Source organism: Sturnira hondurensis, unplaced genomic scaffold (genome assembly GCF_014824575.4).
Source record: "Sturnira hondurensis isolate 20B ecotype Veracruz unplaced genomic scaffold, ASM1482457v3 Scaffold0013994, whole genome shotgun sequence".
Lineage (NCBI taxonomy): Eukaryota > Metazoa > Chordata > Mammalia > Chiroptera > Phyllostomidae > Sturnira > Sturnira hondurensis.
In genome coordinates, this window is record NW_028086625.1 from 108,153 (window position 1) to 396,510 (window position 288,358).

Consider the following 288,358-nt stretch of genomic DNA (forward strand, 5'->3'; position numbering starts at 1 on the left):
CCTGGCTGATGTATCTCAGTGGATTGAGCACGGGCTTGCGAACCAAACGAACGCGGTTCAATTTCCAGTCAGGGCACATGCCTGGGTTGCAGGCCAGTTCCCATCAGGGGACGCATGAGAGGCAACCATACATTGATATTTCTCTCCCTCTCTCCTTCTCTTCCCCTCTAAAGATAAATAAATAACATCTTTAAAATGTATATACAAGGAACTCACATGACTTCACTCTAAGAAGACAACTAACCCAATTAAAAAATGGGGGAAGGTCTTGAACAGACAATTCTCCAAGGAGGACATACAGAGGATCCAGAGGCACATGAAAAGATGCTCAATATCGCTAGCTATCAGAGAGATGCAACTTAAAACCACAATGAGATACCACTTTACACCGGTGAGAATGGCTATCATAAACAAAGCAATAAACAACAAATATTGGAGAGGTTGTGTGGAAAAGGGGACTCTAGTCCCCTGTTGGTGGGATTGCCGACTGGTACAACCATTATGGAAAACAGTATGGAATTTTCTCAGAAAACTAAGATTTTACCTGCCTTTTGACCCAGCAATTCCACTGCTGGGATTATATCCTAAGAACCCTGAAACACAAATCCCAAATAACCTATGTACCCAAATGTTCTTAGCAGCCCAATTTATAATAGCCAATAGTTGGAAGCAACCTAGGTGCCCGTCAGTAAGTGAATGGATCAAAAGACTATGGTACATATACACAATGGAATTTTATGCAGCAGAAGGAAAGAAGGAGCTCCTACCATTTGCAACAGCATGGATTGATCTGGAAAGCATTATGCTGAATGAAATAAGCCAGGTGTTGAAGGACAAATACTGTATGATTTCACCTTGAACAGGAAGGTAAACAACAAAACAAACAAGCAAGCAAAATATAACCAAAGACACTGAAATGGACAACAGGCTGATGGGGACTAGAGGGGAGAGGGGAGGGAATTTCAGGGGAAATAGGGGAGGGATTTAGAGGAACAAATATAAAGGATACATGGACAACAACTAAGAAGGGTGGAAATGGGAGAGCGGCTGGGGGAGCACGGGGGGGTGGGTTCGGGTGGTAGTAATAGACAGTAAACTGTACTTGAAAAATAATTAAATAAAATTAAAAAAATAAAATGTTAAAGGGACTTATCAAAGAAAAAGAATATAAAAGATGTGAACAGTGAAAGGACAGCAAACTCACAGTTATTAACCACCACATCTAAAACAAAAGCAAACTAAGTGGACAGCTAGATCAAGAGTGGAGCCACAGAAATGGAGATCACATGGAGAGTTAGCAACAGGGGAGTGGGAGGAGGAGAGAGGGGGAAAATGTACAGAGAATAAGTAGCATACGTGGTGGGGAGAAAATAGACATTGGGAGGGCAAGAGTAGTGTAGAAATGTAGAAGCTAAAGAACTTATGACACATGGACATGAACTAAAGCAGGGGAATGTGATTGAGAGGGATTGTGCAGGGTGGAGGGGAATGAAGGGGGAGAAATGAGACAACTGTAATGTCATAATCAATAAAATATATTATTAAAAATGCAGGTGTTTTCTCCATATAAATTTTTCGTTCTAATGCTTTGCTGAATTCATTTATCGGTCCTAGTAGTTTCTTAGTAGAAGCTTTGGGGTTCTCTGTATACAGTATCATGTCATCTGCAAATAAAAACAATTCTACTTCTTCCTTCCCAATGTGAATGCCTTTTAATTCTTCTTGTCTGATTGCTGTGGCTAGGACTTCCAGTACAATGTTGAATAAGAGAGTTGAAAGAAGACACTGCTGCCTTGTTCCTTATCTTAAGAAACAATTGTGGTTTTTGCCTGTTGAGTATGATGCTGACTGTGGATTTGTTTTCATGGCCTTTATTATGTTTCTATATGTTCCCTCTATTCCCATTTTGCTGAGAATTTTTATCATAAATGGGTACTGGATTTTCTCAAAAGCTTTTCCTGCATCTATTGATATGATCATGTGATTTTTATCCTCCATTATGTTTATGTGGTAAATCATATTTGTTGATTTGCATATGTTGTACCAACCTTGTATACCAGAATAAATCCCGCTAAATCATGTTGTATGATCTTTTGTTGAGGATTTTAGCATCTATGTTTATCAGGGATATTGGCCTATAATTTTCTCCTTTTTTGGTAGTCTCTTTGCCTAGCTTTGGAATTAGGATAATGATGGCATCATAAAATGAGCTACAGTGCATTTACTCTCCTTAAATTTTTTGAAATCGTTTGAGAAGGAGGTTTGTTAATTCTTCCTGAAATAATGGTAAAATTTACCTGTGAAGCCATCTGGTCCAGGACTTTTGTTTGTTGACAGTTCTTTGGTTACTTCTTCAATTTCATTAGGTGTAATCTTTCTATTCAGATTATCTAATCTTCCATATTTTGTTTTGGAAGACTGTATATTTCTAAGAATTAATTTGTTTCATTTGCGTTGTCCAGTTTGCTAGCATATGTTCATGATATTTTCTTACAATCCTTTGGATTTCTTTGGTGTCAGTTGTTATTTCTTCTCTTTCATTTCTGATTTTATATATTTGGGTTTTCTCTCTTTATTTCTTGATAACTATGGTTAAAGGTTTGTCAACTATTTATCTTTTCAAAGAACCAGCTCTTGGATTCATTGATCTTTTGCATCTTTTTTTAGACTCTATTTCATTTATTTCTACTCTAATCTTTATTATTTCCTTCCTTCTACTCACTTTGGGCTTTGTTTGTTGTTCTTTTTCAAGTCCCTTTAAGTGTAAAGTTAGATTGTTTATTTGAGCTTTTTTTAAAAAAAGACAGGTTTGTAATGCTATGAGTTTGTTTTTTAGGATTGCTTTCCCTGTGTCCCACAGAGTTTGGGTTGTTGTGTCCTCATTTTCATTTGTTTCAAGGTATCTTTTAATTTCTTTCTTGATATTGTTGTTGATCATTCATTGTTTATTAGCGTGTTATTTAGCCTCCATGTCTTTGCATGTTTTCCATGTGATTGATTTCTAGTTTCATAGCATTGTGGTCAGAGAATATGCTTGATATGATTTCAATCTTCTTAAATTCATTGAGACTTGTTTTATACCCTAGCATGTGGTATATCCTAGAAAACATTCAATGTGCACTTGAAAAATATGTATATTCTATTGCTTTAGGGTGAAATGCTTAGAAGATATCAATTAAATCCATTTGATCTATTGTGTCGTTTAAGGTCACTGTCTCCCTCTTGCTTTTCTCTCTGGAAGATCTATCCATTGAAGTCAATGGGGTGTTAAAATCCCTGACTATGACTGTATTTCTGTCCGTCTCTCTTCTTGTGTTCATCAACATTTGCTTTATGAACTTCCAGCCAAGATGGAAGCGTAGGTAGACACACTGTGCCTCCTTGCACAACCAAAATAAGAACAACAAAAAGTTAGAAACAAAATAACAACCAGTACTGACAGAAAATTGAACTGCATGGAAGTCCAACAACAAAGGAATTAAAGCAGACACATTCATCCAGACTGATAGGAGGGGCAGAGTTGGGTGGCCAGGTAGAGAGGGGTCACTGGCAAAAAAATGCGGTGATTGTTGGACCCCCGATGCACAAGGTGGCAGTAGGTGGACCCAGCAAGCATGAAGGGGCACAGTGTGCAAGGCAGCTAGTGGAACTGGGCTGTCCCACATTCGCACACAGATAAACCAGGCAACACTGGGGAGTGAGACGAACTGTGCGACTCAGGGTCCCCGAGTGGGGAAATAAAGCCTCAAACCACTGACTGGAAACACTTTTCGGGGTTTCGGTGCCAGGAGAGATTCCCAGCCTCACAGGAGAGTTCACTAGAGAGACCCATAGGGTCCTAGAATGCACACAAACCCCACCCACATGGGAATCAGAACCAGAAGGGTCCAGTTTGCTTGAGGGAAGCAGTGGAAGTGACTGAAATCCAGCAGAGAGTAGAGCAAGTGAGATTGTTGCCTCTCGGACCCCTCCCTGACATACAGCATCACAATGCAGTGACTGGATTGCCTCACTCAGGTGAACACCTAAGGCTCCGTCCCTCGCTACCTAACAGGTGTATCAAGACAAAAAAAAGGCCAAAATGGAAGAACAGATCAAAGCCCCAGAGCCAATACATCTAAGTGACCAAGAGATAGCCAACCTATCAGATGCATAGTTCAAAATACTGGTGATCAGGATGCACACAGAACTGGTTGATTTTGGTCACAAATTAGATGAAAAAGTGAAGGCTACACTAAGTGAAATAAAGGAAAATGTACAGGGAACCAATAGTGATGGGAAGGAAACTGGGACTCTAATCAATGGAGTGGACCAGAAAGGAAGAAATAAACAAACAGAAAAGAATGAAGAAACAAGAATTCAAAGAAATGAGGAGAGGCTTAAGAACCTCCAGGACATCTTTAAATGTTCCAACATCTGAATTATAGGGGTACCAGAAGAAGAGGAAGAGCAATGAGTGAAAAGTTATTTGAACAAATGATAACGGAGAACGTCCCCAATCTGGCAAAGGAAATAGACTGCCAGAAAGTCCAGGAAGCTCAGAGAGTACCAAAGAAGGTGAACCCAAAGAGGAACACACCTAGGCACATCATAATTACATTAGCCAAGATTAAAATGAAGGAGAGAATTCTAGAAGCAGCAAGAGATAAGGGGACAGTCATCTACAAAGGAGTTCCCATCAGACTGTCAGCTGATTTCTCAAAAGAGACCTTACAGGCAAGAAGAGTGGAAAGAAGTATTCCAAGTCATGAAAGGCAAGGACCTACATCCAAGATTGCCTTATCCAGCAAAGCTTTCATTTAGAATTGAAGGGCAGATAAAGTGCTTCCCAGATAATGTTAAGTTAAAGGAGTTCATAATTACCAAGCCCTTATTATATGAAATGTTAAAGGGACTTATCAAAGAAAAAGACAATAAAAATATGAACAGTAAAATGACAGCAAACTCACAGTTATTGACAACCATACCTAAAACAAAACCAAAACCAAACTAAGCAAACAACTAGAACAGGAACAGAACCACAGAAATGGAAATCACATGGAGCATTAGCAACAGGGGAATAGAAGGAGGAGAGAGTGGGGGGAAGGTATAGAGAATAAGTAGCATAGATGGTAGGTAGAAAATAGACAGGGAGAGGTTAAGAATAGTATGGGAAATGTAGAAGCTAAATGACTTATAAGTATGACACATGGACATGAAGTAAAGGGAAGTAATGTGGGTGGGAGAGGGTGTGCAGGGTGGAGGGGAGTGAGGTGGGAAAATGGGACAACTGTAATAGCATAATCAATAAAATATATTTTAAAAAAGATTTGCTTTACATAGTTAGGCTTCCCTATGTAGGGTGTGTACATATTAGGGTTCTATCCTCTTGTTGGTTTATTCCCTTTATCATTATGTAGTGTCCTTCTTTTCCTCTGACTATAAATTGGTTTTAAAGTCTATTTTGTTGGATATAAGTACTGATACCCTAGCTTTTTTTCCTTTCCATTGCATGAAATATCTTTTTCCATCCTTTTACTTGTAGTCTGTGTGTATCTTTCAATCTGAGATGGGTCTCTTGGTGACAGCATATATATTGGGCCTTGTTTTCTCATCCATTCAGCTACCCTATGCCTTTTGGTTAGAGCATTTAAGCCATTTACATTTAAGGTGAGTATTGATAGTTATGTATTTAGTGCCATTTTATTGTTAGACTATTTTCCTCTGTCTTTTCTCCTCTTTCTCCTCCTCCAACTCCTCCTTTTTCTTTGTTATTGTCTTCAAGTCAGCCCTTTCAGCCCATTTGCTGCAGTATTGGTTTAGTGTTAACAAACTCCTTTAGCTTTTTTTGTCTGGGGACTTCCTTATTTCTCCTTCAGTTTAAAATGATAGCCATGCTAGGTAAAGTAGTCTTGCTTGTATGTCCTTGCTTTTCATCAAATTCTTGAAAGGGTGATAACTAGAGTAGTAAGACCTCTGGGGGGATATATTGGATTGCATGCTTATAAGTTATAAGGACAGAGAAAATTTTGATACAATAACTGGTAATTTTTTAGCGATGTGATTTTTTTACTTAATTTGGTGAAGATTATACCTTAAAACATACCTATTTTGATTTGGACAATACAAATAATAACATAATAACCACTATATTTCCACCATCCACAGACAACCAATTAATATTTTGATGTGGTTCCTTGCAGATTTTTTAATGTTTATATAAATCTTATATAATTTTTCCTATTGATATGCAAATTGTGTTCTATTTTTCACCATATCATATACAAGTATTTTCACACATATTTAAAAAATTTTGTCAGTACAATTTAAAATGCCTATATAATATTCCATCCAATGACTGTGCTCTAATTTCCCAATTATCTTGACTTAATGAATATTTACATTCATTTTAAATTATTATTTAAAATATCAAAATCAACGTCTCTGTTCATAATCCTTATTCCTATTTGTGGTAATTTCCTGAAGTCAGATGCCTGTAAAGGTGAAGTTACTGTATTAAAGGGAGTAGACATTTTTATTTTTTAATTTTATTTTTCAATTACAGTTTACATTCAATATAATTTTGTATTAGTTTCAGGTGTACAACATAGTGGTTAGGCAATCATATACTTTACAAAGGGGTCCACCAATATTTTAAGTGGCACGATATATACTTAAAACAACATTATTGACCATATTTTTTATGCTGTACTTTACATCCCCAGAACTGTTTTGTGACTACCAATCAGCACTTCTCAGTAACTCCACATCTTTCACCCAGTTCCCTCTGGCAACCATCAGTCTGTTCCCTGTTTCTAGAACTTTGTTTCTATTTCATTTGTTCATTTATTTTACTATTTAGTTTGCACAGATAAGTAAAATCATATGAGATTTGTCTTTCTCTGTCTTTTAACATTGTCTTTTAATATTTTGAAAATTATTCTCTGATAGCATCCTTTTCAAGCAAAGGTTATCAACTAGGAGCCAATAGGGTAACTACAAAATACAATGTTATTGTTAAAATAAAAAGCTAGAGAAGAAATGTAAGAACATTTCTGCTAGCAAGGAAGAATAAGATTACAGGTTTGATAAGAACTTACATTGTCTCAACAGGAAGTATAACCATCAGTTTTATAATCAGCTTGAGAAAAAGAAAAATTTATATTCATACTAATTTAAAATTGAAATTCTGGGGGCCCACATATAAATCTCAAGATTCTAATTTATCTTTCTCATTGGATATTTCTTTAGAATTTGGCCACGTTTTTACTGCTGGTCTTCTGAATGTTTTATTCCACAGTAAATTTGAATTAGGAATTTTGTTCTTTGCATATCTGCCTCCAGCAGCTGATTTTTAATCAGTTTTCATCAGCCTGCACCTATGGGTTTCTCTGTTCTCAAGGAGGTTTTCCATAAATTGTGACAGATCGGCAACATGGTCAGAAAAATATGCTCTTCTTAGTCCTTTGTCTATGTAATGTCATGTATATATTCTGAAGCCATTTGATATATAAAAATTTGTAGTATGTGTAAATTTAGATCCTGACCCTCTAAGAAATAATATATATCCCTAATACCTTTTAATGCTCTACAGTACGATTAATGAAACAAACTTTAGAGGCCCTCATTTGCATAGGTCCTGGATATACCCCAGGAGGGGCCCTAGAAATTTTGTATTCATAATTTGGATTATTTTTCTTAAAAAGGAGCCAACTCAAGTTATGTTAACTGCAAACCCTACAAATCCCAGATTTCTCCTTTAGAGTGAATTGTTGTTTATTAGATGCCATTCTTAGCACCATGAGAAATAATGAATGCATGAAAGAAGTGCTAAAGAGATGTTTTCCTCTCTGATTCACTTTCTTATGCACTGTGTACCTGGGTGTTTGTGGTTGGAGGTAAGGAGGTGGGAATCATACAAAGTCTAGCAGAGCAGCTCTTAGGGAAGATTTGGTCTAGAATGAGCCCTGACTTTTGTTTACTTTTGTCAGGAACCCAGGGAGAGGGGAGAGTAGAGAAGAAACCTGCTCTTAAAAGTCCAGGGACTGTCAGGTGTGTAAGACTTAGAAACTGTTATTAAATACCCTTTTACTAAAACTTTTGCCTTGTGGCACCAGCTAGCTTGCCCAAATCTTTCTCTTTCACTAATTTTGGAACTTTATATATGCAAATGTTGCTGAGTAATAATTATAGGGATTGGGATCTTCTTGATGTAAAATTGAGAGCTTATTTTTGGTTTGCACTGATAAGGGAAACTAGGAAATACAGTCTCTCATTTACCTTGCGTGAATTGGGAAGTAGCCCCCTTTTATTAAAAAATTCCCAAGGATGAAAACAATTTTAGGAACAAACACACTTTGACTAGCTCTGTGGTTTTAATTTTATCACAGTTTGTCCCTTTCCTGAAAAGTATTAAAGTGAATATTTGGAAGATGGAAATTTCATTAGGAAAAAATTATTTTAGTCCAGAAACATTTTTTAAGTTTCCATTGGAATTGCTTTACTGTATAAAGTTACTAGAATTATTTTTAAACTTATGCTGCTAAAGCGATTCACTTCTGAGGAGCCTTTCTTAACTTTTCTACTCCCCACCCCCATCTAAGTTAGAAGTGTGTTTCCCCTGGTATTCTTCTTCTGTAGTAACTTCCAAATATTTTTACTTGGCTTACATTAAAAATTTTACCAACAACAGTGAATAATATACCCTATGCTAAAAACAGTCAGAAAAATATACAGTGTTATTATATAACCTGTACATTTTTTTATGGTTACACACAATTTTTGATGCTTTTGAAAATAATTGGAACTGGTCAATAAGAGGGCGAAAGGAAATTGGCAAAAACTACTTAAGCTAAAGTATGAGAAGACATGTTGGCTCAAAAACCTATTACAAAAAAAAGGCTACCTGCCTGTACAATTTTTTGACCTTTCAATTCTCTTCTTGAGTACATATGTAGTACTATAGACAGAATTGACTCCTGCTCTGGTAGCCAGCCTTGAGATGATACCCAAAAGTTCTGCATCTTCCAGTATTCATTCCTTCGTTTAGTCCCCTCCCTTAGTGAACCAAGGCCAGCCCTGTGTGACCAATAGAACCCAGTGGAAATGATGTGTGACTTCTGAGACTACATCATAAGAAGCCCTACAGCTTCTGTCTTGGCCTCTTGGAACACTCACTTTTGAAGCCCTTAGCACAGTATTGAAGTCCTACTAACCTAAGATCACCTTTATGGAGAGATCACAAGGAGAGGTCCTGAGATTTTATATACAGTGATTTATGGCCAATTCCCCAAACATTTGAGTCATCCCAGCTAAGGCTCTGGATACAGCATGGAACAGAGTTATCCCCACTGAGCCCTGCCAAAATTGCAGATTCATGAGCAAAGTAAAGAACCATCATTTTAAACAATTTTCTTTTTTATTGTTGTTCAATTAGTTGTCCCAATATTTCCCCCCGTTGTTCTCCCCTATCCTGCCCACAGTCCCTCCCTCAGTCAATCCCCATCCTGTTGTCCACTACCACCAGTCCTTTATACATGTTCCTTGATTTGACCCTTCCCCTTCTCTCCCCTGTTATCCCTCCCCCATCCCCTCTGGTCACTGTCTGTTTGTTCCTTATAAACCATTAAGTTTCAAGTGGTTTGTTATGCAGCAATACATAACGGAAACGCATCTCTCCTCTCTTTTTCTTCACCTGTAAAGTGTTTCCTTAGGTGAGTGCAAGTGAGCAAGTATGTGTCAGGTCAACTCTAGAACAGGGATAGTTTTCCATCTGTTGTCGCTGAGCAATTGACTTGTTCATGCTGTGGAGACATACCTCTTCAGCACTTCCTTCTAAGAGGTAACTTTGTCACTTTTGTGGTCAAGAGACACAGGGGGCCCAATCCATCTTCAGGGTTTGTGGCCAGATGCACACCTACAGTGGAACTGTTCAACATACATGAATATATCTATTAAGCTGAACATAAGGGGCAGCTTTATATAGAAAAGAAGTCACAAAAGTATCAGTAGCAAGAGGGGTATAGACAGAAGGAGCAACCAATATGTCTGAACTCTGCAGAGTTAGAGCTGCCAACACATTCTCTTTTCAGGACCTTCTCTCCACCTGTATTTGTAATATGGAACTCATCCCTGCAGCTAAAGGGGTGTACACTTGACTGATGGGTGGCCATTCTATTATTGATTAGCCAGGAATTTATCTGGTTGTCTCCCTTGAAAATATGAACTAGGATAGAAAGGGACTGTAGCATGCACCTGGACAAAAAGATCATAAGGAATCAGGGTAGCATGGCTGTTAGCCATGTATATGCCAATTAGTAAATAAAGAGAGCTAGTTGGCAGGAAAAAAGTGCTAGTGAGAATTCATTAGGGAGAAGGAAAGAGAAAGAAAGAAGAGAAAGAGAGAAAGGAAGGAAGGAAGGAGGGAATAAGGGAGGGAGGGAGGGAATAACGAGCATGAGAGAGCTCTAGCACTAGCTCTGTTCATTGGCTTTCTATTTCCCAGTTTTTAATAATTAATTTTATTTAATTTTTCTTTGTTTTATTTTTGGTCAGGCAGGAGTGATGGTGGGATGGCATTTAACAGAAAGGGGACTTTATATTCTCTTTTGTTTAAGGGTCCCTGAAGAGATCACTGTTAGAACCTCTCTGTCCTTCATTGTACTACGTGTTTGTCACAATTTTAATATTCTATGCATATAAAACAGTATCTAAGGATATTAGCCAAAACATCGTCACATAAACCTTTCATCTCACTTGGAAGGAAAAAAAGTATGCACCAGGTAAAGACCCTATTGCTAAGAACTGCAACTTAGATTTGCAGTAATTTCTAATACTCATGCACACGTACTTTTCTTTCTGATTGTGCAAAAAAGGACAGGAAGTGAAATAGGGAACATTCTTGATGCTCAAGTTAAGTCAGAGGCCCATTTCAGATATACACTAGATGTGAATAAGTGTGGGAGAGTAAAATGATCATCAAATTGGAACCCGAACTGATTTGCATTTGATATCTGACCAAGATGTCAAAATACTGTGCTCAAAGAGTTAAACCAACAACTCACCTTTTCAATTACACAAGCAATACATGTGTATTGTAGTAAATTCGGCTCAAGTGTAACTAATGTCAATAGTTAGTGTATATATTTTTATGTCCATACTACCCAAAGCAATCTATAGATTCAACATGATCCCTGTCAAAATACCAGTGACATATTTCACAGATACAGAACAAGTATTTCAAAAATTTATATGGAGCCAAAAATGATCCCAAATAGCCTTAGCGATTTTGAGAAAGAACGAAGTAGGAGGTATCACAATACCTCATATGAAACTACATTACAAGTCCACTGTAATCAAAACAGCCTGGTACTGGCATAAGAACAGACACAGACCGATGGGGCAAAATAAAGAGCCCAGAAAAAAAAACATGTCAATAGAGTCAGTTAATATTTGACAAAGGGGGCAGGAGCACAAAATGGAGTAAAAGTAGCCTCTTCAACAAATGGTTTTGGGAGATCTGGATAACTACATGCAAAAAAATAAATAAATGAAACTCAACCACCAACTTACACCATCCACAAAAATAAACTCAAGATGGATAAAAGACTTAAATATAAGTCATGACACCATAAAAGTCCCAGAGGAAAATATAGGCAGGAAAATTTCAGATATCCCATGCAGGAATATTTTCACCAATACATCCCGTAGGGCAAGGGATATACAAGGAAAAATAAACAAATGGAACTTCATCAAACTAAAATGCTTTTTCACAGCTAAAGAAAGCATCAATCAAATGGAATGGGGACCAACCATATGGGAAAATGTATTTGCCAATGATACTTCAGACAAGGGTTTGATGCCAAAATATGTGAAGAACTCACATGACTCCACACCAGGAAGATAAACAATCCAATTTAAAAATGGGCAAAGGATGTGAACAGACACTTCTTCAAGAACTACAAAGAGCCCAGAGGCAAATGAAAGGATGCTCAGCATCACTAGGAATTAGAGAGATGCAAACTAAAACCACAATGAGATACCACTTTACGTTGGTCAGAATGGCCATGACAAACAAATGAACAAACAAGTGCAAGGTTATGGGAGGAAAGGGACACTAGTACACTGCTGATGAGAATGCAGACTAGTGCAGCCACTGTGGAAAAGAGTATGGAATTTCCTCAAAAAACAAACACTGAACTATCTTTTGATTCCACTGCTAGGATTATACCCTAAGAATCCTTAAACAGCAGTTCAAAAGAACCTATGCACCCCAATGTTCATAGCAGCGTTACATTAGGGATCCCTCCCTTACCTCCAACTTTGAGAACCAAGGGCAAAAAGACTGTGTGGCGGATCCAAAACTCCCAGTAGCTAGAGTCCCACTGAGTCCTAGGAGCCCTGAGCAGAATTGGGGGCGGGGCGGCAGTGCTAGCGCCACAGCGGGCTGGGCCCCGCCCGCCCCTGGGGGCTGGCGCTGGAGTCCAGCGTTGCTTAGCTCTGTGCGTGGATCTACGTCTTGTGATAGGCCGCAAAGGGCTGCTCCTGCGGCTTTGATTGGCTCACTGGGCTCAGAGCGGACGTAGCTGGTGGCGGGTCGTCTGGGCGACTGAGAGGGGAAAAAAAAAAGGGAAGAGGGTGTTAGGCCTCGCGGGCAGACCGGGGCTGCGGGCTGTTTGGCGGTTGTGTGGGGCGGTGTCCCGAGAGCTGCGGAGCTCGGTCGCTAGGGGTTCACGCCACACTCCGAGAGGTTCTTGAGCGAGGCATCTGGCAAAGAGCTACGGCCGGGAGACCCACGGGCTGGGACCATGGGTTGCTGCTTCTCCAAGAGGCGGAATTCTGAGAAAGAGTCGCAGCCCGAGGGCGAGGAGGAGCGACCGAAGCAGTACAGTTGGGACCAGCGCGAGAAGGTAACCAGAGTCTTGTAGCCAATAGTCTCAGTGTCCCCAAGTCTCTCTGCGAGTGGGTCGCTTGTGACCCAAGAGGGATGGGGGGACAGACCCAACAGCTGCCCCTCCTGTTCTCCCTTCCTCTCCTGCTCTCCAGCTCTAGCAGACTCTCCCCCCCCCCCTTTTCTCTCTCTCTCGCTCGCTCACTCTCGCTCTCCCCCTCCCTCCCCTCCCTCCCGCTCTCTTCTTCCCCTTCTCCCTCTTTCCTTCTTTCTCCGTCTCCCTCTGTCCCTCCTCCCTCTCTCGCTTGTATTTGAAGTTGGAGTGGATGACTTTTCGGGGAGCCAGGAAATAAAGCGCTAAAAAGGGTGCTAACGGGGACTGTGAAGTGCTGGAAGGGCCTTTTATACATTGTCCGGTTAGATGCCCAAGTTAAATCCCTAGTGGCTTTCCCTCCTCTCCACGCTCTCACTTTCAGTCCCAGGATAGACTCGAGAGAAGGAAGGAGATCCGGCAATGCCCCGAATCTTAAATCTGCTCATTTCTCCAGCAACACGGAGCTGAGTTTTGTCCAATCCTCCAGTTACACTCGGTACTGATTCTTATCTCTTTCACGGCTTGTGTTCTTTCTGGGGCTGTTTTCTCTTTTGTCTGCTGGAGCCAGTAAATCTCTTTGGTACCTAATGGTATACTCCACTGCTGAATTTTCTCACAGAAGTGGACTATTCAACGTACAGCTTTGCTTTCCCCCTCTCCCAAAGGAATAGTGAAAATCGAATGCGTTTTGGAATGTGTATTAAGACTGTATGGTGAAAATAACCAGCATATGCCAGCCAGTATTTACTACTGCTTTAAATGAATGAAAATGCTCTATTTTTTTTTACTTTTGTATATAGCCAGAAAAAAGAGCTTTGAAAATGTCTACTACTCTTACACAAAACACATAGTCATAAATTTCATAATGCTTCCTCTTTCTACATAGTTCTCCGTTTGTATTTAGTAAAATACTTTGATAGATTTATCAATTTTTCCCTCCAAACAAAAAGAGAGAGTTTTAAAATGGGAGTTATTAAGTTAACTCCTTGGTTAATGTAATATATCTTTATCCATGAATGCTTTATAGTACATTTCTTGTTAATGTTTTTATTTCATAGACCCAACTGTGTGATTTTCAATCCCCAGAAGAATTATTCATGTGAACTCAGTCCTCCAATTTTGAGATTTAAGAAAGTGAATGCTTTTTGCAGATTTCTCAGTCCTATCTTTCTGCCTGTTTCTCAGATCATTCCCTACTTGTAGAGGTATTTTATAATATAGGAATAGAAAGTACTATGCTTTCTGTCATACAAGATTATACCTCTGGTCTAAGATTATTTGGTGGGCCCTTTTTAAAAAGACTCATTTAATCAGCCTTAGTATTTTTAACAGTGCTGTTTAAGCTTCAACTGTATGCCATAGAGAAGGTTGTGTATTTTCTTTTATTTTAGTTTTTTAGCTTGAAATCATAGGCCAAAACTAAAGTGCTTTTGTTTTTTTATTTAGAGTAATTTTGGTTGCCCTCAGAGTCATTACTTCATAATAAATTGTTTTACAACTAACTTTCATGATGTTTGGGTTAGTTGGAATTTCACATGTTAATCTTGCTCCTTTTATTTTTTTTAAAGATTTTATTTATTTATTTATTTTTAGAGGGGAAGGAGAGAGGGAGAGAAACATCAATGTATGGGTGCCTTTTGTGCATCCCCTGCTGGTAGTTGGCCTGCAAGGAACCGGTTTGCAACCCAGGCATGTGCCCTGACTGGGAATCGAACCGCGATTGTCTGGTTCGCAGGCCCGCGCTCAATCCACTGAGCTACGCCAGCCAGGGCTAATCTTGCTCCTTTTAGATAAATGGATATGTTCTGTGATTTTTCTTTCATTTGCTCTTTGGCTAAGTATGTAAACTCACTAAAAAAATAGAAGAGTGGACACCAACATCTAAGCTTTTCCCCTCAAATGAGCATACAATAAACCTTCAATTTTAGACATTATTTTGAATTTACAGGAAACATTCTTTGGGATCAGTACTAGCTACTTGAGTTGTAGAGATGTGTAAGAGATGTTACTGGATATGTAAAGTAAACTTATGCTTAGGGGTATGTGTATAATAAAAGTTAAAATCTTGGTAAACTCAACTAATCAGCATTTTTGTAAATGAGCATTACTTTCTGAAAATAGCTGTTTCAGACCATTAGAGAAAGAGAATTACCACCTTACATTTCAAGACAATGGAGACACCACATTTCTCATCATTGCTTTTTCTTTTTCTTTTTTTCCAATTTTTTTATTTAATTATTTTTCAAGTACAGTTTTCTGTCTATTACTCCCTCATCATTGCTTTTTCTTTTTGGAATTTTTTTCTATGATAGCCTGCTAAATTTTATGTGATTTAAAGATTTCTAGTTTCTTCATGAGGCTGATTTGAGCTAGTGTACAATTGTCCTGTATTAGTTTAATGATGCCTTTTAAGGTTAACACGGTCTTCCTTGCTCGCAGATTTTAACTGTACCTTAAAAGCAACAGAATGCAAATACAGCCCACAGAACATAAATGAGATATGTTGCATGTATATTAGCAGAGTAGTTTGTATTAAAAGGCATCTATAATGTGAGTGTGGAGTATAGTATGTACCATTTTAAAGTTGTATCAGACGGTTACTATTCAGCTTGTAAGACTTGAGATGTAAAAACAAAATGTGTTGTCTGAAATTTCCTCATAACTTGAAAAAATCATGTTTAAATTTTTCCTTAGGTTTGTAATCAGAGTATCTTTTTTGAGAAGCACCCTGTAGGTTTTGAGTTTTGAGTTGTGTAATTGGGTCAGTCTTAGGGGACCAGAGCTAGGAGAAATTATCTCAATCAGAAAGAATATTTGGAGACTAAACATTGTCATGGCAACTGATACTGTAATCCAAAGTGTAAGAAGTTCATTTTTCATTGCTGCTGACTTTGAAAGAGAAAAAAACTTATTGTACAATTATTACATTGACATGATGAAAAATATTTTTGGATTGTAAGATCTGTGTTTAAGTCATTTGGAAAGAAACACTTTTATCCTTGTTATCTGCATCTTGCCTCCCATAGCAAGACAAATTATTCTATATGTGTATGTACTCAAATACCAAGGAAAAGTCAGAATGGTAATAATTTTCCCTGCCCTTGAAGAGCTGACTAGCTTTTTTGAGTTGAAATATTTAAGTACAAACAGAGGGAAGGTGAGTGGAGAGGTACAGAAAAGTAGTTTTCCTTTTCCAGTTAGTCACACCAATGTACCTCCTAGACTATAGAAATTATGGCATAAGTATGAAAATTGTGATTTTGGGTATGGACAGCACATCTTGTATTCATTAAATTGGTCTCATGTTCAGTAGGAAGAATACTAAACAAAAGCCTTACCGGAGAATCAAATGACTGCATTTTATTCGGTGTCTGCTGTGGAACTTTGGATAAAGTGGCCAATTTGTGCATTTCAGGTTCCTCAGCTATAACATGGGACTGTGCTAAAGATTTCTCTACTATTTAATAACCTAAAGGCCCGTCCTGAGGAAGATAGTAATGGTCACCTCTGAGGATAGAACATGGCCCAGAGTTTGAGAAGGACAGAGTTGGTCTTAACATAAGGCAGATCATAATTCCCAGAGTTGTTCATCAGTGAAAGTGTGGCCTTGTGAGGAACTGATCTCCATTTTAGTGGAAACATTCAGACTAGAAGTGTCTGCATTAAGTAGGAGGCTAGATGCTGTTTTTAGGCCTTTAAGTGGGTAAGGTATTCTGGTTACCCATTGCTGCATACCAAACCACCTCAGAACTTGATGGCTTAGAATAATGGCAAGAACTTATTTTTTCATGGCTCTGCAATTTGTGAAGGGCTTTGCAGGGTTGGCTCTCTGCTCCATGTGGCATTAGCTGGGATAGCTTGACTAGGGGCTAGAGGATCTGCTTTCAATATGGCTTAGTCACAAAGTTGGCAGGCAAGTTGATGCTGGCTTTCTTCTGGGACCCCAGCCTGGGCTGAAGACCAGAGGCCTCTTCAGGTACCCCAGGCTTCCACACAACATGGTGGTTGGGTTTCAAGGCTGTGTCCCAAGAGAAACTAGTAGAAGCTGCAAGGCTTTGTCTAATTAGTCTCTTCAGTGATGTAGCATTACTTCAGACATTTTGTTGGTAGAGGCAGTCACAAGTGTCCACTCATGACCTCTTGATGGGAGGAATGTCAAAGAATTTGTCAACATATCTTAAATCCTTTATGTAAAATTGTTTTTAAAGGAAATAAATATTTCTTTGTTTATTCATTTAAAATCACTTTATTGCTATATGTGTGTGTGTGTATAATTCATATGCCATTCAGTTCACTCATTAAAGTGTACAATTCAATAGTTTTAATAAGTTCACAGGGTTATGTTAGCATCACTATGATCTCATTTTAGGACATTTTTATTTCCCACAAAAGAAACTTATACACACACACCTATTCTTCAGCCCCTGGAAACCACCCTTTTACTTTCTATCTCTTTCTGTTTTACTGCTCAGTAGTATTCCATTGCACGGATGGTACCACATTTGTTTATCCATTCACCAGTTGAAAGATATTTGGGTTGTTTCCAGTTTTGGTAATTATAAGTAAAGCTATCATAAACCTTTGCATACAGGTTTTTGAGTAAACCTGTTTTCACTTTACTTGGGTGAATACCTAGAAGTGGGATTGCTGAGTCATATGGAACTTGCATATTAAATTTTTATAAGAAACCACCAAACTATTTTCCAAAGTGGCTGTGTCATTTTGCATTCCCACCAGCAGTGTATGGGGGTTCCAGTTGCTCTTCATCCTCATCAGCACTTGGTATGATCAGTTTTTTTAAAAAACTTTTAGCCATTCTAATAGGAGTGTAATGATTATTTCATTGTGGTTTCAATTTGCGTTTCCTAATAACTAGTGATGTTGAGCATTTTTCTATGTACGTACTTGCCATCTGTATATTTCCTTTAATGAAGTCTTTTTTTTTTTTGGTGAAGTCTTTATTAAAATCTTTTAACTATTTTTTACTGGGTTATTTGTTTTCTTACTTAATTTTGAGAGTTCTTTATATCGTAGATAAAAGTCCCTTGTCATATATTTTCCAAAATTGTTTTTGACCAATTAATGACTTGTGTCTAAAAACAATATCTTTTGAAGAACATAAATTTTCAATTTTTGTGAAAGTCCAATTTTCAATTTTTTACTTTTTGGATTGTGTTTTTGGTTTCACATCTGGGAAATTTTTGCCTAATGTTACAAAATTTTTTTCTCCTGTTCTACATTTACACTTTTGGGTTTTATATGTAGGTACTATGATCCATTTTGAGTTAATTGTTATATATGGGGCAAGATATGGGAGATTATTTTTTTACATATAGATGTTCAATTGTTCCAGCATGAAAAGACTGTCCTTTCCATATTGAATTGCCTTTGTACCTTTGTCAATATATATGTAAATCTATTTTTGAACTCTCTATTATGTTCCCTTGATTCATGCATCTAGTAAACAATGATTTCTGTTTGAATATGGTTGTGTACTTAGGAGCCAGACTGCGTAAGTCTGAGACTGAGCTCAAGCACTTACCCCATGACCTTAGGCAAGTTATTTAGCCTTTGAGGGCCTCATTTTCTCATCTGTGAAACAGAGATAATTATAGTACACAACCCTCAGAGGAGTTTTTATGAGGATTAAGTGAATATGAAGCACTTAGAATGGTGGCTGGTACCAACATAATGCTTTTTATATTCCTGAGTCTTATTTTGAACTTCTATCTAGACTGGATTTCCATTGAAATTAGCAAATCCCATTATTTCTTCTTTTAAAGATTTTATTTATTTATTTATTTTTAGACAGAAGGGAAGGAATGAAGAAAGAGAGGGAGAGAAATATCAACATGTGGTTGCCTCTTGTGCTCTTCTACTGGGGACCTGGCCCACAATGCAGGCATGTGTCCTGACTGGGAATTGAACTGGCAACCCTTTGGTTTCCAGGCCAGCACTCAATCCACTAAGCTACACCAGCCAGGGCCTATGGGGTTGAATTTTAATGGAAATTTTGCATCACTGCTAAATAAAAGAATAAGATGTTCACTTTTGTTTTCTGTTAGGAAAATAATGTTAAACTTAGTTTAGTAGCGTTATCAGGTGAATTAAAACTCCCGAAACATTTCTTAGATTTTTTTTCTTTTTAATATATTTTATTGATTATACCATTACAGTTGTTCTATTCCCCCCTTCATTCCCCTCCACCCGCACCCTCCCTCCCCCACCATTCTCCCCCACTTATTTTATAACCACGTGTCTCAAGTTCTTTGGATTCTTTATTTCCCCCCACTATTCTCGCCCTCCCCCTATCTATTTTCTACCTACCATCTATGCTATTTTCTGTGCCTTCTCCCCCCTTCTCCCCCTCCCACCCCCCTGTTTCTAACCCTCCATGTGTTCTTCATTTCTATGGTTCCACTCCTGATCTAGCTGTCCTCTTGGTTTGCTTTTGTTTTAGGTGTGGTTGTTAATAACTGTGGGTTTGCTGTCCTTTCACTGTTCATATTTTTCATCTTCTTTTTCTTATATAAGTCCCTTTAGCATTTCATATAATAAGGGCTTGGTGAAGATGAACTCCTTGAACTTGACCTTATCTGAGAAGCACTTTATCTGTCCTTCCATTCTAAATGAAAGTTTTGCTGGATAAAGCAATCTTGGCTGTAGGTCTTTGGATTTCATGACTTGGAATACTTCTTTCCAGCCCCATCTTGCCTGTAAGGTCTCTTTTGAGAAATCCGCTGACAGTCTGATGGGTACTCCTTTGTAGGTGACTGTCCTCTTATCCCTTGATGCTTCTAGGATTCTCTCTTTCATTTTGGTCTTGGCTAATGTAATTATGATGTGCCTTGGTGTGTTCCTTCTTGGGTCCAACTTCTTTGGGACTCTCTGAGCTTCCTGGATTTCCTGGAAGTCTATTTCCTTTGCCAGACTGGGGAAGTTCTCCTTTATTATTTGTTCAAATACATTTTCCACTCGTGGCTGTTTCTTTCCCCCTTCTGGTACCCCTATAATTCGGATGTTGGAACGTTTAAAGATGTCCTGGAGGTTCCTAAGCCTCTCCTCATTTTTTTGAATTCTCATTTCTTCATTCCTTTCTGGTGGGATGTTTTGTTCTTCCTTCTGGTCCATTCCACTGATTTGAGTCCCCATTTCCTTTCCATCACTATTGGTTTCCTGTGCATCTCCCTTCATTTCCCTTAGTGTAGCCTTCATTTGTTCCTCTAATTTGTGACTATAATCTACCAGTTCTGTGAGCATCCTGATAAATAGTGTCTTGAATTGCGCTTCTGAGAGGCTGGCAATTTCTCGGTCACTTAGAATTATCGGCTCTGGGACTTTGAGTTCTTCTTGCACCATCTTTTGGGCTGTTCGTGCCTGTTCTATAGCAGGATCAGAGCCCTAAAGTGTTCACTAGAACAGGGCAACTAAGTCGCTGGGTTGTGACGCTGTATGTGGGGGCGGGGTCAAAGAGGGACTATGGCGTCCTGTCTGCAGCCTGCTGCTGCGGCCCTCACCGGTGCCGCAGTTGCTGCCGTCACTGGGCGCACGCGTTTCTTCCCACTGCACGCGAGTGTGCCACCGCCGTCAGCCCTCGCCTCCTGGTGCCTGCGTGGTCTGTCTCACTGTGCGCAAATGTGCGCCCGCGGTCAGTCTGCCTCGCACCCCAACTGGTTCTGGGCTACCTGTGTGCCCGGGTTGGGGGACCTGTCCTGCCCGACCCTGCTCGCTGCTGGCTCCGCCCCTCTTACCGTCCCTGTTGAAGGGTTAGATGTAGTCGGACTTCCGTATAATTCAATTTTCTGTCCTTTGGTTGTGTCTTTGTTTCTCCAAACCTTTGTTGTATTCAAACTTGGTTGTGGGAGAAGGCACAGTGTTTCCACCTATGCCTCCATCTTGGCGGAAGTCCATTTCTTAGATTTTTCAAAGTATATTCACTACCTTTTACAGATTGTAGTAAGAAATATAGACTAAACTAAGCTCACTTCGTAAGTGGCTCTTGTGAAAAAGGTTGTTTAAAACAATATGATCTCACCTTTAACAGGAACCTAACCAACAAAACAAACAAGCAAGCAAAATATAACCAAAGATACTGAAATAGAGAACAGGCTGACAGTGACCAGAGGGGAGAGAGGAGGGAATTTCAGGGGAAGGGGGGAAGGGTTTGCAGGAACAAGTATAAAGGACACATGGACAATAACAAAGGGGGGGTGGGAGTAAAAGGCAGAAAACTACACTTAAACAACAATTAAAAAATAAAATAAAATAGAAGATGACCTTTCCATTCATGATTGTGATTTTAGGCACTTTATTTGAGGACTAGTAATGTTTGCAAAACTATTATGGCACTAAGCTTCAGGTTATTTTTGTTTTAAAGTACTTTGAGGAATTGTTCAGAAAGTACAACAAAATAAATCCTAGGTTTCTCCTTTGTATACCATATTGACAGTCCAGATAACTTTATACTACAGAATTCTTTAGCTATGGGATTAATTTATCCACGTGAACTATGAGACCTGAGGTGTCCAGAGAAAATACTTAGAATAGTTAATGACATTGAACTCCTCAGCATTGAAGATGTTGTGGACTGAATGTTTGTGCCCCCACCCCCAAATTCATGTGTTGAAAGGCTAATTACCAGTGTATGGAGTTGAGGAAGTAATTGAGGTTAAATGAGGTCCTAAGGGTGGGGATCTAATTGGATTAGGGTCCTCATCAGACTAGAGAATAGAGAATTTGCCCTGTACCCACCAAGGAAAGGCCAAGTGAGGATATAGCAAGAAGGCAGTCATCTTCAAGCCAGGAAGAGAGTCCTCACCAGAAACCAACCCTGATGGTTGCTATGGCAAACAGTCTTAGGGGGCTTGGGCTGCTAAAACAAAATACAATGGACTGGGTGGCTTAAACAACAGAAAAATATTTGTCACAGTTCTAGAGGCTAGGAAGTCTAGAATCAAGATGCCAGTAGATTGAGTGTCTGGTGTCAAAGATTACATGCACCCAGACGTTAGTTAAAGTGGTGAAAACATTTTATTCAGTAACTACTGATAATGGGGGAAGGAGCTGAGCTTCTTTCCAATTTGGGGGACTTAACAGGAGAATAATGGGTGTGGCAGGCAAAGCAGAAGCTCAGTAGAGCCAGAGAAGTGAAAATTACAAAGTTGGTCAGTGTAAATGTGATTAGGCCAGCTGTGTTTGTTAACTGGTCTTCATCAAAGTTAGGATTCTATCCTCCCACAGAGTGTGATAGGCAGAGGCCCTATCCTTCTCGATAATTATAGTTCAAAGGAATGGCTCTCAGATCCTTGAGAAAGATATTTCTGAGTTGTAAGGGGTACAAATTCACAACTGTAAGTCCTTTTTAGTAAATGCTCTAAGTAAGGGAGGTCAGGGGCCTGTCTTCAGGTATTAGCTACAACAAATAGTAAATTTTCCTGGCAGGGTTGAGCTTTCTCAAGCAGACATTTTAATGGAGGGCTGGGGTCATCCTAGGGACATGGTTTTGTGCTGCTAGAAGCTATACTAGAGTTTGGTCAAGTCTCTTAGTGTAGGGCTTTGTATGGAATTACCATGTGCCAAGAGTTATGCACTTCTCACAGGTAAAGGCCCACTTTCTGTAGTTAGTTACCTTCTTGCTGTGTGCCCAAATGGCCTTTACTGGGTGCTTGCACAGAGGGGTGGGGGAAGGGAGGGAGAAGGAAGGAAGGAGAATCTTCTTTCTCCTCATGAGGTTCCCACCTTCATGACCTCGTATAAACCTAATTACCTCCAAAAGACCCCATGTGCAAATACTACCACATTGTGGGATTGGGACTTCAACATACAAATTTTGAGGGGACACAGACATTCAGTCCATAACACAGCCCAAGCAGACTCAATAATTTTTAAGGTAAGAATAAATTTTATGTCTACATCTGCAACAAGTCTTAACTACAACTATGATATAGTACTAACTATAATATAATTAATATGGTTGAAATTTCTGTTAAATACTATAAATCTTATTCAAAATCATTTCCCATGCAAAAATAAATAAATAAAAATAAGCAGCTAAGTTCCTTGAAGTAACAGGTTTTAGTTGTTTTATTTCCTTTTACCCAAGTTGGTTTTGTTACCTACCTAATTTTCATAAATAGTCTTGCAAATGTTTTAACTTGTTATCTGAGTCTTCAGCAAGGATAATTTGGCCAGAATCTTGAACACCAAATCAGTTTCCCAGGAAATTCCACATAAAACTTTACATAAATGTTTTAAGGAGTTTCTGGTACAGTGAGGTAAACCATAACATGAAGCTTAAATATTCCTCTAGCTCACTGAATTTGAAGCCTTGGTAGAGATAGGCCAACTCCTGAACTCCTTTTCCCCACACCTATTGGTGGTACATTTGAGCTTCTTGCCCCTACTGTGGGAGGTGGATTGATGCCAAGAAAACAAGGAAAGAGGACCACAGAATGTTTTTATCCTCTTTGAGGTCTAAATCAGAGTTCACTTAAACCACTCTTACAGGTTCCCTTTTCCCACTTTAAGACCTGGACTAGATCAAGATCCCATTAGACTGCTCATGTCCATCTTCCCATCCCCTTCCACTGGCTTTTCCAAGTAGAATCAGCCTCACCTTCCTTTTGCTACAAGTATGAGAGAGAAGAGAATGTAAACAGGAGAGACACAGGGTTGACGTTAAAAGGAATTCCTCTGCTGGGCTTTGTGTATAATTATCTTATCTTCCTACTCAGAAGTCAGCTAACTTGAACAGTGACCTAAGTGAGTGTCACAAAGAATACCATGTTGTTCTTGATTAGTATCAGAGTCTCTCTTCTTTGGTGATGGAATGGAAAATGGCCTGTGGAGAAGTAGGTGATTAGCAAACTCAGTTACCCTTCACTTTGTTTCTTCAAGAGACACCTGGAGACCACCTACCTCAGGTTACATTATTGTGAGGTAATCAAGATGAAGTAATTAAAATGGATTCAACAAGGATGTGTGGAGTGCCTCTACGGTATCAAGCACAGCTCTAAGTGGGGGGGGGGGGGGGGGCAGATGGGTAAACAAAACAGATAGTCCCTTCACTCATGGAGTTTATGTTCTAATGGAGGGCAGGGGGAAGACAAAAATAAATATAATTCACATATGTGTGTTAAAAGGAAGCTAAGTGCTTTGGAGAAAAATAAAGATGGATAAAAAGGTGGTGTTGGAGATGTTTCAGTTTTAAATAGATTACCTACAGGATTCCAGCCCAAAGCTTACATACAATGTAGTAGGGGACATGGACTGGTATTTAATATAATGTAGGTGCTCAGAAAAGGAGTGCAGGCTTCTGGTTGAGAGAACTGAAAAGCTTCACAGAAAAAGTTGGACACATGGGCAAATAGAATTAGAGGGGAGAGCCTTCTGGACAAAGGAGAACCAGAGGGCATAGACAAGTTACAGCAAGTGCTTCAGGTCTACTGAAGAGTAAAATTCCCATAGGAGGGTGATAAGAGTTAGGACTAAAATGTAAGTTGATATCACATAGTGGTGACTTAAAATGAAATTTTTCAATACTGAACCATTTTCACACAACCTGGGATAAATCAACCAAACTTGATTGAGGTACTTTCTTTTGGGGGGAGTTGGTTTAATTTGCAATTTTTTTACATCTATAAGCATGAGTGAAATGGACCCCTGATTTTCTTCTATTGTTATGTCTTTGATTTTTTTAGTAGGGTCTTCCTGGACAAGCTAGTAGTTTGAGTTAGGACTGTTCCTTCTTTTTCTATTGACTTGAAGGGTTTTCATAAAACTGGGGTGAGTAAAATTGTAATCTGCTTATAAAACCATCAGGGCCTGGTGTTTTCTTTCCAGGAACACTTTAGCCACTGCTATATCTTTAGTTGTAGCTTTTTATTTAAGTTTTTAACTTCTTGAATTAGTTGTGGTAATTTTTTAAGCGATTTGTTCATTTCCTAGACAAAACCTTTTTTTAATTGTTGATATTAGTGTTGATATTACTTTCTTTTTAACTTCTACTTTATTTACGGTTATATTAACCCTTTTCATCTGTAGTTTTTGTTCTTGATCATTTTTGCCAGAAGTTTGCCTACTTTTTAGTTTTTTCCTCCAAAAAACTATTTTTGGCTTTGCTGATGTTTTCTGTCATATATTCTATTTCCAAATCATTAATCTCTGTGATTATTTTCATATTTTTCCTTCCTGTTTCTATAGGTTGATTCTGTTGTTTATTTTTGAATTTCTTTTTTTTTCAAAGATTTTATTTATTTATCTTTAGAGAGGAAAGAAAGGAGAGAAGGAGAGAAACATCAATGCATGGCTGCCTCTGGTGAGTCCCCTGCTGGGAACTGGCCCGCAACCCAGGCACGTACCCTAACTGGGTATCAAACCGCGATCATGTGGTTCGCAGGCCCGCGCTCAATCCACTGAGCTACACCAGCCAGGACTATTTTTGAATTTCTTAAGATGGACATTAACTCATTAATTTGGGGAGTTTTTATTATAGTTATTTACAATTATAGAACTCCCTCAAAGTGCCATTTTTACTGCATCCCATATGTGGTGTTGAATATTTGATTCTAAATATTTTTAGATTTTGACTATAATCTTAACCAATGAGTTACTTAGCAGTGTGTTTTTAAATTTTCAAATAGGCATAGATTTTTTAAAAGTGTCTTTTGTTATTGAGCCCTGGCTGGTGTGGCTCAGTGGATTGAGTGCCAGCCTGTGAACTGATTTGATTTACTGGTCACTGGTTCAATTCCCGGTCAGGGTACATGGCTGGGTTGCAAGCCAGGTCCCCAGCTGGGAGCATGCAACAGGCAACTGATTAATGTATCTCTTGCATTGATGTTTCTCTCCCTCTCTTCTCCCTCTTCCCCTCTCTCTAAAAATAAACAAATAAAATATTTTTAAAATATTTAAAACTATCTTTTATTAACTTCTAACTTAGTTGAATGTTGGTTCCATATCATGGCCTGTAAGTTATCTGTTATTTGTTGAGGCTTCTTTATGATCTAGTACATGATTTTTTTAAAAAATCTTTAATGTGTGCTTAAGAAAAATGTGAGTATACTACTTTTGGTTGCAGAACTCTTCTGTATTCTTGTTAATTTTATTTTTTCAGTCTACTTGACCAATAAATAATTGAGAAAAGCAGAATTAGAAGACATGCCTTAGGTTTCATTTCACCAGTTCTGAGGGTTTGGAGAGGTCCTGAATGACTGTCAAAGTTAGTACCAACCTGTTTATTTTTAGCTCTTTACCAGCACAAGGTTTCTACTCTGCACTGAAGTTACTCTGAAGGAAGTCTGGACCAGAGGTCTGAATCCCAAGGGGTGTGGGTGACATTGTCTCAAGATTTGGGAGGGGGAGAAGTAAGAGCAAAAATCACAGTGGTTCCTTTTCTATTTTATCCTACCACACACCACCACAAGGGTTTCTCATAGTTTTCCCTTTTCTTACTTAGTCCCTTTTGGGTTGATCTTTGGCAATGGGGAGACAGCAACTATTCTAGTTCAGTATCTTGGTAGATACCAAAATGGAACACTGTACTTTTGTATACATGTGTGTTACCTCTAAAATCCTAGAAATGGAATTGCTTGAATACCTCTTCTCACATTAAACCTGTGTTGCCCCCTATATTACTTTTTTTTGGTGTATAGCACTACCAATATCCAATCACACGAACCAGAACAGGATTTTTTCAAACCTGTGGGTAGGATAATAGAAAATAATAGGGGGCTTAGTACAAAATAAGGGTAAGTAGTATTTTATAAAACCATTAGTTCATTGGTATGTGTGCATGCATAAATACTCATAAGTACACTGGGCTGTGATGAAGAATATACTAATGTGGTTTGTAGTAAAAAAAATTGAAAAACAAAGGGATATTTTTAAACCCATCTTTCTGACTTACCTCCTATAGCCATTGTATTACCAAATCTGCTGATTCTACTTCCGCAGTATTTCTCAATTTTGTCCCATCTTGCCCTTCCCTACTAACCATTGCTCTAGTTACAGCCTTTTCTGGATTACTGCAACAGCCTCTGAGATCCATGTTCCACATTTCCTTATTCTTACCCAGTAATCTTTCCAAAATGTAAATTTTGCTTGTTTAAATCCTTCTGTGGTACTCTAATGCCTGTGGATAATTTCTAAGCTCTATAATACAGTCCCTGCCTTCTTCTCTAGCTTCATCTGCTCCAATCCAGTATCACTGGTAACCCTAAACCACTTTCAGTTTTCCTCATACTCTCTGAAGGGTTTGATTTTTCTCATTCTTTCACGTTCACCTGGTGTGAAGGGAGGATTCTTTATGCCAGCCCCTTTTATTTACCTGGTGAACTGTAGCTTATTCATCTCACTTTGTACAAGAAGCCTTACACCCTGTCCCAGGTGTTACTCCTCTGTGTTTCCACAAATTCTGGGCATTTACCATTTATACAGTCAGGTAGGTTTCAAATAATCTGTTTAGGTTAGTGTATATTTCTTTTATGGAAAGAGCTGGTCATATTAATTTTAGTGCCTAAAACAATGTCTGGCTCATAGTGGGTGTTCAAATGGTTGAATAATTGAAGATATAGAAAATTAAAGTGCCTTTTTCAAGATTGTGTGGCTCTAGATGACAAAATTGAGACTGGAAAATAAGTGCCTCTTCTGTTGCCTAATGCTACAGACCAGTGCCCCTTCTAATACATTATGTAAAACCGAGTAAACACCATATTTATTGTGTGGTATTGAGGAAGTCACATTAACCTAGTTTGCTGATGATTAAGATGATTAAATTATTCAATTTTTACGTACTGTATGTATGTGAGCCTGTTTCTGGTACATGAATAGTTTTACATAAAATTTATATACCCACAAAGAGGTAAAATAGTGCAAGTAAATTCAGAAGTAACTTAGAAAAATCAAAATGGCCTTTTAGTGACTATATTTTGTATTTTTTTCTTTAAAAATTTTTTCCAATTTTTTCATTTAATTATTTTTCAAGTACAGTTTTCTGTCTATTACTCCCATCCCATCCCACCCCCATGCTCCCCGCTCCCTCCCATATCCACCGTTCTCAGTTGTTGTCCATGTATCCTTTATATATGTTCCTCTTAATCCCTCCCCTATTTCCTCTGAAATTCCCTCCCCTCTCCCCTCTGGTCACTGTCAGCCTGTTCTCTATTTTGATAGGTCAGTTAAAATTTTAAAAAGTAATCTGACAGATTCCAGGCCCACTGTTTTAAAAATTATGTGAGCTTTAGTTTAGAATATCTAAGGATAAAAATGGTGAATTTTGAAAAATTACATTTCAGGAATACTTTGATAAGTGTTTGACTCATACTTGTACCTGCAAGTTCTGACATATTGTGATTCTTGTACCTTCAGGTTCTTCCATTTTCTGGAGCATATTGTAGAAATCAGTTAGGGTTTAAAAACTAACACCCATTCGTCAATTTATGGGCGTGTTTCCAATTTCAGAAATTTAAAAAATATATATTTTATTGATTGTGCCATTACAATTGTCCCATTCCCCCCCTTCATTCCCCTCCACCCTGCACACCCCCTCCTCCACCATCCCACCCCTTCATTTTATGTCCACGTGTCACAAGTTCTTTAGATTCTATATTTCCCATACTATTCTTGCCCTCCCCCGTCTATTTTCTACCTACCATCTATGCTACTTATTCTCTGTACCTTCTTCCCCCTTCTCCTCCTCCCACTCCCCTGTTGCTAACCCTCCATCTGATCTTCATTTCTATGGTTCTGCTCCTGATCTAGCTGTCTGCTTAATTTGCTTTTGTTTTAGGTGTGGTTGTTAATAACTGTGGGTTTGCTGTCATTTTACTGTTCATATTTTTTTATATTCATTTTCTTTGGTAAGTCCCTACTAACCATTGCTCTAGTTACAGCCTTTTCTGGATTACTGCAACAGCCTCTGAGATCCATGTTCCACATTTCCTTATTCTTACCCAGTAATCTTTCCAAAATGTAAATTTTGCTTGTTTAAATCCTTCTGTGGTACTTTTAACATTTCATATAACAAGGGTTTGGTGATGATGAACTCTTTGAACTTGACCGTATCTGCCCTTCCATTCTAAATGAAAGCTTTGCTGGATAGAGCAATCTTGGATGTAGGTCTTTGGATTTCATAACTTGGAATACTTCTTTGCAGCCCATTCTTGCCTGTAAGGTCTCTTTTGAGAAATCCGCTGACAGTTTGGTGGAAACTCCTTTGTAGGTGACTGTCCCCTTATCTCTTGCTGCTTCTAGAATTCTCTCCTTCATTTTAATCTTGGCTGTTGTAATTATGATGTGCCTTGGTGTGTTCCTTCTTGGGTCCAACTTCTTTGGGACTCTCTGAGCTTCCTGGATTTCCTGGAAGTCTATTTCCTTTGCCAGACTGGGGAGGTTCTCCTTTATTATTTGTTCAAATAAGATTTCCACTTGTTGCTGTTCCTCTTCCCCTTCTGGTACCCCTATAATTCGGATGTTGGAATGTTTAAAGATGTCCTGGAGGTTCCTAAGCCTCTACTCATTTTTTGAATTCTTGTTTCTTCATTCTTTTCTGTTTGGTCATTTTTTTCTTCCTTCTGGTCTACTCCATTGATTAGAGTCCCAGTTTCCTTCCCATCACTATTGGTTTCCTGTGCATTTCCCTTCATTTCCCTTAGTGTAGCCTTCATTTGTTCATCTACTTTGTGACTAAAATCAACCACTTCTGTGAGCATCCTGATCACCGAGGTTTTGAACTGTGCATCTGGTAGGTTGGCCATCTCTTGGTCGCTTAGAAGTATTGGCTCTGGGACTTTGACCTGTTCTTCGTGAGCCATAATTTTTTGGTCAGGTTGCACCTGTTATGTATGGGGGCAGAGCCTTAGGTGTTCACCAGGGTGGGGCAACCCAGTTGCTGGGTTGTGATGCTGTATGTGAGGGCAGGGTCAGAGAGGGGCAATGGCGTTTGTTCTGCCCTCTCTCAGATTTCGGTCCCCTCTGCTGTTTCCCTCAAGCAAATTGGGCCCTTCTGGTGCTGGTTCCCGGGTGTATGGGCCTGTGCACCCTCCAGGACCCTATGGGTCTCTCCAACGAACTCTCTGTGAGCCTGAGAGCCTCTCCTGGCACCTTGACCCTGGAAAGTTTTTCCAGTTGGTGCTTTTAGGCTTTGTTTCCTGGTGCTGGGCCCTGGGTTGCACAGTCTGTCTCACTGTCCATTTTTTTTCACCTGGTTTATCTGCGTGTGAATGTGTGACCACAGTCAGCCAGACACCTTACGCCCTCACTGGGTCCGCACGTTGCCACCTCATGCCTGGAATCTGCTAACCACCACCTGTGTGCCTGGGTTGGTCCAACCACTTTTTCCTGCACCACCCCACTCCGCTGGCCACTTATTCCACCCCTCTTACCAGTCTGGGTGAATGGTTCATTGTTGTCGGACTTCTGTACAGTTCAATTTTCTGTCTGTTTTGTTTGCATTTTTGTTACTAAATCTTTGTTGTCTTTAAACTTGGTTGTGCGAGTAGGCACAGTGTTTCCACTTATTGCCTCCATCTTGGCTGGAAGTCTCCAATTTCAGAAATTTTTAAAGAAGCAGAAGTTTTAAAAGTGAAGCATCATAAAAGGCTCAGAGCTGAAATTTTTCTTAATATCATCCAGTATTCTGTGTGTATGTGTGAGAATTTCCCCGATTATTTTTTAAAAAGGTGTTTTTACAGTTGGCATGTTGAAACAGGATACAAACAATGTCCACACATTGTTTGGTTGATATGTCCTTGAGTCTTCCTTTATCTGTAACAGTTTTTTCTCCCGTTTTCCCCTCATGCCTTTTATTTATTGGGAAAAATTGTCCTATTCATATTTTAACTATGTGGCAAAGTCAGTGAGAGTAGGAATGTATTATTTCAGCACTAAGAATCGTGCCTGGCATTCAATGGATATTTGTTGAATAATGTTAATAATACTCAAAATCTGTGTTTTGTCCCTGCAGGTTGATCCGAAAGACTACATGTTCAGTGGACTGAAAAGTGAAACAGTGGGTCGTTTACCTGGGACAGTGGCAGGACAACAATTTCTCATTCAAGACTGTGAAAACTGTAACATCTATATTTTTGATCACTCTGCTACCATTACTATTGATGACTGTACTAACTGCATCATTTTTCTGGGACCCGTGAAAGGCAGTGTGTTTTTCCGGAATTGCAGAGATTGCAAGTGCGCACTTGCCTGCCAACAGTTTCGTGTACGGGATTGTAGAAAGCTGGAAGTCTTTTTGTGCTGTGCCACTCAGCCCATTATTGAGTCCTCCACAAATATCAAGTTTGGCTGTTTCCAGTGGTACTACCCTGAATTAGCTTTCCAGTTCAAAGATGCAGGGCTGAGTATCTTCAATAATACCTGGAGTAATATCCATGACTTTACACCGGTTTCAGGAGAACTCAACTGGAGCCTTCTTCCAGAAAATGCTGTTGTTCACCACCATGTTCCTCTACCTACTACCAAAGAGCTCCAAGCTGTCCGCATTTCCACAGAAGCCAATAGAAGTATCGTTCCTGTAACCCAGGGTCAGAGACAGAAGAGCAGTGATGAATCATGCCTAGTGGTATTATTTGCTGGTGATTATACTATTGCAAATGCCATGAAACTAATTGATGAGGTAAGGAGAGAGAGAGAGAGAAGAGAAACAGAGATACACCTGAATAGAAACACGCCACTCTTCAGAGAACTTACATTCTTTTCAAATTGGCTATTAAAAATACAGACAATCCTTAACTTACAGTCCTTTGTTCCCTATAGATTATCTGTAAGCTGGTTGCTTAGGCTTCAAAATACTTTCCCGAAGAAATTTTTAAAAAATATAATTTGATTCACTAGGCATTTATTAAGCAGTTATGAGCAAGTTACTCCATTACCATATTTCATTGATTATAGGATGCACATTTGTTTTTGTACATTTTGTTATCTGAAATGCATCTTACAATTAATGGCAACTTAGAGGTGTTGAAAGAAAATGGGGTTGGATATACATAGACAAAATTCTCTGCCCTCAAAGAATTTCCATTCTTCATAATAAATGATTTCCACATAAGTTCACAAAAGTGTGGTACTGCACTTAGGACCTTTTATAATTATGTAGTAGGAAAATTTATTTGGAGTTTTAATTGGTTAGGGGTGGGAAAGACATTTAGGAATACAACTTTTGGACCCTGTTGTGACCATGAGAGCAACCTTCTCATTACTTTCTTATTGTCCTTTGCCTTATTGCCATGAAGGGGAAGTTCATACAGAAGAATGAGGTGGGAGCTGGAATAGCAGAGGCAATGGACTTATGAGCCAGGGGCCTTTCATGAGTTTGGTTAGCAGCTTACAGTTGAAAAATAACGGGGGTTGTAGAGGTTAGGGGCTCCAGGAGCAGACGTTCCTGTGTGGATGAGTGCTCCAGGGGCGAGGCAGCAGTAGGATATCTGGTTATCCATTAATCAGATGTTCTTCTGGAGGAGTCTGTTTGAATTTTAAGATCAAACTTCCAGAAATTGAGAAGTGAATGGAAAACTCAGGAAGTCTGTTTTGAATGAATTTTTAAGTATTGTAACATTTCTGTCAAGAGGAACAATTTTAGGGGAGGCAAACTTGCTACCTCTCTGTAGATGTACAGTCTACAGTGTAGGAAACTGATGTCTGAAATCTACAAAGTATATCTGAGGCCTAGTTTTCAAAACAGAAGCCAAAGTATAATTTTAAGACTTTGGTATTTTCTTTTTTTTTTATTATACCAAGGTGATGGAAACATGCTGTGGATCTGATAAGATATAGAAAAAGTGTTTCTAGCCTTTGAACTATTTAAAAATATGTTAATCCAACACCTGAGGGGAAAATATTTTCACTATATTCTATGGTGATTTTTAAAAATCTACAAAACAGTTTTCAAAAGATAAAATTTTTAAGGTTAAACTCCTTTTTGGTAGGTAATGAGGAGTGGGCATAAAGAATATATGGTATGTTTAAAGAAAAAAAAGCCATCAAAACAAGTACTTGTCCTCATGAGTCATCATATGTTCTTAACCTTTTAACCTTTGGTATCTGATGTGTACTATGACAGTGTTGTTTGCCCTTTAGAGCAATATGACCAGGAAGAGGGAGGTTCTTTAGATGTCCTTCTGGAATACAAATAACTTAAAACAAACACAAACCTAAAAATAATGATAATAGCTAACACTTACATAGTATTTTATATATACCAGGCACTGTCATAAGATATTTAACTCAACTCAGAATAACCTATGAAATAGGTGTCATTGTTCCTCTTATTACATATAAGGGAAATAAGCCACAGGGTGGGTAAGTAACTTGCAAAAGGTCACTCAGCTGGTAAACATAAAGCCATGATTTAAATCCAGGCAGTGTGGCTTTGTAGGCTGTATCTTTTTTTTAAAGTTTTTCTTTATTTTTTATTGTTTATGCTATTACAGTTGTCCCACTGTTTTTCCCTTTGCCTGCCTCCACCCAGCCCCTGCCCTGCGCTCTGGCCATAACCACTCTATTGTCTGTGTCCATGAGTTATGCATATATGTTCTTTGACTAACCCCTTCACCTTCTTTCATTTAGTCCCCTTTCCCTCTTCCCCTCTGACAGCTGCCAGTCTGTTCCATGTGCCCATGCCTCAGTTTCTATTTTGTTTGTCTGTTTGGTTCATTACATTCCACATATAAGTGAGATCATATGGTATTTGTCTTTCTCTGACTGGCTTATTTCATTTAGCATAATAACCTCTAGGTCCATCCATGCTGTCACAAAAGGTAAGATTTCCTTCTTTTCTATGGCTGTGTAGTATTTCATTGTAAAAATGTACCACGGCCTTTTTATCCATTCAACTGTTGATGGGCACTTGGGCTGTTTCCAGATCTTGGCTCTTGTAAATAGTGCTGCTATGAATGTAGGGGTGCATGTATTCTTTTGAACTGGTGTTTTGGTATTCTTAAGATATATTCCCAGAAGTGGGATTGCTGGGTCAAAAGGCAGTTCCATTTTTAATTTTTTGAGGAAACTCCTTACTGTTTTCAACAATGTAGGCTACATCCTAATCCTTAGACCTCATACTGCTGTGCTGCCTCAGTGTTAAAGTTGCTAAATGCCTGGTTGAGCAGGAACGTGATTTGAAAAAAATGAAAGGAGTTAAGACAGATACTATCATTCAGCCTAGAAGGAAGAACCCTGGGTTTTGACTAGTTGTCCTACATAATTCTGCACTCATAAAATTAAAGTATGAAAAGAGATCGAAAAGAAAAAAATGCCAAGCACATGCAAAGAGAATATCAAAACATGCTGAAAACCAGTGACTTACATATTAAGAGATACTGCATTTTTAAAAAATGAAGCTCAAGTTCTTAGGAAAATATATGTAGAAGCTAGTTAATTGTGAGGTGGAAAAATGAAACTTGAGTCTTTCTTGTATTATAACACAAATAGCTTAGAATAATCTTACACTGGAACTATGATTGCTAACTCTGGTCTTATCACAGAATTTTGTTTCACTTATTTCTATAAATTAAACATATCCTAATGGTTTTTTGAGATAGGAAGTATAAAACTCAACAGGATAGAAAGTCCAGAAAAGCTGGGTAAAAGCAAAAAGCACATTCTGTAGGGATTCAAGAAATTATTGGGCCTTGGTTGTCTCACCTAAAACTCAGATTTCTAGCTGGCTCTTACTTAGATCACATATATGCACAGGATAGATTAGAATAAAAGTATTTTGTTTTATTTTTTTAAATACTTTATTTATTTATCTTTAGAGAGGAAGGGAAGGAGAGAAGGAGAGAAATATCAATGTATGGTTGCCTCTCGTGAGTCCCCTGCTGGGAACTGGCCTGCAACCCAGGCATGTGCCCTGACTGGGAATCAAACTGCATTTGTGTGGTTCGCAGACCCACACTCAATCCACTGAGCTATACCAGCCAGGGCAGAATAAAAGTATTTTGAATTGTTTAGAAATATTGCATAATTCAAGTTGGGTGTTACCATTATTTTCAAGTCTTTAAACAGTAGAAGAGGAGTTCCAGTAAAGATGGAGGCATAGGTAGAAATGCTTTGCTTCCTTGCACAACCAAAAGAAGGATAACAACCAATATAAAAACAATAAACAACTAGAAGTGCCAGAAAGTCAAACTGCATGGAACTCCAGCAACCAAAGAGTTAAACAAACATTCACCTAGACCAGTAGGAGATGGGCAGCAGAGGGAGAGGATGCTTGGCAAGGTAGCAGGCCACATGGGCAAGACAGGGCTGGCTGAATGGGAAAATTAAGACTCAAAACAAGCTCTAAAATACTGCTGGAGTTACCACAGCAGGAGAAACTGCCAGTCTCACACAAGAGATGGTTGGAAAGGGGGTCTAAAGCAGAGCAAGCAAGACACATTGTTCACTCTCTGACCCCTCCCCAAAAGACAGCACCACAATGGAGCAAAGAGGGTTGCCTGGCCCTAGTGAATACCTAAAGCCCCACCCCTTACAACATAACAGGTGCACCTAGACAAAGAAATATGGCCCAAATGAAAGAACAGGTCAAAACTTCAGAAAAAGAGCTAAGTGAAGAGGAGACAACCAGCCTGTCTGGCGCACAGTTCAAAACACTGGCAATCAGGATGTTCACAGAACTGATTGAGCTCAGTTGCAAAATGAAGGCTACCCAAAGTGAAATAAAGCAAAATATACAGGGAACCAACAGTGGAGGGAAAGAAACCGGGACTCAAATCAATGATTTGGAACAAAAGGAAGAAATAAACATCCAACCAGAAAAGAATGAAGAAACAAGAATTCAGAAAAATGAGGAGAGGCTTAGGAAACTCTGGGACAACTTTAAGCAACCTAATATCAGAATCATAGAGGTGCCAGAAGGAGAACAACAACAGCAATAAATTGAAAAATCATTTGAGCAAATAATGAAGGAAAACTCCCCCAATATGGTGAAGGAAATAGACTTCCAGGAAGCCTAGAGAGTCCCAATGAAATTGGACACAAACAGGAACACACCAAGGCACATCATTATTAACTTACCCAAGATTAAAGATAAAGTGAATCTGAAAAGCAGCAGGAAGAAAGGAGAGAGTTACCTACAAAGGAGTGCCCATCAGACTCTCAGCTGATTTCTCAAAAGAAACCTTGTAGGCAAGAAAGGGCTGGAAAGAAGTATTCCAAGTCATGAAAGGCAAGGACCTACATCCAAGATGTCCCTATCCAGCAAAGCTATCATTTAGAATGGAAGGGCAGAGAAAGTGCTTCCCAGATAAGGCCAAGTTAAAGGAATTCATCCTCACCAAGCCCTTATTATATGAAATGTTAAAGGGACTTATCTAAGAAAAAGAAGACAAAAAACTATGAACAGTAAAATGAAAACAAACTCACAACTATCAACAACTGAACCTAAAAAAAATGAAAACAAAACCTAAGCAAGCAATAGAAGAGGAACAGAATCAGAGAAATGGAGATCACATGGAGGGTTTTCAGGGGGGAGCAGAAAATGGGGGGGAGGTACAGGGAATAAGAATCATAATTAGTAGGCATAAAGTAGACGGAGAGAAGTTACGAATGCTATTGGAATCAGAAGTCAAAGAACTAATATGTATGGCCCATGGGCATGAACTAAGGGGGGTAATGCTGGAGGGTTGAGAGATGCATGGCAGAGGAGGGAAAAAAGATAAAAATGGGACAACTGTAAAAGCATAATCAATAAAATATACTTTAGAAAGAAAGAATAATTTTCATGAAAAAGTCTTTTCAAATATCTACAGTAAAATAGCAAAATAAAGTTTCATAGTTTATTTGTTTTTAGATAATAGTATTTTGAATTAATCATCTTGCTTTCTTCAGTTTATGTGTCTGACTGTAAAGTGAGAAGTAAGGAGCAGTCTAGAAAATTAGAAACAGATGTAGGATTGTTTCTAATATTTTAAGTTTGCAGTCATCTGGCAGCGATGTCCCTGTAATTTTCTGCTACTTTTTAATTTATGGTTTTTTTTCTGAGGTAGCTTTGAAGGCTGTGAAAAAGAATTTGAGTTTGAATTCAATTTGATGCAATAGTAAGGAATAATGTATTAATAGGATGAAATACTATCAACCATTAAAACTGATTTTATAGTAGAGTATCTGAAAAATGTTCACAGTTAAATAAACAGTTATGGTTAATCCTATGAAATGAATTAAGAAAAGGGTATTCTTTCCTTTTGTGTAGTTTTAAGGAGTTTACAATCAACATGTATTATTTCTGTAATGGGGGAAAGTAAACTGGGAGAGTAGACAGAAGTATACCTATATGGCAGAGGCATCTTTGAGTGTTAGCGTCTTGGTTGATATTTCTTCTATTTTTGTTTTTCAGATATTTTGTATTGAGCATATATGTTACTTTTATGTTAAAAACAAAGTAGGCTTTGCTAAAAAATTAAGTGTTTGAATGACTGTATTTTAAAAACTAATAATTATTATAACAATTAATTGTACTCCTTGTAGTAAAGTATAAAAGTAAAGAAGAGTAGAAATAAGTTTAAAAGTCATATTGTACTATACTTTGAATTGTCTTTTTAGGAATAATTTTTAATTTATTTAGTATAATCAGATTAATTGGGTATTATTTTTAATTATATTTTATCAATTATGCTATTACACTTGTCCAAACTTTCCCGCTTTGCCCCCCTCCACTCAGCACCCTTACATCCCCCACAGTTGTTCATGTCCATGGGTCATGCATATAAGTTTTTTGACTACTCCATTTCCTATACTATATTTTACATCCCTGTGGCTATTATGTAACTACCTATTTGTACTTCTTAATCCCCTTACCTCTTCACCAGTTCTCCCCCACCCCCTCCCATCTAGCAACAATCAAAACCCTCTCCATATCCATGATTCTGTCTCTATTCTTGTTTGCTTAGTTTGATTTTTAGATTAAGATTTGTTGATAGATATATATATTTTTGCCATATTATTGTTCATAGTTTAATCTTTTTCTTAAATAAGCCCCTTTAACATTTTATATAATGATAGTTTGGTGATGATGAACTCCTTTAGTTTTTTCTTGTCTGGAAAGCTCTTTATCTGTCCTTTGATTCTAAATGATAGCTTTGCTGGGTAGAGCAATCTTGACTATAGGTCCCTGCTTTTCATGACTTAGACTATTTCTTGCCCATCCCTTCTAGCCTGCAAAGTTTCTTTTGAGAAGTCAGCTGATAGTCTTATGGGAACTCCCCTGTAGGTAACTAACTGGTTTTCTCTTGCTGCTTTTAGGAGTTTCTCTTTATCTTTAACCATTGGCATTTTAAATATGATGTGTCTTGGAGTGGGCCTCTTTGTATCTATCTTGTTTGGAATTCTTTGTGCTTCCTGGACTTGTATGTCTATTTCCTTCACCAACTTAGGGACGTTTTCTTTCACTACTTTTTCAAATAGATTTCCAATTTCTTGCCCTTTCTCTTCTCCTTCTGGCAGCCCTATGGTGTGAATGCTGGAACCCTCAAGTTGTTCCACAGGCTGCTTATACTCTCCTCATTTTTTTGGATTCTTTTTTCTTCTTGTTGTTCTGATGGTTTTTTGCTTCCTTATGTTCCAAATCATTGATTTGATTCTTGGTTTCCTCCATTCCACTGTTGTTCCTCTGTAAATTGTTCTTTATTTCAATTAGTGTATCCTTCATTTCTGAGTGGGTCTTTTTTTAATGCTGCTGATGCCCTCACTATGTTCCTTGGACATCCTTAAACCAGTGTTTTGAATTCTGCATCTGATACATTGCTTGTCTCTATTTCATTTAGCTCCTTTTCTGGAGTTTTGATCTGTTCTTTCATTTGGGCCACATTTCCTTATCTCCTCATCTTGGCAGCCTCCCTGTGTTTGTTTCTACATATTAGGTAGAGCTGCTTTGACTCTGTGTCTTGGTAATGTGGTCTAATGTAGTAGGTGTCCTGTAGGGTCCAGGGGCACAGCCTCCCTTATCACCCAAGTTGGGTACTTGAGGTACACCCTTTTTGTGGGTTGATTATTCCCTCCTCTTGTAGTTGAGCCTTGGTTGCTGTTGGCAGATCAGTGATCAATGGGAGGGTTTTACCCAGGCCAGTTAGCTGCAAGGACTGGCTGTGACCATTGACCACCAACTTCCACCCTTCATGGAGGATGAGCTCTGCAGGCACAGAGTGGTGGTGCTCCAATGTGGCCTGTAGCTGTCCACTGGGTGCACTGGCCCTGGGATTTCCCAGGTGGTGCAGGCCAAGGTCAGACCCCACCTGTGTTTTGCCCAGGTCACCCTGACTGAGCTATAAAGCAGTCTGAGATGGCTGATACTTGTGCAGGACTGGAGATTCCCAGGAGAAGCCAAGATGAGAATCTAAGCTGGCTGCTGATAGTACCTGGCCTGGGGGCTCACTAAAGCCAGGTGTTATTTGTTTGAGAGGATTTAGAAGTTGTGAAGCATGAGCCGAGACTAGCCATGGATATGGAAAAGCAGATTGGATGGGCCAAGAAGTTGGGTGGGGCAATCTTTAGGGATCTCCAAGGTGGGTCAAACAGTAATAGCCAGGTTGATGGAGTCTCAGATATGGAACCAGCTTACTGGTTGTGTGGTGAGAGAGTTTGGCAAAGGGACAATGGCCTCTGTTATCCTTGATACCAGACATTTCAGTTCAGTGTCTCCCTGTATTACAGATACAGGTAGCAAAGGTACCATTGGTACCTTTCAAGCTGCTACCCCAGTGCTGGAGCTCAGAGAGAGGGAGTCTGAGTAGGTGAGTCTGTGTGTGGGTTCTTTAAGAGGAACTGCTTGGGGCTCCAAGCAGGTTCTTCCAGACTCAATCCTCATCCATTTTTGCTGCCTGAAGTTATGGGACTTATCTTCCTGGTACAGGAACCCTGTGCTGGATGTCCTGATATGGACCTGGGATTCCTTGCTCCTGAGATGTCCCTCCCAAATTTTTATCTACCACACATGGATGTGGGACCAGCCTATTCCACATCTGCACCCCTCCTACCAGTCTGGATGGATGTGGTTTCTTTAATTCCATAGTTGTCAGACTTTCATTCAACTTGATATCTGATGGTTATAGTGATGGTTGTTGTATATTTTAGTTATACTTTTGATGTGGTTGTGTGAAGAGGTGGGCCAGGCCTGACTACTCCACTATTTTGACTAGTGGTTGATTAATTGGGTTTTAATCACAACTCTTACTTAATAGTTGTGTGACTTTGGGCAGTTTTCTTATCGGTAAAATGAGAATAATAGTACCTACCTCATGAGCTGTTTAAGTGTATTATAAACCTAAAGTGCCTAAAAATGCCTGGGGCAAAGTGAGTACTCCATAAATGTAATCTACCATTATTGTGCTATATACTCTATAAATTTGTATCATGCTTTTAAAAATTAACATTGTTACATAAGCTTTCCTCCATTTTACTCTTTGTTATGTTGAATGAACTACGGTATTTAATGTCAGTGTACCATAATTTACTTAACCATTCTCCTCTCATTAGAAATTTTATAGTATCACCAAAGTTGAAATTTGTTAGCTTCAGTCCAAAAAAATTAATTATATTTAAAACTCTGAGGGATCATTTACATTTGTTTGACCCCTAGTCTTAGTGGTAGGCATTGTGGTACTAGTTCTTAACCAGAGCCATGCATCTGGAAGAAAAACTCTTGTGTATATGAAAACTTGTTACAGCACACACTCTAAATTAGAGTTATAACTAAAACAAAAATCAGCAAGCTGTGTCACATTTTATACAGAACAATACTAGGGAACATTATTGTAATCTCAGAAGGTGATTTTAAAATCTAAGTGAAATTTTATTTTCCACAGATGATTCGTGCAGGCTTTTTCCTGATTCAGACAAAGGAAGTGTCCATGAAAGCTGAGGATGCTCAAAGGGTTTTTCGGGAAAAAGCACCTGAATTCCTTCATCTTCTGAACAAAGGTACCTTCTGAATGACTGGTATACTTTTGTGTTTATCATTTTGACATGGTGATTTCACTTACTCTGGACTTTAGCTTTTCTCTTACATTGTCTTTTTTTTCAGATTTTATTTATTTATTTTTAGAGAGAGGGGGAGGGAGGGAGAAAGAGAGGGAGAGAAACATCAATGTGTGGTTGCCTTTCTCATGCCCCCTACTGGGGACCTGGCCCACAACTCAGGCATGTGCCCTGACTGGGAATCGAATCAATAACCTTTTGGTTCACAGGCTGGTGCTCAGTCCACTGAGCCACACCAGCCAGGGCTGTATTGCCTTTTCTTTCTCATTTGTTTTTTGTTTTTTCCTACTATTATGCAGAAATGTCAAAGTTTCACATTTAAAAAAAAGCTATGTAGCTAATTAGAAATCAGATATTAAGTTTTTTCCCTATTCTGTTGTCTTAGTAGTTGAAAGTCACATTATTATGTGTTTTATTGTTTTTATTTTATTTTTTTCTATTATTGTACTGTAGTAAATGATCATTTTATTCTCCTTACCCAGAATTACAAAGCACTTTATAAGGATTCTTTCTGCTTTCAGTGTGCTTTGATTATACTAGAATAGTAAGAAATATAAATAAAATGGTATACTATTTTATATATTTAATATGATTAATTAACTTCTTATGCATAATTAGGACTGTTTTTCCCAGCAGGCAAATGCTACCACTAAGTTTCAGATACTGGATATATGTCTGCAAACCGAGGAACTATAGTTAATGTGCCCTTCCAGAGGGTTCCTGTCTGCCTATATTTATTGAAGGTGTGCTGATTCTAGAGAACAGGGAACTGTTTTTCTTTGTGAGTCGGGGACATTGTTTGCTTAAGACTCACAGGCTTTTCTTGACTGAGCTGGGCAAATATGTATAGTACTATGTAGTGCTGATTGGGTATATCCTGGAAAGAAGGCACATCTGCATTTATGTGTCCTTTATGTATAAATAAGTTATAATAAACTACAAAAACTTGGATGAAAATGTTGGAGGACTGTTAAGATAATTTTAATAACTAATGCTGGGTGTGACTCAGCCCTTAAGTGTTAACACAATATTTCATATACCTTTGTGGTTACTGTAGCAGTATCTAGAACTTGCTCCAAGCCAGAGCATGAATTTGTCCCAGGTTATATATAAGAAATTAAGACCTGGCTCCTTGACGCAACCCCTTTTGACATGGCGACATTCTGATGGAACCTTGAAAATGAACCTTTAAACTCTTAGTAACTTTCAGAAATTTAATCAAGTATTACGTGTAATGGGATTCCTAAAATGTATTAGGGATGAGTGAGCATGTGAGTAGGTCTAAACTAATTATTTATATGCTCATGTATAATGTTAGTAAAGTGGTTTCATGGAATTGCCCTAACTGATATAATGTCTGTGTTTAAGCAACACAACATCCCACATGGAAAAAGTACAATGTTCTGTTCCTGCAAAAAGTATAACTAAAACCAGTGGGCAGATGTTATAGGGATTTCAGCAAATAAGCATCATATATACAGCTTTTAAAACCAGAAATGCCCATAGGAAGTACTCAAATACTAATGAAGTCATGTCAAAAGGTCACAGAAGACAGCTTGAAGGAGTTTCCACTGACCAAATTTGGGACAATTTAAGCATTAAAAGGAATAATGAAGGGAATTGATTTAAGAACAGAAATACATGCACCCATAGTGGTTGTAAAAAAGAGGGGGAAAGAGGAATAAAGGAAAACTCTTCTGCTTTTTACAGAATACTGTGAGCTAATAAGTGATAAGTGATGATAGAGCTAAGAAGAAATGATTTTGGAATACCATTTTCCAACTGCTGGTGTAATGATTAATTAAGACAAAGATTATCAATAGATTCTGAAACTATTGGGTAAAAATTTATAAGAAATAGGATATTTATACATTTTAATTCAAAGTGGAAGTATACCTTTACAGCAGAGATTTGGTGTTCACATTAAGCCAGTGAACAAACTGCATTACTGATGGTAGGGCAGCCTGACTTTGTATTTTTCCTGATGTGATGCAGTAAAAATATAAAACATTACCCATGAAGAATTCTCATCAAAGATTTTAACCTGAATCTTATTGAGTCAAGACTTAACTTCTAGTTTATAGGAAGGAAAGGAAATCTAGGGATATGTTAAATGACACCATGAGGAAACAATCAGACACATCCAAAATAGAAGACATTCTACAAGACAACTGGCTGAGACTCTTCAGACAGTGTCCTGGGAAACGAACAAAAATGATGGAGGACGTCTGTATTAAAAGAAGTATAACAACTAAATGCAAGGAATGAACTTTGATTAGTTCTTGAATTGGGGTGGGATGAGCTACCTATAAAGCTGTACAAGATATTTTGGGGATAACTGGGGATATTATGGAATTATTGTCAGTACCTGAAAGTATGATGATGGTATTGTGATTATGTAGGAGATACACACTGAAGTGTCATGATATCTGCCGTTTTCAAATTCCTTGGAAAAACAAAAACGAAGTGTGTGTGTGCGTGCATTTGTACAGGTGATAAAGAAAATTGCCCTGGCTGGTGTGATTCAATGGATTTAAGTGTTCGCCTCTGAATCAAAGAATTACCAGTTTGATTCCTAGTTAGGGCACATGCCTAGGTTGCAGACCAGGTCTCTAGTAGGGGGCGCATGAGAGGCAACCACACATTGATGTTTCTCTCCCTTTCTTTCTCCCTTCCTTCCCCTCTCTAAAACTAAATAAAAGCTTTAAAAAAATGAAAATCAATATATAACCTTGTATGTATGTTTAAAGACACCTTTTTAGTATATATTATTGATTCATTAATACTGGACCTAGAGCCAACAGCACTACAACGCATGCCTGAATGAAGCTTATGTAACAGATATTTTCTCTGTAAGGAATATCACAGCCTTCCTAACCTCAGGGACATTATACAGCACTTCAGCACTACATTTGTGGGCCACTTTTTAAAAGATTTTATTTATTTATTTTTAGAAAGAGGGGAGGGAGGGAGAAAGAAAGGTTGAGAAACATTGATGTGCAAGAGAAACATTGACTGGTTGCCTCTCATGCGCCCTCAACTGGGGACGTGGCCTGCGACCCAGGTATGTGCCTTGACAGGGAATGGAACCCGTGACCTTTTGGTTCTCAGGCTGGTGATCAATTCACTGAGCCACACCAACCACGGCCATTTGTGAGCCTCCTTAAAGAGTAAAATCACCAACAAAAAGTACAAAATGTGGAAAATGTGGAACTAAATAGACTGTGAAAAGGACACTCATTTAGAGGATAATGCCGAAACAAGAAGGCAGAGCATCACTTTGTTCAACTTCACCTGAGCACATGCATGTCGGGCAACTCAAATTTTTTGCCACTCTGTGTGTGTCTACAAATGGCCATGAAAAACTGCAAGTATTGATTTGGGGGTTACAAGTAAATTTTAGAAAATAAGCAAATACACAAAGAATCCGCAAATAATAAGGATCAACTATATATGTATTGGATGTTAAAATTTTTCCTTTAAACATCCCGTAGATTTTGATAAGCATTTTCATTTAATTCTGGGTTTGGTAAAATATGGCCTACTGTATGTTTTGTAAATGAAATTGTGTATTTTTTTACTTTATTTTTATTGTTGACACTATTACAGATATCCCCATTTCCCCACCTTCACCTAGTCCCCTTGTCCTCTGGCTATCACTACTGTGTTGTCTGTGTCTATGAATTATGCACATATGTTTTTGGCTAATCCCTTCACCTTCTTTTATCCAATCCCCCTTCTCTCTTCCCCTCTGATAGATGCCAGTCTATTCCGTGTGTCCATGCCTCGTTTTCTATTTTGTTTGTCAGTTTCTTTGGTTCATTAGATTCTACATATGAGATCATATGGTATTTGTCTTTCTCTGACTGGCTTATTTCACTTAGCATAATAGCCTCCAGGTCCATCCTTGATGGTGCAAAAGTGAGATTCCCTTCTTTTCTATGGCTGTGTAGTATTCCATTGTGTAATATATCCCAGCTTTTTTATTTACTCGTCTTACTGATGGGCACTTGGGCTGTTTCCAGATCTTGGCTATTGTAAATAACACTGTTGTGAATATAGGGGTGCATATTATTCTTTTGAATTGTTGTTTTGGTATTCTTAAGATATATTCCCAGAAGTGGGATTGCTGGGTCAAAAGGCAGTTCCATTTTTAATTTTTTAAGGAAACTCCATACTGTTTTCCACAGTGGCTGCACAAATCTGCATTACCACTAACAGTGCAAGAGCGTTCCCTTTTCTCCACATCCTCTCCAGCATTTGTTGTTTGTTGATTTATTGATGGTAGCATTCTGTCATATGTGAGGTTTCATTTGGAGTATGGCCACACTCATTTTTATATCTATTGTTTTGCTGATTTCCTATCTGGTCCTATACAGAAAAAGTAAGTTTTATGAACTAGTTCATAGTATTTTTTAGTTCCCTTGGAGACTTTTCACTTGATCCATGGATTATTTAGAAGTATATTGTTTAATTTCCAAACATTTGGAGATTGTCCAGATGTGATTCTGGAATAGATTTATAGATTAATGCTATTATGGTCTGAAAACACACATTGTATAGTTTCTATTTTCCTTATTTAAGGTTTCTTTTGTGGAACAGAGTGTAGTGTATCTTGGTGAATATTCTATATGCATGTGAGAAGAATGTATAATCTGCTTTAGTTTGGTAGAATGTTCTATAAATGCTCCCTAGGTCAACTTAGTTGATAGTGCTATTCAGGTCATCTATATCCTTACTGATTTCCTGCCTATTTGTTCTATGAATTAAAGAGAGAAGAGTGTCAAAGTCTCTAACTATATTAGTGGATTTGTCTATTTCTCTTTTCAGATCCTATCAGGTTTTGCTTTGTGAATTTTGAAGCTTTGTTGTTAGGTGCATACACATTTAGGATTAGTGTGTCTTCTTGAAGAGTCCTTTATGATTACGTAATGTCCCTTTTTGTCTCTGATAATCTTGCTTGTTCTGAAACCTACTTTGATATATGGCTATTCCAGGTTTTCTTTGATTATTACTGTTTTCATCATATACCTTTACCCCTTTTCTTTTAACTTTTCAATGTGTGTGTGTGTGTGTGTGTGTGTGTGTGTGTTGAATTTTTTGTAGATAGCAGACAGTTGGTTCTTGCTTTTAAATCCTATCTATTTTAAGTATATTTAATTGATTATGCTATTACAGTTTTCCCAGTTTTTCTTTCCACTGTATCCCCCTCTGCCCTGAAGCCCCCAACCCTCTAGCATCCCCCTCCTTAATTCATATTGACAGGTTGTGCATATAAGTTTTTTGACTTCTCTGTTTCCTATACCATTCCTAACCTCTCCCCGTCTATTTTATACCTACCAATTATGCTTCTTATTCCCTGTACCTCCCCGCCATTTTCTGCTCCCCCCACTGAAAACCCTCCATGTGATCTCCATTTCTCTGATTCTGTTCCTCTTCTATTGCTTGCTTAGGTTTTGTTTTCAGTTTTTTTAGGTTCAGTTGTTGATAGTTGTGAGTTTGTTTTCATTTTACTGTTCATAGTTTTTTGTCTTCTTTTTCTTAGATAAGTCCCTTTAACATTTCATATAATAAGGGCTTGGTGAGGATGAATTCCTTTAACTTGGCCTTATCTGGGAAGCACTTTCTCTGCCCTTCCATTCTAAATGATAGCTTTGCTGGATAGGGACATCTTGGATGTAGGTCCTTGCCTTTCATGACTTGGAATACTTCTTTCCAGCCCTTTCTTGCCTACAAGGTTTCTTTTGAGAAATCAGCTGAGAGTCTGATGGGCACTCCTTTATAGGTAACTCTCTCCTTTCTTCTTGCTGCATTTCAGATTCTCTCTTTATCTTTAACCTTGGGTAATTTAATAATGATGTGCCTTGGTGTGTTCCTGTTTGTGTCCAGTTTCTTTGGGACTCACTGGGCTTCCTGGACTTCCTGCAGGTCTGTTTTCTTCACCATATTGGGGAAGTTTTCCTTCATTATTTGTTCTTATAAGTTTTCAATTTATTGCTCTTGTTCTTCTCCATCTGGCGCCCCCATGATTCTGATATTAGGTTATTTAAAGTTGTTCCAGAGTTTCCTAAGCCTCTCCTCATTTTTTTTTTGAATTCTTGTTTCTTCATTCTGTTCTGGTTGGATGTTTATTTCTTCCTTTTGTTCCAAATTGTTTATATGAGTCCCGGTTTCCTTCGCTTCACTGTTGGTTCCCTGTATATTTTGCTTTATTTCACTTTGGGTAGCCTTCATTTTGCAACTGAGCTCAATCAGTTCTGTGAGCATCTTGATTACCAGTATTTTGAAATCTGCACCAGATAGGTTGGTTGTCTCCTCTTCACTTAGCTCTTTTTCTGAAGTTTTGATCTGTTCTTTCATTTGGGCCATATTTCTTTTTCTTGGCATACATACCTGTTATGTTGTAAGGGGGTAAGGGGGCAGGGCCTTAGGTATTCGCCAGGGTGGGGCAACCCATGTTGCTGAGTTGTGGCACTGTCTGTGAGGGAGGGGTCAGTGAGGGAATAATGTGTCTTGCTTGCTCCGCTCTAGCCCCTTTTGAACAAACTCTCACCTATGAGACTAGGAGTTTCTGCCACTGTGGCAACCCCAGCAGTATTCTACAGCTAGCTTTGAGTCTTTAGTTTCCCATTCAGCCAGCCCAGTCACCTGTGCAGTGTGTTGCCTTGCCAGGGTCCTCTCAGCTTGGCTGCCAGTCTCCCATCACAGCCCCTCCTACCAGTTTGGGTGAATGTTTCTTCAACTTCTTGGTTGTCGGAGGTCCATGCAGTTTGATTTTCTGGCACTTCTGGTTGTTTATTGTTTTTAGATTGGTGTTCTCCTTCTTTTGGTTGTGCAAGGAAGCAAAGCATTTCTACCTGCAGGTGCATCTTGGCCGAAACTCCAATATCTGTCTTTTAACCAGTGTGTTTAACAATTGTAAAAGGGATTGATATAGTTGGATCAACATCTACTCTCTTGCTAGCTCTTTTCTGTTCCATTTTTTGTTGTTGTTTATTGTTACCTCTTTTTGTTTAACTGGTCATTTTTTATTATTCCATTTTATCTGCTCCATTGAGTTACTATATTTACCTCTTTTAATTGTTGCCTTAGCTCATACATATTTAAATCACTTTAGTCCACCTTATAGTAATATTATACCACTTCACCTATAATATATAAGGTCCTAATAACATTATCTTCTCGAGTCTCAGCCCTGTGTCATTATTATATATTTTACTGTTGCATATGCTATCAGTATCCAATTCATTGTTAATATTATTGCTTTAAACTGTCAGTTATCTTTAGAACAATTAAAAATAATAAAAATATAAATATTTTACTGGAGGCTGTGACTTTTATTGACCTGGTTATTCTAAGTAGGAAGCAGAGAGACCATCTGGGAGGTTGTTGCTGTAATCTAATTGAGACATGATAATGGCTTTCTCTAAGGTCATGTTAGATTAAACAGAAGAGCTTATTAGACAGGACATTCAGGAATCTTTTTGTTTACTTCAAGGTCTCACAGTCTTTTATGATAGTTCAAATGTTTACATTCAAAGATACTGCAAACTAATAAGATATTCACATTAAAACAATAAAAACATACCTAGTGATCCCTGTTAACCTCATAGTTGTTTGAAATAATAACAATAGTTTTAGTCATGATTATTAGATAGAAAAACAAATAGGACTATTTACAAAGAGCATTGTCAGCATGGTAGTCTTTTAAATTTAAGATTATTCATACATGTTAATCAAAATTGATGCACTTTTTGTTGATTTTTTATTAATTGATGTCTACCTTTTTGGTTGGTGTTTCTTTGTTGGCAAATTATTAGGTCACTTATGAGGAGTTCATAATATTCTATTCAAAAAATATTAACCTAGCCCTGGCTGGTGTAGCTCAGTGGACTGAGCACCAGCCTGCAAACCAAAGAGTCGCTGGTTTGATTGCCAGTCAGGGCACATGCCTGGGTTGTGGACCAGGTCCCCAGCTGGGGGCATGCAAGAGGCAACTACACATTGATGCTTCTCTCCCTCTCTTTCTCCCTCCCTTCCCCTCTCTCTAAAAATAAACAAATAAAATCTTAAAATATATATATATATATCAACCAAGTTACATACCTGGGTGATTCTACCAAAATTGAATTTCTTAATTTTATTTACATTGTCTTTCTAAAACACAAGAACTTTCAGTAATAAATGTCTGACTTTAAAATCTATATTATATATCCTTGTACTGATTTTGAATAAAAGCATACCCTATTCTACTTAATTCAGATTTTCCACTTAGTGCAAAAGTGGAAACCCTACATTTATTATCTAGTTTTTCTTTCTAGTTCAGTGTTTATTAGTTTTAAAATGCTTTTTAAACCTTTTTCAAATTTCCAAATGTATTATCTCTATTCAAAAGTACATAGTACAATGACCCTATGTGTATCCACCCCTAGTTTTATCAAGTTTCTGCCATATTTGAAAAATAATTTAATGTTTTGTTCCCCCCCCTAAATGTTACAGGATGCACCTTAAAAATAAAATAAAAACCATGTTTTCTTAAGTAACCACAACATATTATCACATCTATCATGATTAACAATTCCTTAATCTCATCTGATACCCAATCCATATTCAAATTTCCCTAATTGTCTAAAAGCATTCTTTATATGTTTCTGCAGTTAATTTAATCCAGATCTAAAATTGTCCTACTCACTGTATATCATTGATTTGTATCTTATATCTCTCTTGACCAGAAAAAAGTCTACCCCACTGTTTTTAAAAATATTTTATTTGTTTATTTTTAGAGAAAGGGGACAGGAAGGAGAAAGAGTGGGAGAGAAACATCAATGTGTGGTTGCCTCTCATGGGTCCCCCACTGGGAACCTGGCCTGCAACCTAGGCATGTGCCCTGACTGGGAATCAAACCAGTGACCCTTTGCTTCACAGGCCCACGCTCAATCCACTGAGCTACACCAGCCAGGGTCTACCCCACTTTTTATTTCATGCCTTTGTCTTGTAAAAGAAACCTGGTCTGTTGTCCTGTAGTAGGCATGGGTTGGTTTGGTTTTTTTTTCCTTTCTATTGAATTTTTGGGGGTGACACTGTTAACAAAGTATTACAGGTTTCAGCTGTGCAATTCCACAACACATCATCTGTACACTGTATTTTGTGTTCACCACCTCAAGTCAGGTTTTCCTCCATCACTGTTTAGCCCCCCTCTACCCTCATCCAACTTCCTGTAATCCCCCCTACCTCTGACAGTCACCACACTGTTGTCCATGTCCATGAGTTTTTTATTTTTCCTTTTGTTTTTAAGTCAATCTCTCCAACCCTCAACCTTCTACAGTTCCTGTAGACTAGAAGTTAGATCAAAGCCTTCTTTACACTCACATTTAGGATTTTGGGGGACAAGAATATTTCATGAGTGGTACCATTCCTATATTATTACATGAAAGGGCACATAACAATTGATTATTGCATTTTTAGTCATACTAAGATTGATTGTTAAGTTCAGATGGTGACAGTCTTTTTATTGAAGTTTTCCATTAGTCTTCCCTATAGGATGCTAAAAGCATTGATGCTTGTTGCTTGACCAAATATTTTATTGGGAGTTGCAAAATGATAATTTTCTAATCATATCACAACCTCTATATTTATTAATGGATGTTAATAGAACTTCTTCTATACCACAACTGTTTGGTTAATTTGAAACATGCTTCATATCAGAAAAGCAAATATATAAAGGTGAATAATTAAGCATCATTTTTCAGAGTAATGATTTGGTGCCCTAGCAACCTACAGTGGTGTCCAGGGAATTTTTTTTTTTTGTTCTTCTCTTTTCTAAATATCATTTGGGGCTCATGGATTTTTATATATTTAGTATGTTTTAATTAATTTCAGCCATATTCATTCTGCTCTCACTGTGTCTCATCTTTGGCCATTGGGAGCTCCTTCAAGCTGGTTCCTGTGTCCTTTTGATACAACCCCATCAGCCTTTGATAACCTCACTGCTTTTTGGCTCAGTAAGATATTCCAGGTTGATCTTATCCATTTATCTCAGATATAGAATCATCCATTTTTCTGAGGAAAGGTTCCCTAATTACCTTTTCTTTACTCAGCATCTGTCTTGATCTATACACTGTGATGCTGAAACACTCACTTTAATTTGTTCTCTATATCTAATTTTATAATTGAATGTTGATATATACTCCCTTTCCTGTATTTGTTGCCTGTGTTAAATCACAATCCCTCAGTTATTTTGGTGCCCAGTGTAGTGTGATCTTTTTTTTTCATTGTTGTACCTTGCTATATGGCACATGACTACATTCATGTTAGTATTTCAGTACTTAGAACTTCATCATTCCATGTGTTCTGTATTTATTTAGTGGATTTGTGTCTTTTTTTTCTAAGAAATTTGTAATTTTATGGGGGTCAGGACTTCTCCATTACTATAGGATATACAAAGCAAAACTATTAAAAATATAGTGGTAGCTGAATAAACATTAATTGAATTGAAGGGCTTAGTGGTTGGCCAAAAAGTCCATTTAGGTTTTCCTGTAAAAAGAGAGACATATTTTTCATGATCACCAATAACTTTGTTGATTTGGATATTCTAAGTATGTTCACTATCTCCTGCTATAGGCTTCTAGTGGGTAGAGGCCAGGAGTGCTGGTAAACACATTTTTTTTAGATTCTTATATTATTATTTATTAATTATTGTATTTTTTTCTTTTTCACTAAATTTACTTATTTGTTATTCAAGTGCAATTGTCTGTCTTTTACTCCCATCCCAGCCCATCACCCCAGGGCTCCCCACCTCCCTCCCATTTCCACCCCCCTTAGTTTTTGTCCATGTGTCCTTTATACTAGTTCCTCTAAACCCTTCCCCATACCCCCTGAAATTCCCTCCCCTCTCCCCTCTGGACACTGTCAGCCTGTTGCTTTGGTTATATTTTGCTTGCTTGTTTGTTTTGTTGTTTAGCTTCTTGTTAAAGGTAAGAACATATGGTATTTGTCTTTCACCACCTGGCTTATTTCGCTCAGCATAATTCTTTCCAGTTCCATTCATGATGTTGCAAAGGGTAGGGGTTCTTTCTTCCTTTCTGCAGCATAGAATTCCATTGTGCAAATGTACCATAGCTTTTTGATCCAGTCATTTACTGACGGGCACCTAGGTTGTTTCCAACTCTTGGCTACTGTAAATTATGCTGCTATGAACACTGGGGTGCATAGGTTCTTTTTGGATTGGTGTTTCAGGGTCCTTAGGATATACTCCTAACAGTGGAATTGCTGGGTCAAAAAGCACATTCATTTTTAGTTTTCTTAGGAAATTCCATACTGTTTTCCATAGTGGTTGTACCAGTCTGCAGTCCAACCAACAATGAACTAGGGTCCCCTTTTCTCCACAGTCTCTCCAACACTTGTTGTTTGTTGCTTTGTTTGTGATGGCCATTCTGACTGGTATAAAGTGGTGTCTCATTGTGGTTTTAATTTGCATCTCTCTGTTAACTAGCAATATTGAGCATCTTTTCATGTCTCTCTGGATCTTCTGTATGTCCTCCTTGGAGGAATGTCTGTTCAATTTGGGTTGCTTGTCTCCTTAGAGTGGAGTCGTGTAAGTTCTTTGTATATTTTGGAAATTAAACCCTTGTCTAAGGTATCACTGGCAAATGTTTTCATACAGTTGGTTCTCTTTTTATTTTAATGCTGTTTTCTTTAGCTGCACAGAAGCTTTTTATTTTGATGAGATCCCCTTTATTCTTTCCTTTATGTCCCTTGCTCTAGGGGACGTATCAGTAAAAATGTTGCTGTGTGAAATATCTGAGATTTTCCTGCGAATGTTCTCCTCTAGGACTTTATTGGTGTCATGGCTTATATTTAAGTCTTTTATCCACCTTGAATTTATTTTTGTGTGTGGTGTAAGTTGGTGCTCGAGTTTCATTTTTTTGCACGTTGCTGTCCACTTCTCCCAACACCACTTGTTGAAGAGGCTATTTTTACTCCATTTTATGTTGCTTCCCCCTTTGTCAAATATTAATTGACCATAGAGACTTGGGTTTATTTCTGGGCTCTCTGTTCTATTCCATTGGTCTATGTGCCTGTTTTTATGCCAGTACCAGGCTCTTGATTACAGTGGCCTTGTAATACAGTTTGATATCAGGTATTGTGATCCCAACTACTTTGTTCTTCTTTCTTAAAATTGCAGCAGCTATTCAGGGTGGTTTATGGTTCCATATAAATTTTTGAAGTGTTTGTTCTATGTCTGTGAAATATGCCATTGGTACTTTAATAGGCATTGCATTGAATTTGTAAATTGCTTTGGGTAGTATGGACATTTTGATGATGTTAATTCTTCCAATCCATGAAAATGGTATATGTTCCCATTTGTTTCTTTTTCTTGATTTCTTTCTTCGATGTTGTGTAGTTTTCTGCATACAGGTCTTTTACCTACTTGGTTAGGTTTATTTCTAGGTATTTTATTTTTGTTTTTGCTATATTGAATGGGATTCTTTTCTTGATTTCTGCTTCTGCTGATTCATTGTTAGTATACAAAAATGCCTTTGATTTCTGGATATTGACTTTGTATCCCACTGTTTTGCCAAATTCATTTATTAGGTTGAGCAGTTTTGGGGCGGAGTCTATAGGATTTTCCATGTGCACTATCATGTCATCTTCAAACAGTGACCGTTTTCTTTCCTCCTTTCCAATTTGGATGCCTTTTAATTCCTTTTCTTGTCTGATTGCTGTGGCTAAAACTTCCAATACTATATGGAATTGAAGTGGTGAAAGTGGACAAACTTGTCTTGTTCTTGATCTTGGTGGAAAAGATTTTAGTTTTTGCCCATTGAGTATGATGTTGGCTGTAGGTCTCTCATATATGTCCTTCATTATATTGAGGAATGCTCCCACTATTCCCACTTTGCTGAGTGCTTTTATCATAAATGGGTGCTGTACCTTATCAAAAGCTTTTCCCGCATTTGTTGATATGATCCTGTGATTTTTGCCTTTGCTTTTGTTTATATGATGTATTACATTTACTGATTTGCGAATATTGAACCATCCTTTCATCCCTGGGATGAATTCTACTTGGTCATGGTGTATGATCTTATTAATGTATTGTTGGAGGCGATTCCCAATATTTTGTTGAGGATTTTAGCGTCCATGTTCTTCAGTGATATTGGCCTGAAGTTTTCTTTCTTTGTTGTGTCTTTATCTGGTTTTGGGATTAGGATGATGCTGGCTTCATAAAAAGAGTTTGGGAGTCCTTCATTATTTTGGATTTTTTGGAATAGTCTGTGAAGAATAGGGGTTAGCTCTTCCTTAAATGCTTTGTAGAATTCTCCTGTGAAACCATCTGGTCCAGGGCTTTTGTGTGTCAGGAGTTTTTTGATTACTGCTTCAATTTCATCTGCTGTTATTGGTCTGTTCAGGCTTTCTGCTTCTTTTTCATTGAGGTTTGGAAGATTATATTTTTCTAGAAATTTGTCCATTTCACCTAGGTTTTCAAATTTCTTTCCATACAGTTCTTCATAGTAATTTCTTACAATCCTTTGTATTTCTGTGGTATCAGTTGTAATCTCTCCTTTTATTTCTAATTGTGTTTATTTGAGTACTCTCTCTTCTTGATGAGCCTGCTTAAAGGCTTGTCAATTTTGTTTATCTTTTCAAAGAACCAGCTCCTGGATTCATTGATCCTTAGAATTGTGCTTTTAGTCTGTACGTCATTTAATTCTGCTTGGATCTTGGTTATTTCCTTCCTTCTACTTACTCTGGGCTGTCTTTGTTGTTGTTCCTCAAGTTCTTGTAGGTGTAGGGTTAGGTTGTTTGAAATGTTTCTATATTTTTTATGTAGGCCTATATTGCTATGAACTTCCCTCTCAGGACTGCCTTCACTGTGTCCCATAAGTTTTGGGTTGTTGTGAGTTCATTTTCATTTGTTTCCATAAACTCTATGATTTCTTCCCTAGTTTCATTCTTGAGACATTCGTTGTTTAATAGTATGCTATTCAATCTCCATGATTTTGAGTGTTTTGGGTCTTTTCCCTTGGGGTTGGTTTCCAGTTTCAGTCCCTTGTGGTCAGAGAAAATGCTTGGTATGATTTCAATTTTCTTGAATTTATTGAGGCTCTTTTTGTGTCCTATCATGTGGTCTGTCTTTGAAAATGTTCCATGTGCATTTGAAAAAAAAATGTGTATTTAGCTTCTTTGGGGTGAAGGGCTCTCTATATATCAGTTAAATCCATTTTGTCTAGGGCATTGTTCAATGCCACAATATTTTTGTTAATATTTTGTTTGGAAGATCTGTCCATTTTTGACAGTGGGTGTTAAAATCCCCTAGTATAATTGTTTTGCTGTCAATATATTTCTTGAAGTCCTCTAAGATTTCCTTTATATATTTTGGTGCTCCTATGTTAGGTGCATATATTTTTACAATAGTTATGTCTTCTTGGTGGAGTCTTCCCTTTAGTATTATGAAGTGACCCTCTGGGTCTCTCTTTATGGCCCTTTTTTCAAAGTCTATTTTGTCTGATACGAATATTGCTACCCCAACTTTTCTTTCCTGTCTTTGCTTGGAAAATTTGTTTCCAGCCCTTCACTTTTAGTCCATATAGGTCTTTTGTCCTGAGGTGGGTCTCTTGTAGGCAGCATATGTGTGGGTCATGCTTTCTTATCCATTCAGCTATTCTATGTCCTTTAATGGGTACATTTAATCCATTTACGTTTAAGGCAATTATTGAAAGGTACTTATTCATTGCTATTTTTGTACCTGTGTTCCTCTCTGTCTCTCTCTTTTCCTACCTTTCCTTAAAGCAGTCCTTTTACATCTCTTGCAGAGCTGGTTTGGGGAGGTGTATTCTTTTAGACTTCTTTTGTCTTGGAAGCTCTTTATTTGGACTTCCACCTTGATTGACAGCTTCCTGGATAAAATAGTGTAGTTGCAGGCCTCTGTTTCTCATTACTTCGAATATTTCTTGCCATTCTCTTGCTTGGAGCATTTCCATTGAGAAGTTAACAGCTAACCTTATGGGGGCTCCCTTGTATGTTACTTCCTGTTTTTCCCTTGATGCCTTTAATATTCTTTGTCTTGGAATTTTGCCATTTTAATTATTATGTGTCTTGAAGTGGGCCTGTTTGGGTTCCTCTTGATTGGGACTCTGTGATTCCTGGATTTGTGTGAGTTTTTCTCTCATCCAGTTAGGGAAGTTTTCCATCATTACTTTTTCAAATAGTTTTTCTATCTCTTGCTCTTCTTCTTCTCCTTTTGGTATCCCTATTATTTGGATATTATTATGTCTCATATTGTCTTGCATTTCTATTAATACCTCTTCATTCTTTCTGAACCTCTTTTCCTTTTCTTGCTCTTTCTGGGAGTTTTTTTCTACCTTGTCCTCCAGCTCACTGAGCAGATCTTCTGCTTCATCGATCCTGCTTTTGATTCCTTCCACTGTGTTCTTCAGTTCAGAAATTGTATTCTTCATTTCCTCTTCCCCTCTGCTGATGGTTTCTATTTCCTTTTTCATTTTGATATAGTTTGCAGTGAGCTCACTGTAATTCCCCTGTAATTTCTAGTAGCTCATTGGGAGCTCTTTAAAGTTTCTGATAACCAGTGCTTGGAATTCAGTATCTGATAGCTGACTTGCCTCTATTTCATCTACCGTTCTTTCTGAGTCTTCCTTCTTTCCTTTCATTTGGAGATTGTTTCTTTGTCTTCCAGTCAATTGTGACACTGTTTTTAGGTTCAGCTTATTAAATTGATTTGTTCTGGCTTCCTGAGTTTATGGTATGAGTTCACCCCATATGGTATGAACTCACCCCATATGGTGTGAAATCACCATATGGGGTGAGTTCACTGTGGTATAATATGTGTGACATTAGGTGGTGTAGTCTCCTTGATCTCCCAACTCACTGGTCTTGGGCTGTCCTGTAAGTTGACTCTGTGTTTGTCTTTGAGTTTTGGTTGTTTGGGGGTCTTTCTTTTGTGGGTCCTTCCCATCAGCTGGTTAACTGATGGTTCCTCTGTCCTCCACCTGTTTTAATTTGTTGTGCTGGTGAGGGTAGGTTATGTTGAAGCTAGGTGTTCTGTGTGTACAAGGTTTTGAGGATTCTCTTTTGCTCTTGTTCAGTTGTTTGTACTGGATAGTTTCTCCACTATTTAGTTGTATTTCCAGATAGGTCTTGGATTGAGGTTTGTGTGGTTTCCATACCCTCCTTCACCTTCTTCTGTTGTTATCTGTTGGTGGTTCCTTTGTTGTTGGGTTTCCTCTTCCAGTGGGTATCCTGGTGTTCACTGCTTCCACCTACTCTTTTTTTGTGATCAGTTGGAGGGAAAGGCAAAATTGTTTATGACAGCAGGAGAGTATTCTATGATATTTACAGTAGTAGCCAGTACAGAAGAGATAGGAGATCCCCTGGCTATGTACAGCGATAACCATAATCTTCAACCCAACTACCCACATTTTAGAAAGTATGGACCAAAGATAAGACTCTTGTTGGGGTGGGAAGGCTTGTGAGTTTGATCTAGAAAGCAGTGTGGTTGTGGGAGATCAGATTCTGAGGTAAGGTGAGAGTAAAGGGTAGTAAATAGGTGTAGTGTGTGAGAAAACAGAGTTAAGCACTACAGTAATAGAGTTCAAGAAACTGAAGTGGGCTAAAATCCAGGAGGGGTGTTGTGAAGTATTTACAATTGTATGGAGTAGCTATTATTTACAATAATATTAGAACAATAATCATATGACAGAATCTATGTGATCTGGATAACATAAATAAGGGGTACAGAACTCTTGAGTAGTGCTAAAGGAACACAAGTGACATGAAGAATATGTGGGGGGAAAAGGCAGGAGAACTGAGGAAGAAGTGATAAGTTTGGAAAGAAAGGAAGAAGGGATAAAACAATAAAGAAGAGAGGAAAAAGGTATTGGAAGATAAAACATTAATAAAATTTAAACAAAGATTACTTAAAAACAAACAAACAAAAAACAACTCCTATTGGTTTCAAGCTGCCCAAACCAGTTTTCTGGTCTCGCTGGCTGCAGCAGGCTGAGGGGGGATTCTGCTTGGCCCGGGAGGGAGAGAGCTGATGACCCAGAACCCTGTGGCCAGCCCTCAGCTCCCAAAAAGTCTGTGGTAGACTTGGCGCCGGGCACGGGCAGGGCTGCTGCCTTTCTCCCTTCCTGATGTGTACTCAGCCAGTCTCAGAAGCACTCTCCCAAGAGCTAGTCTGGTGCCTCTCCCCAGCACCCCACTCATGGGATCCTGGTCTTCTTTAGAGCACTCTCCCTGGGAGTCATTGCCATGGGCTGGAGTGCGGGTGCGCATCCCTGGCCAGGCTGCCTGGGTCCTGCAGGTTTGGGCACAAACCCTTCCCAGTGCTATGGGGGAATGCAAGGCCTTTTGCCCAACCTTGGGATCACTGCCAGGCTGGGTGGGGAGTAGGCTAAATGGCTGTCTCAGGAAGATGCCCCAAACAGTTTACTTTTCAAGAAATTCCTCCCACTGAAGCCAGCCGCTCAGCACAGCCCAATTCTCCAACCAGACTGGTGACCATTGGGTTCAGAGCCCAACACTGCGACTCTCAATTCTCCCAAGTCAGCGACCACAGACTCTGCGGGTGATCATGGCCCTTTTGTTTGCCTCCCTGTCCTTATCCTCCTCTCTGCAACATCAAGCAAACAGGTCTCTCCCAGTGTTGCTGAGGCCCTGCTTGACCAGGGAGGGAGAGAGCTGATGACCCAGAACCCTGTGGCCAGCCCTCAGCTCCCAAAAAGTCTGTGGTAGACTTGGCGCCGGGCACGGGCAGGGCTGCTGCCTGTCTCCGCGCTGGTCCCTGCGACCTTATTGTCTTGAAGCATTCTCCTTACCATCTGGTTTTTCAGTGTCTGCTACAATTTTTGGTCTCTTATTTTCATATATGCTGGGGTGCTGTTGGCTGTTTGCTCTGCTCCTCCGTAGTTGGCCAGGTTTTTCTCCCATGTGTAGGGGGAAGTGGAATCTGCTCCGTCCTACTCCGCTGCCATCTTCCTATATTCTAAACATCTTCTAATGCATAAGACAGCTCCACAGCAAAGAGTTATTTGGCCAAAATGTCAGTAGTACCAAAAACTTCACAAACCACTTTCAAAACGTTTGCTCAGTCAGAGGACCTTCTCCATATCCTGCACAAATCTTTTATTGTATTTTATTTTCATTTTTACCTGTCTTAAAATAAAGCATAATACACCAAAAATGTTGCATATTTTCTGTCATCTTCAGTATTGAAATGGCTGCATAGAAATTCACCAATTTTGATATTTTTTAATGCATGCTGATATGACAGCTGTCACAGTACAGTCTAACAAAATTATTTCAAATGAAGTTAAAGACAACTAAGCATTACAGCCATCATACAGAAAAAACTTAGTGAACTTTTGGCCAACCCAATATTTTGCCTGGCTTACTTAAGGCCATGTTTGCCCACAATTTGACACTGGTAGTGTCAATGCTACATTTAGATCCAGAATTTAGTGTACAGGTGGTTTAAAAGTATACAAATTAATATATGGGAAAGGAAGCATAAATATTTTATTCAGAGACTGAAAAAAATAAACACTCAGTCACTGGATTTAGAATGTAGCTTTATTTATTTATTTTTTTGCCCTGGCTGGTATGGCTCAATGGATTGAGTGTCAGCCTGCAAACCAAAGGGCTGTCATTCAATTTCTAGTCAGAGCACGTGCCTGGGTTGTGGGCCAGGTCACCAGTGGGTGGCACATGAGAGGCAACTACACACTGATGTTTCTCTCCTTCTTTCTCCCTCTCTTCCCCTCTGTCTAAACATAAATAAACACAATCTTTTTAAAAAATTAGGTAGTTTTTAAGGCACACTGAAGAAAAAAGATTTCACATGGTCATTACTTTGGGTGCCTGGCCTCAATTCCTACTTTGCTTCATTATTGGTGGCTCAGAACTTCGCTGGTAAGTAGGAAATTTGGAAGCAAGGCTGGCTGCCTTGCAAAACCTACTTATATTGACTTGAATTGCTTTTTTTTTCACTTTTGTCAACTATTTTTGTACTGCTAAATGGGTGGGCTTTTTATGGTTTTTATAGATGAATGTAAGCCAGAAAAGCCAGACTATTTACAACACTTAAAAATGTGATAGTCCTATAGTATTAACAGCACTGAAGTTACTCATCATGTGATCAGACTCTCTGTTAATTTGTTTTATGATTAGAGTAGGAAGAAGTAGCTGAAGTGATGTGTCCCATCTATCTACTTCCTTCTTCCTTTTCTCTTACCTCCAAAAAAAGGGCTAGAGATTCTTAAAGGAAGAATAAAAAGATTAATTTTAGAATAGATTTGTATTCTTGATAAGACAACACTTCTTCGGTTTGCTTATAGGTCCTGTTATTGCCTTGGAATTTAATGGAGATGGTGTTCTAGAAGAATGTCAAATTGTTGTTAACAAGATATTCGGGGAGACCAAGGTACACAATTTCATTGACTATTTTTTTTAGGCCCTTCCTGAGCTGAGTTTAGCATGACTCAGCTCTGCTGCTCTTCTGGTCACTGGTCCATACATTCCTTGAAGACCCCAGCTACTCACCTGGCCCTGCATTCTACTGGTCAGAGGCCACCCTGCCTGGGCTACTTCGAGGGGCTCTGCTGCAAAGCAGGCCAACCTCTCCCCTGACACTCCAACCTGCTGGCAGCCTTCATTAGGGCACTTACATAGGGTCAAGTTCCTGTCCTTTCCTCCCACAACAGGGTTCTCCTTGAAAGCTGAGTCCTGGTTTGAGTCAGCTGCATCTCCTGAACCCCAGCCTGGCCCTGGCACACTTTAAAAATGTACTATTGGGCAAGGCAGGGACAACTTCAGAGGGACTACCTCAGAGCGGGAGTAAATTCCAGTGTCTCTGCCTGCTTCCAAATCAGTATCCAGGAAATTCAGCCCAAAAGCTCACCTCTTCCAATATCAGCTCCCAGAAAAACAGTAGACCTTTGAAATAGCCACAAGGTATTTCAAGGGACCCAGAGTCTTTCTCAAGGTTTTCTCCAAGACCTCCTACCTCTGAGAAAAAGCTCCTAGTAGACTTCCAGAAACATGCCTCTCTCCGACTCCAAGGGGTGAACCCCCAAGGGTCTGGGTCCTTTTAATCTTGCATATCAACTCGAGGGCCTAAAGGCCTCCCCCAGGAAGTTTCCAGAAAAATAGGAAACTTTAAGGCAACAGAAATGCCCCCACCTCTAAGTGAACTCCAGGGCTCCCCTCTAACCCACCTTCCAGAGACATCCACAAAGTTCCATAGAGATCTCATTGTTTTTCCAAACTTACCAATGATCTCATCTCCCAAAGCAAACCCAGAGCTCCATAAAAGCCTCTGCACCTCAGAGGAACCCCCAGGGCTCCATAAAAGTCCCTGCTTTCAGGGACAACCTCAGAATCCAACCTATTCCTGAGACATCTCCAGGATTCCAGGATCATCAACTTCCAGGGCTCCCAGTATCCCCATTAATCTTCCACCCAGTAGAGAGACCTCCAGAATTCCTTGACTACCCAGGATCAGCCCTAGAACCTTTATCCCCTGAAACCCCCACCTCCTAATTCTCCATTTCACAACAGCCTGGAGCTACAGGCTAGACTTCTCTACCCACTGTGGGGGTGGGGTCTGAGATCCACTGTATTTCAGTCAAACCTTTTTATTTCCTTTCCCCTACAGTCAAATAGTACTTTTTAGTCCTAGTGTTGCATGGAATTAACAAAAAAGATCATGATTTTTAGAACCTATGGTGAATAATTGGGAGTTAAGCTTTGGTCTTTCCTTGCCAAACAAAAATATTAATTGCTTAAAAATTTTCAAAATAAGAATGTACTTATTAAAACATTCAGTAATGCTTGTTTCTGAAGTAAAAAGTCTCATCAGATGTGTATTCAAGGCCCTCCTTTTTAAAAAAATAGAGAATGAGATATGAAAAAATAGAGAATGATGTCTTAAATGATATACAGATGGTTTGACTTAATGATTTTTCTACTTTAAGTGATAGGCATTCAGTAGGAACCACACTTCTGATATGCTCTAGCTTACTCTCTCATAAGCTAGGCAGCTACAAGGAGGTACAGCTCTCAGTCAGGTCTGACATCACAAGGGTAAATAACCGCTCCTCTATAGTATATTCATTGTGTTAGGTGATTTTGCCCAACTATAGGCGAATATAGGTGTTTTGAGCACATTTATGGGAGGCTAGGCTAAGCAATGATGTTCAATAGGGTAGGTGTATTAAATGCATTTTCAATGTGTGATATTTTAAATTTATGATGGGTTTATTGGAGCATAATCCCATTATAAGTCAAGGAGCATCTGTATTTCTAACATTATATACTTTAGACAGATGATCCCATTGCCTAGTGTTAATTTTTATTTGTTTCAGTAATGCTTCCCCAAAAACTGAACTTGAGCTTTATCTAAAAATCATCACATATAGGTATTTTTAGATACATTAATGAGGTTGCTGTATTTAAGAGTTTCAGACTTAATATAATGTAAACATATAAGAAGGTGTGTGTATATATATATATATTATATATATATAAAAGACTAATTATGTTTTTATAAATAAATGAGGGGAAATTTTTGGTTTTGTACTCTGATTTGGCTTGTGGTTCCTTGAATTTGCATAATTTAAAGTATTTTACCTTTTATCTCATTTTATCATCACATAGTGGTAAGGCCAAATGTAATCAGAATGAATAGAAAAGGAAACAGAGAAAATGGTATATGATCTGGTGTTTTTTAGATCTGAATAAATTAAGATTATTTAATCCAACTTTCTCATTTTACAGATGTGGAAACTGAGCCCAGGGAGGCTTATTAAATTTTTAGCATCATACAGCTAATTTATGATAAGGCTCAAATAGAACTCAGGTCTCCTCTATTTCTTGGCTGATATTTGTAAAAGCTATTTTTAAAGTGTTCTATTGAGTATTGCTTTATAGTTGTTCAGAAAATAGTTCATTTTAAATTAGTAATATGTCTTGAGAGCTTTCAAACAAGATAATCTCAAGATTTGCTTCTCAGCCTACTGAGACTGTTTCTAGAAAATAGAAGAAACTGAGTTCTTTAAATAAACCTCTTTATTCAGTAGCTTTCATAATATTGACTGTTGTATATTGAAAAACTATAAAATTCCAAGTATAATAAAATACAAGTGAAGTATTACAAAAGCAAAGACCTTCTGTACATCTTAAGTGCTTTTAAAGGAACTCAATTTACACTATAGCTATTGAAACTATATTGCATGGATTCTATAGAAAATCTACACATTAAATATCATAAATGATATTCATGAATTTCTTTTAAATGGCAAGCTTATGACTTTGTTTTGTGGTGAACATGGGCTTTGGAATTTGGGGATTACTAGTATTTATTTTTGTTTCTTTTATATTTAAAATAGACATTTGTATCAGAAAACAGGGAGACAGCATCTAGAGATGTAGAAAGCTTCTACAACTTTGCTGATATACAGATGGGAATCTGAAGTGCATCGTGGAACCAGGGACTTGGTATTAAGCCTTTTTCAATTTGTGTATTAGCAATGGCTTTTATTAAGGCTAAAATTGTTAAAGCTGATTCTTCAGTATATTGTTGAATACTGCATCATTTACTTAAGGTTCAAAAATAGTTCATTTTAAATTAAATGTTTAATCAGATTAAAATTATTTAACCCACTTTGATAAGCTTGTCATTTTGATTCTATGCATATGATACTGTCATTAGAAAACAGAAGTGGCTAACAGTTCATGATTTTAATCCTAATTAAACATTCTTTCAAATCTCTAATAATTTAAACTTTCCTCAGTGTTTGATGATACTTGTTTAAGAATACATACCATTGCTTATTCTCTAATTTAGAAAATTTAGAAATTAGAAATTTAGAGGGATTTGTTACTAGTTGATCAATTAGAATGAACTTATGTGCATTTTTTCATGTACACATATCCAGTTAAAGAATTGCTTCCTATTAGCATAATATGGAAAATGACATTTTGTACACAGACTTGACAATACTTTATAAGTTGAATTTTTAAATTAATAGGTATTTGATAACTGATTTTGCAAGTAATTCTACTGACTGATGTTGGTATAGCTGTTTAAAGACTGCTTTTTGAGTAGTATGATTATTTGAGTAATTTCCCCCTTGTTTAGTTTTTTAATACAATTGCTAGATGACTCTTGTGCTTCCTGGTAAGAAAAGGCATATGCAGCACTAAAACTATAAAAGCCCATTACCAGCAGTTTTCAAGAAGATGATTATTTAAGTTTTATCAGCTCTTTTGGGATATTAGGAGAATCAGAGCAATACCTTGTAATATTAGGTAAGAAGTACTTAGGAATGATAAGTTATGCAGATTAAAAAGCTAGATAAATTTGATTTTCATTAGATATGCCACTCATATCAAGTAATGTTAAAGCATGATAAAATTATTTTGATTGCTTTAAAGCATTATTTTCCAAGTCAACCTATCATGATAATTTACCAGGAAGCAGGGGACAGCTACTTGTTTAAAAGTCCAATTCTTGGACTCAATCCCCAGGTGTACTAATTCAATCTCCAGGGAAAACTCTGTTTTAAGGGGTTTGTTGTAATCTGAAGCAGTCAGTTCAGAAGATGTTGAGAGGCTGATCTTGTATAAAGTGACTGCACCCATTTACAGCTCATATAACATTAGCTTTTATAGATCTATTTTTTAAAAGAACTTTAATATTTTGATAAAATTAAGATGGAAAATAACCGCTTGTAAAAATTCCTCTTATGATTATTGTTACTAAAAATGTATTTTCATGTTTAAACTGCTCTTTGGATATTTTCATATTAATTTATAACTACTACATTGAGTTGTGTGTTGATGTCCAGAAATAATACATTAAAAGACTTTTCACTTTAAATTACTAATATTGACCACTTACCCTGTGCCTGGCCTTGTGCTAACCATTAGCATTGTTATCATTTCAATCTTTTTAGAAAAGTACTTTACATATACCACATAATCAACCTTTCCTTTAAATCCAAACAATTTCATAAGATGCAAATAAAAATTGGTAACAGTTTAATATAATTTTGATTATAACTTACAAGTGAGCTTTGCAAGTAGTGGTCAGGGGGCATTAATTTTTCCCATAGTTAAGCTCAATTAAACATGTTCCTTCTAGTTATGATTATATTATTAAGCCCTTTTATTCACACTTAATCACAGTACTTTTTGTTTTTATGCAAAGCTATAAATTTGGTTCTTTTATCTATGGTATTTTGGTAAAAACTCGGGAATATATAAGGGAGATGTTAATTTTAAATCTCCACTAAATTTAGTAACAAAAAAGCCTCAAATTTTATAATCTTCAGTTAGATAAGAGCTTTTACCCAAACCAAATTTGTCTTTAATGATAGTCATTTGGCTTCTGAGTATTTGAAACGATTTTTAAAAGTAAGTAGTGCTGTGGTTATTGTTTTTATAATTCTAAACTTCAATAATAATTATACTATACTACATTTCACTTCTAAATAGCTTTTGAATTCATAAAAATTAGTAATTTTGAAGTTATACATGTATAAGCATTATCTTATTTCCCTTGTGTTGATAATACTGCTATGTTTTAGTACTGTTTTTGCTTATGTATATTTATGTGCAGTTTTTGTATGTAATTTATCTAATGTTTATAAAATGTGATTTGTAATAAATGTTGTTAAAATGAAAATGGCTTAACACCAATTTTTGAAGAGCATTTCTATAACATACATGATCATGACACAAGTTTTTAATGCTAAAAGTAAAACGAAATGTTTTAATGTCTTAGGTTGATGAGAAGTGAGCTGAGTATGTATGTGTATGTACACAAAGCGCTGGAGAAATGCAAAGGAAGTAGAAAACCTGTTTGAATCTAGGGAGTTATGACTGAATTCTTACTAAGATTAGACATCTTTCTCTTCCATATTTAAGAAGACAATAAATTGCTTGTGGTATGCTTTCTTTTTTTTTTAAGTATTATGTATTCACCACCCCAAGTCAAGTCTTCTTCCGTCACCATTTATTGCCCCTTTATCTGTCACCACCTCCTGTGATATACTTTCTTTCAGGTTTATACAAAAGGACTTTATTTTAAAATTACTACCAAATTTATCAGCCTTTTATACCCAACTTCTCCCTCTCTTAGTCCATAAATTAGGAGTGCTGAAACTGCAGATTGGTTATTTTTAAAATAACATTTATTATCATTATTTCTATGTCTAAAGCTTCTACATATACATGTAGAGCATTTGGGGAAAAACAGAAATGCACAAGGCAATAGCTAAAAATATTTCATATTTATTGGATAATTGTTGCTGTTCTGAGTTTTAATTTGCTTTTCTCATTTAAAAGGGGTACATTTAACTCTGTTCTCTACAGGAAGAGAAGATATTTTAATTAGGGTATGATTACTCCTTCAAAGTCTATTCTAGAAAAGACTTTATCCTTTAAAAGTATAAGACTAAAAGTGCCAAACTGCATTTGAATTTTAGTAATGGAAACCTTTTTTTGTGTGAAAATGGAGTCATTCATTGTCAAACTTGGTTTTCTTTGTTTTGGTAAACACAGGCATACCTGGGGGATATTGCAGGTTTGGTTCCAGACCATTATATATTTTTTCCAATTTTTTTATTTAATTATTTTTCAAGTACAGTTTTCTGTCTATTAAAGCGAGCATCACAATAAAATGAGTTGTAACCTCTTTGCTGGTGGAGGATCTTGCCTTCATTTTGTAGAAAACACAACACTTATGAAGCACTCTAAAGCAAAGTGGAATAAATATGTGCCTGTAGAGTGTTGAGGGAGATGGCAATCAGTCCTACTTAGGTGGAAATACAAAAAGCCTTTATACAATCTCATCTCTCCTTTTACATTTTGGCTTTTAGTGGCAAACACCAGCAAGATGTTCAGAAATAGTTTCTTCCTTTTCTGATGTTTTGGTGTTTTCTGGTGAGAATGGGTTTTCACCTGTAAATAGATGGTGAGGGAACAGGAGCACAGGTAGCAGAGAATCCTGGCATTCTAATCTCTGCTCTTATCCTCCCTCTAGGGCCTGCCTTCCCCATTTCTGTTTAATCTGGTCCATTTGTAATGGGACTAATGAAAAGTCACTCACAAGTGATGTGACAAGTAATTAACTGATATTTGTAAATTGCCTTGTAGACGACAAGTACTTTATGAATGTTAAGTATTATTGTGCTGAGTGAAGTGAGTACCGCTTTCTCTTAAAGTAATTCAACTGTGAAGCCACACACCACCTACAAATAAGCAACCAAATAGAAAAAAAGTAGTATAGGCTGTTAAGACTTGTGTGCTGTTTCTTACTGATGTATTGTACTTTCATTTGTCAAATGTAGGCCAGCTTGTTAGGCTCAGTGATAAAACCTTTTATACTCTTCCACCCTAATTTCTAAGCAAGTTATATATTAAGTGATTTTAAAATTTATCTCATTACAGTTTATTGAGTTTTAGGACTTTGAAGGGTCTGGACCTTTTCAATCCTTTATTTTACAGATGTGAAAATTGAAGCTCAGAAAGTAAGATGGACTGTCCAACTCACACCATAATCACTACACCATAATACAGGACCTCTTGACTTGCCCCCCTTCACCTTCCTGCCATCACCCTAAGAACAACACTCAGTTCATCCAGCTCCTCCTATATAAAGCCTTTTCTAACACTAAGGTAGAATGCTGCATTTCCTCCTTGGTGCTCACAAAGTAATCTACAAGTACTTTGTAGATTTCCAAGTACCTGTAACGCTTTATTCCATTTCTTTATCCATGCTGCCCTTGTGACTCAAAGTGTGATCTGTGCACCAGCAGCAGCAGCAGTATCACCTACCTCTCGTTAGAATCTCAGGCCTCACTCCAGATCTGTTAAATAATCTTCTACATTTTAACAAAGTAGGGGATCCCTATGCACATTAGAGTTTGAGAACCTAGATCATTTAGTTCCTCAAGCACTGTAATCAAGGCTTAAAAATCTTTTTATTCCTAGAGAGTGGCTTAGGGCCCAGTAACGTGATCTATATTTAATAAATGTTTTTGGTTGAATGACACCCTCTAGTGCTTCTTTCCACTATAGTTAATTTTTGTCTTTTCTATAATTCTTTTCTTCATGTACTCTCCTTGATTGGCTTTGGAATAAAAAACATTCTACAGTATTCGGTCCCCCCTTACCTGTTTTGTGTTGAAATAGTAACAGCAGTCTCTGCCCACTGAAGGCTCTCCCAGGCAGCTTTAAGAATATGAGCAGTATTCACTGGAAAGAGATAAGAGCATAGCAGTTTCTGACTTAAATTTTCTTCTGATGTATTTTCATATTCAAGTTTGTTTTATTCAATTAGGAAACATTACATAAAGCCAGAGTGGTGATTTGATGCTGGGGCTGAGTTAAAATGAAAGAGCAGTCAGCTACTTATTTTGGGCCTGTGGGGAATATTAGTCACCTAGTCACTCAGATCTGTTATCTGAGTGACTAGGTGACTAATATTATAATGTTATCTCTTATTTTAAAACGTTTTACTAAATTTATTGGGATGACATTGGTTAATAAAATTATATAGGTTTTGTCACAGGTGGACACAGATAACCAGGTTCTTGGTAATCACGGACAAAGAATTGAACGGAATATACTGAGTTTATAGCATAGAGAGAGAGCGAGCAGATTTATTAAGCAATAGTACACTCCACAGAACATGTGAGTAGGGCCAACTCCCAGCAGAGATTGACCTCAGGGCCTGGAGAGATTCTATTCTTACAGGGTGGATCTTTCCTGGTTAGTTTTGGTGGGCTTTTATTGCACATGTACAAGTAAAATTACTTTAAAGCTACTGTGCATGTGGTCTCCTGTGATTTTCTTTGGCTACCAGAGAAGGGGGTAGCACAATGTTAATTTATTATAATGCTATTACAATGAAGCAGGGGTCACGTAACATCTTCTGTGGAATTGTATTCATGAGTCACCATGATTCATTGCTTTTCCAGAAAGCAGGAACAACTGGTCTTAGAACAGGGTCTCTATCTTGTATCAATGTCCTTTATCTTAGCTCTGGGGCACCTCCGGAGTTTCCTCCTTCCTATCTTCTGCCTCAGTTTCAGGTGTACATTTCTATAAGACATCATCTGTACACTGCATTGTGTGTTCACCACCCCAAGTCAAGTATCCTTCCATCACCATTTACCCTCTTTACCCTCCTCCACGTCCTTCCATCCCCCTTTCCCTCTGATAATCAGCACATTGTCCTCTGTATCTGAGGTTGCTTTATTCCTTGTTTATCCTCCCTCTTTATCTATTGATAACTTCCCACTTCTAGTGTTCAGGTGTGAGCTTGGCTATCATCAATGAATATGAGCAGGATTGTCCAGGGAAGTGTTGTGTTGCTCCACATTTTGGGGGAAATGCGGTGACAATAGCTTTTATTTCTTTCCTGGAACAAAGACTTAATTGTAAATCTAAAATATGAAAGAAAAGTAAAATCCTAAATGCATACTCTACCCTTTATTTATTTTAAATAATTTTTCTTTTGGTTTCCTCAGTATAAATATATTGAGGTCTTCATATGAGACTTAATTGTAAGTTCTTACTTAAAAGGTACTTCGTTGCCTTCTAAATAGTAATAATAGTAGTACTACACCAGGATTCAGTTGGCATATGATCACTCCCTTTCCACTACTGTTTAATAGTAACATAACCGGAAAAAAGACAAAAACATGTGCATAAATATGGTGCTTTGGTTTTAAAAATGAGATATTTCCTACTTGAACCCAGGCTCAGCTTCTTGAAACTAAAAAAAAATGCTGATCTTTAACACCTTAACACATCTTTATTCAAGTATATAGTATTACAAACCCTTTAGTGCTAATGTATGCTTGTGAAACAAACTAAATGACCAAAGGCTATGACAATAGATCGGGCAGCATTTGAGGCCTATATTGTATCTTTCATCTACCCTGTTCAATTTTAAATGAATGCATTTTTATGGGAATATGTTCCATTCCTCCCTCCACCTCTCAGAAGAGGTACTGCTGAACTCATCTGAAACGGCAGAAACCATTTAAGTGTAGTTGGGTTTGAGCTTTTTAATGCTGTTACATAGATCAGCTACTTATTATGTCAGGCTCTGTGTTAAGCACTTTATGTATAAAATCTCATTTAAGCAGTTATTTAGATCTCAGTTCTACATTAAGCACTTTACATATACAATCTCACTTGGTCCTCTTAGCAACCCTAAGAGAGAGGCACTGCTGTCATCTCTATGTTATTATGATTGAGGAAATTTGAAGCTTACAGAGTTTAGCTAATTTACTTATGACCAAACATGCTAAATGCAGAGTCTGGACCTCAGGCCAGAAGGACCAGTTTGACCCCAAGATCCATGCTCTTAACCACTACACTACACTGCTCAGCAATAATAATAATAAAAATAATAGCAACAGTATATTGATCCCCTGCTGTAATAGGCATTATGTAAAGTACTTTGCATACTTTAAGCCAGGAGTGTCCAACCTGCGATTCAGAATGCCTATGAATGTGGCCCAACACAAAGTCATAAATTTACTTAAAACATTATTAGACCTTTTTGTGATTTCATGTTGCATTGTATTTAATGTGTGGCCCAAGACAACTTTCCTTGCAGTGTGGCACAGAGATATCAAAAGGTTGGACACCCCTATAGCTATTTAACCCTACATCAAATGTATGAAGATCATATCATTGGTCCCCATTTTGCTATATCAAGAAATTGAAACTTAAATCTAGTACCTCCTTTGTTTAGGGTCACACTGAAACCAGAAAAGTCGATGTTTGTGCTGCCTGTCACTACCAGAATCAGTAAGTAGAGAAAATGATTGGCTCTTTACAGGCACTTTATTCAGATGGCCAGTGATCTGAGAAGATGGTGGGTTATGTACCCTTAAGACTGTCTTACATCTCATCTCAAGCTGACCTTTTTTATAAGGAGAAGAGAATAGGTATGGGTTTGGAATTCAGGAAAACATAAGGTAAGGTGTTTGGAATTCAGAGGTAAAAGTTAATCAGATAAAAGTTGCAGTACTGCGAGTTTCATCTGCTAACCTGTGATTCTTCATCTCTGTCCTGATCAGGAGACATTCCTTCCCTGAAACACAATGGCTCAGATTCCATCTTGATTGCTTGCAGTCCTCCCAGGGCACAAAGGTTGAACTGCTTATGGTCTCCTGGAGTCAGGGTGGGTCTGGTCATAACATTCCAGTTCTTGGAACAATAGCTTCTTACATGCATTGACCACTAAGCCTATTAACTATATAACTACAGCTAAAATTTTGAACTCTTGAGTTCCCCCATCATTCCTCACTGTTAGTCTAAACTATCTTATTTCTTTGAGATTAGTTTCATATGGATTACTCATTTTGCTGTTGAGCATATATCTTAGCAGTAGAAAGTCTCATAGGGGCTTTAGGAATACACTTAATTGCAGATCCACATAAGAGGACACATTGTGTATAACAATAAGCTATGATACTGAAAAAGATAAAAAGAATGAAAACAACAAACGTCTAAGACCAGTAATACTAGGCAGCCAGGAGCTTCTTCCTGCAAGACAAAAGTCAGAGATATTCAGAACTTTTTTCGCTAAATATACCCAAATATTTTCATCTTGTTTGAAAGGAATAAGTTCTCCATAACATGGGAGTTGAACAAAAAGTAATGAAAAAAGTATACGTCATTGTTTTCTAATGGTGAGTTCCAGGTGTTCTTGTGATTTAGTGGTCCATTGTTCTGGAGCTTTCTTTACTCTGGTGTGATGAATCCAAGGTTTTATTCCTACCAGTTTCACCATGGTAGGGGTGGTGAGGAGTATGTCCCAAGGTCCAGTCCACTTTTCTTCTAGTTGGCTTTCTGAGGATCCATCCTGTCTTCCAAGTCTCAAGTAGCTCCTTATCTCCAGGCTCAAAGGAATGCAGCAAACCTGTGGGGGAGAGGTCTGTAATATAAGCAAGGTCATTGATTACAGCTAAGATCTGACTTAAATGTGGTACATAGTTCTTTACCTTCCCTTCTTGATCTACATTCATATCTCCCACCCCAATCATAGCCTGAAAATGGTCACCTGTGCACAATTTCATAAAGACTCAATGGTCCCAGTCAGGGCACATGCCTGCATTGCAGGCCAGTTCCCGGTTCCCGGTCCTCCCTCGGCAAGGGACGAATGAGAGGCAACCATACATTGATATCTCTCTCTCTCTCTCTCTCTCTCTCTCCTTCCCATCCCCTCTAAGATAAATAACTAAAATCTTAAAAAAGACTCAATGGAATCCTACCTCAGGAGCCACCCTTATCCTGAGCAAGACAATAGGTAAAACTTGATCCCAATGGAGATGAGTTTCTTGACAGTTTGGCTATATTTTTCTTCAATGTGTGATTCATCTCTACCTTCCCAGAGGCCTGAGGTCTCCATGCTGTGTGGTGTCTCCACTCGATTCCTAAAAATTTACTAACTTTCTGTGTAATTTCTGAAACAAAAGCAGGTCCGTTATCACTCTGGATGCTGCCAGGAAGGCCAAAGCGAAGAATTACTTCCTTCAGTAAGGCTTTCACTACCTCTGAGGGTTTCTCGGTTCTAGTGGGACAGGCTTCTACCCATCTACCAAAGGTGTCAACAAGGTCAACAAATACTAGGTTGGCCAAAGAGTCCGTATGGTTTTTTTTTTTTTTCTGTAAAATACACATTTTTCATTTTCACCAATAACTTTATTGATTTGGATATTTTGAGTATGTCGGCTACCTCCTGCTTGGTATAATGTTGATTGTTCTCAATATCTGGATTTGATTGTTATGAACTTCAACTGGTCTACCTGACTGTGGAGCATTGTCCAGCAAGAAATCTCCAGCATGAAGCTTTACAAACCACTTTTGACATGTTCAATCAGTCACAGCACCTTCTCCATACATTGCACAAATCTTTTTGTGTGTGTTTCAGTTGTTTTTACCTTTCTTGAAATAATAAATCATAATATGCCAAAAATGTATTTTTTCTTCCATCTTCAATATTGAAATGGCTACACAAAAATTCACCAATTTTGATGTTTTTTAAAAATGTACACTGATATGACAGTTGCTACAATACAATCTAACAAAATTGTTTCAAATGAGGTTAAAACTAAGTGCTACTAATGACATCGTATGTAAAAAAACCAAACAAACTTTTTAGCCAACCCAATATTTCCACCCTCAGAACTTCGACATCTGGGTCAAGTCTATTTGCCAGTCCTAAAATGGGAACTGTCCTTGGTATTGTTCCCCTTCTTTCTTTTGACTGGGATCTATCTTGGGGTTGGTCTTCTGACACACAACACATCTTTTTATTACTTTTTGCATGACCTTACAGATTCTAGGACCTGTGAGCCAACTTTAATATAGGTGGTTACTGAGTACCTTCCACAGTGTGTAGCCTCATGCAAATACTTCATGACCAGCTCTACTAAATATTCAGGAGGCAGTAACTCCTTTCTCATGCTTTCACCATGTACTATCAGTATCTTCTTCATAAAAAAACCCAGCTCTTACTTGCTCTAAGTCTGCAGTCAAATATTCAGGATTGAACTGTGACAAGTTTAGAACAGGTACCAAAGGCATTATAGATGTTCCTTTAGCAGCCTCTTTCACTGCTCAATCAGCCAGATTGTTTCCTCTAGCTACTTCAGTGTCCTTTTTCTGATACCCCAGCCAGTGCATAACTGCCACCTCTAAGGTACCTGGACAGCTGTTAATAGTTTTAAAATTTCCACTGCATGTTTAATTTCCTTTTTATTGGACGTTTATGGTTCTTTCCCCTTCCAGCTGGGACCATGTGATTGCAAAATTGGGACAGCTTACCTCAAGTCACTATACACATTCACTCTCTCTTTGTGCGACAATCCCAGTGCCCTCGTCAAAGCCATCAGTTCAGATTTATGAGCAGAGATTCCCAGCAGTAAGGTCTTGGTCTCTATTATTCCTTTAAGAGCCACAACTGCATATCCAACCTTTCTGTTTCCTTTGCATAGAGAGCGCAGTCTGCCTCTTCTAGAGGATGGTTCTGTAAATCAATTTTGCTAGAATAAACATCAATTATTTCAGCATAGTCATGCATTCATTAGTGCAGCTGAGCCAAGCTCTAGAAGGGAGGCATAATTTAACTTACAGTTTTCAGGGAGATGTTGGGATTGTCGAGTGGAATTGCTTGGTACCTGCCCATTCTGCCAGTAATGAGCCACAAATTTCCTTTTTGGTCTAGCAGGCTCAGCACTTGATGGGGTGCATAAACAGTGATAGGCTGTCCCAAGAAAAACTTTACAGCTTCCTGAAAAGCTTGCAGGTGGCTGCCACAGCTCTCAAGCAGGCAGGCCACCCCTGGACAGTGTGATTTAGTTTCTCTGACAAGTATATGATGGGTTGCAGAATGTCACTAAGCATTTGGGTGAGGACTCCTTGGGCAACACCCTGCCTTTCCTGAACATACAATGAAAAGGGCTTTAGTAGATCTGGAAGCCCCAAGGCTGGTGTAGGAGGCAGTTGCAGAAGCCAGGTGTACCTTCAGGGACTCAAAAGCCTGAGTGCACTCCTTTACCCATTCTGAAGAACTATATTCTGGCCCTTTATGAGCTTCATACAGTGGTTTAGCAATAAGCCCAATGTTTTGAATCCAAATGTGGCCATAGCCCGCCATTCCCAGGAACCCTCCTGTTTCCTGGTATTGGGAACTTTCATTTGAATTATGGTTTCTTTTCTGTTTCCAATAAGATTCCTTTTGCCAGGTTCAAAGAGGAACCAAAGAAACCTTTGCTTGTTGACAAATCTGGGCCTTCTGTACTGATACTTTAAGCCACAAGATGCCAGATGGTTCAAGGTAGCTACAGTATTAGTTAAACATTGCTGAAATGATTTCCCAGTAATTGAGAGGTCATCTACATACAAGTCCTGCACAAATAATGCCCTTTAAAATTTTTTTTATTTTTAAATTTTTAAAAAAATATCTTATTCATTCTTAGAAGGGAAGGGAGAAAGAGCGGGAGAGAAACATAAATGTGTGGTTGCCTCTCACACACAACCTACTGGGGACCTGGCCTTCAACCCAGCCATGTGCCCTGACTGGGAATTGAGCCAGCAACCCTTTGGTTTGCAGGCTGACACTGAATCCACTGAGTCACTCCAGCCAGGGCAAATAACGCCCTATTTATTACAAAATCAAGTTCCTCCTTCTAGTTTTAGGTCCTTTAAGTTCTGGCTCAGGGTCTTCCCAAAAATTATGGAGGATTTCTTGAACCCTTGTGGTAAGACTGTCCAGCAGTACTGAGTCTTGGCCCAAGATTCTGGGTCCCACCATTCAAAAGCAAACAATGGTTGAAAGTCTTGATCAACTGGAATGCAAAAGAAGGCATCTTTTAAGTCCAGTACTGAATACCAGAGGCTGTCCCAGGTATACTGTTCATCAAATTATAAAGATTCGGGACAGTGGGGTGAATGTCCTGTACAATGTCATTTATGGCCCTTAAATCCTGTACAAACTGATACTCATTTGAGTGAAGTACCTTAACAGGCAATATGGGTATATTGTGTGGGGAGCAGCAGGGCCAAGTAAGTCTATATTCCTGAAACTTCTGAATTATTAGGTGTATTCCTTTTAGGGTCTCTTTCCACAAGGGATACTACTTTTTATTGGGAGTTCCCACCTCTGGTTTGAGGTTGACTATAACAGAGGAGGCTTGCTTAGCCTTCTCTTGCTTTCCAGCAGCCCACACAATTGGGGTGTACCTGATTCTTAATTTCTTCAGGCTAGGGTTGCTTTTCTTCCTCCCATGATTTTATAAGGAACTGCCAAACATGCTCTGGAGGAAACTGGAGGTGGAGCTGCTGTTCTTCTGGAGAGAAAGTATTCTAAGCACTAATTTTGGACAGCAGTTCCCCTCCTAGAAGAGGATTTGAACACTAAGGAATATATTTAAAAATTAGTGTATTATATATTAGAAAAACATATATATAAAATATTACTAATATATTAGAAAAATATATATATAAAAACTGGATCTCCCATAGCACATTCTAATGGCTTCAAGAAAAATTGGCTTTTCAGAGCTTCCAGAAATTCCAGTTACAGTTACAGCCTGCCACAAAGACTCAGAGCTCTACTGACCATGGAATATGTTGCTGTGGTATCAATAAAAAAGTATACAGTTTCTCCTCCCCACTGTTAGTTTTATCCAAGTTTCCTGAGGAGTGATTTTAATAGGTTGTTATAATAAATGTTATTCTTCCTCAGAGATATTTCCCTTCCCCAGCATAAATCTTGAGTTCTCAGACTCTGACCCCCATTTTCCTTACTTCGGACACTCATTTTTCCAGTGCCCCTTTCCTTTGCAATACACCCAATGATCAGTGACAGGTGTTTTAGATGGAGGTTGGGCGCCTCTTGACCATGGATGACATTGCTCTGAGGACAGTTCCAAAGAAATAGTGACAGCTTGGGCCTTTTTCTATTCTCTGTTATTATAAATTTTGAAGGCAATGTCTACTAATTGGGAAGGATTCATGTCTATTCCTCCCTCTAACTTCTGAAGTTTCTTTCTGATGGCAGGTGTACTTTGAGAGATAATGGTCATATTCACCATTCTAATATTTTCAGGGGCTTGTGGATCCCAAATCAGTATATTTTCTATAGGCCTGGTAGATTCTTTCAAGAAACTTAGAGGGGTTCTCTGTGGGCTTTTATTGTACTTCCTCTACCATATTCAGACTTTTCTTCAGTCCCTTAAATATGCACCTCTCACATTGTTCTAAGAGAGGAAGGCCATTCTCATTAAGGTCCTGGTTGGGCTTGCTTAAAGGTGTTGCCTTAGCAGGGTCAGAAGCCTCATCTGAATTTTCTTGGTGCAGTCTTCAAGCTGCTTCATTTGCCTTATCCAATGCCAGCCTCTGCTCATCCGCCATAAGCAAAATATTCAGTAAGGCTTGTATTCCTGCCCAAACTCCAGTATACCACTGCAAGGAGGGAGACTGGCTTACAGCAATTTTGCTATGCTAGATAGGCCTGAGGCCCCCAAAGCTCACATTCTAGGCATGGCTCCTTTTGTGCTAATGTGATAAAGCCCCCTGTGTAGGTGCGCTAAACAGAAAGACATTTGTCTTGGTGCCTGGGAGCCTCTGCCCCTAGGACATGGCTACTGCAAAGGGAAAGTGAGCAAAACAGCACTAACAAAATATGGAGACAACCTGTAAAAACCACTTACCTCTTTAAAGACTCCTCTGAAAATGCCACCAACTGTGACCATGTTTCAACGTACTGCCCTGGAATCATCCCAATCCAAATCAGCACTCCTTTTGATGGGCTGGTGTGAAGAAGATTGACCCTGAGCTTCCTTTCACCTAAAGGCCAGCATTACCATAGCAGGTAATGATACAGCTTAGATTTAAATTGATGTCTATCTCTTAATCACTATTCCTGAGGGAGGAACATATCAAAATTCATTGTGCATATTTTTCAAAATATATATGAGATGTGTCTATAATGTATTTAGCTATGTAATAGAAAAATAGAGACATTTCTTAAAGAAGATACAAGATACCAGAAACACTGTACATAGGACAATGACACCTCAGTCCACTTTAAGTAAACAGCTTGGGACCTCACACAATTCTCCCAGCCACTCTTCCACTGTTCAAAATCCTCTGCAAAATCCTTTGTTGGAATTGCCATCAGCTGTCCCACTGCATTTCCCAGAATCTCATGGACAGTCTGAAAGTTCTTCCCTTTCAAACATGATTTTAGTTTTGGGAAAAGCCAGAAGTTATGGGCACCAAATTTAGGCTGTAGGGAGGCTGAGTCACCTGGGTGATTTGATGCTTCGCAAAAAAATTCTGCATGAGACATGATGCATGAACAGGTGTACTGTCATGACAAAGCTACCCATCCCTAGTTGCCCACAGCGTCAGGTTTCTGAATCATCCGCATTGTTTCTATAGAGGAATGTTCGGAGGGAACACAAAATTTGATGCAGATTCATTGCTTTACTCACTCAGTCATTTTGAGTGCAACGGTCACACAGTTCACATGCTCACTCAACAGCATCTACTGCTCCCACTGACTAATACAGTGAAGTTGTCATTGTCCACGCATGTGCATTCCAGTCCACCCTCTTTGGCTGCCAGGTCACACCGATGTTGCCCAAACCATTCTCGGTGTATCAACAATGGCTGGACTTTTTCTGGACAGACCTCATATACCCCTCCAGACAGTCAGAAAGCCTAAACAAGGTAGTTGTACAAAGCACTAAAGGGGGGTAAGATCACAGATGGGCAGAGAAATATTTAAATAGCATGAAGTAAAAACAAAAACCACAAAGATCTATCTCTAATGTATACTGATAAAGAGAAATGTTACATTTCGGTTACAAAACCAAGGTCTAGAACACTGTACCCACTATGTTATCTATGTATAAGAAAAGGGGAGATAATAAGCATGTGTATGCATGCTTCATTTTGCATAAAGGACCACTGAAAGGACAAAAGAAAACAACAAAAGATACCCATAAGAGACAAGAAGAGGGTGATGGCCCATCTTTTATGACTGTTCATGTGCATTACACCTCCTTTTTCCTCATAAGAATGCTATCGGTGCCCTTGCTGGTGTGGCTCAGTGGATTGAGTGCTGTCCTGAGAACCAAACAGTCGCCAGTTCCATTCCTAGTTTAGGGCATGAGCCTGGGTTGCAGGCCAGGTCCCCAGAAGGGGGCATGAGAGAGGCAACCACACATTGGTATATCTCTCTTCTCCCTCCCTCCCCCTTTCTAAAAATAAGTAAATAAAATATTTTTTAAAAAGAATGCTATCAGAGGCAATACCACTTATATTTCACAAGAGCATGTCTAAATCTTCTTGTCAGGATCCACTGGTTATTTTTTCTTTCTTTTTTTTTTTACTTTAAAAAAATTTTTCTTTATCACACCTTTTTCCCTGTAGTACTTTTCTCTGATAATCAATCCTTTGTTCTTTAAAATTTCTCCCACCTTGGTTCCTGTGATAATGAATACAGTTATTCATGATCCATCAATTTACTGAGCACTGCTTGGACCAGGCATGGTGTTAGAGTCTATCTTCCCTGCTTTTGAAACTCAGTCTCTTTGGCTAGCTCATTACTTTTTTCTCTACTCTTCCTTTTCTGTCTTCCACTTCAACTGTCATCTTCCTGAGGGAGGAACATATCAAAATTCAACTGTCATCGTGGTACAAGGTTCAATCTTGAGTTCTCTGCTTTATTCCTAGGTTCTTTCCTTTAGGCATGAACTTTTCTCACAGATTCAAATAGTACCACTAAGCACAGCCATTCATCTGACTGCCCTTCCTCAAGCTTCAACTCTACCAAATATGTTCACTTGAACATTTAAAATAATTGTTCTCCTAGTCCCACCATGTACTAAACTGAACTCATCACATTCTTCCTTCCCAGATGGCCCCCTGTTCAGGCATCCTCATTTACACTGATGACATGCAATGATCTCAGTTATACCATTGACACTTTGGGGCCATCTTACTCTTTTTTTTTTCACCTCCACTAGACAGCACTTAACCAGCCCTGTTGTTGAAATGTTTCTCTTCCATCGTCTCTTCTTATGCCCATCCTCACCAACCTAATGTGTGTCCTTGGTGCCATGGTTACCATATCAGCCTCCCTTGGGGGCCCCTAATGAAGATCTCTGCTTGCTTCCTTCCATGTATCCCATACACTGCACAGCAAATGAGTTTAGTAAGTAGCTCAGAGCACACAGTCTTTGAGGGTGGTTTGGTTATTATTAGTCTCATATTATGTTATGAAACTATCTATTTTAGAACTTGTAAATAATTTCATCCTCTCCCAATCTAAATTGTCAGCTTTTTGAGTAATTGATAAGAACCTTTGTTTTGAAGACTGGGAGAACTTTCTAAAAGAAGAAAAACAACATAAAAAACTGAGCAGCAACTATGTGCCAGGTATTTTCACAAAATTAACCTTGGTATATCCCACAGTGGCTATCACAGGAAGTTGAGATAAGTCAAGAGACACTTATTTGTTTGAAGAACTCAATTCTCTGTTTTAGCAATCATTTGAAGTCCTGAGTATTGAATGGCGCATGGTCAATGAAAACTGCTCTTTGCTTACATTCCCCTCCATGCCTGGGATCCCTTTCTGCAAAGCTTCATATTCTGCCCTTCAGGAATGGTCCAAGTTTTATACCCTCCAGTAAGCCACTGACCCTTAATCGTTTGGATTGGTCATGTCAGAGTTGCAAAGAATAAGTGTGGATTTGAGAACCATCAGACCTGGGTCTGATTTACTTTCTACATACAATCTGTGTAAATCTCCACAAGCTATGTTATGTCTTTAGTTTTCTTATCTGTAAAATGAGAATTATGCCTGCTTTGCAAGTTATTTTGAGTATTCAGTTAAATAAAAGGTGAAACTACTAGCTTCAGTGTTAGTTCTTCTCCTTTAATCAAACAAAACCTTGAAGTATTACTTTTCTTGTCTCTTATTTTTCCAAAATGGCACAAAACTTCCTGTGGAATGACACCAAGACTTCTGTACCTGCTCTCTCTTTGTCTCAGGAAACAAAATACTGCCTAAAGCAAATAAAAACTAATTGAATGAACACCAATATGAACAAGATTGAAGGAGCTCTAGTACTCTAATACCATTCAATCAGCAACTCTTACTGACTTCCTGTGACTGTTGAACCTATGAGCTGAACACTGTAGGATAGGGGTAGGAGGGTAGGGGAAACTGTTAGCAGAGTGTGAAGAAGGAGAAGGATGTGGAGGAGAGAACGAGGAGGAGGGGGGTGTGAGGGGAAAGAGAATGAGAACAAGAAGAAAAACGAACAAGAACAATGCTGGGTCTCATGTAACAAAGTCTTGAGGCAGGCGGGAGGCAACACGGTAACTCTATAATGTCTCTAAGGTCCTCGGCTCCTTCTGTCTTCCTGATATGCCATCCTAAACATGTAGCTTTCTTTTTACATTGGTAATTTGGCTCTCATAACTGTAAGTATTATGACTGCATTCTTTGTAGAAACAATTGAGAGGTGAATGGCAAAGGACCAGCTAAGTCCCTTTTTGTCAGGAAAACAATAACTTTCCCAGCAGCCTCACTCAGTAGACTTCTACTTATATCTCATTTGCCAGAGTTGGATACATGGCCATCCTACCTTCTAGGCTAGGGAGATAAGTATTATTATTGGGCACATTGTATCCCTGAAAAATTGAGGTTCCAACAGTAAAAATGATAATGACAGATATTAGGGAAGCAATTATCAATATTTGCCACAAAAACTTACAATCTGTTTAGTTTAGAATACACAACCGGATGGGAGGGAATGCATTTAAGAACAAATGGAGCCCAAAAGTTTCTTCAGAGTGATAAAGAATGGAATAAGACCTTTTTTGGGTAAAGTCTCCCCCAAAAGTTTTTAAAATCTCAAGAAATTTGTGAAGAACACCAGGAACAAAATTGTTGCTATTGTGATTAAACAAACAACTGGTTCTTGTATCCAATGCTGCAGAATTTATACATGGGCTTGGATAGAGCCTAGAAGACCTGGAATAGTTTTCATAGGCTTCTGTCCCATAAGGCTGTGGTGCTTCTAACTTCAGAAAGCTGAATACTGAGACTTTTGAGAACTTGCTTAGATGATGGTTCCCAAGAAAAACCACTCTCTCCTAAGCCACACACGGTGCAGTTTACTTCTAATATGGAAAATGGTGGTTAGTCTCTAAAGCTGAGAATTCTCTGAACTCAGACATATTCTTAATCCCCTTTGAAAGTTGAGATTTAGAAAAATTCAATCTAGAAAAAATAAAGTTCAGGGAAATTTAATTTTTTCTTAAGTGCATATTGCTTCTGGATTTATATATAAAAGTAAAGGCAGTGAGACTATCATTCAGGATTCTCCTGAAAAATAGAATCATTAGGAGGTACACACACACACACACACACACACACACAATGCAGGGGTGGGCAAAAGTAGGTTTACAGTTGTAATACAAATAATACAATAATTAATAAATACAAGAATAAACTCTGTTTCATGTACTCACCACTGTAAACCTACTTTTGTCCAACTAATATATATGAATTTTATTGTAATGAATTGGCTTAAGTGATTGTGGGGGCTGGCTAGACAAGTTCAAAATCTGAAATCTGTAGAGCAGAGAATCAGGAAGAGCAAGCTGGGATTCTTAGACACAGGCTGATGCTGCTATCCACAAGTGGAATTTCTTCAGGGAAGCCTCAGCTGTGCTCTTAAGGTCTTCAACTGATTAAACTAGGCCCACCTAGATTTATATAGGATACTCTTCCTTACTTAAAGTCAACTGATTATAGATTTGAATCACATGTGCAAAACACCCCAACTTAAATTTGTGCTTGATTAAATAACTGGGGACTATAACCATGATGACACATAAAACTAACCATTATAGCAATGGTTGGTGTTTTATTTTGTTTTTAATTTCTATCAGTGAATACTTTGTTCCTTGTGAAAATAAATCACAAGCTCAGGAAGGCTTTCAAGAAAAGAGAGAGAGTCAATATTATCAAACTGTTTCATCAGCATTAAAAATACTGGGTGGAGTAAAAGTAGGTTTACAGTTGTTAGTACATGAAACACAGAGCTTGTTCTTGTGTTACTATCTATTAATTATTATATTATTTCCATACAGACAACTGTAAACCTACTTTGCCTCTCTCCCCGTATTTAGTCTATGAATGTCATTAACCATCTGGTAAAAGGAAGGGAATCTTCATTGCTTTCAACACACCATTGGGTGTAAGCTATTGCTTGATTCCACTGAACTGTTTTCAGTTTATTGGTAAGAAAATCAGTTCTCCAGCTTAATTTTTTAAAGGAAGTATTTTAAAAAACAAGTGTGTATTTCTTCATTTGTAAATCATTTCCTCGTGGCACAAATGTTTAATGAGTACTGGGATATGTTAGTTGGCTATTTCCGCTCTCCCTTGGGATAAAAATGGCAGATGCTTTTTTAAACATTGAAACCTAGCAAAAAAAGTAGAAAACTTTGTGTTTTAAGTGTACCTACTATCTACTAATGATAAGAAGAAATATTCTCTTCATTGTATTCTCTCTGAGCCTCAGTTTGCTTACATGTAAAATGGGAATAATGATTACTATCTTGGGGATTTGATGAGAAAATATAAGTTAAATATTTGGAACACAGCACATGCTCCACAAATATCAATTTTATGCCCCATTCCATGAATATAGATTTCACAAGTCTTGAGAATTAAAAGTTCTCTCCAACATGTTCATGGATGGGAAGAATTAATATCATTAAAATGTCCATATTACCCAAAGCAATCTATAGATTCAATGCAATTCCTATCAAAATTCCAATGGTGTATTTCATGGAACTAGAACTAATAATCTAAAAATTTATATGAAACCACAAAAGACCCTGAATAGCCTCAGCAATCTTGATACAGAAGAGCAAGGTTGGAGGAATCACACTTCCTGATATCAAACTATACTACAAGGCCATAAAAATCAAAACAGCATGGTACTGACATAAAAAACAGAAACAGAAATCAATGGAACAGAATAGAGCCCAGAAATAAACCCATGCCTATATGTTCAACTAACATTTGACAAAGAAGGGAAGAATATACAATAGAGTAAAGACAGTTTATTCAGTTCTGGCTGGTGTGGCTCAATGGATTGAGCACTGGCCTGTGAACCAAAGGATTGCTAGTTTGATTCCAGGTCAGGGCACATGCCTGGGATGTAGGCTGGACCCCAAGTTGGGGGCATGCAAGAGGCAACAGATCAATGTATCTCTCACTCATCAGCGTTTCTCTCCCCCTCATTCTCCCTCCCTTCCCCTCTCTCTAAATAAATACAGTCTTAAAAAAGTTTATTGAATAAATGGTTCTGGGAAAATTGGACAGATACATGCAAAAAATGAAACTAGATCACATTCTTACAACATATACAAGAATAAACTCAAAAAGGATTAAAGATTAAATGTAAGACTCCAAACTACAAAACTCCTAGAAGAAAACATAGACAGTAAAATCTCTGACATTTTTCTTAGCAATATTTTGATCTAATATATAGGGTCTGGCAGAAGTAATGCCTGTTTGAGTATGATTGGGGACTAAAAATATGAGTGTAATAATTTATAGTTTTAATGTGAACATTTCACCTAAAATGTCATATGGTATGCTTGAGTGTGATATTGTTATGTTACATAATTACATGCTTATGATTTTATAATAAAATATTTTATAAGAAAAGGGGGCATTATTTATGCTGGACCCTGTATATCCTTGGGCAAGGGAAACAAAAAAGAAAGACACTAAACATCAAACTAAAAAGTTGTGCACAGCAAAGGACACCACCAACAAAGCAAAAAGACAACCTACTGAACGGGAGAAGATATTTGCCAATGATATATCTAATAAGGGGTTAATACCCAAAATTTACCAAAAAAAAGAAACTCATACTACTCAACACCAAAAAAAATCCAACTTAAAAACAGGCAGAGGACCTGAACAGACACTTCTATAAAGATATACAGATGGCCAATAGACATATGAAAAGATGCTCAATGTCACTAATCATCAGAGAAATATAAGTTAAAACCACAATGAGATATCAACTTGCACCCATCAGAATGGCTATCATCAATAAATCCACAAACAACAAATATTAGTGAAGATGTGAAGAAAACAGAACCCCTGTGTACTGTTGGTGGGAATGCAGATTGATACAGCCACGATGGAAAACAGTATGGAGTTTCCTCAAAAAATTAAAAATGGAACTGCCTTATGTCCCAGCAATTTCACTTCTGGGTATTTATCCAAAGAAATCCAAAACATTAATTTGAAAAGAGTATGTGTACCCCTATGTTCATTGCATTATTATTTACAATAGCTGAGATATGGAAGCAAGCCAAATGCCCATCAATACACAAGTGGATAAAAAAAACTGTGGAATATATATAGGAATATTAATTGGCCTTAAAAAAGAGTGAAATTTTACCACTTTCAACAGCATGGATGGATCTAGAGGGTATTATGTTCAGTGAAATAAGTCAGAGAAAGACAAATACCATATGCTTCATATATGTAAAATCTAAAGAACAAAATTAAAATACAAACGAAATTGAAACAGACTCATAGACACAGAGAACAGACTGTTGGTTGCCAGAGGGGAGGGGGCTTGAGGGACTGGGTGAAAGAGGTGAAGGGATTCAGAAGTACAGATTGACAGTAATAAAATAGTCATGGAGATGTAAAGTACAGCATTAGAAATATAGTCAATAATACTGTAATAACTATGTATGGTACCAGGTGGGTACTAGAAATATCAGGGGGAATATTTTGTAAACTATATGATTGTTTAACCACTATACTGTATACCTGAAACCAGCACAAAATAATGACTGTAAACTATAATTGAAAAAATAATTTTTTAAAAACTTTAAAAAATAAATAAAAGTAGCAAATAAATATTAAAAAATAAAAACAAAACTAGAAATAAATTTTAGAACATTCTTTCCAATATATTTTCACATTGCCTCTATTTGATAGCATTATTTTAGAGGTCAATATGTAGCAAAGCATCAACTGACTCTACCAGTTCCCATGACCTTATCACACTGACTATATTCCCTTATTGCAGTTTCCTTTGTATTTACTTATGTGCACTTTTACATGTTATCATTTCAACCATGAGTGCAGATAAAACTGCCACATGTCTACAATTGGTTTTTTGTTTGAAAAACCAGAAAAATTTCCAAATTTTATGTGAAAACGTTCCTGTGAATCAGTGAACAATGTTTGATATCACCAGATTTGACAAGTTTGAAATAATTCTGACTGAGGAAAAAGGGAGGTTATCTTAAATTTTCTTCAATATCAAACTCTCTCATGGCTTGGCAGATGCAGAGGTTGATTTGCATTATTGTTAATTGTTAATTACACAAATAATACCATTTTATTTCCCCTGAAAAAACTGGAGATAAATCTAAAATCCTCTTTGATCCCTACTCCCTATTGGAAACTACAATTATAAATTTTGTCTGTATTCTTCCAGACAATTTATGGATTCAAATATATATTATAGGGCACAGACAGATGAACTATTTTACTTATCTATGGAAAATGGGGCCCATTATTTTTTATCATGTGAAATTTGGTGTGATGGGTAAGTCAGGGATTGGGAAGAAAAGAGAAGAAAGAAGGCAATTCTTACCAAGAGTGCTCACTTATTTCTCTATATTTCTTTGGCTTTTTTTTACTTTGGCCACTTGAACCTTTTGCTGCCAAGTTATTCCACCGTTGTGTCTGCACAATAATAGCACAAGCAGTTCAAAGATCCTGCTTCCATTTTCATCAATGGGTGGCTCAACAAAGAGAGATACACAGTCCCCTATGCCTGCTGAAAGAATCTCTCCCCCCAAATCCAAGCATCACCAGTTCCATTTTACAAATAAACAAACAAAAGAAAAAAGAAAGACATTAAAAGAATAGTTTTGGCTTTCAAATGCAAAGTGAAGTCATGACTCCCAGTGTCAAATTCTTTGTTTTACAACTAAACAAAAATCTCTTCATTAATTATTTCATTATTTTTTCACTTTCCCTTTTTTATTGTTGATTTTTTTTAACACATGAGATGACTTCAAGTTCCAGATAATATGTCAGACTCATTTCTCCTTGCTTGTCCCTGCCAACTAAAACTTAAATCCCTAGAAATAATACTGAAGTCCATCATAAAGAGATTCTGGTGGTAGAAAGCAGAATGTAGGTTTGCTGGGGCCCTCAGGACTTGAGGAAACAGAGCAGAGAGCTGCCTGGTTCTTCAATATCCCAGCCTGGGTGCTGGAGAAACCTGCAACCTAGATTCTCCAATCAGAGCAGACAAAAAAACACCACCAAAGAAAAACCTGTTGTTCCTGGCCAATGGATCTGGAAGAGAGAGGAACCCAGTCCAGTAGGAAGGAAACCTTTTGATGACACTCACCCTACTGAAACCATGAGTCCTTATGACTTTGATTAACTTTAGCTTTAAAACCTAGCTCTAGCCCTGGCTGGTGTGGCTCAGTGGGTTGAGAGCTGTTGTGTGAACCAAAGAGTCATTGGTTTGATTCCCAGTCAGAGCACATGTCTGGGTTGTGCATCAGGCCTCCACAACCAAACAACATTCCTCTCCCTTTCCTTCTCTCTCCCTTCCCATCTCTCTAAAAATAGGTAAATAAAATCTTTTAAAAAATAAAACCAAGCCCTAGAAATCATTCATTCTCTCTCTCTCTCTCTCTCTCTCTCTCTCTCTCTCTCCCTCTGTCTTTGTCTCTTTCTCCCTCCCTCCCTCCTAATAATCAGCAACCCCTAAGGCAGCAGAAGACAGGAGCCTGGACCTGATTAGTGATCACAAGGTCTGGATCTCTAGCAGGCTAAAGATAACATCTTGACCTAAGTTATATTTCAGCTCCTGAGGCCTAAGGTGAAATAATCCCCAGCTACTTTACCATGAAACCTGACAGAGGGACACCTGGAATAGACTTCAGACCCATTCTCAAGACCTGAAGAAATGATTTATTACCCTTACCTCGCCTCTGACCAATCAGCTCCTAGCATGAGCTCATCTCCTAACCCATGGTGTCTTGTGATTTTGCCCTATATAATCTGTAACCTACACACCACAGGGGAATCCAAGCTTTTGGATTCTAGCTTCTTGTTCTCTTGGGTGGCACTATTCATAATAAAATAGTCAATATTTCTCCACTGCAATTCTTGGTGTTGAGTGTTTGGCTCTACTAGATCTTGGTGGACAGATTCTTTCTATTTGATAACACTACACTTGCCAGTGGTGTCATCAGAGATTGAGTAGGGACTATATAGGCTTAAATTTCCCATTCAGTTGCCTCAGACAGCTGAGAGATCACCTTCCTCTCCCTCTTGGAGCACAAGCCAAGATTGAGTGGGAGTTGCACTGAGTCAGGGGAGGAAGCATTTCCTTCCCCTGCTATAGAGAGCTTGCAGGAGCCCAACCACACCAGGCAGCCAAGGGTAGCATGCTCTGGCCCAGCTGGCAGAATCAGTGGATACCCAGCAGGGAATCCACACTGCTATGGCTCACCCAGCAGCAGCAGCAGCAGCTACCCAGGGCTAGGACTTTTAGCTTCAGCAGATCTATCATCATTCAAACCCCATTCTGGAACATCAGATGGCCCAGAAGGTACAGGATCTCCTGACCCTCACCAAGTAGCACGTGTCTGGGAAGGCACTTTCGTCTCCTGACAGTGGTGGCAACTAAGAGCTCATGGGGGAGTTTGGACATCTGCCACTCTCCTGCCACCCAGCATCAGCAGAGAATCTAGAGATGCTTACCCTACCCAGTTTGCCATGTCAGTGGAGACAGAGTGAGGAATCTGGACTTTCACCTTGGTTTGTCAGTGACAGCTGGTGCCCCTCACCATCCAATTAGAGAGTGAAGGGAGGATCTCAGAGAAGAGAGAGCTAGAGAAAGGGATTCTTTTTTTTCACAGTTTACTTTAAATTATGTTTTGTATTGGTTTCAGGTGTACAGCTTAGTGGTTAGCACACTGCTGTGTTCGTTGCATCATTATTTACAATAGCCAAGCTATGGAAGCAACCCAAATGCCCATCAATAGATGAGTGGATAAAAAAAGCTGTGGTGTGTGTGTGTGTGTGTATGCATACATACACATTATGTGTGTGTGTGTGTGTGTGTGTGTATACACAATGAAATATTACTGAGCCATAAAAAGAATGAAATCTTACCATTTGCAACAGCATGGATGGCCCTAGAAGATATTATGCTCTGGGAAATTCAGTCAGTCAAAGACAAATACCATATGATCTCATTTTTTGTTGAATCTAATAAAGAAACAAACAATTGAAATAGACTTATAGACACAGAGAGCAGACTGGTGGTTGCCAGAGGGGAGGGAATTGAGGTACTGAGTGAAAGAGGTGAAGGGATTAAGAAGTGCAAATTGGTAGTTACAAAATAGTCATGGGGATTTGAGTAGAGCACAGGGAATATAGTCAATAATACTGTAATAACTATGTATGGTACCAGGTGGGTACTGGAAATATCCAGGGGAACACTTTGTAAAGTATATGAAAAAGTGATTCTTTCAATCTGCATATGGTGCTAGCCAGGTGGTTGAGTACTGTCTCATACACCAAAAGGTTGGGGATTTGATTACACCAGTCAGGGTACATAACCTAGGTTGTGGGTTCAATCCCCAGTTGGGGTGCCTATGGGAGGCAACCAATCAATGTTTCTCTCTCACATCAATGTTTTCCTTTCTTTCTTTCTCTCCCCCTTCCTCTTTCTCTCTAAAATCAACAAACATAAAAGCATATTTTTAAATTTTTAAAATAAATCTACATATGAAGTCCTGGGCAAGACACCTGAATGACCCAAAGGTAACACTGGTGAAATCAACATGTGTCAAGGTATGAGAACTGAACTATGTTATTGACCTGTTGGGCAATAACAAAAGTGCTAATATTCATATCATTGAAGTCCCTAAAGGAGAGGAGAGAGTGGGACTGAAAATGAATTCCAAGAAATAATAGCTGAAAATGTCCCAAATTTGGCAGAATACATAAACCTACAGATTCAAGAAGTTCAATGAGACCCAAATAAGAAAACCCAAAAATATCCACATCAAGACACATTATAAATGACTTATAAAAACTAAAGAGAAAGAAAAAATCTTAAAAGCAGCTACAAAGAAAAAATGCATCACCTGGAGAGGATCAGTGATTCAGATGACAGAGAATTTCTCATCTGAAATCATAAAGGCTGGAGGGAAGTGGTACATTTTTCAAATGATGAAAGAAAAGAATTTCTAACTAACTTTGAATTCCATGTTCAGCAAAAATGTCCTTCAGTAATGAAGGGGAAATAAAGACATTCTCAAAGGACAGAAAACTTACAAAATTTTCACTAGGAGACTTACCATTTACGAATGGCTAAAGGAAGTTCTCCAAACAGAATGGAAATGGTAATAGAAGGAAGCTTAGAGCATCAGAAAGGGAGGAAAACAATGAAATGTGTAAAACTAGGGATAAATATAACTTCATGAGTTTTTAAAATCATGATGGCTTGTTGAACCAAAAAATATCACACAATCTGATATTGGGTTCAAAATATGTAGAGGAAATAGGTAACAAAATAATATTTTTAAATGGTCTAAATACATGAATTAAAATACAGAGTCATAGATAGCTTTAAAAAATAACCCAACTGTATGCTGTCTATTAGAAACTCACTTCAAATATAACATTGGTAGGTAGAAAGTAAAAGGGTAGAAAAAGATATACTACTTGAACATTAACTCATAAAACAGGAATGGTTATATAAGATATCAAAATTACCAGGGACAAAGGGGAACATTACATAATGATAAAAGGGTCAATTTACCACAAAAACATACCAATCCAAAATGTATATACACCAAATAACAAAGCTTCAAAATACACAAAGCAAAATCTGATAGAATTTTAATTAATTATTTATTTGTTATATTTTAAAATTAATATTCGAATACAGTTGTCTCCATTTACCCACCACCACTTTCCCCCAGCCCCACCCACCTCCACCTCGCACCCTCAATCCTACCCCCCTTTGGCTTTTTGTCCATGGGTCCATTATACATGTTCATTGATGACCCTTTCCCTTCTTTCCCCGTTATTTCCCTCCCGCCCTCCCCCCCGCACTGGTTACTGTCAGTTTGTTCTTTATTTCCATGTCTCTGGTTCTATTTTGCTTGCTTGTTTGTTTTGTTAATTAGGATCCATTTATAGGTGAGATCATATGGTATTTGTCTTTCACTGCCTAGCTTGCTTCATTTACCATAATGTTCTCCAGTTCCATCCATACTGTAGCCAAGGGTAGGAGTGCCTTCTTTCTTTCTGCTGCAAATTTTAATAAACTTTTTTTAAAAAAATGCTGCCCTGGTTGGTATGGCTCAGTGGATTGAGTGCTGGACAGCAAATCAAAGGGTCACAGGTTAGTTTCCCAGTCAGGGCACATGACTGAGTTGCAGGCCGGGTCCCCAGTAGGGGGCGCAAAAGAGGCAACCACACATTGATGTTTCTCTCCCTCCTTTCCCTCTCTAAAAATAAATTTTAAAAATCTTAAAAAAGAACACAAGGGAGAGGACACAAATCACTAACATCACAAATGAAACGGATCTTACTACATATAGATCCTCCAGACACTGAATGGAAACTGAAGTTCTCAACACACATTCTTTGGAAGAAAGATGCATGTGAATGTCTGTCCATAGCAAATATATGGTCAATCCATGAACAATCAATCCATGAACAAAGTGTTCATAAAATCTGTTACTATTTGGAAAATAAACTTGCAAATTATTAAATTTCTTTGATATTAGGGACCCCCCAAAAAAGGACTACCATGTGATCCAGCAATCACACTTCTCAGGTATATATCCTAGGGAAACAACTTATCTCAAAGTGCTACTTGCACCCCCAGGTTCACTGTAGCATTATTCACAATAGCCAACTTATGGGAGAAGATAGATAGATGATAGATAGATACATAGATAGATAGATAGTCATTAAACCTTAAAAAAGAAGGAAATTGGTTGAACCTGAAAGGCATTATGCTAAGTGAAATAAGCCATGAAGAAAAAGACACATACTCTATGGTATCTCTTATATGTGGAATCTTAAGAAATAGAGTTGAACTCACAGAAACAGAGTAAAATAGTTTTCCAGGAACTGGGAGGTAGGGGAAATAGAGAGGTTAGTAAAAGGGCACAACCTTTTAGCTATAAGATGAACAAGGTCTGAGGAATTAGTGTATATAACACAATGACTATAGTTGATAATACCATATTGTATAATTGAAATTTGCTAAGAGTAGTCCTTAAATGTTCCCACCAAAAAGGGGTGGGGGTATAAAAATATGTGAGATGATGCATGTGTGTAATAAAATGGAATACTATGAAAAACCCTTTACACATAAATGGACCAATTGCCTGAAAACCACAAACTACCAAAACTCAACCAATATGGAATTTATAATCTGAATAGATCAATAACAATTGAAGAAATTAGATTAGTAATTTAGTAATTTAAAAGATCTTGAAAAAGGAAAGCTCCAGGTCTGTATAGTTTCATTGGAGAATTCAACCAAACATTGAAAGAATTACCACCAGTTTGACACGCTGCCTTCTAGAATACCAAGAGGAGGGAACACTTCTGTTCCCAAGTTCGATGATTCACTAGGAACTCAGCATATAGTTAGATTCATGGCTATGACATATTACAGTAAGAGAATATAGAGCAAAATCAGCAAAGAGAAAAAGCACATGGGTTGAAGTCTAAAAAAAAAAAAAACCAACCACGTACAAGCTTGCAAGAGTCCTCTCCCAGTGGAGTCACACAGGATGTATTTAAGTTCTACAGCAAAGAATTATGACAACATATGTGAAATGTCTTCTATCAGGGAAGCTCATTAGAAACTCAGTTCCCAGGGCATTTATTGGGGGTTGGTCATGTAGGCACCCCCTCCCTAACACTTACTGAAATTCCAGACTTGCAGAAGAAAAGCAGATGTTCAATACAAACCATTCTGTTTATACAAACAGTTTAGGCACAGTGAGCCACTCTTATCAGTACTGGGAATGGTAGGAACTCGCCCTAAATCCAAGTTTCCAGATACCATCTGAGGGCCTGCTAATGTTAACTCTTTTCTGTACAACTTTGCAACTCATTTTATGGAGACACTATTATACTAAAACTAGACAAAGACAGTGTGAAAAAAACCCTAAAAAGTTCTCTCATGAATACTGACACCAAAATCTAATAAAATATTAGTGATACAGAATTCAGAAAGATATAAAAGAATTATACCATAGTCAAGTGGGACTTATTCCAACTACATAACATTAGTTCAAAAATTGATATTCATATACTATGGCTTCTCTTCAGATTGTATGAATCTTTCACCTTTTACAAAAACCAATATTCAATCAGTTTAATCTACTATAGCCACAGGTTAAAGAAGAAAACTCAGATGATCATGTCAATTGATACAGAAAAAGTATTTGACAAAATTCAGCATTCATGATAAAAACTCAGAAAACAGAAACAGAAGGGTATGTTTTCAACTTGGTAGGTAAAGAGCATCTTTTTAAAAACAGGAAATAGCTTTCTTAATGATGAAAGATGGAATGCTTCCCCCTAGAAAGGGAACAGGGAAGGATGTCCACTCACACAACTCTTATCTGACATACTGAAAGTTCTAGACTGAACAATAAGGAAAGGAAAGGAAAGGAAAGGAAAGGAAAGAAAAGGCATATAGATTGAAAAAAAGAAATGAAACTGTGTTTATAGGTGATATGATTGTCTATGTAGAAAATTCCAAAGAATCTGCCAAAAAATTCCTGGAAATAATAATTAGGTTCAGGAAAATCAAAGGATACCAGATCAACACACACAAAAAAATTGCATTTCTACATACTAATAAGGAACAATGAATGAGGAAGCTGAAATATGAAACACAATACTATTTATGATCACTCCAAAGAAAATGAAATATGGTATACACTTAACAAAACATGTATGGGGTCTATATGCTGAAAATTCCAAAATGCTGATGAAAGAAAACAAAGAAGATTTAAATAACAGACAAACACATATATTGTGTTCATGGTTGGAACACTCAATATAGTAAAGATGTCAATTTTCCCTAAATTGATCTATAGGTTTAACACAATTACTATAAAAATACCAACAAAGGTTTTGTAGATATAGACAAGCTCATTACAAAATAATATAGAAAGGCAAATGACTCTGAACAGGTAAAAAACAATTTTAAAGAAGAGTGTAGTGGGAGGAATCACTCTACCCAATGTTAAGGCTTACTATATAGCTCTAGTAATCAAGACTTGTATTCATAAAAAGATAGGCACATAGAGTAGAACAAAATAGAGAACCCAGAAATAGCCCCATGCAAATAGCCCAACACAAATATGCCCAACTCATTTTGACAAAGGGGCAAAAGTAATCAGTGGACGAAAGTCATTTTTAACAAAGTAAGCCATCGGACATCCATAGGAAAAAATATGAACCTCAACCTTAATTTTACATTTTATACAAAAATTAATTTAAAATGAATCATGGATTTAAATGTAAAGTATGAAACTTTTAGAAGAAACTATATGAGAAAACTTGTGGAACTCAGGGCTAGGTGACACCAAAAAGATGCTGTATAAGTGCAGACATTGATAAATTACAGTTCATCAAAATTAAAAATTTTGGTCTGCAAAATCTCGTAAGAGGATGAAAAAATGACCTACAAACTGGGAAAAACATTTGTAGACCATTTATCTGACAGAAAACTTATATCTAGAATACATTTTAAAATTCTCAAAGTTTATCAGTAAGAAGCAAATACAGTTAGAAAATGGGCAAAAGACATGAACAGACATTTCAGCAAAAAAAGATACACAGAAAACAAGCACATGAGAAGACATTCAACATCATTAGCTGTTAAGAAAATGCAATTTAAAACAGATATATCACTACACAATTATTAGAATGTCTAAAAGAAAAATATAGTGACGATACCAAATGCCAGCAAAAATGTGGAGAAACTGAATGTCTCTCATACATTGCTGGTAGGAATGTAAAATGATACAGATAGTCTGAAAAATTCTGGCAGTTTCTTATAACAGTAAATTTACACTTACTATCTAACCCAGCAATTGTACTCCTGGGCATTTGTCACAGAGAAATGAAAATGTATGTTTACAAACAAAAAAATTATACATAAATGTTTACAGCAGTTTTATTCTTAATAGGCAAAAGTTGGAAACAACCCCAATGTCCTTCAATGGATGAATAAACTGTAGTATATCCATACTATAGCAATATTACTAATCATAAATAAAAAGGAATGAACTATTAATATGTGCTTCCATCACAACTTGGGTGGATCTCAGGAAAATTCTGCTGAGTGTAGAAACGCCAATTTCAAAAAGTATGATTCCATTTACATAAAATTCTTAAAATAATAAAAGTACAGAGATGGAAAACATGTTAGGGGTTGCCAGGGGTTGGGTTAGAGTAGGAGGAGATGAAAGTGACTGTGTTGGGTAGCAGGAAGAATCTTTGTGGTAGAGAAACAGTTGAATGTGGTGAATTACCCAAATCTACACATGATGACACTGCACAGTACTATATACAAGGCACAGAAATGAGTGCATGTAAAACTGATGAAAACTGAATAAAGTCTGTGGATTGTACCAAAGTCAATACCTTGGTTATGTAAGGATACTACCATTGGGAGAAACGGAGGGCTGAAAAGTATATGGGACTGCTCTGTAATATTTTTACAGAGCCTGTGAAACAATAATTATTTCAAAGTAAGTATAATAAAATGATGTAAGTATGAAGGATTATGAATATTTTAGAACTCACATATTTGCATATTATAAAATAGAATTATATCTTTAATATGGAAAGCATACAAAATATAAAAGAGCATACACCTGTGTTTAGCCTAGAAATGTAAATGAAAATGACAATATGAGTTGATGGTAATTGCACATGGTACATAGCCAAACCCAAATAGGTAAATGAAAAAGGGGTATTTTTGCTCAAGTATCTGTATGAGTCATGATTCTACCACAGAAGCACACCAATAAGACATTATATCCATATCTATCTATATAATTTATTCATTCATTTATTGGAAGATACTGGCTTACACAATTGTGAGGCTGGCTAAACAAATCCAAAATCTGCAGCACACACAGTCAGATAGGATAATCTCTTACTTTAAGTCAGTTGATCTGGAGCTTTAATTACATGAAAATATTTTCACAGCAACACATAGATTAATGTTTGAATGATTAGCTGGGGGCTGTAGCCTAACTAAGTTGACGCATCAAAAAGCCATACATCATAAATCATTTATGTTTTCAACTGAGTAAGTGTATTCTGTTAATAGCCACCCTGGCTTTATCATTACAGGTAATCCAAGCACAAAACGATTTAAACCAATAGTGACTGACAAGTTTTCTACATGAGGGTCCACTTATAGAACTTTGGAGTTGTAAGGGGCCATGAAAAGCTTAGTTTGTACTTGAATACAAGCGAGGCACCTTTCCGAGACCCTCCCTGGCACTTGGCCGGGCGGAGGATCCTGGCGGCCTCAGAAGCACGGAGAAACCCACCTGGAGTACCGCGCGGCGGGTGCGGGAACACGAAGTGGGCGGAGCCTGGAGGCGCGCTGGTGGTGGCGACGGCGCCCAGCCCGCCAGAAGAGCTCGCGGCTGGCGGACAGCAGGGAGCCAGTCTGGTGGGGCGAGCGCGGCCGGCGGTGGGAGTAGGGGGTGCGGGAGAGTGAGGAAGGAAGGGGAAGAGGCGGAGCGTGGGAGCGCACAGTGTCAGGAATACAATAGTGCTCCGAGCTGCTTCAGGCACCGCCGCGCCGCCGCCGCCCAACTGCTTGCCCGGCGCTGAGGCCTGACGGGCCCGGCAGGCGAGGGCCGAGGGCGGGAGCTGAGGCGCTGGGGGCGGCCCCAGCGCGTTGGGCGGCTGGGCGGGGGGCGGGGGAGGGGAGGAGATTGGGGGCAGGTGCGAGGGAGGGGAGAGAAGAAAGCGAGCAGTTCGGGGGGCGGTTACCACTCCTACCGGACTCGCCGGGCAGTGCTGGACCGAGCGTGGAGCGCAGAGGGAGCCGCGACTGGCTGCGCCGAGGTAGGCGCCACTGAGGCCGGACGCGGCGCGAGCGGGCTGGGGGGCGGCGCGCCGGGTGGGCACGGGAGGGGCGTCTTCGGGGAGCTGGACCTGGCAGCTTGGGGTGCAGAGTCCCGGCCCAGCCTCGAGGCGCTCGGGCGCCTGGGGGCTGAGAGCGTGTGCTCGCTGAGGTAAAGTGGCCGGCTGTGGCCGGCGCGGGGGGCGGGAGCGGGCGCCTGAGCTTCGCTGCAGCCACAGTCGGGCAGGCGTGGAGCGCCATAACTGTTGCAGCCGTTCCCTCCGGTTCCTACTCCCGACGCCCCCTCGTTCCCTATCCTCTGCTTGATCTCGGGGCTCACGGGGTCAAACCCGCGGCGGGAGGACCTGCTCTGCGGGCTGCCTGGGACCAGATGCTCGGGGTGCGGGGGCGCGCCCTGGCTATTTCGATGTTGGGGGGCGGGAAAAAGAGTGCCCGGAGAGGGGGCCGGGTAGTGCGGGGAGCAGCGAGGCCCCCCGTGAGCCCGGGCGCTCCGCGGGCTAGCGAACTTTCCCTCCCCCTCACGTTATTGTTCGGGCGTTGCGGATCCGGGACTGCCGCCGGTCACCGAGCGCCAGGCGGTCCTAGGGGTGGGAAAAGCGGGAGGACTTTGCGAGTCTTCTGGGGAAATTTTCCCACCGCTGGGCTCAGCAAAGTTAACTTTTCTCCAGCAATTGAATTGGCTTTATTCCCTCCGCCATGGGGCAATTGATTTTTTTTTTTTAAAGATAGCTTGCTTTTAGTCTTATTCTCTCGCTTTTCAGAACCACTGCTTCGAAAAAGTCGGGCTTTAAATTGCAGAGGACAACCTGCGTTTCTTATGTGGGAGGAAGGAAGGGGGGCGGGATCCTAAGTTAGTGACCATAATGGTGGTGTGTGAAGGCATGTTAAAAGTTGGTATCAAAACTAACAGGAGTGGAAATGGGAGGGAGGTGGGGAGCACTGGGGGGTGGGGTGGGCTGGGATGGGAGTAAAAGACAGAAAACTGTACTTGAGCAATAATTAAATTTTAAAAAGTGTTTTAAAAGGGGAAAACATAAATAAATATCTTTTAAAATGATATCATTCTGTAGCTCTGGGACATATGTGGCTTCTAGGCATTTGGCAAGAAACTTGTTTGGCCACTTTTCTGACTATCTAAGTTGCAAGGAAATCGATGGCCTCAGATGTGCGCGAGATTTTTTTGATGTGAGTTCCGTTTAACTGTGAAGCTGAGGAGGAGATGCTGGTGCCCCCCCCCACCCCCACCCCCTTCCGCCATCTGATTGTATAAGAAATCAGAACCGTGTTTCCAGTGGCCTGAAGGGAAAAACGACCTCATTCCCTGTATTCAACCTGGTAAAGATAACTGTGTACTTCTTTCTAAGTCTCAAATAATTTAGGTAAAGACTGAACAACATCTTGGCTTACTTTAAGCAACCCAGAATCCACTTTTCCAGAGTAGTTCTCTTAAATACCTTCCCTGCAGCCACTTCGTAAGCTTGGGAGAGAGAGGTGTGTATGGGAAAGGAGTCAGTCAGCCTGAACAAAGCATTGTGTTTTTATTTATTTTAATAATTTCATAATATCTGTAAATAATGAGAATGTGAATTTCAGCCTTGCTTCTGAAAGCCTTTGAGTAGTGTGCTTTTCATGCTTTGAGCACATCATATAATTACTCTTCAGAGAAGTGGAAATAAATGTTTTATTCTTTTTAATTTATCCTAGGAGTATTCTACCTTCATAACATTTTTTTTTACATTTAAAGTGAGCTCTGAGCTTAAATAATTGAACTACAAAAGGATGATACTTCTTTTCAAGGGGTGAAAGAATTACATGAGATCTTTGGTAAGTGCTTCTCAGTTAGTGTGAACTACCATCATTACCAACTTTTCTTTAAGTATGCTCTTCTCTACCCTTTTCTTTGCTAGAAAAGAGCTCTTAACCTAATATTGTTGCCTGGAAACAGCAATTCTTTGTGCAGACAATAGAGGTCTGGTTCTAGAACCCCCACTTTCTGTATTCCTGTTTTCTGAGCCATCTTGCTACTCCTTGGCCTTCTCAACTGGACGAGCCTATGAATCTTGGTTACAGGTAAGGAAAAGTGGAGAAGGGCCTCCCATTCCTTCCTAAAGTATTTGTGATCAACTGGGAATGACTTAAGTAGTGACTTGGAGTGACTTAGGGGTACCTGTGACCCACCATATGGCCTGTAGAGGAAGTTCTCAGGAACAGGACAGGTGATAGTACAGGGCTCTCAGAGTTGAAACATGTGTTAACAAAAGTTAAAGAACAGAGGATGTTGAAGGCTTGTAGGTTGGATATAATCCTTTTATAATGCTAGTCTTTTCCCTCCCTTGTGTTCCAACAGCCATAGCAACCCATTTCTCCCCTAACCTACACTAGGCCTTTCTTCTTTTTCCTACTACTTTGATGTCTGGCTGGAACTAGGCAAGTATCTGGGGGGAACTTGGGGAGGCAGGGGGCATCAGGTATTAGTGAAGACATGTCACTACAGAGGATTCTTATAAGCCTTGATCAGGGACAGAGGTTGAACATTATCTTAGGACATAATGCACCTACCTACCACTTGTGGAACTTCCACAAAACAGGAGCTGAGGAAGGTAGACATCATATTCTGGCTTACCATATGACTTTTACTTACTTCTCCTTATAGTTAGGGGGTGGGTGTTGGGTGACACCCATCTGGCACTCTCCTAAAATGGCTAACATGGGGACACTTGAGGGGTTTACAAGTTTCTACCTGTTGTTCCAGTTACAATGGCTGGGCAAGCTGAAGCATTTTGCTTTGTGGGTTGGGTAGGGTCTAGGATGAATGGGTGGAAGTAATGAATGAATAAAAGTGTGCTAGTAAGTGATCATTACAGACCAAGTAACTACTCCTTTGAGTTTTCTGTTTTCTGGATTGTTTGTGACTCCCCCATGGTTATTTTTGTCTCTTCCCTATAGGTTTCTCCACAGACAATAGCAGTAAAGCTCTTACCATCAGAACTGTCTCAGTGCTCTCTTAGGGGACAGCAAGAAAAAAGTGTCCTGGGGAGAATTTGCCTGACCCCATAGCTAAGTTTGGGAAAGGGAAAGTGAGAACTAAGAGGGCAGCCAACTGAAGAAAGTAGGGGGCCTAGCGTGGGGAAATAGTACTGGGGCTTTGACCAATAGGAGGTACCAAAGCATTTATTAATACACTTTGATCAGTAAATAATTTAATCTCGTGTCACAGTGCAGAAACCATGGCTGAGCCCTGCTACCCAAGAAGCTCCTTGTCCCTTGATATTGGCTGATAGGCAAGGAAACTCAAGCCTAGAGTGTATTTTTGGGGAATAGTTGGCAAGAGAATGTGGTACCAACATGGCCAATACATTAGGCCTTGTGTCTTAGAATCTCCTGGGAAATTTTTTTTTTAATTTTAAAATCTTACTTCTGTGATTATAATTACAAAAAGTTGCAAGAATAGTACAAAGAACTCCTATATTTCTTTTACCCAAGTTTGCCGGTTATTAACAGTTTGTTCCCATTTGCTTTATCATTAGCCCTTTCTGTTTCTTTTTATGAACAATTCAAGAGTAACCATTGAGAGACTGGTATTTGTCAAGGACATTCTGTCATAAAGAGTGGCTCACATGCAACCATGGGGTACAGCAGAACATCGATGGTGATGTAGGGCCCCAGAGTTGGAGTGAAGTCTACATACAGCCATAAAACACACATTTGTAAATCACCTGGAATCTCTGGTGCTGGGTATGGAAGTCATTATTGGTTGTAAAATTATTAAGATAAACTCCTCTTTTGTTATCATTCATGTTGTTTGTTCCTAACTATGCCAAATTTAAATATTGTTATGTAAATACACTCTACCACCACCCCCCAACTTTGCAGCCATATATATTCTCCAACATTTTAAATAATCCAGTCAGGAAACATGTATTGCATGCTTCCTATTTGCTGTGGGCATAAGAGGTGAAAGATACTCATCCCCTTGAGAGCTCTATCCAGTGGAAAGGAAATAAGGCAGACTACCATCACAGTCAGGGAGTGTTCTGCTGAAGGAGTTTGCAGGGGATGATTGGAACTCCAGGCCCATTAAGGAGCTGAAGAGTAGACCTGGGAGTCATTTGGGATGTATATGAATGTGAAGATCCATCTTCTCTGAGATTCGCTGCTGTTAGATGACAAAGTTCATGAGTTAGGGAAGCCTTTGGTGTCAATGCACCCAACACAGGCTATGGAGTGAGGCCAATTTGGATTCTAATCTACCACTTGATCTTGGCCTCAGTTTCTGCATCTGCCAAACCACATCTCTGAGGTAGTAATTAATTGAGATAACAATTGCTCTGTAATCATTCATTTCATCTTCCCCTCCAAAAATATAGTATGTGGGGAAATTGCATGAAAGGTATTAGATAGTAAGGTATAATGGGGGGGTTCCACTTTTTCTACAAATAAATAATTACTAATTGTACTAAGTGCTATGATGGAGATTACTTTATATGAGATAGCAGTGACAGCATTGATGGCTTGTTGACCATTTCCTGTGTGCTTAGCACTGTGCCAAATGCTTAACTTAGGATATCTCTCTGAGGTGTGAGGCTCAAGAGGAGAAGCAATGGTAACTTCCCCAGGTCAAACAGCAAGTGAGAGAAAGAATGCTTCTGTGAGAGAGACCAGCAAGGTGCCATGGGCCCTGAAGGATGAGCAGAAATAAGCAAGATACAAGCCAGAGAGAATGGATTGTCAGTAAGAAGGAATAGCAGGTGTTGTGAGGGCACTGAAGTGGGAGAGAGATGTGGAAAGGATCCTCAGAGGTTTGGCTAGGACCTGGGGAAAGAGAGATGAAGTAGGCTGGGAAAGATTTACAGGGCCTTATGGGACCTTATTAAGGAGCTTGTGTTTTATTCCAAGGGCAATGGAAAGCTGCTGGAAGGTGTTTTTCACTTTTTCTTAAAGAGAGAGAGAGAGAGAGTGTAAGTGTGTGTGTGTGTGTGTGTGTGTGTGTTTAATCCAGAAAAGCATCTAGTGAGACCTAAACAAAAGTGGTTTAATAAAGTCATTTCCCCTTCAGTATCCCACTTTGTGATCTAATACAGGCAGTGTTTCTAACCCAGGTATATAGATCTTAAACAGTTTTTACTTCCCGTCATCAACATAGCTAAAAAGAGATACTGCATTGCTAGAAGCTAGTCCTGTAGACTGCTTCTAGAAGGAGGTTTAACTAGTCTCATATATCTGATACTTTTTAGGCTGCATTAAGGGAACTCTTCAGCTTTCACCAGGCCTTGTCAAATGGGATAAAAATGTAGAATTGGGAGAAAAATTCCTGGAAACCCGAGTTGTTGTTCAGTGTTACAAATGGAAGTGTTGAGTATAAGACTGATTTAAATATATCACGATAAAGATGGTTCAGTGACTAAATGGAAATTTTTAATGTTTTTTGTTTTTTTGGTATGTGCCATCTGTGATGGCAGACAGCACATTTGTGAGAATCTGGGAACACTTAGGCATTTTTCAATACTTACATATTTATTTATTCTAATCCAGGTACCGGAGGTTTTTCTGTTTGAAACTATTTCTTATATGCAAACTAAACTTCATGGGAAAAACCATTGTGCTGTTCCCCTTTCCATGTGTACCAGATGACAAACATATTTACTTTGAAATAGCTTGTGTCAGTTAGGTTTGGGTGGGGGTGATCTGGTGATTGGCAGACTGGTTGATCTAGGAGAACCTAAGCCAGGTGGCTCATTTCTACTCCAAATGGTCTCTCCTCCAGCTGGCTAGTCTGAACTGTTTAACATGGTGGTCTCAAAGATACAAACAGCAGCAAGTGAGAGCAAGCATCAGTGCCAAAGCAGTTCTCAAGTGTCGTCTTGTGTCACATTTGATATTGTTCTATCAGCCAAAGCATAGGAGTGCCTCCATGGTCAAGCCCAGAGTCATTATGGGAGGGGACCATCCAAAGATACAGATATGAGGAGATATGAAAATGGGGGGTATTACTGTAGTAATGCATAATAATTATTAATGAATGTAACCTCTTTTCCTTTGATAAATCTAAATCTTAAGACTAAATAATGATTGTGTTACCTTCCTTCTATCTACTCTTTTAGTGAGAGTGGAGCTGAGTGATGTTTTTTCCATGAGGAAACCAAAGGAGACAGTGTGGCTCTGGACATAGATATTCTTGTAAGTGACTTGATTGCTCACTGATCTTGTGTGGCTATTATGAAAAGAGCCCCACCCCTGGGTTTCCCCAGCCTCCTGTTCAAGTTTTTTTCTCTCAATATATTTGGTATTGGTTTCAGGTGTACAACTAACTTAGTGGTTAAACAATCATAGTGTTCCCCTCAATATTTCCAGTACCCCAAATGGCACCATACATAGTTACTGCAATATTACAGGCTATATTCTCTATGCTTTTCTTATGTCCCCATGACTATTTTGTAATTACCAATTTGTGCTTCTTAATCCCTTCATGTTTTTCACCCAGTACCTGAACACTCCTCCCCTTTGGCAGCCACCAGTTCACTTTGTGTCTGTGAGTCTGTTTTGATTTTGTTCGTTCATTTATTTTGTTCTTTAGATTCCGCATATAAGTTAAATCATGTGGTATTTGTCTTTCTCTGACTGTTCAGGCTTTATCACAAAAATTGTAGTGTACTAGGCTATACTAGAGTTTGTAGTCAAGAAAAAAGACAGTTAATTAGGAATCCATCACTACCTGAAAAATGGAAATATTTGCATTCTTTTCCTCATAACCTTTATCATGTGATTTATAGTTTTTACCTAAGAGAAGAAATCCTTATGTGGGCATTGTAAAAAGGACAAAAGATTCTCTATAGATGTTTTATTTTATCGATATTTAAAAATCTCCCTGTGATTACAGGGAAGTATACAATATTGTGCTGTGAAGTGAGTGGCCAGCGGCCAGCAATTTGGCCTTGTGATTGTGAAGATTTCAGAAGTAACATCTTTCACATAACTGAAATAGGCTTTATAACTAGCTTGTAGCCTGAAATGTATTGCATGAAAATGCAGCTGGATTCTAGGAAGTATGTGTGGGAAACTTGAGTGTACATTCTAAGGCTCACGTTGTACATCTTAGAGTGCACATTCCTCCAGAAAATTGCCTGGTGATAGAATCTCAACTTCCCTTCTTTTCACCTAGGATAAAAGTTAAAAATGAAAAATCCCTGACTTTTTCAAAGTCAGTGACTTGGAACTATATAAAAATAAAATCAAAATTATAAATGCGCACATATCATTTGACCCAGCAAGCACTTACAGGAATTTATTCAACAAATATTGGCATATTACTTGGAGTATTGATTGCTTGTAATAGCAAAAGATCCATAATATCCAAAGTATCAATCAAGGCTTGATTGTACATTAGAATATTATACTGATATTATATGATCTCCAAGATCTACAAAATGAAAAAAGCAAGAAACAAAACAGTGTGTATTATATGCTACCATTTGTGTAAAATAGATAATGGGAGAAATAATACACGCAAGTACATTTTTGCATACATAGACATAAAATATTTCTGGAAGGATATTCAAGACACTGATAATTTGGGGTCATACCTGGCCAGGGTAGAGGGATGGAGGGAGACTTCACTGCATATAATTTTATGTATACTTTTTGAATTTTAAGCCATGTGCATATACTACCCTATTTTAAAAATTAAATACATTGATTTAAAGAGAGGTGGTATATGGTGAGGATGATGCGAACTTCCATGGACTCCCACCTTAGTTGACCTTGCCAGAGCTATCTCTATTTAAATCAATCAATCAATCAATCCTCTCAGTTTTGTTTCCTAGAAATGCCTCAGAATAGTGTACTTCTGAATTTTTAACTATAGTCCTGCCTTTTCCAAAATGTTGGAAATGTGTGAGTGGACTCATACAATATGTACTTTTTATGGTCTGTCTTCTTTTCAGTGGTCCCCAACCTTTTTGGCACCAGGTTTCTTAGAAGACAATTTTTCCACAGATGGGGCTGGTGGTGGGGTGGGGGGACCAGAGACAGAGCTCATAGTGCCACTGGTGTCCACAGATGGGAAGGAGGGAGGTTGAGGACCCCTGTTTTACTTGACTCATTCATATTATATGAATTAATAGCCTGTTCCTTTTATCACTGACTAATGTTCCATTGTATGGATGTAGCACCATTTGTTCAATTCACATAATGGAATTGAAGGACAGTTTGGCTGCTTCTAGTTCTTGGCGATTATGAATAAAGCTGCAGTTAATATTAGCATACAAGTTTTTGTGTAAATGTAAGTTTTCACTTCATTTGGTTAAGTATCTAGGAGTGAGATTTCTGAGTTTTTATAAGAAATAGCCAAACTATATTCCAGATGCAGTTGTACCATTTTGTGTTCCCACCAGTCATGAATGTGAGCTGTGTGTTAAGGTTCACTTTCCTGCATATGCTAGTCCTGTAGCTCCAGAATAATTTGTTGAAAAGACTATCTTTCTCCATTGAATTGTTTTTGCACCTGTGTCAAAAATGTGACTGTGCTTATGTGGATCTATTCCTAGACTCTCTTGTTATGTTGCATTGACCTATGTGTCTATCATTTTGCCATTATCACAAAGTCTTGATTAGTATAGCTTTATAGTAAGTCTTGAAATCAGGTAATATGAGTGTTCTCACTTTTTCCTTCTTTAACAGAATTGTAGTGGTGAGAGAAAACATGCTTAACTTGTTCCAGTCTTGGAAGGCATTCTCTCTCTCTCATTATTAAGTATGATGTTAACTGTAGGTTTTTAATAACATATACTCTTTTCTACTGAAAAGAGTAAATATAGTAGACCTGAGGCTGTTTGCTGTCTTTAAGAGGCCTGCTTGCAAGATTGGCCCTTGAAATGAAATGAAAATGAAAAAAGCAAGAAACAGAACAGTGTGTATTATATGCTACCATTTGTGTAAAATAGATAATGGGAGCAATAATACATGCAAGTACATGTATTATTACATGGGAAATTGGCTTTTCATACATTTTGAAAACAAAATATTCTACCTTAATTTATTCTTTTCTAATGCTCATTTATTTATGCTAATCCAAGTTCTCACCTTAATCATAGTGTTTCTACCTAAAGAATTTTCCTTTAACATTTTTTTATTGCCAGCTCTGCTGGCAGTAATTTTGTTTTGTTTTGTTTGTCTGAGAAAGTCTTCGTTTTTTCTTCACTTTTGAAGGATATTTTCATGGGATATGGAATTGAGTTGACAATTATTTCCCCTCTTTCAACATATAACTCCACTGTTGTTTTGTTTATGTGGTTTTTGATCAGTCTGCAGTAATTCTTATCCATGTTCCTCTGTAGTTAACATGTCTCTTTTACTATGGATGCCTTCAAAGTCTGTCTTTGCCTCAGTGTGGCTTTTTTATTTCTTTTCTGTTTATCCTGGTTGGTGTTCTCTGAGTTTCTTGTATCTATGGTTTGTTGTCTATCATGAATTTTGGGAAAGTACTCAGATATTATTTCTTCAAATAATTCTTGTGCCCCATTTTCCTCCTTCTCCTTCTGGGATTCCAATTACAAGTATACTATGCTGTTTGGTATTGTCCCAGGTTTTGTATGCTATGTTCTATTTTTTTCACTCTTTCATCTCTTTTTGTTTTAATTTAATTTTTTAAAAGATTTTATTTATTTATTTATTTATTTATTTATTTATTTATTTATTTATTTATTTTTAGAGAGAAGGGAAGGGAGGGAGAAAAAGGCGGGTGTGAAACATCAATGTGTGATTGCCTCTCTTGCGCACCCCCTACTGGGGACCTGGCCTGCAACCCATGCATGTGCCCTGACTGGGAATTGAACTGGTGACACTTTGGTTCACAGGCCTGCACTCAGTCCACTGAGCCACACCAGCCAGGGTATGTTTTAATATTATTGACCTGATCAATAAACTTGACCTTCATTCTCACTGATTCTTTCCTTGGCTATGTCAACTCTGCTGTTAGCCTGTTTTTTTCCCCTGTGTTTTTTTTATTTCTAGTATTTCCAATTGATTCTTATAGTTTCTGTTTCTCTGAAATTATCCATTTGTTTTGCATTTATCTACTTCTTACACTAGAGTCTTTACATATTAATCATAATTTTAATTTTCATTTCTGATAGCCCCAACATCTGTGTCATACTAAGTCTGGTGATTGCTTTGTCACTTGGAATATTACCTTGCCTTTCATTATGCCTCATAAATATGTTGAAAGCTGAATATGGGCTGGAAATACTGAGGTAAATAACTGATAATTTTGGAGAACACAGGTTTCCTTTCTACCATGCCTTTAGTGTGGGTACTTCAGTTAACCTAGGCCAGGGGAGTTGGAATGTATCTGATGTTTGTTTTTGCTATGGGCACCAGAGATTTCTGATTCCTCTAGTGATACCTTTTTATGCCTCCTGCTTGGCTTTGGGTTTTTCCTTTGTGCTGTTTCCCAAGAGTTGTCCCTTACAGCCCTCCCAGTTGTATTCCACTGTTTCTAACCATGTAGTTGATATGCCAGGTGGTGGTTGGTGGGGGTAGTAAGGAGTTCTCTGATGATTTGATTAAGCCTAAAATTTAGGCAGGTACTGGAACCTGGATCTTGAGTGTGCCCTTTACAAGATCTCCTGCCCCTCCTCCAGGAGTGAGCTTCTTTTCCTTCTTCCCCTGTTCCTTTTCCCCTGCTGCAGTGAAGACACCAGTGTCCTCAAGCCATGGGTTTTAAGCCCTCCCCCCTTCAGTTTAAGGCTTTTGTTCTGTACTGGAGATAAAGGAAAGGGGTCTGGGTGGATTTCACAATGGGTGCTGTTTTTCTCAGCCAACCAGCATAATGATGAAAAGCTTTCTCTGGGATTTTTCCTATCCTCCCTGTAAGAATCTAGTGGGGTTCCTGTAGGAAAATGTAAGAAGATGAAAATACCTGCAGTCACCCATGTGCAGCCCAGGAGCTTTGTACTGTTATGACATCCTATACTTTGGCTTTCAGTAATTTATCATAATTTATACTTTAATCTTCCTACCAATTTGCTCAGATTATGTGTGCAGGCACCTGTCTCTTCAGATATGGAGATGGTGGTTTGCCCTGTAACCTTACTTCTCAGATATGTCAAAGAGTTTGTCTAGCTTTTTTCTTAGAAGGGTGGGAATGATCTTTCCAATGCTTCACATATCAGAGCTGAAACCTAAGTCCTTATATAAATTCTAATTTACATGAATGTCTAATGCAGTGCAAGGCACATAAATTAAAACTCAGTACAGGTTGGTTTTTCCCTTATTTTTTCCTCACCCTTTTGAATATTATGGTTTTATGGCCAGGGAGGCAGGGATAATTAATTCTGGTTTGTGTCCTGCCTATTTATTTTAGGCTTTAAAACCTTGCCTGGCTGGTGTAGCTCAGTGGATTGAGTGTGGGCTGTGAACCAAAAGGTCGCCAGTTTGATTCCCAGTCAGGGCACATGCCTGGGTTGTGGGCCAGGTCCCCAGTGGGGGCCACATGAGAGGCAACCATACATTGATATTTCTCTCTCTCTCTTTCTCCCTCCCTTTCTCTCTCTCTAAAAGTAAATAAATAAAATCTTTTTAAAAAATCTTGTACACCACTGGTGGTATGTTATGTTTGCCTTGCTCACTTCCAAAATTTTATGTATGCCTTTGTAATTACTGAGCACATTGTTAGCACTCAGTAATAATTTGCCTCATTCAAAATTAGAATATGATTTAGACTTTCTAGATTATAGGTTTTGTTAGTGGCCACGTGTTTGTCACTTTTATTCCTCACATTTCCAGATGTGATTCAGTTTAGCAAATATTCGTTGAGTGCCCATTGTACTATGTGTGAGGAACTAGGTATTGAGTAGAATACAAGCCTAACCTAGTAATGGAGTAACTAAGGGGTTCCCAAAGGCAATGGAAGCCTTGTGGATGGAAGGATATTGCAACTTGGGAAATAATTTTCATTTCAACCTAGAAGGATTTTTAAATTATACTTTTAATTATACTGGAGATACGTGCATGTATTCTAGTAAAAATTGAAAAGTTGTAGAAAAGAACCATGGTTGTCCATGTCATTCTTATGAAATCCTTGTTCCATCACATTCTTAATCCTAGGGTTAATTCTGATTACTTATTTTTTGTTTACTATGCAAATTGCTATGTCAGATATCATGCTATCTAATAGTTTGCCAAAATACTTTTATTTTTCAGAGGCTAAGCACCCAAATTCTTTTAACTTTTAAGGATTATTTATTTGTGTATTTACTTTCTCATTAAACTTTTGTTTTAATGGGTCTCAAAATTCTGTGATATATTTTTTATCAAGTTGTTTGTATTAAAATGTCCTGGTTTTATGCCCTGACCAGTGTGGCTCAGTTGGTTGGATGTGGTCCTATAAAGCAAAAGGTCACCAGTTCAATTGGGAGCACATGCCTAGGTTGTGGGCTTGGTACCTGGTCAGGGTGCATGTGAGAGGCAGTTGGTTGATGTTTCTTTCTCACATCAATGTTTCTCTCCCACCTTCTCCCTCACTTCCCCTCTTTAAAAAAGCTATCTTTAAAAAAGTGCTGGTTTTAAAAACTAATAACTTAAAAACTGTCACACACACAAAAACAAATGGTCTGAAAACATTCTCTTTTCCTTCTGAAGGCTTTATGCTGCCTCATAACCATTAACCAGTCTTTTACTATTAAAACTTAAATGGCCAATTGAGAGAAACAGCTCTGAGACCATTCTTCCACCACTGATTAAGACTAGGGTGGTGATATTGGGAGTAATATTCATTTAGCCTTCTGAGCTTGCTGGGCAGGATTGATGACTTTGCCAGCTCCAGCTGCCTTCTTGTCCACTGCTTTGATGTCACCCACAGCAAATATCTATATCATACCACAAATAGCAAAACAGCCCAGAGGAGGATAGTCAGAGAAACTCTCAACACGCATGGGCTTGCCAAGGAACCATATTAATGATGGCAGCATCACTGGATTTCAGAAACTTCAGGCTCTCTTCCAACTTTTTCCCAGAATGACAATGTCTTCTCCTTTACCTCAGAAAATTTGCAAGCAATGTGAGCTAGATGACAGTCCAACACAGGTGCATATCAGGCACTCATTTGGCCCGAGTGGTTCAGGATAATCAATCACCTGAGCTGGGAAACCAGCTGCTTCCATTGGTGAGTCATTATTGCTGTCACCAGCCACATTGCCATGACAACCATTTTTTGATAGACACATTCTTGACGTTGAAGCCCACATTGTCTCCAGGAAGAGCTTCATTCAAAACCTCATGGTGCATTTCAACAGCCTTCAGTTGTAGCATTGACTGGAGCAAAGGTGACCACCATGCAAGGTTTGAGAACGCCAGTCCCCACTTAACCCACAAAGAGTACCAATACCACCAATTTTGCAGAAATCCTGGAGGGGCAGTTGCAGGGCTTGTCAGTTAGAGGAGTTAGTGGCAGGATGCAATCCAGAGCTTCAAGCAGTGTGGTTCCACTGGCATTGCCATCCTTATGGGTGACTGTTCATCTCTTGAACCAAAGCATGTTAGCACATGGCTCCAGCCTGTTGTCAACATTCCAACCAGAAATTGGCACAAATGCTGCTGTGTCAAGGTTGTAGCCAATTTTCTTAATGTAGGTGCTGACTTTCTTAATGATTTCCTCATATCTCTTATGGCTGTAGGGTGGTTCAGTGGTGTATAAGGTAGAAGGGCATGCTCACAGTTCTTCTCATTCTTGAAGATACTTCACATTTAGCAACACCAGCAGCAACAATCAGGACAGCACAGTCAGCCTGAGACGTGCCTATAATCATGTTTTTGATAAAGTCTCTGTGTCCTGGGGCACCAGTGATTGTCACATAATACTTGCTGGTCTCAATTTTCCATAGGGAGGTACCAGTGGTGATACCACGCTCACATTCACCTTTCATTCTACTGAAGACCCAGGCATATTTGAAGAAGCCGTTTCCCACTTCAGGAGCCTCCTCCTCAAATTTTTTGGTGGTCCTTTTGTCAATCCACCAGTAGTGATAGAATTGGCCAAATCTACACATCCAATGACGATGTTGATATGAGTCTTTTCCTTTCCCATTTTGGCTTAGATTTAGTGGTCATTTTCACAACACCTGTGTTCTGGCAGCAAGCTCATTGTGAAAAAGTTAAGAAGTGTTTTTTTTAAAGAGAGAACTGTTGGTCCTGGCCAGTGTGGCTCAGTTGAAGGGTCGTCTCATAGCCAGAGCGTTCTCTCCCCCATTGATGTTTCTCTCTCTCCCTTCTCTCTCTCTAAAAGCAATATAAAAATGTCCTTGGGTGAGGATAAAAAAAGAGATAACTGTCATCACTGAATTTGGATATATAGCCTGGTAATGGCTTTGCTTCACATTATAGTGAAAAATTATAGTATAATTTTTAAATCTGAAAACTATTGTTAGTAGTAGGTAGAACTATAAAAATCTACTATAAGTGGAAAATACAGAAATTAATACTGAAAAGAAATATTGCCTCTTTTAAAAATTATTATACAGTAAATTTGACTATTGGAGGGTATATATAGTTTTGTGGATTTTGGCACATTTATAGGTCAGTGTAACCAACACCACAATTACAGTACAAAACACTTCCATCACCCCAATAAAACCCTTTGTGCTACCTCTAGCCACATTCTCCCCTCCCCTCCCCCCCCACAAAACCTTGGCAGTCACTGATCTGTGTTCCATAAGTATAGTCACTTTGTGGATGTCACATAAATGGAGTCAGACTGTGTAATCATTAGAATCTTGTTTTTTTTTCCACTCCAGCATAATGGTTTTGAGAGTCATCCAAGTAGTGTATATCAATAATTTGTACCTTTTTTATTGTTGAGTTGTATTCCAGTGTATAAACGTACCACATTTGGGTTGTTACCAGTTTTGGTTAATTATAAATAGAGCTGCTATAAAAATTCACATAATAGTATACATAAATTTGCATCCCTAATGTAAAAACCTGAGAGTGAGATTGCTAGAATTATATACTAGCATTTATGGTGAGACTAATTAGCTAGAGTTTGAATGCTAGAATGGATAGGGTGTCAGAGACCCAAGTTGCTTGCATCCTGCTTTTGCTTCTTACTTGCCATGCAACCCTGAGTAGTTTAACCTCTTTGGCCTCAGTTTCCTCATTTGTAGAATGAAGTTAATACTAACCACTAGGATTGTTGTGTCAAGTTAATAATATATTAAAGATGAAATGCTGGGCAATCTGTAGAATACCAAATATATTATTATTATCTCATGTGTAATAGAACCCGTTTCTTGTCAGAAACATTTGCCTTTGATTAGTTAAAGTAGAGAAATTAAGTGAGCCATAATATGGTATGTTTGCTAGGCAAGGCTTCAAAGCATACTGTCCATGGGGGAAATCTCAGTTGTCCTCAGGTGAAAAAGTTTAGGGATGTAGATGTATCAGAGTCCTATATAACATCTAAAGGTTGGACCAGATTTCCAATTTTGATGGTTTTACTTGCCATCCCAATGTTAAAAAATCATGCTCACCAAAAGTTAATATATTGCAGTCTTGTATAAACAAACTGTAAAAAGTAGCTCAGAATCAACTAACACTCACTGAGTGCTTGCTTCATACCAAGTGCCAGGCTTGGCATTCCTCGAGTATGGTAGCCCGAGTACCTTCCCCCAAAGAAAGTAATTTGATTATCACTCAATATTATTTTTATACTTTTAAAAAGCTGATTGTTGAGGACACATGATGAGGCATGATTTTTTGGAGCTCCCATGATGTGAAGCATCTACAATCTCTCAGATCCTACAATATCTTAAAACATCTTTTTACAGGAAACTTTCCTCAGTATTGAGGAGAGAATTGCAAAAGTTTGGCATGCCCACTCAAATCTCTCCCTAGAGTACTGTGTCATTAGAAAATACAATGAAGGCCCCTTGCTTGCATAACTGCTATATACTATTGTCTACCTCAGTCTGAGCAATTATCAAGGGATGTGCTTTCTTTCCCCTGGAGAATGTCTCCTTATCCTACGATGTATGCTCAAGGGCTACCTATTCACTTACTAGACAATGGATGAAACACAGTGTATGGAAAGAGGGACCTAAATGTTTGTTAGTTCAATTGTTTTGCAATGTTTTCACATGACACAATCCATCAACTGAGGACAATTCTTCACCTGGGATTCCAGGGAAAACTGGGTGGAACAAGAAGTCTTGAGCACACAATCTAGTATGTCATCTCTGAATGGATTCCTTACTGCCTCATCCCCACCACCACCACCACCACCAACATTCCAACACTCAGGTTTACCTGGAGCCTTTCCTCACAATTGGAACATCCTTCTTTTGTTCTGCTAATCCTACCCAAATCAATTCTTGCAAATCCTTGCAAATTCTAGCTCAGTAAGTCTCCTCTCCTCTCAAATCTCCACTCATTTGGATGCCATTCCCTACTCCATATGCCCTCATTAAGTCCTATCCTTTCCAGTCAACTTTGGCACCTACTGCCATACTTCCTCACTCTGACCTATTTTGTATACACATGGCCTGAAGGTTTACAACTAGACTGCCACTCCCTGGTTAATAGGGAACTCTCAAATTGTTTACATCCTATCTCCCACAAATACCTGAAAGAATTGCTGCCTGATGTTTAATTAACTAAACATCAATTCTGATTTTGTTTAAAAATAACATGACATGTTCTAATGGCCAAATAAGTCCTGTGGAAAGCCATAGTTTGGAAAAGAAATACGCATTTTGCATACTGTCCAAAGAAAACTGATCTTTTGCCATGCTGCTGCTGTGAAGTGTGTCTATACAGTCTGCCTGAGCAGAGCATGGCATCACAGTGTAGATTACAGTCAAAGCTGCAGGCAGATTTTCCCTGGCTCCATTGTGGTTTCTAGCCTTCCCTATTAGTCCTTGCCCAATGAAATGTTAAAGAGCACTAGGAATTTTTTCTTTTCAAATACAGACAAACTTTGACTATAAACAGTTGTATCCTACGTGTCTCATGAAATTCCCATATTTACAGAAGGAGTGTGTGTGTGAGAGAGAGAGAGAGAGAGAGAGAAGGAAAGAGGGAGGGAGGGAGAGAAAGCCTAAATTGAGCTCTGTGCAGGATAACCAATTTAAATTGAGAATAAACATTTTTGTATGATAATAAACATTATTTAGGTTCTAAATAAACCTATCTATAAAAGCTCCAATTATGTCCTTTAGAAGAATCCATGTAGTCACTTGCCTTTAGGAAACCTGTTTGTAGGTTGCTTTCTTGCAATGATCTGTGTGCCACTACAAGCCAGGTCCAACTCAACTTCCTTTCAGACTGCCGTCCATAACAACACAGGCTCTAAAGGCCTCTTCTCTATAAAACCATCTCCACTCCTGCCACTAGGCCACCACTGACCTCTATGCATTCACTATATAGTAATTGGTATCTGTACTCCTTAGAGCCTACCAATTAATGTCCCCTACACCCAGTCATAACCTTTCTCACAATTCTTACCTTTTTCCTTTTTCTTTTTTTAAAAATTTATTTATTTTTTAAGTACAGTATTCTGTCTATTACTCCCATCCCATCCCCCGCAATTCTTACCTTTTACTTCTCAAATCCTCCTTTCTATCCACTCCACACAAGTGTGCATCCACTGCAGTCTAAATGTAATAAGCCATCCTGCTATTCTGTCTGTACTTCCTCTACCTGAAGTTCTCCACATTCTCCTGGGTTGTTGCATCCTGCACATTTGCCAGGACTCACTCCTGAAAAAGTTTTTTTCACGTCAATGGTTTGTTCCATCTGTGAAGGCCCACAGGTCTAAATATGCTCAATGCACATTTTTCCCGAATAGGATGGTGTGATAGAGTGCTCAATGGCCACAAAGTCCTTTCCTTTAACAGTGTGACTTTGCAGCTCTTCCTGTCAAGAGGTAGAGTCTCTTTCTCTATTCCTTTAATTTGGGCTGTGCTTATAACTTGCTTTGGCCAATAAAATGCAGTGTGAGTAACTCTGGGTGACTTCTGAGACTAGGTCTCAAGAAGTCTTGCCCTGGCTGGTGTAGCCCAGTGGATTGAGCACGGGCCTGCGAACCAGAGGATCACGGTTTGATTCCCAGTCAAGGCACATGCCTGGGTTGCAGGCCAGTTCCCGGAGGGGGGGGGGGGGCATGAGAGGTAACCATACATTAGTATTTCTCTCACTCTCTCCTTCTCTTCCCCTCTAAAGATGAATAAATAAAATCTTTAGAAAAAAAGAAGTCTTGTAGCTTTCCTCTTGTTCCCTGGGAACTCTGAAGCACCCATGGGAAGAATCCCCAGCTAGCCTGCTAGAGGAAGAGAGATGATGTGGAGAGAGAGACCTGTCAACAGCCAATCATGAGACGTGTGAGTGAGGCCATCTTAAAATATTCAGCCCCAGTCACATTGCCAATTGACTTTGTAACCACAGGAAGTACTGTAGGAAAGACTAGCAGAAGAACTGCCGAGCTCATTCTAGCTCAAAATGATGACCCACAGAATTGTGAGCAAATAAAATGCTTGCTATTTATAAATAAATATGTATTGGTTAATTGACATTTTAAAAGCAGTTATGCTTGGAACTGTTCTGTATCTTGTTTGTGGTGCTAATTACATTCATACACATCTGTCAGAACTTGAACATTAAAAAGGTAAATGTACTGTGTATACGTTTTTAAATTAAGGTATGATTTGGAGCAGTTTTGCTAAAATCCATTTATTTGATAAATGTGGCTAAAAGTATAGGTAGCATGGTACTGTGAGAAAAGAAATTTGACCCATTGAAAACAAATTTGCGCATAATTGGCACTCAGTAACGTTAATTTCTTTCCTCCCTAATCACCTGTCAAGGCTTCGGAAGAAAGCATTTATGCTCTAGGACAGGGGTGTCAAACTCATTTTCACCAGGAGTCACACCAGCCTCACAGTTGCCTTCAAAGGGCCGAAATAATTTTAGGACTGTATAAACGTAACTACTCCTTAACTGTTAAGGAGTTGAAATTACATTCAGCCCTTTGAAGGCAACCATGAAGCTGATGTGGCCCCCGGTGAAAATAAGTTTGACACCTCTGCCCTAGGAGATGGGAAGATCTCAGATGACTTCTAAGGTGCTATGATTGGTTTGAAAGGTGAATGACTGTTTTAGATTGCTTGTGTAAAGTAAAATACATAAGTGCTACCATGCTACTCTAAAGGCTGGCCTCCTAAAACCTTCATTTTACTTCCAAGGACTTAGACTTATGCATAAATAAGCCATTAACCCTCTTATTAATAGAAATTATTTAAAATTTTAATGCAAAAGTATGATCGAATGTCCTTTCATTGTCATGGATTGAGAGGCCTACCCAAGGATTATTTACTTCCCTAGGGGATTGAGTCTTTGCTTGGCTCAGTATTTACTAATGATTAGGATCCAGACTTATTGTTTGTTTATTTATATTGTTGACACTATTACAACTGTCCCCATTTTCTCCCCCTTTCCCCACCTCAACCCATTTCCCACCCCCCACCCCGCCCCCTGGCCTTCACCACTTGGTTGTCTGTGGCTATGAGTTATGTGTATATGTTCTTTGGTTACTCCCTTAACCTTCTTTCATCCAGTTGCCCACTGCTGCCTCCCCTCTGACAGCTGTCTGTTCCATGTATCTATGCCTCTGTTTCTGTTTTGTTCGTTAGTTTATTTTGTTCATGAGATTCCACATATAAGTGAGATCATACACTATTTGTCTTTCTCTGGCTGGCTTATTTCACTTAGCATAATAATCTGCAGGTCAATCCATGCTGTTGCAAAAGGTAAGGTTTCCTTTTCTACAGCCATGTAGTATTCCATTGTGTAAATATACCACAGTTTTTTTATCTACTGATCTACTTGTGGGCACATGGGCTATTTTCATATCTTGGCTATTGTACATAACACTGCTATGAACATAGGGGTACATATATTCTTTCGAACTGGTGTTTCAGGATTCTTAGACTGTATTCTCAGAGTAGGGTCCAGACTTCTTGAAGTGACATGTTAAGTTACATGTCTTTGGTAAAGTTGTAAAAATTTCTGTTTGGTAGAAGAAGTAATTCCAAAGATTTAGATTAACTGTTCTACAGGGTATTAACTACTTTTCTATCTAATTTAGCTATCCCAGCATTTTTACTTTTAGTTCCTATATATACCAAATTTCTCAAATATTCTTTGAAGAAGCCTTACATTCTGCTGCTTCCTTCACTGATAAATTGGTCTTTGCCATTTGTTCTTTCAGTATTTGTGAGTCATGTTTTTAATTTTGAAAATTATATATTGATACCCCACACACCCTACAACATTGCCTATGGATTATGCCCCATCCTGCACAAAGTCCTTGAAATCCACTACTGATTGCTCGTTTTAATGTTGTATCAGCACCTTGAAATACCTTTGTGATCATACTGGTACTTGAAGAGGTGTTCACAGGAAAAAAAAAAACTGGATACGTCTTCAGGTAGGTAAGTGCTCAAGAACACTGCAGAAAGACTTCCTAGAACTACTCTCACAAAATGAGAAACTGATATTCCTTTTATCACATTACTGTTCTTTCTATAAGGATAACATTAAAAACCTTTGTTTTGGGAGATCAAGAGCAGACAGACTCAAGCTGGGCCCTTCTTTTCTGTCAAACACTTTCTATAATCCACTTTTGCTAGTAATGGCCATAAAATAACCATATTGGAGCAATAAAAATTGATAAACTACCAAGTGCCTCAAAAATCTAATAGCTTTGGCAAAATATACTGCAGCTCATTGTGATACAACCTCCTTTCCCCTAACAGGTTTTATTTTAACACTATTCCTTTTTACATTAGTGAACAGCATAATAAAATCAACAAATTCAGCAAATGAGCCATGTGTTCCAGGCCCTAGCCATTGTTTGGCCCTCACCCCTTATCCAGTATCGTCCCAAACAGGCTCCGCTGGTACTCAATATCTGTCCTTTATTTGTAGTTGTCCAGAATGAAAATGGAAAATAGAGCCCAAATGGAGGGTCACAGTCTGCCATGTCAGCACTCAAAGGATTTATTTTTTCCCCCATTTTTTAAATTTAATTATTTTTCAAGTACAGTTTTCTGTCTATTACTCCCATCCCCATCCCACCCCCGTGTTCCTCCCCTCCCTCCCATTTCCACCCTTCTCAGTTGTTGTCCATGTATCCTTTATATATGTTCCTCTAAATCCCTCCCCTATTTCCCCTGAAGTTCCCTCCCCTCTCCCCTCTGGCCACTGTCATCGTGTTCTCTATTTCAGTGTCTCAAAGGATTTAAAATGGAGTCAAGCAAAGAGTGGATCTTTTTTACATCCCGAGAAACAGGAAGGACAGGTTAAGACTTGGTTCACTAACAGCTGGTATTTATAAATATTCTGAATCAGCTTGACAACTTTATTGAGAGAAGCATAAGACAAGTATCTTGCAATGAAATCTCACGCTCAGAAATAATCTAGGTATGGTGCCCATTCATTTAAAAAAATGCCATCATCCCTTGCAGCATAGAGAAACTAAGAAACTTTCTCTGCAGAGAAAGTCGGAACTAAGATTCTAAAACACCAGGGAAGAGGGGGTAGAGTGGGTTGAAGATATAGAACAGAAGTAGGGGGAAATTGTTCAACCAACACTTTTCCTAGTGATTATTTAAAAAGCTCTTTAATATTTCACTATGAAGTGTTTTTGGAAGAATAATCAATTGGGCCAGCTTCCGCCCTGAGATGTAGGGAGCTGGAAGGAGCATTGCTCCCACCTTTACAATTTAAAAAATGACGGCTGACTTCACATTCATGACTTTAATAAAAAGTATCTTTTCTTTTTTAAAAAAAGTACTGTTTTAAGTATAGAACCTTTTTTAAAAAAATATTTTTAAAGATTTTATTTATCTTTACAGGGGGAGGGAAGGAGAGAGGGAGAAAAATATCAATGTATGGTTGCCTCTTGTGGGTCCCCTGCCAGGAACTGGCCTGCAACCCAGGCATGTGCCCTGATTAGGAATTGAATAGTGATCATTTGGTTCGCAGGCCCACACTCAATCCACTGAGCTACACCAGCCAGAGCATTAAAAAAAAAGTATTTAAAAAATTCATTTATGTTTAGACAGAGGGGTGGGGAGGGAAACATCAGTGTGTGGTTTGCCTCTTGCACGCCCCCTAATGGGGACCTGGCCTGCAACCCAAACATGTGCCCTGACTGGGAATTGAACCAGCAACCCTTTGGTTCACAGGCCAGTACTCAAGTCAGCTGAGCCACTCCAGCTGGGGCAAAAAAAGAAGGTACTTTGCCTCAAGTATTTGTTGAGAGGAATATTTGTTTAAGTATTTTACTCATTCTTACATTTGGTAGTTTTCTTACAAATGAGTTTTGAGTTTTAAAATGTATTCTGGATAAAAATCCTTTGTTGGTTATTTGATTTATCAATAAATATGTTCTCTGTGGCTTGGCTTTTTGTTCTACCAGTCTCTTGTTTTTCTGTTTGATTCACCAAGCAAGATTGTAATTTTGGTGAAATCTAACATTATTTTTTAAAGGATTCATTTCTAAAAAGTCTTTTTATTAACCCTGGGTCATGAAGATTTTCTCCTATCTTCTAAAAGTTTTGTAGTTACAGTTTTACATTTAGGTGTATGCCCATTTTGAGTTAATCTTTGTATATGACATGCAGTTTACATGCAGATCTTCTTTTTTGTTTTTTGTGGGGTTTTTTGGCTTATGGATGGCTAATTGTTCCACCACCATTTGTCCAAAAGACTGTCCTTCCACTTTTACATTGTTTTTGCACCCTTGTCAAAAATCAGTTGCCTATGTTTATGTGGGTCAATATATCTGAACTCTCTTGTTCCATTGGTCTGTTTTCATCACTTCACTAATGCCACTGTCTTGATTATGGTAGCTTTTATAATAAGCCTTAAAATAAATTAGTGTGATTTCTCCAACTTTATTTTTCTTTTTAAAATTTGTTACTATTCTAGATCTTTTGCTGTTCTTTATAAATTTTAGAACCAGCTTGTCTATATTTACAAAACCTGCTAGAAGTTTTATTGGAATTAGATTAAATTTAATGATGAATTTGATCAATTTAGGGATAATTGACAACTGTAATATGCCGAATCTTCCACCACATGATTATAGTATAGCTCTCTACTTATTTAGGATTTTTTTTACTTCTTCCAGTGTTTTGTAGTTTTTAGCATATAGATCTGTACATGTTTTGATAGATTTATACCTAAGTATTTCATTTCTTTTGAAATATTGTAAATGATACTGTTTTTAAAAATTCAGTTTCCAATGGTTTATTGCTACCATATAGAAATATGATTTGGGGGTGTTTTTTATATTTTATTTTTTATTTTTAGAGAAAGGGGAAGGAAGAGAGAAAGAGGGAAAGAAACATCAATGTGTAGCCGCCCCTCACATGCCATGCACTGGGGACCTGGCCTGCAACCCAGGTTTGTGCCCTGACTAGGAATTGAACCTATGACTGTTTGCTTCACAGTCCAGTGCTCAGTCCACTGAGCCACACCAACCAGGGCTGATTGGTTTTGTATTGACCTTATATCCTTCTCCCTTGCTAAGCTAACAATTAGCTAACAGGGCTTTTATTTCTAAAAATTGATTCCCCAATATATTCCACACAAATAATCATGTTATTGAGAAGTAGGAAGAACTTAATTTCTTTATTTCAATCTATATACCTTTTTATGTCCCTTATTGCACAGGCTGAGACTTCTAGTGTTGTATGATGTTAAATGGGAGTGGTGAGAAAGGACATTTTTTTTGTTTCACCTTTGTCTTTCATCTTTAAGTTATTTTTATGAAGTAAGTTCCCTTCTATTTCTAGTTTGTTGTTAAGATTTTCTGTCATGAAAACATGCTGAATTTTGGCAAATGCTTTTGTTGTTATCAACTGATATGATCATGTTGTTTTTCTTTTTTAAACTTAATAGGCTTGTTTGATTTTTGAACATTGAACCTGCCTTGCATTCCTGGGATAAACCCAACTTGGTTCTGAGGTTTTATATATTACTGTTAGATTTACTAATATTTTGTTGGGAATGTTTGCTTCTATATTCATGAGAGATATTGGTCTATAGTTTTCTTTTTGTACTGCATTCATCTGAGTTTGGAATCGGGTGATAAAATTAGTTGGGAAGGATTCACTTCTGTTTTTTGGAAAAGATCTTACAGAATTGGTGTTAAAGACTTTTTAGCTGTGAATTTAATTTCTTTGATACATATGGTATTATTCAGGTTATCTATTTTCCAATGAGTTTTGATAGTTTGTGGTTTTTGAGCAATATCTCCATTTTATTTAAGTTGTCTGATTTATATGTGTAGAGTTATTCATAGTATCATCTTATTACCCTTTTAATATCTGAGGAGTCTATAGTGATAATCCTCTTTCATTCCTGCCTGATATTGGTAATTTGAGTGTTCTCATATTTTCTTTCTCAGTCATGCTAGAGGTTTATCAATTTTATTGATGTTTTCAAAGAACCAGTTTTGTTTTCATTGATTTTTTCTTGTTTTTCAGCTTCATTGATTTCTGCTTTACCTTGTTTATTTCTTTTTTCTGCTCACTTTGGATATATTTTGCTCTTCCTTTTTCAGTCCCCTAAGGTGGAGTGTAGATTATTTATTTGAGACCTTTCCCCCCCCAAAAAGAGCATTTTATGCTGTTAATTTCCCTCTAAGCACTGCTTTAGGTGCAGCCCGCAAGTCGATTTGTGCTGTACTTACTTTTCATTAATTCAGAATATTTTCTAATTTCCATTAGAAGTTTGTCTTTGATTCATGGATTATTTAGATGTATGTTATCTAAAATCCAAGTGTTTGGAGCTTTTCCTCTTATCTCTCTGCTGTTGATTTCTATTTTCATTCCTTTATGGTCAGGAAACATATTTTTTATGATTTCAGTACCTTTATATTTGAGGTTTGTTTTTGATCCAGGATATGGTCTGTCTTGCTCCTGTCAGGTATAGCATTCTATTCATGTCAGCTGATTCCACTAAGTTGATAATGGTGTTCAGTTCTTATATATTCTTGCTGATTTTCTGTCTAGTGATGAGGCCTCCAACTATAATTGTGGATTTTTCTACATCTAATTTTAGGTCTGACAGTATTTGCTTCACAGATTTTGAAGCACTGTTGTTAGGTATTTACACATTTAGAATTGTTAAGTCTTTGGGGTGAGCTAATAACCCTTTTAGCATTGTGTCATGACCCCTATATCCCACTTTATCCTTGTAATATTCTTTGCTTTAAATTCTTTCTTTTAATCAGTGTATCTCATATTTATTTTTATCCTTTCATTTTTCACCTCTATCTATATCACATTTGAAGTTATTTTCTTACAGACTGTAGTTGGGTCATGTTTTCAAAATCTGTTCTGACAGACCACTAGACTTAATATAATTATTGATAGGCTCAGTTTAGGCCTACCATTTTATTATTTCTTTCTGTTACCTCTGTTATTATTCCCTCTTTTTTCCACTTTCCTGCCTTCTTTTGGGTTAGTTGAACTTTCTTTAGTGATCCATTTTAATTCATCTACTGTGATTTTTTTTTAGTTTATCACTGCATATTTTTGTGGTTGCTGTAGGGATTATAATAGACATATTTAGCATTGTACAGTCTACTTAAAAATCAATACTTTGCCACTTCAAGAGGAATGCAGAAACCTCACCACCCTATAGATCCCTTTACCCTCTCCTCTTTTTGTTATAGTTAGTTTATATATTACATGTTATACCTATTCTAAATCCCTACACACTTTGTTATCATTTTTGTTGTCAGCTGCCAAATATAAAAAACTTAGGAGAACACTAATATATTATTTTCACCCAAATATTTACCATTTATGTTGCTGTTCCTTCATTCTTAATGTTCTAAATTTTCTTCTGCTATAATTTCCCAACAATCTGAACTTCCTGTAGCAATTCTTTTAGAGCAGGTTGTTGGCTATAAATTCTCATTTCCAAAGGATATTTTTACCAGATACAGAATTATGTGTTGATAGTTCTTTTTTCCCTCACATTTCAAATATGTTGTTCCATTTCCTTTCAACCTCCTTGGTTTCCAGTGAAAAATCCACTGTAATTTAAATTGTTGTATCCCTGTAAGGTAATATATTGTTTTTCTGTGTCTGCTTTCAAGATTTTTTCTTTGTGATGATGTTCAACAGTTTGATTTGGATATGTGTGGACATGGATTTCTTTGAGTTTATCCTATTTGGGGTTTTTCTTTGCTCAAGCTATGCAAAGTATCATAAGTAGGCTTTAGATTTCAGAATAGACTGATAGAATAATGACAAAAAACTTTTGAATGTGTCTTTGCTTCATGGTAACCTGCACACAGTAGAAATAGAAATGTTAGCTATATATTCCAGGCAGAATTTAAGGGTAGTAAAATTACAGTTGTAGCTCCTGCTCCCTTTCAGTGATGCGGAAGATTACTGGAAATGGACTAGAATGGAGGGAATTGAGCCCCAGAGAGAATGAGTGTTTTGCAGTTTCATATACCTATTAAGTTACAGATCTGTAAGTTAGTTTTCAAGTTGTGTTTCCACTATAATGTGTTGCTATGCACTTACAGAATTTGCCCCTCCGCCGAGCTGAAACATTAACATAAGCTTATGGTGAGATGCTGATTTGAAATTTCTACTTTTTTTTATCAGGAAATGTCTGGAATTTTAATTCTTTCAGGGAGGCATCAAGTCTTGGTTTGAGCAATAATTGGTACACCACCTGTTTTTGTACAGCCCACAAGCTAAGAATGGATTTTTTTTTGGGGGGGGGGAGGTTTAAATGGTTGAAAAAATCAAAAGAAGAATAATATATTTCATGACATGCAAAAATTGTATGAAATTCAAATTTAAGTGTCCATAAGTGAAATTTTATTGGAACACAGCCATGTCCATTTGTTTACATATTATCTGTGTTTTCTTTTTTATGCTGCCACAACAGAGTTGAATAGTTAACAGAGACACTGGTGTGTAAAGCAAAACATTCACTGTCTGGCCCTTTACAGAAAAAGTTTGATAACTCCTTTAGAATAACATTCAGTGAATTGAGTTAGAATGTCAGTGATCTGAACTGTGTAAAAAGGGTAGCTAGAATTCAAACTTTGCTCTTAGGTGTAAGAGTTCTTAACTGATTACAGTACTAGTCTATAAACATGTTTAAATATTTTCAGTTCTCCAGCAATATTCCACACTATCTCTACTTCTAAAATTAGCCCTTCAGGTAAATCTTTCTATTTGTGACAACATGGATGAACCTGGAGGGCATTATGCTACGTTAAATAAGCCAGACAGAGAAGGACAAATAAATACCGCATGGTATCACTAATATGTTGAATCTTTAAAAAAAAAAAGTCAAACTCATAGAAGCAGTGTAGAATGCTAGTTATCAGGGACTAGGGAATGAGGAAATAGGGAGAGGCTGGTAAAAGAGTATGAACTTTTAATTATTAGATGAATAAGTTTTGGGGATATAATGTACACAGCATAATAACTGTAGTTAACAATACTGTATTGTATACTTAAAAGTTGCTAAGAGAAGACATCTTAAATGTTCTAACCACACAAAGAAAAGGGATGTCAGGTGATGGATGTGTTCATTATTTCAGGGGTGGGAATCCTTTTATAATGTATGTGTATATCAAACCCTCACATTGTATACTTTAAATATATTACAATTTTATTTGTCAATTATACCTCAGTAAAGCCAATGAAAAATTAAATGAATAAATAAAGGGCAATGACAATAAATAAAATGAGCCCTTTGGTTCAGGAGAAATTTAATGGATAAAAAGCCAGAACTGTTACCTAGTTATTTGATAGATTGTCAATAGGAGGTACTTGACACCCAAGTGTGAGGGGCTTAGGGAAGTTTACCTGGCTAGAAGAGATAAAGGCCAGTATTTAAATTTTGTTTTCCTGCTTCTGAGTTGGTTTTTTACAAGTCTAATTACCTAGTTGACTTTCTGTCAATAGGCTTCTGTTGTGAGGGTTTTTCTCTGTGACTAGTGACAGGAAATAGCTGGTCATTTTTAAATACCGAAAGCCTAACTCTTCCAGGAACTGAGTCTGCCATTGCCCTCATCCCTACATCCCTATCCATGTAGTGGGTCTTTCATCAGGTCTTAGGAACCTTCCTCGCCTGCTGGCATCAGAAATCCTCCATCTCAAGGACCAAATGAGCCACATCTGTACTAGTAATGCATTTAAGGATGTCTTCAGGCCTCAGTTAATTTCTCCTACTCGTTGAAATTTAAGCCTCTTAAGTGGGTTGCCAATCAGAGTTTCTAGAAACAGCCAATTTTAAATGCACAATACACATTAATTTTTAGGGTAAAAAATTACTTTTGCTTTGGAAACTTCCTTATGTGGCAGGAAAACAAATCTCTTTTTGTACTATGCATACACATACATATTCTATATATGTGTGATTATATATATATTACCATCATGAAATACAGCTGTCCTAAATTCTCTGGGTCATACCATCCTGGATGTGAAACCAGGGTCTTGATGATAACAGTCACTCATAGACTTCTGCTAGCTCTGTTATGGTTCCAGGGCAGTCTTCAAACATATCCACTTTACCCTGGAAGTATCTGCTGTGTTTTCCTGAATAGGTACTCTAGAGCTCCAAGTGTCATCTTCCTCCTCTCCTCTTTCCTCTTAGGGTCTTTGGTGACAGGGTCCTTGCTAGGCTGTTAGTGCTTTTAGCCCTTGGAGGCTTCTCTTCTGTGTTTGCAAAGTTCCCAGTGCTTCTAATACCACTGACATGCCTCATTCTACCCATGTGGGCGACCCTCTCATCCCGTACCCAGTTAAGGGCGATGGCGTGCTAAGTCTCTTGACTCTCGGGGTCAAGTCTCTTGATCCCTCTGCTACAGCTGGAGCTCCTGAAGCTGTGGGGGCTGCATGCTAGCTTGCTTAAGTTCTGTGGAAAGCTCTTCTCTTACTGGGATTCTGAACCAAGTCCCTGAAAGCTGAGCCTTTGGGTAAACCTGCATAACACTTCACAGCATTTTTTGGATCATATTTTGGAGTATCACCTCTAGATTCAGTTGATGAGTTACTATTTTCTCTTGGGACCCCCTTCTTTACTAGGGTATTCCTAGAAACATAGGTTACTCCTAGACACACCCTGATAGGTGAGAATACCACTGGTGTGTTAATCACCTGCTCAAGTAGGTCCCCTCTGTAGGTTTATGTGTTTGTACAGTCATTCACCATATAATATCCTTTTGACTAACAATGGACTACATATAGGACAATGGTTCCATAAGATTATAATGAAGCTGAAAATTTCCGATCACCTAGTGACATCATAGCTATCTTAATGTAGTAGTGCAATGCACATTGCTCACATGTCTATGGTGATGCTGGTGTAAACAGATCTGCGCTGCCAATCATACAAAAGTATACCACATACAGTAATGTGCAATACATAATACTTGATAATGGTAAAAAATGACTTAGTGGTTTATGTATTTACTATATTGTGCTTTCTGTCATTATTTTAGAGTGTACTTTTTCTGCTTATAAAAAAGTTTGCTGTAAAATACTATGCTATGTTATACTAGCAGCAGCCTCATACATTTTTGTGTACTACTGTGTCTCTTGATCACATCATTTTCTCTTGTGATTGATTTAATCTTGTGTTTTGTACAGTAACGTGTTGTACAGGCTTGTAGCCTGGGAGTAATAGGTTATACCATAGAGCCTAGGTAGTAGGCTATATAATCTAGGTTTGTGTAAGTACACATTACAATGTTCAAACAACCGTGGAGTCATATTATGGCACATTTCTCATAACACAACCTAGTCATTAAGGGCACATGTTTGTATTGCTAATATATGCCCTAAAGTGCATATATTCCTGTTCCTCTGTCTACCTGATGAGATTTTAAAGCTGGTCAGCTGCTGTAGGAAGCCCAGAGCTTAATTTCTGCCTTTACTAGGCCACATGCATTTCATCTGTGATGCTGTCATTAGTTTGGTCTTCTCTCTGCCCAAGTATTCTGCCATGTACCACCTGTGCCTACTTTAGGCCTAAGTTGACTTGCCTGTCCCATGTTGCTACGTCATAGAAGTTGATTTTCATTCTTCCCAAACCTTTATCTACCTTTTAAAAATTGGTTTGAGAGAGAGAGAGAAACACCTATTTGTTTTTTGGGTTTTTTTTTCAATTTTTTTATTTAATTATTTTTCAAGTACAGTTTTCAGTCTATTACTCCCATCCCATCCCACCCCCATCCTCCCCCCTCCCTCCCATTTCCACCCTTCTCAGTTGTTGTCCATGTATCCTTTATATAGGTTCCTCTAAATCCCTCCCTTATTTCCCCTGAAATTCCCTCCCCTCTCCCCTCTGGTCACTGTCAGCCTGTTGTCTATTTCAGTGTCTTTGGTTATATGTTGCTTGCTTGTTTGTTTTGTTGTTTAGCTTCCTGTTAGAGGTGAGATCATATGGTATTTGTCCTTCAACACCTGGCTTATTTCACTCAGCATAATGCTTTCCAGTTCCATCCATGTTGTTGCAAAAGGTAGGAGCTCCTTCTTTCTTTCTGCAGCATAAAATTCCATTGAGAAACACCTATTTGTTGTTCCAATGATTTATGCATTCATTGGTTGCTTCTTGTACATGCTCCAGCTGGGCATCAACCACAACCTTGGTGTATTGGGATGTCACTAACCAACTGAACTGCCCAGCCAGAGCCAAACCTTTATCTACTTTTGTATCCATTACAAAGATTGTTATATTCCTTCTTCTTGTTTTATGAGGTAGGTAGGAGCTTAGATTATGGGCTTGAGAATTTCTTATGTAAATATTTAGAGCTATAAAATCACCCTGACTGGTGCAGCTCACTGGATTGAGCAGCAGCCTGCAAACCAAAGGCTCACCAGTTCCATTCCCAGTCAGTGCATGTGCCTGGGTTGGGGGCCAGGTCCCCAGTGGGGGGCACAAGAGGCAACCACACATTGATGTTTCCTTCTCTTTCTCCCTCCCCTATCTCTAAAAATAAATAAATAAACTCTTTCAGAAAAATTGTTCACAGCACTGCTTTAACCTGTCACCCACAAATGTTGATGCGTTGTATGTATTTTCATTTTCATTCAATTCCATTTTTAAAAAATTTCCCTTGAGGTATCATCTTTGACCCATGGTTTATTTAAAAGTATGTTATTTCATTTCCAAATGTTGGGAAATTTTCCTTATTTTTCTGTTATTGACTCCTGCTTTGTTTCCATTGTGATCAGAGAATGCACTTTGTATGATTTCAATCCTATTAAATTTGTTTAAGTTTGTTTTATGGCCAGTGTATCTTGGTATATTTTCGGTGGGTGCTTGAAAAGAATGTAGTCTGCTCTTCTTAGATGCAGTGTTCTGTAAGTGTTGACTAAGTTCTATCCATTGATTATATTGAGTTTTTTATTTCTTTGCTGATTTTCTCTCTATTGGCTTTTATCAGTTGCTGAGAGGAGAAGGTTGAAGTCTCCAACTGTGGATTTTGTCTATTTCTCCTTTTAGTTCAGTCAGTTTTTGCTTCACATATTTTGCTGCTTTGGTTTGTTTGGGGGGAGGTATTTATTTGTTTTTGGTGCCTACACATTTGTGATGACTATATCTTGGTAGATTGACCCTTCTATTATTATTTAATGTTTATTTCTGTTTGTGGTAATTTTCTTTTTATTTTTTTTAAATATTTTATTTATTTATCTTTAGAGGGGAAGGGAAGAGGAAGAGAAACATCAATGTATGGTTGCTTCTCGTGCATCCCCTGCTGGGAACTGGCCCCTGCCAGGAACTGGCCTGCAACCCAGGCATGTGCCCTGACTGGGAATCGAACCTTGATTGTCTGGTTCACAGGCCCGAGCTCAATCCACTGAGCTACACCAGCCAGGGCAATTTTCTTTTTATTGGTACTAGTATAGCTATGCATGCTTCCTCTTTTTAAAATGTTCATTTCTTTTTAGAGATGGGAAAGGGAGGAAGAGAGAGATGGAGAGAAACATTGATGTGGGAGAGAAACATCAATTGGTTGCCTCTCATACATGCCCCTGAACCTGCAACCTAGGCATGTGCTCTGACCAGAAATCAAACTGATGACCTTTAGCTTGTGGATGATGCCCAACCAACTGAGCCACACTGGTCAGGGTTACTCTTGTTTTCTTTTAAGTAATGCTTGTACCATATGTCTTTCTCCATTATTTTTTACTTTCAAACTACTTATATCTTTATATTTGAAGTGAGTGATGGTAAACAATATAGATGGATCATATTTTTTAACCCATTTTGCCAATCTCTGTCTTTTAATTGGTTCATTTAGATATTTACATTTTCTGGTCCTCCAAATATCAATAAAATATCTATCCATACAATATATTTTCTAGATTTGTGTCTAGCTTCTTAATCAGTGACTCTTTAAATACATGATGTAATGGAAAGTATCTAGATAGAAAATCAAATTCTCTCGTGCCTATCCTTCCTTTGTCTTTTAGCAATTCCTTATCCTTGGGCAAATGATACCACTTAGTTCCATTAAAAAAGGCTCACTGAGCTCTTATTGGACACTAAGTACTAGGCTAGGTACCAGAGACATCAAGATAAAACATGACCACTCATTGCCTTCCAGGAATTTAAAATACACTTGGAGTCATGTACAAGTAATCGAATAATTACAGGGGGTACATATTATGGTAGGTTAGTAGGGGCATTTTACTTAGCTTGGGAGAGGGAGGGAAGTTTAAGTAAGGCTTCCAATAAGAGGTGATGGCTTAGCATAATTGAAAAATATTAAATTTTCAATAGAAGTCATAAAGCTTAGAAAGGAAAAAAACACAAGAGATGGCTAAGCAGAATTTTACATGACCATTAGAGGTTAACCAGGTAAAAGGGAACATGGAAAGAAAATTTTTGAACACTTCTGAATTTTTGTTTCCTTGTGTGAAAAAGAGATTGGCAGTTTAATCAAGAAAAATATCCAGCCTCCCCCACCAGAAACATATGATTAATATTGTATAATCTAGATGTTTTCAGGCCTTGGTATCTTATGGGTCTGTTTATACCCATATTTCATGGTTCCACATTTCACTGGCTCCTGCTGGACTTTCAGCTTCCAGTAAAGTGTTCATGGTTAGGTCTGTAAGTCATCATGGGGTATCTCAAATGTTTTTATAAGTCAATATCAATTATAGTCACCCTTCTCCTATGCAAATCATTTATACAGTAGATGCTTAGGATAGGCAGTAAGGAAGGGGATAGGCTTCAGAAGACTATTAAATTTCTACTTGATTTTTGTCATATTTGTAATTCTTATATTTACACTAATGGTGTCTTTTGCCTAAGGTAAGTTTTATAGTATTTGTTTCCATCTTCCTAAAACTATGTTTGTATTCATTAATAAGGGTTAAATAATTTTATAAAGTTTTTTAACCATCTTAATCATTAACTTCCCATTTATTTTTTATTGCATTACTTTTTTTCATTACCATTTAGTCCCATTATACCCCTCTTCCCCCCACAGTTACCACAGTTGTCTATGTGTCCTTTTTCCTTTTTGCTTCATCCTTTTACCTCCTACCCTCCCCCCACTTAGCTGACATCCCACTCTCTATGAGTTTGTCTCTATTTTGCTTGTCTGTTAAGTATGTTCATTAGACTACACATATGAGTGAAATCATATGGTACTTATCTTTTTCTGACAGGCTTATTTCACTTAGTATAATGTTCTCCAGGTCCATCCATACTGTCGCAAAAGGTGAAACTTTCTTTTTATGGCCAAGTAGTATTCCATTATGTAAATGTCCCATAGTTGTTTTATCCACTCATCTACTAATGGACACTTGGGCTGTTTCCATATCTTGGTGATTGCAAATAACACTACATTGAACATGGGGTCCTTATATTCTTTCGAATTAGTGTTTTGGGTTCCTTCCGATATATTCCTGGAAGTGGGATTGCTGGGTAACAAGGCAGATTGGTTTTTAATTTTTTGAGGTAACTATATTGTTTTCCACAGCGGCTGCACAAATCTGTATTTTCACCAACAATGCAAAAGGGTTCCCCTTTCTCCACATACTCACCAGCACTTACTGTTTTTTGATTTCTTCATGATAGCCATTCTGACAAGTGTGAGATGATTATCTTATTGTGGTTTTGATTTGCACTTCTCTGATGATTATTTATGTTGCACACCTTTTCATATATCTATTGGCAATCTGTATATCCAGTTTAGAGAAGTTTCTATTCAAGTCTTTTGCCTGTATTTAATTGGGTTTTTTGTTTTTTGGGTTTTGAGTTTTGTAAATTCTATATCAATTTTGGATATTAATCCCTTATCAGATATATCAGTGAATCTATTCTCCCACTCTATGGGTCATCTTTTTATTTTGTTGATGTTTTCCTTTACTGTGCAAAAGTTTTTAGTTTGATGAAGTCCCATTTGTTTATTGTTCCCCTCATTTCCCTTGCCTTGGGAGATAATATCTGATAAAATATTGCTATGACCAATGTCCCAAGATTTTGCTGCCTATGTTTTCTTCTAGGATTTTTGTGGTTTCAGGTCTAACATTTAAGTCGTTGATCCATTTTGAATTTATTCTTGTGTGTGATATAAGAAGGTGGTCTAGTATCATTTTGTGCATGTATTTGTCTAATTTTCCCAGCACCATTTATTGAACAAACTATCTTCAGCCCATTGTGTGAGTATGTGCTTGCTTCCTCTGTTGAATATTAATTGACTATAAAGGTGTGGGTTTACTTCTGGGCTGTCTATTCTGTTCCACTGATCTGTGTGTCTGTCAGTACCATGCTGTTTTGATTACTATGGCCTTATAGTATAGTTTGATATTATTAGCATGATTCCTCCAACTTGGTTCTTTCTCAGGATCACTTGCTATGCAGGGCCTTTTGTGGTTTCATATATGTTGTTGAAATACTTGTTTTATTTTTATTTTTAATTTAATTTAATTTATTTATCTTTAGAGGGAAAGGGAAGGAGAGAGGGAGAGAAATATCAATGTATGGTTGCTTCTGGTGTGTCCCCTGCCGGGAACTGACCTACAACCCAGGCATGTGACCTGACTGGGAATCGAACTGCAATTGTCTGGTTCGCAGGCCCGTGCTCAATCCACTGAGCTACACCAGCTAGGGCTTGTTTTATTTTTTGAAATATATCATTGGAATATTGACAGGAATTGCATTGAATCTGTAGATTGCTTTGGGTAGTATGGACATTTAAATGTTGTTAATTCTTCCTGTGCATGAGGACAGGATGTGCTTCTACTTATTTGTATCTTCTTCAGTTTCTTTTCTCAGAGTCTTACAATTTTTTGAGTACAGATCTTTTACAGCTTTTGTTAGGTTTATTCTTAGGTATTTTATTCTTTTTGAAGCAATTGTGAATGGGATTGGTTTCTTAATTTCCTTTTCTATTGGTCCATTATTGGCATATAAAAATGCAACTGACTTCTGAATTCATTTATCAGTTCTGGTAGATTCTTGATGGAATCTTTGGGGTTCTCTATATGGAATATCATGTCATCTGCAAATAAAGAAAGTTTTACTTCTTGCTTTCCAATGTGGATGCCTTTTATTTCTTCTTGCCTGATTGCTCTGGCTAGGACTTCTAGTACCATGTTGAATAAGAGAGGTGAAAGTGGATATCCCTGCCTTGTTCCCAGTTTTAGAGGTACACTCATAGTTTTTGCTCGTTGAGTATAATGCTCATAGTGGGTTTGTCATGTATAACCTTTATTATGTTTTAGATATGTTCCCTTTATTCTCACTATGCTGAGAGTTTTTATCATAAATGGGTGCTGGATTTTATCAAATGCTTTTTCTGCATCTATTGATATGATCATGTGGTTTTCATTTTTCATTTTGTTTATGTGGCAAATCACACTTGTTGACTTGCTAATGTTGAACCAACCTTGCATTTCCAGAATAAATCCCACTTGATCATGGTGTATGATCTTTTTAATGCATTGCTGTATTGTTTGCTAATATTTTATTGAGGATTTTAGCATCTATGGTCATTTAGTATATTGGCCTATGTTTTTGTTTTTTTCTAGTGTGTCTGTTTGGTTTTGGAATTAGGATAATGCTAGCTTTTTGAAGTGAGCTTGGGAGCATTGCCTCATCTTGAATTTTATGAAATAGTTTGAGAAGGAGAGGTGTTAGTTATTCTCAGAATGTTTGCTAAAATTCACCTGTGAAGCCTTCCATTCCAGGGCTTTTGTTTCTTGGGAGTTTTTAAATTACTGCTTCAATTTCAGTAGGTGTAATCTGTCTATTCAAACTTTGATTCTTCGTATTTAGTTTTGGAAGATTGTATGTTTCTAGGAATTGTTTTAATATATTTTAAGATTTTATTTATTTATTTATTTTTAGAGAAAGGGGAAGGGAGGGAGAAAGAGAGAGAAATATCAGTGTGTGGTTGCTTCTCACAGGCTCCCCACTGAGGACCTGGCCCACAACCCAGGCATGTGCCCTGACTGGGAATTGAACCACTGACCCTTTGCTTCACAGTCCAGTGCTCAATCCACTGAGCCATACAAGCCAGGGCATGTTTCTAGGAATTGATTCATTTTGTCCAGGTTGCCCATTTTGTTGGCATATAGTTGTTCATAGTATTTTCTTACACTTCTTTATATTTCTTTGGTGTCAGTTGTTATTTCTCTTTCTTTTCTGATTTTATGTATTTGGATCCTTCCCCTCTCTCTTTTTCTTTTTTTTTGGATGAGTCTAAAGATTTCTCAATCTCGTTTCTTTACAAAGAACCAGGTCTTGGATTCATTGATCTTTTGTATCTTTTTTGGGGGGACTTTATTTTGTTTATTTCTCCTCTGATCCATATTATTTCCTTCCTTCTACTTTGGACTCATTTGTTGTTCTTTTTGAACTTCCTTTAAGTGTAAAGTACACTGTTTATTTGAGCTTTTTTTAATTTTTGAGATGAGCCTGTAATGCTATGAATTTTTCTCTTAAGAGTGCTTTTCCAATGTTCCACAGATTTGGGGTTGTTGCATCCTCATTTTCATTTGTTTCAAAGGATATTTTGATTTCTTCCTTGATCTTGTTGCTGACCCATTCATTGTTTAATAACATGTTATTTATCTTCCATGTCTTTGTGTGGTTTTCAGTATTCTTGTGATTGATTTCCAGTTTTGTACCCTTGTGGTCAGAGATCTTGCTTGATATGATTTCAATCTTCCTAAATTTACTGAGACCTGTTTTCTATCCTAACATGTGGTCTGTGATACAAAATGTTCCATGTGCACTGAAAAGTATGCATATTCAGCTGCTTTGGGGTGAGATGCTCTGAAGATACCAATTAAATCATTTAGATTCTAATGTGTCATTTAAGGCTGCTATCTCCTTATTGATTTTCTGTCTGGAAGATCTATCCATTGAAGTGGTTGTTAAAATTCACAACTATCACTGTATTTTTGTCAGTTTCTCCCTTTATGTCCATCAGGATTTTCTTTACATATTTAGGTGCTCCTATGTTGGGTGTGTAAAGATTTACTATGGTTATATCCTCTTGTTGGATTATTGTTCCCTTTATTGTTAGGTAGAGTCCTTCTTTGTTACTACAACCTTGGTTTTAAAGTCTATTTTGTTAGATATAAGTATTGCTACTCCAGCTTTTTATTCCTTTCCATTTGCATAAAATACTTGTTTCTGTACTTTTACTTTTATTCTGTGTGTATCTTTCAATCTGAGGTGGGTCTCTTGGAGGCAGTGTGTATGTGTGTGTGTGTGTGTATGTATGTATATATATATATATATATACATACATACATACATACAGGTCTTGTTTTCTTATCCATTCAGCTACCCTATGACTTTTGGTTGGAGCATTTAAGCTATTTACATTTAAGGCAATTATTGATAGATACATATTCAGTGCCATTTATTGTTAGATTGTTTTCCTCTGTTTTATTTATTTTTCTTTCTCTTTTTCTTCTTTTTCTTCTCTTGGTCTTTCTTCTTCTTCTTTCTTCCTCTTCCTCCTTCTCCTCTTCTTATTCTCCTCCTCTTATTCTCCTTCTTCCTTTCTTCTTCTGCTTCATCCTCTTCTTTCATTAGTCTTTCTTCTTTTTTTTCTTCCTTCTTTTTTCTTCTCCCCCCTTTCACATTTGCTGCAATACTGGTTTGGTGTCAACAAACTCCTTTAGTTTTTCTTGTCTTGGGAGCTCCTTATTTCTTCTTTGACTTTAAATAATAACCTTGCTAGGTAAAGTAGCCTTGGTTGTAGGTCCTTGCTTTTCATTACCTTGAATATTTCCTGCCATGCCCTTGTGGCCTGAAATGTTTCTGTTGAGAAATCAGATGATAGTCTAATGGAAGCTGTCTTGTAGGTAACTGAGTGCTTTTCTCTTGCAGACATGAAGACTCTTCTAGTTCTTCTTGTGGAGAATTCTCTTGTTCTTTCATTTGGGGCCTGTTTCTTTGTCTTCCCATTTTGGCTGCTTTGTGTTTGTTTCTATCTATTAGGTAGATCTGCAAATACTCTGGTTTAGGCCTATATCAAACTGTGCCTGTGACTGGCCCTGGGCAACCTGTTTGGAGCTATCGGTGATCCACAGTGTATGGTTTCCTCTGCTGGACCTGTTTCTTTTTTTTTTTTTAATTTCTTTTTAGAGAGGGGAAGGGAGGAAGAGAGGGAGAGAAACATGTTCAGGGTTATGTACAGGGGTGTTTTTGTCTGTTCATTTTATTTTTTTAAGCATATTATTTCTTCCCATGCTGTCATGTGTGTCAACTCCCCTCACTTTAGTCCAGGGCTGGCCTTCCACTTGATGGACTCTGAAACCAAATCATGTTCATACCAAGGATAAAACCCTACTCAAAGATGAACCCCTACTTAAAGATGGACTTCAAGACACGTTGTTCTTGAAATCTAATTTGTATAAGCTAAGACGGAAATTTTTGATATATAGTGAAAAGTCCCTTGATTGCATTTCCATGTGAGTTAGCCACCTCACACCAGATTGCAAGAGCTGGTTATTCACACCACTTTAAAACTCCCTGACAACGATAGTATCTTAATTCCTTAAAGCTGAACATGAAAAGAGTATCTACGACACAGAAATGCAAATTACAAATAAGAGTCCCCCTCATTGAGAGCCTGATGTTGAACAGTGATCAGCATACCACTAATGATATAGTCTTACTGTCTCTTAGAGTGAGTTGCATGGGAGGCCAAGGAATCTTCACAAGATTCTATCACATGTGTGGACTTGGACAAGGGACTTTAGTGATGTGATTCTCATGTTTCATGTTATCAGCATGAGAGCTCCTCTTGGTCCTTTTCTGAAACTGCGGTATTCCTGTCCTTTAGCTAATGTTCTAAATTGCAATAATATTCCAATCCTATTTCCCTGAAATGAGGTCAAACTCACTTTTTCAACCATGCTACTCCCTGGTTATATATACGCACACACCTGAGGTCTACCTGAAAAAAGTCCATCCACTGTTAATATAATGAGAACAGTTTATGTGACATTGATATAACCTGGCAGCCAAGGAGAGTGGACTGGATACACGTGTGAACAATGGTGACCTCACTGTACTAGTCAGTGGGAGTGATAGATGCCATTGAGTGAGCATGTATACTGTGTAGCCATCATATTCAAAATGACTGAGTGAGTAGAGCAACGAATCTGCATCAGATTTTGCTTTAAGCTTGAACATTCCTCTGTGGAAACTATTCAGATGATTCAGAAGACCACAGCTATGGGCAAATGGTGATTGGCAGCTTCATCAAAAGAACATGCCGACTCATGCATCACGTCTTGTGCAAAGTTTTTTTGTGAAACATCAGATCACGCAGGTGACTCAGCCCTGCTACAGCCCAGATTTGGTGCTCTGTGACTTGTGGCTTTTCCCAAAACTAAAATCACCTTTGGAAGGGAAGAGATTGCAGACAGTTGATGAGATTCAGGAAAATGCAGCGGGGCAGCTGATGGCAATTGGGAGAACTGTATGAGGTCCCCAGGTTTCCTACGTTGAAGGGGACTGAGGCATCATTATTTGTGTACAATGTTTCTTCTGTCCAGTTATCTTCTTCAGTAATTGTCTCTGTTTTTCATATTACATAGCTGTATACCTTCTGAACATACCTCATATATAACAACAATTAATAAATAATAATAAAAGAATAAATTCAGCCCTGAGCTGGTAGCTCAGTGGATTGAGCACGGGCCTGCGAAGCAGAGTATCACAGTTTGATTCCCAGTCAGGGCACATGCCTGGGTTGCAGGCCAGTTCCCAGCAGGGGACTCACGAGAGGCAACCATACATTGATATTTCTCTCCTTCTCTCCTTTCCTTCCCCTCTAAAAATAAATAAATAAATAAACAAACAAATAAATAAATAAAATATTAGTTTGTAAGATTGATACACTGGAATATGTTAAAAAAAGAATAAATTCAGTGTATCATGTACTCACAACTGTCAACTTACTTTTTTCTTTTTTAAAATGTTATTCATTATGCCATTCCAGTTGTCCCATTCCCCCTTTTTTCCCCTCCACCCTGCACACCCCCTCCCCCACAATTCTCCCCCCTTTAGTTTATGTCCATGTGTCACAACTTACTTTTGATCCATCCTGTGTTCTTGTGTCTGGCTTGCTTTTGGCTTATTTTGCTCAACATAATGTTTCTCAGGTTCATCCATGATAATGTATATATCAGTAGTCCATCCTCTTTTATTGCTGAGTTATCTCATTGTATGGATGTACCAAAATTTGTTTCCTGGTCTCCTATTGAGGGACATTTTGAGGGTTTTGGGAAGTCTTTTTGTGGTTTTAATTTATATTTCTCTGGTAACTAATACTAATGAACATCTTTTCATAATTTATTGCCATTTGAATACCTTCTTCTGAAAAGCCTGTTCAAGACTATTGCCATTTATCTGTAAGAAATAAGCATACAAGACGAGGAAGCATATAGAGTCCCAAACAAGATGAACTGAAAGAGGCCCACACCAAGACACATCATAATTAAAATGCCAAAGTTTAAAGACAAAGAGAGAATCTTACAAGCAGCAGGAGAAAAGCAGTTAGTTACCAAGAAGGGAGCTCCCATAAGACTTTCAGCTGATTTCTCAAAAGAAAGTTTGCAGGCCAGAAGGATTGGCACAAAATATTCAAAGTAATAAAAAGCAAAGACCTACAATCAAGATTACTCCATCCAGCAAGGCTATCATTTAAAATTGAAGGACCGATAAAGACCTTTCCAGAGAAGAAAAAGGTAAAGGAGTTCATCACCATCTAACTAATATAACAAAAATGTTAAAAGTCTTCTCTAAGAAGAAGATAAAAAATATGAATACTAAAATGGTAATAACTACATACCTATCAATAATTACTTTAAATATAAATGAATTAAATGCTCTAATCAAAAGACAGGGTGGCTGAATGGATAACAAAACAAGACCCATACATATGCTACCTACAAGAGACACACTCAGATAAAAAAAAAACAGACTGAAAGCAAACAGATAGAAAAGACATTTCATGCAAATGAAGATGAAAAAAGCTGGTATAGTAGTACTTATCATATCAAATAGACATTAAAACAAAAGTTATAACCAAAGATGAAGGGCCCAGGGTCATGGGCCCTGGGGTTTCCTATGTGCTGCCATTAGGGTCATGTCTGGGTATATATCAAAAGGAACCCAAAACACTGATTTGAAAAGACATATGCTTCCCTATGCTCATTACAGCATTATTTACAATAGCCAAAATATGGATGCAACCTAAGTGTCCATCAACAGACAGATGGGTAAAGAAGTACATATATACAATGGAATATCACTCAGCCCTGAAAAGAATGAAATCTTGCCTTTTGTGAAAACATGGCTGGACCTAGAGGGTATTATGCTAAGTAAAATAAGCCAGACAGGGAAAGAAAACTACCATATGATTTCATTTATATGTGGAATCTGAAAAAAATAGTAAACAAATAAAAACACATAAATACAGAGAAAAAAATGATGCTTTTCAGTTAGGAGGGGTGTGGAGGAATGGGTGAAACAAAGGGAAGTGATTAAGATGTACAAATTGCCAGTTATAAAGGCAGCAATGGGAATGTAAATTATAGCATGGAAATATAGTCAATAATGTTGTAATAACTAGGTATGGTGTCAGATGGGTACTAGACTTATCAGGGTGATCGCTTTGGAAATTATATAAATGTCTAGTCACTGTGTTGTATACTTGAAACTAATATTGTATGTCAGTGGTAATTGAAAAATAAAATTTTTTTAAAACACTTTGCCCATTTTTATATTGAGTTGCTTTTCTTATTAATTTATTAGTGCATTTAATTATGTTTTACTGATTATGCTATTACAGTTGTCTCAATTTTTCCCCTTGATTCCCCTCCACCCAGCACTCCCCCCCCTCACTCAGGCAATCCCCACCATTGTTCATGTCCCTGGGTCATGCATTTAAGATGATACCTTTGCTGGGTAGAGCAATCTTAGCTATAGGTCCCTGCTTTTCATGACTTTGAATATTTCTTGCCAATCTTTTCTAGCCTGCAAAGTTTCTCTTGAGAAGTCAGTTGACAGTCTTAATGGGAACCCCCCCTATAGGTAACTAATTTCTTTTCTCTTGCTGATTATAAGTTCTCTCTTTGTCTTGAACCTTTGGCATCATAATTATGATACGTCTTGGAGTGAGCCTCTTTACATCCATCTTGTTTGGGACTCTTTGTGCTTCTTGAACTTGCATGTCTATTTACTTTACCAAATTAGGGAAGTTTTCTTTCATTAATTTTTCAAATATATTTCCAGTTTCTTACTCTATCTCTTCTCTTTGTGGCACTTCTATGATGTGGGTGTTGGAATGCTTGAAGCTGTCCCAGAGGCTCCTTACTTATACTATTCTTGGGTTTTTTTAATTCTTTTCTCTTCTTACTGTTCTGATTGGTTGTTTTTGCTTCCTTATGTTCCAAATCATTGATTTGATTCTCACCTTCATCCACTCTACTGTTATTTCCCTGTAAATTGTTCTTTATTTCAATTAGTATATCCTTCATTTCTACCATTGGTTTAGACTGGATGGTTTTTGTGCTGTTGAGGTCCTAAGTTCCTTGAGCATCCTTATAACCAGTGTTTTGAACTCAGCATCTGATAGATTGCTTATCTCCATTTTGTTAGGTTGTTTTTTCTGGAGTTTTGACCTGTTCTTTCATATGGGCCATGTTTCTTTGTCTCCTCATTTTGGCAGCATCCCAGTGTTTGTTTCTATATATTAGGTAGAGCTGCTATGACTCCATGTCTTGGTAGTGTGGCCTAATGTAGTAGGTGTCCTATAGCATCAAGTGGTACAGCCTCCCCTATCACTCTAGCTGAGCACTGGAGGTGCACCCTTCATGTGGGCTGAGTATTCCTTCCTCTTGTAGTTGAGCCTTGATTGCTGCTGGCAGGTCAATTGGATGGTTTTACCCAGGTCAGTCAGCTGCAAGGACTGGCTGTGACCACTGACTATCAACCTCAGCCCTTTGTGGAGGATCAGCTGTACAGGGGCAGGGTGGTGGTACCCTGATGTGGTAACTGTCTACTGGGCACGCTGGCCCTGGGGTTTCCTATGTGGTGCAGGGCAAGTTCTGCCCCACCTATATTCTGCCTAGGATCACCCTGCATGAGCTACAGAACAATCTTCAGATGGCTGCTATTTTTACTGGGCTTGTAGGTTCACAGGTGAAGCCAAGCTGTGAACCTAGCCAGGCTGCTGTTAGTGCTGTGCCTCGGGCCACTTAGCAAGAGGTACAGTGTGGGGAGGGGGTGTCTGGGGACCACTGAAGCCCACTGTTGCTTGTTTGAGAGAATTTAGGAAGTCATGAAGCATGAGCCAGGACCATCCATTCGTATGGAAAAGCCACTGTTAAAAGCTTGGGTGGGCCCATAAGTTGGGTGGGGCAGAGCCTCAGGAGATCTCCAGGGCAGGACAAACAGTGTTAGCCAGGTTGGTGGAGTTTCAGGTATGGCACCCACCTGCCAGCTCTGTGGCTCTGTGGGAGAAGGGTTTTAGAAAAGAAACAATGGCCTCTGCTCGCCTTTCTGTCTTGGAGAAAGCTGTCCCCCAGCTGTCACCTTGATGCCAGATACTTCATTTTCCTCCATATGCCACTAGTGCCCTTCAAGATGCTACCCCAATGCTGAAGTTCAGAGGGAGTGGGTCTGAGTAAGTTCGTGTGTGTGCTCTTTAAGAGGGACTACTTGGGACTCCAGAAGTTTCTTCCATTGACTCAATACCTGCTGGTTTTTTGAAGGAAGAATTTATAGGAACTTATCTTCTTGTAACTGGAACTCTGGGCTGGGGGAGGGGGCTGGCGTGGGGCTAGGACTTCTCATTCCTGAGATAACCCTCCTGAATTTTCATCTACCACATGTGTGTGCAACCGGCCCATTTCACCTCCACATCTCTGTCCCTCCTACCAGTCTGGCTGGATGTGGTTTCTTTAATTCCATAGTTGGACTTCCATTCAACTTGATTTCTAGTGGTTCTGAGTGATGGTGGTTCTGTAGTTTAGTTTTAATTTTGATTTGGTTGTGCAAGAAGGCGAGCTGTGTTTACCTACTCCTCTATCTTGTTACTAGTGTTCTTCATATAGCCAGGATATGTCCTTTCTTGTCTGCAAGTCCATTTTCAATCTTAAGAGTATGCTTTTCACACAAAAACCAGTTCAGAAATGTTTATAGAAGCTTTATTTTTAATAATCAATATTGGAAATAGCCCAAATGTTCTTCAGTGGATGGTCAAGCAAACTGTGGTACATCCATGTAATGGAATAAAAGGAATGAACTATTGATACATGGAACAACTTGGATGGCTCTCAGGAGCATTTATGCTGAATGAAAAAGATCCAGTCTGAAAACTTTATATATTTATGATTTCAGGTATATAATATTAGTAGTATGACAACTTTATTAAGGTATAATTTATATACCACAAAATTCACAGATTTAAATACAAAATTCACTGCTTTTTTAGTAAATTTACCAAGTTAATATAACCATCTCCATAATGGAGTTTTAAAGTATTTCCATCTCTCTATTAAAATTCCTTGTGCTCATTTGTCATCATCACTCCATCCCTTCCCACCCCACCCTAGTCCTTGGCAACCACTAAATTACTTTGTGTCTCTATAGATTTGTATTTTGTGGACATTTCCTATAAATAAAATCATACAGTATATGGTCTTCTATCTCTGGCTTCTTTCATGTAGCATAATGTTTTTGAGGTCCATCTATGGTTGTGTCATGAGTCAACAATTCATTCTTTTTAATTGTTGATATCTATATACCACATTATGATTATCTACCATATGTTATATCTATATACCACATTATGATTATCTATTAGCTGTAGATGGACATTTGGGGTGTTTTGGTTTTCATAAATAATGCTGTGAACATTCAAGTACATGTCCTTTTGTAGACATATGTTTTCATTTCACTTGGGTAGATTCCTAGAAGCACAATTGCTAGGTTGTATGGTAAATTTGCGCTTAACTTTTTAAAGAAACTGTCCATCTGTTCTCCAAGATGGCTGAACAGTTTTTTAAAAGATTTTATTTATTTTTAGAGATAGGAAGGGAGGGAGAAAGAGAGGGACAGAAACATCAATGTGTGGTTGCCTATCACATAACTCCCACTGGGAACATGGTCCACAACCCAGGCATATGCCCTGACTAGGAATCAAACTGGCAACCCTTTGGTTCACAGCTGGTACTCAATCCACTGAGCTATACCAGCCAGGGCTGGCTGAAACATTTTTATACTCCACCAGGAATGCCTGGAGAATGTTCCATGTGTACTTGAAAAGTATGTGTGTGTTGCTCATGTTGTCAGAAATGCTTTATAAATGCCAGGTTGGTTAACTTTGACTTGGTGTCATGTAAGTTTTCTATATTCTTGCTGCTTTTCTTTCTAGATGTTCCATCTATTATCAACAGTGGGATGCAGAACTCTTCATTAGTGTTTCTTTGTATTTAGTTTTCAACAGTTTGATTATGAAGTACATGGGTGTGGATTTCTTTGTATTTGTTATGTTTAGTGTTCTCAGATTCTTGATGATTTTCAGCTATTTTATTCAAATATTTTTTAGTATGACACTCTTTTTCTTATCTGTATTGCATTCCAGTTACACAAATATTAGATCCTTTATAGTTATCCTGCAGGTCCCCGAGGCTTTGTTCTTTTTATCCTCCAGTGTTTTTTCTTTCTTTTATTTAGTTGGGCTAGTTTGTTTATCTGTCTTCAAGTTTATTGCCTCCTCCATTGTACTATGGCATTCTTTGTGTGAATTTTGAATTTTGGGTATTTTATTATTCAGTTCTAAAGTTTCAATTTGATTATCCTTCATATCTTCTCTTTACTTTGCCAGTACTTTCTATTTTAACTTTAAGAGTGTTCGAGTTTGGTGATTACTTTTTTAAAAGTATATTTTATTGATTATGCTATTATAGTTGTCCCATTTTTTCTCCCCTTTATTCCCCTCCACCTTGCACTACCCCTCCCACTAGCACTCACCCCACCTTAATTCATGTCCATGGGTCGTATATATAAGTTCTTTGCCTTCTCCACTTCCTATACTATTCTTAACCTACCCGTCTATTTTGTGTTTATAGCTTATGCTTCTTATTCCCTGTACATTTCCCCCCATTCTCCCTCCTCCCCCTCCCCACTGATAACCAATAACCCTCCATGTGATCTCCTTTTCTGTGATTCTGTTACTGTTCTAGTTGTTTGCTTAGTTTCTTTTGTTTTTTTATTTTGTTTTTTAGATTTAGTTGTTGATAGTTGTGAGTTTGTTGTCACTTTACTGTTAATATTTTTTAACATCTTCTTTTTCTTAGATAAGTCCGTTTAACATTTCATATAATAAGGGCTTGGTGATGATGAAGTCCTTTAACTTGACCTTATCTGGGAAGCACTTTATCTGCCCTTCCATTCTAAATGATAACATTGCTGGATAGAGTAATGTTGGATGGAGGTCCTTGCCTTTCATGATTACCAATACTTCTTTCCAGCCCCTTCTTGCCTGTAAGGTTTCTTTTGAGAAATCAGCTGCTTGTCTTATGGGAACTCTTTTGTCAGTAACTGTCTCCTTTTCCCTTACTACTTTTAAGATTCTCTCCTCTTTAATCTTGGGTAATGTAATTATGATGTGCCTTAGTGTGTGCTTTCTTGGGTCCAACCTCTTTGGGACTCTCTGAGCTTCCTGGACTTCCTAGAAGTCTGTTTCCTTTGCCAGATTAGGGAAGTTCTCCTTCATTATGTTTTCAAATAAGTTTTCAATTTCTTGCTCTTTCTCTTCTTCTGGCATCCTTATGATTTGGATGCTGGAATGTTTCAAGTTCTCCTGGAAGTTACTAAGCCTCAGTCTCTTTTTTTTTTGAATTTTTGTTTCTTCATTTTTTTTCTGGTTGCATGTTTATTTCTTCCTTCTGCTCCAAATAATTGATTTGAGTCCCAATTTCCTTCCCTTCAGTGTTGGTTCCCTGTATATTTTTCTTTATTTCACTTTGCATCCCTTCACTTTTTCTTCTTTGGGTGGGTTTGTGTACTTTATAGGACCCTGTGCATCTCTCTGACTAACTCTCCAGTGAAGCTGGGAGTTTATTCTGCCACTGCAACCCCCATAGATTTTTACAGCCAAAGGCTTTGAGGCTTTATTTTCCCATGCCGGATCTCTGGGTTGTGCAGTCTGTCTTGCTTCCCATTTGTTCCTCCTGGTTCATCTGCACTCACATGTGGAACCACTCTGGTCTGCTAGCCACTGCCTTGCCATATGTCCTCTCCACCCCTCCTACCAGTCTGAATGAATGTTTCCTCCTTAATTCCTTGGGTTTTGGACTTGCATACAGTTCGATTTTTGGCAGTTCAGGTTATTTTTTGTCTTTAAATTTGTTGTTGTCCTTCTTTTGGTTGTGCAAGGAGGCAAAGTGTATCTACCTATGCCTCCGTCTTGGCCAGAAATGTGGTGATTACTCTTTTAAGCACTTTTATAATAGCCGCTTTATTGTATTTGTTAGATAATTTCAACATTTGTGTCATCTCATTGTTGGCATCTGTTGATTGTCTTCTCCCATGCGAGTTGGCATTTCTGTGCTTCTTTGTTATACTGAGTAGTTTTGGATTTTATCCTGGACATTTTGAATATTTATGTTATTAGACTCTGAATTTTGGTAGATTTAATGGAGAGCGTTGATATATTTGTTTTAGCAGTCAGTTGACCTGGTTAGGCTTAGACTGCAAGTTCCAACTCTCTTTCTGTGGGCTGTAGTTCCAATGTCAGTTCAGTATTCATTGCTTTTGCAGTGCTTTTTGGATCTGCCCCATGTATGACACCCACTGGTCAGTATGGGACGTGTTAGTCTGTTAACTTAGTCTTCAAAGTCTTTGACATGCTTATTAGGATCAAATCCACACATGCACAGGCAGAGGGTGATCCAAGTTGTTCATAAGCAGCTTTATAGGTTTGCTTTCCTGAGCTCTTCCCTTTTTGGTATTTTCATGATACTTTCTGGTTTCCTAGAGCTTTCCTTTTCAATCCTCCAATCAAAAATAATACAGTTTCACAATGCACTACCTCTGGAGCACAAGGGGCAGCAAAGAGAGAAAGTAAAAAATATACAGTGGGGTTTGGATTTGCCCTTTTGGAGCTATAGCTCTACCTAATAGAATGAAAATTCCTCTCCCTGGAGAGTTAGTCTCCCTCTGCCAGTCAATTTTATTGCTGCTGCTACAACCTCTATCATAGGATTTTCTGGGCATTAGAAAGGGGAAAAAATGAGAGGAAAACCCAGGGGATTCCCCCCACCCCTTCTCTTTGAGTTTTAGTAGTTCCCATTTCCAAAAACAGCATCTTCAGCCAGAACATGTACTCTAACCACAGTGCTTTCAGGTTTTGTTATGTTGAATTCAGGCCAGAAAATACAAGAGGAAAAAGAGTAGAGTAAAGTCACCATACAGTTAGCTGTATTTGGCATTTTGGTATTCTTCCCTGACCCACCTGCTGATACATACTTTAAACATTTTTCTAATAGCTCCTCATTCATTTTGTACAGATTTTGTAGTTGCATTTGGTAGACAGAAAGGTTAGTGTGTGTATTCCCTCTTCTCTGGACCAGAAGTCTTAATTACCTGGAACCAGAAGTCTTAACTGATATTTTAAGTGATGTTTTGGATTCTCCCCCTACCCAAAGTTTTTATATTTCAGAAATAATAGTTTCAGGGATGCAGTGTTTGTTGTTAAGTGGACATTAGTTTCTAAGGGTAAGCATAAGAGCTACACTATTGGCAGAATATATAATGACCTCCTGAAAAACAAAGCCACTTTTCTTAAGGCATGGGTGGTAATCCCATCCAGAAGCACAATTCTTTGTCCTTATGCAGCATACTATTGACCTTGTTATTTTCCTTTGCCCTGTCTCCCTCTCTCTCTGTCACATTCTCTTAATTTCTGTCCTGCTATTTTCCAGTAACCTTTGCCCCCGCCCCAGGACTTTGTCCTCCTCCCTTCTCTTTTTGTTTGTGGTTTCCTCTACCTTTGTCCTTCCTAACATTACAGTCTTGCATTTGATCACCAGACTCTGTCTTCCAAGGATAAATACACTGCCTTGTGACATCTTAGGATGTACATGCTTGCATTTGGAGGATGGAGAAGTTAGACTGGAGAAGTTGGGGGTGAGTAATCAGCTTCTGCTCTTAGATTAGGGCCAAACCTGAGTCTCTGCAAGGCATTGTGGTGGTCTAGCTGGCTGGTTCTCCAGGGTATTAGGGCTTTTTCTCTCATACAGTATTTCTGGTGATTGTGGGGCCAGGCCAGATGAAGCTCCAGCATAGCTAGGAATATAGGTTTAGAAAGAAAGTAGTGTTCAAGCCACACTAACCTCATTAACTTGGGAGTATATCAGAGCCTTCTAAGCTGTTTTTTGGTTTTGTTATATTTTGTTTTGGTTTTTAATCATGAAATGTAATAGGAAGAAACTACTAAATAACAGTTACTTTTTGTAGGTATTTCTTATTGTTAGTTATGTGGTACAGAATCACTACTGGAAGGAAGTAATGGGCAAAAACACGTGGGCAGAGCACATGTTTTTATGTTGCAGCATGCTTTCACTCTTTTTTTTATGATGGAAACATACATTCCTTAAAAATCACAGTGGGTTTCCCAGGTGTCTGTTCAGATCCATGAGGTTCCAGGCACATAAAGGCTGCTTAACTCATAACTGTCTGGACATATAGCTATGTACAGATTAAGTACCTGTTGGTACGAAAGATATGGTACCTTTGGAAAGAAAGTCCTCAGGTACAGTATGTTGTCTTATTAACTACCACTGAAATCCATTATCTTCTTAGCTGGAAGCAGGGCAGCAGCAGGGAGCTGCCTGAGTTCTGAACCCACTGTTTTTATGTCAAACTGGCCCTCCTCACACAAGGACAGATTAATGATACTTGTTTTCCACTGCTAAGACTTTTTTTTTTATCTTCTGGCAGTAGCCAGAATGACTTGTTAAAAAGAAAACACGCTCATTATTCTCACTCTTTCATTTAACAAAGTAATCTTCATTTCAGTGGGACGCTTCTGTAGAGATCTCTTTAGCTGTGAGAGCAATTTGACTTTGGTATTGGGAGAATAACAAGTCACAGAAATAGTGATTAAATAGGCAACAGTTCTGCAAATAATACTGATTTAATTATGTGCACACGTTTGACCAGAGCTTGAGAATTAGAGCTAACTTTATTCAAGGTCAGTATAATGCTTGTAAACCTCTGGCTTTAATAATTTTGAGGCCAAATTAAATGAATTATTCCTTATTGATTGTGAAATATTCCCAGGTAACACCATTAAAGACTATGTCGAATTCAGATTGTTGCATATTTTAAAAAACTTGTCTTGGGATAACTGTTGCATTTCCCAGAACCTGTGAGCTCTAAACTGAGAGGCTCTGATTCAAGGTTGATGGAACCTGAGAATTGGACCTTGGAAATCACAAAATCCAGGTACCTTCCCTGTGCAGGAATCCTCTTCACAATATTTTGTCAGATAGGCAGTTGTCTGATTCTTGTCCACTTTCCCCCCAAAGAATTTTTCTCCTCCACACATTCTTGAGGCTGCTCACTCATATTTTCATCATAGGTCATTTCTTATTCTCAAGCCAAGATCTGGCCTTCCTGGAATTCTCACTACTGTTCCCAGCTCCTTCCTCCATAGCCACAGAGTAATCCTCATTTGTCCAAAATAGTTAAAGCCATCTACTTTCCTACTTTTCATTCCCCATTCTCCCATCTGTAGTCTTCTCAAGCTAAAAAATTCCTGGTTCTTTAAACAGCTTATTTCAATTATTTTAATATAGTGGAAAAATCCAAAGAGTGATGTAGTGAACACTCAGATTCGTCCCTTGCCGGGATATCAACAATTAAGATTTTGTCATATTTTTCTTAAAGGAATTAAAACATTACAGAAATGATTATTTCCCCCTTGATCACCACTTCTAGTGTCATCTTCCTCTCTCCTCAATTTCATGCTTATATGGGTATATATAAACAACATACAGATTTGTTTTCAATCTCTGTTTTAACATATATAAATGGTGGCATTGTGAATGTGTATACATATTTTGTACACACAGCAAAATGTCTTAGATCTTTTCATATTTTATATTTTCCATGCTATATATTGTATTAGTCATTATATCAGTATATCACTAATATTGTTGGTTGTTTGATATCTGGGCATATGGTTGGATTGTATCTAGTCCCTTCCCCTTTTGAAGTTAAGTATTGCCATGTGACTTGCTTTGTTCACTGAAATGTCAGCAAAAGTTGTACTTCCAAATGGAATTTTTAAGAGCCAGCCTAAGGTTTACCCCATTTTGTTCCCCTGGCAAATAGAGGTGGTATCTCTGTCAGCCTGGATCTGAAAATAAGTACATTGGGCTTTTGTACCAACTCACTTTAAACATGTAACGTAAGGAATAAATAGACTTTGGCTGTTAAGCCACCGAAATTTTAGGTTCCTTTTTTTACTTTGGCAAACTTAGCCCATTCTGATTGATAAGTAGACCTATATCATTGTTTACAGTGCTGCAAAGTATCCCAAAGTGTGCATAGACCTTATTCTGCCTAGCCATTCTCCTGTTTACAAGAGCCTAAGTACTTCCAAAATTTTGATTTAAAAAAATATTTTTATTACACATGGACTTGGATTTATGACGGGCCCATCCCCCTGGGTCTCTCATAGTGCCCCATGCCAGAGCACCCTGACCCGGAACCATTGCCCAGCCTCTGTCAATGGGTTGCAGGCACTGAAGCAGGCCTCACAGTGGGTAAAACAAAATATTTTTTTAAATTTATTTTTAGAGAGAGGGGAAGGGAGGAAGAAAGAGAAGGAGCTAAACATCAATGTGTTGTTGCCTCTTGTGTGCCCCCTACTTGGGGACCTGGCCTGCAACCCAGGCATGTGCCCTGACTGGGAATTGAACTAGCAGTCCTTTAGTTCACAGGCCTGTACTCAATCCACTGAGCTACACCAGCCAGGGCCAAATTTTGATTTTATAAACAGTTCTGTTTTGGTAATTGTGTAAATTTGTGAGAGTTTCTCCAAAATATGTATCTAGAAATAGGGTTGCTAGGTCATGGGGTATGGTTAGTTTTGTAGGATTCTGTCTTTACTATCCAAAGTTGCTATACCAATTTTCATTCTTAACCTTTCAACTGTCATTTGTGTGGCATGATTCCCAAACCTTTTTCTAATCTGGGTTCCCTCCCTGGATTCCCTTTTGTTGGTCATTGTTTCTCAGTACTCAGGTTGGAACTTGGTTTTGTCCAATTGTCCAGTTGAGGTAGATACGTTTCCAAATTCAGCCCAAGTCACTCTATCACCCTGTGGTATTTGCTGGCATCCAAAACTGAACTGTTCTCATCTTTTATTTAGGAAACAGGGTTTTAAAAATTGCAGGGGCTTTACATATGTTCTAGTTCAATTTAATTCTATTTTTGCTTATCATATGAGCTTTTGAACTCTCCCCCTTTTCTCTGATGAATGTTACTCCTAGGTGATAACTTTAAGTTTTGATCAGCACAGGGCCAAGGGCATAGCTCTGTGCCCCGTCACAATACACCTTTCAGGTTTATCTTTCTGAAGCCTGAATTCTTCATCTTATCAACTGGAAAATCCTGCAAGCCTTTGTCAGCTGCATCCACATATACTATACCTATAAAGAATTATCTCAATAAGTGATTCAAGTGACTGTAACAGAAAGGAGTCTGGGGTAAGTTGGGTGTGATTTTGGAGAGCCTGTGCTGGCTGCTAGTGACTATTTTTTTCTTTTTCAAGTGCTTAGCCAACTAGTGCTTTATTAATCTGGTCTAGAATTTAGTTTGGAGTGAGAGCCAAGCTCTTTATTTGTAATTATTTTAATCTATGCCTTTGAAAATAAGGGAGATTTTTGCCTTTCTCCAGTCAGTTGGGAGGTCTTGTTTCTACGAGTTTTCATAGATGAAATGTAGTGATTCTGTTCTCATAGATGCAGATAGCCTTTTAGCCCTGCACCAGACCGAACCTGTTCATAGTTCCAGGAACTTTAAGAACTCCCTAGGATAGCCTTTTAGCCCTGCACCAGACCAAACTCGCTCATAGTTCCAGGAACTGTAAGGACTGCCTAGGCCAGTAGCTCAGGTCATTACAAGTTCGGCTTGCTAATGGTCTTTCTGTTGTTCTTTGGGACCAACTACATGTCTAATTCCGGTTACTATTTTTGTATTTGGATTCTTAGTTACATGTGTCAGAACCCCAGCTCTAATTAGTCTGAAAAGTAAAAGAAAGTATACTGGTAAATGAATATCCCAAGGACTGCTACCTTTAGGAATGGCTACATCCTCACACACATTGCAGCCATACATCTCCTTCTCTCATCTTTGCTTTCCTTCAAGTTAGTTTTGCTCTCGGGCAGGATATCTGCAACAGATGCAATGCCTGTTTTTCAGTAATTCTGTCAAAATCCTTGGTTGACTAGCCTAGGTCATGTGCCTTGAGCCCAGGGTGTGTGTATGTGTTGGGGAGGCAGAGATTGCCCTCATCCAGACCACATGGACTGAGAGTAAGCCCTCATTCATTCCTCTCTTATGCATTTACTGAGTGCTTACTATGTGACAGGTACCATGTTAGGCTCAGGGGTTGTCACATGAACAACACAGGCATAGTTCCCTTCTTAAAAATGTGTAAGTATGAAAAATGGACTTTAATATGCTCAGAGTGATAAAGGAGAAGTTGCGGATGCTAGAAAGTAAATGACAGGAGTTCTGAGCTACTCTGGGGCAGGTGTGGGAAGGCTGCCCTGAGGAGGTATTGTTTGAATTGAAATTTGATGTGAGTAGGAGTAAGCTATGTAAAGTAGGAAGAGTGATGATGAGCAATCAAGAGTGGAGGTGGGGGTGGAATAATATTGTAAATATTGTACAGAGGCTTGGAGGTAGAAAAGAACATAGTCTGGGCACTGAAAAAAAGACCAGGATGGTTGGATCACAGAAACTGAAATGGCAGAGAGGCACGGGTGGGGCTGGAGAAGTAGATGCTAACCTACTTTACTAGCAAGGCCACGTGGCTGGGAGAGGTTTAGGAGCCATAGAGGAATCAAAGTGATTAATAGCCCTGGTCCATGTGGGTAACTCACTTCCTGAGATACAGTTTAGTCTAGTTAATTATGTTGCCAAGATCACCACCCAGTTGGGATTTAAATATAGGTACCACAGTTTCTGTCTCATGTTCAGACCTGGCTCAGGCATTGCCTCTCCCAAGAAGCAGTCCTCATGGCCCCTTTCTCCTACCACTTGGAGAAGGTGGGTGTTCCTTCATTCCTGCTCCCCTACTACCCTACTCAGAACTCTCATGGTTTTGTTTACCCCATCCAGATCTGAGCAGGACTAGTTGGTGCCTAGACAGCCTAATGATTGGTATCTATGCAAAAAAGTGTTAGCATAGCAGGCCTGACTTTGTTCTGTTTTGTTTTGTTTTTCATTCATTTGTATATTTATTTACTGGTCAAGTATTTTTTATTTCAATTGTTGTTCAAGTACAGTCTTCTGCCTTTTATCCCCATCCCAGCCCACCCCCCATCCCTCCCTCCCTTTTCCACCATGCCCCCCTTGTTATTGTCCATGTGTCCTTTATACTTGTTCCTATGAACCCTTCCCTTTTCCTCTGAAATTCCCTCCCCTCTCCCCTCTGGTCACTGTCAGGCAGTCTTACAAGGTTGCCCCTTGGCTGGCATCTGGGAACTTCATTTTCAGGAGGGTTTCCACCATTCCCAGAACTGATAAGGGTGGGTCATTGTGCCCGAACTGTTATACAAACAATATGGTTTTTAGTAAACACCTGCTTTCCTTCTTGGAGTCTAGAATTTTAGAATTTGCCAATCAGAGGGTGCCTATATGACTAGAATCCAATAAAAAATAGTGGGCACTGAGTCCCTAATGAGCTTCCCTAGGAGACCACATTTCGCATGTATTACCACAACTCGTTGCTAGGTAAATTAAGCGCATCCTGTGTAACTCCACTGGGAGAAGTCTTTTGGAAGCTTGTGCCTGGTCTCCCTGTATTTCATTCCATGTTCCTTTTCCCTTTGCTGATTTTGATCTGTATCTTTTCACTATAATAAATCATAGCCATGAGTATGATTATATGCTGAGTTCTTTGAGTCCTAGTGAATCACAGAACTTGGAGTGGTCTTAGGGACCTCTGTCACAGCACCCTTGCATAACCATTATTAAATATTTGTTCAACAGTTACTCAAAGGAAAGCTGAACCTGGTGAGGAACCAGGGCAGAGAAAGGGACTTTGGTGGTGTGCTGACTCTCCTCTACTTTTGAGTAGTCAGCTTTGGCCCTAAACTGTACTCTGTACTCTACTAAAGTACTGTCCTGCAGGGACCCACAAGGGAATCTGTGAGCACTGGGGAGCAATGGAATGGTTTTACACTAGGGAGTATCACAATCAGAAAAAAACTTAAGAAAAAAATTGTGGGGAGACTGCTTTACCAGATTCAAACTTACTACAAAGCCATGATAATAAAAATAGTATTGTGGGACAACTGTAATAGCATACACAATCAATAAAATATATTTTTAAATAGTTTGGTAACAGACTAGTAATTTGATCTAACACCCAGGTTTTCCAAATTCCAGCCCAGGTTCCTTCATGAAATCTTTATTATTGAGTTCTTTCATGGGTCCAGCAAGAGTGAACATGTAAGACTCAGCTCCTTTTCAGCTTTACCTCTGAGACAAGCTATGTAAAAGCATACAGCACTTAATACTATCTGCAGTAGAATCCTCTCAGTTATTTCTACATGGTTGTGATGTTGTCAACTGTCAAAGTAGAAATGTGGGGTTCTGAATTCAGAGTCCAGGAAAAACAATAAATACACAGAGAAGTTTTTGCCAATCTCTATGGATTGCTCATATTTCAAATCACTGTATATTAATAGCTTAGGGGTAATTTTTATACTTTTAATTTGTATAGTTTTTTATTTTGTAAAAATTAAATATTCCTATTTCTACAATCTGTCATCATTGTTTTATCTTTGTATGTCAAGGTTGATGTTTCCTAAGGGAAAACTTAATTAAACCCTTCAATAATCTTCTTGAGGAAAAGAAAAAATGGTTATTTAAAACACACTGGATGAAAGGTCTTACTTAAAAAACCTTTGAAAGAGGAAATTATCCATATTAAGGGAACAGAGGTGGGATGATAGAGTTTTGCTATCACCGTTTTGCATTTCTAACAGTGAACTTAAAAGCACAGGATCTTCTGACCATTGAAGCTGAAATTATGTATTCAGTGTTTCTCATGAAATAACATTTACCATAAAAAAGATTACATTTATACTTGTCTTGGGTAATTCTTAAAATTGTATGTAGAAAAGTCTAAAAATATTAATACAGAAAACTTACCAGTTCAAGACCCACACGAGCACACAAAAGCATTACATTGATTACATGTCTGTATATTGGCTGATTCCTGAAATGGTGTCTCAGAAGGATTAAAATTGAGCCTCTGTTCTAAGCACGTGGTGCTGACTGTGGCCTGGAAGTGTGCCAGTTAATCGCAGCACCTGCGCCTCCTCTTTGGGTCTTGTTGAGGCTTCCTAGGAAGAAAGAGGGAAACTGCCTTACCACTCCAGCCACACATGCAGGATTAGAAATCCTGTCTATGAGCTTTCTCCTGCTTGGACCAACAAGAGACCCAGAGATGATAGTCTAGCCAGTTGGCTGCAACTCTGGGGCAGGAAAAACAGAGGAAGTAAGAATAAAATCAAGCCCCCCCCCCCCAACCAAAACCAAGCCCATGCTGATCATAATGATCAGACACTTCTTTGTCAGTAGCCTCTTCTTGTATTAAACAACATTCAGGAATCCTGGGTGTGATGGCCTATTTGCTGTGTGCAAATGGAACATGGGCAGAGGGTGCTCAGATCTGACCTAGAAATTGGAGATGTAGGTGGAGAGATCTAATACCCCCCGCTGGGAGACTCACAGGACAATTACCTTGAGTCTAGTGTGTGGAATACAACTCCTAAAGGAAACTAGGTGTTTTGAACTAAGAAATAATGTATGTGGAGGTAAGGCTTTGTGTCTTTCTTTAAGTTTTCAGAAGGGTATAGGAATTAAGGTTCTCCAGAGTGTGAGGGTTCTGGAAACAAAGGGAAAGAAGCAAAGAATTTTGTTTATCAGCAAAATCCTGCAGTATTAAGTTGAACCATATGAAATTGCTGCTGCTCAAATATTTTGACCTGCAACAATGGCAATTTCATATGGTGTAACCTAATGTGAACTAATTTTACTATACAAATACTTTGAAAATATTCTCAGTTTATTATTGTATTGAGCCAAACTTCATCAGCAGGGGAAGGCTATCTTTAATTCTTAGGAAGTCTTTATTCTTTTTTTAAAGATTTTATTTATTTTAGAGGGGAAGGGAGGGAGAGAAAGTCAATGTGTGGTTGCCTCTGACATGCCCCCTACTGGAGACCTGACTTGGCCTGCAACCCAGGCATGTGCCCTGACTGGAAATCAAACTCCTGACCCTTTGGTTCGCAGGCCAGTGCTCAATCCACTGAGTCACACCAGCCAGGGCAAAAGTGTTTATTCTTTATAATAATTTATTACATATGTGTGGTGTACACGTGTGTATATATGCACGTATGTAACATATGTATGTATGTATACACATGCACACATGCATGCACTCACGCACACACATCACTTACCATGCTAGTGGTTTTTTAGCAGCTCTATTGAGATACAGAAAAACCACACATATTCAATGTATATAATTTTTTGAGTTTGGACATATGCATATGCCTGTGAAACTATCACCACAAGCAAAGTAATAGACATATCTATCACCTCCAAAAATTTCCTGTGCCTCTTTTTTGGTGATAAGAACACCTAACATGAGATCTACCCTCTCACATTTTTAAGTGCACACTACCATGTCATTAATAGGCAGTATGTTGTACAACAGATTTCTAGAATGTATTCATCTTGTATAACTGAAATTTCATATACATATTGAATGAAAATTTACCATTTTTGTCTCTTTCCAGCCCCTGGCAACCACCATTCTTCTCTCTGCTTTTATGAGTTTGACTATTTTAGATGCTTCATATAAGTGGAATTATGCAGTATTTGTCCTTGACATAATCCTGGAGGACATTATACAGCATAATGTCACCTTTTGTGACAATGCTCCAACCAACTGAGCAACATGGCCAGGGCACAATTTGATAATATGTAAGATAGTAGGGTTTGGGATTTCATTGGAATTCTCTCTCAAGAATATCCAAGTGAAAAATAAATACTACTTTTAGATACATATTTAGAAGTGAGATTGCTGGATCATAGGTAATAACTTTTTTAACATTTGATTGTTTCCAAAAATTAAATTCACCCTCAAAGGAAAAAAATTACTTCCATTGACCATATCAAAGAAATATGATATGCCAAGCATAGGAAAAAATTCAAACAAAAAAAGTGGAGTATTTTAAGAAATTACATTGTTTGAAAACATTTGCTGCCTCGGGGTGTCTCTTTGAAATCATAATTGTGAATTCTGGGGAGGGGTGTATTTTTTTAATTACTTCATAGTAACATGTATGTAATTAATCTTTTGACTTGGTATCTGACCTGTGGTATCTGACCTGTTGGTATCCTGTGTTTATTGGAGTACACTGAAGGGTAACACTGGTATAAATAAAGAGGTTGGGGATTATAACTAAAAGAATAGGGATTCTAATAGCAATGCTAAATTCTCTTCAGGTGAAGTTTTAGGGGTGTGTGACGTGTTACTCTAACATTCCAATTAACTAGCTAACTTCTGATTACAGGTGCCACTCACCTCTCCTCTGAAGAGGTACTTACAGCTGCCTTGGCATCAGGTAGGATGAGAAAGTTGCAGAGTAACATTAGCTATCTGTATGGCTGCTATTACAGTTTTCCTCTTTGAAATCAGGTGTTTTACTCCCTCTGTGACCTTGCCATTAGATAGAGTGTTCTCTCAGTGGAGCCCAGCAGTAGTGCCTGCTTTGGAGAATTATTCAGTCTCTAAAGTAATTCAGTGTAGTAGGACTGGGGTATGTGATCAAATTTCCATTCTATAGCTAAAAACTGACTTCTAAATTCTATCAGCTAACCATTGCCATATATTTTAGCCACTTCAAAAATTAGTGGCTCAATAATTATTTGTTGGTTATTATTCTGCAAGTTGGCCATTTGGGCTTAGGTTCAGCTGAGTGGTTCTGCTGTTCTTAGCTGGTCTCCCTTATTGCCTATGGCCAACTACAGGTCAGCAGAGAGCTCTGCTTTTGAAGTTGTCTGGCTGTCAGCTGGGGCAGTGGTAAAGAGTAGGAGCACTGGCCTATATATCTCATACCCTGCAGCAGACTAGTCCAGGCTTTTTTTTCATGGTAGCTGAGCAGGTTTCTAAGACTGAGTAGAAGTAGCAAGGCCCCTTGAGTCCTAAGCTCAGAAATGTGTGAATACACCATCACTTCTGCTACATTCTGTTGCCCTAAGCAAGTCACAAAGCCAGTCCAGATTTACGGAGTGGGAAGGAGCTTCAACATCACCTTTAAAGGGTATAAAAGAAGGGTGAAGAATTAGGGTCATTTTTAGTATCTATCATACAGACATAGATTACTCTTCTTAAAGGCTTTGGTTACTCCTTTAACATTTAAAAACACATGTGTTCTGTAGGTTTAGAGTTAAAGATTGATCAGAAACAAATAGGAAAGTACTAAAATTGTTCATAGGTCAGGGCCTTGATGGCAGTCCTTTTGTGAAGCTGAAATTTCTTTGGAACTGGTATACTCTGATACGTGAATATGCTTCACATTTTAAAACAGCTAGTAATTCCAGATCTTGCTACTAAATGATGTGAAGCATATAAATGGAAGTTTAAAATATAACTGTAGATTCTTTTACACTATTTTCATCAGGAGGTAAGGTACATGTCTCCTTCCAGTTAAATTGGGGTGGGCTTGTGACTACATCAGCCAATGCAACAGAAACGTGACTTCTGAGGCTAAGTCATAAAAGGCAATGCAGCGTCTGCGTTGTTCATTAGAACATTCATGTTGGAGCCCCTGAGCTGCTATGTAAGAAGTCTGACTACCCTGAGGCCACCTGGGCTAAAGAGGCCTCATATGGGCCCTCCAGAGATGGTCTCTGCTAAGCCAGATTATCCCTGTCAAAGGTGCCAGATAATTGAAGAAGCCTCCAGATAATGCCAGCTGTTCTTTCCAGCTGAGGTCCCAGATATCTGGGAGTAAAAAACAACCAACCCTTGTCATGCTTTATCTGAATTCCTGTCCCAAAGAATCTGTGAGATGATAAAAAATAGTGGTTGCTTTATGCCACTGTGTTTTACAGTGGTTTGTTATATGACAGTTGATATCTGGAACAGCTTAAATTAATACACGTGGCTATATTCTAATAAGCTATGGACCAGTAAGAATTTTACACGTGAAAAAATATTATTCTTTTGATTTTTTTCAACCACTTAAAATGTAAAAGCCATTCTTAGCTCATGAGCTATACCAATAACAAGCTGTGAGCTACATTTGGCCTAGGGGCCATAGTTTGTTGACCTCTGCTCTAAAAGATTGTATAGTACCTGTAAAATTTAAAGCTAAAGGCTTCTAAGTCAAGATGGCTCTAATTTCATACTTTAAACTTATATCTCCTTTCTAAATAACGTGCTAATTAATAAAATTAAAAATTAGACATATCTGTGATCAAGAAAAACTCTGAAATCTCTGAACCAGAAACATCTCAAACAGTAAGTTGAGATTTTGAGTCATGGGCCTCTAGTTACTGATGTCCTGGGATATACAGCCAGAAAAAGGTAGGAATGACTGGGAATTATATTTCTGTAGATAATGAGTATCAAAACACTCAGTAAATGGAGGAGATGATCCCTGACAGTGTAAAGTCAAGGATTGCCCATGAACAGAGACAGAAAAAAATATTACTCCTATTCAGAATGGCAAGCAGGAGAGCAGAGAGACTCAGGACCAGAGACAAAGGTATTGTTGGCTTACTGTCTAAATCTAAACTTTTCTCCCTACTGGTGGGATGCGACTGAGAATCCTGGGAGGAAGCAGCTCTCAATAGAGAGAGTGAATAAAGAAGGAAATTAATTTTCTCCAAGGTTATCCTGCAGGCAGAAATTTCAAAGTGATGACAGTTGTCCAAATTAACAACCAGAACATTAATTCGTCTCCAATGAGAATCATTTTACAATGATCTTAAAGCTTAAAGATTTCAAACAGTAAGAGTAACATCCATTACAAATTTTTTAAAAATCTAGAGCATATCTGATAGGAACTCATATTTGTGGGCACAAGAGACTACTATACACCGATGTCTCTCTCGCTCTCTTCTCCCTTTCTTCCCATTTCTCTAAAAATAAATAATTTTTTTAAAAAAAGAGGTTTTTCCAGATTTTATGACTGCATAGAGGAGAGTGCCAACTGAGTAGTAGAAGGGAGGAAGAACCAGTGGAGAAGAGAAGACAATGGCCTTGGTGTTGATCATCCTCCAAGTTCATGTATCTGGTTGACTGGGGGTGGGGGAAGTGGATGTTTTTCTTTTATTTTCTCTCCCCTATCCCTTCCCCCTCACTTTCTATGTGTAGTAAGGCACTTTGAGGAAATACCATTACTTATATAAGATGGTTAGAGAAAGAAAGGGATATTAGGGAGCAAAACAGGAAATCCAGAAAAAGCCTTTAAAACCCAGGCAGTTGTTTGAAGAGGGATGGTGGGAGGGAGTGATAAGCATATCCTATGCAGCATAGAGGTATTAAGAGATGAGAGTTGGGAAATATGCACAGACTGGTTACTTTTCCCATAATTCTGGTGTGGTAGAAGCCAGTTGAACGACAGAGAACAAGAAGAGGAAGATAGACTATAGACTATTTTTTGGGAAGTTTAAAAGAGAAGGGGAAGAAACAGGTTAGGTATTAGAGAATAGTAATGTAGAGTCAAGAGAGAGTTTGTGGATAAAGGTAGGGAGAGATTTGAACATGTTAATAGATACAAATCCAGTATACAGGCAGAATTTGGAAGTTAAAAGGCATATTTTTTTTTCTGTTCATAGAAAATTATTTATTCAAACCCAAAACACTGATTCAAAAGAATATATGCACTCCTATGTTTATTGCAACATTATTTGCAATGACCAAGATAGGAAAGCAACCCAAGTGCCCATCAACAGATGAGTCAGTAAGCAAGCTGGGGTACATATATACAATGGAATATTACTCAGTCACAAAACAAAATTTTACCATTTGCAACAACCTGGATGGGCTGAGAGATTATTATGCTAAGTGAAATAGGGCAGAGAAAGACATACTATATTATTTCACTTACATGTGTAATCTAAAGAACAATATAAATGAACAAACAAAACAGAGGCAGATTCATAGATACAGAGAACAGACTGATGGTTGCCAGAGGAGAACAGGATTGGGGGCCTGGGTGAAAAACATGAAGGGTTTGAGAAGTACAGATATGTAGTTACAATATAGTTGTGGGGATATAAAATACAGCATGGGCCACATAGTCAATAATACTGTATTAACTATGTATGGTGCCACTTGGATACTGGAAGTATCAGGGGGAACACTTTGTTAAGTATGTGATTGTCTAATGAATATGCTATAAACCTGAAACAAATGCAAAATAATATTCAATGTAAACTGCAATTGAAAAAATTTTTAAATTGTAAAAAAGAATTAGAGGGAAAAATACATGTCAATTAAAAAGGAAGAAAGAAAAATGAAGATAGCAGAAAAAGTACTTTTGAAAAAGAGAAAATTATTTCGATATTTAGAGCTGTCTAAAAATTGGAATGGAATGCCTTGTTAGATAATGAGCTCCCTGTCACTGTCAAGTGGAGTTTAGCTGTTTTCTGGTCAGTTGTGTAGAAAGATACATTGGTGAGTGCCTTTGAGTGTTTTAGTCTCTTCAATTCTCAACAGTTTGCCCACTGTTGTTTTAAGCATTATAAGTAAATGTTATTCTATGGAACTGACCTGCCTTGCTTGGCAGCTCTCCATAGTTTCATCAGATCGGTGGGCTGAGTTAATTTATGTGTTTGATCTTGAAGGCTGAATTTAAACTGCAGGTTCTCAAATAAGAAAATACTGAGGCTTAGTGTCCAGGAAATGTTCATCACTATGACAGTCAACCATAATCTGGGCTCACAGGTATTTTTGTCAAGGTAGTCACTTTACACACAAAGCAACAACAAGTATTTCAGATTTTAGAGATTTTATCTGTCCATCACTTTTGTAAAACACTTTCTTGGAAAAAAATAGCACTAAGATGATAGAAATGGATAGAGAAGAAAAATCAGTTTTCTTTACTCTGATTCATATTCCTATCGGGATGCTTTTAGTCTACATAGAAGTTTGGTCTCATGCCAAGAGAAGATAATTAGTTTCCATCTATGCTCTCTAGTCCTCATCTAAGATCTTCCAATGATCCCTTCAATTAGTATTTAAAACAATTCAGGGGTGACCTTTTGTTGTTTCGTCTCAAATGACTACTTGTCTGTATCCAAGTCTGGCTTCCCTGGGTTACTGAGGCGTGAACAGTACAAGTGACTGAACTCAACTAATTCTGAGAAAGCCACATTTTAGTCAGTACTTTCCAACTTTCTCACTCTCATTTCTTTTACAGAACTGACAAGTGGCATACTAATTAATTAGTTTTATTCCTACTCAAGTTATATATTTTAAATTCTGTTAACCTAATGCTAATAAAGAGTAAAATAGCTAAAATTGAGACAGGGAAAATGTAAGTATACTGGAAAAACAGCTACCCTCTCCAAGAAAAAGCAGAAGCACCAGGTATCATAATACTTATCTTTTAAGGAAAAATAGATACATCCTTGTGACTAACTGACTTTCCTTCTGATGGCCCACAGGTAAGGGATCACCCTCCCAATTACCCCCAGACCTATAAGTTTTACCTATTTCTTAACCTATTTGTTTCCTTAATCTGGGATAGTGCAGTGAGTATCTCACAAGTCTACAGGTTCATCCTTTTCCTTTCTCAATTTAATGCTTTCCAGATATGTTAGGAACATGAATTCAATTTTCTTTCTTATATATGCTTACTTTTTAACAGTTAATTATTTTAAGATAATTTTTAATTTTGAAATGAGATTTTGAGGTTATATATATATATATATATATATATATATATATATATATATATATTTAGAGAGGAATTGCAAAAACAGAGCAAACTTCCTGTTCCAGACAAGATGTAGAAGACAAATTTCTGATGTAATAAAAGTAAATGGGTGGGAATAGGTATACCATGCAAATGTCAGAAGAAATCTGAGTGGCTATACTGATATGAGATGAATTAGACATCAGAGCAAAGAAAATTATGCAGAAGACACAACAATCTCAAATGTGTATGCCCCAAATAGCAGCTTCAGAGTACCTAGGGCAAAACTCAACATAACTGAATTGAGAGATAGACAAGCCCACAATTATAATTGGGGACTTTAATGCCCCTCTTTCAGTAATTGATAGAAGCAGTAGACAGAAAATTGGCAAGGATGTAGAAGAAGTACCACCACAAGTCAGCTAATCTAATCAACATATAGAATGCTCCACTTGACATCATAATGTATTTACTTTTCAAGTACACGTGTAACATTAACAAAGATAGACCATATCCCAGGCCATAAAAAGAAACCTTAACAAATATAAAAGAACTGAAAGCATACAGTGTATATTCTCTGATCATAATGGAATCAAAAATCAAAAACAGACTACAGGAAAGTCTCCAAACACTTGGAAAGTAGATAACACACTTCTCATTAGTCCATGGATCAAGGAGGAAGTCTTTTTTTTAAGATTTTATTTATTTATCTTTAAAGAGGAAGGGAGGAAGAGAAATACCAATGTATGGTTGCCTCTTGTGCTACTCCTGCTGGGCACTGGCCTGCAACCCAAGCAAGTGCCATGACTGAGAGTCAAACCGTGACGGTGTGGTTCACAGGCCCATGCTCAATCCACTGAGCTATGCCAGCCAGGGCGAAAGTCTTTTTTTTTTAAAATACATTTTATTGATTATGCCATTACAGTTGTCCATTTCCCCCTTCATTCCCCTCCACCCTGCACACCTCCTCCCACCCACATTCCCCCCATTTAGTTCATGAACATGTGTCATAAGTTCTTTAGCTTCTACATTTCCCACACTACTCTTGCCCTCCCCTTGTTTATTTTCTCCCCACCATCTATGCTACTTATTCTCTGTACTTTCTACCCCTCTCTCCTCCTCCCACTCCCCTGTTGCTAACCTTCCATGTGATCTCCATTTCTGTGGCTCTGCTTTTGTTTTAGGTGTGGTTGTTAATAACTGTGAGTTTGCTGTCCTTTCACTGTTAATATTTTTATCTTCTTTTTCTTAGATAAGTCCCTTTAACATTTCATATAATAAGGGCGTGGTGATGATGAACTCCTTGAATTTGATCTTGTCTGAGAAGCACTTTATCTTCCCTTCCATTCTAAGTGAAAGCTTTGCTAGATAGAGCAGTCTTGGATGTAGGTCCTTGCATTTCATGACTTGGAATACTTGTTTCCAGCCCCTTGCCTATAAGGTGTCTTTTAAGAAGTTAGCTGACAGTCTGATGGGAACTGCTTTGTAGGTGACTGTCCCCTTATCTCTTGCTGCTTCTAGAATTCTCTTCTTCATTTTAATATTGGCCAATGTAATTATGATGTGCCTTGGTGTCTCTATGTGCCCAAGCCATAGAGACAACATGTCTAGTATACCTCATCCTGTGACCCTGGCTCTGTGGGAAGGAGCCAAAGGAAGGACTTGATTTCTCAGTTCTGGTGGCCAGTAAAGTGCCTGCTCTCTCTCTCTCTCTCTGTTAGTACAGTATTAACAGTTGGTGTGCAGTGGATTTGAACTTGCTCCGTAAGTTTGGAATTGTTTCTGTTTGTTTGACCTTATATGTCAGGCTTACATGCCTATTATTGTTCCTAAAACCTTGGGTGAAGGTTATTTTTTTTCTACTAATAAACTGATGATCATTTTAAATCAAGTAGACATGTGAGTAAGTATTTCACTGTGGAAGCAACTCATACCAGCAGGTAAATTTATTTCTATTGTAGAAAGAATTATATGTTTTATAGTAACAGCAATTCCTGTTGATTTACTTTCCTCTTAAGAGGTCTTATTTGCAAATGGTATTTTGTCTTAAAAGCATTTATGATTTGTCCATGTCTCTTTTTGTTCTTAACACACCAAGCCTACTTATATATCTGGATAGTTGAAATTGTTGACTGTGTGTACATAAACTAAAAAGAATATGTACTGCCAATTTTTATGCTTTTTTAGTTTTAATATGTGTTTTATTTTTTATTTTTCAATTAGTTTCCTTTCAATATTAGTTTGTATTGGTTTCAGATGTACATTTCACAAAGTATTGCCCCTGATATTTTCAGTACCCTCCTAGCACCATACATAGTTATTACAATATTATTGACTATATTCCTTAGACTGTACTTTTACATCCAGTGACTATTCTGTAACTACCAATCAGTACTTATTAATCCCATTACCTCTTTCACTCAGTCTCCCAATCCTCTTCCCCTCTGGCATCCACCGGTCTGCTCTCTATGTCTATGAGTCTGAATTTTGTTCATTTATTTTGTTCTTTAGATTCAACATGTAAGTTAAATCATATGGTACTTGTGTTTCTCTGGCTGATTTATTTCACTTATGTACTGCTAATTTTTTAAAAGCTGTTGGAACTGGGGTCTTTTTCCTTCAAAGGCATAGAACAGATTTTAATTTAGAAGGGGCTAGGACTACTAAAATCTGTCAAGATAACATCTCTGAATAGGCTACCCAGACTGAAACCTTCTAGTGGGATCTGTATGAGCCAAACAGTGGGCCCAGAGACTGGGAAGGAAGGGGTGGTGTTAGGAGACTGGTAATTCAATTATATGCTCTTCTTTTTTTCATTATAAGAAAAGGTTTTTATAGTTTAGACCAGAGGTTTACAAGCTATGGCCTGTGAACCAAACCTACCACCTGTTTGTGTATGGCCTTCAAACTAAGACTGGTTTTATATTTTTAAATGTCATTTTTAAATGAAGAGTAATATTCTGTGACATGTGAAAATTACATGAAATTCAAATTTCAGTTTAATAAAGTTTTATTGGAACAGGGCCATGCTAATTCATTTGTTTATATACTGTTTATGGCTGTTTTCATGCTACAACAGCAGATTTGAATAATCACAACAGAGACTCTATAGCCCTCAAAGCCAAAAATATTTGCTATCTGGTCTTTTACAGAACAAGTTTACCAAACCCTGATTTAAATTCACTTCCCAGCCTGGCCTTCTCATGTAAGGTGATTTCTCCTCAAAGGGTTTGAAATTCCCAAATAATTTGTTAACAAGTCTGTATATTAAAGGGGGTAAACCTACTTCCTGGCAACAGGCATAACTGTGCTTGACATAGAAATGCTTGTCTGAGTGGCAAGAACCTACCTAAGTAAATGATTTTCTTCTTTTTTCTTAAATGCTCCTTAAGGGCTTTTAGAGAAGAGTTGACCTCCATACTCATTTTGTCAGAGGGAGCTGATAAGTCATATAATGTGTTTTAATTTTTAAAAACAAACTTTAAAATGACTGAGGTGAAGGGATTCTTTCAGAAAGTACAGAAAAGTGTATCTACTCCAACTTCTGGTATCTCTTCATTTTTAAAGACAAGTATTGGTTGGGAGTGAAGAAAAACAGTAAAATATGTATGATATTTTCTTTTTCTTCTGATTATTTTTTGTTTACTCAGTCTCTAGGTAAGTATTTATGACTTTAGTCACTGAAGTACTGAAATATAGTAGCAATGAAATATATCCAAGGCCAATAGGCTTGAACAGAAGTTTTATTTCTATAACATTAAAGCAGTAATAGATTGAATTGTTTTGTAGAGAGGGGTGAATTATGAATTAAAGCATAGGCAGTGTGGAAAAGATTAGTATTGTTTACCCCAAAGCAGAGGTAATTAGTTCAAGAAACTTTTATAGTAGTCATGATTTCTGAGAGGGGTTTTGGGCTTTTTTTTTTTTTTTTTGGTTCTTGGTTTTTGGTTTTTGGTTTTGGGGGGGTTTTTTTGTCCACACGGTGAGAACTGTGGCTTATATCTCTGGTCTGACAAATGGACAAAGTCTGTGTCAATGGCTCTGAAGGATATTTTCCTGAAAGCCTAAAGGAGCTGGACTTTAAGATACTAATTTACTTAGGGATTACTTCCAAATACCTTCACGGATTTATCCTCCCTGATTTTATCTGAGTCCTTCAAAAACCTATTTACATTTTCATTCTGTTCTACTCCTTGAACTGATGAGTTCTCTAAGGTCCCTAGGCATTGCTCAAAGTCCTGCTTTCTTTTTGATAAAATTGCCTTTAGGTTTCAGGAAGTGCCCCTTTGTTACTTTAACACTGATTATATGACTAAACTCAAGTTAGTCATTTCTGTACTCTTGATTCTTATCAGTTTCTGCTTCATTCTTTTAGAACAAGATTTCTCAACCTTGGCAGTAATAGCATTTTGGGCCACATAAGTCTATATGTAGTAGGGACTGTCTTGTGCCTTGTAGGATGTTTATCAGCCTCCCTGGCCTCTACCCCTTAGATGCCAGTAACGGGCCTCTTTCCAGTCATAAGAATGAAAAATGACTCCAGATAGTGCTACATGTCTCCTGGGGGACAAAGTTGCCTTCAGTTGAGAACCACTGTTTTAGATTTTTGTCTTTTCCTAACTGCAAATTTTGTGCTTTTTTGGACTATCCTTATAAATATGAAGTCTTCTCTATCCAATTGATTGTATTGTACTTCTCTGGATGTTTTTTCAGCTCTTGTGAATGCCCATCTTGAATGACAGTGACAGCTATTCTTACAGTTTCAAATTTTGGGGTCAACTGCATCATTTGTGGGTGCTAAGAGGGACAGGTACTGCAAAACCTTAAGAAGTATTTTTTCTAATTATAAATGACCTATATGTGTACTGTAAAAATGTGGAGGATAGAAAAAACTGGATAATGCTTTCATCACCTGTACATCCATCACTTCAGTGTTAGGAATGTAACTGATATTAGTAAATAGATTTATGGCCTCCATCTATTTTCTATATATTCTATTTTATAGATGTAATCACGCTATAAGGTCACTTTTTATACTGTTTTTTTCCACTTAACATTTTAACATAAATGTTTCCTTGTATACCACATTTAAATGATTGAATGAAACACTATAATATTAATATATACTTTAATCCTCTTTTGTTTGATAGCTAGGCTTCATTTATTATTTTTATTATGGAGTTCTAATGGACATTTTTGTTAATAAATCATTCTCTAAGTTTTGGATTTATTCTCAAAGATGGATATTGGAAGTAGAATTCCTGGGCCAAAGGATATAAATATGTTTAAAATAGAGCCTTAAATTGCTTGTAAGCTTCTACATGACCCCATAGAGAACAGTGAATAGGGGCTCTTGCACTGACCATGCATTTCAAAAGTATGTCTCATGAGCATATAGAAGGAAAGGAAAGGGCCATGTTGGAATTAATCACTTTTCCTTGTCAGCCTCGTCTTCTGTGGGAATATTAATGGAGAGTCAAGTAGCCACCAAAGCACAGACTTAGAGTCTACTCCCAAATAATCTCATTAGGTTGACTTCCAAACAGTACTCCTTTAAAAGACAGTTTCAGCCAAAGAAGGCACTCACTTTATACATTTGTATTTTGCCTGGCTTACAGTCACTGTTAAAATTAACCAGCCTACTGTTAATCATTTTGGTTGAGACTGTAGTAGGAATAAGATGTGAAAACTGCCATCAAATTACTGTTCCCAAGAGAGCAAGGTGAGGGCTGATGCGCATTTCATTTCTGCCAAAACAAAGAAGTATTCGTTGTGGGAGGTAAGAAAACAACACCTTTATAAAGTCTGTACCCTGAATAGAGAACTAGAAAATAAACAGCTGAATAACATTGTGTATCCAGATGTAAGACATCAAAGCACATCATGAAGTTACTCCAAGTTTACACTGTACTTATTTGTGATTAAAGTACTTTTTAAAATGTACCACTTAATGAAGATTCACATGTTGTGTTAAGGGTGCCTAGAAGGAGAACTTAAGACAGTATTTGAAGATACATGATATATTGAGGAAGTGCTCTCAGGAGAAACCTATAAGGAAGTGAGTACAGGAGGGTAGGGAAGAAGAAGGAGCTAAAGTAAGGATATGGTCTTAGGAAAATTTAACCTTAGCCTGTTTGGTTTCGGTGGGAGGTGTAGAACAATTATTGACTTCTGGTTGCCCCTGGGAAGGAGGCAGGGAGAGTATAATCTCTCTGTCATGACTCCAGCTCTTAGGGATAGGGATATCTGTGAGCCATTAGCATCCAACAGGTAGTAGCTGGGAGATGGATGTGCGTCCCAGATAAATGAGACTTAGGTGGGGCACCACTGCATCTATTACTCTTTTGTCACTGACTCTATGCAGGACACTGTGCTAAGACCTGCAGGTAAGAAATTAATGTGACATAGTCCCTGCTTTCAAGAAGTTTCGTCTAGTGGCATGGCTGACCATGTAAAGAATATTTACAGTGAAATTCAGGTGCTTTTTACATGGACAGAGACTTGGGTAGAAAGCAAAAGAGTGAATGATTGTGTGAGAGGGGTATCTAGGAGCTTCATTGAGGAGGCCCCACAAATTGGTAGGACCAAGTTGGGCAGAAATAGACTGGCCAGAATAAACAGGGAGGGAACTGTAGACAGGGAAGAGCCCTGTGCCAAGGCCAGAAAGTATGAAACAGGATGACGTGTTCATGGAATCACATAGGGCAGACCATGTGCAAGAAGCAGGGGAGTAGCAGCTGATGAAGCATGACAGATTGGAGCCAGAATAATGTGTTCCTGGAAGGTCATGCAGGGGAAGCTGGGCTTAGAAGAGGCAACATTCCTGCTGTCATCCTCCCAGTCTGCCTCAGGGCTCAAGGTCAGCTTGGAGTGCCCATTCCTGACATACCTGCCATCTGCCCTCTGGTGTACCATGTGACTCTAAGTGTGCCACTTAAACATTTCTGAGTCCCAATTTTCTCATCTGTAAAATGGCTGGTGATGATGACATTTATAGGAGTGTTGTAGTGATTAGAGATAATAAAGACAGTCTGAACATTTACCATCATACAATCATTCTGCTGATATTTACTGTTCTTTGTCATTTTCCCACAGTAAATAAAATAGCAGTGCTGTCACAGAAATAGATGGATCAGTGGACTGTAACAGCCCAAACTGAAAAATTTCCTTTGTTTTCCTTCCTAAAAATTGTTAGCAACCCAGTTTCTTATTTTCCAGGGCTGGTGTTAATTGGGGTTATATAATGTATTTCCTAAGCTCTTTACTGATAATACGATATTTCTTGTTGCCATGTATAATAAAAAATGATTGCTACTATAATAGTTTTAAAAGCACCAAATTTCACAGATTCTCAAAAATCTGCACTAAAGTTGAAAATAAAATATTATAGAAAACAGAGATACTTTTAGCCACAGTTCTTAAGACCAGAACTTCAGATAAGGAGTACCTACCTATTTACCAGGAGTCTTGGGTCTCCTAAAACTCTTTTCTTATCCTCACCTGAGGACTTTTTTTTAGAAAGAGGGGGACAGAGAGAGAAACATCAATTGGTTGCCTCCCACACACACCCGGACCTGGTATCATGCACACTCTCACCTGGGATCATATGTGCCTGGACCAGGGAATGAACCTGCAACCTAGGGATGTGCCCTGAATGGGAATCAAATCCTCAACCTTTGGGTTACAGGACAATGCTCTAACCAACTGAGCCACACTGTCCAGGGCAGGGTCTCTCAAAACTTTTTTAAAAAATATATCTTATTCATTATGCCATTACAGTTATTCTATTCCCCCTCCTTTATTCCCCTCCACCCTACACACCCCTCCCCCACCATCCCCCCTTTAGTTTATGTCCACGTGTCTCAAGTTCTTTAGATTGTATATTTCCCCTACTATTCTTGCCCTCCCCCCTGACTATTTTCTACCTACCATCTATGCTATTTATTTTATGTACCTTCTCCCCCCTTCTCCTCCTCCCACTTCCCTGTTGCTAACCCTCCATGTGATCTTCATTTCTATGGTTCTGCTCCTGATCTAGCTGTCCTCTTAGTTTGGTTTTGTTTTAGGTGTGGTTGTTAATAACTGTGAGTTTGCTGTCTTTTCACTGTTAATATTTTTTATCTTCTTTTTCTTAGATAAGTCCCTTTAACATTTCATATAATAAGGGCTTAGTGATGATGAACTCCTTGAATTTGATCTTATCTGAGAAGCACTTTATCTGCCCTTCCATTCTAAATGAAAGCTATGCTGAATAGAGCAATCTTGGTTGTAAGTCTTTGGATTTCATGACTTGGAATACTTCTTTCCAGCCCCTTCTTGCCTGTAAGGTCTCTTTTGAGAAATCCACTGACAGTCTGATGGATACTCCTTTGTAGGGGACTGTCCCCTTATCTCTTGCTGCTTCTAGGATTCTCTCCTTCATTTTAATCTTGGATGATGTAATTATGATGTGCCTTGGTGTGTTCCTTCTTGGGTCCACCTTCTTTGGGAATCTCTTGAGCTTCCTGGATTTCCTGGAAGTCTATTTCCTTTGCCAGATTGGGGTGGTTCTCCTTTATTATTTGTTCAAATAAGTGTTGCACTTGCTCTTTCGCTTTCCCTTCTGGTACCCCTATAATTCGGATGTTGGAGTGTTTAAAGATGTCCTGGAGGTTCCTAAGCCTCTCCTCATTTTTTTGAATTCTTGTTTCTTCATATTTTTCTGTTTGGTCATTTTTGCTTCCTTCTGGTCCACTCCCTTGATTTGAGTCCCAGTTTCTTTTCCATCACTATTGGTTTCCTGTGCATTTCTCTTCATTTCAATTAGTTTAGCCTTCATATGTTCCTCTAATTTGTGACTAAAATCAACCAGTTCTGTGAGCATCCTGATCACCAGTATTTTAAACTGTGCATCTGATAGGTTGGCTATTTCTTGGTTGCTTAGAGTTATCGGCTCCAGGGCTTTGACTTCTTCTTGAGCCATATTTTGATCTGTTTGCACCTGTTACGTACATATGAGGAGCAGAGCCCTAGGTGTTCACCAGGGCAGGGCAACTCAGTTGCTGGGTTGTGATGCTGTATGTGGGGGCGGGGTCCAACAGGGGCAATGATGGTCCCCTCTGCTGCTTCCCGCTGCTGGGGCCTGTGCGGTCTGTCTCACTGCTCACTCCTTCACTGATTTATCTGCGTGCAAATGTGTGATTGCGGTCAGCCTGCTGCCTTGCACCCTCACTGGGTACCCCTTTTGCTACCCCACACCTGGGATCTGCCCACGGCTGCCTGAGTGCCTGGGTCAGGAGATCTTTCTTGCCTGACCTGGCTCACCTGCTGGCTCCGCCCCTCTTACCCGTCTAGTTCGTTGTTGTAGGACTTCTGTATAGTTCAATTTTCTGTATTTTGGCTGCATTTTTGTTACTGAAACTTTTGTTGACTTTAAACTTGGTTGTGAGAGGAGGCACAGTGTTTCCACCTATGCCTCCATCTTGGCGGAAGTCAAAAACTTTTTAGAGAATTGAGGAGAGAGGGTCCATGCTCAGTTCACTTTCTAAACTGAGAGTTTTTATAGGATAAAAGTATTTCCTCTATGGCATTTGCTACCTTTGATCCCAGTATGTTATCCATATGGAGGTTATATTAAGTAGGCACAGAATTTTTCTGTTGCTGCTCTTCTTAACTTTGCCATAAAATTACTCATTGGTAACATGTTACAATAATTTAAAAGGTTTTTAAGTTTTGTTGAGGTATAATTTACAATACTATTAAATTCATTTTGCATACACAATTCAGTGGGTTTAAGTATATTTACAGGGTTTTGCACCCATCACTACTATCCAATTATAGGGCATTTGTTACCCCAAAAGAAGTTTGGTGCCCATTTGCAGTCAGTTTGCCTTTCTACTCCCAACCATAGGCAACCAACCACTAATCTACTTTCTGTCTCTATAATTATGCCTACTCTGGACATTGCATATAAATGGAATCATAAAAAAGTGATCTTGTTTTTATGACTTCTCTCACTAAGCATATTTTTTCACTAAGTTTTTTACATGTCTTATTTGTTTTGCATGTTGTAATATATATAAGTACTTTGTTCCTTTTTATTGCTGAGAAGCAGTCCGTGGTATAGATATACCACAGATGGTTTAGCCATTCACCTGTTGAAAGATTTTTGTGTTGTTTTCAGTTTTTGGCTATTACGAATAAGGATGCTATAAACATTTATATATAGGTTTTTATATGAACATAAATTTTCTTTTTGTTGGGATTAATGCCCAGGAGTACAATTGTAGTTGCGTGTTTAATTTTTAAAGAAATAACCAAATAGTTTTCTATAATAGCTATACCATATTACACTTCCACCAGCCATGTATGAATGATATAGTTTCTTCACATCTCCATTATTTGAATTTTCACTGTCATTTCAGCCATTGTGGTTTTATTTTGCATTTTCCCAATGGCAGATGATATCAAACACTTTTTTCATGTGCTTATTTGCCTTGGTGTTGCTTTTTGATGAAACATCTGTTCAAGTCTTTTTCCTACTTTTAATTGAATCATCTGCTTCCTTACTGTTGAGTTTTGTAGTTCTTTACATGTTCTGGATATGTATCTGTTGTTGGATATGTGGTTTGTAAATGCAGGGTGGGGCAGAAATAGGTTTATATTTGTTAATATGTAAAGTAATACAATAATTAATAAATAATGTGAGAATAAACTGTTCTGTGTACTCACAATTGTAACCCTACTTTTGCCCAACCCTTATTTTGTCTCATTCTGTAGGGGTTTTTTTAATCTTTTTAAAAATTTTCTATTGTTGACACTATTACATATGTACCCTATCCCCCTCCTTTTTTCCTCTTAAGTATGGTGTTTATTTTTTATTTCTATTGTTGTTCAAGTACAGTTGTCTGCATTTTCCCCTCACCACTCCCTCAATCCCAGCCATCCCCACCTCCCTCCCCTGATCCCACCCTATCTTGCTTTTGTCCATGTATCCTTTATTGTTGTTCCTGAAAACCCTTACCCCCTTTTCCTCCCATTAACCATTCCCACCTCTCCTCTGGTTGCTGTCAGCTTGTTCTTAATTTCAATGTCTCTGGTTATATTTTGCTTGTTTGTTTGTTTTGTTGATTAGGTTCCACTTAAAGGTAAGATCATATGGTATTTGTCTTTCACTGCCTGGCTTATTTCACTTAGCATAATGTTCTCCAGTTCCTTCTATGCTGTTGTGAAAGGTAGTAGCTCCATTGGTCTATATGTCTGTTTTTATGCCAGTACCAGGCTGTTTTGATTACAGTGGCCTTGTAATACAGTTTGATATCAGGTATTGTGATCCCTCCTACTTTGCTCTTCTTTCTCAAAACGTCTGCAGCTATTCGGAGTTGTTTATGGTTCCATATACATTTTTGAAATGTTTATCCTGTATCTGTGAAATATGTCATTGGTACTTTAATAGGGATTGCATTCAATCTATAAATTGCTCTGGGTAGCATGGACATTTTGATGATGTTAATTCTTCCAATCCATGAACAAATGCTTTCATTTATTTGTGTCTTCCTTAATTTCTTTCTTCAGTGTAGTGTAGTTTTCTGAATACAGGTCTTTTACGTCCTTGGTTAGGTTTATTCCTAGGTAATTTATTTTTCTTGTTGCTATATCATATGGGATTTTTTTTCCTGATGTCTGTTTCTGATATATCATTGTTGGTGTACAAAAATGCCTTTGATATCTGAGTATTGACTTTTTATCTGGCTGTTTTGCCAAATTCACTTATTAGGTTGAGTAGTTTTTTGGTGGAATCTATAGGATTTTCTATGTACAGTATCATGTTGTCTGCAAACAATAACAGTTTTGCTTTCACCTTTTCAATTTGGATGCCTTTTATTTCTTGTTCTTGTCTGATTACTGTGGCTAGGACTTCCAATACTATGTTAAATAGGAGTGGTAAAAATGAATATCCTTGTCTTAGTTCTGATCTTAGTGGGAAAGCTTTTAGTTTTTGCCCATTGAGTATGATGTTGGCTGTAGGTCTCTCATATATGACCTTTATTATGTTGAGGAATGCTCCCTCTATTCCCACTTTGCTGAGTGTTTTTATCATAAATGGGTGCTGTACCTTATCAATTGTTTTTCCGCATCTATTGATATGATGATGTGATTTTTGTCTTTCCTTTTGTTTACGTGATATTAGGTTTATTGATTTGCAAATATTGTACCATTCTTTCATCCCCATCTTTCTCCTTTACTCTCTTCCACCAGCCACCCCACCCTGGCCTTCACCACAAAAAATATCCTCTTAACAGAACCTTTTGCAGAGCATGTTTTTCATTTTGATGAAGGTGATATTTTCTTTGACAGATCATGCTTTTGGTATCAAGTTTAAGAAATCTTTTCTTAGCTCTAGATCCTGAAGATTTTTCTTTTGTTTTTTAACAGTATTACAGGTTTACATTTAAGTCCATGATCCATTTTGTGTTAACTTTTGTATAAGGTACGCAACTTGGTTTGAAGTTCATTTTTTTTACTATTGGTCCAGTACCATGTGCTGAAAAGGATATCTTTCCTCCATTTAATTACTTTTCTACCACTGTCAAAAATCCATTGGGTGTATTTGTCTAGGAGTATACTCACTTTTAATAATGTACAAATATATTGTGTCATGGTAGAGAGAATAATGGGCCTCCAAATATGTCTATACCCTAATTTCTGGAACCTGTGAATATGTTAGGTTACATGACAAAGAAGAATTAGGGTTTCTAATCAGCTGACTTTAAAATAGGGTCTACAGCCATACCACCTTGAACTTGCCAATCTCATCTAAAATAGGGACATTGTCCTGGATTATCCAGGTGAGTATAATATAATCACAAGGGTCCTTAAAAGTGGAAGAGGGGAAGCAGAAGGATCAGATAATGAGATGTGATGATAGAAGCAGGGTCAGACAGATATAGTGTTGCTGCCTTTGAAGGTTGAGGATGATGGTAAGGATCCAAGGAATGTGAGCCTCTACAAAATGGACAGGCAAGGAAATGAATCCTCTTCTTAGATTTAGCCCAGTAATACCTGTATGAGAATTCTGACCCACTGAAATGTAACATAATAAATTTGTGTAGTTTTAAGCCCCTGAATTTGTGGTAATTTGTTACCACAACAATACTAATAAATAGATTTTTAGAAAAGCTCCCATTGATAATAGGATTTTAGATATTTGGGCACACCATGTGTCTGGAAAGTTTAAATATATGAAACGTGCCAATAATATCAGATAAACAAAGCTCTACTCTAGGTAGATTTGTGTATTCAGCAGGAAATAATTAAGAAATACATATTACTTTTACTTTTGCAGACCAGGTCCCCAGTTGGAGGCATGCAAGCGGCAACTGATCAGTGTTTCTCTCTTCCATCAATGTTTCTCTCCCTGTCTTTCAATCTCCCTTCCCCTCTCTAAAAATAAATAAATAAAATCTTTTTAAAAATAAATTACACATACTTTTTGATAAAAAATATTTTGTTATTATTGTTTTTGTTTGTATTTCAGAAGTGTGAATGTCTTAAGTTTTGCACCAAGGAGCCAAATGTAGCCCCCAAAATTTATATGATGGGAGGTTAACATTTTATTTAAAGAAATATGTTTCCTTTTGTAATATATACAAATACTAAATCATTATGTTGTATACCTGAAGCTAATACAGCGTCATATGTCAATTATATCTCAGTTTTTCCTGATTCTTTTTTGTTAAATTCATTGAGGCAACAACGGTTAATAAAATTATATGTGTTTCAAGTGTACAGTTCTGTATATTGTATTGTGTATTTACTACCCAGTGTCAGATCTCCTCCTGTCACCATATATTTAACCCCTTTACTCCCCTTGTATTTGATTGACTTCAACAGTAGGACAAATAGACCTTTGATTAATATTTTTTATACTTGTGCTAATCCTGTTAGTTTTTAATATATTTTATTGATTATGCCATTACAGATGTCCCATTTCCCCCCTTTATTCCCCTCTGCCCAGCACCCCCTCCCTCCCCACATTCCCCCCCTTAGTTCATGTCCATGGGTCAACATATAAGTTCTTTAGCTTCTTCATTTCCTATACTGTTCCTAACCTCCCTCTGTCTTTTTTGTACCTACCATTTATGCTTCTTATTACCTGTGCATTTTCCCCAATTCTCCCTCCTTTCCCTCCCCACTGATAACCCTCCATGTGATGTCCATTTCTGTGATGCTGTTTCTGTTCTAGTTGTTTGCTTTAGTTTTTGTGTTTAGATTCCATTGTTGATAGTTGTGAGTTTGTTGTCATTTTGCTGTTCCTATATTTGATCATCTTTTTTCTTAGATATGTCCCTTTAACATTTCATATAGTAAGGGCTTGGTGATGATGAACTCCTTTAACTTGACCTTATCTGGGAAGCACTTTATCTGCCCTCCATTCTCAATGATAGCTTTGCTGGATAGAGTAATATTGGAATACTACTTTCCACCCCCTTCTTGCTTGTAGGTTTTCTTTTGAGAAATCAGCTGATAGTCTGATGGGAACTCCTTTGTAGGTAACTGTCTCCTTTTCTCTTACTACTTTTAAGACTCTCTCCTCTTTAATCTTGGGTAATGTAATTTTCATGTGCCTTGGTGTGTGCTTTCTTGGGTCCAACCTCTTTGGAACTCTCTAGGCTTCCTGGACTTCCTGGAAGTCTATTTCCTTTGCCAGATTGGGGAAGTTCTCCTTCATTATGTTTTCAAATAAGTTTTCAATTTCTTGCTCTTCCTCTTCTCCTTCTGGCACCCCTATGATTCGGATATTAGAATATTTAAAGTTGTCTTGGAGGTTCCTAAGCCTCTCCTCATTTTTTTGAATTCTTGTTTCTTCATTCTGTTCTGGTTGACTGTTTATGCCTTCCTTCTGGTCCACTCCATTGATTTGGGTCCCAGTTTCCTTCCCTTCACTCTTGGTTCCCTGTGCATTTTCCTTTATTTCACTTTGCATAGCCTTCACTTTTTCCTCTGCCTTGCAGCCATACTCAACCATTTCTATGAATATCCTGATTACCAGTGTTTTGAACTCTCCATCTGATAGTTTGACTATGTCCTCATTGCTTAGTTGTATTTTTTCTGGAGCTTTGATTTGTTCTTTCATTTCAGCCAATTTTTTGTCTGGGAGTACCTATTACATAGTAAGGGATGGAACCTTAGGTGTTCCCCATGGAGGAGCAACCCAAGTTGCTGTGTTGTGGTGCTGTGTATCAGGAAGGGACCCAAGAGGGAATAATGCCACTTGCTTGGCTGTCTGCCAGCTTTCAGTCACTTCCTCCACTACCCACAAGCAAATTGGGCCCTTTTGGTGCTGATTCCCAGGTGGGTGGGTTTGTGTATGTTCTAGGTCCCTGTGGGTCTCTCCAACAAACTTTCCTGTGAGGCTGGGAATTTCTTCTGCTGCCATAACCCCCAAAAGTTTTTTCAGTCTGAAGTTTTGAGGTTTTATTTATCTGCTCAGGAACCTTGGGTTGTGCAGTCTATCTCACTCCCCATTTGTTCCTCCTGGTTTATCTGCACGCAAATGTGGGGTTGCCTGGTCCACTAGCCATCACTGGTCCTCCAGCTGGTGCCTTGCTGTGAGTCCTCTCCACCAGGGCTGCTGGTCTCTGCCCCCTGCCCCTCCTACCTACCTAGATGAATGTTTTCTCTTTAACTCCTTGGTTGTCGGACTTTCATACAGTTTGATTTTCTGCCAGTTCTGGTTGTTTTTTGTCTTTAGATTTGTTGTTGTTCTTCTTTTGGTTGTGAGATGAGGCACAGTGTATCTACCTATGCCTCCTTCTTGGCCAGAAGTCTCCTGTGAGTTTTTAAAATAGCTTTATTGAGCTATAAAGTACATACCATACATTTTACCCATTGAAAGCATACAAATCCATGTTTCTTAATATATGGATTTGTAGTAATGTGCAAACAGTACTACAGAGCACTTTGAATATCTTATCTCATTGCCTTCTGACTTCCATTGTTTCTAATGAGAAGTTAGCTGTTAATCTTATTGGGGTTCCATTATAAATAAGGAGTCATTTTTCCCTTGCTCCTTTCAAGATTTTCTCCTTGTCTGGCTTTCAGCAATTTTACCATAATGTATCTGTGGATCTCTTCACAAGTTGTGGTGGTGGTGGTGGTGGCAGTGTTAGTACTATAAACTACTTGGAGTTTTTCACCCTTCCAGGATGTGCAAATTAATGTTTTTCAGTGAATTTAGGAATCCTTCAGCCATTATTTTTTCTGCTTTTTTTCCCTCCTTTCCTTCTGGTGCTCCCATTACATATATGTTGGAGCACTTAATGGTGTCCCATATTTCTGTGAAGCTTTGTTTATCTTTCTTCATCTTTTTCCTCTGTTTTTTTTGCTTCTAAAATTTGTATTGATCTATTTCAAGTTCACTGATTTTTTCTTCTGCCAGTTCAAATCTACTATTGAACCCCTTTAGTAAAGTTTTTATTTTAGTTATTGTACTTTTCAATGCCAGAGTTACCATTTGGTTCTTTTTAATAATTTCTCTTTATTGATATTCTTACCTCCCTTTTTTTCTTGAGAGAGAGAGACATCAGTTGGTTATTTCACTTTTTTATGCATTCATTGGTTGATTTCTTGTATTTGTCCTAACCAGAGATCAAAACCACAACCTTGGTGTATGCGGATGGCACTCTAGGCAACTGAGCTACTTGGTTAGGGCCTCCTTTGCTCCTTTAACCATGGTTTTCTTTAGTTTTGTAACATATTTATGTGGCTAACTTGAAATCTTTGCCCATTAAATCTGCCCATGACATCTGGTTGTTCTCATAAGCAGTTTCTGTCACTTGCTTTTTGGCTAGTATATAGATCATACTTCCCTATTTGCATGTCTCATATTTTTTGTTGGAAATGTGACATTTTAGGTAATAAAATGCAGTAACTCTGGGTATAGGCATCCCCACCTCACACTCCTTATTGTTATTTCCTTCTTTAACTTAGTGACTGGATTATTTTATTGACGTCTGTTTACTCCCTGATTTTGCCCTGCAGTGTGAAGTCTTGATGTTGCTTCTTAGGGGTTCAGTCTTTGGTATGCCCACAGTCACCCTGGGATGATAGTGGTTTTGTCAAGTTTCCACAAATTGCTGGCTGATTGCTCTGTTGTTTTTAATAATGCCCTGGGGGCATAAATTGCTCCACAGACTGATCCTATCACATTAGGGCTCCTTTGAAGGGATAGTTCCTAAGATTGGTATTTGAGATTTCTGAACCCAGAATGATTTCTCCCAGCTATCTATTTCCCTAATTCTCTTTAGCATGTGAGCCAACCTAGGCATGAACAACTTTTCCACACTCTGTTGCAAATGGAATCATTTCCACTGGGGAATTTTGGAGCCTTCTATTCTATAGCCTGCTTATCCCACTAGGCTAAATCTCTGAGCCACAGCTGTAGTACAAGGGATGGGGACATTAATGTGCTTCTGTCTGAGTAGAGTCCCCATCTCTCCTAGTTTACCTCTGCTGATATAGAAATCCCATTCTAAGTGCTGGGTCCAGGGCATTTGGGGACTCAGTGTTCTTGGTAGCACCACAACCAAGGCATAGCCTCTATCCCAGGAGTTGGGGCCATGAGGTAGAAGAAGGGAGCACCCACCTCTCAGCCACACTTTTCTGGAACTTAGGCTCAGAAACAGGTAGCTGCAGACAGGATGAGAAATGCTGTTTCCTGACCCTCTTGTGGGGAATACCTTGCAGCTGGTAGCTGACATTTGTTCTGGGAAGGGGATACAAGGAGCAAGTCTAGGCCCAGATACTATAGACTCTTACTTTATTTACTGAGTTTTAGTAGATTTCCTTTAATAAATGCTTCTTTGTTTGCTATAAGCCCTTCAGACCATCCTCAGAGATTTTAAATGAGTAATTTTTGTTTCTTTTTAAAATAATTTTCACCAGATTCACTGGGGAGTGTGTCCATATATCTCTTCACATTATCATGGCAGGAATGGAACTCTGTTAGCTTTTTAAGATGCAGTTTTGTTTCTGTTACTCCTAATTGCGCACAGTGGCCTTGTACTTGGAATTCTATCTCTTTAGTAAATAATAAGTGGCTTGAAGGCAGTATCCATGACCTTTATCCCCTGTGGAATCATGATTGTTTATAGTAGCATCTTGTATACTGTGGCACATAACAGAATGTCAGTTACTGACTATGCCACTGTCTTTTCTAGCTTATACTTTGAGCCCTTCCTTAGTGAGCTGAGGTATCTGTCTTCCTTTTTTCCTTCACTCTGGTGCTGGAGTGTTCCCAGAAAGGTGAGACCTTTTTTTTTTTCATCAGTCATTGGCTACACGCACACAAGGAAGGACACTTGAACCATTTGAAGTTTTAGTCAAAAGTGTTATATATTTTGACAATGTAGGAGCTTTTTATAACATCCCTTGCAGTGTATCTATAGATGTAATTTTAAATTTAGGCAGTTTTTCTTTGGATGGAGACAGAGATAAAGTAAGAAATGCAGATAGAAAAGCAGTGTGGTTGTGCTCTTCAAGGTGGGACATTCCTCACCTGTTCTTTCTTCAGCCAACCATGTCTCATGCCTTTCAACCTTGGCCCTTGACAGCTCTACCTTTGCTATTGCTTTGTCCTTTCCTTCTCCTCTCTGGCTGATGAGGTCCCCATGGCTTCCCTCTCTGTTTGGGTGGACATTGGTCATGTGGCCACATCTGAAGCTCCAGCCATTCCTGTACTATTCATCCTCTCCTATGTGGACTTCCTACTAAGGCTAATATGTAGCCTTACCCAGTCTATGACAAATTATATTGGAGAATTTGGTAGTTGTCTTTTCCTATCACTCTAGATCATTTGAGAATATTCTTGACAGAAATCATTTGATTTGTGTGATTGGCTTGCTGTTGCTTCTTGGGATCTGTAGGAAAGTATTGACTATCTGCTGGGGTGTGTGTGTGTGTGTGTGTGTGTGTGTGTGTGTTGACTGTTTCATTCAGTGTTGTTCTCTTTCCCAGGATGCTCCACAATGAAACGCCATAGAACTCTCAGCAGCAGTGACAGTTCAGATGAGAGTGAGTAGAACCAGCCAACAGCTGGTAACCTCTGTATCCATACTCCTTGAGGATTTCTTCTTTGACTTGATGACAAGCTATTTCTTGCTTCCTTCCATGGTTAAAAATAATGTTTTCAGGAAAGAAAGCTTGGGGTGTCATTTTTCTTACTCATTTAAATTTCATTAGAAATTAATAAGTTAGGTGGGAGAATTGGTTTTATATGGCATATAGCAGTTGTTTTTTACTTTTCACTTATCTAAACAACAAATGCCAAATCTAATAATGATTTAACAGTGCTTTTCTAGAAAGGAGGAAAAGTATATGAGCATAAACTGTAGACCCTACAATTCTAATTGTAGCTTAGGTACTAAATGTTTCACTGGATGAGTTGTCATTTGTAAAAGGCAACAATCTTATTAACAACAGCATTTGGGGAAGTGCTGAAGGATGTATACAGATTACTTGTTGAACATTTCTAGTTTTTCAGTTGCTTTTGCAGATCCTTTCTCTCCAGGTGGTACATGAATCATGTTATTCCAAAATGTTATGAGGTATGATTACATCAAATTAAATCTCCTCAACATTAGCTTTGTTGAAGCTTTTGTATGCTAAAAGGCCACCTATAAATGTTTTTAAACTCTATTATGAGGCTTTCTTGGTTGTAATTTAACTTTCTTCAGTGTTGTGTATGAGATCACTGAGTTCTTCTCCATCATATCTTTCATATTCTCTTGGATGGCATTTAGTTATATAACATTTAGTTATAATAGCAAGTCATTAAGTCTCAGTATTTTTTTCTAATTATCTTTTGCAGGTCCTTCCACTTCTCTTACTTGTGGCTCAATGTATAGGAACAAGTCAAAAATTCCAAATGAACACAAGAAATCTGCTGAGGTGAGATCAGATATTCTAATCTTTAGACTTTAAAAAATAGACAGCTGCCTTCTGCCTACATACCTACAATATTCAGATCTTGGAGATGCAAGGAGTAACTCCATGTGCCAATGGATAGGCTTGCTTTCTGATGAGTTTTTGTTTTGTTTTTCAAGGAAGATACCATTTTCTTTTCCCTTTGGGAAAACAGTAGTCTTCACACTGTGATTTGATTTGGCAATTTATTCTTAAATGCCTGGCTTTAGAGTATAAAGCCTCTCCTTAGCCAAAAAGTCCAGGGAGCAAGACTTGGGGAATTGGGAAGGACCCAAAGATCTGGCCTATGATCATTAAAAGCTAAGTTGGTACATGGGAGGCAGTGCAGGAAGGGGTAGATGAGGAGGTTGTGGATGGAAGGGAAGGACCAGGTTGGGAGATCTTGGGCAATGGGTCCTCATAGCCTTCAGAGCACTGACAGCCCAAGAAGAATGTGTCACTCTGGTGAGGCTGGCCGTTATTTCTTCAACTATTTTTTCAGCTCCATATTCTTTCTCCTCCTTTTCTTAGGACTTAAATTTCATGAGTGTTAGCTCTTTTGTTATTTTCCCACAGGTCCCTCAGACTGTTCCGGGTGTGTGTGTTTGTGTGTGTGTGTGTGTGTGTGTGTGTGTGTGTCCTTTCTGTTGATAAGATTGGGGAATTTTTCTTGTTCCCTTATTTATTATTCTGTTAATTCCCTTCTTCTTTTGAGCCTATCCCCTGAGTTTATTTCAGCTATTATTCTGTTTCAAGTTTTTCCATTTCATTATTCTTTATATCCTCTATATCTTTGCTGAGACTTTCAATTTACTCATTGCAGAAAAAGTGTTCGTAATTTCTTCTTGAAGCATTTTTATGATGGATGCTTTAAAATCCTTGCCAGATAATTCCAACATCTGTATTATCTTGGTGTTAGTTTCTATTGTCTCTTGTCATTCCCAGTTCTTAGTATGATGAGTGATTTTCTATTGTATCTTAGATGTTTTTGGTATTATGTTATCAGACACTAAGTCTTATTTAAATCTGTTTTATCAGGCCTCCATAATAACCAGGCCAGTGGGGAAGAAGGGCACTGACTCTTTACTACCAGTTGTAGAATTCTTAGGTTTCCTATTTTAGTTCTGTTGCCTCTCCAGGAAGATAGTTTTGTTATCTCCCTGGGAAGGTGGAGGAGTTACTTATTACCTTCTGTACTACTTGTTGCAGTGGAAATACTCATCTTGTTACCTCCCTGATAGCAGGAGGAGTGTTGGCAGTAAGAGATACCACATTACAGATGGGCTATAACAGGGATGTCAAATTCATTCTCACCAGGGGCCACATCAGCCTTGCAGTTCCCTTTAAAGGGCTGAGTGTAACTTTAGGACTGTATAAATGTAAGTACTCCTTAACTAGGGGCAAGGAGCTATACATTTGGCCCTTTGAAGGCAACTACAAGCCTGATGTGGCCCCTGATAGAAATGAGTTTGACACCCCTGGGCTATAGTGACAGTCCAGGCTCTGTCTAGTTTCTGCTGGTACCACATGAACAGGACGGATACCTCGTTATTACTGAGTGGAAGTGGATGTCAAGGCCTCTCAGGTGATATCCACTGACACCACAACAATCAGTCTTTTTAAATAAAACATTTTAAACATCTTTTTTGAAATACAATTCCCACACCATATAATTTATCCATTTAAAGTATATAATTCAGTGGTTTTAGTGTATTCACAGAGTTGCATAACCATTACCACAATCTAAATGTAGAACTTTTTCATCACCCCAGAAAGAAATCCCCTTACCCCATTAGCCATTATTCCCTAATCCTCCTACTCCCAACCCCTCGTCTAATTTCTGTCTCTATGGATTTGCCTATTCTGGATATTCGTATTAATGGAATCACAATATATAGCCTTTTGTGTCTGGCTTCTTTCACTTAGTCTAACATTTTCAAGATTCATTCATGTTTTAGCATTTATTAATATCTCATCTTTTTATGACTGAATGATATTCTGTTGTGTGGAAATACCACATTTTGTTTATCCATTCATTAGTTATGAACAATTAGCTTACCTCCATTTTTATAGTATTATAAATAATGCTCCTTTGAATTCATAGCAACAGCTATGAACAATCATGTACAAAATTTTATGTGGTCATATTTTCAGTTGTCTTGAGTATACATACAGCTAGGTGTGGAATATGGTAACTTTATTTAACCATTTGAGGGAATGCCAGATTTTTTCCAAGGAGGCCTCATCATTTTACACTCCCACCAGCTAGTGTATGAGGGTGTTTAAAATTTGTTATTGCTGTGGGCACCAGAGACTTTGAATTCCTCTAGTGATCTTGGCTTAGAGTCTTCCCTTTGTGCTTGTCCTTAGAAAGATTGTCTTTTGCAGCTCTTCTGGCTGTAAACCACTCTTCTTATCACTGGAGGCATTAGCATGGTGGTATAGGGCATGGAGGAAGGACAGTGTTCTCTAATATTCTGATTACATCTTAGTCTGTGGGTGGTATAGTGGTCCTGAGTAAGGGGGAGGGGTGGAGAAGGTGAACCTAAGGGCTAGGGCTTTTTTGCTCTTGCCCCATTTTCCCCTGTCTGCTTGCAGCAGGCATTTTCTGGTGTTCTCCATCTGTGTCCTTGAAGTTCTTCTTCCTGTAGATTAAGTCTTTCTCCCCCCTTAGATAACACAGGAAGGCTGAGACTGGCTACTCTTCCTTTTCCCTAGCACTAATGAAATTATACCAGTGCACTCATTTGATATCCTTTCCATGAAGATGAAGCCTTTTGTTCAGTAAAGGAGGAAGAATATTGAACAACAGGGGCCTAGACAGCACCACTGGGGGATCTTTTCTCCAGGTTTTCTCCATCTTCTCTATGAGAGCTAAGTTGGATGGCTAGAGAAGAAGCTTACAAGAAGGTGGGAACCCCCTATGAATACAGCCCCAGGAACTTCATACTCTCATAGTAGTTCCCACTTGGCCCCAGCAAATCCTCAAAATTTCTAGTTTAATGTTCCTACTGTGGTTTCTGCCCCAGGTAAGGAAATGCTCCTGTCCTGTGTCTCCCTGCAGGCATGCCTGTCTCTCTTTGACTTGGCCATTTGTCCTATGACTCATTTCTCTAAAGGGCTCATGAAAAAATTGTTAATTTGCTGCCTGTCCTGCCTTTTTCTTCTTGTAAGGATGGGAGTTTCTTCTTTCTGACCCTCTACAGGTCCAAAATGAAACCTTATCATTTTAGTGGGAGTTAGTCACTGAAATGCAATATAAATGATTTTTTTTTTGCTGAGCCTTAATTTGCTACATTAATAGGTACACATTGTCTTTGATTTTAGTGCTTTTTGTGAGATTCCTCTACATGCTCCCCCCTTATTTATCTTCTGGAGATGAGTTTCCTAGGGGTCTGTAAATCCCTTGTAAGGTTCAAGAACTTCTGAAAATTGTATGCAGACTTTTAAGGATGCATTTTTATCTGTATTTTTTTGAACCAGTAGACTTCATCTGATTCTCAGAAAGGCCCATGCTCTTAAAGCTGTTTTTAAAAAGCCAATTGCCCTTTAAAAAGCACGTAGTACTAGACAAGTAATTTGAATTTATTAAAAAGTCTTTCATTCTTTCTCAGAAGCCAGGATATTTTCACCTATTAGTCTGACTGGTCTATAAAACACATCAACCTATCTTAAAGGATTGAATGCATATATCATCTGTAGGCCTGGAGTCTCATTTATTATGCCCAAGACTTTCATAGCAACAGAGTGAAAGCTCATATATCTTAACTCAGCAGAAAACACTGTAATACCCTCAGATAGAGCCTGTTTACATCGCTTTTATCTGCATTTCTAACAAGCTTGATTATTTTTGTTTTCTGGCCCACAGTAGATAAAAAGCACTAAGCTTGCAAATGCACACTTATTGCGCAAAAAGGGATGTTGAAGGATAGGAGAAAAACTTGCAAAGCAAGCCTCATGTATCATCTCTTGTGTGAAAACTGCCCAGATCTTCAAGTCAGACTCAATTGCTGCTGCTTCTCCATTACCAGGCTGTATACACCTCTGTTTGGTATGGGGTATGAGGAGTAATCAAACCTACCTAAGCAGCCCCAAAGTACATTGCTTTATTGCAGTTGATGTTCTAGTTAATGGTAGCCCATGGCCATTAAAAATGTCCCATTTGTTTTTTATAACAAACTTAAGAATTATTTTAAATGATTTGAAAATTACTTCCATGAAAAATATTTGCGTGATTTTTAAAGTTTTAAACTTAGAAATTATATAAGCTTTGCTTCATTGGAGAAATCAAGGTGTGAGACAATGTCTTGACAATACTGGGTGCCTTTCTTACCATGGAAGAACAAGTTTGTATTCTTTTCTAGGTTCTCTCTGCTGTAAGTAGATGATTCTTATAGATAACCCGAAAATCTCATCTTGCCTTAGGATTGTATAATTCTAAGAACATTGCTTACAGTTAACTCTCTTTAGTTAAATATAGATACCATGTTTGCAGCTGTTTTTTGTGCTTTGGGGGTGACACATCTGTTTGTGGTGAGTTAGGTATAGTTTCAGATTTAAGTGACTATGAATCAAAACTGAGCAATCTCTTTCTGCTTCATTCACATGAACCAGACAGTGTTCCCCTTTGTGTCATACAGGAAGTAAATGTTTGGCTTTTCCTCTTAAAAATGTCACAGAAATGTTCAGACTAGCTATGCTTTAAGAAACTGCTCACTGAGAGAGAGATGTTAATGAGAGCAGTAAAAGCCAGAGTTGTCCATGAAGGGCATTTTCATTTTGTGGCTCTAACAGGTTAAGCATTGATATTCTAATTGAATTCATAGTGAGGCCTCCTTTGTTTCTGTAAGCATCTGAGAGGCCAAGATGTGCATGCACTGTTGGACTTGGCATAGCTTCTGGGCTGTATGTTAGCCTGTGAATCCCCTCTTTGACCATAAATGAGCAGATCTCTGGTAAGTATAAAGTCTTTTTGTTTCAGGAACTTTTGGGGAAACTACCAGTGCATATAAAATAGGCACACAATTGAGAGTATGTAAAACTTCTCAACTTCATTACCTAGGTCAGTGTCAATATCCAGATCCATCAATCATAATCTTTAATTTAGTAACAGATGGCCATGTTTTATTTTGTGAAGTTTCTGCATTACTTCGTGGCCTATAAAATGTTGGTTAAAGTTCTTGATGGAGCTCTTGCTTGGAAACCCTGTCTTCAGGATCCAAGCCACACACGTGTTAGTGAGCCATAAACTCACATCTTCTTTATTACTCCATCAACATTTACTTTATGGACTAGACAGGAGAACTCAGCTACATACTTTTTTCTGCTTTTAGTTATAAAGCTGAGACTATGATGATGATAAAGTTAACTGCAGTTAGAGTTTATTTAGCACTTACCAGGAGCCCAGAACCATGCTAAGCTATTTACATAAATTCACACATTTAATCCTTAACAACAACCCCTCCGAGGTCATTGTGATCATTATCCCCATTTTACAGATGAATAAATATACAGAGAATTAGATAACTTGCCCCAAATTATTAATTGGTAAGACCATTAGATGAATCAAGGTAGTTTGTCCTGGACCTATTTTCCATTCTTTAATAAAGATTTTTAATTTCATTTTTAGCTATATTAAAACATCTGCCTGTTTCAAACATCAAACAGTAGAACAAAATACATTCAGAGAGATCAGCTTTTGTCTCTCTCTCTCTTCCTTATTTTCCTTCTCCCCCAAATTACCTGTTTTAAAAAAAAGTTTTAAGTTTATCCTTTTCTAGTTTCTTTACGAAAATAATACACAAATATGTGTGTATGTGTGTGCCACTGTGTATATATAAAACTCACATCTCTACCCAGGATACACTATAGCTATTTTATTTGTCTATATTTATTTTATAAACCTAAAAAATGTCTTTTCCTATCAGAAGCAGGTTCATGAGACCAGTCTGGTAAATACAGGGTGTGACAAAAGTAGGTTTACAGTTGTGAGTATGCAAAACACAGTGTTTGTTCTTGTATTATTATTCATTAATTGTTATATTATTTTCCATATGAGCAACTGTAAATCTACTTTTCCACACCCTGTATATTTCATATTGCTGTGCAGATATCTGCCTGAGTGCTGAACTTACATTCCTGTCCCGTTTAACATTTTATGTTCTGCATCATGCTTGAGATGTTTGCTTTCTGTAGCAAGATAAGGCAGACGCCTGCATTCTGCCTTGAGTAAAAATGCTTCTCTAGAAACAGATCTGATGCTGTTTAATCTGGCTAGCTTTTAAAATTGAAATCATGCTTATTATATAAATCTGCTTTTTTCTCTAAATGCAAAATGGAAGATTATAATAATCATTGTATTTAGTCTTCATTTGCTTAAGAAAAATAGATTTGAGTTGATTGGTGTTCTTATAGTCCAAGGTTTCTCAGACTTCACAGAATTACCTGTTCCTGGAGGTTTGGTATTTCTGGAGCCATGGACAGGGGCCAGATTTCATTGGCTTCTGCTTTTATATCTTTTTGTCTAGAGTCTTCAAGTTACTCTTCTGTTTGGTAATTTTGTGTATTAGTTTCCTAGGACTACTGTAACAAATTACCACAAACTGGGGGACTTAAAACAAGGAGAAATTATTTTTCACAGTACTGGAGGCCAGAAGTCCAAAATCAGCCAGGCTGCACTCCCCCCAGAGATTTTAGGAGAAATTTTGGATTTTTGCCTCTTCCAAGTTCTGATAACTCAGCATTTATTGACTTGTAGATCAGTGAGTCACTCCAATCTCTGCTCCATGATCACACAGCATCCTACTCTTCTGCCTCAACTTTCTCTCTGCCTTTCTCTTGTAAAGATACCTGTCATTGGATTTTGGGCCCACCCAGATATTCCAGGATGATCTCTCCATCTCAGAAATCCTTAAATTATTTACATCTGTAAAGATCCATTTACAGGTTCCATAAATTAGAATGTAGACATATCTTTCTGGGGGCCACCATTCAACCCACTGCAATATATTTCCAGGTTATTCAGGAAACTATACAGGACAGATTTTCATAAGCAGTTATATCAAATATGAAGACATGGCTTATGCTGTGTGATTAGATGCTGTGGCATTGTTAACCCTAAAGCATGATTTTGCAATCAATTTATATTATGAAGTATATCACATAGAAAATAATGAAATATTTTAGGAGGTTGAAAAACACTTGGCTTTAGTATTCTTTACAGATCTAAGGTAGGATTGCCCACACTGTCTTTCCCAAAGACAACAGTTTAGTACAATTGTAAGTTACCACAGCCCCTTAGCCACTGGCTCATTAAAGGTACTCAAGTAATTTATAGAAATAAATCACAGTGTTCAGCAAAATGGCAATTCCGTTTCTTGGACTAGTCACCCAGAACACTGAGCTCTGTGCAAAACATGTTAAATGGATATGTCTATGATCCTCTCTTACCCTATTATACAAAGTATTTCAGTAGATAAATAAATGAGAGGGAGAAAGGATAGATCTTTATTACAGAGGAATTCAAATTAGTAAATGCAGGGCTGATCTCTACCAGTGGATACTAAAATTAGCCCATGACAGTTTGAGAAGAAATAGGAAGTTTTTATAATCTCAAAGTATCTCCTCTAAGCTATTTATTAATTACAAAGGGAAATATAGTAACCTAACAGTGGAAAAAAAACAGCAAGACCCTACATTAACCAAGTGATCAAGTTTAACATCACCACTAATAAGACATTGGCATCATATATCCCTGATATAATGGAATGAGAAGGGTATGGCATCATTTCTGTGTATTCTTGCCAAAAAAATTAGTAACATTAATCATGAGAAAATATTGCACAAACCCCACTTGTAGGGACATTCTTTCAAATGCATGACCAGTATTCTTCAGAAGTATCAAGGTCTGGAAAGACTGAGAAACTGTCACAAATTAGAGGATACTGAGGACACATGATAACTAATTGTGATGTGGGATCCTTGATTTAATTCTGGAACAAAAGGACATTAGGAGGGAAATTAGTAAAATTTGAATAAGGTCTGAAGATTAATTACTAGTATTGTAGCAATGTTAATTTTCTGGCTTAGATAATTGTACACTGGTTATGTATGATGTGAGCATGAGAAAAAAATACGTGAAGGTTATATAGGAGCTCAGTACTCTTCGCAACTTTGAGTAAGTCATCAAAAATAAGATAATAAAAAAATTATAAGTTATCAGAGGATAATTTTTGCTTAATTTGAGGAGTTAAGGATTATTTGTTTTATACATACTGTCTAAGAGTAACCTGTATTGTTCATTTAAATTCAAGGAGCCCAAGAAAGTAATTCAAAAGGACCCCTTTACTCTTTATTAAATGCAGAATAAGCTGGTTTCTTTGCCGATACTTCAAACCCCTTCCAAATAGGAGTTAACCTGGCCATTTAAGAAGTTAGAAATGTCTCTCTTGATGAAGTATAGAGTGGGTGGGGGTGGTCTTTTTAAAATAACATTAAATGGTTTTAGTTCCTTCATGATGTGTGCAATGTCTTCCTAGATATATCGGAAGGACCTCATCAGTGCCATGAAACTTTCAGATTCTCACCACATTAATCCTGACAGCTATTACCTCTTTACGGATACATGGAAAGAAGAATGGGAAAAGGGAGTTCAGGTACCAGCCAGTCCAGACACTCTTCCACAGCCTTCCCTCAGGTATTTGCATGCTTGCAGTTTTGACTTGGGGAATGCATGTTCTTATGGCTATCTGTGTGCTGCTTGGGGAGAGACTTTGAGTGGTTAACTTCACATTTATAATGCAAAGTCACACACCATGTTCAGTTCACTTAGACCAGTGGCAGACTATACCAGCTAGTGAAAGTCAAGCTCATTTATTTAGGGATAAAATATATGCCCATTTACAGGATAAAACTGTTTGAGGTTCAGTCTGAAATGTGATAAGATTTTGGAGACCAGGATTTCCAGGTCTGACTCAATAACAGTAGCATTTATTAGCCTTTGAAGAGAAACAGAGCATTAATTATATAACCCCACAATAATTGTGTTAATACATAACCCCATGAAAAGTCATTTCATTATAACAGGGAACTTACAGTAATAGCATCTATAAATAGTAAACCAAAATATTTAGAGTTCGTAAAATGCATAAACACAAATGAAAGGGAATAACTGTAAAAATTGGGTTGACTATAAGTGCATAGCCTTCATTTGCAAAGACTTGAGAAGAAAGATTAAGTAGAAGAGGATTTTGGTTTTGTGAGAAGGGGAGAGGACTTTTCTGCCGGAGGAAGTAGTAAGTTTTAGCTTCTCAAGAGTAGTGACTGATTTGGGGAGCCATTTTGTCTTACTGGTCTTTGTGTTCCCAGTGTGTTACACAAAGGCTGACATGAAATAAATAAAATGCTTGGTGTAAGTTTGAGTGAGTGAATGAGTGAGTGGAGGACAGAAGAGAAGGGAGGGAACGGAAGGGAAGGGATAGCAACAGATAAAGGGTGGGACCTCTTGGTTACTATGAGAAAGTGTACATCTCATTGTACGTCTATGTATTTCTAGTGCATATTAGGTTTTTAAAGGGCAGAGATCACATCCTTGAATTTGCCATCCCTGGCACCAGGTTCATAGGTCCTAGTCATTTTCCAGAAGAAATACTTGGTTGAATCACTTCTAAGATCCAGAGTCTCATAGTCTCTTGGGTATACAAGGTCTGTCCAGAAAAATTCCAGCCATTGTTAATATAACGAGAACGGTTTATGTGACATTGATATAACCTGGCAGCCAAGGCAAATAACCTGGAATGTGAATGCGCGAACAATGACGACTTCACTATACTAGTCACTGGGAGGCAGTAGACGCCATTGAGTGAGCATGTGTAATGTGTGACCATTGCATTCAAAATGACTGAGCAAGTAGAGCAACGAATCTGCCTCAGATTTTATGTTAAGCTTGAACCTGACCTCCATGGAAACTATTCAGATGATTCAGAAGGCCACAGCCACAGGCAACTGGTGACTGGCAGCTTCATCACAATAATGCATCCACTCATGCATCATCTCTGATGCAGAGCTTTTTGGTGAAATATCAAATCACCCAGGTGACTCAGTCCCCCTACAGCCCAGATGTAGTGCCTTGTGACTTCTGGTTTTTCCCAAAACTAAAATCACCTTTGAAAGGGAAGAGATTTCAGAATGTCTATGAGATTCAGGCAAATAGGATGAGTCTGCTGATGTTGATTCCAACAAAGGGTTTTGCAGAGTATTTTGAACAGTGAAAGAGATGCTAGGAGAATTGTGTGAGGTCCCAAGGGTACTTACTTTGAAGGGACTGAGGCATCATTGTCCTATGTGCAGTCTTTCTTGTTATCTTCTTCAAGAAATGTTGGGGGGCAGGGCTGGGAATATAAGACAGAAAACTGTACTTGAATAAGAATTAAATAAAAAAAAATTTTAAAAAAGAAATGTCTCTTTTTCATATTATGTGGCTGGATACTTTCTGGACAGATCTCAGCCTAGTAGAAGTACCACTGGATCATATGATAACTATATCCTTACCATTCTGAGGAACTGTCAAACTATTTTACACAGAATCTGCAATGTTTTACATGCCTTCCAGCCATGTATGAGGGTTCCATTTTCTTCATATCTTCACCAATACTTGTTATTGTCTATGTTTTATTAATGCCATCCTAAGAGTATTAAGTGTATCTCAATGCAGTTTTTATTTTAATTTGCCTGATAGCTAATGATATTGAGCATCGATTCTTCATATGCTTGTTAGTCATTTGCATAGTCTTTTTGGAAGAGAGGTTTTATACTTTATTACAAAAAGAAGAATCATATATATGGTCCAAAAATACAAGATCATTCTTTTCTTCTCTTCCTGTGAAACGCTACTGTTCGAACAACCAAAGTGAATCATCTCAGTTAACTTTTTCATGTTCCATCACATTTACTTTGGAATGGATGCCCTTGGCTGCTGAAAATCTTACCCTTTAGTGAACAAGAAGACAAAGTCCTCAGATCAGCAGTTCCAGAATGTCTCCCCACTTTTTAGAGAGAGAGAGGAAGGGAGAAATATCAATCAGGTGCCTCTCATACATTGCCTCAACCATGGATCAAACCCACAACTTAGGTATGTGCCCTGACTGGGAATTGAACCTACAGTTGGTGTACAGGATGACACTCTACCCAACTGAACCAAGCAGCCAGGGCCAGAATGTTCCATTTTTTATATAGTGCATCCCTACATACTTATATGCAAAGTGGGACAAAAATAGGTTTGCAGTTCATATGAAAAATAATAAATAATACAAGAATAAGCTTTCAAATACTCACAACTGGAAAGCTACTTTTGTTCCACCCTGTATACCTTTGGACAAATTATTCAGATCTTTTTCCCATTTTAAAATATGGGCTATTTGTCTTTTTATTGAGTTATAAATTTTCTTTACATGTTCTGGATACAAGTTTCTTATTTGCAACTATTTTCTTCCATTGATTATCTTGTCACTTTCTTGATGGTGTCCTTTGAGGCACAAGTTTTTTATTTTGATGTTCAGTTTATCTATTTTTTCTTTGATTACTTGTCTTTTTTGTGTCAGATATAAGAAATCATTGTCTATCCCTGGCCAGTATTGCTCAGCTGGTTGGAACATTGTCCTGTAACCAAAAGGTTGCTGGTTTGATCCCTGGTCAGAGCACGTACCCAGGTTGTGGGTTCAGTCTCTAGTTAGGGAGCATAGGAAAAGGCAACTAGTTACTGTTTCTCTCTCACATCGATGTCTCTGTCTCTCTCTCTCTCTCTCTCTCTCTCTCTCTCTCTCTCTCCCCCCCCCCACCTTCTCCCTCACTCTCTCTCTAAAAGCAATGAAAAAATGCCCTCAGGATTAACAAATGTATTTTTTAAAAGAAATTTATAGTTGTATCTCTTACATTTGGATCTTTGAGCCATTTGAGTTAATTTTTGTGTATGATATTAGGGGTGCAACTTCATTCTTTTGCATGTGAATATCAGGTATCCCATCTTAATTTGTTGAGCAGCTTACTTTTTGAAAGTTGATAGACACTACTCACCACTTGCTTCCATGAGTCCCTTATAAACCAGGTTGCTATGGAAGAAAATGTAGTTCTTGAATCAAGAAATCCCAGTTCTTTTTTTAAAAAAATCTCTTGTTTCTACCTAGGTAACTTTTTAAAGTTTTTCTGATTTCAAACTGAGATGCTAATTTCTCCACTTCATGTTTCACTCTGTCCAAATATGTCACTTTTTTCCCACACTATATGAAAAAAACACCGTTTACATTTCTTTTTATTGGTTAAATTTTATAACTTTTTATGTTAGTGGTTTTTTTTATTGTTGTTCAGGTAGTTTTCTGCCTTTTTCCCCCACCCCAATGCAGCCCCCTAGCCCTCCCCATCTCCCTCCCATTTTCACCCCACCCCCCCCCCGTTATTGTCCATGTTTTCTTTATAATTGTTCCTGCTCTTTGCAACAGCATGGATGGAACTGGAAAGCATTATGCTAAGTGAAATAAGTCGGGGGGGGGGGGGTTGTATGTCTTCTTCTTGTTTTTATAGATTACAAATCTCCTAAAAATTAAGAAGCTGTCTGGTAACCATTTGATTATTTATACTATTGAGAGAATATTTAAAAGGTTTTTCTTAAATTAAAAGATAGAAATTTAAAAAGTAAATGCTTTGGGGCATTTAAGATCTTTTCCCCTGGCATATGTCATCAGTTTGGCTCAAATGAACTCTTATCTTTAAAAAGAATAAAATAAATTTAAAAAAGGATAGCTTGGCCTGACTGTTGTGGTCCATCATCCTGCAAACCAAAAGGTCACTAGCTCAATTCTAGGTCAGGGCACATGCCTGGGTTGCCGACCAGGTTCCCAGTTGGCATGCAAGAGGCAGTCAGTTGATGTTTCTCTTGCGCGTGGATGTTTCTCTCCCTCTCTACCTCTATCTAAAAATAAACAAATAAAAGTTTTAAAAAGATAGCTTTATTCTCAAAGCCACAAATTAAAGTGTTTTCTTCTAACATTACTGCCAGATCTAAACAAATGTAAATGTTTTATAGTAAAACCCTTGCAACGATTGTTTTTAGATTTAAAACCAGTATCTTCAGTGATCATGTATTACTATTATATAAAGAAGAAATGTTAGTTAATAATTATTCAGTTAGCTCTGAGTGGTGTGGCTCAATGGGTTGAGTGTTGTCCTGCAAACCAAAAGGTCACTGGCTCAATTCCAGGTCAGGACACATGCCCGGGTTGCTCACCAGGTCCCTGGTTGGGGGTGTGCAAGAGGTACCTGATCGATGTTTCGCTCACACATCAATGTTTATCTCCCTTTCTTTCTCCCTCTGTTCCCCTCTCTCTAAAAATAAATGAAGTCTTTTTAAAAATCATGATTCAATTTTAAAATTCTTCCTGCCTTCCAAATTTTAAAAAAATATGAATCAATGTGCATTGAAAGCATGAAGACACTTCTTAATTCTGTGCTAAAGTTTATTAAAAACCTTTTTGTATTAAAACAGAATGTTATCACAGTTTACAACAGCATGTGAAAGCCATCAGAATGTAAAAACAAAAATCTTTTAATCCATTATTTTGGGTTGGCGCCTCCATGTCAGTTTGTTAAAATCAAAATCTAATTGGTTAGTTATTTTACACTGATGGAAATCTCACTTCGCTGGAGTAAGTATTCTAAGTATAAACCTGTTAGAGAAATTTAAGAATGAATCTGATGTAATACAATAGTTAAAATATATGTAAAAATATTGGGAAGCAATTATTTATCATTATGTATTATTCAAAATAGTCCAGTTGCTATAACAAGCATCCCCAATGGTCTCAGCATCTTAACACAGTGAAGATTTTATTTCTTGCACGTGTCTCCAACCAGTGTGGGTTTGGGATGTGGGTCGCCACTGCCCCATGTAGTCATTCAGGGACTTGAGCTTTTCTTATGAGTGGCTCCTCTCTCTGCTAGGTACTTTTCCACTCCCTTTTCCGCCCCTAAACTTCTAAATCCAGTCTTCAGGAAAAGATAAGAGTGTGGAGGGTTATGCAGATAGATTTCGGGGAGGAGGGGTCTAAGCTTTGAAGTGACTTATCCACCCATATGCCATAAGCCAGAACTCACTTCACATGGCCTGCAAAGGAGGCTGAAGAATGCAACTTTGCTTGTGTGCCTAGATGAAAAAGGAAAGGGGCTTTGGCGCACACATAGCAGTTCTCTGCTACTCTTTGATAGTGGGATTATAAGCTCAAAGCTATGTAAGCATAGGAGCCTTGATTTTATTTACCACTGTAACAGTGATGATAGTTGATGCTATGATCTGCACTCCCCACATTCCCATATTGTCTTAGGACCTCTTCATGTGGTCTCTCAGCTGGTTAGTCTGACTTCTTACATGGCAGCTCTGGGCTCCAAGAGTGAGCCCATTAATCAGTCAACTAGAGAAACTTAAATATTACTTAATCCACAAGATTATCAAAATACTTCAGAATATGATTTCCTAATTGGCTTACAGAAGTAATTTTGGACATATGTAAATTAATTGACCTTATTCTTGGGTGCTAGAATTACTCCATTGGTGCTATAACAACTGAAAAAAGAGTGGGAAAGATGCAATGTAGCAGGTGGAGCAAATCCTTTCAGAATCTTGGTCTTGTCTTTCAGACTACATTTTTAAAATTCTGTTCTAGTGTTCTTTCTGCAGTTCTCTTGTCTGATAGTATAGTGTATTGTACGTATGTAGTGACTGAGATGATGGAGTGCAGAGAATTACAGAGCTACCTTGCCCTGTAAGTTACAGCTACTTAGGTAAGTCTGTTCACACCACAAGGGATTTTTTGAAAAGAAGTTCAACAAATAAAAATGGTGTTGACCCCGTTACATGTTTTTAGGTAGTCTGGATGATTTTGATGCTAGTCAGTAACAAAGAAGCTTCAAATAGATTTTTTTTTTAGGTTTTCATTTGTTTATTTAAATTAGTTTCTATTGCAATAAGGTTCCAAATGCAAGGAAGACAGTGCTTTATGTTTGTTTGAAAGGAAGTATGCATTATAAGCTCTATGACACACAAGTAGCTAATGATGTATTCACCAAGTATGTGTTTGTATGTTTTTAAAATTATAGATGAATTATTGCCTTATAGTAAAAAGAAAAATAATCAGAATACAAACCATCAGCTATATAGTATATATGCTTATACACACATGTATATATGAATGGAACATTCTTGACTTTTTTCACTTAACAGTATGTCATCATATACTTCTGAGTCATTAATGATATCAAAAGAGGAATGATTAGTTTTTCACACAAGACACTGTTTCTCCTTGGGATGTAAAAGTGGAACTGACTGGGCTATGGACAGGAGCACTTTCTTCACTAAACTCCAGACTCAAATATATAACCACCAGTTCAGTGTTTCCTCGTGGATGTGCAGTAGACATCTCAGACTTAAAATACCCCCAACTGAAGGGCTGATCTTCTTCCCCAAACTCATTCCACCTGTAGTTTGCCACATTTAACTTATGGTAGATCCGTTCTTTCTGTTGTAACTCTGCTTTTTCAATCTTTCAGGTCAAAATTCTTAGAGTCATCTTTGATTCTTCATTGTCTACTGTCTCATATTCAACATTAAAAGATAATACCTATTGGTTTCACTTCCAGAAGATAATTTGGGTTTTGATTAGTAAGTCAAAGGAAGAACAGCCCCTAGTGATAGATGGAGCACAAGCCTCCCTGCCTCCCATTGCACTGCTATATTTCATCATCAAGCCTCCCCCTACTCTTCTTGCTCCACTCTTCCCACAGCTCCTTTTCTCATTCCATGCTAGGCAGCAGCAGTCTACCATTCTTGCTTTCAATTATGAAATCAGTACATAGCACAGTGTACAGAGCAGTTTCATACACACATTTACCTTATTTAAAGTTTAAAGCAGTCCTTTGGCAGTTTTTCCAGTACTATTGCTGTATAAATTATTTTTCCAGTCACTGTTGCCTCCAGACTTAGCAGCATCAAGCAATTATGTTATCATATTCATGGATCCTGTGGGTTGGGAACTCAGACAGGGCACAGTGGGGATGTCTTATTTCTGCTCTACAATATCTGTGACCTCATCTTAGGAAGATTTGAAGGTTGGGGGTGACTCATCAGCTGGGAGCTAGAATCATCTGCAGGCTTATTCACTAACGTATCTGTCACCTGGGCTAGGATGACAGAAAGATTGCATGTGGCCTCTCCATGTGGTTTGGCTTCCTCACAGCATGGCAACCTCCGCATAGGCAAACTTTTTACAGGCCTCAGGCACAGGGCTCTACATGCATGTGTCCCAGCAAGCAAGGTGAAAGCTGTATTCCCTTTTATGACCCAGCCTTGCAATTCTCATAGCATTACTTCTGCCATATTCTATTGGTGAAAACAGTCATGAGCCCTCTCTGATTCAAGAGGAGTGGCGAATAGAATTTACCACTTGATGCAGGAGTGGCAAAGTCACATTGCAGAAGAGCATGTGGGATTTTGAAAATATGATCTGTCACAGAGGTTATAATTGTCCTGTTTTATAGACGAGGCATGAAGTCTGGTAGAAAAGCAGTCAGCCCAGAGTGGCAAGATTAACAAGGGGCATCTAGTCCTAGAGATACTACTGCAAGGGGGTCCTATTTAGTTAGCTTTTAAGACATTTGTTACCAGCCTTTTAAAAATCCATGGTGTTATGGTATTTGTGCAATATCTGTGCTGTTCACAAATGATTCTAATCTGTTCATTAGGAAATGCATAGTCTCTTAAGTACCAGATATTTATATCAACTAAAGCCACTCTGAGGTCTCACTGTGCATAAGACACCCACCAGAAGAGGCCATACATCAGGTTAAAGTGATCTTGGCTTTCTACCACATAGGCCTGAGGTAGCAGGTAGCTGGTCTATCCTCTGGAGCAGCAGGTGGATAGACCTTCTTTCTCTGGGACTAAGCATGTGTGGTTGCATGTCCTTTAACCAAAGTTCAGTCACCCAGAAAGTTACTAAGCATCCAAATTGAAAACTGCACTTAATACATCATTCTGACAAAATTGGCCATACCTCTAGGCTTGCAAGCTTTTCCTGATTTGCAGTGATCTGGTGACTATTCAAAGAGTGTCTCTAGGACTTAGTATACAGAGAGAAGAAAATCACCCAGAGATAATTTTCAGATTTTCTCCAGCTATAGCAATGTTATGTCTACTTGATATTAAAGCTCCATTTTTAAGACTCCAAAGTAAATTTTCATTAATTCTTACAGACCTTCTCCTCTATAATTATAAATACAAGAATTTCTCCTTGTGACTATATATTAACTTTACTTTTTACCCATGCATTTCCTTGCCTTAGGTGTTCCTGTTTCAGTCTGTGATCTTTTTATTGTAATAGACTCAGTCCTGAGATTCAGACCTTTTTAGTTACATATGAAAAAAATAAATGAGATAACATCATTGTTATCATTACTATAAATTTTTCATTGAAGTATAATATATAAACAGAAAAGTAACCAAAATATAACTGTATAAGTCAATGAATTTTCTTGAATTAAATATACTCATTTAACTGCTACCCAGATCAAGAAATAGAACATTATCAATACCCTAGAATCCCTCCCTCTGTTCCTGCCCACTAAAGGACCTCCATCACTATAGGTGATCATTTTGCCAGTTTTTTAACTTCTTGTTGTTCATCATTGTGGTCGTGAGATTCATCCATGCTATTGCATGTAGTAGATCATTAATTTACATTTCTGTGTCATATTCCATTGTGTGAATATACCATATTTTATCTATCCATTCTGCTATTGATATGTGAGTTACTTTGAGTTTTCATTTATTATGAAAAATGCTAATATGGACATTTTTATTCATCTTTCAGTAGACATATGTACTTTTAAGTACATTTCTAGGAACAGGCTTGCTAGCTCATAAGGTATGTGTATGTTCATCTGTGATATTAGCTGCGAAATAGTTTGCTAAAGTGGTTGTCTCAGTTCACCCACACTCCCACCAGCAGTGTATGAAAGGTCTGTTCTACTTCCTTGTGAATACTTAGTATTGTTAATATTTGGTCAGTCTTCAAGTTCAGTCATTCTGGTAGATAGCAATGATTGAATTTCTGTGTGCATCTCTGTAATAACTAATGAGGTTGAGAACCTTCTAAAAGCTTTCTTGCCATCTGGATAGCTTTATTTGTCAAGTGTCTATTCAGGTTTTTTGCTGTTTTTGCTGGGGTTGTCTGTCTTTTACTAATTGATTTGTAGGAGTTCATTATATGTAGGGAGAAGCAAAAGTAAGTTTACAGTTGTTTTTTAAAGATTTTATTTATTTACTTTAAGATAGGGGATGGGAGGAAGAAAGAGAGGGAGAGAAACATCAATGTGTGGTTGCCTCTCCTGCACCCCCCACTGGGGACCTGGCCCACAACCCAGGCATGTGCCCTGACTGGGAATGAAACCGGCAACCCTTTGGTTCTCAGGCTGGCATTCTATCCACTGAACCACACCAGGGCTTATTCTTATATTATTTATTAATTATTGTATTATTTTCCATACAAACAGCTGTAAACCTATTTTTCCCCACCCTGTATAGTTGATAAACAGAAGTTTTTCACTCTCTTCTTTATGGTTAATGGCTTTTGTCTTATTGTTTTTTAATTTTTTTTATTTATTTATCTTTAGAGAGGAAGGGAAGGAGAGAGGGAGAGAAATATCAATGTATGGTTGCCTCTTGTGCATCCCCTGCTGGGAACTGGCCTGCAACCCAGGCATGTGCCCTGACTGGGAATCAAACCGCGATCGTGTGGTTCGCAGGCCCACGTTCAATCCACTGAGCGACACCAGCCAGGGCGGCTTTTGTCTTATTTAAAGTATCTTTGCCTATCCCACGTGTATAAAGATATTCCTCTTTGTTTTCTTCTAAAAACTTAATAAACATACTAGTTTAATTAAAAACGTTTATAATCTCTCTTGTTCCACATAGAATGTGAGGCAATTGAGATGAATAGTTATCAAATATTCTCCCTTTTAGAAAAAGATGGATCTTGAAATAGATATTCTATAATTACCTCATATGCCATGCACCTAAAAAGCACAGCATATTTAGTCTCATAGTCTCTGGATAATTCATACACATGTCTTGTTCTTTCATCTGGGTTCATTTCAGTTGGAAGCAAGCCTCTGACAGCAGTTCCCAAAGTTTTAGCTTCAATTAATATTTTAGAGTTCTGCTTTTTCCTCAAGTGGTTGTTGCCTTTGGCTTTAAAAACTCCATATGGTAGAAAATTAACATGTACAAATGTATATAGTTACTAACTTTATTTGGCATATACAAGTGGAATCATATGCTTTTAAAAGCATATGGTTAGGAGGAAATATTTACTCTATAAATGTATTTACAGAGCAGATTTGATCTATGTACAAGGGAGGGCTCAAAAAATCAGAATTAACTTCTGGACAGTGGGCCCCTTATACCACAGGCTTGCCCTGCTAGGTGAGTGTTCTAGGAACCCATCTGTATCAGTGCACCAGATGGCGTTGTGAGAGGCTGTGTTCAGCTTCAGTGAATTTTTTTGAAGATTCAGCATGTTTGCCCATTTCATGATGGGTGGTTTACAAGTGCACCAGCCCGTGCTGCACTGAGTGTTCAGCAGTTTTTGACCAAAAACGTCATGAGCCCCCCAAGCCCCATCCTCCATATTCACCCAGTCTCTCCCCAAGCAATTTTCTTTTTGTTTCCCTGGATGAAAATCATCCTAAAAGGGAAATGTTTTTGCCAGTGTGGAAGAGATAAAACAAAAAACATCAGAAGCACTAAAAGGCATCAGAATTGATGAGTTCAAAAACTGTTTTGAGCAGTGGGGAAAAAAGTCTCAATAGGTATATTGCGTCGAATGGAGAGTACTTGGAAGGTGACTGAAGTTTAAACATGTAAGAATAAATAGATAATCTTTATAAATAAATTCTGGCTTTGGGGCCCCCCTTAAATTATTTATGTGTATTCATATGAATATATTTATGTTTATGAATACTTCTACTTGTATAGCAGCTCTAGAGTAACAATTTTCAACATTTTTCATCTCATGACACACATAAACCAATTACTAATATTCTCTGGGCATACCAAAAAAATCTATTTTTTTGGTCTGACAAAAAATGTTTTTTATTCATTGACACCAGATGGCTATTGTTGTGTTGGCCATTGTAATTTTTTATTTGACAGTCTCAGAAAAAGAGGTCCATGTCTCTGACTAGTCAGGTACTGCATGTTTTAAAATTTTTTGTGGCACACCAGTGTGCCGCAGCACACTGACTGAAAATCACTGCTCTAGAGTAAAGAAGTTAGCTTTAGAAGCCTTCTAGAAAAACAGTTTTCATTATTTTATGATGAGAAATATATATATTTTTTTCTCTCTTGTTTAGATGGCTTACCCTGTTCTTTAAAATTGCCAGGGAATAATAATACAGATTTCCTCTTGGTTATATTTTCTGATGCATAATGCAGTGCCTAAAACATCAGTTGTAGAGTAAGTCATTGGCATGAGAAACTTCTGTTTCTCCCCTTGCTTGATTTCCTTACCTTGGGCTCTTAAGTGTCTAAAAAGGTAAGGGGAAATTGGGTTTTCTCTGGCCTACTGGAGAAGTTGATGGAAGAACAGGAATCTTTCCTCCTATCATGTAGCCCTGGCCCCGACTTACGATTGCTATCATTTATGATTGGGAAATGCCTTAAGTTCATGTAAGTCTGTGGAATCTTGCCTTTCACTCATCTACATAAATAGTGAAGACAATAAGAAATACAACAATGACATTATTTTTATTGAACTTCCTGGGGTAACATTGGTTAATAAAATTATATGTTTCAGGTATACAGTTCTAAAATGCACCACCTGGATGGTATTATGCTAAGTGAAATAAGCCAATCAGAGAAGGACAACTACCATATGATTTCACTCATGGAATCTAATGAACAAAATATAAACAGACTCATAGATACAAAGAACAGAATGACAGCTGCCCAAGGGGAAGGGGTTGCAGGACTGGGTGAAAAAGGTAGAGGGATTAAGCACAAAACAAAACAAAAAAACCTCATCAGCAGTCATTGTTCAGAGACCATAACAAAACTGAATTTGTAGCCCTGGCTGGTGTAGCTCAGTGGATTGAGCGCGGGCCTGCGAACCAGAGAATTGCAGTTCGATTCCCAGTCAGGGCACATGCCTGGGTTGCAGGCCAGTTCCCAGCAGGGGACGCGTGAGAGGCAACCATACATTGATGTTTCTCTCCCTCTCTCATTCCCTTCCCCTCTAAAGATAAATAAATAAAATCTTTTTTAAAAAGTTAATCTTTAAAAAAACCTGAATTTGTAGAACCATTTGCTTTCTGGAAAGAGATCTGCCATACTTCCCAGTTCACAGAGCAGGAGGTTTCCACCGGGTAGAAAGAGCATTCAACTCCATTGTATGGCCTGAGTGTCATTGGGCCCATTCAGTCAATACCTACAATCTGTCATCTGTTGATTGTTATTTGGTGTCTTTCTTTTGCTTTTCTAGGGTTGTAGCTGAGAAGGTAAAGGAAGTTCTATTTACTCGGCCCCGGAAGTATATCCAGTCCTCTGTCTCAGAGACCACAGAGCCTGGCTATGTCAACATCAGGGAGCAGGCGGCATCTGTGTGCCGCTATGATCTAGATGACATGGACATTTTCTGGCTCCAGGAACTCAATGAAGACCTTGCAGAAATGGGTAAGTTGTTTTCTCACAAGTAAGTTGTTCCTTGACTTGACATGTGACTTTTTTCTCTTTTAAGTCATCCAACCATTGAACTTGCTTTCATCCTGTGGCTTCCTTTCTTTTCCGGTCTTTTTCTTTATTTTTTTCTTTGATTTATTTTAATAAGGCATATATCAAAATGCATAAATATATTGAAATAGAGCAGTAACATTTAAATTGGACTTTTTCTTCCCTTGTTCATGGTGAATAGCACAGATCAGGGATAGCATGTAGGTTTCACAGCGCTGTTTCCCAGTTCTGGGAAATGTGAGTGATTATGACTGATTGGATTTCTGGTTGAGAAGAATTCTGAAACTGGTTCCTCACTCAGCCCTGAAAAGCATTCTTGGCTTTCATCAGTGAACAGAGAGCCAAGGGTAGTGGCACCTCCACCATCTCATTCTAATGGAGAGAAGTTCCAACTTTAGCATTAGACAGCACTACAACTGACAGGTTGGTGTGACCAGTACACCTTATACAGAACTTATAATTTTGCTGCTCAGAATAAGAATGGCATGTTAGGGCAAAAAAAAACCAAAAGCAGTTGTTAGCTACCTTCATTGAATTCCAGAGTTGCCATGCAATTCTTTAAAATAAAATGAAGCAAAAAACTTGGGAGTAAGCATAAAAATAATTTTTAAAGAGATTGTGTGCTGTACAGTACCATAAAATCCTAGGCTGAAAGGAAACTCACTTTATAATATTTATACAAAACTCTTTTTGACCTGTCTTCAATCTGAGTGGTGTTTAGGTCCAAGTGGTCCTGTGGAGCAGTGGGTGGTTTTTAATATGAGATACAGTGAAGGATACATTTGATTTCATTTTTGTTTGAATCACATTTGTTCATTGTTAGTACAAGAATCAGTGTTGTACTTTTCTCCCCTCCCTTCTTTTTCTTTCTTTCTTTCTTTCTTTCTTTCTTTCTTTCTTTCTTTCTTTCTTTCTTTCTTTCTTTCTTTCTTTCTAGGTTGGTATCTGAATGCATGTAAACAAAAAATTAAAATTGTATTAAATCCAGTTTGGCATAATGGTAGTACTTATTCTGCCAGTAACCAATACTTACTCCTTGCTTCTTGAAACTTTTTGTTTTATATCTTCTCTTGCTCTGCCCTCTAAGAGAAAGGCAGTTTGATTTAGGTTGGGAACCACAAAGATAGGAAAATAAAAGACTGGCAGAGAGGGAAAATCAGTATGGGGGCATAATCAAGTAGATTGATCGCTTGACATGTAATGTTTGTGAACCATATAACATCCATATACATTACAGTCATTACACTGCTGCCTTCGACATGACATCACCTTATAACTAGGTCCCTTTGGTATTTTGCAGCTAATTCCCTTTGGATGAGTTTTTTTAAATAAACTTTTTTCATTTGGAAATAGTTTCAGATTTACAGAAAATTTGCACATTTAATCCAGTAACCATATACCCTTCGCATAGTTTCAGTTCCCCCTAACGTTAACATCTTACTTTACCATGGTACATTTGTCAAAGCTAAGAAACCAACACAGGTACATTGCTATTAACAAAATTGCAGGCTTTGTTGGTATTCCATCAGAGTTTTGTTTGTTCTTGTTTTTTTACTAATGGCCTTTTTCTGTTCCAGGATTCCATCCAGGATACCACACTGCATTTAGGCATGGATGAGTTTTAAAAGATGATTGCCTTATCTCAAGCATTCCTTTAGGATGAATGATACTGTAGTGAGGTTTCTAAGAGCTTAAAATAAACTTTTAAAAACAACAGTAAATTAAGTGCATTTTTTACTGGGATTAAGGAACTTTAAAAATTGAGTACTTGCTACATACCAGGCACTATACTAAGCAATCTGTAAATATTACCTCATCTCGGCCTCACAAGAAATCAGTGAGTTTGGTATTATCCTATTTTACAGATAAGAAAACTAAGCCCTAAAAAGGATAAATAACATGTCAAAGTTTACATGACCAATATGAGATCAAGCTGGAATTCGAATTCAACTGCTTTTATAATCAGACACTAATACTCCTTCATTCCAGAAAAAAATGTGTAGTTTGTAAGTGGAAAAATGAAACATACTGCCTGGGTGGTTTTTTAATTTATAAATAGCTGCAACATGAAAAAGGTAGTTTATGTGGAATTTTATCTTACTTGGGTAAATTTGTTTTGAATTATTTTGAGAATTGCTTCTGAATTTACAAGGTGTTTGAAAAAATATACGTATATAATATGATCGTATACATATATATATACATATATGTGTGTGTGTGTGTGTGCGTGTATGTATGTATGAATGTGATCCAAGCAGAAAAATATTTAGTTTTTATCAGTATCTACCATATGAATCTTTATGTTGGGTTATTAAATATGAAAGACTAAGAAAAATTAAAAGAACAGAAGGAAAAGAAATCAAGAGGCAAGAAAAGTATCTTCAGAATTTGCAGTTAGACCTATGTAAATGCTGATAAGTTTATTTAATGTTGGAGTTTGACACTGAAAAATACTATTGTATTTTTTTAAAAGTCATTTGAAAAGCAAAATATTTTGTATATATAATTACATGTACAGTACCTAGTATTTTCTTTAATGACTTAATACCTTTTTGTATGAAAATGCCTTTGTATAACCATTAGATGTGCTCATTGAGACTAATTTGCTAAGACTGTATTATTCTTTGTATCCACATAGTTATATTCTAATTATTTTATTATACTATAAGTTGAAGTGTTCAAAATTACGAACCTCACTAAAAGTCCTCCCTCAGTGGGAATAAGAGAAAACAGAGAATTAGGAGGAGACTGGCTAGGATTTAGACAGAAAATTTAAAGGGTCAGTAATATGTCTTACAAGAAATATGGTGAAATATATTTTTACTTCATGTGTGAAACACTAACATGTGATGCTACATACATATTAGAATAGCTCTAGTAACTGATTCTTTGAAATCTCCTCACCCCTGAACTGGGCTCACAGTAGGTAATTTGGGAATGACCACTGACCTGACAGGTTGATTGGGTTGATTAATTGTTTGTATTTCTGTGCAGGTTGTGAGCCAGTTGATGAGAATCTTATGGAAAAGACAGTAGAAGTTCTGGAACGCCAATGCCATGAAAATATGAACCATGCTATTGAGACAGAGGAAGGGCTAGGTATAGAGTATGATGAAGATGTGATCTGTGATGTGTGCCGGTCACCAGACAGTGAAGAAGGGAATGATATGGTATTCTGTGATAAGTGTAACATCTGTGTGCATCAGGTTAGTGAGAGTGGAGAACATCACCTCCCCACATTCAGGCTTGCTAAAGCTCAGTGATGATCTCCAGCATCCATATCAGGGTAGCAGCTTGCATTTAAGGGGGAAAATAAAAATTTGGCCTGGCTATTCTTCAGTGTTCCCTTAGAAACAATACTTACAATCCCCAAGGTTACTTACAAAATTTGCCCAAGGGGGTGAAACCCAGGTCTTTATTGTCACTTCATCCCCAGACCATTGAAATTGCCTTGTTAGATACTTTTACAGTTCCCTGGGGAGTCTTGCTGCCTGCATGGGAGACTCCTCCGCCTCAAATCCATACTATATCATCAGGCTTACTTCACTTTAGCAAAGGGCTTCCAAGGTTACACCCATGGTCAGTAACCTCGGTAAATTTACACTTCCTATAGCTGGAAATCCAGACTTCTTATCCTTGCACCCAGAGCCCTCCTCCATCTCCCAAATATGCCACTCCCAGGAAGTTAGGTCCACCCCACTTTTAAAGATCATAAAATCTTAGGACTGTGAAGTCATTCCCACTCCTCAAATTTACAGGTAATACCAGAAGTGGGAAATGACTCTACCCAAGCTCTGTCATTTTTCTACCACACTGCCTTTTTAATTAATGATTAGGATGATGATATCAACATTCTATTCAGTTTTTCCATTTCTTCTCCCACAAGCCCTTTGCTACAGTGAAGTAAGGTAACTCAAGGGAGCACCGTATTCCTGTCACTGTGCTGTCTCCATGTTTTGGGTACCCCCCCCCCCACAATTTAAAGTGCCTTCTTCCACTTTCAGCTGTCAAAAAAATCTATATATCTTCCAAGATCTAGTTCAAATCTGTTCTTGAACTTCCTTACTCTAAGTGACTTTTCACTCTTCTGAACTTGTGTGGTTCATTAATTTATCTAGCGAATAGGTACTCAGCCCCATCCGTGTACCAGGACTGTTCTACGTACTGAAGACACAAGGAGTAATAAAGAGGTGGATGTGCTCTTTGCCCCCAAGGAGACCAGAGTCTGGTGTAGGAACTACAAGGAAAATGCCCATTTAGCATAGTATGCCAAGTGTTTTTGTACGTAGAAGTCTGTGCTGCCGTGGAAGTGCGTAGGAGGGATGGGTGTCAGGGAGCACTTCCAAGTGGTGGCATGCAAGCTGAATCTTAGTGGCCAAAAGGAAATGCCAGATAAAACAGCAGCACATGTTCAGGCAGAGAAGAGATGTCTTCAGATGAGTTAGTGAGAGTGGACAAAGCATGTTTGAGGCAGCTATGAGCAGTTCAGAACTGTGGAGTGTGGTGGATGGAGCAGGAAAGGCATGGAGAGTGAGGGTAGATAGGGGTACAAGGGACACATGTGAAGGGCCTTCTCTCACAAACTAAACAACTTCAGTTTTGCCTGTCAACACTGAAGGATAGGATTTGTGTTTTAGATGATTCTGGCTACAAAATGACTAAAATGATTACATAACAGGCGATAGAGAAAAATCAGTGCTGAAGAGTTTATTTTAATTACCTGGGTCCCTTAACCTAACCTTCTGTGTTAGAAGGTACTCAAAATTATTCTGTGACCAGTTGTGTCTTTTTCTTCATTGTACTTGTGTTTTGAAAGACTGAATTTCAAAAAAATTATCTTCACTTTACCAGTTACTATTATTTATATTACACCCTAAGATAGAAAATCTTTACCATAAAAGTATGAACTTAAATATGTTACCATACAGGTCCGTAGTCCCTTCTCTGTGATGCCAAATTTTTAAAGCTCTGAAAAACTGCAAATTTTTTGCTTAAGTTTGGCATCAAAACAGATTTGGTGGCAATAGTAGAAGTCACCCCATATGAGGCTATTTATAGTCTTTCTCCCATTTTGTGTAGTCATATATTTTTACAGAAATGTTACTGCATTTGATTATATGGTACTGCCCCTGGTCCCATTGGGGAGTTAGTTAATATACCATGTATGTACTATATTACTTTCCTAAGATCTGAACAATCCTGAATTTCCTGATTTTCTCCCCTTAGGGTTTACAGATAAATTGATTGTGGATCTATAGTATGCTTGAAGGGAATAATTAAAAAGTTACCTGTATATAGTTTCTATATTTGTCCTTCACAGTTGGGACAAAGTATTAAGGAATTATTTTCAGGTTTTTGACTAACAAAAGGAAGTGTGGCATAATAATTCTCCTCAAGGGTATTTTATTGTTTTGAAAACATATCCAGTAATGACTATAAATGATGCCCTTTCATCACATAGAAAAGGGTGACAGTAACATCTGACCAGGCATTACAGAATGTAAGCTGGTATGTATTAATGCTGGGTGCTGTGCCATGTAAAGTTTCATATAAAAAGGATTCTTCCAAAAAAAAAAAAGGACTCTTCCAAAGGGAAGATACTTGAGTTCTAAAGAGCTACTTAGGTTAGAGCGCCCTCTGTTGACTGAAAAGTGACTTAAAATGATTTGGAAGATTTCGTTTACTCCTTAACAGAATCAAGAACATGTTGATATTTGTATATAGTAAACATTTTTCTTCTTTACTGCCACCATATTATGTCAAATGTTTGTTCTTCTGTACCTATAACATACTTATGGTCATATTTTAGAAGAGAAGTTTACATTAATAGACTTCAGATTTTAACAGTGAACTTAAAACTTTTTCATTAAAAAATACAAGAATGTAAATCATTCCAAGTCCTTTTATATGTTCCATTGTCCAATTCTTACTCCAGGTATTCAACACTCATACCAATACCTAAATCAATTTGACTGAAGATATATGTTCATTGTTTTTATGCCTGTCATGTATATAATGTTTGGCACTGAGTTTATGACCCTGAAATTACATGCAAAACGTATGTTCATGCAGGTGTGCAATTTTCTCTGGAGAGTCCACAGTCTTCATCATTTGTGGTCTAGAAAAAGTTAAGAACCACTGCTATTAAATAAAAGCTTCTGTGATCTTATGACCATGAGTAAGTCTGTACAAGACTTAGTAAATGATTTTCTACCCTAGGAAATAAAGGGTATTCCTAGAACCAGCCATTGGTTTTTCTTCTGCTGGTCTGTAAGAGGCTCTGCTTAAGGAAGGGAGCTTGCTTTTATTTCCTAACAATCTTTCTGGACTTCAGAGGAGGAAAAATAGCTTTGAAAGCTAAGAACCCTATAAAACAATGCCCTGCTGTGGTGAGAGCAGCCTGGTTGGAGTCCAACTTCAGTTCTTGAGCTAAATTAAGGTTTGCATAGAGAACATTCCAGATAAATTGATGATAAAGGACCTACCTCCAGTGACCTTTAAATATCATTGAGGATATGAAACATAATCGCTGAAGTAGAGAAGACTTTGTGATGCGGGCTCTGTACCTGGTGAGGAAAACTCTGCTGAGTAGAGGGCAGGGATCAAGAAGTGGGGCGGACACCAGGAGTTACAGTGACCCTGAGGAGTGAAGTAAAGAGCAGCAGGCTTTAGATCAAGGGCCAACAAATGTTTTCTTTGAAGAGCCAGACAGTAAATTATTTCAGACTTTGAGGGCCGCATGCAGTCCCTGTTACATATTTTTTTTATTTTTTTTTATTTATCTTTAGAGGGGAAGGGAAAGAGAGAGGGAGAGAAACATCAATGTATGGTTGCCTCTCATATGTCCCCTGCTGGGAACTGGCCTGCAACCCAGGCATGTGCCCTGACTGGGAATCGGACCGCGATCATGTGGTTCGCAGGCCCGTGCTCAATCCACTGAGCTACACCAGCCAGGGCCCTGTTACATATTTTTTCACATTTCTTTAAAAATATGAAAACTGTTCTCAGCTTGGTGGCCTTACAAAACAGGCCTCAAGTAGTTTGCCAACTCTGGTTTAAGCAGGGGTAGTGGTAAGAGCAAAAGGAATTTCTAGAGGGGTTGTTGCTGTGCAATGATATGAAAGCATTATTTTTGTAAGAATATGGCAGACAAACAGAGGAAGGATTTAAGGTGTGAAGAGGGAGGAAGAGAATTTGGAAATAAATCAATCTAGGCATGACGTGATGGGGACTTGGGTGGAGCAATTGTGGTGGGGATGGAGAGGAAGGTCAGAATCCAGGGGTAACTCTGTGGTGAGGCCTAGCAAGACCCAGGGACAGTAGATGAAGGAAAATGGATAATATGAGTCTAGGAATTTGGATCCAGAAGCTAGGAAGCATGGTAGTGATATGTATAAGAGAGTTTGGAAAAGGAGCCAATTTGGGGTGGCGGGGGGGGGTGACATGATGGTAACTGTTGTAACTAGAATCTGAGCTGTGGGTGAACCTTCTGGGTCAGGCACAGATTTTGAAGCTGCCATAGTTAGTCAGTGGTGGAGAGTGTGCCAGTCAACATGGGAAGCCAGGTGGCCCTCAGGTTTGCTCTCTTAATGGCGAGACTAGAGCAGTTAGTGGGGAACGAAGGACAAAATTAGAACTAGTGAAAGGGAAATCTAGAATGTCCAAACTGATCTCCCTCCTCCCCCCAGTAATTCATCTATTTATTAGTCCAACTTCATTCCATAAAGGATTTAAAGCAGCTTCCAGAACTCATTATGGAGTATTGTGATTAGTCTAATATTATATTCAATTCAGGATTCTTTTTCTTCAACCCAAGCAAGTAATTGCTACAGTTTGCTGAGTGTTTATGCACTAGGCACTGTTATGTTCTTTAAACATCAGCTCATTTGCTCCTCAGAAGTTTCGTTCTACTTATTTTAATACCTTTTTCTTGATCACAGCATTGCTTGACATGTCGTTGTTCAATAACTAATAATTGTTCATAACTAAGTATATGAATAACTAATTATAATAGTCATTGACAAAACTTTAGAAAATGGAGGCAAAAAAACCCCATGGGATTCCCAAATTCAGATAATAGTTGTGCTAATCTTTGCATGTGCTTCCTTCTAGTCTTATTCTATTGTCCTTAAAGTCAGTTCTCATTGACAAGACATGATGACCTTAGAACAGATGCTAGAAGTTGCTTTTTTTTCCTGAGAGTTTAAAGATTACTAAATCCTGGATATGAGCCTATTTGGCTTTATTTGCCTTTTTTCTAAAAATGGAGGGCACTTTTGACTGTGTTGGAGAGCAGGCATAGACCCTGGTGAGAAGGTGCTAATCATTCTCCCCTCTCCTCCTGTCTCCAGGCCTGCTATGGCATCCTCAAGGTCCCAGAAGGCAGCTGGTTGTGTCGTTCCTGTGTTGTGGGCATTCGTCCACAATGTGTGTTATGTCCAAAGAAAGGTGGAGCCATGAAGTCCACCAAGGCAGGGACTAAATGGGCTCACGTCAGCTGTGCCCTTTGGATTCCAGAGGTAAGAGCTCATCTAGGCCTGTGAGGTCATTTGCTCCAGAGCGCATCCGTTTTCCACAACATTCAGACTGACTCAGGCTTCTTGGAGATATTCCGTGCCTGCCCATGCTTCCAAGGTGATAATGCTTCTACTTGAGCTACCTCATATCCTTCTTGGATGCAGGTAATCATGTAAGCCCATGATGATTAATTTATAGGTGGTACTACCAATGGCATTGGATAAATATATATGAGAAGAGAGGCACAAAAGGCCAGGGTATGAGCAGGTTTTTTTAAGGTAAAACTTACCTTAAGATACCAAACCTTAAGTGTAGGGTTTCATGAATTTTTACACGTGTGCATCTGTAACCATAACTCAGACAAAGATATGGAACACCCCAGGAGAACCCCCTCACACCCACTTCCCAGGCCCTCTCTGTGTCTCTATTACCCAAAAATGATTTCTCTTACTATATTAGTTTTGTCTGTTTTCAAACTTCATATAAATAGAATGATATAGTATGCTCTTTTTTTTTCTGTCTGGCTAACACTGTGTTGTCATATGTATCAACATTCATCCCTTTCTATTACTGAGTACTATCTCATTGTATGGTTATACCATGATTTTTTTATCCATTCTCCTTTGACGGACATTTGAGTTGTTTCCAGTTTTAAGCTATCACGAATAAAGTGAGCAAGAGCTGTTCTCACAGTTGTGATGGGTACCATTGGATTTTTGAATTTTTTTTTCAGAGCTTAGACTCAACATCTGTTTAAGATCTTTATTCTCAAGAATTAAATTTTTTAAAAAAAGATCTTTATTCAAACTCCATGCCTCGTTATTTAATCTGGTTTTTCAATTTCTGATCTTTCCTGACGGGTTACATGCACACAAAGTCAATTAAAAGGGGGCTTCTAGACATAACTTCTTACTTCTTATGGGTGCTCTCTTTTTAACCTGTTTGAACATCCTACTCATATCCTCTTTCTCAAACCCTTATCCAAGCCAACAAATTGTCAGGCAGTTTATCTGTAGGACAAGATAGACTGCAGAATTCAGTTCATGGGGGAGCTAATGATACTATATCAATGATTCATCCTCCTTTAAAACTTCCCTGGCTTTATTCTTTTAAGTGTATTTTATTGATTGTGCTATTACAGTTCTCCCATTATTTTCCTCCCCTTTATCCCCCTCCACCTGGAACCCCTATTCCCTCCAGCATTCCCGCCCTTAGTTCATGTCCCTGGGTCGTACATATAATTTATTTGGCTTCTCCATTTCCTATTCTTAACCTTCCCCTTTCTATTTTGTACCTACCATTTATGCTTCTTATTCTCTGTACCTTTTCCCCCATTCTCCCCCTTCCCATCCCTGCTGATAACCCTCCATGTGATCTCCATTTCTGTGATTCTGTTCCTGTTCTTATTGTTTGCTTAGTTTGTTTTTTATTTTGTTTTTAGATTCAGTTGCTGACACTTGTGTTTGTTGTCATTTTAATGTTCATAGTTTTGATCATCTTTTTCTTTTTTTAATGAAAAATTATGTCTTTATTGTGATCCCATGGTCCAAATAACAGATTTTTCTAATCATAGTTATCTACAACTATTATATGTTTTCCCACTCAATTAAACTTTTCTTACAGAAAAAGAAAGTTTTATTTCATTAAAATAGTCATCTTCTTTTTCTTAGACAAGTCCCTTTAACATTTCATGTAATAAGGTTTTGGTGAGGATGAACTCCTTTAACTTGACCTTATCTGGGAAGCACTTTATCTGTCCTTCCATTCTAAATGATAGCTTTGCTGGATAGAGTCATCTTGGATGTAGGTCCTTACTTTTCATGACTTTCATGAATACTTCTTTCCAGCCCCTTCTTTCCTGCGAGGTTTCTTTTGAGAAATCAACTGGATAGTCTTATGGGAACTCCTTTGTAGGTAACTGTCTCCTTTTCTCTTGCTGCTTTTAAGATTTTCTCATTATCTCTAATCTTTGGCAATTTAATTATGATGTGTCTTGGTGTGTTCCTTTTTGGGTCCAACTTGTTTGGATTGTCTGAGCTTCCTGGACTTATATATCTATTTTCTTCACCAAATTGGGGAAGTTTTCTTTCATTATTTGTTCAAATAAGTCTTTGGTTTCTTGTTCTTCTCCTTCTGGTACCACTGTGATTTGAATGTTGAAATGTTTAAAGTTGTCCCAGAGGTTCCTAAGCCTTTCCTCATTTTTTTGAGTTGTGTTCTCGTTGAGTGTTTATTTCTTCCTTTTGTTCTAAATTGTTTATTTGAGTCCCAGCTTCCTTCCCTTTACTGTTGGTTCCCTGTATGTTTTTCTTTACTTCACTTTGTATAGCCTATACTTCTTCCTTTATTTTGTGGCCATACTCCATCATTTCTATGAGCATCCTGGTTACTAGTGTTTTGAACTCGGCACCTGATAGATTGGCTATCTCCTCATCACTTAATTCTTTTTCTGGAGCTTTAATATGTTCTTTCATTTGGGCCATGTTTCTTTGTTTCAGTGCACCTGTTACGTTATAAGGGGCAGAGCCTTAGGTATTTGCCAGGGTGGGGCAACCCACCCTTACTGTATTATAGCTGTATGTGGGGGAGGGCTCAGAGAGAGAACAGTGCCACTTGCTTGGTTCTTGCTCTGCTTTCAGTCACTTCTCCCACTTCCCATAAGCAATTGTGCCCTTCTACGTGCTTCCTTGGTGCTGATTCCCAGGTAGGTGGGCTTGTGTGCGTTCTAGGACCCCGTGGGCCCCTCCAGTGGACTCTGTCATGAGACTGACAGTTTCTACTGCTGCTGTAACCCTCACAGGGTTTTACAGTAGGTTGTGAGACTTTATTTTGCCTTTTCTGGAAGGAACCCTGGGTTATGCCATCTGTCTTGCTCCCGAGTTGTTCCTTCTTGCTTATCTGCACACAAATGTGGGGACTGCCCAGTCCTCCAGCCACTGCCTCACTACAGATCCTCTCCACACCTCCTACCATTCTATATGAATGTTTCTTCTTTAACTCCTTGGTTTTCAGACTTCTATACAGTTCGATTTTCTGGCTGTTCTAGTTATTTTTTTATTTTAAATTGGTTGTTATCCTTTTGGTTGTGCTAGGAAGTGGAGTGTATCTACCTACACCTCCATCTGGGCCAGAAGTCCCCCTCTTAATGCAGTTTCAGGGGGAGTTACCCAACAATTGAGCTCACAGAGTTAAACTGAAAGTTGTAGTACTGTAGTATTCTTACAGAACAGAAGTTATTTTAAAAAATATTGGAGTCATGTTTTTTTTCCTACTAAGAATATCCAATTTATAGACATGTGAAATGAACTCTCAGGTTTCTGTCTGAGAGCGACTATTTTCCAGCAGCAAACCCCCCAGCTAGTAGAGCAGGCACTCTTAGTATGTAAAAGTCTGGAACATGACTCAGGAAGAGTTCTTTAAAGGTAGAAGAAGCCTTCTCACCTGTTGACATTCTCTTTGGTTTCTGATACCTGGTTTTCAGTTCCTTTTGGGCTATTCAAGACCTCTTTGATCTCTCTACTGTTTCCTGATGTGGGCAGAACTTGTACTGGTTTAACCATCCTTATTCAGTAGTCTTCCACTTTTTAAAGTTGTGTCTCTCTTAGATACTATGTACATATTTAAACTTTTGGGAAAAGGAGGAAAGAGAAAACACTTTTTTACCAGAGTTTTATACTTCACCTCTTATTTTCATGTGGAAAAAATTTTTCATCTTTTTAAAAACATCCTTTTCCTTTCAGCACTCTCCCAAAGACCAATTCCATTTTGATGCTACTTTCACTGAGAGAGTAAAGTAAGCTGATGATAGATACGTGTTTTTAAAGACTTTATTATCTTCACCCTTTCTATTTATGTGCTGCAATCTCTTCATTATACAAATTGCTGCCATTTTGCAACGATACCATGCTTCTTTTTAAACCAAACTTAAAGGCTTGTCGCTGCCCTTGTTTTTTATTCTTAGTTAATTAAACAAAAGAAAAGAAAGGCACAAGACATATGGCACCATTTCTAACATGATAGGTGCTAGATTTTTTGAATTTTAATTATCTTCCTTAGCTTTCTTTGTTTCCTAAGTATAGATGTCCTTGATTCATTAAGGTAATAATGCTTAGTCTTAACCCTCTACCCTTTCATCCTGTATATGAATCATTTACATTACTGGAAATGATTGAGGATCTGAGCAATAGCTAGAGATAAGTTTTAGTTATTCTTGGTTCCATAGTAACCATAAGAGACGTGGTTCACCTCATTGTGTTGATGTTCTGTGCTTCATGTAACTTCATTTATGGTTTGTGAAAGGTACTTCTGGAATGCCTCGGTGCCTCTGCCTTATGGTGATATTTTATTTGTAGGTCAGCATTGGTTGTCCTGAGAGGATGGAACCAATCACAAAGATCTCTCACATCCCGCCCAGTCGGTGGGCCTTAGTCTGCTACCTGTGCAAAGTGAAGACAGGGGCTTGCATTCAGGTAAGTTCCCGTGAGAAGTGGTGGAGTGGGCTGACACCAAATTGGCTGGACTTGACCTCCCAAGGAGAGCATCCTGTTAACTGAAAGTTACTTGGGAAGTGTCCCACTCACTCCCAGGGCTCTGCCATTATACAGACCATTTCTGGGACCCTTTTTCTTTTGTGGAGGGGGAACGTTGCTTCTGAGCTCTTCATCTAATTTTTGGTTTCCATAGGGGTAGTTAATTTCCATTCTTTGCTGTCAGATTTGATGAATTAAGTGAGTTCTGAAGCTAAATGACACCATACTGGGTGAGAACAAGCAATTACTGTAAAACAACCAGACCTGTGTCCTTGTTTAGCTCACCCATTGACTATGGGTAGACTCTGCTTCCCTGTTGCTGGATAAAGTACAGCTCATTTTGGTAGGGAACTATGCCTCTGAATGGATAATGTCTGGTGGATAGGTTTGAAAGTCTTTCTCATAGGCACACTTACTGCATATGGTAGTTAATGCAAGTAAAGTTTTCTGAGACATCTAGGACACAGGAATTATCAAAGCAAAAGTAGTAGTTGGTGCACCTAATAGCAACATTTGGCGGGTGGTGGGTAGATGGGACTAGGAGATCCCAGTTATCTCCAGCAGAAGCAGAAGGATTGACCCTTCCACTCTGCAGACCTCCTGCATAGAAGCTACAGGGTGATTGGAGTTAGATTTGCCTGTTGACCTTCTTTCACAGAAAAGGAGCCATATGATATCATAGCTTACAGAGAGTGGCTCTGGGCAGGGGTGTCAAACTCATTTTCACCGGGGCCCCCATCAGCCTTGTGGTTGCTTTCAAAGGGCCAAATGTAATTTCAGGACTATATGAATGTAACTACTCTTTAACCAGGGGTAAGGAGCTCGACACTGCTGCTGGGTAGAAACAAGGTGCTGGGCCGGATAAAGCAAAATGGAGGGCCAGATTTGGTCCCCGGCCTTATGTTTGCCACTTGTGCTCTAGGTGTTTCATGAGGTTCCTTGCTGTGTGGCTCATCTTGTAGATTTCTTGCTCCACATCTGGGATCAGCTACTCCTCCAAGTAATGCTGTTTCTTTTACTGGGAAATGGTATTTAACAACCACAGTCTGGACCCCAAAGGCCCTTTTAATTTTTTAAATTCATTTTTATATCTGACACAATTAGATATTTCGTCTTGCTTTTTTAAACTTTTTCCTACTGATTTCATTTCTTTTAAATACAGCACTTTAATGATTATAAAGGAAAAAAATTTAAAGGAAAACTATTCCCATGGGGTCTTCTAACTTAACATGTTGCCTGTTTATATTTTTCTAAGTTCTCTCCTGATTGCTCCCCATATATGAGCCCCTTGAGGGCCAAGGTTGTGCATCATTCTTCTGTGAATTTCCTCTAGCGCAGTGAAGAGTGCCCACCCATTACCAGTGCTCAATGAGTGTTATTGAATAAATGTATTATATCATAAATTGGTTTACAACATGCATTCTCCACACTAAGAAATAAAATATGTTCCATGTTTTCATGATTATTTAGTCATTTTGTAATAGCACATTGAATTTATATCCATTGATTAACTTATTTTTTATTGCAATAATACCTGCATTTTCTTCCTTATTTTTGCTGCTTTAAAGGATTATTTTTTATAACAATTTAGTAACTGGCAGCATGGCTTTGACCTTAGAAGACCCGACTTTGCCTTATAGCCCCACATTACCACATTCTACCCTCTTAAAGGTATTTATCTGTGAGTTGTGTTTTTTTTAATTCTTGTTCAAGTACAGTTTTCTGTCTGTGAGTTTTATCTTTCCGAGTAGACTGTAAGCTCAGACTGTTTCATCCTTAGATTCTCCATACCCATGACATGGCAAACAGACCATAAATATTAGATTAATGGATAGATGAAACATTCTGGAGTAGGTTTTTCATTCTCAGGGCAATGGTTCTTATTTTTATTATACTTAGAGTTTAGATTCTGCATTTTTTAAAGATCTTACCAAATTAAGATTCTTAAAATTTTGATTATAAGGAATTAAATTTATTCAACAAATATTTGATTGCCTAATTGTATACCAGACACTCACTGTTATAGGCACTTTGGATTTATAAATGAACCAGCATCATGGAACTTACATTTTAGTTGGGAGAAATAGATAATATACAACAGATATTAAACAGTACATTAGAAGGTGGTAAGGGCTATGGAAAGGAAATATATGGAATATCATAAGCAAATGAGGAGTGTAGGGCAGTAAGCATGCATTGCAAATTTAAATGGAGTGGTCAGAGTAGGACTTGTTGTAGAGGTAACGTTTGAGCAGAGACCTGAAGGTGAGAGAAAATTATGCGTATATTTGGACTAAAAATGTTCCAGCTAGAGGGGTCAGCCAAAACAAAACCCCTGAGGTAGGAGTGTGTCTAGCCTGTTTGAAAGACAGGACAAAAGCCAATGAGACTGGAATGGAGTATGCAGAAAGAGAAGATCAGAGAGATTACATGGGGACTTGATTTATTGGGGCAGGAGCTGGCAATTTTTTTCTATAAATGGCCAGACAGTAAATATTGCAGGTTACACAGTCTTTGTCATGACCACTGTATTTTTCAGACTATAACACACACACCCCTTTTCCTCCCAAATGGGGGGTGTGTCTTATAGTCCAAAAATACAGTATTCAACTCTGCCACAAAGGCTGCCATAGACAATACTTAAACAAATAAACATGGCTATGTTCCAATAAAATTTCATCTGTGGACTCTAATTTTAATGTTATTTTCATGTATCATGAAATAGTATTTCTCTCTATTTTTTCTCCCTAACCATCTTTAGTTCCCATTCTTAGCTCATGGCCACACAAAAACAGGCAACTGGATGCATTTGGTCTCTGGGCCATAGTTTGCTAGCTCCTGCTGTAGAGCTTTCCAGAGCCCACATAAGATCTTTTGATTTTACTCTGAGTTTAACCCAGGGAAAGAAGAGGTGGGGTATGGGAATTGACAGGTTTTGAGCAGGCAAGTGACATGATTTGATTTATGTTTCTAAGGGATCATTGTGTGGAATGATTTCATGTCTAGAATTTGCTTCAAAATAATCTTGAAGACAGGGTAGTATGGGGGTTACAAATAAAACAAGGTTGATCATACACAAATAATTATTCAAGCTGAATGATGGTTATATGGGATTTATTATAATATTCTCTGTGCTATTATATAGGTTTTAAAATTTTCATAGTAAAAGATTAAGGTAAAAATGGGCATTCTGGCTGCTGTTTTTACAAAAGACTGTGAGAAAAGAAGGTTAGAGACAGGAAAAGCAATTAGGGGACTTTAATAGTTTCGAATAATCCTTGTGAGATGGTGGTGACTTTGACCAGAGTGATAGCCCTTAAGGTGGTGAAAAGTGGTTGGATTGTATATGAACGTTGAAGGTAAAGCCAACAGGAGTGACTATGGATCAGATATGAGGTGTGAGAGAAAGATAAGAATTGGGGGTGCCTCCAGGTTTTTTGGCCCAAACACTGGGAAAGGTGAGGTTGCCATAAATCTGCAGGTTTAGAACAGATTTACAGAAAAAGATAACGAGTTCAGTTTTAGACATTTAAGTTTGAGGTGTCTATCACATATCCCAATAGAAATATTGAACCGGCAGTTGTCTATGTGAGCTTGGAGTTTGAGGAGAAGTTTAGAACTGAAGACATATATGTGGGAGTCATTAGCATGTAGATAGCTTTCGCCCTGACCCAGGGAGTGAGTGTTGATAGAATAACACCAAGCACTGGGCCTTGAAGCATCCCAGTATTAAGAAGTAAAGGGGAGAAGGAAGAACTAGCAGAAGAGATTGGGAAGAGCTGCCAGGGAGAAAAGAGGAAAACCAAGAGTCTGTGGTAACCTAGAAATTAAGAGAAGAAAGCATTTCTAGGAGAAAGAAAATTTCAATGATGTAAAAATGGTGCTGAAGTAAGAAGAGGACTGACTGTAAATTGACTCCTGAGTTTAGCAATGTGATTATTGTTAATCTGGATGAGTAGTTTAGGGGGAGTGGTGATAGCAAAAGCTACATTGCCATGGATCAGGACAAAGAAATGGAGTAGGAACAGTCCAACAGAGTGAGGGAAAGAGTTCTTTTCTTTAAGATGGAAGAAATAACAAATATGTATGCATATTTATTAACATAGAACAGTGATTTTCAACTTTTTGTCATCTCATGGCACACATAAACCAACTAAAATTTTGCAGCGTATCAAAAAATGTATTTTTCACCAGTCTGACAAAAACAGATATTAATTTTGATTTATTGGCACCAGACAACTATTGTTCTTTTGGCTATTGTCATTTTTTTTTAATTTGACAATGTAGAGGAAAAGAGGTCAGTGCCCCTGACTAAATAGTCAGGTGTTGCATGTTTTAAAAAACACTTGTTGCACACCAGTTGAAAATCACTGACATAGAACATAACATTTTTGCATGCAAGGAAGTGTTCCAGTGAAGAGGAACAACTACTGGAATGAGGTTTTTCAGTAGGTGAGAAATGGTTAGGGAAGGTGTGCAGTGCAAGGGCGGCTTCAGGCAAAAGCAGAGAGTTCTTCCCAGGTAACAAGCTTGAAGACAGAGTGTGTATGTACGGTGTTAGGTAGATGTGCTGGTGGGAATCTGCAGAAGTGCTCTTGATTGTTTTAATTTTCTCAGTGAAAATAGGTGAAGTGACATCTCTCCTCAGGCCTCGAAAACCCTTAGGGGGTGAGAGATCAGAAGTGCTGGTGGCTACTGTTGGGGCTAGAGTTTAAGTACACAGTGGCTGAAGGAGGTTTGTAGGGTGGCTTGAGCCATTTATGACATTGTTTCAGTGACCAAGTCTTGAGAAAATTGCTCTGATATGCCTATTTGTCTGTATATAGATTATTGGGGATTAAGGACAAAAACTTATGTGGACATGTGCACCAAGCCCTTGGTGTTCCAGGGCAGGTAGCATCTGTTTTTGAGGAAGACACACTATATTCTTTTTTAGAGGGAAGGTGACAAAATATTTCTTTAAAAAGGCGAGAAGCACCTTAATTCCTACTAAATCAGTCTCTGGTGTTCTTTTTCAAGATTTTTATTCCAACCTGTCTCATTCAGTTCTCATCTCTCAGAAATTTCCCTTACATCTCTCTAATTAAAGTATTTTAAAAAGTTGTTTCTTTTCTACAATTTCTGAGGAGTATGTAGAAAATTATCCTTTAACCCCCTTAAAAGTAAATGAACCACAGTGAGCTACCACTTCAAACTCACTAGGGTGGCAATACTCAAGAAGTCAAACAATAACAATTATTGGCAAGAATATGGAGCATTAGCCCCAGCTGGTGTGGCTCAGTGGCTTGAGTGTCAGCCTGCAAACCAAAGGGTCGGCAGTTCAGTTCCTAGTCAGGGCACATGCTTGGATTTGTGAGCCAGATTCTCAGTAGGGGGCACATGAGAGGCAGCCACACATTGATGTTTCTCTCCCTCTTTCCTTCACTTCCCATTTTTCTAAAAATAAATGAATAAATTTTTTTGTATTCAGCATTTTATTTCAGTTTTCCTACAATGTGCTCTTTTGGTGTACATATTACGATCTTCATTTCAATGGTGGTATTTTCTGTTTTAGGTTTCAACACTTTTTATATTTATTTATATTTCATATTTATTATTCCTGTTATCCCTGATTAATCTTCTGGTCATTTCACTTTTGTTTTAGTAATAATCACAAGCTTGCTAGCCATATTCTTTTTTTATTTTAATGGTAATAGTACTTTTTCTTATTTAATTATTGTTCAAGTACAGTTTTCTGTCTTTTACTCCCGTCCCAGCCCATCCCCCCAGGGCTCCCCACCTCCCTCCCATTTCTACCCGCCTTAGTTGTTGTCCTTGTGTCCTTTATACTAGTTCCTGTAAATCCTTCCCCTTTTCCCCCTGAAATTCCCTCCCCTCTCCACTCTGGTCACTGTCTCACTGTTCTCTATTTCAGTGTCTTTGGTTATATTTTGCTTAGTTGTTGGTTTTGTTGTTTAGCTTCCTGTTAAAGGTGCAATCGTATGGTATTTGTCTTTCAACACCTGGCTTATTTCACTCAGCATAATGTTTTCCAGTTCCATCCATGCTATTGCAAAGAGTAGTAGCTGCTCCTTTCTTTCTGCTGCATAGAATTCCATTGTGTATATGTACCATAATTTTTTGATCTATGCATTTACTGACAGGCCCCTAGGTTGCTTCCAGCTCTTGGCTATTGTAAATTGTGCTGCTATGAACATTGGGGTGCATAGCCTCTTTGGGATGGATGTTTTAGGGTTCTTAGGATAGAATCCCAGCAGTGGAATTGCTGGGTCAAAAGGCAGGTCCATTTTTAGTTTTCTTAGAAAATTCCATACTGTTTTCCACAGTGGTTGTACCAGTCTGCAATCTCACTAACAATGGATTAGGGTCCCCTCTTCTCCACAACCTCTCCAACAATGTTTTTTTTTTAAAAAAAGAATGTGGAGAATTAGGACCTTCATGCATTGCTGAGAAGGTAAAAAGTGTCCCGACTGGTGTGGCTCAGTTAGTTGGACATTGTTCCACAAGATGAAAGGTCACCAGTTTGATTCCCAGTTAGAGCACATTCCTGGACTGCAGGTTCAGTCCCCAGTCATGGCATGTGCGAGAGAGGCAACCAATTGGTGTTTCTCCCTCATATTGATGTTTCTCTCCCTCTCTTCTTCCTTCCCTTGCCCTCTCTCTAAAAATAAATAAATAAATAAATAAAATCTCTTTTAAAATAATGTAAAATGTACAGCTCCTGTGGAAGAGTCTGGAAGTTTCTTAAAAGGTTAGATGTAGAGTAACCATTATGGCCCAACAGTTCTACTTGTAAGTATACACCTGCAGTTCAAGGTCCCAAGACTACCCTCAGGTTCATTAATTTACCAGAACTCAGAAAAGCCATTACACTCATGGTTACAGTCTTAGAGTGAAAGGATACAAATTAAAATAAAAGGGAAGAGGTATATAGGGCAGGGTACTAGAGAGGCCAGGTATAGACCTTTCTGTTTTTCTCTCCCAAGTAAAATCTTGTGGACAGTGCTTATTTCTCCTAGCAATGATGTATGATAGGACACACGGAGTGTTGCCAACCAGGAAAGCTCACTCTTGCTGTTCAGAGATTAGGAGTTGGTCAAGTAGACATGGCCGAACCAGGCACATGGTCTCTCCAGAGATCAGGCTGATATCACGTGGCCCAGTGCCTCCACCATAAATCATGTTGTTAGCTTAGACTATCTGACATGGCTCAAAGCCCCTAGATAAACAAAGACACTCTTATCAGTCAGGACATTCCAAGGACTTAGACATTACCTCTCAGGAGCCAGGGGCAAAGGATCAAATCTTTCTTAGGCAAGGTTAATTCTTTACTGCATGTTACCAAAGAGAAATGAAAAAGTATGCTCACAGCTTCTGTGCTTAAGAGCTATGGCTGGGGATTTGACATTTGTTATACTATAGGTACAGTGTGAAAAGTACCATTATAGAAGTATACAATGTGGTAATGTGGGAGACACAGAGTAGGCACAGGTGACTCTTTAGAGGGGCCAAAGACTTCTCAGACAAACTTACTGCTTGAGCTGAAACCTTAGAGAGGAGTTTGAAATTTTTTGTTTTTCAGTTTTTTGCCTCTGTTTTTACTGTTTTCTATAGTAGCAGATTTCCTAGGTTACTTATAAAGCCTCTGTCATGACCAATTTAGGACCAACTTTCTCCCTATCTTTCCTTTGCTTCCTATGAGCCCTCATTTTAGGCTCAGCGATATAGGGCTTCCCCTTTCTTCCCAGCCCAGGTTCTTTAACACATTTTTTCTTACTGCAGTGCTCAGTGAAAAGCTGCACCATTGCCTTCCATGTCACCTGTGCCTTTGAGCACAACCTAGAGATGAAGACCATCCTTGATGAAGGGGATGAAGTAAAGTTTAAGTCATTCTGCCTCAAGCACTGCCAAAACAGGCAGAAACTCGGGGAGGCTGAGTACTCCCTACACCGGTCTGCAGAGCAGAGCCAGGCCAAAAGCGAGAAGACCAGCCTGCGGGCTCAGAAGCTTCGGGAGCTAGAAGAGGAGTTCTATACCCTGGTCAGTGTGGAAGATGTGGCCCTAGAGCTTGGGCTGCCCAAACTAACTGTGGACTTTATCTATAACTACTGGAAACTGAAGCGGAAAAGTAACTTCAATAAGCCATTATTTCCTCCAAAGGAGGATGAAGAAAAAGGCCTAGTGCAGCCAAAAGAGGAAAGTATTCACACTCGCATGAGAATGTTTATGCATCTACGGCAAGACCTAGAGCGGGTAAGGTGAACAGCTGTGACTACTGTGTAAGTCTCAGTCTGCATAAAATGGAGGTCCCACTTCCAGTTTTCTTAAGGTCAGCTCATTTATAGTGTGGGTTTCTGTCTGTATATTCTGGTTTCATTGTGACCCCAGACATTGGACTCTAAATTTTAGCAGATGCATTCAGGGATGTGGAGAGGTCTCACTTATATCCTCTATGGACTTAAATCTGAAATTCTCATCTGGTCTACTTTTTATTCACTACTGAGCCTAAATTGGCTCAGTTATATTTTACTGACAAACTTGTGAGGACTACAGGCTGCAGAAAGAATGAATTTTGTTCAGGAAAGCACTAGATCAGAGTTTCTCAAACTCAGCATTACTGACATTTGTACTGAATAGTTCCTTGTTGCAGGAGCCACTCTTTTGTTTTAGAAGACACTGTAAGATGCTTAGTAGCATCCCTGCTCTCTACCCACTAGATGGTAGTAGCAACCCTGCCCCCCCATACCCAGTTGTGACAACCAAAAAAAGTTTCCAGATTACCAAATGCCCCCTGGGGGTCAAAGTTGTCCTTAGCTGAGAGCCTCTGCACCAGATAATTCCAAATGAATGAATGAATGAATTTGTGTGCATATTTATTCATTTATTTACTTATTTATTTGTAATCAGCTGTCTACTAATTGGTACTACAGGGGTTCAACCATGTTAGACTGTGTTTACCCTAGAGAATTTTATAATCAAGTATAATTATAGACATGGCTTGGGGTTTTTTTTCTCTGCTACCAGAATTTGGAAGGAAACTAATAGAGTTGGCTCACTTTTAAATTTTAACTCACATATATAGCACTTAATATGCAGAAGGACTGTTCTTAGCATTTTATAAATATTAACTCATTTAATCCTAACACGCCTATGAAAAAAGTGCTATCATTATCCCTATTTACAGATGAATAAATCAGGGTGTGGAAAGGTTGAGTAATTTGTCCAGGTGGGAGCATGAGAGAATGAGGATTCTCCCCCTCGTAACTGTGGAGACTTGGCTGAGCTGAAAGAGTGAGCAAAAAGCCACTTCCAGTCTCCCAGCAGACTTTCATCCTGCTGTTCCAGCACTCATTAGAAAATTATATTTGATCCAGCATTGCCATCATTTACTCCAGGATCTAAAATGAAGGCTGAAATGTTAAATCATCATTTGGTCTTCCCAGCCTGGTTGTGAAGATAAATATCGAGCCCAGGACACCACTGGGAGAGTAGGCTTTAAGAGGTGGTTTTGGAGCATTTTGCTTATGCTGCTGATTGACATGGGAACCATGATCCCATGACTTGCCATGCTGTGTGAATTCATGTGGAGTGGATATCATGCAGCTTTTGGGTTCCATCTTTTTCTTACCAACCACCCCCACCCATTTGACTTTAGTTGTCTAAATTTTAGCTAAACAATTTTAATTGTCAGATTTGCATAACATGACAAAAACTTCTTTGCTGGGGGTTGGGCTTTCAGGTCCGAAATCTGTGCTACATGATAAGCAGGCGAGAGAAGCTGAAGCTGTCCCAGAACAAACTACAGGAGCAAATCTTTGGTTTGCAAGTCAAGCTTCTTAACCAGGAAATGGCTGAAGGTATTCTAGAAAATATATAGATTCTGGTTACATCCTGTTTTATCTGTTTAAATTTTATGTCAATTGTTTCACTTAAAATCTTTTTTAAAAGTTTTCCAGTGTCTCATTTGCTCTGATCCCAAACCCGATGTAACATGGCCCATTTAAACTACCAACCCATGAGACAAGAAATCCCAGGGTGGGGTTAGGGGAGTTGCAGATCCAGGGCAGGTGATCTAGGTCCCAGACAGGTATTATGGGCCATTAGTTGGAGCCATGAAATTGTTCAATAACCATCAGATTCATTTAGAAATCAAGAGGACAGTATCTAATCTCAGTGTCCAGAAAATATCTCATTCCAGAGTTAGTCATCGTAACAGTACTCTGTTGCAACAAATCCTTAGCCAGAGGTTAGGAGATCTGGGTTCTTAGCTCTTTTATTCATTCACTAATACAGGGGTGGTAAAAGTAGGTTAATAATAATAAGTAATACAATAACTAATAAATAATAATACAAGAATAAACTCTTGCGTATTCACAGCTATAAACCTACTTTTCCCACCATGTATTTGTTGAACATCTACTGTAGACTAAGAACTGAGCTAGAAGGCAAAGTAATCAGTGAGACAGAACCCCTGCCTACAGGAATGCTGCCCGTTAGTGAGAGAGACAGGTGAGCATAATTACAGTGCCCTAAACATGGGGATCTTGGCTAGAATGATGAGTCATGTTGAGTAACGTTTGTGATGTCCCTGTGCCTCATTTAATACAGAAGTTGGTGGCAGAGCTTAGGCAACCAGGGGTCACTATAGCAGGGTGTGCAGAATCCAACTCCTGCTAAGGACCAGCCGTAGAGCAAGAGAGACACCCAGAAATGAGGTGTCAGGTAGACATCAGAGGCTATGGGGTACTTTTGAGTATTATGGGTCACAGCAGAACGGTGTAGCAGGAGGCAGCAGGGCTGCTTAGCCACAAAAGTACCATGACAGACAAGACAATAAGAACCAAAAGATAGCAGGGAGGAGCCCCAGCATGCTATTAGCCCCTAGACCACATAGCTCCTGATTGGGGAGGAGCAGCCCCATAACTGCTTAGGGCATCAGTGAGTGGCAGCCTCTGGAAGAGAAGGGGCTCTGAGCATTCAACATGAACCCTTAAGGAACAAATTCTGCCCACTGAGGCACCTAATAGCTGCCCTCTCTATATGTCATTCTTGTGAAGCTACATTAAGATGATAATAGGCAAACTTCAAGACCATATGAAAGGAAGAGTTGTTTGGTAGTACTCCTTTAATTACAGAGTACTCAAAATCATAGAAAGAGGAATACTTCTTCTAAATATGACTGTAGAGTGGCATAGACAGGTAACTGATTGCCAGTACTCCCCAGGCTAAGCTTACTGCAGGCCATTGGCAGGAATTGCATCATTCCTTTCTGCCAGCCTTGCCATTACAAAACTTGCCTCATACTTCCCTGAAGATCATTCATGGTGAGGAAATCTTTTTAGGTTAAGGACATAATAGTAATGGGAACCACCCACTACCACCTCTATTAATGCCAGGTTAAAACCCTTACTCACCTACTCTTCACTCACCAAAACCTGTGGTATGTTCCTGAGGATTTGTGTTTGATTTGCTTCAGGACAGCCAGGAGAGAGTAGAGAGTAGGTTCTGAAATATCTACATTTAAGGCACATCCTAAGTGTTGTATAGTACCCACAGATACACACACACACACACACATACAAATACAAATAGGAGGTCTCTGTGTGTCATTGCTAATGATATTCTTTTCAGAAATGGGGATGTAAGGACAGTATACACTAGTCTTTGTGATCATTTTACAAATCGGGAGGACAGAGGTGAAAAAGTTGGGAGTCACATAGCAAACACTAATTCAGCTCACTCCAGCTGCTATACACCATGATATATACATACATATGAAAGGTAGGTTCTTGTTAGACATTTGGAAGAGTGGGTATGGAAACTCACTCTGCCATAAGCACGTGCTGTTATTTAAATCATTTGTTAAAATGAATCTTTCTTTTTGATATCAGAACCTCCTTTGCCAAGTGGACCAGATAACTCATCTCAGCCACCACCAAGAATTACCTTAAAGTTAAAAATGCCCAGATTAGCCCTGGAAGACTGCGGAAACAGTTCCACAGAGTCTGATCATGGACCCTTTTCTCCTGACAGCAACTCCCCTGCTCCCAGTACAGGGAGCATGCAAGTGCCTCAGGAATCATTAGAAATGAGAATGAAATCCTATCCAAGGTATCCATTAGAAAGTAAGAATAACCGTTTGCTGACAGGTCTGGGCCTTTCTAGGAATGAACCAAAGGATCCTAGCCCTGCTCGGATAACTCCATCTCCAGAGTTCTCTCAAGGGCAGTCACTGGGAAAACCTCTGGTCCTTCAGACCACCATGCATAGACAGTCCTTAATCAGGAATGGGAAAAGTCAGCCTGTCTCCAAGTTTGTCAAATCCAATGGCCTGGAAGGCAGCTGGTCTGGGGATATCAACCCAATAGACAGCTCAAGTGAGATATTATGCGGCCAGGAGTCCACACTCACCTCCCACTTGGCCAGTCAGGGAAGCTTTAGAAAACCTACCGTGGAACACTTCAGCAGATCTTTTAAGGAGTCCACCAACAGGTGGGGGAGGACCACAAAGGGCCTCCAGTGCTATGGGAAGCAAACCAAGAAAGTTAACCCCAGGGAGCAGCTCTGGGGCAAGCAGCTTGTCAGGCGTTCTGCAGGGAAAGCTCCATATCAGGAGAATGATGGTTATTGCCCAGATTTGGAGCTGAGTGATTCAGAAGCAGAAAGTGAGGGGAATAAAGAGAAAGTCAGGGTAAGGAGAGAGAGCTCAGACAGGGAAAATCCTGCTCGTGACTCTAGACGGGATTGCCATGGTAAAAGCAAGACACATCCCCTCTCCCACAGTTCAATGCAAAGGTGATTAACAACTTCTAAGAATACTTGGCTTCCAAGAATATTGCAAGAATAAATGCAATATTCACCTTTGCCTCATATATTGTGGAAAACCCCATACACCAGGGGACCCTGGCATATGTTGGGGAGGAATTTTGGTGAAAAGAATAAAATACTTCCACCGTAAATTGGTTTGCAGTTTCTGAACTAGTTTCAAGCCTAGTTTTCACAAGCACATTATGAGAATTGCATATTGTCCAAAAGTTTGTTTTTTGTTTTTGTTTTTGTTGTTTTGCCAGAGCCTGTTGAGATCAGCTGGACCCAGAGTATTTGTTCAGTAAATACTCAGGGCACCTTTCCAGTTATATTAACACAATGATGTGCATATGTATTAAGAATCCTTGCATTATTCATGGGTTTGCAAGAGACTGTGACTATCAGACACTAAAACTACTTATCTTTTGAACCTACAGCATGTGACTCCTAGAGCTCCATCTGTAGGAAGTTTCTGACTCCACTGGTATCGGGAAACCCTCCTCAGGGAAAGACCAGGGATCAACATCTCAGATACTGTCAAACTGACTACCCTCTTTGTTTGTTCTGCACAAGGTTGAGTTCCTTTCAGAGGATCTTAATTTACCAATTCAATGCTACTAATGCTTCTAAGTGTCCAGTGCCTGTTCCTAGACTTGCTTGTTGGGGACGCACTTGTAATTGTTTGACCCAGCTAACAAGCATAAAAGGCTAACTTGTGGATAGTGTTTACAAAAGTACTACTTCCAAGGAAAATGCTCTGATTCTCTCAGTTGTGGACATTTGTAAAGGATCCCAGAGCCTTTCCCAAAGTAAGACCATTTCTGGGGGATTTTTACCAGGTCAGGGTTTTTGTGTTATTGTTTTCAAATAAGTTTGACTTAAATAAGTTTGGCTGATTGTTTTTGTATACCTGCTTTAATGTTTATAAAAATTTTATTGAGGTATAATTAAAATATAATAGAATGCACAGAGGTTAAGTATTCTTACCTGCTTTAATTTTGAAACAGATTTTTATTGTCAAGCAGAATTTGAAAGCATGTGTTTAACACATGGATATAATTTAGCTTTGTACCAACTTTGAATCTGAAGCAATTTTCCAAACAAAAAGGCTGGAGCCGTTTTTCAGAAGTTGCTTATACACTGTTCCCAAACTATCAGCCTTGATTAATTTCTTGGAGAAAGAGAATGACTACATTTGGGGGTGGGATAAACATGCCTGCTTCCCATTTCAAGAAAGGAAAAACATTACAGTTTTAAAAATGTGAAGCCAACTATAATTCCTGCTCTCTTTTCTTATTAGCCTTAAGTTAATATTCTCTTTTTTCTAGTTTGGGAAAGTATAGCAGGAATTTTCAGGCAAAAGAGGCCATTTTAGAGTCTTAAAGTTGCTTACTGGTAAAAAACAGTCCAGCTGCAGTAGGTGCTAGTTGCCCCTCTATGTGGGAAACTCAACAGTTTCCTCTCCCCACTTTTGTTCTTACAGCCTTATTAATGGATCTCTGCTTTTGTTTTTGCCTCCTGTTCTGAAAATTTCTGTATTTTGCCTATCCTTTGGCCACACCTTCAACATGTTTCCTTTATGCCTGTGTACTGGTATAAACATGTTCTAGCATGTGTGGGAGGTGGCCTGTATTTTGTTTGAATGGAAAAAGCTATGACTTATCCAGAGGAGAAACAGAATTTCTCCTATTTATACACTAGGTTTCTTTGCTTTTTTTTTGTAGTTCTCCTGGGGTAGATATTAATTTGACACTTTCAGGGCAATGAAACGATAATGGAACTATGTTATAAACTCCTTCTGTTACAAGCCAGTACAGCAGCCTATGTCCCATAATGCCTTTCAATTACGAGTGAATGGGAAGAAAAGCGAACATTGAAAAAGTGCTTCAGCCAAAATTCTATATGTAATACCATTGGAAGAGTATTGACTAAAATAATTTCAGTCAGGGAAATATAGTTGTAATATTTTTACAGGATTTTCTTAGGCAAATGAAGCAGCCTTTGGTTGTATAAATTTCAATTGCCCCAAAATGTATTTGCTACATTTTGCTGTTGTTTGAAGTATTACCTCTTAACCTTCTTTGTTAATTCTTTTCATTTTGTCTTATATAGTCCAGTTTTCCAAGGAAAATTCAGTCTTTTTTCAAATGTCACCTTTTTACCAATACTTTTTCATTAAATTATGAAAACTTCTAACTACTGTCCTTGTGGTAATTTTTTATTTCGGCATATGAGTTTTAGAAAATCTTACATATGTGCTTTTTATATTTAAAAAATCTTATTCATACCCTGGCTAGTGTGATTTAGTTGGTTGGAGCATCATCTCATAAACCAAAAGGTCATGTCATGAGTTCAATTCTGATCAGGGCACATACCTAGGTTGTGGGTTTGGTCCCCAGTTGGGGAGCATGGAAGAGGCAACCAATCAATGTTTCTCTGTCATGTAGATGTCTCTTTCCCTCTTGTTCTCCACCCCGTCCTCTCTCTCTAAAATCAGCGAGCATGTCCTCAGTAAGGATGAAACAAAAAGAAAAAATCTTACTCATTAACCAAAACATATGGTGGAGGGGAAGAAAGGAGGAGGAGGAACTGAATATTTAGAAGCACAAATTCATGATTAATGTCAATACCAGGAACCAAAGACAATTATGAGGACTTGAACTCTACCAGAAATAATAGGTTCATTGGGCCAATAAGACAAAACCTTAGGATCATCATTTTAAAAATCACCAGGGAAATGGATCCTCCCCATAGTCACAAAGTTCAAGAGGCTTAAGTCAGACAAATACGTATCTTTACAATATTCATTCTGTTTGGAGTCATGTGAGTATATTAATGTTATAGGGATCATGTAGTATTATGGGGGACTTTGAGGACGTTATAAACATTTTCATTATGTTTGAGAAATGTGCTTACTAAAGATCATTTGATAAATCAGTAGTGAAAATAGTAAAAACATAAGGTAGTTTCTTTATCCCTTCCTCCCTCACTCCCTCCCCCTCCCATTTATGTATAACTTTTGATTCAATAAATCATTAGGTAAAATGCCAGATAACTGATACTACAAATATACCCTGTTATAGCCATCTACCGCTTTGGTTTTATATTAACGTCTATATTTCCAGTGGGAGATGAACCTTAGCCTTTGCGTTGAAGAAACTTTTAAACTCAGAGGATGTACAATCCTGGGAGTTTTCCCCTCCAGGACTTTATAGTGCTCAGCATTGTTTTTATTTTTTGTTTCATTTTTTAAAATTTTTATTGCTTTTTTATTGATGTTCAAGTACAGTTGTCTCCATTTTTCCCCCACCACTCTCCCCTACTCATTCCCGCCTCCCACCCTCGGCCCCCTTGGCCCTACCCTCTTTGGCTTTGTCCATGGGTCTTTTATGTATGTTATGGTACATTTACACAATGGAATACTACACAGCAGAAAGAAAGAGAGAGATAGACAGAAAGAAAGAGAGAGAAAGAAAGAAAGAAGAGTTCCTACCCTTTGCAGCAGCATGGATGGATCTGGAGAGCATTATGCTAAGTGAAAGAAGCCAGGTAGTGAAAAACAAATACCATATGAACTCAGCATTATTTTTAAAAAAGGAAGAACAGGCCAAATGGAGTCACTTTTGCTTAACTACATCACCAAACCAAAAGTTAAGAACTAATCTAATTGTATTTTCAACCTCTCCCAGAGTATAATTCCCTGGTCAACAGTAGTTAGGTAATCTGTCTGATAAGACCCCCTGTATTCCCCTAAGGAAAGATGTTCTAGCCCGAAACAATCCACTTTTTAAACTTCTTAGTCCCATCCTCCTTTTGCCTATAAAAACCTTCCATTTTGTACAACTCATCTGAGTGCCCTTTAGTTGATAGATGGAATGCTGCCCAATTCATGAGTTGCTTAATAAAGCCAATTAGATTTTCCAGTTTTGTTCTTTAATAGCATGATTGCTGACTCCTAAGAATCAAGAAAAAATACATGATAGAAGTAAAACCTTATTTACCACTGAATAACTTTCATGCAGTATTTCCCCCAAAATCTCTTACAACAAATGTTTATTAGATTTTCACAACCTTAATTCAACTATTTTTAACTTCTATGGAAAGAGATTTGTATTATTTTTTAAAACAATTTTTAGTTAATAAATAAAGGCCTACCCTGAGTCTGTTACTCTTACACAGGAAACTCTGTAAGGCTAGATTCAGCACTGTTAAAGGAGGCTTCTGTGAATTCAGTTCATTATACTTCATGGATTGGAACAAATTGCATGACCTGAAGTCAAGAGAACGATTGTCTTTGAAATGAGTCTTGTGGGGGAGACTCCATCACTAGGCTGGTGTCCCCTGCTCTCTCCGGCCACTGATGAGTTGAATATGTTAGCCATCTTGATAAATTCCCAGAGTGTCCATCATTTCTCATCTTGTTAAGGGAAATTTGGGTATGAGCATTCTAACCTCAAGGCATAGATACCCCAAGCTTTAATTTCCTTCCCTTCCCCTCAAAACTCCTACCCAACCTTATTTCATTTATTTTTACTGAATGTCAGAAACCATTCACAGAAACACCTTTTGGTCAATATTACTTTGTAAAGTGTTGCCTCAATATAATGAAGCTGCTTCTATAAATCACACATGGACATGGGTCTCATTTTATAATCATTCCTCACAAGATGAAAACAACTTCATGCTAAGAATTTCCAACATTTGGAAAATTGTAATCTCGGTGAATTAATCACCTCAGCCTCTAAAAGAAAGATACTTTAGGTTGGGCACTTATATTTTCAATCTTTCAACTGCTTAGGGAAGCAAACATTACATACTTTCCTGCTTCAGATAATCCTTGCACGTGTGCTGGGGTTCTGGTAACAGACTTTTCTTCTTCCATTCTAACTTTTCCTCTTCACTTTTCCAAGATAGGATCTCTCCTTAATTATGTCCCCCTCCCTCCAGCTCTGCAAACAGGTGGCTATGGGGATAAAACCAATGATGGTGTTCACAAGACTGTTTTTGGCTGTGTGCAGTACTATGGCCACTCATTAGCCTTATCAGTCATATTTGCCCACAGAGATAACAATAAAGAGTATCAAACAGGGCTCTCTGTATCTTTGGGTCAGAATTTGTGCCAATGTCCTTGTCCCCCAGTCCCTGAAGATGGACTACACTAGCAAAGACAGGTATTCAAGGCCCCATACCTTGTATATGGCAGCATTGGGACTAGAAGCTGAGCTTGTTTGACTCCTGTGCCCCAAGCCTTCTCTAAATGTTCCTACTCAGCTTCTTTGTGAAGAAAGCAACAAGAGTTGGGGTTTAATCATCTGAGTTATGTACCACTTGATGTTTTTCATCCCGGACAGAGATGACTGGGCCAGAACTAGTCACCTGACACAAGAGCAGTTTGGAGGCTCACATTTAAAGAATAAAACACAAATCTGGACAGAAGAGGCCTCACAATGAAACTAGAACATGGTAGACTTGCCTTCTACATAGCTAGTCTAACCTGCAACTGAGTGTAGTAAACTAAGTAATCCCCAGCCCCGCCCCGCAAAAAGATATCCACCTCCTAATCATGGGAATCCATGACTATGTTACCTTGTGTGGTAAAAGGGACTTTGCAGATGCAATTATGGTTAAGAAACTGAGATCATGTACTGTTGGCTGTGTTTCAAAAAAGACTATGGCACATTTACACAATGGAATTCTATGCAGCAGAAAGAAAGAAGGAGCTTCTGCCCTCTGCAACAGCATGGATGGAACTGGAGAGCATTATGCTAAGCAAAATAAGCCACGCGGTGAAAGACAAATACCATATGATCTCACTTTTAACAGGAATCTAATCAACAAAACAAACAAACAAGCAAAATATAACCAAAGACACTGAAATTGAGAACAGGTTGGCAGGGACCAGAGGGGAGAGGGGAGGGAATTTCAGGGGATGGGGGAAAGGGTTTGAAGGAACAAGTATGAAGGACTCATGGACAATAACAAGGGAGGGTGGAGACGGGAGGGAGGTGGGGAGGGCTGGGGGTGTGGGCTGGTATGGGAGTAAAGGGCAGAAAACTGTACTTGAACAATTTATTTTTTTTAAGTAGTAAATAAGGGAGCACTGGAGGATGGGCTGGGATGGGAGTGAAAGCCAAAACTGTACTTGAACAACAATTAAAAAAATAAAAACAATAATAAAGCTGTTCACTTAAAAAAAAAAGAAACAGGACTTCCGCCAAGATGGAGACATAGGTGGAAACACTGTGCCTTCTCCCACAACCAAGTTTGAATAAAACAAAGGTTTAGAGAAACAAAGACACAACCAAAGGACAGAAAATTGAATTATACGGAAGTCCGACTACATCTAACCGTTCAACAGGGACGGTAAGAGGGGCGGAGCCAGCAGCGAGCTGGTTCAGGCAGGACAGGGCCCCCAACCCAGGCGCGCAGGCAGACGGGAACCAGTTGGGGTGCGGGGCAGACCGCGGGCGCATATTCACGCACAGTGAGACAGACCACGCAGGCCCCAGGGGGCGAGGGCTGACGGCGGTGGCACACTCGCGTGCAGTGGGACAAAACGTGTGGGCCCAGTGCCGGCAGCAACTGCGGCGACGGTGAGGGCCGGGGCGGCAGGCGGCAGACGGGACGCCAGAGTCCCTCCTTGACCCCGCCCCCACATACAGCGTCACAACCCAGTGACTTAGTTGCCCTGCAATACCAGGGAGAGCCATTGTCCCTCTTTGACCCCGCCCCCACATACAACGTCACAACCCAGCGACTGAGTTGCCCTGTTCTAGTGAACACTTTAGGGATCTGATCCTGCTATGGAACAGGCACGAACAACCCGAAAGATGGCACAAGAAGAACTCAAAGTCCCAGGGCCAATAACTCTAAGCGACTGAGAAATTGCCAGCCTCTCAGAAGCACAATTCAAGACACTATTTATCAGGATGCTCACAGAACTGGTAGATTATAGTCACAAATTAGAGAAACAAAGTCACAAATTAGAGGAACATATGAAGGCTAAACTAATTGAAATGAAGGGAGAGGCACAGGAAACCAATAGCGATGGAAAGGAAACAGGGACTCAAATCAATGGAATGGACCAGAAGGAAGAACAAAACATCCCACCAGAAAGGAATGAAGAAATGAGAATTCAAAAAAATGAGGAGAGGCTTAAGAACCTCCAGGACATCTTTAAACGTTCCAACATCCGAATTATAGGGGTACCAGAAGGGGGAAAGAAACAGCCACGAGTGGAAAACTTATTTGAACAAATAATAAAGGAGAACTTCCCCAGTCTGGCAAAGGAAATAGACTTCCAGGAAATCCAGGAAGCTCAGAGAGTGCCAAAGAAGTTGGACCCAAGAAGGAACACACCAAGGCACATCATAATTACATTAGCCAAGACTAAAATGAAGGAGAGAATCCTAGAAGCAGCAAGGGATAAGGGGACAGTCACCTACAAAGGAGTACCCATCAGACTGTCAGCGGATTTCTCAAAAGAGACCTTACAGGCAAGAAGGGGCTGGAAAGAAGTATTCCAAGTCATGAAATCCAAAGACCTACAGCCAAGATTGCTTTATCCAGCAAAACTTTCATTTAGAATGGAAGGACAGATAAAGTGCTTCTCAGATAAGGTCAAGTTCAAGGAGTTCATCATCACCAAGCCCTTATTATATGAAATGCTAAAGGGACTTATATAAGAAAAAGAAGATGAAAAATATGAACAGTGAAAGGACAGCAAACACACAGTTATTAACAACCACACCTAAAACAAAAGCAAACCAAGAGGACAGCTAGATCAGGAGTGGAACCATAGAAATGAAGAACACATGGAGGGTTAGCAACAGGGGGGTGGGAGGGGGAGAAGGGGGGAGAAGGCACAGAAGCATAGATGGTAGGTAGAAAATAGCATAGATGGTAGGTAGAAAATAGATAGGGGGAGGGCGAGAATAGTGGGGGAAATATAGAATCCAAAGAACTTGAGACACGTGGTTATAAACTAGGGGGGAGAATGGTGGGGGAGGGAGGGTGCAGGTGGAGGGGAATGAAGGGGGGAATAGAACAACTGTAATGGTATAATCAATAAAATATATTTTAAAAAAAGAAAACGCAGGGGGGGTTGTACGGCAGAGAAGCTTATACATGATCCTGTTACTATGCTAGGCACCTATTAAATATGATTGAAACAACACCCATTGGAAGCCTTAAAACCTTAACCACCAGTTTTACTTCTAAAATAAAGTAAACTGCCAAAAGTTCTGAAAAAAAAAAAGAAAGAAAGAAACTGAGATGGGGAAATTAGCCTTGATTATTCAGGTGGGCCCAAACAATGTAATCACAAGTTTACTTAGGGAGGCAGAAGGACCAGTATCATTAATAGCGGAAGGTGCAGCAAAGCAAGAGGTAGTGATGCTAAGAAGGGCATGAACCAAGGAATGCAGGTGGCTTGTAGAAACAGAAAAAGTCAAGAAACTAATTTTCTAAAGTCTCCAGAAGGAACCTAGCCCTGCCTACACCATGATTTTACACTTCTGACTTCCAGAACTATAAAGGAATAAATTTGTTGTTTTAAGCCACTAAATTTATGGTAATTTATTACAGGAGAAATAAGAAACTAATATACTAGGCTCAGGGCAAGTGTTCCTTGCCCTTTAAGAGGAATATTCCTCCTTCCTAAAAGGCCTACCTGGGCTGCCATTGACCACTAGGATGGTCCCGTGCTTTCTGTCTTAGTTAAAAAACACTTTCTTAAAGTAGAAAATAAGTGTTTTTCAAGCAATTAAATCCTCCCTTGTAGAAATTAGTTTTCTATTTCCTGACCTTTATATTTTCTCCCAGGTGCCTTTTGTACTTCTCAGGTAGCCTTGGGTAATCCTCCATGGGCCTGCTTGATCCACTACGGCTGAATCTGGCACTGCCTGAGGAGTTGTCATAGTTTTGGATATCCCCATTGTCTGACAAAACTGTCCTAGGGAAGTAGAAATAATTCTCAAGAGTGTTAGCTCCATTGGGGAAAGGTAATAGGAGGCAGGTGGAGCTCACAATGAGGAATGATGCTCTAATCAGAGCCTCCTACAAGGAAGTGGGTAGCTTGGATTTAGAGAGTTCTTGAAGATGCCAGCACCAGAGCAGATCTTGAGAATTAAAGAATGTAATTTTGCCCTGGCTGGTGTAGCTCAGTGGATTGAGCGTGGGCCTGCGAATCACACGATCGCGGTTTGATTCCCAGTCAGGGCACATGCCTGGGTTGCAGGCCAGTTCCCGGTTCCCAGCAGGGGACGCACGAGAGGCAACCATAGATATTTCTCTCTCTCCTTCCCTTTCCCTCTAAGATAAATGAATAAAATCTTTTTAAAAATTTAGTTTAAAAAAAAAGAATGTAATTTTATGCTGCCTATAAGAAACCTACTTTTATTTTTTAATACAATTTCCATTTTATTTTTTCCAGAGAATTTTTCTTCAGTCTTTAGGGAATTAGCTCCTTACAAGGGCTGTGGTGGAGGTCGTTGAGCAGTACCCGCAGGTCTGAATCCAGGTGGAGGTCCTTCTGGGCTTCATGAGAATGATTCTTAACTACCTTGCTGTGAATGGCACAACTCACACAGTAATGTAGTTTCACATACAGCTTGGGAAGCACATAGTGAGCAAAGACACTCACTTCGCAAATGTCCCTGACAGCTTTGGCCTCTACTTTGTGTCAGATGATGAACTTATTAATGGCCTTGACCTTGGGCAGTTACCATGTGCAGTTGGTGCAGTGAATGGGCTGCACATGGTCTCCGCCTTCTTCGGCATGACCATCGTTCCTTCTTTTCTTGGTCATCTTGGAAGTGAGGACCAGAGAAAGAAAGAAACCTACTTTTAAATATAAAAACAAACTAAGTTAAAAGGAAGACGATGGAAAAAGATACTATGCTAACACTAAACAAAAGAAAGCTGGAGTGGCCGTATTTATATACAAGGGAACATTCATCAAGAGGACACAAAAGTCCTAAAGGTTTATGCATCTAATAACATCAAAATACATTAAGGAAAAACTGATAGAACTGCAAGGAGAGATGGACAAATCTACAGTAATAGTTTATGTCTATAATTAACAGAAGAAGTACACAGAAAATCAGTAAGGACGTAGAAGATTTGAGCAAAATTATCAACCACCTAAATTTTAATTTTTTATTGTTCCCCAATTAGAGTTGTCCCCCTTTTCCCCCCATTACTCTCCTCTGCCCTGCCCACTGCCCCTCCCACATTCATTCCTCCGCCCTGCTGTTGTCCTTGTTCATGGGTCCTTTATACATGTTCCTTGACCTCACCCTTTCCCTTTTTTCCCCCATTATCCCCATCACCCCTCCCCTCTGGTCACTGTCAGTTCTTTATTTCCATGTGTCTGGTGCTGCTTTGCTCGTTTGTTTGTTTTGTTGATTAGGTTTCACATTATTGGTGAGATCATACGATATTTCTCTTTCACTGCCTTGTTTATTTCACTTAGCATAATGCTCTCCCGTTCCATCCATGCTGTCTCCAAGGGTAGGAATTGCTTCTTTCTTTCTGCTGCATAATATTCCATTGTGTAAATGTACCATAGTTTTTTGATCCAGTCATTTCCTGATGGGCACTTAAGCTCTTTTCAGCATTTGGCTATTGTAAATAATACTGCTAAGAACATTGGGATGCATAGGTTCTTTTGAATTGGTGTTTCCGGATTCATAGGGAATAATCCCAACAGTGGCATTGCTGGGTCAAAAGGCAGTTCCAATTTTACATTTTTTTGAGGAAATTCCATACTGTTTTCCACAGTGGCTGCACCAGTCTGCAATCCCATCAATAGTGCACGAGGGTTCCTTTTTCTCCACAAACTCACCAGCATTTGTTTGATTTGTTTATGATGGCCATTCTGGCCAGTGTGAAGTGGCATCTCATTGTGTTTTTCCTTTGCATCTCTACAATGGTTAGTGATGCTGAGCATCCTTTCATATGGCTTTGGGCCCTCTGTATGTCCTCCTTGGAGAAGTGTCTGTTGGGGTCCTTTGCCCTTTCTTAAATTAGATTGTTTGTCTTCCTGGTGTGAAGTCGTGTGAGTTCATTATGTATTTTGGAGATCAAACCCTTGTCCAAGGTATCACTGGCAAAAATTGTTTCCCACATGGTTGGTTCCATATGGGACCCTGATGGTGGACCCTGCCTAACCTTAGACAGCCTGGTCAGCTCCTTCAGTTGTTAATCTAGTCACTCTGCACTCAGCAGTCAGGCTTAAAGCAACACAGGGTGTGCCAGAATCTCCTAGGGCTATTCTCCTAGGGGCAGGGCTATTGCTTTCCCTCAAGCTACTGCCACCTGGAGAGGGGTGGTCTGCCTGAGCAGGATGGCTCCTGCAGTATGGAGGATGACACAGCATTGGAATCCTGGCAGCTGCTCTCTCAGTTCTCTCCCCAAAGCCACCATCCCCAGTCTCTCCTCAAGTGTCTGTAGTCCAGTCTTCCCCCAGCCTTTTCCAGAACCCAGGGTAAGTGGCTGCAAATGAAGGTTTTATGCATTGGCCCTTTAAATAACTCTCTGTGTCTCCAGCCATCCATCTGTAGCAGATAGCAACCTGCCACTTTTCACATCTGAATGTTATTTGTGTGCTTTTCAGGCTCTGGTGCTCTAGGCTAGGGATCCAAGCTTAGTGTTTAGACCCCACACTTCTCAGGGGGATCCAACAGGCTACTTAAATATCCTTCCAGCACTTCAACTCCTGCCCATGGGTGCCCAGCCAACTCTCTCATGTCTCCTTCATGCTCCCTACCAGTCACATGCTGAAGCTGTTTCTTTTGTGCGCCCATGGTTATAAGACTTCTCCCACTATTGCTCAGTTGTTTGTACCAGGTGGTTTCTCCATTATTGAGTTGTAATTCCAGATTGGCTCTGGGAGGAGGTTGGTTGTGACTTCCTTCACTCCTCTGCCATCTTGGATCCCTCTCACCCACCTAAATTTAAATTGACATTTACTAACCCTGGCTGGTGTAGCTCAGTGGATTGAGCGCGGGCCTGTGAACCAGAGGATCGCGGTTCGATTCCCAGTCAGAGCACATGCCTGGGTTGCAGGCCAGTTCCCTGCAGGCCAACTCCCAGCAGGGGACACAGGAAAGGCAACCATACATTCATGTTTCTCTCCCTCTCTCCTTCCCTTCCCCTCTAAAGATAAATAAATAAATAAAAACCACTTTCTTTTAAAAAAATAAATAAAATAAATTGACATTTACTGCTCCACCCAACAACAGCAAAATATACATTCTTTTCACATGTAAATGAAACATTTACCAAGATAGAAATTCTGAGCCATTAAACAAGTCTTTTTTTTTTATTTAATTCTTGTTGAAGTACAGTTTTCTGTCTTATATTCCCAGCCCTGCCCCCCCCAGTGCTCCCCACCTCCCTCCCATTTCCACCCCCCACCTTAGTTATTGTCCATGTGTCCTTTATATTTGTTCATGTGAGTCCTTCCCCTTTTCCCCTGTTATTCTCTCCACTCTCCCCTCTGGTCCCTGTCAGCCTGTTCCGTATTTCAGTGTCTTTGGTCATATTTTGCTTCCTTGTTTGTTTTGTTGTTTAGATTCCTGTTAAAGGTGAGATCATATGGTATTTGTCTTTCACTGCCTGGCTTATTTCACTCAACATAATGCTTTCCAGTTCCATCCATGATGTTGCAAAGGGTAGGAACTCCTTCCTTTCTGCTGCGTAGAATTCCATTGTGTAAATGTACCATAGCTTTCTGATCCATTCATTTACCAATGGGCATCTAGGTTGCTTCCAGCTCTTGGCTATCATGAATTGTGCTGCTATGAACATCGGGGTGCATAGGTTCTTTTGGATTGGTGTTTCAGGGTTCTTAGGATATACTCCTAACACTGGAATTGCTGGGTCAAAAGGCATGTTCATTTTTAGTTTTCTTAGAAAATTCCATACAGTTTTCCATAGTGGTTGTACCAGTCTGCAATCCCACCAACAGTGAACTAATGTTCCCTTTTCCCCACAACCTCTCCAGGACTTGTTGTTTGTTACTTTGTTTATGATGGCCATTCTGACTGGTGTAAAGTGGTATCTCATTGTGGTTTTAATTTGCATCTCTCTGATAGCTAGCGATATTGAGCATCTTTTCATGTGTCTCTGGATCCTCTCTATGTCCTCCTTGGAGAAATGTCTGTTCAAGTCCTTTGCCCATTTTTTAATTGGGTTGCTCATCTTCTTTGAGTGGAGTGGAGTGAGTTCTTTGTATATTTTGGAGATTAAACCTTTGTCTGAGGTATCATTGGCAAATATGTTTACCCAAACAGTTGCTTCTCTTTTTATCTTGATACTGTTTTCCTTAGCCATGCAGAAGCTTTTAATTTTGATGAGATCCCATTTGTTTGTTCTTTCCTTTATGTCCCTTGCTCTAGGGGATGTATCAGTAAAAATATTGCTGCATGGAGTTTCTGAGATTTTCCTGTCAATGCTCTCCTCTAGGGCTTTAATGGTTTCATGGCTTATATTTAAGTCTTTTATCCACCTTGAATTTATTTTGGTGTATGGTGTAAGTTGGTGCTTGNATCAAATGGTATTTTTTTCTTGATTTCTGCTTCTGCTGCTTCATTGTTGGTATACAAAAATGCCTTTGATTTCTGGATATTGACTTTGTATCCCGCTGTTTTGCCAAATTCATTTATTAGTTCGAGGAGTTTTTTGGTAGAGGCTATAGGATTTTCCATGTACACTATCATGTCATCTGCAAACAAAGACAGTTTTGTTTCCTCCTTTCCAATTTGGATGCCTTTTATTTCCTCTTCTTGTCTGATTGTTGTGGCTAGAACTTCTAATACTATATTGAATAGAAGTGGTCAAAGTGGGCAACCTTGTCTTGTTCCTGATCTTAGTGGAAAAGATTTTAGATTTTGCCCATTGAGTATGATGTTGGCTGTAGGTCTTTCATATATGGCCTTTATTATATTGAGGAATGCTCCCTCTATTCCCACTTTGCTGAGCACCTTTATCATAAATGGGCGTTGAACCTTATCAAAAGCTTTTTTCATGTCTATTGATATGACCATGTGGTTTTTGTGTTTGCTTTTGTTTATGTAGTGTATTACATTTACTGATTTGCGAACATTGAACCATCCTTGCATCCCTGGGATGAATCCCACTTGGTCGTGGAGTATGATCTTTTTGATGTATTGTTCAATGCGGTTTGCTAGTATTTTATTGAGGATTTTACCGTCTATGTTCATCAGCGATATTGGCCTGAAGTTTTCTTTCTTTGTTGTGTCTCTATCTGGCTTTGAAATTAGAATGATGCTGGCTTCATAAAAAGAGTTGGGGAGTTTTCCTTCCTTTTGGATTTTTTGGAATAGTCTGTGAAGAATAGGGGTTAGCTCTTCCTTAAAAGCTTTGTAGAATTCTCCTGTGAAACCATCTGGTCCAGGGCTTTTGTGTAACGGGAGTTTTTTTTATTACTGCTTCAATTTCATCTGCTGTTATTGGCTTGTTCAGGTTTTCTGCTTCTTTTTCATTGAGTTTTGGAAGATTATATTTTTCTAGAAACCTGTCCATTTCAGGCTTTCAAATTTCTTGGCATACAGTTCTGCATAGTAATTTCTTACAATCCCTTCTATTTCTGTGGTATCAGTAGTAATCTCTCCTCTTTCATTTCTGATTGTGTTTATTTGGGACCTCTCTCTTCTTTTCTTGATGAGCCTACTTAAAGGCTTGTCTGTTTTGTTTATCTTTTCAAAAAACCAACTCCTGGATTCATTGATCCTTAGAATTGTGCTTTTAGTCTCTATGCCATTTAATGCTGCTCTGATCTTAGTTATTTCCTTCCTTCTACTTGCTCTGGGCTGTCTTTGTTGTTCTTCGAGTTCTTGCAGGCGTAGGGTTAGGTTGTTTGTTTGAAATGTTTCTATCTTTTTTAGGTAGGCCTGTATCTCTATGAACTTCCCTCTCAGGACTGCCTTCACTATGTCCCATAAGTTTTGGGTTGTTGTGAGTTCCTTTTCATTTGTTTCCAGAAACTTTTTGATTTCTTCCCTAATTTCATTCTTGACCCATTTGTTGTTTAATAGCATACAATTCAGTCTCCATGATTTTGGTTGTTTTGGGTTTTTTCCTTTCGGGTTGGTTTCCAATTTCAGTCCCTTGTGATCAGAGAAAATGCTTGGTATGATTTCTGTTTTCCTGAATTTGTTGAAACTCATTTTGCGTCCTATCATGTGGTCTATCTTTGAAAATGTTCCATGTGCATTTGAAAAGAATGTGTATTTAGCATCTTTGGGATGAAGGACGCGCTCTCTCTCTCTCTCTCTCTCTCTCTCTATATATATATATATATATATATATATATATAAAATCAGTTAGGTCAATTTCATCTAGGGTGTTGTTTAATGCTACAGTATCTTTGTTGATATTTTGTTTGGAAGATCTCTTCATTTTTGACAGTGGGGTGTTAAGATCCCCTACTATAATTGTGTTGCTGTCAATATTTTTCTTGAGATCCTCTAGGATTTTCTTTATATATTTGGGTGCTCCTATGTTGGGTGCATATATATATTTATGATGTTAATGTTTTCTTGGTGGATTCTTCCCTTGAGTATTATGAAGTAACCTTCTGGGTCTCTCTTTATGGCCCTTTTTTTTGAAGTCTATTTTGTCTTATATGAGAATTACTACCCTGGCTTTTTTTTCTTGTCCATTTGCTTAGAGAATTTGTTTCCAGCCTTTCACTTTTAGTCTGTGATGGTCTTTTGCCCTGAGGTGGGTCTCTTGTAGGCAGTATATGTGTGGGTTATGCTTTCTTATCCATTCAGCTATTCTATGTCTTTTGATTGGAGCATTTAATCCATTTACGTTTAAGGTTATTATTGAAAGTTACTTATTCATCACCATTTATGTATCTGTGTTCCTCTCCATCTCTCTCTTTTCCTTCCCTTCCTTAAAGCAGCCCTTTTAGTAATTCTTGCAGAGCTGGTTTGGTGGAGGCACATTCTTTTAGACTTCTTTTGTCTTGGAAGCTCTTTATGTGGCCTTCTATCTTGATTGAGAGCCTTGCTGGGTAAAGTAGCCTTAGTTATAGGCCTCTGTTTCTCATTACTTGGAATATTTCTTGCCGTTCTCTTCTTGCTTAGAATGTTTCCATTGAGAAGTCAGTAGCCAACCTTATTGGGACCCCCTTGTAAGTTATTTCCTTTTTCTCCCTTACTGCCTTTAAGATTCTCTCTTTGTCTTGGAGTTTTGCCATTTTAATGATGATGTGTCTTGCAGTAGGCCTCTTTGCGTTCCACCTGATTGGGTCTCTCTGTGGTTCCTGGATTTGTGTGACGTTTTCTCTCATCACATTAGGAAAATTTTTCATTATTACTCTTTCAAGTAGGTTTTCTATCCCTCGTTCTTCTTCTTCTCCTTCTGTTATTCCTATTATTTGGATATTATTATGTTTCATATTGTCTTGCATTTCTCTTAATCCCTCCTCATTTTTTCTGAGCCTCTTTTCCTTTACTTGCTCTGGCTGGGAGATTCTTTCTACTCTGTCCTCTAACTCACTGATGCAGTCTTCTGCCTCATCAATCCTGTTTTTCATACCTTCTACTGTGTTCTTCAGTTCCGAAATTGTATTCTTCATTTCCTCTTGGCCTTTGCTGATAGTTTCTATTTCCTTTTTCATGTTGATATAGTTTGCGGAGAGTTCATTGTAGCTCCCCTGTAGTTTCTGGTAGCTCGTTGTAAGCTCTTTGAATTTCCTGATAACGAGTGCTTTGAATTCAATATCTGATAGTTTACTTGCCTCTATTTCATCTAACATTCTTTCTGAGACTTCCTTTCATTTGGGGATTGTTTCTTGTCTTCCCATTGTTTGTGATACTCTTCTTGTTAGCCTCAGCTTCTTAAATTGATCTGTTCTGATTCCCTGGGTTTATGGTGTGAACTTCTGTGATAAGATACCTGTGAGATTCAGTGGTGCACTCTCCTGCAGGTATCTTAATGTTCTCCTCTTCCACCTACCCCTTTTGTTTGTGTGTGTGTGATCAGTTGGAGGGGGATGCAAAATGGTTTATGACAGCAGAAGAGTATTTTGTGTTATTTACATTCACAGTCTGTAGAGAAGAAGTAGACAGTCTTCAGGCTATGTATAGTGTTAACCGTACTATTTGACTTAGCTTTCCACTTTTAAGAAAGGATGGACAGAAGATAAATCTCTTATTGGGAAGGGAAGGCTTGTGAGTTGTATCTAGAAAGCAGTGTGGTTGCGGGTGGTCAGATTTTGAGGTAAGGTGAGAGTAAATATAATAACTAGGTGTAGCGTGTGAGCAAATAGAGTTAATCACTACAGTAATAGAATTCAGGAACCTGTAAGGTGATCTAAGGTCTGAGAGATGTTTTGTGAAGCATTTACCATTGTGTAGAACAGCTGTTATTTACAATAATATTAGAGCAACATTCACGTGACAGACTCTTATGTGATCTGTCTGAATGGAGGTTATAGAGCTTGGGTAGTATGCCAAAGGAAAGCAAGTGGCATGAAGTATAGAAAATTAGCAATACACTGTGGAGGAAAGAACAGGGGAAATCTGTCAAATAGTACAATATAACCAGCCAGGACTAAGAAACCTGTACTGAAAAAGGAGGAATACAAAGATATTATTAAAATAAATAAAGAAGTGAGAATAATGAAAAAATAATAATATACCTATGCAGCAACTTGAGGCTTCTCTGCTATAGCAAAGTGAAATTTGTCTCTGTGTCACTATTGTTAATATGCCCCCTCTTTGGGTTCCACTATGGTCCTTTCGCAGTTCCCAGTTATTTGTGTCTCTTGTGGGTGAAAAAAAATTAAGCAACAAACAAACAATCCAACACACAAACAAAAAAAGTCAGGAAAAAGGAGGAATAAGCGAAAAGTTTGGGAAGAAAAGAAGAAGGACTAAAACCGGACAAAAAGAAAAATGAGGGACAAAGTATTGAAAGATAGAGCAACAATACAATTTAAAAAATATAAGATTACTTAGAAAAGAAGTTGCTAAAAAAAAATCTTCCTTTGTCGGTTTCAAACTGTCCAAACCAGTTTTTCTGGTTGCAGTAGGACCTCTCTGTGGGTTGTGCGCACACGTGGGAGCCAGGCTACCAGATTGGGATGTGGGCACCCGCACCCCTGGCAAGCTGCCTGGGTCCCGCGGGATCTGGCACTGTCCTTCCCAGTCCCGCAGCGGTACCCAAGTGTTCCTGCCCCTCCCCTGGATGGCTGCTGGGCTGGTTGGGCAGTGAGGCAAGTTGCTGTCACAGAACACCTCAGTTCACTTTCAAATAGAGACTTCGCCACAAAGCCTGCCTCTTAGCCCAGCCCAATCCCCAAAAGACGGGCAACGACAGTGTCCTTCTCAAATCCCTAGGAGCTGGCGGGCTGGCAACCACAGAGTCCCCAGTTGAACAGGGCCCTCCACCCCTCACCCTTTACGTAAACTTAAGCCCACAGGTCTCTGCCCCGGTATTGCCCAGCCCTGCCTAGACCAGGAGGGAGGGAGTCAGTTCTCTCCCACGGACCCTGTAGCAGGCCCATGGCTTCCACAGAGTCTGTTATAGACCCACCCGGTGCCAGACTTCTGGAGTTCCCTCCGCAGCAGGCACCGCGGCACTGGTCCCAGACCTGGGCCTCTGTTTCCTGCTGCTTCTCGTCTATACTCACACAACGGCCGAGGTCACCTGCCAACTCCTATTGTCTGCACTCAAGTATCAGGCCGGGATCGAAGCCTGCCTCGAGGGCAGCCCACTGCTGTGGAGGCCGCGTGCGCAGCCGCTTCTGTCCTCACTCATGTCCCGGAGTCCTCACGGACCTGCAGCTGTCTGGTTCCTACGTAACACTCTCTGGTCTCTTATTTTCATAAATGCTGGGGAATTGTTGGTTGATTATGCTGTTCCTCAGTAGATCCGCCAGGATTTTCTACCAGGTACACGGGAGCTGGATTCCCTCTGTGCTACTCTGTCACCATCTTAATCTCTCTCCCCGCATTAAACAAGTCTTAATAAATTTAAGAGGATTCGAGTCAAACAATATACATTCTCTGACCCCAATGAAGTGAAATTAGAAATCAACAACAGAAACTTTTCTGGTAAATCCAATTATTGGAAACTAAACACACTTCTAACTAACACCTGAGTCAAAGAAGAATTCAAAAAGGAAATTAGAGAATATTTTCCAATCAATTGAAAAGAAAACACAACAGGGAAGCATTTGAGATCTCACTCCCTAGCATGTGTTGTCAGTGTGGCTTAAAAACTTATAAAAATTCTCTACAGGTTTGGACTTTTCTTTGTTTTGGGGGGGACCTTTCTTACATAGACAATGTAAAATATAAAACTCAAAAACTTCTACAAATAATAGTATAATATAAATTTAATTTTTAAATAAAATAAATAATAAAAATAATTTTTAAGGTAGCACAACATAATTTGTGGGGTGGTGCTAAAGCAGTGCCCTGGGGAAATTCTGAAGCACTAAATGCCTATATTAGAAAAGAGTCTCAAATCAATGACCTAACCTTCCATCTTAAGAAATTCTAAAAAGAGGAAATTAAATCCAAAGTAACTCATTGAAACCAAAAGTTAGATATTGAGAAAGATCTTTGAAAAATAAATAAAAATGATAAGTCTCTAGTGAGCTAGTCAGAAAAAAAAAGGAAAGTCAAATTACCAATATTAAAAATGAGGGAAATGGCAGTGCTACAGATTCCACAAATATTTAAAAGCATAAGGGAATATTATGAACAACCTTATGCCAATAAATTGGACAATAAAGATGAAATGGATAGATTGCCTCAGAGACATGTACCACCAAAGCACATTCCAAAAGAAATAGGTAGCCCTGAGTGGTGTGGCTCAGTGCCGGCCTGCAAACCAAAAGGTCGCCAGTTCAATTCCTAGTCAGGGCACATGCCAGGGTTGCAGGCCAGGTCCCCAGTTTGAGGGTGTGTAAGAGGCAACCGATCAATGTATCTCTCACACGTTGATGTTTCTCTCCTTTCTCCCTCCTTTCCCCTCTCTCTGAAAGCAAATATATAAAAAAAATTTTAAAAAAGAAAAAATAGATAACCTGAAAACCTCTTTTATTAAATAAATTGAATCTGCAGTTAAAAACTCTTATGAAAAAAATTCCAGGCCCAAATGACTTCACTGAAAGATTCTAACATTTAAATAGCAAATTATCTCACTGCTACACAAACTTCAAAAAAAATGAACAAGAGAGAAATGTTTTCAATTCATTCTATGAGGCTATCATTACCCTGACACCAAAACTAGACAAAGACCTAATAAGAAAACTATAGACCAATATCCTTCATAAAAGTAGATACAAAAATTATTCAAACTTTATAGCAAATTGACTATCAACAATATATCAAAAGGATAATATATCATGATGCCATAGCTTAGGCTGCTTATAACAACAACAACAAAACAACAAAAACTAGGTGGCTTAAACACAGAAATTTATTTCTCACAGTCTGGAATCTGAAAAATCCAAGGTCAAGGTACTGGCAGTTTCTATATCTGTTAAGGGTCCACTTCTTGGCTAAATAAACAGCCACTTTCTTGCTGTATGCTCACATGGCCTTTTCTAGGTGTGTATTTGCAGAGAGAGATCTTTCCCTCTTATAAGGGCACTAATCCCATCCTGAAGGTCCCACTTTCATGTCCTAATTGAAACCTAATTATCTCCCAGAGGCCCCATCTCCAAATACCATCATATTGAGGGCTAGGGCTTCAACATTAACTTTGAAAGGGACACAAACATTCACTCCATAACAGTGACCAAGTGAGATTTATCCCAGAAGTGCAAGGTTGATTTAACATTCAAAAAATAATCAGTGTAATTCACCATATCTCAATAGATAAATAAAATCATTTGAAAAAATTCAATATCCATTCCTAATAACATTGATCAGCAAATTTAGAACTTCCTTCCCTGGCTGGTGTAGCTCAGTGGATTGAGATCAAGCTGTGAAATAAAGGGTCACCAGTTCGATTACCAGTCAGGGCACATGCCTGGATTGCAAGGTCAGGTCCCCAGTGGGGGCCATGTGAGAGGCAACCTCACGTTGATGTGTCTCTCCCTCTTTCTCCCTCCTTTCCCCTCCCTCTAAAAATAAGTAAATAAAATATTAAAAAAGAAGAAGAGGAGAACTTCCTGAACTAAGTAAAGGATGTCTATGGAAAACCTGCAGCTACCATTATATTTAATAGTGAAAGACACAATCCTTTCCCCTTAAGATCAGGAATAAGAATATCTGCACTCACTACTTCTCTTCAACATTGTACTGGGATTTCTAACCAGTACAATAGGCAAGAAAAAGAAATGAAAGGCATCCTGATTAGGAAAAAAAGAAATAAAACTTAGGTGACATGATTGTCAATGTAGAAAATCATATGGAATCCACAAAAAAAAATCTACCAGAATTAATAAGTGAGTCTAACAAGGCTGCAGGATAAAAGATCAATTTACAGCCCTGGCTGGTGTAGCTCAGTGGATTGAGTGCAGGCCTGTGAAGCAAAAGGTCACTGGTTCCATTCCCAGTCAGGGCACATGCCTGGGTTTTGGGCCAGGTCCCTAGTGGGGGACATGTGAGAGAGAACCACACATCGATGTTTCTCTCCCACTCTTTCTCCTTCCTGTCCCCTCTCTCTAAAAATAAATAAAATAAAATAAAATAAAATAAAAGGTCAATTTACAAAAATATGTTGTAGTTTAGCCCTGGCTGGTGTAGCTCAGTGGATTGAGCACAGGCCTGCAAACCACACAATCACGGTTCAATTCCCAGTCAGGGCACATGCCTGGGTTGCAGGCCAGTTCCCGGCAGGGAACTCACGAGAGGCAACCATACATTGATACTTCTCTCCTTCTCTTCCCCTCTAAAGATAAATAAATAAAATCTTTATAAAAATATGTTATATTTTGCCCTGGTTGGTGTGACTCAGTGAATTGAGCGTGGGCCTGTGAACCAAAAGGTTGCTGGTTTGATTCCCAGTCAGGGCACGTGCCCTGGATAGGAGGCCAGGTCAGGCCCCCAGTAGGAGTCACATGAGAGGCAACTGATGTTTCTCTTTCTTCTTTCTTTCTCTTCCCCTCTCTCTAAAAATAAATAAAATTTAAAAAAATATATGTTGTATTTTATATACTGGAAAGTAGCAATCAAATTGAAAATTTAAAAATGCCATTTAGTATAGCACCAAAACATGTAAAATTCTTATGAAAGATGTGAAAGACCTGTATAGTGACCTTTACGAGACATTACTGAGAGAAATAGAAGACCTACATAAGTGGAGAAATATACCATGTTCATGGATCAGAAGACTCAATATTATTAAGAAGTCAATTATCTCCAAATTGGTCTACAGAGTCAATGCAGTTCCAGTCACACCAGGTTTGGGCGGGGACATGGGGAAATGATTGACAAACTGATTTTAAAATTCATGTGAAAGTGCAAAGGACCTAAGGTAGGCAAAAGCTGCTTAGAATGAAGAGAATGAAATTAGAGGACTGACAATACCTGATTTCAAGGCTTACTGTAAAGCTACAGTCAGTAATCAAACTGGTGTAGTGTTGGTGTAGAGACAGACATACAGATCAATGGAACAAAATGAATTTAGAAGTAGACTCACACATATATGGGCAACTGATTTTCAACAACGGGGCCACAATTTAGTGAAAAGAGAATTGTCTCCCAAAAAGTGTAGTGAAACAATTGGATACCCATGTGTAAAAAAAATAAAAATAAAAACTACAGCCCTTGCTAGTGTGGCTCAGTGGATTGAGCGCCAGCCTGTGAACCAAAGCATCTCCATTCAATTCCCAGTCAGGGAACGAACATGCCTGGGTTGCAAACCAGGTCAGGTCCCCAGTAGGGGGCGTGTGAGAGGCAACCACACACTGATGTTTCTCTCCCTCTCTTCCTCCCTTCTCTAAAATAAATAAAATCTTTAAAAAAATAAAACAACTACAATTCATACATCACACCATATATAAATTAATAAAAAAATGGATCAAAGACCTAAATTTATAACCTAAAACTATACATATCCTAGAAGAAAACTGTTAGGACCTTGGTTAGGCAAAGATTTCTTAAGATATGATACCAGAAGCACTTTCCATAAAAGCACATACTGATAAATAGGATTTCATCAAAATTAAAAAATGCTACTTTTTGAAAGACTTTGCTATTGGGATGAGAAGAGAAGTCACAGAATGGGAGAAAAGATTTGCAAATCATTTATCGAATAAAGGGTATCCAGAATAAGTCAAGACCCAGAACTTAACAAGAAAATAACTTTTAAAATGAGCAAACAATTTCAATAGGCACTTTGGTAAAGACATATGGATGGCAAATACATGAAAAGATGCTCAACACCATTATTAGAAAAATGCAAATTAAAACACTGAGACACCACTACACACCTGTTAGAAGAGCTAAAATTAAAAAGACCATACCATAACTTATTTATCACATCCAAGTGTAGACATTTGAGTTGTTTTCAGTTTCATCTATCACAAACAAAGCTATTATGAATATTCATGTATTAATCTTTATATGAACACTTGCTTCCAAGTTGTGATATTTACATACCACAAGTAGAATACCTTTTAGTAGTAAAAAGGAACAAACTATACACAGCAACATAAATGAATCTTGAAATAATTATGCTGAGTGAAAACCAGACAAAACAATACATACTGTATAATTCCATGTATATAAAAATCTAGGAGCCCTGGCTGGTGTAGCTCAGTGGATTGAGCATGGGCCTGCGAATCAGAGGATCGCGGTTCAATTCCCAGTCAGGGCACATGCCTGGGTTGCAGGCCGGTTCCCTGCAGGCCAACTCCCAGCAGGGGGCGCACGAAAGGCAACCATACATTGATGTTTCTCTCCCTCTCTCCTTCCCCTCTAAAGATAAATAAATAAATAAAATCTTTAAAAAAATAAAAAATAAATAAAAATCTAGGAAATAAAAATAATGTAGAGTGACAGGTCAATAATTGCCTGGGAGTAAGTGTGGAGGGCTGAAGCGAGGGATAATAAAAGGCAGAAGGAGCCCTGGCCGGCGTAGCTCAGTGGATTGAGCGCAAGCCTGTGAACCACACGATTGCGGTCCAGTTCCCAGTCAGGGCACGTGCCTGGGTTGCGGGCCAGTTCCCAGCAGGAGACTCAGGAGAGGCAACCATACATTGATCCTTCTCTCCTTCTCTCCTTCCCTTCCCCTCTAAAGATAAATAAATAAATTTTTTTTAAAAAAAGGCAGGAGGAAACTTTGGGGACTGATGGATATATTCATTATATTGATGGTTGTCATGGTTTCAGGCATGTGTACATATGTCAAAACTGCTCAATTATACTCTCTATATGTCAGTTTATTGTATTTCTATTATGCATCAATAAAGCTATTAAAACCTTAAAAGGACTCCTTCAGTTATATCTTAGTGTCCCTAAGAACTTTGTTTTATCAACCCAGAATCAGGTGTTATGCAGACTCTGATGGATAATGGTGGGCCTTCAGCCAGGCTCTAGAGACACAAGATTGCACAAGCACCATCCCTAAGGCCCATGGAAGTTCTCGTGGGCTCTTCTGAATCTAAAACTGCAACTCTCTTCTACTAAACACCTGCTTCCTTCATATTTTCCTGCTCTCATATTCTCCACCTGGCATAATTTCTCTAGGGTCAATTTGAAATTATCATGACCACACTGGGGAATTTTTGACATGAACAAGATTGTTAATTTAAGAGGTCCATTAGAACAAACAGGGAAGAAATGTGCATGAGGATGTTGTTTTTGTCTAAAACAGAAGTCCTTTTTTTTAAACATGGGAGACTATGTTAGCTTCGTTTCTGTATTTCAAGGATTAATGAATGGTAGCTTTAAAATTATTTAGGTTGGTAAAATTGTCAGTGGCCCCAATTGTTGTCTAAACCAGCTGTAATCTCAATATCTATCTTTCATCTATCTATGTCTATCTTTCTCATGTTTGTCAAAATGGGTTTTCTATATACATGCTTCCCTGCCCTTCAAAAAGAAACATCATTAGCCCTTTACAATGATAATTTCATATCTGTCGGGAGCTGGCTCCCTATTAATTGTTTTGTTTCTTTCACTCTCTTTACCCCCTTGCCAAACGTTAAAGATTAACTGATCACAAAAACATTCAGTTGTTATGGTTACACAGGAATATCTAGTTCAGATAAACTGTCAAAGGAGCGTTAAAGAGGAAAATAAATGTTATGAAATGATGTTTCTTTTTGTGGACACTGAAAACTGTATTAACATAATAGCTTTTGCTATTCTAGTTATGAGAGAAGAAGAGCTTAATTCCAAGTAAAATCTTTTAATATGACTGAGAGTCTTTAAGAATTAGTTTACCATTTAAAAATAATGTCAGCACAATATTTTGATTTGTACAAAACCAAGGTTAAATTACTTAAACAGTCTGAATTTCCCATACTGGTTTTATGAGTTAAGTAAGTTACCATTGTTTCCATAACTTCATGTGTGTGTATGAACATATATGTGAATATATATGAACAAATAAATAGAATGACAATAACAGATGTCTTTTTTAAAGAGTTTATTTTATGAAATTCTAAAATTGCTACAAATGACAAGGACTTAACATGTTAGCTAAAATTGAAATTTCCAAGTCTGAATGGTAAATTAATTTTTAAAGACTCATATCAAAACCTCTTTATCTTGGAATTAAGCTCTTTTCTTCTTTTCTAATAACTAGAGTAACTTTAGGACCTTATATAAATGATTGAGTTAATTAATAAATAATCTGTAAATGCCTGGACAGTTTCTAAGTAAGAGAGAATATACAAAACACTGTCACTGAACATAATTTTTTATCTTTATTTCTTAGAATGGCACTGTTCTTATTATCCATAAATTCAGGAAAGTGGAGAAAACTAATGGCATTCTAAAACCAAATTATCCATGTTCTCAGAAACCCCTTCGACGTCCATGGCCTAAAGTGTTTTCCTTGATGGCAACAAGATCTGTCCTCTCTAGGATCCACAAGTTATTTCCTTCTGAGTTAAAAATGAGTTACCTGACACATTTGGAAAGTACCTCCAACCCTACACTCTACCCCTATTACAAGCTAATATGACTAACTACCACAGGGAACTCATACAATACCTCCAGCTTTATCACCAACAGGTACAAGCTGCATTTTTAAAACACTGACCTAAACTGCTTCTGTATGATCTCAAAGCTGAAGGTATGGTTTTCTGAAAATGCATCAGAAAAAAAAAGAAAAATCTTGAGCCTCCATGGAAAAGACATTAGGTACTGTTCGCAACTGACATAGCAATAAAACTCCAAGGTATTGATACTTAAGTTCATGTTTCCCAACTGAAAAGGTATACATCACTTTATCCTGACTACTGGACAGCCATTCCATTAAGACACTAAGCAGGATTCTTAGGAACCCTCCCAAAACTGCTGACTACAGAAGTAGACAGCTTCTGCCCAAAGTTAATTTTCTGATTCTTCAGCAGCCTTTTTCTTTTCCTACCACTCATTTTGCCTATCATTGTACTTTATACTCTCCAATAACCAACTAAAAGGTTTTTCAATATATCCTGTGAATTTTGACCCTCTATGATCTTGTCTCACTTAAGAGAAAACAAAATCTGATATTTCTGAGATTATAGCTACTGCTCTGAATTTAACTGATGATAAAAATTAATAAATTTTCCTTTAAACACTTTGGAACAGCAACTTCCAACCCTTTCATCTCATGGCACACATAAATTAATTACGAAAATTCTGAGGCAGACCTAATAATATACATTTTTGCCAGTCTAACAAAAAATATAGGGATAAATTTTGAGCCATTCACACTGTACAGCTATTGTTGTGTTGGCTGTTGTCATTTTTTTAAACTTGACAATCTAAGGGAAAAGAACTCAGTGCCCCTGACTAGTCAGGTATTGCATGTTTTAAAAATTCTTGCAACACACCAGTTGAAAATCGCTGCTCTACAAGATACAGTTCCTTTTATAGGCCACTTCTGGTTCTTGTTTTCCTCACATTATTAATCCCAAACTTTGGTCATTTTGAAATTGACCTCACATCAAAAAATGCTTTTACTGAGGTCATTACAATAATCCTATCACCAAAACTCAGTCCATAGCCCAGGCTGATGTGGCTCAGCCTGGGCTGATTGAGTGCCAGCCTGCAAACTGAAAGGCTTCTGGTTCAATTCCTGCTCAGGGCACTTGCCTCAGTTGCGAGCCAGGTCCCCATTTGGGGGCATGCAAGAGGCAACTGATCTCTCTCACATGATGTTTCCCTCCCTCTCTTTGTCACTCCTTTCCCCATCTCTAAAAATAACTAAATAAAATCTTTTTTTAAAAGCCTGGTCCATAAAGAATGAAAGCTAATATTGGGGTTACGCCTGTCTATAATGCCTGTTTGTTCTCTCCAGGGACACTCCTTATGAGAACTGTTGAACTCCACTCATGATATCTGCCCATTTCAAGGGGCATATAATTAGCTCATACAAAATAATATTTATACATCTAATAGAGTCTGTGCCCCATTAGGATACCATTTCTTATGTGGACATAAGACTTTCATCCACCTGCAATACACTAACTTTTCCAGTATATTTGAAGTAATTGTTAGAGACTTTCAGATATTTAAAACTACCAACTCTTCTGTGAAACCTGTCTTCCTGAGAAGAAGGGGCAAGCACAGATGAATTTTGTAATTCCCAGGAAAAACAGTTGACGCTTTATCCATGAGCAGCAGTTTCCACGTGGTGAAAAAGATGGTCCAAAATCTGTTTCTGACACTTGGAGATCACAGTCCCACTCTTTGTCCCACCCAAGAAAATGTCCTTCAAGTTCTTATTTTTCCACTAATGGTTTGGGCTATTTACCAGATTTTTCCCAGCTGGATATGTGGCTTTGAATGTCTCTTCACTTTGTAGACTTGTGTTCCCCCACCTGTAAATGGAGACATGGGAGACTGGTTGTCTTAAGTACCTCCCAGGGTGAAGGGGAAATACTTGAGGCTGTACGTGCCAGTTAATCTAAATTACTAACCTAAACTTTGAGCTAAGATTGCTCCAACTATCACCTGCCTGCCTATATAGCCTTGTGCCTTTGGTTGTTGGTTTCTGGCCCTTCCTCCTTGGTGAATTAAAGGGAATTATAATGACTGATTGTGATTTGAGTGTACTAAGAGGTTTCAGGTTAGTGCAGATGGCAAGGAATAGAACACTAGATTGACAGATATAAATAGGAATACTGACCTTGGATTCAATACATTCAATAAAATGCACAAATCTCAAGTGTACTACTGGATGATATTTGAGAGGACATACACCTATGCAACTCAAAGCTCCATCAAGGATACAGAACAGCTCCATCATCCCAGAAAATTCCCTAAACTCCCCTTCACAGTTAATCCCTGGCTCCCATTCCCCAAGGGCAACTACCATTCTGTTTACATCCTTCTCTTACTTTTTAAAAAAATGTTTCTAACTTGTGGGTTATTTAGAGAAAGTGTGGATGGTGAAGTGGCAGGACCAGGACTACATTGAGATTCTCCATGGAGAATGGGAAACCGAGGGCCATTTAGGATAGTTTATTCTGCATAATATTTATTTTTTAAAAGATTTTATGTATTTATTTCTGGAGAGAGGGGAAGGGAGGGAGAGAAACATCGATGGGTTGCCTCTCACATGCCCCTAACTGGGAACCTGGCCCGAAACCCAGGCATTTGCCCTGACTGGGAATCCAAACGGTGCCCTTTCAGTTCGCAGGTGGGCACTCAGCCCACTGAAGCACACCAGCCAGGGGCATGCTGCCTGATTTTTAAATCCAATCAAACCAAGTCTTTCCTCTTCTCCACCAGCCATCAGAGTCTTCCCCACTACGAAGAGAGGATTTGTTTAACTGCTTTGTTTTTTCCTTACTGATTGACCTGTTGGTTTGATCTGACCCTCCACCCAATGTCTCTGTTAGGCATTTTAAGAGTTTTTTGTCCCAGAGAGAAACTTCAGCTATCCGTCCAAACTCCAAAGCTTAGGTTCACTCCGCCCCACTTTCCTGCCCTGGAGGACAGCATTGGGGCTTACAGTTCCCACCCCTTTCCCTCTCTCCCAACCCCGCCCAGCCCAACACCTCCCCCCCCACCCCCCGAGTCGCAGTGTCTCTTCCCAAGCCCCGCTCCACTGCCAGACCTTTGAGACACCTAGAAGTCACCAGCCCGGCATCCCTGCCCCCTCATTCGAGAAGACAGGTCAGGTGACACCCAAACTAAACCCACTCAGTCTGGTTTTCTGACGACAGCAGCGGGAAGTTCACCGACTGCCCTCAGACCGCCTTCAACCTCCCAGCGCTTCGCTGTCACCTGAGGCCCTAGCGGAGCTACCAGAAAGCGTACGCAGTGGCCCTTCGCCCCTTACAGGTACCCAGGTGTAGAGGGAGCCGCGTCCCTACTCCCCACCCCCGCCCTACCCCACTACCGGTTTTCAGGCACAACCCCTCCTTGGTTGGGCCAGGGGCGACTGAGAGCCCAGGCAAAAAGGGGACATTTGTCAGGACTTGCAGCATGAGTGAGTGTGAGGTTGTTTATTTTTAAAGATTATTTATTTATTTTTAGACCGAGAGGAAGGAAAGAAAAGAGAGGGAGAGAAACATCAATGTGTAGTTGCTTCTCCACGTCCCCTACTGGAGACCTGGCCCACAACCCAGGCATGTGCCCTGACTGGGAATCAGGCCTATACTCAGTCCACTGGGGCCACAACAGCCAGGGGTGAGTGTGGGGTTAGAAGCTGCTATTGTGAAAGCCCCCTGTCTGATCTTGGGCTTTATAGCATGAAGATCTTTAGAGCCTGTGCCAATTTTTAATGGTAAATGAAGATTGCAAATGTTATGACGCCGGCAATTGGCATCTGAGGCCGATTAGAGCTGGGTGTTTCTTATTTAAAATGATATTTATTGAAGGAAATATTAAACCATAGATTATTTTCCTCCCCACACCTTCACTAATTTGCGTATCCATATGTGGGGCCACTTACTTCTAATCAGATAGATACCAGGGAGAAGGATGAACACTTGGGAGATTTTCGTAATCACCAGGGCAGTTTAGGAAAGAGAAGGCTCTTGGAGTTTCCTGTTTTTTCCCCTCCCACATGGGTTTTTATGTAATGATTTTACTCTTTTGATAATTTTTCTTTTGCATTTTCCTGTTTGTTGGTCAAAGTCCCTGGCCTAAAGTCCCAGCATAGAATGTTCTTGCCCACAGAGTACAAGGCTTCTTGCCAAATGGCACAGTGCCTTCCTAGGCAGCAACAAATAGCTGAGGGGCTGTCAGTTCCTACAAGGGTACCCAGCTGATGTCCTATTTTCCACCCTTTCCATTGTCTGAATTTGAAAATGGATGTTAATTCCAGTTTGGTGTATTATCACTGATAAACATATATTTTAAAATGCAGCTCAGAAATGATGCAAAGTGGGAAGGCTCTGGCCTTTTAGCAGTCAAGGAAGTGAATCAACATCAGCAGTTGGGGAGGACAGCAGAAGAAGGTGACCTGCAGGCTCCCAACGGGGCCACCAGTGAGGGAGCTGCCCACCCCCTCAGCCACCTTAGGGGCTAGGGTGTGTGCTGACGGAAAGAGCAGCCTTGCCTCCTGCTCTGAGCAGCTGGCTCTCTGAGGGTCACCAGCACCAAGGTGTGGATGTTGGAGTGTTCTTCCCATCCGCCCCCTCAGATAGCTTGAAAAAAAAGCTCTGGTAAGTTGATTGAAGATGTCTCGTGCTGTCATCTATCAACTCTGTTAGTTTTCAGACACATCTCTTCCTGCCACATTGCGTATTTTGTTCTGATTTGAGGAAAATGTGCCCGGCCTTTCCAGTTCTAATAAAAACAACTCAGTCTGTACTAAGAACTTACCAGGGTCTCAAAACAGATGCGCTAAATTTGCCCCATGAGATTACATTTCATTTTGTCTCTGTCACCTTCAGTAGATCTCCCCCATGACAATGTCTTCCATTAAGATTGAATGTGTCCTGCCGGAGAACTGCCGGTGTGGTGAGTCTCCAGTGTGGGAGGAAGCATCCAACTCTCTGATCTTCGTAGATATTCCTGCCAAAAAGGTTTGCCGGTGGGATTCTCTCAGCAAGCAAGTTCATCAAGTGACCGTGGGTAAGAATGAAGGCCGGACTCAGGTCCAACCAGCCAGCCATCTTTTTCCTTGGGAAGGGCAGCCACCTAGAGTGTGCCATTCCCCTGAGACCTTCTTGTTAAAGTATGCTGAATATGCTTTAAAACTTCTGGATTGTCTTGCTGTCTGTGTCTTCCCACTTTAACCCAGGAGTAAATTCTGGGGGATCAGTACTTCCCTCTTTGCGGGTGAAGAGGAGCATTCCTCATTTTGTTCTGATAATGAGGCACCGCAGGATCTTTCCTTAACACCTTCAGATAATGGCATTGAGGGCTGGAGACTGCTATGTACCTTGGGTCAAACCAAGGGCTTCATTTAAAAAAAATAACAGGTATATCCCTTCGCTGAATGTCAGAAGAGCTTTTGGACTTGTAAAGCATCAACCAGGACTATGTATTCACTCTGTAAAGTAGGATTCACAACAGAATTTCCAGTGCCTTTGAGTGTATTTCTGTTTATGGCTATGCAATTTCCAGAAGAAGGATGTATGACATTCTGTGACCCAAGAGGATGGGCTTGATTGATTAGCCATAGAGGAAGGAGTTTCTTGTTTTCATTATTGTGTTCCCGAGAAGAGATACCAGACATTTATGTAGCATAGGGACACTGTCTGTCAACCCAGAACTGGGGACAAACTTTTTTTTAATGAGAGGGAGTAGTTGTTGTTGTTTTTTAAAATTCACTCAGGAATATGTCTAAGGCTGGAGACAAAGTTACAGACTGCTGAGATCAGAGTGAGGAGATGGACCCATGCCTTTCCCAGTCTGTTTCCCAGCATGCACACATTATCAGTATATTCTTACCCTAATCTGCAGCCCCCTCCCTAAAGCATAGAAAGGGTTTGTGGTGTCAGCAGTAACTTAGAAAGCTAACAGAAGCTTCATGCCTTCGCTAGTGTAGCTCAGTGGATTGAGGACCCACCTGGGAACCAAAGGGTCACTGGTTTCATTTCCAGTCAGGGCACATGCCTGGGTTGTGGGCCAGGTCCCCAGTTGAGGGTGTGCAAGAGGCAACCACACATTGGTGGTTTTTTCACTCTCTTTCTCCCTCCCTTCCCCTCTCTCTAAAAATAAGTAAATAATTTTTTTTAAAAAAAGAAGCCTCAAGCCACAGGCTAGGATCCCTAATGAGAATATCACATGACTAAGTGTCCTGCACACTCCCTGGGATAATACATTTTTTTTAAAGCCTCAAGCCACAGACTGGGATCCCTAATGAGAATGCCACTTGCCTAATAGTGTCCTGCACATCCTCTGGGATTCTCAATGGCTCAAAATCTTCTGAACAGGGCTTTGAGCTAGGAGTTGCTACCAGAGCACCCAGCACCTTGCACTGAATAAGATTTGTTTTCCATGACTGCTCACCATGGTAATCAATCTCTCCACTTTAAAAAAAAGTTTCCTTATACACAGAAAAAATATTAAACCTAGAAAACCGAAATTTACAAAATATGGTAATACAATGAAGACATGTGACTGTTTTATCATTGCATCTACATTTCTGTTTATTATTTTTATTCTGCCTATTTTCAAAAAAGATTTGAGAAACAATTTTAATTACACAAATTTTAGTTAAAATTAATTACATTCCAATGAAATATTTTAATCAAATTAACTTTATTTAATTAATTACATTAAATAAATATTTACTTTAAATATTTAATTTTTAGTTAAATAGGGTCCCTTAAAAAAGAAAGTCCTCTATTGGAGAGCGAGAAGGCTCTCATAAAACCTCGTTGCTAGAACTAAACAGAGTTTGTCTCTGAATTTCCTGGAGGTCAGGCAAATTGAGCATCTCTTGTTCTGTGACAACTGCTCTGGTGCTACTGCGCCCCCCAACTCCCATTAGGAACCTCAACTCTGAACTTGATGTGGTGCCTGCCCCAAAATGTGGCTGCTGTGTTTTGACTTCTCTGCTAGACTGGTAGCTTCCAATAGAGTTGGACTTCATTCACCTTCCTGTCCCTGCTGTCCAGGAACAGTGCATGGAGTTTATTGTCAACAAATACACTCGGTTTTGTAGCCTTCACTATTCAGAAGGAAGAGTGCACGCTGGTTGTCAAAAGAACTGCAATCCTCTTAGAGACACCAGGTGGCATGAGAGTCTCAGCGTGCTCTTTGGCTCTGTGCTGTTTGCAGCATCCTGACTGTTGCTTTTGCCTCTGCAGATGCCCCAGTCAGCTCTGTGGCCCTCCGCCAGTCGGGAGGCTATGTCGCCACAATTGGAACAAAGTTCTGTGCTTTGAACTGGGAAGATCAGTCAGTCACTGTCCTGGCCACAGTAGAGAAAGACAAGAAAAACAATCGATTCAATGACGGGAAGGTGGATCCTGCTGGGAGATACTTTGCTGGTATGGTTTATCTTCAGCACCTACTTATTGAGCTTGGGAGAAAGTCTCACTGCTTTAATGGTAAAAGTGTTGTATATAATTGATCTTGGGTTATTTTATTATTACTTGGGTAATTTGTATCACTCAAAAAAATCTCATGAGAAAAACTTCATAGATATTCCTTTCAGTTTCTGTCTCTAATAGAGATTAAAATTTGTATGGTAGTTTTGTGGTTTAAATAAGGGTATATTTGTTTTGTTTAAATAAGTTTTAAACACAGAAGTATAATTGTTGATGTTTAAAATAGAAATAATTTCAAATTTACAGAAAAATTAGGATTTGTACAAACACCTGGTATACCCTTTACTTGAATTCACCTATTGTCAAGATTATGTTCCATTTGTTCTCTCTACATAATATAAATTTTTTTCCAGAATAATTTGAAAGTAAGCTGCATATATCATGTATGTTTACTAATAAAATATTTCAGTGTGAGTTGCCCAAGAAAAATGACAAATTCTTACATGACCACAGTTCAGTTATCAACTTAAAGAAATTTAACATTGATACAATATTTTATCTGACATGCTATCTGTATTTAAGATTTTTAACTTGAATTCAGTTTTTTTGTTCTTTAATTTAATTATTTTATTGTTGTTCAATTGTAGTTGTCTGCATTTTCCCCCCACCACTCCCCCCACCCCAGCCAGTTTTATCAATTGACAGTTTGGTTAATTTTTAATGTCCTTTATAGCATTTTACCTTCCAGTACAGGATCCAGTCTAGGTTCATGTACTGCATTTAGTTGTCATGTCTCTTTAATCTTCTTTAATCTGGAACAGAATGTAGCCTTTGTTTTTTTATGGCATTGCCATTTTTTTAAATCCTCACTCAAGGACATGTGTATTGATTTGTGAGAGAGAGAAACATCAATGTGAGAAATAATCATTGATGTGAGAAACATTAATCAGTTGCCTCATGTATGAACCCTGACCAGGGATCAAACCCACAACCTAGGTATGTGCCCTGACTGGAACCTTTCGGTATATGGAATAGTGCTCCAACCAAATGAGCCACCCAGCCAGGTCTATATAGCATTGCTATTTTTTCAAAGATTTATTTATTTATTTATTTATAGGTAGAAGTTTAGAGAGGGAGAGAAACATCGGTATGTAGTCACCTTTCATGTGTCCCGTTCTGGGGACCTGGCCTGCAACCCAGGCATGTGCCCTGACTAGGAATCGAACTGGGTACCCTTTGGTTCCCAGGCCAGTGCTCTCCACTGAGCTACACCAACCAGGGCAGCATTGCCATTTTTAAAGAATACAGTCCCAACCCAACTCTCCCATGTTTCAATAAAAAAAGTCATGTTCTTCATGTTTCTATGTTTTTCTAATGTTTCCTTGTGGTTGGATTCGTGCTATACAATCATGGTTAGAATACTGCATAGATGATGATATTCTTCCCTTCTTGGGGTATCCCTTCTGGATACCATCTGTCCTTAATTGCTAATGTTAGTTTTAATCACCCAATTGAAGTCTTCTTGAATTTCCCTACTGCACAGTTATTATTTCATTGTAATTTATAAACATCGTGTAGGGTTCATTATTTACTGCCATGTAACAAGTTACCCTGAAATATAATAGCTTGAAATAACAAACATTTATTACCTCACGCCCTTTCTGAAGGTCAAGAATCTGGGTGGTTTTAGTTCAAGGTTATTTCATGAAATTGCAGTTGAGCTATTGGTTGGGGCTACAGCCTCAAAAGAGACTTGAGTCTCTTATGGAACCTGCAGGATTTGGTTCTAAACTCATTCATGTGGGGGGTTGGTTTCTGTCCCTTACCAAGTGGGCCTTTTCATAAGGCAGCTTAGAACATGGCTTTTCCCAAAGCTGGTGATGAGAGAGTGAGGAGGGACAGAGGGGCCAAGATGGAGGCTAGTTTTATTATAACCGATGTTGAAAGTGGCATAGCATCATTTCTGCCATGTGCTGTAGGTCACACAGGCAATGGCGGAGGGAACTGTACAACGGTAAGAATACTGATACTCAGGAACCATTAGGGGCCATGTCGGTGCTGTCTACAAAATGGGGAGATACTTTGTCCAAGCAAATATCCTGGTCCTCATTAAAATTTCTCACTTAGGTTTCACATTCTTTGGTGATTCTCACTTGAACCAGTCTTTACTGTGATGGTTGCAGAATGGCTTATATATAGCTTTAAGTGAATTTTAACTGCAGTTTGAACTTAAATAATGCATTTCGTACCTATTTCCCACTTAACTCTCATCATAACAACCCTATTAATTAGCTGAAGTTGATCTAAATCCCTGCTGTTTTTCACCTCCCCACACTGCCCTCTCCTATTATCCATCATGCTATCCTGGCTCTGTTTGTTTTCAACATGGAAAGGTAGGTGAGACCTGAGAAGATGGCTGTGGGTTGCTTCCCATCTTCCTAGTCCAGGACAGGTTGACAGATTAAAGATGAAAATTTGTTGAAAGCCCTTCTGCCAATAATTTCTGCAGAGCAAAGAAATATAATTGGATAATTTACCTCCTGTTGAAATAAATTTTCTCACTCCATTATGTCTAGAAGTTTATAATCCTCTGGTACTTTGTGAGACAAAATAAAAATGCCCTCAGAGACCTGGGTTTTTATCCTGGGGCCACCCAGTTCTTAACCGATGCCCTCAGGAGACCCCTCAAAATTGTAGGCATCATTGTGAGATTTATACTGGTTGTGTGCCTCTGCCAGAAACACCTGAGAACAATTTTCTAGAGAGTTCATAGCTTTAAACAGGTGCTGAGAGGTGTCCCTGGACCAGAAAAGGGTAGGATCATCTGATAGTCTAGATGGAGTCTCAAGAGAGTAGGTAGTACTCTGGAGATGTCACCACACCCAAAGTCTGACCTGTCTGTGCTCACTGCTGGTTATCAATGTATAAGCCAATGCCCCAGGTTGTTCCTTCCCACTAAGAAAGAGCATCTGAGGCAGAGAATGGGGAGGAATATTAATGAAACAAGCCCAACTGCCCTATAGCAAGAAACTGCCATGTGAGCATCCTTCTTTCCAGCAGGGAGAATTTGTCATGTCTTGCTTCCTATTCAGGCTTTCCTGTTTTAGTCCATTATCCTCTAACTCACTCTTCTTTCAGATGGCGCTAGGTAAAGTAAATGAGCTTTCCAGTTTCTTCCTTGGAGTCAAGCTTTGCTCTGCACACTCAAGTCTATCTAAGTGAATATCCCATGTGCACTTGAGAAGAATTTGTGTTCTGCTGCTGTGGAGTGAAGTGTTCTATAAATGTCCTTAGAGCCAGTTGGTTGATGCTGTTCAGTTCCTCTATTTCTTTGCTGATTACCTACTTGTATGTATTACTGAGAGAGGAATGCTGACATCAACTAGTGTTGGGGATGTGTCTATTTCTCCTTTCACTTCTAACTTTTGCATTGTGTATTTGAAGCTGTGTTGTTAAGCACAAACATCCAGGATTACTATGCCTCCCTACTGAATTTTCAGTGTGTAGTAGTCCAATTTATCTCTGGTAATTTTCTTAGCTGTAAGTATATTTTGTCTGATATTAACATAACTTCTCTGATATTAACACAGCCTTTCCAGTTTTCTCTTGACTGGTATCTGCATGGTATATATTTCTCTTTTAAAATATATTTTATTGATTACGCTATTACAGTTGTCCCATTTTCCCCCATTCACTCCCCTTCACCCTGCACACCCCCTCCCACCCACATTCCCCCCTTTTAGTTCATGCCCATGGGTCATACATATAAGTTCTTTAGCTTCTACATTTCCTATACTATTCTTACCCTCCCCCTTTCTATTTTCTACCTACCACCTATGCTGCTTATTCTCTGTACCTTCCCCCCTCTCTCCTCCTCCCACTCTCCTGTTGCTAACCCTCCATGTGATCTCCATTTCTGTGATTCTGCTCCTGATCTAGCTGTCCTCTTAGATTGCTTTTGCTTTTGTTTTAGGTGTGGTTGTTGATTGTGAGTTTGCTGTCATTTTACTGTTCATATTTTTTATCTTTTTCGTAGATAAATCCCTTTAACATTTCATATTATAAGGGCTTGGTGATGATGAACTCCTTGAATTTGATCTTATCTGAGAAGCACTTTATCTGCCCTTCCATTCTAAATGAAAGCTTTGCTGAATAGAGCAATCTTGGTTGTAAGTCTTTGGATTTCATGACTTGGAATACTTCTTTCCAGCCCCTTCTTGCCTGGAAGGTCTCTTTTGAGAAATCAGCTGACAATCTGATGGGAACTCCTTTGTAGGTAACTGTCTCCTTTTCTCTGGTTGCTTCTAGGATTCTCTCCTTCATTTTTATCTTGGGTAATGTAATTATGATGTGCCTTGGTGTGTTCCTTTTTGGGTCCAACTTCTTTGGCACTCTCTGAGCTCCCTGGACTTCCTGGAAGGCTATTTCCTTTGCCAGATTGGGAAGGTTCTCCTTTATTATTTGTTCAAATGACTTTTCCATCTGTTGCTCTTCCTCTTCTACTCTGGTACCCCTTTAAGTCAGATGCTGGAACATTTAAAGATGTTCTGGAGGTTCCTAAGCCTCTCCTAATATTTTTTGAATCCTTGTTTCTTCATTCTTTTCTGGTTGGATGTTTCTTTCTTCCTCTGGTCCACACCATTGATTTGAGTCCCAGTTTCCTTTCCATCACTATTAGTTCCCTGTGCATTTACTTTCATTTCACTTAGCATAGTCTTCATTTTTTCATCTAATTTGGGACCAAATTCAACCAATTCTGTGAGCATTCTGATTACCGGTGTTTTGAACTGTGCATCTGATAGGTTGGCTATCTCTTCATGGATTAGTTGTATTTTTTCTGGAGCTTTGGTCTATTCTTTCATTTGGGCCATTTTTTTTGTCTTCACACAGCTGTTATGTAATAAGGGGCCGTGCCTTAGGTGTTCACCAGGGTGGGACAACCCACCTACCTCACTGTGTTGTGACACTATATGTGGGGAAGGGGTCTGAGAGGGAACAATGGTGCTTGCTCCGGTCTCTGCCATATTTCAGTCACTTCCCCCACTTCCCACAAGCAAATTGGACCCTTCTGGTGCTGATTCCTGCGTGGGTGGGTTTGTGTACATTCTAGGACCCTGTGGGTCTCTCCAACAAATTCTCTTGTGAGGCTGGAAGTTTTTCCACGCTGGGGCCTTGGGTTGCTCAGCTCTTCCCGCTCCCCAGTTGTTTCTCCCAGTTTATCTGCACAGGAATGTGGGACCACCCAGTCTGCAATTCACCACCTCTCTGGGTCCGCCCACTGCTGCCTTGCCAGCCAGATACAGCCTCATGTGCCCCACTCCACAATCCACTACCTCACTGGGTCTGCCAGCCTCCACCTTGCTGCAAGTCCTCTCCACCCAGCTGTCTGTCTCCACCCCTCCTACCAGTCTGGATGAATGTGTCTTCTTTAACTCCTGGGTTGTCAGACTTCCATACACTTAAATTTTCTGTCAGTTCTGGTTCTTTTTTTTAATTGTTGTACTTCTTTTGGTTGTTCAAGGAGGCACAGTGTGTCTCCCTATGCCTCCAACTTGGCTGGAAGTCATGTATATATTTTTCCATTGTTTTACCTTTAAGCTATGTGTATATTTGAAGTGAGTTTCTTGTAGACAATATAGTTAGATTTCTTAGAACATTCTTTCTGGCCTTGGCTGGGTGACTCAGTTGATTAGAGCATTGTCCGGTACACCAAAAGGTTACAGGTTTGATCCCCAGTCAGAGCATGTACAGTATGCAACCAATCGATGTTTCTCTCTCTTTCCCTTCCCCTCTCTCTAAAATCAATAAACATATACTCAGGTTAGGATTAATTTTTTAAATATTTTATGTATTTATTTTAAGAGAGAGGGGAAGGGAAGGAGAAAGAGTGGGAGAGAAACATCAATGTGTGGTTGCCTCTCATGTGTCCCCTACTGGGGACCTGGCTTCCAACCCAGGCATATGTCCTGACTAGGAATTGAACCGTTGACCCTTTGCTTCACAGACCTGTGCTCAATCCACTGAGCTACACCAGCCAGGGCAGGGTTAAACTTTTTTTAATTCCTCCTGACCGTCTCTATCTTAATTGGTGTATTTATATTATTTACATTTAATGTAATTATTGATGAACTTTGACTTAGATCTACCATTTTATTATTTTCTTTTCTTTCACTCTGTTTTTTTGTTCCTCTGTTTCCCCTTTCCTTCCTTCTTTTGGGTCATTTGAACACTTTTTAGAATCAATTTTCATTTATTTATTGTAATTTTTCACTATATCTCTTTGTATAGTTTTTTAAGGGTGGCTGCAGGGATTGCAAAATATGTAGTTAACTTTTTCAGTCTATCTAGAACCAATATTTTACCACTTCAGTTGTTAATCACCTCTTTATGCTATAGTTGTCTTGATATACATACATTGAAACTCCCATCAGAAAATTTGTTTTTTGCCAAAAATCTAGTTTTCACTTACACAATCAAAAATATTTTAAATAACTAAATATAAAAATAGCCTACTATAGCCCTGGCTGGTGTAGCTCAGTGGATTGAGCGCAGGCCTGTGGACCAAACAATCATGGTTCGATTCCCAGTCAAGGCACATGCCTGGGTTGCAGGCCAGTCCCCAGCAGGGGACACATGAGAGGCAACCATACATTGATGTTTCTCTCCCTCTCTCCTTCCCTTCCCCTCTAAAGATAGATAAATAAAATCTTTTTAAAAATAGCCTACTATACTTATTCATATGTTTACTATTTCTATTGCTCTTCTTTCATCTCTTATGTTCCATGCCTTTTTTTTTTTGGTATTTCCCTTCTGTCTGAAAAACTTCCTTTAGCAATTCTTTTAAAGCAGATCTAACTGGCTATGAATTCTCTGTACTTTATATAAGGATGTCTTTATTTCACCCTCATTCTTGAAGGACATTTTCACTGAATATAGAATTTTAGGTTGACACTTTTTTCTCTCAGCAAATTTAAAATGTGCCACTTCTTTCTGATCTCCATGGTTTCTTATGAAAAACTTGTCATTGAAATCATTGTCATTTTTTTCACTGATCTCAAGAATTTCTATTTTAGTTTTCAGAAATTTGATTATGATGTATATGGGTTTCTTTGGGCTTATCCTGTTTTGGGTTTGCTCAGCTTCTTGCATCTATAGTTTTGTGCTTTTCAAAAAACTTCAGGAATTTTGAGCCATTATTTCCTTTTTTATATTTTTATTTATTTATCTTTAAAGGGGAATGGAAGGAGAGAGGGAGAGAAACATCAATGTATGGTTGCCTCCCTTGTGTCCCCTGCTGGGAACTAGCCTGCAACCCAGGCATGTGCCCTGACTGGGAATTGAACCACAATCCTTTGGTTCACAGGCCCGTGCTCAGTCCACTGAGCTACACCAGCCAGGGCCATTATTTCTTCAAATATTTTGGACCTCTGTTCTTTCTCCTCTTCTCTAGGAATCCAGTGGCATATATGTTAACCCTTTTGTTGTTGTCCCAAAAGTCCCTAAAGTTCTGTTCACTTTTTTCAATCTTTATTATCTCTTTTGTTCAAATTTGACAATTTCTATTGATCTTCCATCAGGTACACTGACTCTTTCCTTTGTCATCTCTTTTCTGCTATTGGGTCCATCCAGTGAGATGTTCTAAAAGTTCTAAAATTTTCATTTGATTAGTCTTTATATCTTCTATTTCTTTGGTGATATTTTTTATTTTCAGTGTTGTTTCCAGACTATTTACAAATTGCTCATGAGAACTGCTTTAATCTTTGTCAAATAATTGCAACATCTGTACCATTTTGTTTTATGCTTCTGTTGCTTGTTTTCTATATGAGTTGAGATTTTCATGTTTCTTTGTGTTGCCAAGTAATTTTGGATGGTATCCTGGACATTTTGACTGTTGTATTATGAGACCTTGAGTCTTGTTTAAATCCTTTGGAGAGTGTTTGTTTATGTAGTTTAGTAAGCAATCTGTATGCTTAGGTTCGGACCACAAGTTCCAACCTGCTTTCTGTTAAATGCCGATAGGATTTGTCCCACATGCATACCACTTAGTGGTCAGTCTGAGACATAGAAGGAATTCTACCCATAGCACCACCCTCAGTCCTTGGTATGCTAATTAGAATCAGACCCATGCATGTACAAATAGAAGATGAGCCCAGGAGATCATAGACAGTTTTGTGGGGTTGCATTCCTGTGCAAAATCTGTCTTCACTATCTTTAGGTACTTTCCAGTTTGCTTGAGCTCTCCTTTCATTCCTCCATCCAGAAACCACCCATCTCTATAATTGTGCTGCCTCTAGGACTAAGTGGCAGGAGGAGAGAGAGAGAGAGATAGAGAGAGAGAACAGAGAGAGAGAGAGAACATAAAAGCAGCAGTGTTTGGCTCTGCCCTTTTGGAGCTGTAACTTTACCAAATGAAGAAGAATGTCCTCTTCCCTCAGACTTTTGATTCCTCTAGTTTCTTGTTGCTGGACACTCTGCTGTTGCTACCCCTTGCTGCAGAATTGCCTCAGGACCAATGTGTGACAGAATGGACAAAAGGGAGTGGAAAGTTATTGGGGGATTCCTTCTACTCTCTCTGAACCTCAGGAGTTTCCTTTTCTGGTCATTGAACCAGATCTAGAGGGTTTCTCTTGGATATCTGTCTGCACCACAGTATTCACTTGCAATTTTCAGGCTGTACCGAATTCAGGCTGGGACATACTGGAGGATGAAATGGAGAACTCACCACCAACTAGGTGGTAGTTCAATTTCTGGTGTTCTTCCCTGAGCTTCCTAATATTTGCTTTTCAAGGTTCTCAAACAGCTATGCCATACATTTTGTCCAGGTTGTATAATTGTGTAGTTGTGTTCAATGAAAGAAAATGAAGTAGGTGCACATGTACTCCTTCTTATCTGGAACTAGAACATGTGCAGTTTTGATTTGCATTATAAGCAAGGTAGTTGTCATTTTTCAAAAATATAGGACCTGGGAGCCTGGGTAAGTTAGGGGGTGGAGCGATTGAGCAAAAAGGAAAAAGGACTCATGGACAGGGACAGCAGTGTGGTGATTGCTGGGGGGGAGGGGGCGGTGGGGAGTGATGTATAAGGGGACTAAATGGTAATGGAAAAATACAATAAAGAATAAATTTTTAAAAATATGGGACCCAGATTGGGATTGTATAAATTCTTTTATTTAATCATGGGAAGGAATCCTGATGAGAAAAGGTGATATTGCCATGGGCAAGATGCTGTGGGGCTGAGCTCAGTGGTCTTTGATTTCTGTAGGCACCATGGCTGAAGAAACAGCCCCGGCAGTTCTAGAACGGCGCCAAGGGTCCCTGTACTCCCTCTTTCCTGACCACCATGTGGAAAAGTACTTTGACAAGGTGGACATCTCCAATGGTTTGGATTGGTCCCTGGACCACAAAATCTTCTATTACATCGACAGCCTGTCCTACTCAGTGGATGCCTTTGACTATGACCTGCAAACAGGAAAGATCTGTATGTATTTTTCATTATTTTTCTTAATACTGCTCCTTAGTAAGCTGCCTGTTTCTCCACTTATGTGAAAAGGTCAAATTTGTCAAATAGAGAACTTTCCAATGTTATTATCCCAGTATGGTAATGATTACACAGACTTGACTATGATTCCAGTCAAGCCATGGCTCTTAACACAGCTAAATGTGGCCACAGTTGGCATAATATGGATAGATCTTTAATCCTCTTTCTTGCCACCATCACTAGAAAGAGGTTCACTGTAAATGTATCCTGTTTTACCAGGAGGTGCCTAAAGGCAAATAATATACAGTAGAATGGGATAGAGGAATAGAAGGTTAAAATTTTGGGTTGATATTTCTTATTTTCACTTTAGTTAACTATAGGCAAATGCTCAGAGACAAATTAACAATTTTCAAAATGGAAAAGTAAAAAAAAAGTAGTTACAGATTATTCAAGTCCATCAATGGGCTCTAAATGACCCATAGTTGGAAACTGTGAGGGAAGGAATCATTGAGAATGTAAGAAGGGAGTACTTGAAACTGTTTCATGAAAGGTGCCAAACCACAAGAGTAAAACCAATAATTAAATGACTTGAAAAATATCACAAGACTCTCATGTAGCTTTAATCACAGATAAAACATTCCAGTACAGCTGTTTGAAATATGTAGTGCTCTTGATTCAAAACCATCAGAAATCGAGTTGAATGGAAGTCGGACAACTACAGATTTAAAGAAATCACATCCATCCAGACCAGAAGGAGAGGGTAGAGATGTTGAATGGACTAGTCCCACGTCCCCTTGTGGTGGATAAAAATTCAGGAGGGATGATCAGGAGTCTCAGCCTCACACCAGACCCCCGGGCCCAGGGTTCCAGAGCCAGGAATATAAGTCCCCATAACTTCTGGCTGCAAAGACCAACAGGGATTGAGTCAGTGGAAGAAACTTCTATAGTCCAAAGCAGTTCTTCTTAAAGAACCCACACATGAACTTGCTTAGATGCACTCTCTCTGAGCTCCAGCACTGGGGTAGCAGCTTGAAAGGCACCAGTTGGATATAGAGAATCAGAAGTATTTGGCATCAAGGCAAGAGCCAAGGGCCAGCTTTCTCCCACACAGAAAGTCAGGCAGGGCCACAGAGCTGGCAGACAGGTGTCATTATGAGACTCCATCAACCTGGCTAACACTGTTTGCCCCAACCTGGAGATACCCTGAGACACTGTCCCACCCAAGTTACAGCTATTAACAGTGGCTTTTCCATATGAATGGCTGGTCCTGGCTCATGCTTCATGACTTCCTAAATCCTTTCAAATAAACAACAGCCAGCCTCGGTGAGCCCCCAGCTGCTGTACCTCTTGCTAAGTGGTCCTAGATACAGCACTAAAAGCAGTCAGCCTAGGTTTGCAGCCTAGCTTCACCGAGAATCTCCAAGCCCAGCACAAGAAGTGGCCCTTTCAGATTGCTCTATAGCTCAGGCAGTGTGGCCCTGGGCAAAACACGAGGTGGGAGGCTGACCTTGGCCTGCACCACTTGGGAAACCCCAGAGCCTGCACACCAGTGGACAACTACAGGTCACATTGGAGCACCACAACCCTGCCCCTGCACAGGTGATCCTCCAAAGAGATCATAGGTTGATGGTCAGTGGTCACAGCCAATCCTTGCAGCTGACTGGCCTGGGTAAATCCCTCCCATTGACCTGCCAACAGCAACCAAGGTTCAACTACAAGAGGAGGGTATACTCAGACCATGTGGAGGGAGCACCTCAAATACACAGCTTGGGTGATAGGGAAGGCTGTGCCACTGGACCCTATAGGATACCTTCTACATTGGGTCATGCTACCAAGACAGAGTCAAAGCAGCTCTATCTAACACCTAGAAATAAACACAGGAAGTCTGCCAAAATGAGGAGACAAAGAAATATGACCCAAATGAAAGAACAGATAAAAACTCCAGAAGAGTTATATGAAATGGAAATAAGCAATCTATCAGATGAAGAGTTCAAAACACTGGTTATAAGGATGCTCAAGGAACTTAGTGAGGACCTCAGCAGCATAAAAAAGACCCAATCAGAAACAAAGGATACACTAATTGAAATACAGAGCAATTTACAGGGAAACAAATCAGAAAAGCTGGTGTTCATACTGCCTGTCACCCACCAGACCCAATAAGCAGTTACAGGGATTGAATCTTTTTTTAAGGTTTTATTTATTTATTTTTAGAAAGAGGGTGAGGGAGAGAGAAAGAGAGGGAGAAAAACATCAGTGTGCAAGAGATACATCCATCAGTTGCCTCCCACACACCACCAACTGAGGACCCAGCCCGCAACCCAGGCATGTGCCCTGACTGGGAATCGAACCAGCAACCCTCTGGTTCCATAGGCCCCCACTCAGTCCACTGAGCCACACCAGCCAGGGTTGAATCTCTATAGGCACTTTATTCAGATGGTCCGCAATCTGAGAGGATGGTGGGTTTATTATACCCTAACAAACTATTTTAATTCCACTTTAAAATGACTTTTTTTGGACTTCCACCAAGATGGAGGCATAGGTGGAAACACTGTGCCTTCTCCCACAACCAAGTTTGAATACAAAAAAGGTTTGGAGAAACAAAGACACAACCAAAGGACTGAAAATTGAATTATACGGAAGTCCGACTACATCTAACCGTTCAACGGGGACGGTAAGAGGGACAGAGCCAGCAGCAAGCAGGGTCGGGCAGGACAGGGCCCCCGACCCAGGCGCACAGGCAGACGGGAACCAGTTGGGGTGCGAGGCAGACTGCGGGCGCATATTCGCGCACAGTGAGACAGACCACGCAGGCCCCAGGGGGCGAGGGCTGACAGCGGTGGCACACTCACGAGCAGTGGGACGAAACGCGTGGGCCCAGTGCCGGCAGCAACTGCGGCACCGGTAAGGGCCGGGGCGGCAGGCAGCAGACGGGACGCCAGAGTCCCTCTTTGACCCCGCCCCCACATACAGCGTCACAACCCAGTGACTTAGTTGCCCTGCAATACCAGGGAGAGCCATTGTCCCTCTTTGACCCCACCCCCACATACAATGTCACAACCCAGTGACTTAGTTGCCCTGTTCTAGTGAACACTTTAGGGCTCTGATCCTGCTATGGAACAGGCACGAACAACCCGAAAGATGGCACAAGAAGAACTCAAAGTCCAAGAGCCAATAACTCTCAGCGACTGAGAAATTGCCAGCCTCTCAGAAGCACAATTCAAGACACTATTTATCAGGATGCTCACAGAACTGGTAGATTATAGTCACAAATTAGAGGAACAAAGTCACAAATTAGAGGAATATATGAAGGCTAAACTAATTGAAATGAAGGGAGATGCACAGGAAACCAATAGTGATGGAAAGGAAACAGGGACTCAAATCAATGGAATGGACCAGAAGGAAGAACAAAACATCCCACCAGAAAGGAATGAAGAAATGAGAATTCAAAAAAATGAGGAGAAGCTTAGGAACCTCCAGGACATCTTTAAACGTTCCAACATCCGGATTATAGGGGTACCAGAAGGGGGAAAGAAACAGCCACGAGTGGAAAATGTATTTGAACAAATAATAAAGGAGAACTTCCCCAGTCTGGCAAAGGAAATAGACTTCCAGGAAATCCAGGAAGCTCAGAGAGTGCCAAAGAAGTTGGACCCAAGAAGGAACACACCAAGGCACATCATAATTACATTAGCCAAGACCAAAATGAAGGAGAGAATCCTAGAAGCATCAAGGGATAAGGGGACAGTCACCTACAAAGGAGTACCCATCAGACTGTCAGCGGATTTCTCAAAAGAGACCTTACAGGCAAGAAGGGGCTGGAAAGAAGTATTCCAAGTCATGAAATCCAAAGACCTACAGCCAAGATTGCTTTATCCAGCAAAACTTTCATTTAGAATGGAAGGACAGATAAAGTGCTTCTCAGATAAGGTCAAGTTCAAGGAGTTCATCATCACCAAGCCCTTATTATATGAAATGCTAAAGGGACTTATATAAGAAAAAGAAGATGAAAAATATGAACAGTGAAAGGACAGCAAACACACAGTTATTAACAACCACACCTAAAACAAAAGCAAACCAAGAGGACAGCTAGATCAGGAGTGGAACCATAGAAATGAAGAACACATGGAGGGTTAGAAACAGGGGGGTGGGAGGGGGAGAAGGGGGGAGAAGGCACAGAAAATAGCATAGATGGTAGGTAGAAAATAGATAGGGGGGAGGGCAAGAATAGTGGGGGAAATATAGAATCCAAAGAACTTGAGACACGTGGTTATAAACTAAGGGGGTGGGGAGAATGGTGGGGGAGGGAGGGTGCGGGTGGAGGGGAATGAAGGGGGGGAATAGAACAACTGTAATGGTATAATCAATAAAATATATTTTAAAAATGACTTTTTTTATAAGTAGGACAAAGTGTAGGTAAGGAGTTTGGAATTTAGGAAAAAGTTAATTGGATTAGAAAACCTGCAGCATTCTCATCCTGGGCAGTAATCTTTAGTTGTGTCCTGGGCGGTGGGCATCGCACTCTGGAGCACAATGGGCCAGATACCATCTTGAATTGCCTGCAACCTTCCTGAGGCACAAAGGTGGAACTGCTTATGGTCTCCTGGAGTCAGGGTGAGTCATACCTTCAGTTCCTGGAACAATAGCTTTTACTTGCTTTGATTACTAAATAGTTTATTAGCTATTACTTAAACTAAAATTTTCCACTTTTAAGTCCCCCATCAACAACAGTTAAACAGATGAAGCCAAGAATCAAATCAATGATTTGGAACATAAGAAAGCAAAAAACAACCCATCAGAACAAGAAGGAGAAAGAACCCAAACAAATAAAGATAGTCTAAGCAGCCTCTGGGACAACTTCAGGTGGTCCAACATTTTCACCATAGGGCTGATAGAAGGGGAAGAGAAAGAGCAAGAAATTGGAAATCTATTTGAAAAAAATAATGAAATTAAACTTCCCTAATTTGGTGAAGGAAATAGACATGCAAGTCCAGGAAGCACAGAAAGTCCCAAACAAGATGGATGCAAAGAGGCCCACTCAAAGACACATCATAATTAAAATGCCAAGGGTTAAATATAAAGAGAGAATCTTAAAAGCAGCAGAAGAAAAGAAGATGGTTATCTACAAAGTGGTGCTGATAATAAGACTGTCAGCTGATTTCTCAAAAGAAACTTTGCAGACTAGAAGGGATTGGCAAGAAATATTCAAAGTCATGGAAAGTGGAGACCTACAGCCAACACTATTCTACCAAGCAAAACTATCACTTAGAATGGAAGGGCAAATAAAGAGCTTCCCAGACAAGAAAAAAGCTAAAGGAGTTCATCATCATCAAACCATTATTATATGAAATATTTGTTCAAGGGCCTTATTTAAGAAAAAGAAGACCAAAAGTATTAACAATAAAATGGCAAAAAATACATATCTATCAACAACTGAATTTAAAAATCACTCTAAGAAAACAAGAACAGAAACAGAGTCATGGATATGGAGAACATGTTGATGGTTGTCAGATGAGAGGAGTGTGGGGAAGAATTGGAGAAGAAGTTAGTGGATTAAGAAGAACAAATAGGTAGTTACAGAACAGCCATGGGGATGTAAAGTACAGTATAGTAAATGGAGTAGCCAAAGAATTTATATGCCTGACCCATGGACATGAACAATGGTGTGGGGATCGCCTGAGGGAGTGGAGGGTGCTGAGTGGAGAGCAGGGGGAAGAGGGAAACATTTGGACAACTGTAATCGCATAATCAACAGAATATGATTTTTAAAAAATAAATAAGCAGTGTTCTTTGTTATTAATGTTTTTACCCATTTTATTTATACATGGTTTTAACATGTTTAAACACCTCAATTTTATTACTGTAATGACCTGCATTTTGTAGTGTAAAGCTCCTCTGGATTTTGATGTTTGTTTTGTGTATACTATGATTCTCTCTTTAAGGTCACTTAGTTGGGTTCAGAAACCAACTCTCCTCCTTTCAAAAAGAAACACCTCCAATATTTACTTTTGATAAAGTGATTATGGAGCATTCAGTTGGGTAGAAACAGAACTCATAAAATAGCAGAGGTCTAATTTCAGACTGAAGTATATTTGAAGTGGGCATGCAGGGCTTCAGTTCAGGTCAGCATCAAAAAGATCTATTGGTATTTAATTCAGAAGTATGCTTCTTTTTTTCTCTCCCCCTCTGGAAGCTCAGACAGACATGTCTGTACCCAAACTAAAGGGAATGAATCCACCCCAAATCATATGGTAAAAATCCTTTGTTGAGGGATGCTCATTCACATTTCTAGACGTTGTTTAGAGTTAGGAACCCTTCTCAACCATCCTGCCTGTGGTGCCCATACACCAGACCTTGGATAAGCAGAAGTGATCGGTATTTATAATCAGCTTGATTGCTCTTTGTTTGATGCTCAGTATTGAGTGACCTGTTGTTTTGGAGAATGTGAGTGTATTTAAAGATTTTATTTATTTTAGAGAGAAGGGAAGGGAGGGAGAAAGAGAGGGCAAGAAACATCAGTGTGAGAGAGAAACATTGATCTGTTGCCTCTCATATGTGCCCTGACCAGGGACCAAACCCACAACCCAGGCATGTGTCCTGACCAGGAATCAGACCGGAATGACACCCAACCAACTGAGCTACACTGCTCAGGGCTGTTTTCATTTTTGTTCTTGTTTTTGTTTTTTAACCATAGCCAACCGCAGAAGTGTTTACAAGCTGGAGAAAGAAGAACAAATCCCAGATGGAATGTGTATCGATGCTGAGGGGAAGCTCTGGGTGGCCTGTTACAATGGAGGAAGAGTGATTTGTTTAGATCCTCAGACAGGTGGGCCCACGGCACAATGGGAAATCACTGTCATGTCTAGAAAACACCAGACACTAGGGACTGCAGAAACTTCATTACTAATAAAGTTAGACAACAATGTATTCAAAGGCCTCAATTGTATGATTTTAGAAATAAAGGTCAAAGATATAGGCTGAAATTTATAGTCAGAACTCCTTTTCCTGTGCATGTAAGTCCTTTTGCTCAAAAATAAGTAAATTATCGGGGGGAGGTAGGTTAAATACAAGACCTCCACCATCTTCTTTAAGCCTCTCTGTTATTCTGCAAGGGGTCCTGAAAGCGCTCAGAGGTTGGAACTTTGATAGCAGTAGACTTTAAATAAAATATTTGGTTATCTAGGGAAAAGACTCCAAACCGTGATGCTGCCTGTTGATAAAACAACCTCATGCTGCTTTGGAGGGAAGTTTTACTCTGAAATGTATGTGACCTGTGCCCGGGATGGAATGGACCCTGAGGATCTTTTGCGGCAACCTAAGGCTGGTGGAATTTTCAAGGTGATCTGGCTACTTCTTTTATGGGTGACGTGGGAGATCCTTGGATAAGTAATTGAGTGATCAGTGCTTTTTCATACTTCCAAAACACAATTCCATTCGGCATTGTAATCTCATCATGCTAGATCTAAAAACATTTTAGATTTTCTAGACTGAAAATTATCTGAAGTTCAGGAAAATATTTTTAGACTCCTTTGTACAGTTATTAAAATATTTTCTACTTCAGTAATGTTTGCTGAAATTCTATAAATCAGTAGAATGGGCTTAGAAAACCAGTATTTGAGACATGTTTATAAGATTAGTTGATTGTTTTAATGTCACAGGAATATTATTGGATCTTTTCATTTTCTGCAATGAAACAAACACCTATAAAAATTATAGACCTTTTGAGCTAAAAAGAAGTGTAGAAATCATTTGATTCAAATCCCTTTTCAACAGCTGGAAAGATAATAGAAATAAATTCAGTTTTAAATCCAAGTTAGTTGTAAATGATTATTACCTATGTGAACAATTAAATCATAAATACCTAATCAAGTAATTCCTTTGTATGATAGGAAATAAAACAAGAATAATAGGTGGTTAAATATATAATATAAATCATGAAAATGCTTTTGAAGAATACTTGTGAATTACTTTTTATCACAATTTCTCTTTTTTTTTTTAACAGATAACTGGCCTGGGGGCCAAAGGAATTCCTCCCAATCCTTATACAGGATAAGTGACAGGCCTTTCCTACTGGAGGAAACTTTGAAGACAACTAAAAAATTCTGGAGCTGAAATTTCAAATTAGCTACCAAAAAATGAGGCAATGATATAACAGAATTAAATTTTTATTTTCTATTTTTAAAATGTAGATATTTTTAACAAGGGTTGGCAGGTGGATTTGATAACATGCTATAAGTCCTTCTGCAAATGTACTACATAAATTTCAAGAATAGTTCTACTGTCAGCCAGTCTCTTGGCTCTGAAAATTGCTGGTGGACAGGGGGAGAGGGAAGAGACTGTATCTGTTCTGTATTCTGCATTCCATACTTACTATACCTAAACCTTCAAACAAACTAATAAATAATAATCTGGTAAAGTCATTATAATTATGTCCCTTGTTATATTCATCATCATTGTAAAATGTGCTGCAATGGTAACCTACATTCATATTACTCTTCCTATGTATATTTTTTTCTGAATGTTTAATTTTTTATTGCATTTTTTCCACCATTACCATTTAATCCTCTTATACCCCCCATTACCATTTAACCCCCCTGCAGTCACCATCACCACACTGTTGTCTGTGTCTATAAGTCCTTTTTCCTTTTTGCTCAAACTCTCCACCCACTAATCTCCCTCCCTCCTTAACTGTCATATCCTGCTCTGTATCCAAGACTCTGTCTGTATTTTGCTTGTTAATTCAGTTTGTTCATTAGATTCCAAATATAAGTGAAATCATATGGTATTTGTCTTTCTCTGACTGGCTTGTTTCACTTAGCATGATGTTCTCCAGGTCCATTTATACTATCACAATGGGTGACATTTTCTTCTTTTTATGGCTGAGTAGTATTCCATTGTTTAAATGGAGGATGGGTGGCCTGTCACCAGGATGTGGTACCTGGTGGTGAGCCTCCTGACATTGTGGGACCCACCTAGGGAGTGGCCTGATGTCAGTGGCACACCCGATAGACTAGAGAAAGCCCTGTGTGTGGTTGGGGAGACCCTGTCATGGCTCAGTGCTCATGTGGTTGAGTGTTTTTTCAGCTTTGCAGGCTGAGATGGAGACCATGCTTCACAATGCAGTGAAACTATGTGAACTCCAGGGACAAGAAAAAGTCCTGGAAGTCACAATCATTGCCCTGGAAAAAGAGCTGCAAGCAGCAAAACAGCTCCAATCTCCCTCCCTGGACGTAATAGATGAGTTGGAGTTGGAGGAAGATGACATCAATGCAGAACCACATCCCCAGAAGGCCCGCCCTGTAGTGTTATAAAAATGAAATCCCAGCAGCCCCTGGAGCTTGGGGGAACTCTGGCAGGTCCCATTCAGATGACAGAATATACCACCTACTGTCCCTATACCCAGGCCACACTGATCTGCCTCACAAATCAGTTTTGCCAGCAACCTGGGGAGCCCTTAGCCACATGGTTCTTGAGGGTTTCTATGGGATTTAGGGGTGGATAGCATCATGTGCACTGACAATGAGATGGAAAATTTCGCTTCCATCACTACTCACCTGTCCCTGCACCAATGGCTGCAGAATAGCCAGAGGCCCAGTGAGGGGCAAGGCTCACATTCTTTGATGGAGTGGGTAATAGTGGCTATCTGTACAGTCTGGCAAATGTGGGAATGTGCCCAACACCGTGAGCAAGTAGCAGTCCTTTATAGACTTAGTGCAAATCCTGCGGGATTTGGGCATGTGCCAGCCTATGTTCAATCCCAAAACACAGGGCCTTGATGATGACAGTTTTACAGCTGGAATGCCGGATCTTGTACTCCAGCATGCTCCCGCCACCTAATTTGGGTTGCTCAAGGTGATTCTAGCTTCCTATGTTGGCCGTTGCATTAATGACATCAAGATGATGGTGGCCAGTCTGGGAGAGGCAGAGTCTCACACTCAGCAAAAAGCTGTTCCTGCAGTCTCTTAGAATTCCTCTGTTTCTCAGTCAGTGCCCCTGTGAGGGTGACCAGAACACAGATGTGGTCTGACATTTTAGGGGCTGGATTCTATCATATTAAGATTGACAGGAGGACTTAGGGCCACAATGGAGGCATAGGTAGACACACTGTGCCTCCTAGCACAACCAAAATTAAGGACAACAAAAATTTAGAAAGAAAAAAAACCAACCCAGAACTGACAGAAAATTGAACTGCATGGAAGTCCAACAACCATTAATCCAGACTGGTAAGAGTGGTGCAGTCGGCAGCTAGTGGAGAGGGGTCGAGACAGGAATAAGCAGTGACTGGTGGACCCGGGCACGCAGGTGGTGGTTGGCAGACCCCAGGTGCAGGGTGGCAACAGGCAGACCCAGTGAGGCGTGTAAGGCAGTTGGCTGACCGTGGTCACACATTGGAGTACAGATAAACCAGGCAAAAAATGGGCAATGAGATAGACCACACAACCCAGGGCCCCAGCAATGGGACATAAAGCCTAAAAGCACCAACTGAAACCACTCGTGGGGGTGAGGTGCCAGGAGAGACTCCCCGCCTCACAGGAGAGTTTGTTGGAGAGACTCACAGGGTCCTAGAATGTACACAAGCCCACCCACCCAGGAACTAGCACTAGAAGGGCCCAATTTGCTTGTGGGTAGTAGGGAAAGTGACTGAAATCTGAAAAAGAGCAGAAGAAGCACCACTGTTCCCTCTCTGACCCCACCCCCACATACAGCATCACAACCCAGCCAGTGGGTTGCCCCACACTGGTGAATACCTAAGGCTCTGCCCCTCATATGTAACATGTGCGACCAGACAAAAAATAAATGAATAAATAAATGGCTCACATGGAAGAACAGATCAAAGCCCCAGAGCCAATACATCTAAGTGACCAAGAGATAGCCAACCTATCAGATGCACAGTTCAAAGCACTGGCGATCAGGATGCTCACAGAATTGGTTGATTTTGGTCACAAATCAGATGAAAAAATGAAGGCTACACTAAGTGAAATGAAGAAAAATGCACAGGGAACCAATAGTGATGGGAAGAAAACTGGGACTCAAACCAATGGTGTGGACCAGAAGGAAGAAACAAAAAGCCAAACAGAAAAGAATGAAGAAACAAGAATTCAGGAAAAATGGGGAGAAGCTTAGGAACCTCCAGGACATCTTTAAATGTTCCAACATCCAAATTATAGGGGTACCAGAAGGGGAAGAGGAAGAGCGACTAGTGGAAAACTTATTTGAACAAATAATGAAGGAGAACTTCCCCAATCTGGCAAAGGAAATAGACTTCCAGGAAGTCCAGGGAGCTCAGAGAGTCCCAAAGAAGGTGGACCCAAGGAGGAACACACCAAAGCACATCATAATTACATTAGCCAAGATTAAAATGAAAGAGAGAATTCTAGAAGCAGCAAGAGATAAGGGGACTGTCACCTACAAAGGACTTCTCATCGGACTGTCAGCTGATTTCTCAGAAGAGACCTAACAGGCAAGAAGGGGCTGGAAAGAAGTATTCCAAGTCATGAAATGCAAGGACCTACATCCAAGATTGCTCTATCCGGCAAAGTTTCCATTTAGAATGGAAGGGCAGTTAAAGTGCTTCTCAGATAAGGTTAAGTTCAAGGAGTTCATCATCACCAAGCCCTTATTATATGAAATGTTAAAGGGACTTATCTAAGAAAAAGAAGACAAAAAAACATGTACAGTAAAATGACAGCAAACTCTCAATCATTATCAACCACACCTAAAAGAAAAACAAAAGCAAACTAAGCAAACAATTAGAATAGAACCACAGAAATGGAGATAATATGAAGGGTTAGAAGCAGGGGAGTGGGAGGAGGAGTGAGGGGGGAAGGTGCAGAGAATAAGTAGCATAGACAGTAGGTAGAAAATAGACAGGGGGAGGGCAAGAATAGTATCGGAAATGTAGAAGCTAAAGAACGTATGACACATGGACATGAACTAAAGAAGGGGAGTGTGGGTGGGAGGGGGTGAGCAGGGTGGAGGGGAATGGGACAGCTGTAATAGCATAATCAATAAAATATATTTTAAGAAAAGATTGACAGGAAGCCAAATGCTTACCTATTAGAGCTACAAGCTGGCTGGAAGGAGCTACAAGCTGTCCGACACTTCCTGCATCCCCAAAAGAAGAAACTGCTAGGGAAATCTAAGGGTGCGCCATGAGAAGCCCATTTGGGCTGGCTGGCAGATCATCTGATTGTGTCAATCTCCTGTGACAAGGGGGAAGCTATCCTTTGGACTTTTGACTAAGGTGGAGGTGGAGGAACCCATCTCCAGAGGTCAGACAGGGACCAGAGGCCACATGTTGAATTGGTTATTCATTGGTCCCCTGCAAATGTCCATCAGGTTTTGGCTCTCATGGACAGAGGAGCCAAGTGTACCCCCTTACATAGAAACCCTGAGAAGTTTCTGGGGTCTGAGGCCTCTGTTGATGGTTATGTGGGACAGAGTGTGAGGGTGAAGGCTGTGCAGCTTTCTCTGAGTATTGGGCATTTGTCCTCCCCCTCCACTGTGAGTACACTGTTTATGTATCCCCCATTCTTCAGTATATCCTGGGTATTGATGTACTTCAGGGACTATGGCTACACATGACCATAGGAGAGTTTTGCCTGTGGGTGCAAGTGGCAAAAGACATTCTGTGGGAACATGCTGACCATTCCCCTGTTCATTTGCCACGCCTACAATGGGTAACAGCAGTGAAACAATACCGATTCCCCAAGGGACATATGGAAATACTGTGACTATAGGATAATTAGAAAAGATGGTGATAATTAGGGCTGTCCACAGTCCTTTTAACTCTCCCATGTGGCCAGTGAAAAAGCCAGATTGTACATGAAGAATGATAGTCAATTACTGGGAGCTCAGTAAGGTCATTCCTCCAGTACATGCAGTGGTCTTTCTGTGGTGAACTTGATAGACTGGTTAACCAATGAGCTGGGAACTTACCACTTCATAGCTGATCTAACACATGCCTTATGCTCCATTTATATTGCTCCAGAGAGTCAAGATCAGTTTGCCTTCACGTGGAAGGGTCAGCAATGGAACTTTACAGTGCTCCCTCATGGGTACTTGCACAGCCCGACCATCTGTCATGGGCTTGTGGCAGAGGACTTGGCTAAGTGGCCAAGGCCTGCAGAAGTGTGCCCCTTCCATTACATAGATGACATTTTGTACACCAGTGATGCTCTTAGAGAGTTAGAGAGAGCAGTGCTACAAGTGCTGTCACACCTGAAGCCATGTGGCTGGGCAGTCAAGGAGGCCAAACTGCAAGGGCCTAGATTGTCTGTCAAATTCTTGGGGGTTGTCTGGTCAGGTAAGACAAAAGTCATCCCTGATGAGGCAATAGATAAAATTCAGGTGTATCCTACCTCTACCACTGTGAAACAGCTCTAGACATTTTTGGGCCTGTTGGGGTACTGGAGAGCATTTGTGCCCCATCTTGCACAGGTCATTCATCCTTTGTATTTTTTTAAAGATTTTATTTATTTATCTTTAGAGGGGAAGGGAAGGAGAGAGGGAGAGAAATATCAATGTATGGTTGCCTCTCATGTGTCCCCTGCTGGGAACTGGCCTGTAACCCAGGCATGTGCCCTGACTGGGAATCGAACCCAAATCCTTTGGCTCACAGGCCCACGCTCAATCCTCTGAGCTACACCAGCCAGGGCATCCTTTGTATTTGTTGGTGAAAGGGGGAGTGAACTGGGACTAGACATCGACGTTGGAACAAGCATCCCAAGGAGCGAAGTGCATCATTTAGCACGCTCAGGATCCTGCTCAAGACTGCATGCTCTGGACCCTGTGAGCTAGATGTACATGTGACACAAAAAGGCTTTGGGTGGGGTTTGTGGCAGTGATTGGAATGGCTATGTCAACTGTTGGGTTTCTGGTCCCAACTGTGGAAGGGAGCAGAGGTATGGTACTGCTAGATTGAAAGGCAACTGGCTGCAGTGTATGCTGCCCTATTGGCCATGGAGACTATAACAGGAACTATCCACATGAAAATAAGAACCATGGAGCCCACTGCAGGGTGGGTCTGGAACTGGATGGCCAAGCCTCATAGTGGGATGGCTCAAGATGCTCACATTGGCTAAATGGGGGTCTTATCTGCAACAAAAAAATACTGTGTCAACTAGCCCCTTACAGGTTGACTTGCAGGAAGTGTTGGGCCCTACTACCTATATAGATTTAAAAATGTACTGCTCTTGAGCCTATAGAAGAAGTAGAAAATAGCCCCTCCCAGGAAGGGTGGGTGCCTATTCCCTCAGATGCATGGTATATAAATGGATCCAGCAGGGGCCAGCCTGCTGTGTGGACTGACGTAGCAATTCAACCAAAAACAGACACAATCTGGTTTGACACTGGAGTAAGTCAGAGTAGCCAGTGGGCAGAACTGCAAGCTGTGTGGCTCATGGCTGCCAATGAAACACCGGCCCTGATTATTTGCACAGATAGTTGGGTGGTGTACCAGGAGCTAACATTATGGATCTCTATATGACATGCAAATAAATAGATGGTTATGCATAGGCCATTATGGGGGCAGGCCTTATGGCAAAATCTATGGGAACTAGGCCACCAGAAACAGATCACTATATCATGCACCAGGTGACCAGTCATGCACCCCTTGCTTCCCTTGGGAATGATGAGGTGCAGTGCTGGAAATGGTGCCTACTGGCCCCTCAGGAAAAGAAATCACCCAGTGGCTACACCATCAACTCTTACATGCTGGACAGAAGACCATGTGGTCTATTATAAAAATTTGGGGGTTACCTGTCACCTTAGCAGAGGTACAGGAAGCTTGTGAGACCTTTGTTGTCTGCTTGCAAGAGCATCCCCACAGGCCTGTGGGAACTACTGGACAGGTGGTGTGGGGACGGGTACCACTGACCGGTGGCAGGTGGATGTGATTGGACCCCTGCCTAATTCAGAGGGAATATAAGTAAGCCATCACATGTGTGGACATGGCTAGTGGACTTTTAACTGCTTATCCCATATAGCACCCAGATCAGAAAGCAGTAATTGCTGTGCTGAAGCAGTTAATATGCTGCTTATGTGCAACCCTTAATCGTGGAAAGTGACCAGGGGACACATTTTACTAGGGCTTTGGTACAACAATGGGCTGGAGACCTACAGGTTAACTACAAATTCCACGTGGCCCATCACCTGCAAGCTGCTGGGATGATTGAACGGTACACTGGTCTCTTAAAGCAGGGCCTGCAAGCTGCAGCCGCCACCCTACACTGAGGGGGTGGACAAAATGCTTATGGACTGTCCTCTGGACTTTAAATGAGAGTAGTTGGAGGTGGGGCCTAGCTGGGGGAGCCCAGCTCCAGTGGAAGCCTTGCACCACCAGCCTGCAGCTCCAATTCAGCTGCAGGTACAGACTAAGGATGCCTTACTGAAACCAGGCATGGGAAAACAAGGAAATGTTCTCTTGTGTGCACCTGAGGGCCTGGAGCAAGGGCAAACAGCTACTGGGACATGGCCTTGGGAAATAAAATCCCCTCACAAGAGTTGGATGGCTCTTGTCACCACTTGAAGGGTTGGAGAGAAACTTGCAAATAGTGCCCTGGGTGACTGAAGCATGGCCCCCAATCTTAAAGGTGACATATCCAGGGCCAGCAAACAACAAAATGCTTCTCTGTGGCACCTTTGTGGTATCCTATGGCCCATTATGGATCCTCCATGATTGTTGCAAATAGATGCTGAACCCCAAGTCGAGGCATGAAAGATATGGTATTCATGCTCAGGAAAGTCCCCTCTGCCAGTCATTGTCTTATCGACTGGCCAGAAGCTTGCTTGTATATTGCCTGAGGGTCATGATTTACCATTGTTGGTGCTGTGTTGGTGGTTGTCTCTTGCCTGTCCCCTACTGGGGTCTTGGCCCTCAACCCAGGCATGTTCCCTGACTGGGAATTGAACCAGTGACTCTTTGGTTTGCAGACTGGCACTCAATCAACTGAGCCACATGAGTCAGGACTAAAACAGCAGGTTTTAAGCAGCCAACCAAGTACTGAGAGGTGGGAAACAAACAAGGTGAGTACTTATTATTCTTCCAGTTTACTGCCTTGAGACAGTCAACACTAATCATCAGAGAAATGTAGATCAACACCACAATGAGATATCACCTCATACCTGTTAGAGTGGCTATTA

General features: G+C 38.9%; 3 protein-coding genes, 1 non-coding gene and 2 pseudogenes across 10 annotated transcripts; 4 read left to right on the forward strand and 2 right to left on the reverse strand.

The window, feature by feature from the left end:
* The first annotated feature begins 12,591 nt into the window (after positions 1 to 12,591).
* RP2 (RP2 activator of ARL3 GTPase) lies at positions 12,592 to 65,640 on the forward strand. The gene is made up of 5 exons (XM_037062342.1): positions 12,592 to 12,887; positions 30,925 to 31,590; positions 40,769 to 40,883; positions 60,296 to 60,381; positions 63,347 to 65,640. The coding sequence occupies exons 1-5, from the start codon at positions 12,786 to 12,788 to the stop codon at positions 63,428 to 63,430; spliced, it is 1,053 nt and encodes a 350-aa protein (XP_036918237.1). The 5' UTR covers positions 12,592 to 12,785; the 3' UTR covers positions 63,431 to 65,640.
* A 31,005-nt stretch (positions 65,641 to 96,645) lies between these two features.
* Positions 96,646 to 231,307, forward strand: JADE3 (jade family PHD finger 3). Of its 3 annotated transcripts, XM_037062345.1 has the most exons (13): positions 96,646 to 96,744; positions 98,508 to 98,587; positions 180,556 to 180,612; positions 181,409 to 181,488; positions 190,041 to 190,198; positions 203,082 to 203,272; positions 206,324 to 206,535; positions 211,681 to 211,848; positions 216,199 to 216,315; positions 224,158 to 224,628; positions 226,115 to 226,232; positions 228,267 to 228,486; positions 229,620 to 231,307. In XM_037062345.1, exons 3-13 carry the CDS (start codon positions 180,567 to 180,569, stop codon positions 229,624 to 229,626), a joined length of 1,788 nt encoding a protein of 595 aa, XP_036918240.1. In that variant the 5' UTR covers positions 96,646 to 96,744; positions 98,508 to 98,587; positions 180,556 to 180,566; the 3' UTR covers positions 229,627 to 231,307. The 3 variants fall into 3 exon arrangements, with proteins under 3 accessions (XP_036918240.1, XP_036918238.1, XP_036918239.1); XM_037062343.1 differs by having other exon boundaries at positions 228,267 to 231,307; XM_037062344.1 differs by lacking the exons at positions 96,646 to 96,744; positions 98,508 to 98,587 and adding an exon at positions 156,206 to 156,252 and having other exon boundaries at positions 228,267 to 231,307.
* On the reverse strand, positions 109,445 to 110,883 carry LOC118998287 (elongation factor 1-alpha 1-like; annotated as a pseudogene).
* LOC118998359 (small nucleolar RNA SNORA42/SNORA80 family) lies at positions 149,010 to 149,141 on the forward strand. The gene has a single exon (XR_005068850.1). It is a non-coding gene; the product is annotated as a small nucleolar RNA SNORA42/SNORA80 family (small nucleolar RNA).
* Positions 231,308 to 238,630: 7,323 nt separating the features above from the next.
* LOC118998280 (40S ribosomal protein S26-like) lies at positions 238,631 to 238,990 on the reverse strand (annotated as a pseudogene).
* A 19,484-nt stretch (positions 238,991 to 258,474) lies between these two features.
* On the forward strand, positions 258,475 to 280,641 carry RGN (regucalcin). Of its 5 annotated transcripts, none has more exons than XM_037062347.1 (8): positions 258,477 to 258,632; positions 259,663 to 259,899; positions 260,192 to 260,372; positions 262,559 to 262,741; positions 272,003 to 272,218; positions 278,910 to 279,041; positions 279,399 to 279,553; positions 280,218 to 280,641. In XM_037062347.1, the coding sequence occupies exons 3-8, from the start codon at positions 260,204 to 260,206 to the stop codon at positions 280,266 to 280,268; spliced, it is 906 nt and encodes a 301-aa protein (XP_036918242.1). In that variant the 5' UTR covers positions 258,477 to 258,632; positions 259,663 to 259,899; positions 260,192 to 260,203; the 3' UTR covers positions 280,269 to 280,641. The 5 variants fall into 5 exon arrangements, with proteins under 5 accessions (XP_036918245.1, XP_036918242.1, XP_036918244.1 ...); XM_037062349.1 differs by having other exon boundaries at positions 260,195 to 260,372; XM_037062346.1 differs by lacking the exon at positions 259,663 to 259,899.
* Positions 280,642 to 288,358: the final 7,717 nt, after the last annotated feature.

Bases quoted from the DNA above. Each gene is read 5' to 3' on its own strand.
- RP2 (XM_037062342.1), top strand. From the start codon at position 12,786: ATGGGTTGCTGCTTCTCCAAGAGGCGGAATTCTGAGAAAGAGTCGCAG. The intron at 12,888-30,924 runs GTAACCAGAGTC...TTGTCCCTGCAG, and splicing joins GTTGGGACCAGCGCGAGAAG to GTTGATCCGAAAGACTACAT. The intron at 31,591-40,768 runs GTAAGGAGAGAG...TATTTTCCACAG, and splicing joins CCATGAAACTAATTGATGAG to ATGATTCGTGCAGGCTTTTT.
- JADE3 (XM_037062343.1), top strand. From the start codon at position 180,567: ATGAAACGCCATAGAACTCTCAGCAGCAGTGACAGTTCAGATGAGA. The intron at 206,536-211,680 runs GTTAGTGAGAGT...TCCTGTCTCCAG, and splicing joins GTAACATCTGTGTGCATCAG to GCCTGCTATGGCATCCTCAA. The intron at 226,233-228,266 runs GTATTCTAGAAA...TTTTGATATCAG, and splicing joins TAACCAGGAAATGGCTGAAG to AACCTCCTTTGCCAAGTGGA.
- RGN (XM_037062347.1), top strand. From the start codon at position 260,204: ATGACAATGTCTTCCATTAAGATTGAATGTGTCCTGCCGGAGAACTGC. The intron at 262,742-272,002 runs GTATGGTTTATC...TGATTTCTGTAG, and splicing joins TGCTGGGAGATACTTTGCTG to GCACCATGGCTGAAGAAACA. The intron at 272,219-278,909 runs GTATGTATTTTT...TTTTAACCATAG, and splicing joins CCTGCAAACAGGAAAGATCT to CCAACCGCAGAAGTGTTTAC.